The sequence below is a fragment of the Molothrus aeneus genome, chromosome 28, assembly GCF_037042795.1.
Source record: "Molothrus aeneus isolate 106 chromosome 28, BPBGC_Maene_1.0, whole genome shotgun sequence".
Taxonomy (NCBI): Eukaryota; Metazoa; Chordata; class Aves; order Passeriformes; family Icteridae; genus Molothrus; species Molothrus aeneus.
Genome location: NC_089673.1, coordinates 3,761,089 through 4,000,976, shown reverse-complemented (window position 1 = coordinate 4,000,976; position 239,888 = coordinate 3,761,089). Strand labels below are relative to the sequence as shown.

Here is a 239,888-nt window from a genome sequence, read left to right as displayed (position 1 = left end):
AATCTCTTCTTCCTTCCTTCCTCCTGTCTCTTTCCTTCCCTTTCACTATAAACTGGCCAGTATTTAACTCTAATGCTTCCAGCCTGCCCAACATGCTTTTAGAATTGGGTGGTTGTTGGTTTGTTGTTTTGTTGGGGTTTTTTTCTAACCAGAAATAAAGCTTAATTTAAGGTAATTGCTTCCCCATTTGGAGAGTTTTGCTATTTGCAGGGCCTTATTTTTTTTTCCCCTAGTCAAATTAGCAGGAGAAGTTAGTTTTAAAAGTGATAGTTTTCTCCTAAAATTGTTCTTCAGATTAAGGGTAGCGCTCAGAACCAGAAACTTCTCACTCATGTTGAATTTCTGCATGTCTAGAAACAGAAGTGGTGCTATCAGGAAATCATTCAGGGGAGGAAGAGGACAAACAATGACATAGACTTGAGGGAAAATATGTATTTAAGCCTGATCACCAATTAGTATAGGCTTCCAAATAAATTAATCTTTGAATCAGAGGTGTCCAGAATCCTCCCAGGAATCAAAAATGGGCCCATTGGGAAATGTATTTTTCTCTAGAAGTGTTTTGGGTTTTTTTCCAGTAACATCTCTAATATGGCATTGAGAACTCACAATCAGCCTTAAGGATTGAACCTGCACTTGCAGTGGATGAACAGCACTTTGTGGTGTGAAAAGTGTTAATAAATGCAAATATTCAGTTGGAAAGTGTTAATAAATGCAAATATTCAATGGAAAATGTTAATAAATGCAAATATTCAAATATTCTCCTGCCCACTGACAGGAGAAAGTGAACAGGACATCCTGAGTGGGAAAATGGCATCATTTCAGAATCCAAGCATCACACCCTCAGACAGATTCCTTTCTTCTCTTTGGAGTTCTGCCTAAGCTGTGAGGATTCTTTATTATTTTGGGGGTTTGCAACCCCAAAGGGGCCAAAGTCTCCTAGTTTTAGGGGAAAACTCTCACTTTTAAAACCAACTTCTGCTAATTTGACTGGATGTGTGCCACTGGTTTGGAGCACTGCTGAGCTGGCAGTTTGCATGTGAGCAATAAAGTCAGCCCACATCCAATTTACTTTTAAGCTACACAGCCCTCAAATCTGTAATTCTGGTGCCATCAGCCTGTATTTACTGAAAAACACCACTATTATTTTGAAGTATGTGTTATGTATAGACATGCAGAAAGATCTTGAATTTATTTGTGTGCTTCTCTGCAAAAAAGTGGAAATATAAATTTTAATAGATACGTAGCGTGCAGGTAGAATGACACAGGGTATTCATGCAAATGGTTTTTTTATGGGTGGTCTTTAGGGAAATGACAGTTATGGTAAAATTTATTTAGACCTGGCTCTTCAGGGAGACCTCACAAGTCTGGTGAAAGGCTGGTCCAGAAAACTTTAAAAAACCAAAAACAAACAAACAAAAAATGTAAAAAAATTAATATTAAAACAAACAAAAAAACCCAAACAAACCCAAAAAACCCTCCCATAAGTAAAGAAACTCATGTCCAAGAGATAACTGCAATTGATATGGGTTTCTGTGGAGCTGTACTGATTTTTAATATCTAGCTCTTAGAACAGTATTTAAGGGACAATTCACCCAGACTGAGTTTCTGCAGTTTAAAAAAGATCTTTTATGTATGAAAGGGCCAAAAAATACATACTAATCAACCAGAATAAACATATTTAGCAGTAATAGCAGAAGGATTCTTCACATCTGCAGCTGGTGGCAGTTTAAAAATAGTTAATTTTCAAAAATTTCACTCTGAGTTACTGGGCAGTATGCAGACATCCTTAGCTCCAAGAAGCACATACATATAAAGGATATATATAAAAAGGATATCTATATATATAAAGGATATCTATATCTATATATATATATATCTATATATCTCACATATATAAAGGATATAGAGGATATATAGATATATAGAGGACATAGATAGATAGATATAGATATAGAGGATATATATCCAGGATATAGATGTGAAAGAAATAAATGGAAGTGGAACAGGATAAATACATTGGAATTTTGTGGTAATATATTAAGGAAGAAAAGCAGTTGGAATATTGGTGAGGCAAATCAGAAAAGTTTAAATGGATCTGACTTACTGAGTCCATTTTGTTGGACTGACCAAAGCTTGGTGTTCTGTGTCCTAAATTACAATATCTGGCAAGAAAAAAAAAAATGGGGTTTGTCTTTGATCCTCAGTTCAAGCAGACTGAGAAAATCCCTTCATAATTGGTTAATAGCTCACGGGGCTGAAATTGTTCTTGTAGCACAATCTGTGGGAACAACACAGGAGAAACATTTCCTGCAGAAAGAATGCTGAAGTTTAATTACCACACATCACACGAGGGAGAATTTCAATTTTTAGGGCCCTGGGTTCAGGCAGTTACTAGGAGCTTGTAGTGGAATATTGCTGCTTTATTCCAGCCTCTGCTGGGCCAGAGAACAGCGGAGGGGCCTCATTCTCATGATGGGGAAGGAGGAATGCTGCACATTTCTTAGCTCTTATCATCGTGTACATTGCCATGCCAGGCACTTTAATTAATAACTGTCACATCTTGTCATTTATCATCACCCAAACAGGAGGGAAGGACCCTTCCATGTGCATGCTGGACAAAGAAATGAAAGTTTTCTCCCCCAGTCTCACGGGTTTGCTGCTGTCACTCACTTGTGTTGTCCTTCCTGCAGCTCAAAGGATTGCATCTTACCTTGCTCCCAGGACTGGGCAAGTTGAGTTCACCAGAAAACATTCGGCACTAGATTTTAAATGTAAAACCATTAGATTATTGAGTTCACCAAAAACCATTTAGCATCTAGATTGAGTTCACCAGAAAAAATTTAGCACTAGATTTTAAATGTAAAGTCATTATATTATTAGATTATTGAGTTCACCAAAAACCATTTAGCATCTAGATTGAGTTCACCAGAAAAAATTTAGCACTAGATTTTAAATGTAAAGTCATTATATTATTAGATTATTGAGTTCACCAGAAAAAAATTAGCATTAGATTTTAAATGTAAAACCATTAGATTATTGAGTTCACCAGAAAACATTCAGCACTAGATTTTAAATTTAAAACCATTAGATTATTGAGTTCACCAGAAAAAAATCGGCATCTAGATTGAGTTCACCAGAAAACATTTAGCACTAGATTTAAATGTAAAGTCATTATATTATTAGATTATTGGGTTCACCAGAAAACATTTAGCATCTAGATTGAGTTCACCAGAAAAAATTTAGCACTAGATTTTAAATGTAAAATCATTATGTTATTAGATTATTAAGTTCACCAGAAAACATTTACCACTAGATTTTAAATGTAAAATCATGATATTATTAGGTTATCGAGTCACCAGAACACATATAGCACTAGATTTTAAGAGTAAAATCATCACTATATATCTATACATATAGCACTAGATTTTAAGTGTAAAATCATCACTATATATATATACATATAGCACTAGATTTTAAGTGTAAAATCATTAGATTATTGAGTTCACCAGAAAATATTTACCACTAGATTTTAGATGTACTACAAGGAAGACTGTGTCATGAGCAAGGAAATGCAGAAACACCACAGTCAGATAATGGTGTCAAAAGAAGCTTTTTCACTGACTTTAAATGTTATCAGGGCAATATCTTATTTTCATGTCACAAAGCTAAATACTAATTAGTTCATGGAAGTAAATTGCTCATCTTTCTTTGGAATCACACGCAGCACAGGGGAACACTCTGGGTACAGAGGGAGATTTTGCTCCCAACAGTCAGGCCTAAAAAACTTTTTCTCTGTGAATGCTTTGATCCTTAATAATAATTTGCAGGGAAAACAAATTCCAGCTGAAATGAGAGAGGCAGAGTGATAGACTCCCAAACACAATGCATTTTTGGTAAATAAAAATAATGAAATTTATTAGATGTACTCATCACAGGGTGGAAAACTTAGAGTTTAAGGGTTTAGAATATAGCAATAAATATAGAGCAAGATGGAGGCTTTAGGGTGGAGGATGATCCTTCTTCTTCTTCTTCTTCTTCTTCTTCTTCTTCTTCTTCTTCTTCTTCTTCTTCTCCTCCTCCTCCTCCTCCTTCTTCTTCTTCTTCTTCTTCTTCTCCTTCTTCTTCTCCTTCTCCTTCTCCTTCACCTTCTTCTCCATGGGTTTGGGTGGTTTTGTGTAATTTGACAGAAAAATCCACATTGTGGGCCATGGGTGGTTGGTTATTGGGTTAAAAGTAAAAATAATTTAGGTGTCATTTCTTAATTGGACAGTTTATCCTTAAAAGGCCTTGTAGAGAGAGAGAGCTGGGGCTCCATTTTTAATTTGTTGAAGTGCTGCAGAACTCAGGGTTTGTGACATAGATAAGAACTAACAAACATCTGAGTCCCAACAGGAAATACCATCTCACACATTTAAGAGAAAAGAAGCAAAAGAAGCAAAAGAAAAGGAGCAAAAGAAATGAAGCAAAAGAAAAGAAGCAAAAGAAAAGAAGCAAAAGAATCCACAAGGCAGCGTGACCCCCTCAGGTCTGTCCCTTAGGCTGTCCCTTTATTCCTGCAGCTCTGGGGAATAAATTTCTTTCAAACTCCACACCAAAATGCCCTGAAGAGCAGACATACTCAAACACCAGCACACAGGGAAATGCAAACAAGAAAATCCTGCACGTGAGTTTGTGAGATCCTCTGGTCTAAAGTGTCCCAAGGACAAAGAGCAGCAGGCATGAGATGGAGCAAAGGACAGACAGACAGACAGACAGACCCCAGGCTCAGGTGTCAGAGAGCTGAGCTGTGAGTGCATTTTAATCAGGACATGTGGTAATTCTGGCCCCTTCTGGCTGCACTAAATTGCCCTGTTTGGCTGGAGCCAAGCTGAAATAGCACCTTGGGCATGCATCAGGAAATGAGCTCAGAGTATAGGAAGCCTCAGGCTCTGGGTGATAAGTGAGGGCCCAACAAATTAATCTCATCATCTGCATTCATCTGTGGGTGCTGCTCTGTGCCAGGCCACAGTGTGTGGGCTGCAGCCTATTTTTTTTCATTTGTCTAAGTTAAATTGGTGGTTTGAGTTACTATGGTACAAATGTTCTATTCTGTGCTGTCTGCATGGCAGATTGTTCCTACTGAAATAGGAGGAATGGCCATGTCATATTTTACAGACCCGTGGACAAATGATTACCAGCCCTCTTTTGGCAATATATCTTGAATTATGCATTATATAAGTCTGCTGAGGGGAATTCATGGACATCCTCTCTTTCCCTTACATGCCAAGTATTTTTATTAATAATTGTAACTTAATTGTTTATTATGCCATTCAGAATCCACTCACTTCTACAGGCTAGCTCTGAATTGCATTCCTCACTATATTATTAAAGCCTTCCAAGATCAAAAATCACATCTAAGTGAAATGGAAAAAAAGAGTTGCCTTAGACTCATGATTGGAACTTAGGTATGCTATTAAAAAAAGAAAAAAAAAAAACCCATTACTTCATATTACTTTATAGAGAACAATCCACCCTCCATTTCAAAAAAAATAAATGTATTTTTCCAAAATATGTCAGTAAAGTTTGCTGTCCTCAGAATATTTCAGCAGCAGAAAGAACAGAATCATACAACTCTCCTTTTTTTTCCCTGACACAAATCAGAAAAGTGATTCTGTTGCAGATATAAGGAGGACAGGCAGACCTTTCTTTTGCCTGTATCCCATCTTTCTTCTGTTCATTTTAGAGACAGCAAATGGAGGATTTGGGTGTTTTCTCCAAACCTATTATTTATTCTGAAAACTAAATGCTGTAAGGCACAGGAAGACCAATTTGTGTGCAGAGTTTAAAGACTCCTCAATAAATTTCTGAATATGTGCTCAAGACACAAAGACTCCCCAGATTACTGGGAGGAATAATCCTGCTACTGCAATATCAGTCCTTAATGATTAATTTCTAAACTTTGGTAAATTATAAAAATTATGACATTAACCAGAGGAGAATATTTGTAATATAATTCATTTTTCAGCTCCTTTTCTTCATTCTGCAAACAGCAGCTAACAATATATTTTATAACTCACCCCTGAATGGTGGTTACATGTGACAGATGTACCAAAAGTTAATTTTCTGTTTGTCTCTAGTTTCTAGAAAAGGGGAAATTATTCCTCTTGGATGAAATCTAAGGCGTACACAGATGGGAGTACAAGTGGTTTTTACAGGTACAAATGCATGAATATTTCTATTGTAAGCCTCTATTAGTTTAGTTTCTTCTACCCTTTCTGTTTGGTAATAGATTTTTCCCCCACAAACCATTGAAGCAAATGCCTCTCAGATAAGAACACCCTGCTGGGATAACCCATGGCAGGAGGCTTCCATTCAAAACTCTGTGGTAGATGACACAGAAAGGAAAAAAAAAGGATTTTTTTTTTTTTTTTTTGGGCCAGTGGGTATTGCAGGAGAGGTGGTTTGTGGAAGGATTTTTCTGAAATATTCCTCAATATTCTGAAATATTCCTCAATATTTTACTCCACCAGTGAGAGCCACAGTGTCTGTCTAGCTCTGCTTTGGACAAACACAGAGTTACCTCCCTTCCAAACTGAGCTGGACTCCTCAGATGTGCCAACTGCCTAAGAAGAAACTTTATCAGAGAGCAAATTCCAGAAGAGAAAGACTCTGTGAAGAATTAACTCTGTTGGAAACCTAGGAGATTGGAAAATCTGCATTTACCTACCAAAATTAATGCAAAACCCCAAGCTCCCAGTTAGCTGAAGGCCTGGGACTGACTCCTGTGGGGAGAGGTAATTCTTGCTCCTGCAAACTCAGATCTAAAGTTGGACAAGGCATGAGAACTTAGAAATCAATTTTTTTTCTTTGCTTCTATGGTTAAAAGAAGTTTAATACTTTAAACTAGGAAAATTCTTCATGTTCTAAAGGAGATTCAATATGTTCCTGCATATTTGGATGGCTTAAACAAATTGAAGCACAAAATGTTCACTATTTCTGCACAAAGATACTCACTTAAATGTTAAAAAAACAAAGTGGCCCTGAAAATTTATACAAAGTAGGATTTAATCCACGATCCCCTACTGATGATACACAAACCCAACTGATTTATAGATGGCCTTCCAATGTTAATGTGATAATGAAGGGGGGTGGTTATTGCATCTGTGAAAGTCCAAAGCTCTGTGGCACACAGAATTCTCCTCTTTGGCTACAAGGCCAGAGACAAATGCATTTTTGCAAGGAAAGGGGAGGGAAAAGGAGTTAGAAGCTGATTTATTCATTATCCTGTACAAAAACATTGAAATTGTCACTGCAATAACAACTGCAGCTGTAGGGACTAGAATGCAGATAGTAGGAAATTTGCTTTCTAATCCTCTGGCCAAGGGAAGAATTCATGTTTAGCTTGTGCTTTCTATCCTTTTGTTGGCACTTTTTGCTGAAATCCCCAGCACCAGCCTGGGATTGGTCTGGCTTGGTCACCTGGGGGTCACTGTGACATCTCCGAGAGCACCAGCCTGTCCTAAAGGGAATTCAATATGCTCATGCATATTTGGATGGCTTAAACAAATTGAAGCACAAAATGTTCACTATTTCTGCACAAAGATACTCACTTTAAAAGTAAAAAAAAAAAAACAATTAAAGTGGCCCAGAAAATTTATACAAAGTAGGGTTTAATCCATGATTTAATCAAGTTCCCCAAGCTGGCTCCTTGCTCCAGGACCATGCTGGTAGAACACCCAATTCTCTGCTTTTTTCCTCCTGCTGGGTCTCTCCTGGGAGGGGACCAGGAGAGGTCCCCAGGGGCTGGGGTCCCACCCTCAGGGCTGCTCTCTGGAGTGCCAGCCCAGCCAGTTTGGCTTCAGCAAAAAATTCCTCCCTTCAAACCCTAATTGCTGTGCTGGCACAGCACTCTGAGTGGTTTTTCGAATTGTTTGTATTTATTTGCAAAGTCTCTACTGCACAGTGATAAATATAATTCCACTCATGGCTAATTCGATGCTTTTTTGGGGCTAGAAGGGAGAGTAATTTCATGGTAAACCATAATTACTAGCACAAGAAGTACCTTAATTGCCAATCCAATCTGAGGGAGTAGCTGAGGCTCCAATCAGCCTAATTAGAATTCTGCTTGTTCATAATAAATAAGTGGTAATTCCTAATTGGACCTAGCCTACAGCGTTCTAAAAGTGTGGATTTAATGTCAGTTTGTGTTTAATTTTGGCCATTTCCTACTTGCACTGGGCTGACAGTCCAGCACAGACCTGGGCAGAGCATCTGAGGCCTTTAAGTCTTCTTGTGCTCTTGGCTTCTAGTGGCAGAGCAGACAATTTAATAATGCAATTTATCACTAATATTGAGTGCTGAGCTCCTGAGTGTCCAATTCCAGCTGTGGAATCAGCAGCTCCTCCTTACCCCTTTTATTCTTATTTACACTTTTATTTTTAGCATTTTTCCCCCTTTTTTTTCCCTTTTTTTGTTCTTTTTTTATTCTTCTTTTTTTTTTCCCCCCAGTTTTGAGTCCTTCAGAAATAAATAGAATTCCTTGGGGTTTTTTAGATCAGCTTCTGTTCTCACAGCTTCTGGGCAAATACTTCCTTATTTGCTGGAGGGCTTAAGGCCCTGGGAACCCAGCAAGGGGCAAGTGGAGGAGCTGCTCCCACTCTTTCTTACCAAGCTAAAAATCACTTTTTCTATCAATCAAACCCTACATGAGGCCTCCTTCAACTTACAGGCTCCTCACCTTTGTGTTATGATCCTGCCAGTCCCTGTCATGGCAACCACAGAGGCCATTCCAGCTGAGGAAACTGCTGCTTTTTAAAATAAAATATCCAATAGAAACAAATTTATTCACCTTTTTTTTGTTTGTTTGTTTTTTGTTTTATCATGCATGGAACTAAAAAGAATAAGACACGAGGATGTCTTATTATTATCCTCACATGAGGATGTGAAAATCAATATTTTTTCTCCATAAACTGTAACTGCTGGGCCCTGAGGCAAGTTTGCCTCACTGTATATGAGCAACAAAGAACAGGAGTGAGGAATATATATATATACAGGAGTAATTTTTTATATATTTTTATATATATATATATATATATATATATATATGTATAAAAGATAGTTATATACATATAAACAGGAGTAATATTATATATCTTAACAGGAGTATTATATATATATATATAAATATAGGAGTATAAAATATATATATATATACAGAGTTAATAATATATATACATATATTAACAGAAGTATAAAATATATATCTTTATATTAACAGGAGTAATATTATATATCTAAAAAAGAGTAATAATATATATATTTATATATTTATATATCTATTTTATTTATCTATATATATATAGTATAAGTATATAAACATATATATATATATATCTATGTAGAGAGTAAAATTTATAAACATAAAATAAAACCAGATAAGGGAAGAGCCACAATACAAGGACTACAGCCATGGAGAGGGGAACATGAATTCAGCAAATCTGGGGGCAGCCTTGTCCTGGCACCCAAAGGCCCCAAAAGGCTCAGGGAATCTGAATGTGCCCCCACTCCTGAGCTTGCCCTTGTTCTATTGCAAAAAAAAGTCTCCAAAATTCTCTTTTTATAAATGCTGGGTTTGAATAAAACACATTATTTGTTAAAATCCTGATTAATAAATGTATAAATAGATATTTTTAATTTTATATTTTTTCTGTGTATAAATGTATATATTTTAAATTTATATATTTATGGAATTTAAATTTTATATTTTATAAATTTTATAAATTTATAAATATCTTTTTTATAACTCCTGTCTGAAGCCATGATTTCCCTTCTCCTTTGCCGTTAGCTGCAGGATTGGGTGTCTGACCTGCTGTGTTTTTGTTGGCTCTACACTTCAGCTCTGGCCTTTCCTACAAGAATTGCTCCAGCTGGGAATTTATTAATGAATATATTTATTATTTATTCATTAATTTATTTATCCCTGTGCCCAGGTGTGGGCTTGTCTCACACCAAGGGGTTCCTGGCTGGTTTTTCTTTCTGGAAACATCCTCCAGCTCTCAGCTGCCCATGAGAGTTGGGAAGCAAATCCTGCAGAACAGAAGATGGAAAATCCATGGAAATTCACACATTCACCAAGAAGTGAACAGGTGATGCAGTTCTGGGGTTTTTTTAAATTATTTTTTATGTACACCAAAGGAATAATGGAGGTCCTTGATAAAGTATCTTTATACTTTTAGCCTATTTTTATTTATCTATTTATTTATTTGTTTATTTTATTTCTTTCTTTCTTTCTAAGTGGAAGGGGGGAGGTGGAAGGCAGCATTTTATTTAAACCTCAGCCACAACTTCCCAGTTTTTTTTCTTCACCCAGAATTGCAGGTAGACATCTCCACCTCATGGCGTGAAAACAAAGCGTCCTTCCAAAAATTCTGAGTCGCTATTTCATGCAAAGGCAGGAGGCTAAAACGACTTCTCTAAATTATTCTCCAAAGCAAACTGTGCTTGTAAGCAACACACAGAAATTCAGGGAGGGAAAAGGTTTTATTGGCTGCAAATAAAGCAAGGAGTTTATATGTGAATATTATACATATATATATATATAATATATATATATTATATATATATTATATATATATGTGTGTGTGTGTTTGTGTATATTTGTATATATATATTAAATATAATCGATGTAATCTATAGTATATATTATAATCACAATAAATAATAATATATTATTATTTATATTTTAAATATTATCATTATTTATATGTTACATAAATATATTATACTGTATATTATATAATATATAATCTATATACTATATAATCTATAATCTATGATATACGATATGTAATATGTAATATGTAATATGTAATATGTAATATGTAATATGTAATATATAATATGTAATGTGTAATATGTAATGTGTAATATATAATATAATATGCATATGTTATATATTACATATTATATATTATATAGATTATAGATTATATATTGACAGATTATGGACTTTGGACCTGCTTAGCACAAGAGATTTGATTACATGAGGCCTTGGCAAGAGCAAACAGAGCTTTGAGAATTAAATCAAGATTGCAAGTAGATAAAATCTACTTGCCAGATTTACCAGAAAAAGAAAATTACATCACACTCCTGCAAGCAAGAGATGTTTAAAATGTGTAAGTTCTTGATGTGATGATCAAGCCAATAATTGTAGTACATTAGTAGCATCCCTAAAATAATATATAAGAATTGTACTCCACAATAGATTTGGATTAATTTATCCAAATTAATCCCACCACAGCGAGTCCCTTTCTCTCTCTCTCTCTGTCTCTCCATTGCTGACAGGAGCCAGCACAGAACCCTTGATGTCACCAGCAGACACCACCTGCATCCCTCAGGCCTTTATTTCAGGCCAAGCTGACAGGCTGCTCAGTGTAAATTCACTTTTCACACTGTAAATTCACTGCTCAGTGTAAATTCATTTTTTTTTAAATGGAAAAACAGTGTTCCAAACCCAGTGGAATTGGTGCAATGAAACGGGAACCACAGTTACAGCACATTTTAAAGTGTACCAATAGAGGGAGATACTCCACCACAACAATTCATTCCTTCACAATTCCTTCTCTTTTCCTTCGTGGAAAAGAGAATTTCAACTGAACAGAAACAAGTCATTGATGTCCTGGTTCTAAGGTGTAATACAACACAATGTGTTCTGTGGTTTCAGCAGAATTCCCTAAAAAATAAGCAACTGGCTGAACTTTAATTACTAGACAGGATCACATAGGACACCTTGAATATTGGAATTGACTCAGATCTCTTCAAAACATTCTGTGACTACATTCCACATAATAATAAATTAACTAATTATTTTATAATCTAGGAAAAAAAAAATCCATTACAGTAATTCAGCAGAGGAATGAGTCCTGGCTCCTCTAGAAATCCTTTACAAAATTTTCATTTAATTTAACCTTTAATTTAAATTTAATTTCATTTAATTTTGGCTTTAATTTAACTAGCTCTACTGCAGTATTAAAGGCAAAGGGTGGTCTCAAGAGAAGTAGTGCAGACCTCCTGGCACTGAAGAAATTTAGAAGTTTATCACTTGTCAGACAATCCTACAAATGTATTTATTAGGATCTCCAGGAACAGATGGGATTCTTAATACAACAAAAACTCAAAATGAAAATGTTGCATTCTGCTCTGCCTCACAATATAGATTTGTTAATCCATGTCCCCAAAAAATGGTTTTAAAAGGCTGAGTGTTCTGCTCCTCTCTGTTCCTTGCCATGATTCCTGTTTCTTCCATGATCTGATGAAAAGAACAGAATTTTGCAATGTGCCAAAAGCTGAACTCATTTTCTATTTTTCAAACTATTTGCCAGTCAAACTCTTTCACTGTTCTTTTGCTGATCTTACAAAATATTCTTGATTTATTAGAAAATTTCTGCTGCCTTGGACCTCGCTCAGGACATTCAGCTCTCCATGAAACAGCTACAATAGCAAGCACAAAATAAAGACAGGAGTCATTAAAAAAAGATGATTTATCCAAGTTTTTGGCAATTGCTCTTTCCTGTCTGAAGGATTAATGTTGTAGCTGAGACACTATTTGCTTTTATGGCTTTTCAAGGGAGGGATATTCCTCATTTTTACATTATATTTGGCCTAAAATCCACAAAAAGAACTTCAAGAGGAGAGACAAGCAAGGGATACAGAAGTTGTGTCCAGACTTGCAAGCCAAGATCTTTGCTCCCTTAGCACACAACTGCTGAAAAAATGGAGCATTTGCTTCCTGTAATTGCTAAATTTCAATCAATATTATAAATATTTACCTATTTGCATTCACACTCTCTCTTCATAGTAGAGAGGAACCAAAAGATAATGTTTTAAACATATTGTGTAAAATAATCCCAATTAAGTGGGAACAGATCTAAGGTAGAAGAAAAGCATGCATGCATCTGCCCATTCTAGAATTTATTTGGTCTAATTTTCCCATTTCAATGACAGCAGCACCCTTTTTTTTTTCTTTTTAATGGTTTCATGTAAATTTTTTAGGAACAAAACATGGTGTAACATTACAGCAGCTTCTAGCTGGTGATTTTTCCTTTTAGTATTTCTGCAAACTTAAAGCTGGCCCCCTCTCTCTTCTGCTTTTTTGCTTCTGCTGCTCTCTGTCCTAAGATAAATTATCATGTAAAGTGTATCTTACACTTCTTGATGTTTCCTCTACCTGAAGCAGGATTTCTTTTTTCTTTTTTTTTCCCTGCACTACTGTGAAGCCATCAAATTTAATGAATCCCGGAAATATTGACTTAGTGCTAAGGGAAAGATTATCATTAAATTAGAAATGCTTGTGGTGGTGATGCCAGCTGCAGAGTAAGGCAGACACTCCTCTCAGTAAGTGCAGCATGTTTTAGGTAAAAGTCTTTGCAGCCATAAACTTTATTTACTCATTTAATTTCATATATTCATTTCACTACTGCAGATACAGGATCTGGTTGTTTGGCATCTTCTCTTCAACACTATTTCCCTGACATCACATATCACTTTTGCTTCAAAATTCCCTACAAATTGACTGAAAACTTGTTCTTAGAAGTTTAGGGAGAAGAGAGATACAGACATCATCAACTGTGATGCCACTGTTACAAAATAGCTGCTTTTAAATCTATTTTTTTAACAAGGAATGCAGACTTCCTCTCTAAATCTCCTCCTTCAAATTATCAAAAATCTAATACTGATTTTCTGCAAATACAGGCCTTTTAAACATGACTAATATATCATATGGCATTACATCAAAATGCAAGTTAACACTTCATGAGATTTTGTCCAATATCTGATGTCTTTTAATAGCACTCCTTAACCACATGGCTCTTTAACTTTCCTTAGTAGGAGATAATTTTTCCTTTCTAGGCACTCTGCCTCTATTAAAGTCTGAGCTTTACACTGTTGAGTTTTAACTTCTTTTTGCAAGGGTTTTATTAAATGTGTGAGAGGGTATTTTTTGTTTGACTCAGGTGTTTATTACTTCTTATCTATGTTACAGCCTAACATAGTACATACTACAGCCTGAGTTCTACAGCACTTCAACAAATTAAAAATGGAGCCCCAGCTCTCTCTCTACAAGGCCTTTTAAGGATAAAATGTCCAATTAAGAAATGACACCTAAATTACTTTTACTTTTAACCCAATAACCAACCACCCATGGCCCACAATGTGAATTTTTGTGTCCAATTACACAAAACCACCCAAACCCATGGAGAAGAAGGAGAAGAAGATGGTGAAGAAGGACCAGCCTCCACCCTAAAGCCTCCATCTTGCTCTATATTTATTAGTATATTCTAAAACCTTCAACTCTAAGTTTTCCACCCTTTGATGTTACACACTTCTATTCAAACTCCACGCCCACAATCCCAGTTCTAGCATTCCATTTTGGAAGCTCCTCCACAGCCTCAGGTCAAATGCAGTGTTCTCCTGGGGGTCAGTGCCTGTCAGCACACTTTATTCAAATAAAGTTAAAGGACTCCTCTGCCTTCATTTTGGACATAAACCTCTGAGGTTTGTGGATTAATTTTCCTGAGAAAAAAATCAAGGCTAAATCTCTGCCTCCTTACAGGAGCGCTCCTCACAAGAGCCCACCTCCACCATGCCACTTTCCCCATCGGTTTCCCAGTGCTTGACCACAGAAATGTTGACTTTAAGAAGGTTAAAGGTGGCAGCCTCAGGCACCAAACGGGGCTGGGCAGGAGGGGCTGGTTGTTGTTTTTTCAGCAGAAAAGTGTCAGGAAGATGCAGCGGCCCCAGCACCCGCTGAGGCGCCGAGTGACAGCGGCAGCTGCTGGGGTGAGGGAGCCCCGCGGGGCCCGGGGTTCCCGGGCCAGGAAAGGCCATGACAGCTCCTGTTCCCACATCTGGTGTTAAAAACGGGAGCAGAGTCCTGGTATTGGAGGGATTTCAGTAGTTCAGGGAACAACTTCTCCTCCAGTCACCAGGGACACAGTCACTGGTGTTAAAAACGGGCCCAGACTCCTGGTACTGAGGGGATTTCAGTAATTCAGGGAACAGCCTCTCCTCCCAGGCACCAGGAGAACAGGACACAGACATTGGTGTTAAAAACAGGCCCAGACTCCTGGTACTGAAGGGATTTCAGTAATTCAGGGAACAGCCTCTCCTCCAGGCACCAGGGACAGGAGAGCAGGACACAGACATTGGTGTTAAAAACGGGCCCAGACTCCTGGTACTGAAGGGATTTCAGTAATTCAGGGAACAACTTCTCCTCCAGGCACCAGGGACACAGTCACTGGTGTTAAAAATGGGCCCAGACTCCTGGTACTGAAGGGATTTCAGTAGTTCAGGGAACAGCCTCTCCTCCCAGGCACCAGGAGAGCAGGACACAGCCTTAAGCTGCACCCAAGGAGGTCTAGGCTGGGCAGGAGGGAGGATTTCTTCCCAGAAAGAAGACATCTCCTGTTCCCACATCTGGTGTTAAAACTGGGACCAGACTCCTGGTACTAAAAGTGATTTCAGCATTTATTAGAATAAAAAGAAAGGCCTAAAGAAAGGGGGCCCACGGGCCGAGCAGGAGCGATCCCATTGAGGATGCTGCAGGTCTTCTTCAGCAGTGATGTCCCCGATGTTCCAGGTGGAGCAGCTCAGTTTCCCTGGGTCAGATGCCCCTTTTTATCCTGTTTTTTGTCTCTTTGGATTGGTTTCTTTTTGGATCCTTTATGCAAGTCCAGTTTTAGGTCCTTGACTGGCCCATTACAGTTCTGTCCAGGCTGGCTCATTTCACTCAGGGAGTGGTGCACTTTACTGAGGTGTAATTTCTTATAACAACCCTTTTAATCCCTTTTACAATATAACAACCAAACTAACAGTACATGTTTAACAATTATCAATTGTTTTACAACAGTTTCTAACCTATTTTTAACATCTGGGGCTACAGGAATAACAGCAAGAGCTCCGTGAGGAGATCAGGGCCTGAGGAGTTTAACGGGAAGGGAGATGATGTGGGGATCCTGTCAGACCTAAAGCTGATCCTGACCCCAGTGGGCTTGAGACTAAGGGATAATTCTCCTTTCTTCTATCCCTGCAAGGATGAATGTTTGCTAATTAGAGAGATCTTTTTGTAGACTGAAGGCAGGACTGAAAAACTGACTTAGTCTGAATTCATACAAACCACAAGTAACCCATGTAAGTGAAGTGTAAGTAACCAATGTAAGTGAGGTGTAAGTAACCCACGTAAGTGCTAATTAGAAAGATATTTTTGTACACTGAAGGCAGGACGGAAAAACAGTCTGAATTCATGCATGACCCATGTAAGTGAAGTGTAATTACTCTATCTAAGTGCTAATTAGATCTCTTTGTAGACTGGAGGCAGAACTGAAAAACTGACTTAGTCTGAATTCATACAAACCACGAGTAACCCATGTAAGTGAACACATACACACACACAGAGAATATTTAAATATTCTGCATTGGCACAACCTTCTGGACTCTGACTCAGATTCTGCCAATGTCTGAAACATTTGCAGCATTCACAAATTCATTCTAACCTGACCTTTCAAAAAAGACCAGTCTGAGGGTCTTCCTCCTGCCTGTGAGTATGAAATGCTTTTAAATGTTTACTATTTAATGCAACAGAGCAACAGATTTAAGTATTTAGGTGAGTTCTTCCTAAAGAATTATTTAGCTATCACATATTTAGTATTTTGCATGAAAATTTAGATTCCTGTGATAGAAAGGAATTTGATGTTCTTCTTCAGAAAGATTTAAACTAAAATAATTTTATTTCCTGGAAAAGACCAACAGATATAACATGATAAACACATTGCCCACCTCACCCAGATTCCATGAAATTTCACAATTCTGAACTATACAAAAACCAAAATAACTTCAGTATCACTTCAGCTCTTGTGGAAAATGAAGACCTCATGTCTGTTAAATCTCTGTGCTCCTGAGACAACACAAAACCCAGCAGCAGTGGTGGGAGAAGGGAAAGGGTCTAAAAAAAATCTGCTTTCTGTTAGGAAAAACTATAAAATATAAAAACTTTTCAACAAAAGATGAAAAACATGCCTTTCATTGGCATAAAATCAGGAGATTTCCTTGCAGGAGGGTGTATTGAAAATTCCCTAGAAAGTAGAATACAGAAAGAATAACTGCCACTGGCAGCAAACTCCAACCCTCAGCAAATACATGTGTTACAAATCTAACAAAACAAACAAACACCACTCAAAGCCTTGCAAGCCAGGTTTAATAATTTTTTTAACCTTAGGATTGGGCCTTAAATTATATATAATTAGTGAAGTCCTTTCTTACTTCTATTTTCCACTTTAGTTCTTGAAATTTGGTGTCTATTGAATCCTGGTTTAGGGCTTTTTCTAAACCCAAGACAGAGAATTTTGTTAACAGTGCAATAAAAATAACTTCATAGTGTTACAAGGAAACATTAAAGACTTTTTTCTTGTGTGTGTGTGCTGCTCTTTCCCTTAAAAAAAAAAATACAGACATTGTTTCTTTAAAAGGCTCCATCTGCAAATCCCATTAGATGTGCATATAAGGTTTCAGATGATTAATAGCTGCCTGCTTTGCTTTGGTTGGAGGGGCTGAGGGTATGTGTGTTAACCCCTCCCTCCCCTCACTCACATTTCACTTCACAAACTTGTCCCTGTCTCCCCAGCACAGTATTTAAAAAGTGTTTCACTCATGCCCAGCACTTCACAAGGAAGCAGCTCATGGCCATCCCTGCCTAAATCTGGTTGGCAATGAAGACCTTCAGAACCAGAGTTCCTAAAGCAGCAAACCCGCAGCAGCAGCAGCATCACGAGCAAACTGCTGTTTAGGGAGGAGATCTGCTCTGTAACACCTGGAAGAGTTTCCCCTCTGCTTCTCTCGCGCTTTTGGAGGCTGAGCTGCCAGCAGGCAGGAGCCCTGAGGTGTGGGCAGGACTGGGAGCAGATGGATCCCAGCAGCAGCAGCTGCATGCGCAGCCCACAGCCTCCCCCCCTGCTCTGGGGCTGTGTGAGGAGCTCCCACCCCGAGCTGAGCTCAGCTCCAGGGCTCAGCCACTACCCAGCAGCGCCGTTCTCCTTCCAGCAAAAAGCAGATTTTGCTGCTTACTCTGATTTCTCGCCCTCCTGCCTGGTGCCAGCTCCCCACAGCTTCCCTCAGGAGCAGCACCCCTCGTTCCAGCACCCTGAGTGGCACCTGGCAGCACCTGAGGCCACCAGAGGAGCCAACCCAGGGCTGGCCTTGGCTTCTGCAGAGTCAGAGGGCAGCAGCACCAGCCTAGTGAGTGTGGCTGTGGATGAAGATGATGAGGCACCAGCAAATCCTACAAGTGACTCTGAGAAAAAACCATCCAGGAGGAAAAAGGAAAGCTCAGGTAGGTGATGTGAAATCAGGGTTGTGGGAGAGTGCAGGAGATGGAGCGAGAGCACCTGGTGAGACTGGGACTTAAGAAGGAAAGCTGCTGAGCAAAATATTTCATAATATTGACTGGGGAAACTTTAGACAGTAACAGGACTGTCTAAACCAGTCTAACAGGACTAACTCACTGTCTTATTCTTTTTCTGGTCCTTGTATTTCACTCCTGCACATCTTGGGTACTGAGTTAGGCATTTTGCTCACCAGCACAATTTGCTGGAGCTGAGCAGGAGTCACGTGGCATGCACACACAGAACTCCACCAGGACGTGGAGTTACAGGGTTTTGCATTCACACCTGCCATTTGTCTGAGCAAAGGAGAATGGCAGAGAGCAAAGACCCCTCACCTGAGCCGCCTGTGGTCATAGGGAATGTCATACGAGGGATCTGGCATCTCAGTTGTGGTAAGGAGTACAAGAGGCAAAGTCTTCCTTTAAATATATATTCTATTTGGGCTCACTCAGTGTTAAATATTTTTGCCCATCAGAACAGGAGGTTCTAAAAGTTTGCCCATCGGGACAATGTCCAACAGGGCAGAAAATGTTCATGGTTTTCATGGTGTCATCCTAGCTAGCAAAGCACATTCTTTCTACACTGTAAAAATCAATAATTTCATAGCATAATTTCATTTTTGAAATCAATAATTTCAAACTCTAAGTTGCTGATATCTCAGATCCAAATCAGTGAAATATGCATTAAATTGTTTTTTTCTTGGGAAGTTGTTAAAATTTAAGATGCTTCTATGCATTAAAGTACCATAATATTCACTTACAAGCTGCAGTGTGCTTTTTCCCACAGCTCTGCTACCTAGTGGAGAATATTTTCCAGTAACCTCATTTCACAGGCAGAGAATGCAGGGATAAAAATATTAATTGATTGATTTCTAGGTTTTGCAGACATTTGTAGAATTTAAGTTCATTCATACTGAAAAAGCACGTTTAGGCAAAATTTTCCCAAATACAAAGAAGTTTAAATAAAATAATAATTTAAAAGATGAACAACACTTTCATTTAAACGTCAGCTAGTCATAGGTAAACAGCAGATTTCAGCTTCCTCACATTACAGGGATATCCTTATCCTTAAAGAGACTGATTCCAAAGCACATCTCTCTGTTTTAAACAGAAGAAAAAAGTTCCTTTATTCTCTCTTACTAGCACTCTTCACACTTTCTTTTCCTACTTGCTGCTGTCCCCTGCTCCCTTCCCTTCAGGGAGCTGTAAGCAATGACATCCCTGAGAGGTCTGGACTTCCACCTTCTGCTGACCACTGCAGCAAGGGGAAAGGCAGCTGCTAAATTCAACCCAGAATTGAAGCTGCTTGGGATCCTGGAAGGAGACACACTCCTTGCCAGAGGCACATATTTCCCTTTCCCCTTTCCTTTCCTGAATTTCCTTTCCCCTTTCCTGAATTTCCTTTCTTTTCCTTTCCTGAACTTCCTGAATGTCCTGAATTTCCTTTCCTTTCCTGAATGTCCTGAATTTCCTTTCCTGAATTTCCTTGAACTTCCCTTCCTCTCCTTTCTTCTTTTTCAGCTGGCAGTACAGTAGGAAAAACCTGCCCAAGATGATTTGTCCTTTCACACATTTGTCATTTCACACATTCTGTTGTCAAAACTGAAGCAGCTGGGCCGCATTTCCACCTCTGGAATCCCACAGAACCTCAAACCATGGATAAGGATTTTGTCTCTTGACAATACCCTGTGGCACACAGCACGGATGAGAGATTCCGAGCTACACACCCTGCTGTCCAAATATCCATTTTAAATTATTCCCACCGTCAAAACTGCAAAGGGAGTCCTTCCCACAGGGCTGTGAGGAGCTCCCAGGTACTTTGCATTTGCTGTAGTTTATTGTCTCTCTCTGCTCAGAGGAGATGTGATCACCATAAGCTGTCCCACCTCTGTCCTCTCAAAATCAGCCAGCACCACTCAGTCATGCTGAGCTCGAGGGGGGCATAAAGAAACTTCCTAAATCTTCCACTGAGCACTTCAAGGAGTTGTTCAGGTCTCTGCAACTGCACCCAGATCAGCATAACCCCAAATCACAGCAGTGTGCTTGCCTCTTAGAGACCCAGAACTCCAGCAATAAGGCAGAAAGCAGCAGCAGCAGCAGCAGATCAAGGAAGGAAAGGACAGCTTTCACCAAGGAGCAGCTGAGGGAGCTGGAAGCTGAATTTGCCCACCACAACTACTTGACAAGGCTCAGGAGATACGAGATAGCTGTGAACCTGGATCTCACCGAAAGACAAGTACTTCCCAAACCCTCCCCAGCTCCTCCTTCCTCCCCCACATCTTCTCCTTAATGCTAAAAATCAGATTATGTTACTCAGGGGTCTGCTTTTGCAAAGGCACAGGGGTATTTTAAAACCAAGCCTCCACATTCTTTCCAACACCTTCTTGTGGTGGTGTTTGCAGGGGTCCCAGGACGAGGGAGGAGATGAGACTCTTGACTCCATGTTTCAGAAGGCTGATTTATTATCTTGTGATATATATTATACTAAAAGAAAATGGTATATTAGAAGTATACTAAAGAATACAAGAAAGGATTTCATCAGAAGGCTTGAAAGGGATGGAATGATGATAAAATCTTGTGACTGCTCACAGCCTCGACACAGGTGGCTGTCATTGGTCACCAAGTAAAAACAATTTCACATGCTGGGTAAATAATTCTCCAAATCACATTCCAAATCAGCAAAACATGGAGAAGCTGAAGCTTCTCAGCTTCTCAGGAGAAAAGATCCTAATGAAAGGATTTTTCATAAAATACGTCCGTGACACCTTCATTACATATTTCTGTAAGTAGTTAATAATTTAATTATTTTTCTCTCAACTCAAGATAGACCTGGTAATAACTGGTCTCTGTTGAGCTCTTGTTTACCACCATTCATTGGTGCATATTGAGATATCAAGGTTTACATATGGAATATGGATATCACCTTAGACTTTGACTAACAGGAAATTATTGGAATGAATGTTTGATATGTGCATTCTTCCTGGGTCAGGTGGTAATTTTGAGGTGGAAATTTTTTTTCCTTTTTATAAGGAAAGACAATTTTACAGAGCTTTGTGGAGAGGAGTATTTCTGTTCTCTCATTGTCATCTCAGTCAAGGTTTTCTTATCAAGGCTAAGTGGACAGCAGAAGAATTGTGTAATTATGTGAGGCAAATTAAAATTCCTGAAGCATTAGATTGGATGGCCGAGGTGTTAAAAATACCTGAGAGGCACTGTGCCTTATTTGTGCCAGATTTTAGGCAAAGCACTTGTCCTCCCTTTGAGGGTTTCAGAGGAACATCTGTGTGGAGCATTTTAGAAATAATTGCTCCAGCCTGTGTTAGAGAGATGGGTGAGTCAAACTCTGTTCACCTTTTCTTCTGGAATTCCACAAATCATCTCTCTACACACATGTGCTTCATACAGCTCAGGCTGAGGCAACAAGTAATTATTTTCTCTTTATCATCCAGGTCAAAGTATGGTTTCAAAACAGAAGAATGAAGTGGAAACGTGTTAAAGGTGGGCAAGCAGTGCCCCCACACGATCATGACACAGAGGATGTGGACTCTGCTGCCTCCCCCAGCTCTGAGTAGTCCCTGCAGCAATGGGAGGGGAGTTTGGAGAAAGTCATTGGTTGGAATGTGGGTGCAACTGCTTAAAATCAGCTACACAATGAGCTTACAGAGGCAATTAAAGAGCACAGGGGGGAAAAAAAAGCCAAAGGACAGCGTGGTTTTGATTTTTGTCTCTCAAATTGTCTTACTGCCACTGGTGTGTCTACAGAGAAAAAACCAACAGCAAACACTGAATATAAAACAGGAGTAATGTTGCAGAGACTCTCAAACATCCAGAAAATCCAGATTTTCAGTCAGCATATGCAGCTCTGTCCTCATCCAGGCTTCCCCTGGTGACACCAATTCAGTCTGCATTTGGACTTGACAATGCACATTTTCCTTGTGACCTACTTGGAGAGAAATAAATACTTTGACAGTCACTGATTTTTCTTGCAAAATGAGTTGGACACCTGTATGAATAGACAATAAGATTACAAAATAAAATGTGAGACTAAAAATAGATTTACACAGAAATCTGCTCACCAGTTGCAGAAGAGAGTCCAGGAAGGTCAGAGCCTTGTTGATGGCAGCAATCTGCAGAGGGACATTTCTTCCAAGCTTGCTGTAAATCCTGAAATTAAATTGTTCAATCTCAGTTTCAAATATTCTTTCAAAGCAGTCATTACCAAATGTCCCAGCAAGCACAGCAGAGACTGAACTCTCTACACAACAGCTTAAATATCACTATTGTGGTTTCAAGTTTTCCAATAAACTGCCACAGCACCACCAGAAGTTTTAAGAACACTTAAGAACATTCCCACTTTAAATTATCCCCACTTTCAACCAAAACTTGCAGTGTTTCAAATTGTGATGATTTAGAAAAGCGTAGTGGCTGCTCCCATTTCTTATATCTTTTTGTTTCATCTACTAATGCCATCTTTTAAGCAGAATTTCACACTAGTGTGCCACACTATGACCACTGAGAATACTGCAACCTTGGTTTCAATATTTCAGAGGTAACCATTATTTGCAGCTCCAGCCTTTCACCTTACTCTGATGCTGTTGTGGTTGCATGTGAACTGTAGATATGCTGGGTACAAATTTGTATATCTGGATTATATGTTTATAAAGCTGGTAGTGGTAATTCCACTCAGACCTCAGAATTGATAAATATAATTTTTTTTTAAAAAAACAGGAATGCTGTATTCTTTTCAAAGAGCTGCTTACTGTATCTGCTAAGAAAAAACAAACATTACATTCCTTCTCAACATTTCCAAACTCTGACTGATGGATGAAAAAAATCAACAGTTTAGAGTTAATATTTGTGCAAAACCGATTTAAAATAATAATTATTTTTAAAAATAAATTATTTAAAGTGAAAGAAACTTGAGCAGTTTGAGCAGCACTGAGGAAGTGAATTAAGTTGGTGTCTGGTTTCCCATCCTGCAGTTACTCTTGTTATTCCCCATACTTGCTCTTATTCACTTTATCCAAAAACAACAGTTACATAAAACAAAATGCCAACACTCCTCTGCCCCTGAAAAAAACCCAACAAACTAAGAAAAGAGCATCAGGGATGTCTCACATAGGGCCTCATGTAAATTCTGTGAATATAACACCTACTATATAATCAGTCATAATATTTAGGGGTATGCATGTTCTCTCTCTGGGCTAGACCTGCCCCTGTCTCTTCAGATCTTTTTGATAAGGAAAATTACCCTCAAATTCCCACTTTGTGGTAGATATTTAAATGGAAGGTGGTTCAGACAGGGAGTTATGGTCAGATCCCAGTTTCTGCAGCGCTGAGAAGGGTGGACAATGGCAGAACAGCATTCTTTTGGGAACCAGACCCAATGTTAGAAACAGGTCAATAACCTCACTATTCAGCTGACATAAAACTAGTTAGCTAAAAAAATTGCCCATGCACAGATGGGAAGAAGCTACAGCTCACTGTACCTTTAAGAACAGAAAATGTCCTTGGCTTTCCTCCTTGAACCTTGCTGCCTTCTGATCACATTTCTGACTAAACTCTTGGCAGAGACTAAAGCAAGCTGTACTTTGTGAAGAGCTCTGGTGCTCAGGTCTCCTACCCTCTCCTCCTGGGACACAAACCACCACAGAGCAGGAGTTCTTCTTTACTTCCATCCTTGTAACCTCTTCAGCCATTTATCACTGTACATCACCTCCTCCCCACTGGGGTTGGAAAGTTTGCAACCTGCAGGAGCAGCAGCTTCTTTTGAGATGAAAACTTTTGGGCTCTTGGCTACTGACATAAACCAAAACCAGCTCCTCACCCAGAGGAGAGGCTAATAAATCTCCTCTTTCAAAGAAGCTGTCAATGGTAGCATAATGAATCCTAATTTACTTAAAAACTAATCAATGGGATTTCAGTTTGTACCCATAACCACAGCTCCTAAATTGTTCTTGCTCTGAATTTTGAGAAATAAGCTATGAGTCACCTGTGAGATCTTCTTGTGCTTAGACAGTTTCTTCATGAAACCATCTGCTCACTCAAAGATTTTAGTGTTTTGAGAAGGAACATTTCACTGTTGACATCAAAGCATTTGACCTCTGAACCTCTGGTGCCAAGAATCTCCCAGGGAAGTCCTGTTGTCTGGGAGCAAAGTCTTTGACCTGCAATTATTTTTGTCAGAAGTGCACATCAGGCTGTACTCTCCCCACAGAAGAGAGGGAAGCTACCTGGGGATGTTTGGCAATGTTTTCTGTGCCTTATTGTCAATAAATAATTTGAGCATACAGTCACCCCATGGCATCAGAGGAGTCTGGCAGGAATTCCCCAGCAAGCACAGGCAAGCAGGGCACTGAGACTTTGCCAGTGCAAACAGCCCACAGGGAACAGGGATATCTGTAAAACCACAAAAATATGTGCTGGGTCCTTTATATCACTGTGCCTCTTCTAAATGGAGCAAGAGAAGTGCTTTCCTTAGAGTCAGAGACTTTATGGACTCTTTATCTGTCTAGCCAGATGCCAATGCAGCAGAGGCCCTGATTTGCTTTACAGGTTCTGTATCCTCTGTTGTTAGTCCTCAGTTCCTCCAGGCCATTCCACAGCTTTAATCCAGAGATTTTTCCAGTCAATGGAGCTCCTTAAGCTCCAAAGATAACCCAAAGCCAGGCCAGTGTTGCCTTGAATGTCTCCAGGAATGGGGCATCCACAGCTTCTTCTCTGGGAACCTGCGCCAGGGCCTCAGCAGTAAAAAGCCTCAGCACCCTCCCAGTAAAAAAACAAGGAACCAAACCCTCCAGTTCACAGTGTCTGGGAAACAGGAGAGCCCTTCAGCAAACGTTTCACAGCCAGAGACTGTGACTGGGACATATTCTACATTATTACAAATCCTGCTTCCTGCAGGGTTTCCTATGCATGGCAACAAGCGCACACAACAAATCAGGGCATTTTCCAGAGCACACCATTTTTCAATTACCCCATTTTCTCCCCCCACCTCTAGCAGTGCTCATATGAGGTTTCATCAGCCACTATCTCATATTTTGGATAATTCCCTTCCCTTGAGGAAAATGCAGAGCCCCTCCAAGAAGTTTCTGTTGTGGTGTTGTGAGGGTCCCCAGGATGAGGTGAGAGATGAGAATTGACTCCAAGTTCTCAGAAGGCTGATTTATTCTATTCTATTCTATTCTATTCTATTCTATTATGATATTATATTAATTATAAGAAAATTATATACTAAAACTATACTAAAGAAGGAGAAAGGAGACATCAGAAAGCTAGAAAAAAAAATATAATAGAAAGTGACAGACTCAGAGAGTCCAACACAGCTGGCTGTGATTGGCCATTAATTAAAAACAATTCACATGCTGGGTAAACAAACAATTCTCCAAATCACATTCCAGAGGAGCAAAGCATGGGGAAGCTGAGGCTTCTCATCTTGCCAGGACAAGAAATCCTGGCAAAGGGATTTTTTCAGAAAATATCACAGTGACACATGTCTGCATTAGTTACTGGGCTCGGCCTGCTGGATCCACACAGCTCCTCCGGGCAGATGGACAGGAAATCCTCTTTCTTTCAGTGCTTAGAGCAGAAAGGCTTTGTCTGGATAAAATAACCTCAGGCTCTTGCCTTTCAGGCTGTATTTGTGAGTTATGATGGGGCAGCTCCCCTCAGCTCTGGCTCCAGGTGTCGGCTCCCCATCCCCACACACAATGGCACATTGTTCTGGCTCCTGCATGCACGGAGCGTTTCCATCCAGCACCAGACCCTTACACCACTGTTCCCTCCCTCTGGACCCTAATTGTTATTTTATTCTCTTCAATAACTCTTAGACAGGGATCAGCTCCCAGCGTTGTCTGGGAGCTCCTCTGGGAGCAGATTGCAGCAGAGATAATGGCAGTGAGGAACAGAGAGCAGGGTGACTTCATCCCACGGAGCTTCCACTTCTGTTTCTCTTTCCTTATTAAAGAAGAAAACATTTTTTCAAGCCTCCCTCAGTCACACTTTGGAGCAGGCAATAGAACTGTGAATTAACATGCTTTCTTGCACCCTTACATTTTCAGTTCAGTGAAAGTTTATTACGGCCCACACTCATCCCCAAGGTTAATTTGTCACCCAAATGCCACGTGGGCAGTAATCCCCACAGCCAGGAATTTATCACCAGGTGAGTGTTAGCCCAGCAATGCTACAGTTAAGTTGATAATTGTAAAGACGCACAAAAAAAGGATTGTCTCTTCCTTTCAGTACTCACCACAAACATCCTAACAGTTTTATACTTCCATCTACTTTTATATTCTTTATTTCTATATTTCATATAAATAGATTTTCTATATTTATATATAAAATATATTTTAATATATATTTATTATTATTATTTTAATATATCCTTTAATATATATTTCTATTGATATACAAATCTATTATACATTATATGTATTATTTATATTATTTCTATATTTTAATATTTTATATATAAATATAAATATTATTTTGAATATTATATACCATATAGAGGAAAATATTTCATCTAATATATATATAATACTTCATATTTTCTCATCTATATTTCTATGATTTCTGTATACCTACATTTCAACACTTTCCATTCTCTATTTCTTTCATGAGAGATGATCAAGGAAACTGATATAACTGTAGAGAACCTGTGCAGTTTCCAATTCAGCCAAAAAAAAAATCAATCAGATCTAATTTAATTGTTCCATCCACTTTTGTTAGCTGAGGAGGACAGACCCCTAGTCCTAGTGTAAGAGTATCTTACAAATCTGGACTGGAAGTTATTTTCCAGTGAATAGAAATATAACTCTCCATAATAATTATCCACAATTTCTATCTGAAGTTAATTGAAAAGGACATTCTAGGGAAAAGTGTTGCTCAAGAAGCCAATCTTCATTCAGGTATACAAAAATCCAATATTCTCTGATTATACCTAGAAATAGAAAGCATAAAAGTCCTGGCAGCATGGACTTGTGTCAGGCTACTTGCTGTCTTCAAGTCACCTGTATTTAGCTGGATTGAGTTATAAACGTCTTTAAAATACCCCAATAGAAATAAATCCATTAAAAAGAGGATAAAATAATGAGGTGAGAAACTGTCTGTGTCAGGAAAACCTTTCAGGCACACCCCTCGCTGGTTTATTTGCAGGAGAAAACACAGACACAACCAGAATATGTTTCACATTACAAGAATTAAGGGTTCTTGTCTGCACTGAGGACTTGTTTACACTGCTGGGTTCCAGTGAGAATCTGGTTTATATCCTCTGCATGCTCAGGGTCCTTCACACAGCCCAGCCAGGAAGTCTTCAATGCACACACTCAGAAGATATTTTCAACTATTGGAACATTAAATAAATAAGGATGGAAAAAAAATTCTCCTGCAATAATGAAATTCTTCCTGTGTCTTTACAAGATCTCTGAAAAAAACCAAGCCTCCCAATCCTGACAGAGCTGTTTAAAAAGTCCAAGAAAGTCATAAGGGAAACAAACTCAGTGGAAACCCATCCATTTACCCCTTGAATTCTGTAGCACCATAAGAAATTATTTAAGGCCAGACTCTCACAGTGCTTGGCTCAGAGACATTTTGTCATTTAAAATAGCCAGGTATCAAGGAAATAATCAAAATGGTCAATGTGGGTTTACCCTCCTTCCCAAACTGGAAAATGAGGGAAGAGGGAACTGAGGCACCTGGAGTCTGCTCAATATTGATCTTCTTCAAGAGATTAAATACCACATTATCTCACTAATTAACACACCACAGCTCCTTTTCTTTGTGCACTGGGAGAATTTCTCAGGCAGTACCAAGCTGAGAGGGGAAGCTGTGCCTGGAACTTTCTAGAGCTTCCAGTGCACTTGATAATATTCTCAGTAATGTGCTCCAATTCTTGCTCAGCCCTGAAGTCAGGTGCTGGGACTCAGTGATTGTTCCAGGTGGCTTCCAAATGAAAAAAAATCTCTTCCAGTTGCAGTTACTTTGACAACTTTTACACACATGGATATGTAGGAAAAATATATCTCACCATATGGAAAACAATGCAAGGGTGACAATGTTGGATTTGTCATCTGTGTATAACTTCAAATACAAAACTGGGCTCGAATTTTCACTTTCCTTCAGAGTTGCCAGGGCCAGCTTGACTATTTTTAAGAGAAAAATGATCTCTCTTTTTTTTTTACAGTCTTCTCTCTGCTGTAATTTCTTTGTGTGTCTGCCAGAATCAGGATGAGGTGATGCCAAGAAAAAGGATGAGCTCATTGCATTTAATAGTATGAGGTTTCACAAATAAAAACTACATTACTCAATGGAGAAGTAGTCAGTGGTATAAAGCAGGGTTAAAGGCAGGTAGTTTTAATTGGAAACAAAAAGAGTTCATTAATTACTCATGCTGGTTGTCATTAGTGAACTGATCTGATAAACCTTCCTTAGGGGTGGAATTTTAGATTGTTCACCATTATTGTATTGTTACTGCCCTTTTATGATAACATTAAAGAACAGGACAAACATTATTGGTAAAACAACACAGCGAAAGCAGTGAATTATAGAAAAGAGTCATTTGGATTTTCCTGTTCCTATCCAAGGCATAAATGTCAGCTCAGCAACAGCAGGTTCAGCACTCTTTCCACAACTTTTTGATTTCTAGCATCACACTGAGCTCAAAAAGGGCTTATTCCAAAGGACACTGAATCCTCCTTAGTGGTGCTGAACCAGTTCAGAAGAATCCTCAAACCTGAGGAATCTGTTGACCATCAGCCCTAGAACAGAGCATTTTCCAAACAAAAAAACAGAGGCACGGTCTCTTTTGCAGGTGCCAGGCAGTCTTTGCATGAAAATGGAAGAGCTTTCAAGAGGGAAGGGCAGTTCAGGTGCCTGAAATGCACATCTGAGCTCAAGATGTGCTTGGCTGGGTGCTGGATTTTTGCACAAGGTCCAACTGAATCATTTTGTGCAAGGCAGGCAGCCACAGGTGTCAGAGATCATCTCTTAGGGGAGCAAAATTTCAATAAAACTCCCAGATCTGCGGTTTTCCTGTATCCTCATGAAAATCCTTTACCTATGCTGCCAGGAATGCCATGACTGCTATCTGGAAAGGAACAAAAAGATATGATCCTTTCTGTCTCCTGCAGCACAACTGGACCAGAATCCCTGTGGTGTTCCCAGAGGTGTCTGCTCCAGTGTCTCACTGACACAAAATGACCTCATTTGTTATGGCTGGTGGGAACTGAGAGGAATCAAATCCAGGCTCTGTAGTTAATTGGGGTCAGGTTGAGATGATTTATGACCTGAGGAATGCACTCACTCTTTATACTATCATCCAAACAGTATCAATTGGACTCAGCAAGCTTTGGAATCAAATTGGAATCGGGATTTTCCAGAAAATGAGCAGTAGCAGAGGCAGCAGGAGGGAAGCTGGCGGGCAGATGAGGCTGCATCTGAAAACAAAGCCAGGTTCTCTTCCCACACTCTCGATCAGTTACCCTCCAAGTTGTGATTTATTGTGATTCAGAGGAGAGATGGAACAGGTCCATCTATGCCGAGGAAATTTCATCTGTCTGGAATCTGACAGGAAGAAGAAAAAAAAAAAACCTTTGAACCTTTCAGAGGAAGCTGGGATTTGTCCCCGTTACGGGGTCCCTGTGCTCACTCAGCCAGCTCGTGTTAGCAAGGTAGGCTCACTGAAAAATACTGGCTTTTAGATGTTTTTCCATCAATCAAGAGCCTGAGTTTGGTCTCCAGATGTAGCATTCACATTTTCTGAAAAAAATCCTTTCACCCAGGATTTTTCTCCTGGGAAGCTGAGAAGCCTCAGAGAAAAAGGAAAACAATTCTTATCTCATTTGCTTCTCCTGTGTTTTGCTCCTTTGGAATGTGTTTGGAGAGATTGTTTTCCCACAGGTGGTTGTTTCATTGGATTCTGCTGGGACTCATTTGTTATTTTGTTATTTATTATTTGTCACTCTCTTTTGGCTCTTTGGCCAATTGGGGCCAAGCTGTGTCGAGACTCTGGAAAGAGTCACGAGTTTTCATTATTATCTTTTTTAGCATTCAGTAAGTTTCCTTTCTGTATTCTTTAGTGTAGTATAGTATTTTTTTCTTTAATATAATATAGTATAATATAGCATAATAATAATAATAATAATAATAATAATAATAATAATAATAATAATAATAATAATAATAATAATAATAATAATATGATAATAATAGTAGTAATAATAATAATATAGTATCATAAAATAATAAATTAGCCTTCTGAGAACATGGAGTCAGATTCATCCTTCCTTCCTTCATCTGGGGGGAACACAAATACAAAACCCAGGCAGTGGCTGTGCAGTGCAGCCTGTGACCCCACACAGCAGGAGCCTTCAGCAGCTTCCCCGTGCCTTTGGCAGGATATCTTAAACAAATATCTTTCTTTTCTTTGTGGGCTTTAGCAAAGGATTACAGCAGAGTTACCCTGTTTTCAAGTTCAAAGTGTTTTATCACACTTCAGCAGTTAAGTTAAAGGTGAAAATAGAATTATTCAATGCTGGTTTTCTTTGGGAAAAAAAAAGAAATCACAGTTTCTTGTTCTTCCCTAATTAGGATTCTGCTTCTTCACTTTTCCTAACTTCATGTGCTGTTTTTGATTACACAAGATGCAGCCATTCTTGTGCCCAGTAAAACCAGTGACTGACTGGGGTTTTGTTTTGGTTTGTGTTTTTTTGTTTTGTTTGTTTGGGAGGTTTTTTGGGGTTCTTTTTTGTTTGTTTTGTTTTAGGTTTTTTTATTTATTTTTGGGGTTTTGGGGTTTTTGGGGGTTTTTTGTTTGGGTTTTTTGTTTGGGTTTGCTATTTTAAGTAGAAAGATCATCTCAATTCTGCTAATGTCTATCAAAACAGGCAGAGAAAGTGAAGGAGAGACAGAAAAATTGCTGCAATGCCAGGAGTGGAGGTTATAAAAACCCTTCCCATGGATTTCTGTGCATTTATTGAAGCTCACACACACCTTAACCTGCCAGCTCAGTGAAAGTGCATCCACCCTTTACCTTCCTGTTCCTTGACTGTCTTTGCATTCCACAGAAATATAATCTCAACACATGAGGAAATTTCCTTTTTCTTAGGAAAAAGAGTGGCCATTACAGAAGTGCTAGAGATATATATTATAATATTGGCTTTTCACAAATATTAAAAGGAATACTGTATGTATCATGTTAAAGTAACTTTGCTATAAAGATATAATTTTTATTTCTGTTGTTAACTAAACTTAAACATAGTAATAAAATAGCTAATATAAGTATGCTTGTGTTAAAATACCTACCTAGTTAAGATAATGGATGTATTGTATTATATTATACATTTTACATACATATTATTGTTATTATAATATTATATGTTATATGTATAATTATAACATATTATATTTATATTATAATATTGGATTATAATCCAATTGTATTATAGTTATAATTATAATATTGGATATTATACTATTATAATATTTTGTTTGATATTATAATATTGGTTATTATATATTATATTGATTTTATAATATGATCATATAATTTTAATTATTATGATAATGTTGGATTTTTATATCCTATATATATATTGGATTATCCTATACCTACATATATATATATAGATATATATATAGATATAGATATAGATATAATAATATTGGATTTTTGCAAATATTAAAATGGATTTTATGTGTGTGGTGTTAAAGTAATTTTCTTATAAAGATATAGTTTTTATTCCTGCTGTTAATTAAGCTTAGACATAGTATTGAAAATGCTGATATAAGTTAAAATGTGTTAAAATGCCTGCTGGGATGGGATAACACCCAATGCACACAGGATGAGGACACCTGCACACATCTGCCAACCATCAGCACCCACTGGCTGAAAACAGAGTGCACCAAGGCCCAAAAACTGAAGGTGAATGTAAAAAAATACTAAAACCACAACCCAGAAATCCACATGCTCCAAAAAGGTGGAACCAAGGAGCAGCCATGCCAAACAATTCTTGGAATATGTAAACTACTGTGGGGAAAAGTTGAATATAGATAAATAATTATGAATATGGCACAGGCTGATGCCATGGAAATGGGACATAAAGGGTGTTCCCAAAATAACAAGTGAGCTCCTGGCTGAGTGCAAAGCCACACCCAGCTGCAATCTTTGCTTTATTGTCTTTGTCCCTCTTGTCCTTTAATAAACTTTTTACATTTTCACAGGAGAGTGAAGGAGTTTTTCACACAGGAATGTGCCTTTGCCCTCATCAATCTTTCTGTGGGATTGGCAGTGGCTGCAGAGTGTGGCAATCTCTACATTTGGCAGAGATTTTGCTACCTGCAGTTCGGCTCCCAGGCGAGCAGACTGCAAAAACACAGAGTATTTATTCAGCTGTGCCTCTCTGCTGCATCCTGGGGAGAAAAGGGATGTTCTGCCTCTTCAATCACTTCATTCTTTGCTGGAGTAAACAAGAGGAGCCACGGGGGGTTCTCTTTGCTTGTGAGATTCTGCAAGAGGCTCCTTCACCGCTAGAGCATAAAGTTCTTGCTCTGGAAGGAGGGAAAGATGAGCTGGGGTCACCACATTTGTTAAAGGGAATGCAAAAAAGGACTGAAAAATGGTCCAAACAACTGCTTTCCATCCCCACCCACAGCCCAAGCACCATCTGAGCACAGATGTGCTCAGAGACCCCTGGTCTGGGAAAAGATCCATGAGAGAGCAAAGAATGAGAACCAAAGTAACATTGAAGGTGAAGGGATCAGTAAAAAACCAAATACTACAAACTGTGGAACTTGGGAGCAATGAGCATCAAGCCAATGAATTTCCCTGGGTTGGGACTGTAGAAATACAAGAAAACTCCAGTGAAAACCTCGTGGGATGGAAGGATTCTCTCTGCACACCCAGAGGTTCACTCTCCTGTAGAAATGTAAAAAGTTTAATAAAGGACAATAGGACACAAGGCAATTTTGGAAACACCCTTTATATCCCATTTCTATGGCATCAGCCTGTTACATATTCATAAGGAAGCAATGCAAGAAAGATCTGAATAAATGATCCAAACAGCTCCTTTCCATCCCTACCCACAGCCCACCACAGTGGATGTGAAAAGTCTGAGGGAGGGTTAAGCCCTTGCTGTCACCCCAACAGTGGGAAAGCCAAAAAAACTCTTCAACAACATTTTTAGTGTTAGAGAATCAAGGCATGACTTCATTCTGGCCAGGATGTGCCACAGAAATCATTTCATCCACACATAGCCTGGGCTGTGCAAAGCAAATCCTTCCATGGCACATGAATTTTATTTGATTTTTCAGATACTTACACAATGGAAACCGGGAGAAATTTATTGGTTCAAAATTCATTGGTCCTAAGTCAGGTAATTCCCAGTATCTGGGAATTGTTTTTGTTTTTATTTTTGCTGGATAGCTTTTGGTGACATTGTGACATTGTGTGTCCCTGCAGCAGCCTCCTGTTAATCCCGCTCAAGCCATGGAATTTGGAGTCTGTGAGCTGGCGGGGATGAAGTTGGTGTGACCTTCCATCCAGTCTGGCTTGGGCCAGAATCCTGATGAGGATTTTCCAAACCAACATTCAGGCTGCTAAGAGTGAGTGAAGTTCTGGTGGTATTAACACCAGGCTGCAGAGGGGTGCTGGGCAGGAGCAGAAAATGTGAATTTTAACTGGGGAATGTGCAGGCTGCTCTGCAACCCCTTCCTCCCTGTCCATCCCTGAGCATTTGGAGCTGGAGCCGTTCTCCACAGCACTGGAACACAGCCAGAAACTCCCCCCTAAGCCTTTTCTTCCCCCCTCAAAACTTAAAACATCCTCAGCCTTTCCTCATGTGGCAGCTTTCCAGGCTTTGGATCATCTTTGTGGCCTTTCTCTGGACCCTTTCCAACCTGTCTACGTCTCTTTTTTTGTGTAGCAGGAATCAAGGCTGAATTCCAGGCATGGCCTGTCAAGTGTTGAGAGGGACAGTGCCTGCTCTGGCAGTGCTGGTGGTGCCCTGGCTGGTGCTGCTGCTCTGGGCACTCGTTCTGCTGCTCATCCCCCAGGAACCTTTGCACAGTTTGGAGGTTTCCCCATCCTAATTCATTTTCATTTAATTAATTGAATTGAATTAAGAAATGACACTTAAATTATTTTTAGTTTTAACTTAACTAACTGCTTGTGTTCTGTAATGTGGATTTTTTAAATATAATTACACAATACTACTTAAACTTGTGAAGAAGAAGGTGAGAAAGAAGGATTAGTTTCTGTTTTAAATCTTCTATTTTGTTTTATATATATTACTATATTTAAAAATATATTACTATATTTTTAGTAATTATATTATAAAATTATAAAATAAAATTATAAAATATATAAATTATTATAATTATAAAATATATTTTATTATATATTACTATATTTTAAAACTTCAAACACCAAGTTTTTTACTGTGTGATATTACACACTTCTATTCAAACTACACACTCTTAATTTTATCACTCAATTTTGGAAACCTTCTCCACAGCCTCAGGTCAAATGCAGCATTCTCTTGGGGGTCAGAGCCTGGCAGCACAGAAAATCTAAAATTCTCAGTATCCAGGGTTCCAACACCTCTCTTGAGCAAAAAGCTCTCTATTTGCTCTCAGAGCTCTCCTGGTACATTATGGCCATGTGACAATCAATTAACTGCACACTCTATCAGAATAAAGAAGCCACCCAACCTTATATAACTCTTTTTAATTGTTTTCTTACATTATAGCATTTTGCTAAACTTATTCTGCCATAATTCACGTAATTTAATTTCTCAAAGTGCTAATAAAATAATTGCTTCCTTCCTGTAGACAGAGTGCCTGAAATGTCTTCTCTCATTCAGAACATTATCAAAAGTGACTGCCATGAATGCTTAAAAGGTCTGGTTTATTCACAAAATTGTTCTCCCTGGTGTCTGTGCTGTGTCTCAGACAGCCACAAAGGTGCAAGGAACCTACCCAGACATTTCCTGGGGCTCCCTGCCCTGGAGAAAATCACCTGGAGTAGAAGAACATAACAAGTCTCCTGAGTAAAGTTCTGTGGCTGGTGGAAATCTCCTGTCCTCATGGAACAGCTTGGAAATAAACCACAAAATTCAAATCACAAGTAAATAACTCACACTACCATAGGAACCATAGTATGGAAACTCATATTTTCACTTCCCTGCACCATCCTGAAACTCAGAAACAAATCCAAAATCTCAGCTGGTCACAGGGAGCAGAGGAGACCAGGAGTGCAGCTCTCTGGAGCTGCCACAGGAGATGGGGCATTGTCACTGCCATATTTTCTGAAAAATCCTCTTTGCCCAGGAGTTTCTCCTGGGAAGCTGAGAAGCCTCAGAGAAAAAGGAAAACAATAATTATCTCATTTGCTTCTCCTGCGTTTGCTGCTCTAGAACGTGCTGTGGAGACTGTTTATCCAACATGTGAATTGTTTTTAATTAATGGCCAATTCTGGCCAGCTGTGTCAAAGCTCTGAGGAGTCACAAGTTTTTTATTATTCATTCTTTTCCAGCCTTCTGTCTGTATCCTCGCTCTTTCTTTAGTATAGTTAATATAGCATTCTTTAATATAATATAACAAAAAAATCAGCCTTCTGAGAACATGGAGACACCTCATCCTGAGGGCCTCACAAACACCACAGGGGCAGGCACAGAGCAGCAGCAATCCTGGATCTGGGTGAGCTGGCAACTTCTGTGCCTCAGTTTCCCCCCTGCAGAGGGGCAAGGGAGTTTGGAGACTTCACTGGAGACACATGATGAATTAGAGCCTGCAGGGTGCACCACCGAGGGGAAAGTATTGGGTTAAATTCGGTTGCAATGGAGGTTGTAGTAATTATAATCACAGTAATTGCTTTCTTAGGGTTGTTTGGCACTCTCAGTGCTCTAATGGCGGAAATCACAGCAATTTCTTCTTAAATTCGATGTTACCCCTTAAAACAAAGGCAGTGGAAGGTGTTCAGGCCATCACTCTGTGGAGTGTTTTGGATCAGGGAAGGCCTGGAAGGCTGGAAGAGGATCACAGCTAGAGCGGCATGAGGAAAACCATGCTGAGAAAACAGCTTGGAGCAGGGAGTGTGCATTGCTGAGGAGCCAGGCCCTGGAAGGTGTGTAAACAAGGCTGGATGGGCACTGGGTGCCAGGGTTGAGTTGAGGTGTTTGGGCTGGGTTGGACTCGATGATCTTGGAGGTCTCTTCCAACCTTGTGGTATTTTCGGGGTCCCCAGGATGAAGGAGGAAATGATGACTCTGACTCCATGTTCTTAGAAGGTTAATTTTTTATTTTATGATACTGTATTATATTAAAGAATGCTATAAAGAAGGCTACAAAGAATGGCAATGAAAACTCATGACTGACTCCTCAGAGTCCGACACAGCCCGACCGTGATTCATCATTAATTAAAAACAATTCACATACTGGATCAACAATCTCCAAACCACATTCCAAAGCAGCAAAACACAGGAGAAGCAATCAGATAATTAATGCTTTCCTTTTTCTCTGAGGCTTCTCAGCTTCCCAGGAGAAGAAATCCTGGTGAAGGGATGTTTCAGAGAATGTGACAGTGCCACAACCTGGTCATTCTGTTCTGTTCTTTGTGCTCACACCATTCCCACGAGGTCATTTCCTCTGGAGGGCTCAGCAGTGACACCAGGACAAGAGGACACAGCCTCCAGCTGTGCCAGGGGGAGTTTAGGCTGGGCATGAGGAAAAAATCCTTCACAGAAAGAGAGAGTGGGCACTGGAATGTGCTGCCAGGGAGGTGGGCACTGCCCTGAGGTGTTTAAACAAGGCTGGGTTGGCTCTGGGTGCCAGGGTTTGATTGAGGTGTTGGGGCTGGGTTGGACTCGATGATCTTGAAGGTCTCTTCCAACCTTGTGATTCTGTGATTTCCCCCAGCTCTGCTGGAGAAACACATCTGGGGAAATGCTCTGCTGGGTGCCAGCCCTGGGTGTGTTTAACAAAGCCTGGATGTGGCTCTGGGTGCCAGGGTTTAGTGGAGAAGATGTTTGGGCTGGGTTGGACTCAATGATCTTTAAGGTCTCTCCCAATCCTGTGAATTCTGGAGCTGTGTGAGGAGCGTTCAGAGCCAGGGTACCAAAGCAAGACCCACAGCTGTCAGCAGGTACCAGCAACTTGGGCCATTATGGTTGAAGTAACCACCAATAAAATCCAATCAATGAAATCCCTTTTAAGTTGGTTGGATCAGTGACCCAGCAAATAGCTCCCCTGCAGAAAAGGAAATGATAGTCTATAAAGTGAGAACTCAATGGGAAAAATCTATTAAAGTGAGCCAGCTAGAAGGAGACCTTTGGTGTTAACTGAAACCTTTTGGAAAGAAGCCACAAAAAAACTCAGAGCAGGCTTTTAACCCTTCAGCTGCCACTGTGCCACAAGGTGCTGAGGCTGGGCAGGGGCAGCCAGGCAGGGAGGATGAGATGGTGGTGCCCAAAAAGCCTCCAACAACACATTAATGTTAGAGAATGAAGGCATTGCTTTATTCTGGCCAGGATGTGCAACAGAAATCATTTCACCCACACAATGCCTGTGTTAGAGATACATAGTGTAATATTGGCTTTTTGCAAATATTGAAATGGATTTTCTGTGTGTGGTGTTCAAGGAACTTTGTTATAAAGATATAGCTCTTATTTCTGTTGTTAAATAAATTTAGAAATAGCTGATATCAGCGTGCTTGTGTTAAAATGCCTGCTGGGATGGGATCACACCCAATGCACACAGGATGAGGACACCTGCACACATCTGCCAACCATCAGCACTCACTGGCTGAAAACAGAGTGCACCAGGGCCCAAAAACTGAAGGTGAATGTAAAAAAATACTAAAACCACAACCCAGAAATCCACATGCTCCAAAAAGGTGGAACCAAGGAGCAGCCATGCCAAACAATTCTTGGGATATGTAAACTAGTGTGAAGAAAAGTTGAATATAGATAAATAATTATGAATATGGCACAGGCTGATGCCATGGAAATGGGACATAAAGGGTGTTCCCAAAATAACAAGTGAGCTCCTGGCTGAGTGCAAAGCCACACCCAGCTGCAATCTTTGCTTTATTATCTTGTCTTCTATTGTCCTTTAATAAACTTTTTACATTTTTACAGGGGAGTGAACCTCTTTTTGCCGGGCTATTATGTTTTGGTGCAGACAAAATCCTTCCATCCCACGAGGTTTTCACTGGAGTTTTCTTGTATTTCTACAGTCCCAACCCAGGGAAATTCATTGGCTTGATGCTCATTGCTCCCAAGTTCCACAGTTTGTAGTATTTGGTTTTTTACTGATCCCTTCACCTTCAATGTTATTTTGGTTCTCAGTCTTGGTTCTCTCCTTTTTTCCCAGACCAGGTGTCTCTGACCATGCCAGGGTTGATGTTTGGAGCTGATGTTCATTAATGCTCATTTATCTTTTGTGCATCTTCTGTGCTGCTCCCAGTCTGCTGGAAGCTCATCACACCTTGAGTGATCCAATCCTTTGAAAAGAAGCTTAAAATTCCTTTCCCCTGAGGCAAAGGTGAACAAAACTGACTAAATTTACCCCAAAAAATCCAGTTTTGTATCATTTTCCAGCAATGGGGCAGGTGTTCAGGAGCTCTCAGAGTGGATTTTGGAGCACCCAGCTCCAGGAACAGGCTCACCCTGCAGGGCTTTGAGCTGATTTCTTGCCAAGCAGAGGATTCACAGCGTGCCCAGAATTTAAACCTCAGCTTTTTTGTACCATTTAAACCTCAGCTAGCAGTGCAGCCCGAGCCCGGGACAGTGCAGAGAGAAACCTGATGGACCCAGGAGTGCATTATGAAGGAAAGGGTTTTCTGGCACTCAGAAAATTCAAAATATCCCACCCAACTAAATGTGAGAGAAAAGGAAGAAGAAGAAGGAAAAGAAGGAGAAGGAGAAGGAGAAGGAGAAGAAGAAGAAGGAGAAGGAGAAGGAGAAGGAGAAGGAGAAGGAGAAGGAGAAGGAGAAGGAGAAGGAGAAGGAGAAGGAGAAGGAGAAGACGAAGAAGAAGAAGAAGAAGAAGAAGAAGAAGAAGAAGAAGAAGAAGAAGAAGAAGAAGAAGAAGAAGAAGAAGGAGAAGGAGAAGGAGAAGGAGAAGGAGAAGGAGAAGAAGGAGAAGAAGGAGAAGAAGGAGAAGGAGAAGAAGGAGAAGAAGGACCAGTCTCCACCCTAAACCTCCGTCTTGCTCTATATTTATCAGTATATTCTAAAACCCCAAACTCTGAGTTTCCCACCCTGTGATATCACACCCTTCTATCCAAACCCCACAGTCCCAGTTCTCTCATTCCTTTTGGAAGCTCTCCACAGCCTCCTCAGGTCAATGCAGTGTTCTCTGGGGGTCAGTGCCTGGCAGCACAGAAAGCCTGAGACTCTCAGCACCCACAGCTCCAGGAGGGATCTGCACACACAATTCCCAGCCCTTCCTTGCACTCTGCCGGGAGCTGGGGCTGCTCTCAGTGCTTGGCAGGAGCGCCCAGTGTTGGGATTTCTGTGTTTCCTCAGGAATTGCATCACTCCCAGCAAGGCTGGCTGGGAACAATGGGCAGTTCTGGCCTCAGCTCCTCACTCAGATATTCCTGTCCGAGGAGCAGCAGGGTATTGAGGAGCAGCTGGGCTGATTTCATGCCTGATGTTAAGAAACCTGAGCTCTTCATCCAGCTGTTTATTATTATTTTTATAGAACTGCAGGTCTCTTCCTGCTCCATTCTACAGCACAGAGAGGGTTTTTTTCCAGCTTTCAGTGTGTCACTTTCTAAGACATTTGTAATCGGATCCTGTCTGTGTCAGCATCTCTGTCTGAGAGCTTTGCATTTCCCCAAGCACAGCTGCAGGGGATGCATCTGAAATCCAGGGTTGGCTTTTCTGAAACCAGTACAGTTAAATCTTAGGAGGGAGAGGGGGATTAGGCACAAAATTCAGCTGGTGACTAAGAAAAATAAACTGTAAGTGCAGGGAAGAAACACCTTAGGCAGTGTGGGTTACAATATGGAATAAATCTGTTGCTAATACTTTATAAGAATCAGCTCTCTGGTTTATGTGTCACATCTGAACCCTTCAAACACTCCACACCTCAAGAAAAAAAAAATAATAGAAGGCAATTAATCACTCTGAACATTAATTGCTCACATTTGATTAGCCAGCCTTTGAAAATAAATGTGAAACAGAAATAGAAAAAGCCATTGATAACATTGACAGAACATCTCTGTCAGAGGAAAAAAACAAACAAAAAAAAACCCCAATAAATTTTAAAAATGGCATTACTGCCTGGTCAGTACCAATGGCAGTGAATTTGGGGCTGTGAATTTCCCGTTCACGCTGGTGGTTCTTAAAAATACTTAAAAATATTTAACAGCAATGATGTAAAAATAGGCCTGGCATACGCTCCCCCAGGTGTGTCAGAGCCGTGTGTCAGCCAGGCTCCCAACACAGTGGAGATTTATGGCCTATTTGAAATATCAAAATACACATTGATTCGATAATTAAACTTCACAGACACCCCTTTCACAGCCAGCAGAGCTGTACAGCAAACTGGGAGGGGTGAGATGTAGAGAAAACATGAAAAATGTAAAGTTCCATTTAGCCTAATGGATAACTTCCCCCTTTTTCTTCTTCTCTTGAGTACCTATTTCTCTTCCAGGGCATAACATTCCATGAATTATTATCTCATTATCACCAGGCCCTGCATGTCACTAATATTTTTGGGGAGATAAAGAGGATTAATAAATGTTAAGTAGCATCTTGAAATTTTAAAGGAGAAATTGGGGAAAAAAATAACTGGATGCATGCACATGGCCCAGGAGAGACAGCCCCTGGAAAAACAAATCCACTTCTTTTAGTGTGCAAGTCCCAAAACTAGATTTTTTTTTAAATATTCTAGTCCGTTAACATTTGTATGAGCCAAACTGATTTGGACAGGCAGTTAGTTTAGTTATTTTCACTCCTGTTGGATGGGTGAGATTTCTTCCAAGTCTTGTTGAAACTTGCTCAGAATGGAACTGAACAAGAAGAGTGTTTGAAAAGGACCTCGGAAGGTTTGAAAATGATATCGAAGAGGTTTTGAAAATGACCTCTAAGAAGGTTTGAAAATGACCTCGAAGAGTTTGAAAATGACCTCGAAGAGGGTTTGAAAATGACCTCGGAGAGGGTTTGAAAATGACCTCGGAGAAGGTTTGGAAATGACCTCAGAGGGTTTGGAAGTGACCTCAGAGAGGTTTTAAAAACGAGCGCGGTTCGCTGAGGAGGGGCAGGGCTGTGCCGCGCTGGGTGGGACACACGGACACGGCGGGGCCCGCCCGGAGCCGCTCATGAATGAACTCCGGCAGAATTCTATTTTTTTATGAATGGGCGCTCCGCCGTGAATGAACAGCGCGGCCCTGCCATGCGATTGGCCCGCCAGGGTGGGAGCCACGCCCACTCCTCAATGGCTGACGGCCGAGGCGAGCGGTGATTGGCGGGCGTGCCCCGACTCGGAGCTTCATTCACAAATTCGATCAAACAAAGGAGTGGGCGAGCCGGGGCCGTGAGCGCGGCCAATGGGGGGGAACCGGCCCCGGGCCCACGGCGGCCTCGGAGCGGCCACGGGGCGGCTCCGCCGGGCGCTCCGCGTGGGCCGGGCCCGCCGGTGCTGAGCGACGGCTCCGGACCGGACCCGACCCGACCCGACCCGAGCGGGGCTCCTGTCCCGGGGCTCGTCCCGGCCGGGCTCGGTCCCGCCTCGCATCCGAAGTTTCGGTGACGCGGTCGCCGCCTCTCCCGGGTCGCGGTCCCGCCGCTGCTGCGGATCCCGGCCCGGTTCCCCGCCCCCGGTACCCCCCAGATGCCCCAGGAGGATGAAGGGGTACCTGGACCAGCAGGTGCCGTTCACCTTCCCGCAGGTGAGTGGCGGCTCCGCCGGGGGGGGCTCCGGGCCGGCCCCGCTCCGCCCGGGGCTCCGCTCTGAGCCGCTCCTCCCTCAGCAGCAGCCCCGGGGGGGGCTCCGGGCCGGCCCCGCTCCGCCCGGGGCTCCGCTCTGAGCCGCTCCTCCCTCAGCAGCAGCCCCCGGGCCCGGCGCTGCCCGCGGGCCGAGCCGTGCTGGGCGCTGCCAGGACTCCCGGGGAAGCGGCGCTGCCGCCGGAGCAGGACTCGGAAGGTGAGGGGGACCCGGGGGTGGCCGGGCAGGAACCGGGAGCGGGGTCAGATCCTGCTCCGCTCCGCGGCCGGAGCGTCCCGCAATCAGCAGCGGCTCCTCTCCCCGCAGAGCTCTTCCAGGACCTGCGGCAGCTCCAGGAGACCTGGCTGACTGAAGGTAGGCTCCTTCCCTTCTTCTTAAACTTCTGGAATGCTCTGCTCGGGGAGGTGGTGGAGTCACCATCCCTGGATGCGTTTAAAGCAAGCCTGGATGTGCCAGGGTTTGATTGAGGTGTCAGGGAATGGGTTGGACTCGATGGCCTTGAAGGTTTCTTCCAACTTTGTGATTCTGTGATTTCCCCCAGCTCTGCTGGGGAAACACATCTGGGGAAACGCTCTGCTGGGTGCCAGCCCTGGGTGTGTTTAACAAAGCCTGGATGTGGCTCTGGGTGCCAGGGTTTAGTGGAGAAGATGTTGGGGCTGGGTTGGAGACTCGATGATCTTGGAGGTCTCTTCCAACCTGGTCATTCTGTTCTGTTCTTTGTGCTCACACCATTCCCACGAGGTCATTTCCTCTGGAGGGCTCAGCAGTGACACCAGGACAAGAGGACACAGCCTCCAGCTGTGCCAGGGGGAGTTTAGGCTGGGCATGAGGAAAAAATCCTTCACAGAAAGAGAGAGTGGGCACTGGAATGTGCTGCCAGGGAGGTGGGCACTGCCCTGAGGTGTTTAAACAAGGCTGGGTTGGCTCTGGATGCCAGGGTTGAGTTGAGGTGTCAGGGAACAGGGAACTCGATGATCTTGAAGGTCTCTTCCAACCTTGTGATTCGTGATTCTCCCGGCTCTGCTCGGTTTTGAGTTGGTTTTGGGGTTTGTCCCGCTCCTGACTCCAAACAAAAGTGTTTTTTTCCAGACTTGCCAGCCCCTGGCTTGTGGAAATGAGGATTCTGAATGGCACCATTGTGCCGGGCATTTGCTCATGAATGGAGCTTGGCTGCTGGCCCGCTTCCCTGGGTACAATTTTCGCTCCAGGCTGTTTGTAACTGCTTCGATTTTATGCTAATTTGTCACTTAGATTTGTAGGTTGCCAGAACGTTGATATTTTCTTAAACTACAAAGTAGTCTTTTAATTTGGGAAACAAAATGCTTCTATTCTTTATTTTTTCCTTCTTTTTCTATTTTTTTTTATGTAATACTTTGTGGGGACCTTCCTGGAATTTACATACTTTTCAGTTTAGTGTCTTAATTGTTTTGAACTTCAAGGAAAACTTCGAATGCCAGGAAGTCACATTAATCCCAAGTGAAACTAGTTCTAAACGTGGTGATTTTGCTCTAATTCCAATACTAGAGACGATCCATTTTCTAGAAAATTCAAAACACATCCTCGAGTACAGTCTTTTGATAAAGACAGGAGTACTTATTGTATCTAGGTACTTAAAAATATTTAACAATAATGATGTAAAAATATGCATGGCATTTTGAGCAGGGTTACTGCCTGAGGTTTATTTTTGGCTGACTGAGATTTGGCTGACTGGGCTTCCATCCTTTATGTCCCTTAATTTTGACTGCATCACCTGTGTTTTAGAGCAGAGGGAGTGCAATCTGTTCTCCACTCTGCAATAACAAAAACTGTAACTTTTGTTAGCAGCAGCAGCAGCAGTGACAGACTTTATGAAATAACAACAAGCTGCTGCCAGCTCTCCCTTCCCTGCAGTAAAAGGGATGTAAAAGTAATTGTTAGAAGTTAGATAATATGGGTAAGGTTTCTCCCAGGACTCACATGTATTCATTAATCCCAAAGGGAGACTCTCCTTAGTCACTAAAATCATCCCAGCAGAAAGCTCAGATCTTTCCTGCAGAGATTTATTTCTGCCTTAGTGTTAATTATGCTGAATAAAGTGCCAAAACTGACTCCTCCCTGCCTCTTTTTCTCCCTCCCTCCCTCCCTCTCTCTCCTGACAGCTCAGGTTCCAGACAATGATGAGCAATTTGTGCCCGACTTCCATTCAGAAAACTGTAAGTACCATGGGAATGCCCTCACCTCTTGGGGGAAAGGCAAATCCAAATTCTGGTGCCTTTCCCCCCTGCTCCAGGCAGTTTCCCCCACATAAACTGAAATTAAACACTTTTACTTGCTGCTCTTGTGTCCCTCCTTTCTCAGAGCTTGGTCTCTGAGCCATAAATTTAGTTTCTTTCTCTTTTTGACCTAGAGCTGAGGAGAGGGATGGTCCCAGTTTCACTCTGAGTGGATCAGGGAGTCAGGTGTAATGTGAGATCCTGTTCCAGCTATTGGGGGCTGGAAAGAATTGGCTGCTCCCAACACATCCAACTTCTTGACAGTCCCATGGAGTTCAGGGCACTGAACTGTTGGCACAGCAAAGATCAGCAAAGGAATTGCAGGATTTCCTGCATTTGGAAATGCCTGACAATCGTGGCTCCCCACAAAGAAGAAAAGTGTCAGTTTGATCTTTCCTTTCTCTCCTGCAGTAGCTTTTCACAGTCCTCCTGCCAAGGTCAAGAAGGAGCCCCAGAGCCCCTCGGAGCTGCCCTGCAGCCACGAGCAGCCGCTCCAGCACAACAGCAAGCAGTGCCTTTATGCCAGGTATGGCTCCCACAGGGAGGGGCAGCAGCTGCTCTGAAATCCAGTGCTCTGAAACTTGTGTCTGGGTTTGGAAAGCCAGGTGTGTGCTAAGGAAGGCAGGAGCCTCCCCTGAAATGGAAAATGTAACCCCCCTCCCTCTGAATTGTTATAGTTTTGAAATTAAAAGGCTCTCAGGCAAAGATATGGGAGCAGGAATTACATTTCTTTATTAGGGAAGGAAATAAAAACGATATAAACAGTTCAGTAAAGCAAACCAACACTGCCAGAGTCAGAACCCAGCCTGACGCCCTGTGGGTCAGGGTGTGGGCAGCAGAACCATTGGAATTGTGGCTCAGCCCTCCTGCAGTGCCAGGGCTGGTTCTGCTGGAGCAGGGATCCTGGAGAAAGGTGCAGTCTCTGCCTCTGAAGATCCAGGGCAAGAGGCAGCTGCTGTTCCTCTGGGAAATCCAGTGCAAAGGCTGTTCTGCTGTCCCAGAATCCCAGATTGTACCCAGGTAGGAATGCTTGGCTCCTCCCCATGGGCGGAGCATCTCCCAATGGGATGATGGAATTGGATCAGCCATGCAGGGACCCTCACTGGCCATGAACAGGAGATAATTAATAATTAATGGCCCATTAACAGCAGAGATCTCCCTGGAGGGTGGATTGGTTTGTGGGAGAGATAAAGAAAACTGCCCAATGAACAGCAGAGGAGTGCCCCAGCTCTGAGAGATGGTGATAGAGCCCAGCCCCAGCCCCACCTTGCAGCCTGAGACAGAGATGTTCCAGGTGCTGCCACAAGTCCTTCCTGAGATCTGAGATGCTGCAATTTCTGTTTGGCTCTTCCAGTGCCTATGACCAGCCCAGACAGTGCCCCAGCCCTGGGGTCCTGATCCAGCCAGCACTGCAGCAGCTCCCCAGGCACGACAGGAGCTTCCCCTGCCCTGCAGGGCCCCCCAGCTCCACCTCCAGCTGTGGCTTCCTCAGGGAGAACAGGTGAGTCGCCTCAGAGCTGGGCAGGGGACACCACTGGCAAGGATTGTCCTCCTTGGTGGTGGCAGGAGGAAGGTGGAAGTGCTCTGTTTGCAGCCTCCCGTGGCACCCAGCTCTGCTGCCTGGGGCGTGAAATCCACACCCTTGACCCTGCCAGGTCCTGCAGTGATGGGCTGGGGGGCAGCTGCCCTTGGAAACGTCCTCCCCTGGGATGTCACCCTTCCTTGTGCCAGCCACCGTGAGCCCCTGCAGCTCCAGCAATGGGCTGAGGAGGCTTCTGCCCCTCATCAGCCCCGTGCCAGGGCTGAAACCAGGGGGGGCAGAAAACAAAAACCAGGGCTGAAACCAAGGGGCTCAAAAAAGCAAAAGCCAGAGCTGAAACCAGGGGGGCCCAGAAAACAAAACCCAGGGCTGAGACCAGAGTGTTCTTGTCACCATTAGGTTGGACGTGACAAACACACACATGATCAGAGCCCAAGAAGAAAAAAGTTTTTATTCTGCATGTTCTGCAGCTTATATACTTTTAATAGAGTGTGATTTTAAGTCATACATTACATTTTAAGACATTAATTACTAATTACATTAATTAATTACATATAATAACTTTTTATATTCATTGGTGTAAAGCAATTAGTGTCAATAGAATTGGCAAAAGTTTTACAGAAATTTAATAAGGTACATATACACATTTACTTATGCACATAGTGTAGCTTACAAAAATTTTCTATATAGATACAATAGGTGTATATATATAATATATAGGTATCTATATATTATATATATAATATATATAATATATATTATATATATTATATATATTATATATAAAATATATATAATATATATATTTTATATATATAACATATATAAAAATAGTTATTATATATATCTTTATAGATATATATCTAAAAAGGCATATTATTAATAATATAGATATATTATATTGTTATATTATTATAGTATAGATATATTATTATAGTATATATATTAGTAATATCAATATATATTTATGTCCTTTTATGTATCTTTTTTAATCTGTTTCCATGCTGACAGCCTTGTTTTCTTCCTTGCCATGGATCCACTCGAAAATCCTCAGTTGTTATTTTTTCTATTAACTCAGCTTTGCTTGCAGGCCAGCTCCCAAGCCCCTGCACAGATTCTCCACAGGGGAATCCCCCATTGCTTCTGGGGCTGCAGATTCTCAAGGAAGCAGCAGCCTCACACCTTCTCCCTTCTCAGCTCTGCCTTTCAGCCACCTCTGGAGCTGTGCCATCCCTTCCCGCCCTCCCAGGAGGACCCCAGTGCCTACCAGTGCCTCCAGTTCCCTCAGCAGGGCTTCAAGCAGGAGCAGCAGGACCCGCAGTGCGAGGCAGCAGAGCAGGCAGGCAGCAGGCAGCAGCTCCCAGCAGCTGTGCTGGTCAAGCAGGAGCAGGTGGATTACCTGTACGAGCCAGGTGAGGCAGAACTGACCCTTCCTGAGGGCATGGACTGGGAGCACTGCGGGGTGGGAGGGTGGGGATGGGTGCAGATGAGAGATCACTGGAGCCAGGTGGTGGAATTTGGGGTTCATTGCAAAGGGTCCACAGCTCAGAGCAGGCCTGAGAAAGGAGAGGGGGAAAGAGGATGAGAGGGTCAGAGGGTGGGAGTGAGGTTCCTGTTCCAATACAATAAATCTTCTTCTGTGTTGAATATTCTATTTTTCACTAACCAATCTAGTACAAGATACAAATCCTATAGCATTTACACACAGCCTATAAGAATCATTACATCACCATCCTGGGTTACATTTTAAACCCTAAAAACTCCTCTTTGAGCCCCTTCTGCCAAGCTGGCAGGGTCTGCTCTGACCCCTGGACCTGTCTGCAAGCAGAGGGTGTTGTTCCATCAAAAGGGGATCACCTTCAATCTGGCCACACCATTGTTTTCCAGCTGTTCAGTAACTGAGGGATCTCAAAGCTTGCTTTCATTTCAATCTCACCTATAGTTTCCATATTCTCAAAATCTTTTGCCAGGCAATCCTATTGATAAGGCTTTCCTGTTCCATCTTCCCCAACAATGGAGCAGCTCCTTGGGGAGCACCCAGCTGGGTGAGCTGCTGCTCCCCGAGCCCTGGAGCAGCACTGCCTCACTGGCAGCACTGTGTGCTCCCTGGGCAGCTGGCAGCTAAAACAGTTCTGATGTTCACTGCATCCAAAACAAGGCTGGGACACTCACCTTGCTCTGAGAAAGAATTTCTGGTACAGAGCTGAAAGCCTGAGCAAGGTAGGAGGTGATGCTAAATCCACTCAAAGCAGATAAAAGCATCCCCATCCCAAGGGAGTAAGGAGCCAATAAGGAGACACTCAAAGTTCATTGTTATCCCACTCACACTATCAGGAATGAAGAAAAGGCCGTTTCCAGTTTCACAGGAAAGTTTTGTTTTCAGGGGTATTTGTGAGCTTAGAAAGTAAGTGAGGTCAGTTTTGAAGAAATGATGCTGAAAACAGGAAACAGCAGCAGAGAGGAAGGAATCAAATATGTTGGGGCTTGTAAAGAAAATCTGTCCTGGGTCCTTGCAGCAGAAGCCCCTCTGAGCACAGAGGAAAGGGCTCTGGGTGGGCTCAGCTCAGTGCCAGGATGCTGCTGGGTGCTTCCCATGGAAACAAGGCTCAGAGAACAGAGATTTCAGGGGATGACGAGAGAAAAGGTTCAGTGATGCCCAAAACAGCTCTCTAGAGGCCAGCTCTCTCCTCCAGGTGATCCTCTTGTTTTTCCACAAGGGATAAATCTTATTTTTCTGGCAGATCTGTCCAAAGACTCACAACCCTGAGATCACAATACCCCCTCTCCAGAGGGAAGGATACTTCTGGTTTCCTGGTGTTTTAATGGACAGCTTGAATGGTTTCCTTTAGCAGAAATAAACAGAAAAATCAAAAGCTCCTATGAGGGAATCACTGTGGTGATATTGGTACTACAATTTCACTGGGTCTGTTCAGAAAATGTGCAAGCCCAGAGGATGGGAATGTGCTTTTTGTGAGAGTTTATGGCTGTAATAACACCCAGGCTGTCAGCTCAGAGTTCTCTTCCCTCAGCATCAGCAAAACATCTGCTGGCAGCCATGGCCAGACACAGGTGTGAGAGGGAAATGGAACAGAAACCTTTGCAGAGCTCCCAGTCACAGCTTCTGTTTCAGCTGTGCACTGTAAATAAATTTGATTCAGAAAACACAATTGCACAGTGCACAGCCAGCACTTTACACTACACACAGAACCAGGAAAAATCTTCCTGCTTGTTTTTAACAAAGGCTGATTTTTCTCTTACATTTTCTAAACTGATTGTGAGAATGCCCCCTCATCATGTGAAGAAGCCAGGGAGGCTTGAGACATCTGAAATGTCATTTGTGAGACTCTGTAAGAACATTCAGATGCTGCTGCTCTCCATTGACATCACCACAGTACCCCTGGGAAAGTGTAATGCCTTCTTAAAGCAGCAGCAAAGTGTGTAATCATCTTAAACTGAGAGGAGAGAGAGGTTCAAATTTATTTTGAACGTTGATTTATGCATGATTTTGTGTAAAAGCGATGTGGAGGTGATGGGCTGGATATTCTGGCTCCTCTGAAGGGTGGTGCCACCAAATCTTTCTGCTCTAATTCGTGATGGGAAGGACAATGCACATGAGGCTGCAGTTACCAGTCTGACACTCACCCTTCAGGAGGGCTCCAAGAGGACCTTGCTCAGACAGCTGCACTCCCCTGTCCACCTGTGCTTTTTGAACAAATTGTTAATTTGTCAATTGTTTTGTAGACGCTCCTGACTGCCCTTCCATGTACCTGAACGCTGAGAGTTACCCAAGCCACTCGTGTACAGAAGATCCATCAGGTGAGAGATGCAGGCTCTGGCTTTTCTCCCTGCAGCTCCTCCCCTGCCTGGCTGTGACTGCTGCTGTTGCTTTCTCTTCCAGGCTGCAGCTATGACAAGCAGATGAGGTCCTTTGCTGATGATGTCTGCGTTGTCCCAGAGAAATTTGAAGGTTGGAGAAGGAAAGGCTTGGGGTTTTGGTGTAAGATAGGGTTACCCATCACCTCAGCCAGCCCCTTGGCCAGTACCTACACAGTTCATTACCCTGCTTCTTGCAGGCGTGTTTGTACCCAGCTTTTTTGGTATTTTGCTCATTTTTTTGAGCGTTCTTAGCAGCAGCCAGGCCTTCTAGCATAAGCAGCTTCATTGTGACTTATATCAGAGCTGCTCTTAGAAGAGTTGCTTGTGAATTTGCCACTGTTGCATGTGAACTGAAATATTCCAGGTAAACATTTTGAAACTGCGAAATGTGCTGCTTTTTTTTTTGCTTTTTTTCTTCTTTTTTTTCCCAGTTGTTTTAGCACTGCACTCCTTAGAGATGTCATGTTTGTCCTTGTCAGCAGGAGACATCAAGCAGGAAGGTGGAGGGTACAGGGAAGGCCCCCCCTACCAGAGACGGGGCTCGCTGCAGCTCTGGCAGTTCCTCGTGGCTCTCTTGGACAACCCCACCAATTCCCACTTCATTGCCTGGACTGGCAGAGGAATGGAGTTCAAGCTCATTGAGCCAGAGGAGGTGAAACCATTGGGGCTCTCTACAGGCTCAGGGGAATCACTCTTTGTTTCTGGGGCTGTAAATTCTCAAGTGGCTTTCCCTCTGCCCTGGCAGTGGCACTTGCCAGACCTTGCAGCAAGTCAAGGTTTTTAGAAGAGGTCAAAACACTTGAGTGGCACAAATATCAGGTTTAAGAAAGGCTGCTTTTGTGTGAGTTCAAAACCCCAGCTATGCAGCGTGTCAAATTACCCACAGCCTTCATTTCCCTGGATATTCACTCTCGAGCTTGCAGTGACCTGTGCTGCCTTGTCATGCTCCATACTTGAGGCTGACATTGAGGTTTGGACTTTTGAGCCCTACTGATTGCAGAAGTTTTCATAATATATGTCCTAGTCTATCTTTATTTCAAAATTACTTCCACTGAAGTGCAATTTCAAATGCTGCCATGTTCCAAAAAAATCCAGTGCTGCTTGACAGTGTCTGGGAGAAGTGTCCATAATACCTGTCCATCTCTTTTTCCAGTTAGAGCTGCATTTAGCATTGGATTAATGCAGTGCTAAATTTGCTACAAATCAAAATTTGTGGGCACTTTCAGTGCAGATGAGTTGACATTGGCTTACAACAGACTTCTGAGTCTCATGGATAAAGCTGAAAATTGTGTAGGAGTAGAAAGGCACAGGTCCCTTCCAGTGTGCTCCCTCATGCTTGGTCTCCTGATAAACATGGAACCTTGAAAATTAAGTGTAACATAGGAAAAAGCAGCCCTAGAAGAGGGCTCCTGGAGGAAAAGATCTCCTGGAGGGAGGATTGGTTGTGGAAGAGATAAAGAAAACTGCCCACTGAACAGCAGAGACCTGCCCCACCTCTAACAGCTGGTGATAGAATAAATCTATTTATTTCGATTTGATAAATCTTTCAGCTAAACCCTGCAAGCTGAGGCAGCTGTGCTCACAGGCATTGCCTCCTTGGTGCTGTTTGCAGGTGGCCAGGCTCTGGGGGATCCAGAAGAACCGTCCAGCCATGAACTACGACAAGCTGAGCCGGTCCCTGCGCTACTACTACGAGAAAGGCATCATGCAGAAGGTCAGTTGGAAAAGCAGGAAAAAACTCTTTGTACTTTGTGTGATGCTTCTCTTGCTTGAGACAAGAAGCCCTAGACAGAATGTCCTTGAACCAGCTGTGGGAAATAGGAAAGGTAGGATTTTTAGAGAGCTGGGCAAGGAGGCCTTGGAAAGAACAGAAAACTCAGAGCTAGCTGCAGCTGCAAAGTCAGAAAATAGAAAAAGTTGCTATGGTATAAGCAAGCAAGGACATGAAACAATAGCCTGAGTTTTAGGCTTGGCTGAGGTTGACCTTAAGACTGCAGGAAAATATGATTAGCAAGATAGTAGAAGGTTTTATGATTAATAATGGTATATTGTGGATTGTTAATAGAGAGCAGGCCAGGCACTGTGTGAAGCAGGTGTACATGTGCTTTTAGTGATTGGCTAGGATTGTCTGTGAGCTTTAGCAATATGCTCTTGGCTAGAAATGTTTTCAAATGCTCTCTAACAAAGAAATCCTTGGCTGCTGCAGGCAGGATGTGAGCTTTGCCATCCTCCTGCAGTCTCAGCCATGTACTAAGGCTGATGGTGCAATAAAGCTCCAGGAATGTTCTCCAGCAGTCCCTCCTGATTGTGAAAACAAGCTCCAAACACACATCCAGGCATCCCAGCCTTGCTCTCCTTTCTTTGCTGTAGCTCAGTGGAGAAGCTGTGAAGGAGCTTGAATGTAGGCAAAGCATGAGAAATAAAACAAAGGGGGAATTAGGGTTTCTTTCTTTTTTTTTTGGTATATATCTGCAGTCAGGAGAGTTGGAATTTATGCAGCTTCAAGGGGGTACAATCGGTCCTTCCTCTGGTGAGGAAAAGGCTGCCTGGAACTTGGTCCTGTGTGGTAGGGATGGTGTGTGGCACACCCAGGGCCCTGGGGAGATAATTGGGAGTGTGATGGTCTGGGAGCAGGGACTGCTGTTCAGGGGCTGCTGCTGCTGCTGCCTGGACAGAGAGTGGCAGCTGGCAGGTCCCAGGAGTGCCATATTCTCTCCAGGTCTTACGAGCTCTCAGAGAAATACATCACACCTGAGATAGCCCAGCTACCTCAGATGACATAAAATCAGCATGATGGCTTCTGAGGTAGTGTTAGAAACAGAAAAGTTTTAATAACAGGCAAAATAACAAAACTCTTTACAGAGAAAACCCAAGCTAAGGGCAAGAGGCTCTTGCTCCTGGTAAAAAATACCCACAAAAGCAATTAGATCCTTTGTTCTCTTCTTTCTCTAGTGAATTGCTTAGGCAGGACCTTTTGGCCTCTGTCCAATCCTTAGGTCTGAGGTGAAGTCCCCAAGGTCCTATTTGGGGACAAAGACACCTATGAGGTGTCTTCTTACCAAATTGAGGAGAGAAACTTGTGGATTTTCCTTTTTAAGGGGACAAAGGATAATTTGGTCACTCCATCAACAGGGGACACAATTCCTACACAGGAGCTGCTCCAGGGGAGGTCAGAGCAGCACGAGGACAGCAGGGAAACCTCCCCCAAACTCCTATGGCTGCTTGAATGCCATGAGCCTGAGCTTGCTGGCTTTCTCAGGTGCATTGTGCAGGGACAGGAGAAAAGGGAGTGGGACAGGGACAAAGCAGGTGAAAGATAAATTCAGGTAAAAGATAATTGCTGCCTTCTGACTTCCCTTGCTCCAAGGAGAAACGTACAGCTCTGACACACCTCAGGGCAGGCAGGTGTTTCTGCAAACCTTCCCTGGTGCTGCCCCTGGGCCTGCAGCCCTCACCTGGCCTCCTCTCCTCCCTGCAGGTGGCTGGGGAGCGTTATGTGTACAAGTTTGTGTGCGAGCCTGAGGCTCTGTTCTCCATGGCCTTCCCCGAGCAGCCGCGGCTGAAGGCGGAGCTGGAGCTCAGCGAGGAGGACACGGTGCCCCTGTCCCACCTGGGGGACAGCAGCTCCTACCTGCCAGAGCTGGGCAGCTTCCCTGCACAGCTCTACAGCAAAGGCTACACCTACTAGCACTGCTGGGAGCACTGTGTGCAGGGAGGGATGGCTGGGGGTCAGCCAGCCCTGAACTCTGCAGCCCTGCTGTGCTCAGCAGGAGCGCTCAGAAATCACCTGGCAGCACACAGGGCTCTCGTGTGCTTCTGATAAAAACTCTTGCTGGGTGAGGGTGGGGCAGGTTCTCAGCTGTGCAGAGATCTCGGGTGATTGGTGCCTCCAGAGGTACCAAACCTGTCACAATCCCCTCGTTGCAGAGGGAGGGGATGCTGTCCCACCAGGGCTTTTTTCGTTCAGAAAAATGAGAGAAATTATGAGAATGTTCCCATGCTGCTGCTGACTCTGTTCCTCCTGTACGTGTCCAGACCCTCTGCTTCCAGCTCTGACCAGCGGAACTCACTCTGAAAGGCCACTTAAGCCTTCCCAGGATGGCTGCAGGACAATGGTCCCAGACCTTGTGCCTTCCTTGAGGAATACTCATTAATTATCTCGTACCTGCATGCTCCTGCCCTATCAGCTCCCTGCCCATGCCAGCAGTTTCTGGTATTCAGGCCCTCTGAGCAGGGCAGGTGGAGGCCTTGGCCAGGGTCCTGCAGTCCATGGCCCAAAGGCATTTAGGGGAACCAGAGAGGAGCTGGATTGCCCTGCTCTGGGGCACAGCTCAAAGCCAGTTCAGGATTGTGGGAAGCAGCAAAGCCACTGAGGCACAGCTCAGTGCAGGGGTGTGGCTTTTCCAAACTGAAAAAGTTCCCCAACAAACATTCTCAGGATATTTGAAGAGCTGCCAGGCTCTGGAGTGTGCCCAGCCTGAGCTTGGCTAGAGAATTGTCTGAGGCAAGAAAAGAACCTGGTGGAGGTATGATTAAAAAATGCTATACAAGGTAACCTGAACCATACATAGATCTTAATATAGGAATTCAGAGTTAAACTCCACAGATATTTGCATGTTTGAGGGGAATTGAGATGTGTTGAAAAGGCAGCTCTCTCTGCAGTCCAGTGCAGCACATGCAACTTAACTAAACTGGCAGGTTTTCCACAACAGTAAATGTTCATAATAGGTACCACATCCTGATTAAGAGGTGCTTAATTTTTTAATTAGCAGCTCCACCACGTTCCCAGTAAGACAAGGAGCAGTACAGTGTACCCATACAGAAAAAGTCTCTTTCCACTGCTTCAGACTGATGTTTCATTTCAGCTGCTGAACACAGAGCATTGCCAATCCTGCCAGCATGGTAGCCTGTAGAAAAAATTCTGTATATTGACTGAAAGCCTGATTTCCCCTGAAGGCTGTCCCCTGCATGGCTAATGCCAACCCTCCCAGCCTCACCCCTGAGTGCAAGAGCCATGGAAGGCAGCACTCCCTGCCTGAGGAGAGGCCAGGCACCCAGAGCTGTCTGCTCTGCTGCTGCTGCCTTTGGTGCTCTGACAGTTCCTGACCCTCCTGCCTGGCCCTGGCCCTCCCTGGGCAGCTCCTGTGCTGTCCCAGAAGTGAGGCTGAAGGGGAAGCTTTCCTTTGGTATAAGCTGCCTTTACTATTTATGAGTGTAAAAATATTATCATGAATAAATTGCTCTGTCTCTGGCCAGTGCAACCTCACTGAGTGCTCCTCCTTTGCCTTCTGAGCTTGCTTTGCTCCTCCCCTTGGGTCCAGCTCACAGCTTTGATCCCTCCACCTGCAGCATTCCCCAGGATTTGACATTGATCCTGCACCCTCTGGGCCACCCCTCTGCCCTTCATGCTTTGACTCTCTGAGTCCAAAGTTACAAACTTTGTAATTGCCTTTAATTTTATGATGATATAACATGAGGGGAAAGCTCAGGACGTTGAACAACATCCCTGCTCACCTTTGTACAGAGAGGTATTTCCAACATAGTTACTTTTCAATGTGAAACATTCTTCCAATTCACTGTGTAAAACAACCAGTCAAGCTACTTCTCTTCATTTCAACAATAATTTTAGCAAATGTCCCAGTTTTGGAAAAAAAAAAAAATAAGGTTTCTACAGCTATGGAGTCAAATAAATTTCATCTGTTAGCAACAAAAAAAATATTTTACAGATAGTTTGGGCCTGACACAGCACACACTGGGCAGTCAACTTCTTTTTAAAACAAGGAACTGTTACACAATTTTTACAGACATTTTAGCTGTAAGAGCTCATTCTATTACAAAAACCCAACAGCTGTGATGCCACCAAACATTGTAAGTGAAAATAAAGCACATGGCACATTGTATAAAAGGCCCAAACATTTGTAACCACTTACATTCCCAGATGGAACTGTGCTGCAGAGGGGATTTCTGGGTGATAAACCCTGATGGGGATGAAGGGTAAGTCTTGCAGCCTGACCTGTGCCATTGTCCAAATACATTCTAGCTGGGTTTCAAGAATTTTTCCTGCCTTATCCCAAAGCCAGAGATACTAAATATCTCACCACAGATGGCTTAAATAAAATACAAGTAGTTACATTGCATGGGAAAATGCATAAACTTGGTAAAATAAAGAACAAGCTGCTCCCAAAAAGCAGCCACTGACCAAGAACCTTAGGCAGAAATAAATCCCTTTTAGCAGGGTAAAAACACAAACTATTCCACCTCCTATTTGTCTGGTCACTCAGAACCCAGTCAGGCTGGTGAACAACCAGTTTTAAATCACCATTTTTTTGTGTTGTTCAGCTCAGTTCACCCAGACTCCTGAGTCTTAGATTTTGCCTCTTGAAAGGTGAACAACCAGTTTTAAATCACCATTTTTTTTGTGTTGCTCAGCTCAGTTCACCCAAACTCCTGAATCTTAGATTTTGTCTCCTGAAAGGTGAACAACCAGTTTTAAACCACCATTTTTTTGTGTTGTTCAGCTCAGTACCCAGACTCCTGAGTCTTAGATTTTGTCTCTCAAAAGGGGAATCACTGAAGTGCTCCAAGAGCCACTCGTGAGGGGCTGCAGCAGCCCCTGGGGCTGCCCCTGAGCTCCTGCTCTGCCAAAGCTGAGCTGCATGGGGCTGTCTGTCTCCCAGGCCAGTGGCAGCAGTGCAGAAGAGCCCCAGTGCCACAGGATGAAAGCAGCAGGTCCAGGAGGGCCCAGAGCTCAGCGCCGGCGGAAGGCGCGCGAGATCCTCCAGGCATTGGGCTCCTCGTAGCGGTTGTAGAGAGGCTCCAGCCTCTGCTGCTTCTTCTGCTTGCTCAGCTTGGTTGGGTCAGAGACCTTGAAGAAAGCTGGGGCAAACTCCACCAGCCAGCGAGGATCGATGGTGGTCACCTCCCTCATGTACTCCTTGGTGGTCAGCACCAGCTCGTGATACACCACCCTGGGAAGAGGGACAGAATGCTGCAAATCGGTTTTTGCAAACAAGAGGCAACAAGGCAAGGGCTGGAGGAGCTAAGCTTGCTCCTTTTAAGCTCCAGAAGAACCACCCAGAAGAGTTATCCCTCTGGATAAGGGACTGAGCAAGCCCAGTGCTTGAGAATTGCTTTTGTTGAAGTCTCCCTTCCAAACCACCTCTGTTCACTAGGAGGATCTGAAATTATTTATTTCCCCCTCCTACTTCACAGCTACTCTTCAGCACAGAACTCCTCCATCCCATTTAAAACAATGCTCTCTTCCCTCTTCAACACCCAGTGTTTTAAACCCCCTTCCACAATAAAGATACATCCAATTACAACTTCAGGCCTGGCCTTGGCTCCAAAAGTCAGTCTCATCTCTGCACAGGCACTAAGCTCAGCAGCAGAAAGAGACAAAAGTAAACTTGAAACTTTGCTCTGGTCAGATCTCTACTCCCCAAACAGCACACACCACAACTTTCTGTGTTGTAAAGTCTGAGGAGAAACAGGAAATGCCATGCTCTTGCCTTCCTTACCATTCAGGCTGCCTGTTGAAGAGAGCACTGGACGGGTGGATGTAGACAACCTGCTGGTCAATGAGTGTCCTGTACCCTTCCTGGGGATCCTTCTTGGCTGCATTCCTGAAGAAGCCACTGCAAATTGCCTTCTGGACCCGAACTGTGGCCTTCCCACAGGACACCACATCCAGCTTATGCCTGCCAGACAAGAGATAGAGAGAAAAAGATCAGAGCTCTCCAGATTTGAATGCAGCTACCAAGATGAGTTCAGCAAATTTTCTTTAGCTATTACAATGTAAGAACAGCAAGACACAGTGTAAGATGTGGGACTCCAGGTGGCTCTTCCAAATGCAGTTTATTACATCTAAGAAGTTACAGAAGTCCAGAGGTGTGGGTGACAGAGCCTGTGCCCACAGCTGTCAGCTCCAGCTGCAGGCAGCCCTGGACACCCTTTGGTTTTGCTTACATTGCATTACAAACTTTTCTTTGCTGAGCATCTTCATACAGCAGAACCAATCTATACCTTAACTTTTATCTATAGCCTATCATAACTCCTGTAATTACCATATTCATGTTACTGTTCTCCAATCACTCAAAGTCAGTACATTACAGTTTAAGCCAGAAGTTGTTTTTCAGTTTTCTTGCAGTGGAAAATTCTGAGACCTTTTTCCTACTTGCAACTTTGCTGACTTGTTTGCCTGTGCTCTCTTTCTGCTTGGTAAAAACATCTTCTTGTTTGAGGTGGGTTTATCCTTTGTTTTAAGTCATAAAAACCCCTTCTAACTAACACACCCTTTGCCTCCTTGGTTATCCAGTGAGACTGGCTCAGCAATTCTTTTCTCTTATATCAAAACTTGCTTCCATCTCCATTCTTCCATCAAACTCTACATTCAAAAATCTTTCTGCCAAGCACACATATCTGTGAGACTTTCCTGTCAAACTTTCATCCTTCCCAACACCACAGAGTCAGAACTTGTCCCTCCTTGATGTGCTCACCTGTCCATGATGCCCAGCATCTGCTTGCGAATGTCCTGAGCCCGGCGTAAGGAACGGGCCTGGATGAAATTTTCATAGCACCAAGGATTTGAAAACTTATTGTTCTTCCAGGAATTGTACACAGCCAGCAGAGTGAGGTGGTCACCTTCTGTTTGATGGAACTTGGCTTTCTTTTGATCAGCAAGTGCTTGTTTATCCTAATATAAAATACACATCAGTCAGGTATCTTCATCCTAGAGAAAATCCCTGCACAACAAGGATGGCACAGGCTCCTTGTCATTCATTCATATCAGGACATTTTAAACCTATCAAGGTAATGATACAGGATTCATGTGGTTAATTAATTAATTGATTAATTAATGATACAGGATTCATGTGGGATTTTTGGGGTCCCCCGTGACAGGAAGGAAAGATGAATTTGACTTCATGTTTTTAGAAGGCTAATTTATTATTATATCATATTATATCATAGACTATGATATTATATAGTATTATATCATATTATATCATAGCATATTCTATTCTAGAATGCTATACTATAACTATACTAAAGAACAGAGGAAGGATACAGACAGAAAGTTTAACAAGATACTAATCAAAAACTCAAGACTCTGCAGAGTCCTGACATAGCCAGACTGTGATTGGTCATTAAGTAAAAACAATTCACATGTTGGATAAACAATTTCTAAACTACATTTCTAAGAAGAAACAAATATTTTTTTCTTTTTCTCCGAAGCTTCTCAGTTTCTCAGGAAAAAATATCCTGGCCAAAGGATTTTTCAGAAAATATAACAGTAACAGATTAGGACAACACAGAATGATTTTTCAATTTCAGTCCCTATTTTTGAAAGACACATCAAAGTAAATGGCTCATTTCTACTGCAGGGAGCATATGCACACACTGCACTAGCTGGTTTTCTTACTGCTCTACAAATTACTTCAGTAATTCATCAGGAAATGGGCTGAAGCAATAGATTTGAGCCTGGTGATCCACACACCTCTCCCATCTGCACATGAAACATTAATCAAATACTGCAGTTACATCAAAACTGAAGTTAACTACCCTGAAAAAGTAGTGGACCCAAGACAAACCTGGTGCCACCACAGCAGAGCCTGTTTTACCTACTGACTTTAAAGAAAGCAGCACAGGATGGAGGTGCCATGAAGAAATACTTTCTGTGCATCTAAAAAGGCAAAGGCAATCTGAACTGCAGAGCTGGGACTGACTTGCTTTAGGGTACATGTGTTTGCTGGGAAATGCAAGAGCAATTTTAAGACTTTTCACTTCCCATCTGCAAAGAAACCACCACCAGCACAGCTACAGGCCCTCACATGAAAGGGAAATTCTGACCAAATTACGAGTTTCTTTTGGGAAATATGCTCACTCCTAAGCCCTGAAGCTTTCACCCCAAACCCACCCAGACTGTAACCCTGCTGCCTCTGGCTCAGCTGCTCACCTTTGGCCTGTAGAACACATTCTGCACAGACAGCATGGACACAATTGTCAGCATCTCCTCACTGCATCCCAGGTGCACTGACATGATCAACATCTTACACAGCATAGGCTCCAGGGGGAATTCTGCCATCTGCAAGAAACATGTTCCAAGGCATTCAGTGACAAATCTTCAGTCTTCTCAGTGCAGAACAAAGCAATGCCTTTTCTCACATGTTTACTTTGCAAAGAGGTGGGCTTGATCCACAATAACTTCACTCAACATGAAGCAAATTATTTGTCTGTATTCACTATCACAAGAATATCTCAATACTTACAGGAAGTTTTTAGACATGAATAAATGTAAATTTATGAATAAGAAGAAACACTAGCTGCTCTTTAAAAAGTAGAAGGTACTTTGAAAAAGCAGAAGGCACTTTGAAAAAGCAGAAGGCAATTTTAAAAAGCAAAGCAATTTTAAAGGTACCTTTTTAAGGTCCCTTAAAATCCAGAAGGTACAGCAGAACTGTGGTAAATGAAAAGCTACCAAAAACTACAAGAGAGTGACAGCAAAAGCAAACCAACAATGCTAGGAGGGATTTTATTCTGCCTACCCTACGCCCAAGTCGAGTGAGCAGCCCCTCATCATCCAGAGCCCCCAGGGTGTAGAGCTGCTCCATGGCTGTAATCAGAGTTTCCATGGGGGGAGCATCCATGAAGTCAAAGGACAGCAAATCATTGATGCCCATAGCCTGGGAGGGAAGGGAGAAAATCCAGGTTAAAACACTCAGAAGGAAGGCAACAAAGTCCAGCCAGAGCCAGAACACCAAACACTGAGGCACTGCAGAGCTTGAGGCAAGGCAAGGCTCATGTGCTTATCCTGACTGCAGCTATGAATGCACAGCTGCCTTCCTGCACCTGACATAAGGAGCACTGGCCATGGCATTCCTGCACTACTCAGCTTTCTGCTCTGCTCTTTAGGTACTGCTCCACACATCCCTCAAGCATGTGTGGAGTTTCTCCTCAATGATTCAGTTGAGGAGAAACAGAAGCTGAATGCTGCTTTTGGGATTCGTGTCTGGTAAAGCAGAGGAGTCTGAGAGCTCCACAGGACTCCAAGTGTGCTCCCACAAAGGGGAATGGCAGCAGCTTCCCCAGCTGTGACTGGGTTAATGCAGCTCACAGACTTCCAGAGGGATGGTGCACACTTAGACATGCCCAGGTTTGCAGCTCTAAACCCACTCTAAAACAATTTATCTCATCTGTATCAATGTCCCCTACATAGGAAATGCTACTGCTGGAGATTTCTTTTTCTCCTACCTCTTGCAACTGTTCTGTGCAGCTGAAACTCATCATTTAGCTGGCTATCCAACAGAATAACCCTCAATAAAACACACAGGAGCAAGCCCAGTGCTTGAGAATTGCCTTTGTTGAAATCTCCCTTCCAAACTCCCTCTGTTCATTAAATCTGAAATTACACTATTGCTTCCTGAGACTCAAAGGCAGAGACTCATTTACTGACACACTCAGCAGGCTGGCTTGCTGCAAGCTGGTGAAATACCCACCTTCAGGGAGAGCACTGTACTGGCCAAATTTGTTCTCTGGATTTCAGGCACGTTGGTGGTCAGCATCTCATCCCTGTATGCACGTTCTGTGTACAGCCTGTAGCACTTTCCTGGGCCTGTCCTGCCAGCCCTGCCTGCACGCTGCTTGGCTTGAGCCTGAAGAGAACAAGTGGACAGGTACAAAAAACCAGGTGGAAACAGGTAAAATAAAATGCTTATTCACAATTTTATTTGCATGGATAGAAAGGCTTTCAATACAACATGAAGAATGTGTTCTGTAGGCACAGACTCAAGGAGCTGTCAGAAATGTGGGTTTATCATTGCCTCATTTTGCTCACTTGTGCTTGAAAACAAGTAAAATAAAATACTTATTCACAGTTTTACTTGACTTTCAATAGAAAACAGGGAAGTATGGATTGTGTAGGCACAGACTCAAGGAGCTATCAGAAATGTGGGTTTATCATTGCCTCATTTTGCTCACTTGCACACTGCTTGGCTTGAGCCTAAAGAGAACAAGTGGACAGGTACAAAAAACCAGGTGGAAACGAGTAAAATAAAATGGTTATTCACAATTTTACTTGACTTTCAAGAGAACACAGGTCAGTATGGATTCTGTAGGCACAGACTCAAGGAGCTGTCAGAAATGTGGGTTTATCATTGCCTCATTTTGCTCACTTGTGCTTGAAAACAAGTAAAATAAAATACTTATTCACAGTTTTACTTGACTTTCAAGAGAACACAGGTCAGTATGGATTGTGTAGGCACAGACTCAAGGAGCTGTCAGAAATGTGGGTTTATCATTGCCTCATTTTGCTCACCTGTGCTTGGATGCCACACTGGCAAGACACACAACACCCACGGGGAAAGCCAAACACAGAATATCTACCTGGGAAATTGGTGTCACCACCAGCTGGTCAATCCCAGTCTTGGAGTTATAAACCTTCTGCTTCACAAAGCCAGGATCAACCACATAATATATTCCATCAATAGTCAAAGATGTCTCTGCAATGTTGGTGGCAATGACAACCTGCAAATCACAGTTTGAGTCAGCACCAGTTCTGGTTCAGGCTGCCAAGCCCACCCCACCACCCAACCTCACCCACTGGTGTGACATGAGCAGTTTGTTACAAATGCAACCACTGTCACTCAATGCTGAAAGGAGAAATGTGTTCACAGGGAACAGAAGGAGATGTTATCCACAAAGATGGACAGGTTTTAAGTATCTACCTTTGTTTAAAGTTTGGGCAAAAAGGGAAAAGAGCATGATAAAATCCACAATTCAAAGCAAGAGAAGGCTTGTAAGCAGACTGCACTGACTTCAGGGAGACTTTTTAGCTATCACTCAGACACAGTCTGTATTCAGAGAAAAATCTTCCTGAGAATGTATCTCTAGATAGTCACTATCTGCTTGGTAGGAAATTTACCTCCATCCAACAGGAACTGCATTTAGATTTGAGATTTTCAGATTAACTGAAATTAGTATCCTTTAAACACAGCATTAAATAACACAGAGGTTTGCTACACCAGATGTTTTTACAAGTGTTCAAAGGCTTAGATAACTTGAGATGTATACAATCAAAAATATGCTCTAAGCTGTAAATCATCTTTTCCCCAAGAAGTTTGTCCTTTAAGCACTGTAACACACCCCACCATTAAAATGTATCAGCAGAAGATGACAGGGCACAAAGATGGAATTACCTTTCTGCTCCCTGGTGGGGCTGGGTCAAAGATCCTGGTCTGCATTTCACTGGGCAAAGCTGAATACACTGGTAGGATAATCAACTCTGGAACATCAGGGCCCAGAGATTTCATCCTCTCATAGAGGATTTCACAGGCAGTGTCAATCTCTTCCTGGCCAGTTAGAAAGACCAAAATGTCACCTGCACAGGAAGTAAATGAAAACATCCACAGAATCAATTCTGTTCATTACAACTCCTGCATTACCATATTTTCATTCCTCGTGTTTTCCATTGATGAGGATCCTCAACTTTTGCTAGCAACTCTTAGCCAAAGGCAACAAACTTCAGTCTTTCACCCAAATTTTTCAGCACTTTAGTTACTGTATTTACAAACAAGAGAGAGCATTTTGCTCACATTACTAACATGATCCATGAATTACACAAAATCCTTGCTCAGAGATCTTTAAATCACCAAGAACTCAAGACCATTTTCCACTCACCTGGTGGCTCTGTTAAATGGATCTGCATTACTGTAATCAGGCTGGCATCCAAATAATCTGTCTCTGGCTCTTTTGTGTAGAGAATTTCTACTGGGTATGTTCTGCCAGGAATTGTGAAGATTGGTGCTTCATAGAAATACTGAGAGAATTTCACAGCATCCAGAGTTGCTGATGTCACTATCAGCTTCATGTCCTGCCGTTTCTGCACTGTCTGCAGGAGCACAAAGTTCTCAAGTCATTTATTGCCTTTGGAACTAGCAAAATATGGCACTTGACTGAAATCAGATAAATCCAACCAGTAATAAAAGGTTTTTTAATATCTGAGTAGAGGGGCAGCTCAACCCAGTACCAGAAATTCAGAAAATTGACCCCTGAAATGCCATTTAAAGCCTCCCTCAGCAACATTATCACAAGAAAGCTTTTGGCAGAGCAGGATGAGCAAATCAAGAACACTCCCCTGTTCATCCACCATTATGAACAGCCAGGATGGCCAATTCTCACTGTTCCTGCTGCATTTTGCTTGCTCTGCCTTCACACAGAGGCTCATTTCACCAAGATTCAGACCATAAACCCTTAAGAGCATCTGCTCTTGGAGCACATGTATGAAGCTAACTTGTGTGACTTCCCCTTTGCCTGTGCTCTCCTGTCTCTGTCATGTTTTCTGGAAAAATCCCCTTCCCCACGATTTTCTCCTGGGAAGCTGAGAAGCCTCAGCTTCTCCTGTGTTTTGCTGTTTTGGAATATGGCTGGAGATTGTTTATCCAACGTGGGAATTGTTGTAACTTAATGGCCAACCAGGGTCAGGCTGTGTCGAGCCTCTGAGGAGTCAGGAGTTTTCATTATCATTTTTTGTAGCCTTCTGTGGGTATCCTTTCTCTATTCTTTAGTATAGTTTAATATAGCATTGATATGATATATGATAATAAATTAGCATTCTAAGAACATGGGAGTCAGATTCTCAATTCCTCCTTCATCCTGGGGACCCTGAAAACACCACACTGAAAGGAGTAAAAATCCAGTGCTCCAGTACCTTCTTCAGGAGCCCAAAGAGCACATCAGTATGGATGGTCCTCTCGTGGGCCTCATCCAGCATGATGATGGCATACTGGGTGAGATCTGGGTCTATCAGGCACTCCCTCAGTAACATCCCATCTGTCATGTATTTGATGACAGTCTCAGGGCTGGTGCAGTCTTCAAATCTAATGGTGTAGCCAACCTGGAGGGAAGAGTTGCACAGAACCAGAAGTTACACAATTATCAGCCTCATTAATCCCCAGGTTGATTATTCCACAAACTCACTTTGCAGCCTACAAGGGAACAGACAAATGGACACACAAGACAACTAGCTCCAACACTGATTTCTCCTACTTTTCATTATTATTTGGGCATGTTCTTCAACATGGAAATTCACCTCTTGTCCCAAGCAGCAACCAAATTCCTCTGACACCCTCTTTGCAACAGACATGGCAGCCACTCTGCGAGGCTGAGTGCATCCAATCTTCCCTCTTGAGGTATATCCTGCCTCAGCCAGGTACTGGGTAATCTGGGTTGTTTTCCCAGATCCTGTCTCTCCAATAACAATCAGAATCTGGTTGTCATGCACAGCCTGGAAAAGATCAAAAAAACCAGACATTTGTTAAATTTTTTTAAAAATTAAAACAAACCATACAGAATCAGCGTGGGCTATCTGGGACTAGATTGAGCAGCTCTTGCTTTTGCTTCAATTGACTCAGAATAAAAATCATGTCAGTATTCCTACTGAGCAAGTCAGCAACCTGTTTAAGTGCTCAGCTGGCTTACTCACATGACCTTAGTATCAATTTTGACTTACATTAATAAATGTCTGGAACCTCATTAAATATGGATATATATATATATAATACTTTAAAATACATATTGTGAGTTAAAATTCTGCACCTAAAGTTATCAGCTGGCTATTCACCTATCAAAAAGCTAAACCAAGAGTATTTATTTTAAATTACTGCTTGCTCCAACCAGAATGCCTTTTCATGAGTCTTACTTGTATCAGCTGCTCCTTCAGTCTGAAGATTGGGAGGCTCTCTCTCTGTTCAATGATGGAAAGCTGGGTCTTCTTACCATAAGAAGCTTTGTTGCCACCAAATGCATGTTTCTTCCACTCTGGGATATCATTTGGCATCATCCCAATACCTCTCATGTTGGCAGCTATTTGTCTTCCATCCACTAGAAAAGAAACAAATTTCATCCTTTACACATCCAGATTCACACAGCACAGACCTGATCCTGCTCCAAGAGCTCCATCACCCAGGCCTTCTATTCTGTGTGTTTAAATGTTTTCAAGTTTCCAAGTGGATACCCCCACTATTACAGGAGATACCTGTACACTTCCCCTGACATTCCTATTTCCATTTCAGTGGAAAAGCATTTCACTTTTGAAGTGTGGCAGACAAACACAGCACCAAGACATCTGTCCTGGGCTGCTGGAGTAGCACAAAAAGGCACAGTTCACCTGTGCTCAGACCTACCATCAGGGAGAGGGTCCACCCAGTGTGTGTTGAGGCCCATGGGGATGGAATCCATCTCTGCTTCTCTCTGGGCTTGTTTCAGTTCTCGCCTCTCTTTAGCTAAAGCACTTTGCATCATGGCAGCCTGGGACAGGGAACCATCTGGGTTCTGGAGAGCAAGAAGAGAAGATTTCAAGCACCACCATTCCTTCACCTTCAATGTATCTTTTCTTCAGAAACATCTTCTAAAAATGCTTTAAAAATGTTAAGTTTTGTTTATTAGATTTCCAGGGTATTTCCATCAGGCTAGCCTCATAAACTTTTATAGTCATAACTAATATGGAGCATCCTTACACTGCCCAGTCAGAAGGATTACAGGCACAACCAATGGAAAGTATTTCTTTACTACCTTCTACTTTCAGAAGGTAAGAAAAAGCAGATCAGAGAAACTTTGTTTTAACACATCTATGTAAAATGGCATTTCAGTTCCATTCTTCCACTTCACAGTCACCAGTGAAGTTAGAACCCAGGTTTATTTGGAAGGAGTTCAGTGGTTATGTTTTTCAGGGCTCTCAGTAATGAGCACATGGGAAACAGGTTATAAAATTCCCAAATATTCCTATCATTTAATCAAGTACATTGATTTTAGCCCTGGAAATCTCTTACCTTTACTATTTTAATGGGACTCATATCCATACTCTGTTTAGTGTGCCCTCGAAGAAATGGTGGCTCTTCTTCAACCAGCTCAATCTCAAGATCCTCATCTAAAATTCACAAGTGAAAGTTGTTACAGAAAAATTAAACATCTTTTGGGGACATAAAAGTGCCTCTTCAAATAATGCTTCCCATGCATTCTTAAATATGAGGTACTTAGAAGTTTTAAAACATTGCAAATAAAAATGCACAGACCGGGCACATCCAAATGTGAAGAGGAACCCTATTGACAGCAAATTGTGAGATGCTTTATAGTTCCTTCTATATCAATATATTTTGAATCAAAATACATCCAGAAAGACAAGGAATTTACAACAATAAGACTGCTGGGGAATATTACCTTCTTCATCATCCACTTTAGGAAGAATCCCAGTCTCCTCATCAAAGTCAGGAAACTCTTCCTTGGAAAGCACATTAGCTGCAATCATCTGGGAACAGAATGAATACAATGTGAGTCTGTCCCCATGAATGAACATAACTCATGCCTGAGTCAGTTCTAAAACAGGAACAAAGGAATGGTCCTGCATCCTGTATCCTCACCCAGGCTCTGACCAAACAGTCCTCCTGTTACTCAAAACACCAACTAAACAATCCCAGACCAGAAACCAGCAACTCCAAGTTAATGAGCAAGTTACACAATCCAGGAGCTGTATTCTAGTTCATCAAACTCCCTGGCAACTTCAGCACCTTTACCCCATTCCCCTGAGTGCAGCACAGACCTGTTTTATCTCCCACTTCTCTGGGTCCGAGATGCGGGTGAGGCGTTTGCGCTCCAGGCTGTCGTCCTCCACCTCGGGGGCGTTCACCAGGGACAGGTGACTGGGCCTGTCTGGGTTCCTCATGGAGCTCTCCTCGTTGCTTTCTCCAACCAGGTTCCTCCTACGGTTTGGGTTCAGGTCTTCTCCAGTGTCTTGATCAACGTCCTGCATCAGATGGATTGGGTAATCAATCAGCTCTACACTGTCAGTCAGCTCTACACTGTCAATCAGCTCTACACTGTCAATCAGCTCTACACTGTCAATCAGCTCTACACTGTCAATCAGCTCTATCAATCAGCTCTACATTGTCAATCAGCTCTACACTGTCAATCAGCTCTACACTATCAATCAGCTCTACACTGTCAATCAGCTCTACACTGTCAATCAGCTCTACACTGTCAATCAGCTCTACACTGTCAGTCAGCTCTACACTGTCAGTCAGCTCTACACTGTCAATCAGCTCTACACTGTCAGTCAGATCTACACTGTCAGTCAGCTCTACACTGTCAATCAGCTCTACACTGTCAGTCAGATCTACACTGTCAATCAGCTCTACACTATCAATCAGCTCTACACTGTCAATCAGCTCTACACTGTCAATCAGCTCTACACTGTCAGTCAGCTCTACACTGTCAGTCAGATCTACACTATCAATCAGCTCTACACTGTCAGTCAGATCTACACTATCAGCTCTACACTGTCAATCAGCTCTACACTATCAATCAGCTCTACACTATCAATCAGCTCTACACTATCAATCAGCTCTACACTATCAATCAGCTCTACACTATCAATCAGCTCTACACTGTCAATCAGCTCTACACTTCTTCTCATCTCTTAACTCTGCCATTAACAGCCCATTCACAAAAAATGCTGGTTTGTAGGCTTTTTGGTTTTTTTTCAGCTGGTACTGCCAAGTAAGAACATCCTCAGGCATGGAACACTCAATAGTAGTGATTAAGTTTAAAATTAAAAGCTTCTCTCCTACTGGAAGAGGAAGACAAACAGCAACAGCTTGAGGTTTGCCTTGCCTCTTTAATATCATGTCAAGCCAAGGAATTGTTAGGAACACGACATCAGAACTAGAGAAAACGTGTAAAAAGTAATAGGTCACTTAAATACAGAATGGTAACTTTGCTTTTAACTCTCAACTGAACAGTTATTATTAGTTTCCACCAAAAAGAGTGAAGAATAGCTAGAAGAGGCAACATTTTAAGAATTTTGGCACCTCTGTACCTTCATGCTCAGGCTGGTTTTGGATCCAGTAAAAGATAACACTTTGACTTTCACTCTTTGTCCTTTGCTCACAACATCAGCAACATTGGCAACCCGTCCTTCTCTTCGAAGCTCTGAGATGTGGACCAGACCTTCCCAACGTTTCCTGGGAGTCAAAGAGAGGGGCATGAGAGGGGCACATTGTTACTCTGACTGCAACATATTTAAATATAGATTCTGAGTGATCTGAAGGGCTGGCAACAGACTGTGTATGTCCACAGTCTGGTTTTTGTAATGAGAATTTTGTAATTCTCCGCTGTCAAATTTATCTTTCTGAAACATCCCTTCAAAGCCCAGAATTCCTGCTGGTAGCTTCATCACATCTTTAGGGTACCAGCAGAAAAGAACTGAGCTGAAACAGTATCAGATCAATGAACTGAGCTGAAACAGCACCAGATCAATGTCACTGCCATATTTTCTGAAAAATCCCTTTGCCAGGATTTCTTCTCCTGGGAAGCTGAGAAGCCTCAGAGAAAAATGAAAACAGTAATTATCTGATTTGCTTCTCCTGTGTTTTGGACATTGTTTACCAACTGGTCACTGTTTTATTGGTTTCATGTGAATTGTTTTGACTTAATAGCCAATCACAGCCCATTGTCCAGGCTCTGGAAGTAGTCACAAGTTTTTCATTAGTATCTTGTTAAGCCTTCTGTCTGTATCCTCTCTCTATTCTTTAGTATAGTTTATTATAGCATTCTTTAATATAATATAGATCATAAAATAATAAATTAGCCTTCTAAGAACACAGAGTCAGATTCTCAATTCCTCCTCCATCTGGGCAACCCAGAAAATACCACAGATCTATAGGAAACATCAAAGGGTACCTCAGTCCTTCCAGCTGCACAAAGCACCCAAACTGCATGATGCTGGTGACTTTGCCATTGTAGATGTCCCCAATGGAAGGTTCCTCAGCTGGGGGTCGGTCTATGTGTTTGTCTCTCCACCTCTCATGGCTCTTCTCAAGGTATTTCTCTCGATCCCTGCGCTCCTTGCTGGGACTCCAACTCCTGCTCCTTGATCTGTATCTGGATTTTCCCCTGTTCCTGTCCCAAGTCCTAGAACGGGACCTGGAGCGAGATCGGTGCCTCCGCTTCCTGTCCCTGCTACGGCTTCGGCTCCTCTTCCTTTTCTTCACCCTAACAAACCAAAATTCCATCTCTACAGTGCATTTCCCACCTCAGGGCAATGAGAGCAGCCAAAATTCCATCTCTGCAGTGCATTTCCCACCTCAGGCAATGAGAGCAGCCAAAATTCCATCTCTGCAGTGCATTCCCACCTCAGGGCAATGAGAGCAGCCAAGACATCCTCCCCCCAAACACACCAGGCACCTACCGATGGTCGCTGCCCCTCTGCTTGCCCTGCTTGTCTGCACTGGGCATCAGAGCTTCCAGCTCCTTCAGGGCATCAGCTGCCACCTTCACATCGTCTTCATCCAGCATGGTCTGCAAGGACAGAAAACTGATGCCTCTTTCTGCAAAAGGGCTGATAAAAAGCTTGTCACAAAGAATTAATCTACAGAGTTGTCATCGTACGTGTATCTATTTAGAAAGAATACAAGATTTTAAAAATCAGGCTCAATATGAGAGAAAGAAAAAAAGGACTCTCCCTATTTGGCCACAATATTGAGACAATTCTGCTTTTTTGCAATAGGAAATTCCATCTCAGTGCTCCAAATTGTTACAGAAATACAAAATTAGAGTCCCTCAGAGTATCTGAAGGTACAACACTTTTCATTAGTTTGTAACACATCGTTACTTTGAACATTATGTAAGGAAGGCCAGGCTACAAATTTCATGTCCCAAGAGTCTCATCTTCCACATATTCTGCAAAACAGTATCAACATGGCAACTGCTAACAGCTATTCTTTACAACAAAGTGCAGTAACACCAATCTTCTACCTCTTCCACATTTCATTTCTCAAAGTTCACATTTATGCATGCATCAGACAGAGAAAAAAGGTTGAAACTAACTGGGAAAAAAAAAAAAAGTTTTCACACAGTAACAAAGGAAATCTGAAATGACCACCTTACCCTGATGTTGGGATTGTCTGGCCTGCAAAGGGCTGGATACAATTCCCTCAACTTTTCTTTCTCTGATTTGGGTTTGACAACTGCCTCTGATTTTGAGATTAAAAAAAGAAAGAAAGAAAAAAAAAGCAAAATGAAACACAAAACTTAGAACTACTACAACAATTCACTCTCGATTTTTCTATAATTAAATATAAAATTTAACTTCCATCTGAATGCAAAGGCTGCTACAGCTTTAACAGAGATTCAATTCAAGGAACAACGTGTTGCCTCCCTTCAAAGAAAACTCTGATTATTAGTGAGTATTTGAAAGACAGAACACCCTGAGCAGCACACACAGAATAACAGCAGCAGGATGCAGGGTGCAATAGGATTTGCTGTAGAAAACTAAAACAGAAAACAGAAGCTCAGCCAAGACTGAGCCCTGGCCCCAGGTACCTTTGCTCGTGGATGGTTTTGGTGGAGGCCGCATTGTCTGGATGAGACGGAGCAAGTTACTGATGAGGGAATCCTGAAAAATAAAAAATCAATAAAATACTTCAGGAAATGCCAGAAACACTTTCATTGTTAGAAGGCACAAGTGAGGGTTTGTTAGCAGGACAAAAAAATGCTCAATTCTGAAGATGCAGGTTGATTTTTAGCAACTGTCACTGGGCTTTGTGTATGCCCTAAAAAGAACCCAAAAATAATTACGATAATTTCATCTAAGTGACTTTTCTGTTCATCATTTTAATCACCTATTTAATCTAATTATTGCTGAGGAATCAATAAACACAGCATAAAAGCATCAAAAGAAGACTTATGACAACATCTGCCTTCATGAAAAGTTATTTCTTCCATATTTTATATGCTCAATACAACAATAAGCAGTTTGAGTCCTCAGGAAGATGCTTTTTCAAAGACTACAAAAGTTTTAAAAAATATGAGGGAGGGGAAGGCAGGGGAGACAGGAATGTCAAAAACTAATTAGTATGTAGTTTCCCAATTGAAAAAACCCAATAATAACTCCTCACAACTTTTCTATTTTTAAAATAGAAAGCTCTATAAAATATAGCACGACAAGAATAATACATAAACAACGTTCAGGAGTCACTTACAGTGAACTCAGCACCATTCTTCAGAAGAATTGCTTTAAACGTGTCAAACGTGGTATTCTTCTCGGCAAGACTTATCACAAACTCGGCTGTGAGGGAAAAGCATAAAGTAAATTGAAATAATGAAGTAAAAAGCGGGGCAAGGAGTGCACGAGGGGACAGAAGCAGCTGAGCCGGGCCCCTGCGGGGGGAAAAGCCCGGGGAGGTTCCCCTCGGTTCTCCCCGGGCCGAAGCGTTGCCTCAGGCTCACAAACTGCACTTTTTAAAGAAAAATAATGGGTTTTAATGTCTATATTCGAAAAGCACCTTCACAAAACGCATCCGGCCCCACGGAAAGGGCTATTACGGCCCTCGGCCAGCTGGCCTCTGTCCGGGAACGCGCTGCTCACCGGAGCGCCCCGGAGATGCCCGAAGGCCGCGCCCGCCCCGCTTACCCAGGTCCTTGTCGTTGATGCCCAGGTGGTTGTCGAGCTCGGTGCACACCTTGGACACCAGCGAGAGGTACTCGAGCTTGGCGAGTTCCTCCGCCGCCGCCAGCTCCGCCATGGCCGCCACGGCCGCGTCCGGGGCGCGCCGGAAACGGCTCCGTGATGGGAGAGGGGCGGGGCCGGGGCGCGGCGGGGCGGGGCCGGGGCGCGGCGGGGCGGGGCCAGGGCACGGCGGGGCGGGGCCAGGGCACGGCGGGGCGGGGCCCGAGCGCAGCGGGGCGGGGCCCGAGCGCAGCGGGGCGGGGCCCGAGGACGAGACCGGGATGGGGAGTGCTGGGCACCGAGCCTTTACCAAGGCTATCACCACAACAATGCGAAGAAAGAGGAAAAAAGTGTAAGCAAAAAGATCTGGGCTTCGGTTGGCTTACACAGGGGCGTGGCTCCTTTCACTTCTTGAAAGGTTTGTTTCTTCTTTATGACAAATGGGCAGTGTGTGTGTGTAGGAAAGAGATTTTTGTGCTGTTCCTGTGAGCCAGCGAAGGCTTCCTGCAGATAAGGAAAGCCCCGTATCTCTCTCAAGGAAGGTACCAGGGCTGTCACCACGACAATGTGAAGAAAGAGAGAGAGGAAGCTACAAGATATGGACTTTAGTTGGCTCACAGAATGACGTGGCTCCTTTTCACCTATTGAGAGTTTTGTTTCTTTTTTATGATCAATGGGCAGTGTATGTGTTTGTTTAGCAAATGTAAAGATCCTGTAAAACTATAAAGGCACCATGGTGCTTTAATAAAAGCCCCCTTGTACAGCCTTCTGATCTGAGTCTTGGTGCTTGCACCGTTAAGTAAATGTAAACATCTTGTAAAACCATAAAAGCAACATGTTGCTTCAATAAATTAGTGTAAACAGCCCTCTGAGTGAGTCCTGGTGCTTTGTGCTGTGTGGGGGTCTATAGTGACACCATCCCAACCCCCCAGTTCACCCAAAATAAGATACAGAGATCACATCTGCTCTATAGAATATATTATAAATTATATCATGCATCCAGTAACAAAATATACAAAGCCAACAGAAATATATCTACCTTAAGCCTGAGCATACAGCATCTAAACTCTAGTGAAAAGGAAACCTAAAGAGAAACAGCATCTCACACTTGCCACTTCAATCCTCAATTAGGTGTTCCTCCTCAAATGCTTCAGTTTTGTAGTTTACAGAACACATGAACGTTCCAAGTACAAAGGTACACATGGTGAACGTGGGTCCTGCTGGGCCTGACAGACCCCAGCAAATAAAACCACACTATGCTTCAAAGTGTCAGCAGCTTCTGCATTTCACCCCTGTCCTTCCTCCTCCTTGTCCCAGAGCTGGCATTAGTCAGAAGATACTCAAAAAAACCACATCCAAGTGAAGGTGGAAAGTCACAGAAGGATCTTTACCTGGTCCACAGCACACAGTTGTACTGGTGTACAGAGAGATGGGAAACATTGCAAAATACTTCTACTGTATTTCAAAATAAACATTTAAAGAGTACATCTTCCACAATCTATAAAAATAGGTTTAAAAGGAAAGTGGTATGATACATTTGTTTTCTTGGACTATTTTAATGGTATTTTATCTCTATGGGTACTAAAGTCTTTTAAAAAATTACTGATAACCTGGCCAGCACAATACTGACACTGCTCCAGCTATGCTGTGACAAAACAAGAGTACTACTTTGAAGCAGGAGCAATATAAAATATTTTAGAATCAATGGTCTCTTACTGCAGCAAGGAAAAAATGTTTATTTGAAAGTAAGAATGTGGGCAACACTGTCAGCTGCTGAGGGACTGAGCTCTGAGGAGTTCTCTGCATAACCCACTGCACAGCAGTGTCTGGTGCTCATTTATTTGTCATTCTTCAGCATCCAATCTCTCAGCATATTTAGAAAGGAATTCTTAGATTTCCAAATTAAAGATGGGCATCTAAAAATCTTACCAGAAAAATGAATTCTACAAATGTGGCTATGGAAACACAGGACCAGCTAAAGCCATCAGAGGAGACTGTACATTTGAAAGTGCTTAAGTTAATGCATTTTTCAAACTCTCATGTAAAGTTATGTGATCCCTGCTTCAAGCATTCTTTCCATTCCTAAACATTACAAAAATTTATACTCCAGTTCAGGTCTGGGTCCCTACACATTCTTGCATTTTTTAATGTGGTATTAACAGAGTAAAATGTTTGCACTGTAGTGAAAAAAGGTAATGGTCAAATTTTTTATATTTTTACAAAGAGCCTGTAAAGATTCCTAGAAAAGCCTTTCCTAGCCTTACACTCCATTTTTAACAAAATATTTTATGTAGGTTATACTTCTACAGTTAGAGATCTGGTGTGCACTATCAGTACTGATTCAATTGCTGGTGGTAATTTTCCTGCTTCATTCTGCTACAACAAACAACAACTTTACTGGTATTCATCAGTCGAACAGTTCCACTTTTAGACTTCTCAAAAGTCTGAATTCAAGATGAGTCTGAATTCAAGATGACTTCTCAAAAGTGTGAATTCAAGATGGCTTTCTTTTATGAGCAACTTCTTTTTCTTAGAATAATTTGTAAGATTGAAATTTGTCACTTTACTATCACACATTGGAAAACCAATTACTAAGTCCTCAGAAGAAACAAAGAAACTCCTAGTTTCAGGCATCTCTTGTAAATTAAGCAGGACTACATTTTATAGCAGCATTTTACACTGGTTTCTATTCCAAAGCTAATTAAGCCAACAAAGAAATTCCAGCTGCCTAAAAAAACAAGTATATACACAATAAAATGGGAAGTTCTCACCTGGGTACAAAGTTGAGTTCTACATGATTCCCTGGTAAAAGGATTTGAGCTGAAATTAGAGATTTAAAGACCACTCATTTAACTATGAGGTCTAAATAATAACTGAAATCCTGGTATCCATTTCAAGAGATGCCACAAGAGTTGTTTGACATTTCCACGAGGGTAGAAAGAAAAAGAAGTCAAATGCTCAAAGAAAAGCTGAAGTTTTAAGCCAAACCTCCAAACAGAGAGCAGCTGAGGAGCAGCCTGCTCATCTTGCAATCTTGAATTGGAGTTTACTCAATGAGGATTATTCCTCTCCCCAGCAGGCAGGTTTAGCACCTACTGCACCAGTCTCTGTTACTGATCTGAAGCAATTCAGTCACCACTTCAATCATGTTATTGTTGTGTTTCTTCAGCAGCCTCAAGTTTAACTGCCTGTCACAGAAGCCCATCTCACACAGACTGGACAGCAGAGTGGCAGTCTGCTCTTCTGGAGCTGCAGGCTGCTGAAAACAAAAGACAGTAAGATAAATTTTAAAAGCTCATTTATTTTTTGCCATTTGAACTGGGGGCCCTGCATTATGCTAGAATCAAACTGAGGCACAGAGGCTCTTCTGGCCCCATTTAAGCCATTTCTAATCCCCTTCACTGCTCACTTACAAAGGTGAGCTCCTACTCTTACACAAGGCTACAAGAGAAATGTTTTTATCCATATGGCATGGATTTCCCATTCTGCTGAGAGCAGCAAACCTTAAAGGGACACCATCAAACTTAACATTTTACTCTTACATTAACTCCAACACAGAATATTGGTACACTTTTAAAACCACACACCTGGAAATTTGTCATTCTATGAAACTCACCCAGCACAGAGAGACACTCACCTGTTCAATAATGGGTGGTCCAGCAAATAATGCTTTGTAGGCAGAAGCAGCAACTGACAAAGCTCCTTTCATGAGCTCTCCTGCAATGCTGCTGCCCTGAGGGTACCTGTGAAGAGACCAGTGCTGCTTTAGGGTCAGTAAAGCCAAGGGTTTGCTTCAGTAAAATGCAGGGGTTTTTTTTCAGTAAAATGTAAGGACAGCTGGACACAACAGCCTGTGATCCAAAGGAATCAGCAGTGTTTGGAAGTGAGCTGTTCAAGAAGCTCATTCCTTCTTCTTGACACCTTCTAATTCAATTGTGGATGTCTGCTTTCCGTGAAGTGACCTTTGGTAAAGAGTTTAGTGCTCTCATCCAGAAGAGAACAGAGCTACATGAAAGCTGTGCACTGACACATCCATTCAGGGTGGGTAACTTCTATTTGTTTCCTATGAATACTTAAGTTACTTAATAGTCTATTACATATATATATATGTGTATATATATATATATTCTATACTCTAATATATAATATATTCTAATATATACTAGATATATTGTTTTCTATGAATACTTAAGTTACTTGATAGTCTATTACATATATATTCTATAATAGATATAATATATTCTAATACATACAAGATATATCTAATATATAATATATTAGATATATATATTAGATATATATACACTCTAATATATTCTATATTAGATATAGAATCTATAGATTCTATATAATATAGAACATATTATATAGAATCTATATATATATTATATATATAGATTAGATATATATATCTAATATCTAAATATATTAGATATATATATATACACACTCTAATATATTCTATATTCTAATATATATATATATATATATATATATATATATATATATATATATACACACATATATATATATATATATATATTCTTACTCAACATTTTGACTGCTCCAGTCTCAGTATTTCAGGACTACTTTATAGCTAGCTTGTAAAATCCCCATGCTAAGAATCCTGAGATTTTCCAGAAAAAAAACCCCACAGAATTTTAGAAGCATTCAACTTGAGCTCTTCATTAACTTTGGTTTGCCAGTTCTGCATCCTTTTGATTTGGGCCCAAGTAGAAACCAAGATCTTATGAAAACACAGCATGTTTGCTTTAAGAGGGGAGGCCTCCCTCCAAATTACTGACAACATGAAATCTATAGGCCAGAGCTTTCTCCTGGGTGTCTAATTAAGGTGTTCTCAGTCTAAAATAGTGCTTGTGAAGTCACAGCTTCAGCTTCATTACCTTGGGTATTCTGAGAACTTAGTGAGAAATGCAGAAGATCCTGGCTCTTGATTATCTTCACCACTGGGTTCTGGAAGGGGAAGACAAAATGTCAACATTTCCAGTTAATGACAATTAAGCTGGAGAAATGCAACACATACATAAACAGAAAAAAGTGTCTCTCAATACAACAGTAACACTCTAATTTTAGTCATGCAGCGAATCCAGGATTCTGACTGCAGTGAAAGCATCAGAAGATTTTCAGAACCATGTGACTGATTCATCAGTGGTGTTTAACAAAGAGGAACTGCTGTCTCAGTGACTGGAACAGCAGCTTGAATACACAGCTCAGCAATTCCAGAGCAAGGTAATTTCCCAGATGCCTGTAAGTACTTTTGAGTATCCTCTGACCATTTCCCATAACAGATGCTCTTAACTGATCCACAAAACCAATTATTTCTTTATTTGCAACACCCATATAGCAAAAGTTCAACACCCAGAGAAAAATTAAAATCTTTACTTGGTAGATTTCTGCTCTCCTCAAGAGAAAGGAGACATCAAATTCAATACTAGGCATAAGGAACAGGTGATAGCAATAGTCTGCACCCTACATTAAATATGTCAATACCTTCTCTTTGTATCTGATCATGAGGAGCAGAAGAGACATGCTCTGAAGCTGCTGTGTTTGGTTCTTGGAAGGTAGAATTCTGAAGAGATGAAAGGCTCCTGAGAACAGAAGTCAAAAACATCACTATCACTACTTTTATTCTACACATACACACATAAACAAGTCATGATCAACAGAAAAATGAAAAAAACTTCACATGCTCCCTTTCTCTCCCTCTCTTGCACTCATTTAAATCAGTGAGTTAAAAAAATACACAGGGCCCCCAAGACACAGGGCCCCCAAACCACAGGGCCCCCCAAGACACAGGGTCCCCCAAGACACAGGGCCCCCAAACAGGCTCTATAAAGTTGCAGGATCTAAGAACATCTACCTCAGCATTTGATAAAAATGTTGTTACATTTCCTGCTTGGAAAGTACTAGACCTTGCAGAGCCTAGAGCAATACCAGCATCACCACTTTGTTGCTGTCCCCAGATCATACCTTTGTGCCTGGGGTAGGCTGTCCACAGTTGCTGGGGTTAGGGGTACTGCAGCCAGTGTTTGGGAAGTTGTCGGTGTCTCACTGACCTCCTGCATCTGTGGCTGCCTTCCCCCTTCTGGCTTCTCTGCTACTGTTTCAGGCTCTCCTGTCTTTTCTAAACCAGGCTGAGAAAGAGCTGAACTATACATGGAGTCACCCAAGGGCCGGCTGGTGTCGAAGCACTCGGGGAGGATAATGATGTAGTCCTCTGAGGAAGCAGAGGAGCACTGACTCCGAACATCATCTTTATCATCTTCCTCTTCATCACCATTGCCAGCAGCACTATGGGGGCTTGTGCTCTCATCAGACGGTGGAAGGTCCCCTAGGAGGAAAAAAGTGAGGTATTAACCATTGTCCATTTGTATGGACAACAGCAGAGACAGAACTGTGCCAGCTGTAAGAAAAAAGTATTTAGAAATAACTGTAAACCTCAGCTGCTGCCATCCATGGTGCAATTTTCCCTGTTGTGGGGAGGGTGCAGTGTGAAAGAGTAACAGATCTTAATGTTAAGCCTTTGCAAATGTACTGCTGGTATTAATGCTTACAGTAAAAACTGGAGTAAAGAGCTAAATAGAGAACTTCAACTGTGGTTTTCAGCTCCTAAGTTACACACATTAGAAACAGGTCAGAAACATTGCAAGCTATGTGTACAAAATATGGAGGCACCAGTCATGCATAATGTATGAGCACTTATTTGAATACCCAACTGGAACCTTTTGGTCTCAATTTCACCTCTTTAAAAAGCAGCTGTTGAACTAGCTGCTTATTAAAGCTAGTTTATTAAACTAGCTGCTTATTAAAGCACTGACACCAATTTTCTGACGTAATGATTCTCACAACTGGGACAATCTACCAATTCTCCTCATCTAATGAAGATCCATTTCCTAGAACAGTGTCAGGTCTTCTTACACATGACTTTTTTACAGCCTTATCTTATTCAAGCCCATTTTACTCACCACATGAATTTTCTGTCACTGGCTCTGACTGATGAATCTTGGCTTCCTCTTTGGAAGTGGAATTACTATTTATCACAGGAGATTCTTCAGTTATTGTATTGCAGCTGAAGGTGTCTTGCAGTGTGTGTAAAGAGTCTAACAAAAGCAATCAGGAAAAACAATTAAATGGTATCAACCAGCTGAGATGAGCAATCTGTGTCTCATGTCTGACTGCAAACAAGTCAAACCAGAGAAGGCAGCTAATGACAGAACTTACTCTGGAGGATTTTGGGGTTTTTTTGTGGGGGCTTGTGGTCAGGTGCAGCATCCAGGGTCAGAGATCTAATTACAGTTTCACAGACAAACTGAGTCCCACTCATATCTTCTTCCCCTTCCTCCTGGTTCAATGCATGCTCAGCTTTCACCTTCAGCACAGAAGAGTCCACAGAAAGGCAGGCTTCTGCCATTCCTTGGAAAGGGAAACAGAACAGATTTTACCACCACAGCAAAGAAATGTAACTGTAAGAAGAATTTTTTAGACTAGCCACAGCTAATATTGATTCTGTGTGTTATTTCTAAAAATTGAAGGACTTTTGAATTCAGCTCAAGTTGAACACAAAAGTGACTGAGAAGTATGGGGAGCACACCTGGAGGGTTTGGAGTATAACCTAGCCTATCAAGGGTAGATTGTTAATTCTCCCAACAATTCTAGTGGTCAGACAAACCAAAAGAAGCACTTGAAAGGATTTTATACACAAGGGCATGCAGTAATAGGACAGCAGGGAATGACTTTAACATGGAGGAGGGCACATTTACATTAGATATTAGGCAGAAATTCTTCCTTTTGAGGGTGGTGAGGCCCTGGCACAGGTTACCCAGAGAAGCTGGGGCTGCCCCTGGATCCCTGAAAGTGTCCAAGGCCAGGCTGGACAGGGCTTGGACCAGCCTGGGAGAGGGGAAGCTGTCCCAGCTCATGGCAGGGGGGTGGAACTGAACAATCTTTAAGGTCCCTTCCAACCCAACCCATTTGTGATTCTATGAGTTCTATGATTTCTATTTCCAATCTATGTATACATTATGCTCCAACCTCTATAATCACTAATGCAGTGTCAGACTCCAAACAACTTGTAATTTTATTTTTTTCCAAAGAAGAGGAAGACAGTAATTAGAATTCCTTTCAGACATCAGCTTTGCTGACTCCAGAGAAGTGACAATATCCTCCCTTCACCCCCAAGCTCCTCAGGACTGCTGCTTACCAGGCACTAGTTTAAATCCACTCCCCTCGTTCTCCTCCTCTATCTGACCTAAGCCAGGTTTCTCCAGCAAAGGGCTGTCACGTGGCAATGGGGACATGCATGGAGTCATGTCTGGAAAACACAGGGAGCAAAGAAAATTGGCACTAAAGGAGAAGGAGCCTCCATGAGGTAACATTTTTAAAAGTGATTCTTTTTAAGGGACTTTTAAAGACTGAAGAAATTTAGTTATTTTGAAAGATAATCTGGTGGAATAAACAACTAGCTTTGCTTAACTCTGCCACTGGCTGTGCAAAGAAAATGGCAGCATTCCTCAACATCTGGAATGTTATGTTCTTGGGGATATGAAGGTGAGAAGAAGCCAAGCTACACACAAAGGATAGCCAGAGCACAGGAGCCTTACCAACAGGAGTATTGTGTGGCACTCGCTCCAATTCCTGCACAATATTAATGTCCAACAGCTCAAAGGACAGCAAATCCTACAGGAAAAACACACAGAGTTTCCATGAGCAAAGTCTGAAAGTGAATCATATCTGTACCTGGCAGCACAGATGCCACTGAGGTACAAATAGCACTTTGTTCCTCAAGACAGTCTCGGGGGCAGTTTTCCCACAACATATATTTACATCATTATGTAAAATGCTCAGAACTCCCTTATTAGGGCCAGAGAAAGACTCAATGCTGATTCTCTTTTGAGGGTCTTGATCTGTCCTACACATACCTTCCACATAATGACAGTGCCTAATACCAGTTTGAGAAAACAGCTCTGCTATATAAAATGCAATATACTCGTTCTGGAAATAGAGAGGCCATTTTTAGAGCTCAGAAGTTTTATTCTTGCAGATGTCTACCTCCCTAGACATCAAACCCAAGGTGGTTTGCTTTATATCCACCTGAATGTCAGCACTTTACCTGTGCAGTGAGGAGATCAACAGATGGGATATAAAATTCTCTCTCACTTGGCAGATTTTTGATCTTTAAAGGAACAGTTGGCAGAGATATTTCAGCCTGCTCTGCAATTTCACCTATCAGTTGAGCACCTGTCTCTGTCTCTAAGGAAGCATCCTGCAAAAACAAAACAAAAAAACAAAACAGGAGCCCCTTAGCCACAGTAAATAAAACATCACATGAAATCTAAAGTCTGAGTTTTGTGTAAACACACAAGTAATTTGAAAGAAATTTAAATCAACTCATTACAGAGCCAAAAGGCCAAGACCTAACAAAGAGAAATGCTGCAGTGTTTCAGTTCAATCAAAGAAGCAGACACATAGCTGCCACAGACTGATAGCTGATGTCTTGCCTGTCAAAAAGAACAACTACTTTACAACTTAGAAATGCAATATATGTTGTATTTCTTTCCTATTAAAAAAGCAAAAAACCTAAAAGAATCCCCTTGAATAGTCAGTTAGGAATACTATGCCAAATAATACACAGTGCTCCTTCTCCTAGGCAATTCTGAGCTGCCCCAAATACCAGGTGAGTGACTTGCCTGTTTGCTTCTGGAAGCTTTACTCTTGTGACAGGAGTCAGAACCCTTCCAATCACCTTCTACACAGTCAGCAGCTGGAGAGGGATCCACAACAATACTGCACCAGATCCTTGGGCCAAACTGCTCCCCTCTGTGTGACAGTCTCCAGTGAGAAGTGTAAGTTCCTTCTATGTTGGGAGCTACAAACTCAACTGAAACAGTTCCCACTTGTCCAGATGGGAGGGATGGCACTATCACATCTTTTTTCTCAGCAGATGCCAAGGTCAGGTTACCCCACATAAGTTTCAACTGAAATAATACAACAGAAAAAGCCAGAAGTTAACTTCTCAAGCCTCTCTGCAAAGTGTGGGCAGTTCCTCTGCATAGCTCCTCTGCTGAAAGGCCTTGTGGGTGCCAGGCATGGAGCAGGCAGGCTGCTAGTACACATCCCCACATTAATCACTATCAACGCAAAGATATCAACGCGCAAAGATATCAACGCGCAAAGATATCAACGCGCAAAGATATCAACGCAAAGATACCCCCATCTTTCAACACAAATGCAGCCAGTCACAGAACAAAGGGGTTTGGAGGTCAGAAAAGACACCAGACAGCTGTAAATGGGTCAAACTGCACCACCGTAACATGGGGGATACACTATTGATGGGAAACATTAATATTCAGTGATGGAGCTCAATCCCTTCCTTCCCAAAGCCTACACTTTTGTAAAGAGTACCTACACAGCTTATTGCCCCAAAATTCCCAGCTGAATTCAACAGGCCAAAGGAAATCTTCAACAGGTCCTAACAGAGAATGCACCTGCAAATGTTATCTCCCAGAATGATTTTAGTGTGTAGAAGGAAGAGCAAAGGCAAGATACCTTGGTGTCTGAGCTCCACTCCACATTGCCAGTATTTTTCATTCGCCAGTGTTTGATAAACTTTGTTCCTGGTTTCAAGTGAGTCCCATCAGGCAAATTCTCATCCACAAATACTGCACTAAGTGTTGGGACAATTGCTTGGAAGGGTTGATTAGGATTCCTGGGATTGGAGAGAGGAAACAGAAAAAAAAATCCACCAAAACTGAAGTTCAGCTGCTGATTGATGTTAATTTGCCTTTTAAATGCCCTAAATGGAAGGGATGAATGAAAGAAACAAACTGTACAAGCTTTACACTGCACAGTCATAAACTCAAAGGGAGTGGGAAATGCAGAGCAGCTGCCTGCAAAGGCTGCTGTCTAATGAACCTCAGCTTAAGAGCACATTAAAAAAAAAGAAATAGCAGTGAACATAAATATACAGAATGTACTTGACTTTTTGCAGACAAACTTAATAGAGCAGGAAGATACAGACTGTTTCTAAACTGGCAGTAAATATTAATTTAATGTATGAGCATGCATGTGTATGTATAACCCCAGGCACTCCCCTTCCTCCTAAATCTACATAAATCACTACATTTCTGGTAATAACCATCAGCCACTTTTTTTTTCCTTTCTCCTACTCTCCTCTCAATTAAAAACACTCTACCTTACAAATGGCATTTGGACTAAATTCTCACCCAGTCAAATGACAAATCACCCTTCAAATGAGCAACTCCATAACCTTCCTCCAGTTACTTTAACTCAGTCTCATAACAAAAGCTCAGACAGCACAACTGCCAGATGCTCAGTTAACAACAAGCCTTACAGGAAGGTATTAGGCTGGACACTCTCAGATTTCAGAGCAGGTGAGCCATTTGTTTCCAACACATGGATAGAGTTCCACAGATGAATTTTCCTGTGCAATTTTAGCTGCTTTTTGAGCTCTCGGACCTCTGCTTTTCGCTGTTTCTTCTCTGCTCGCAATCTTTGCTTCTCTGCCTTCAGAAATCTTTTGTCCATCTGTTTCTGGAGCCTGCAAAGCAATTAACACACCTTATTACACTAAACTGATCACAATTTATCTTTATCCACCACTGTCTTAGTCTCAAGGGAACCCTTCAGGAAATATCCCATGCTTGTAGACTGGATACCAAGTGATTTTAGAAGAACATCCTCAGAATGCTTGAGGAACTCTTTTGAATGATCTCTGAAAGAACAAAAAAAGGCAGGCACAGAATGCTCAAAGAAAAAGCAAGCTCCCAAAGTTTACAACCCCAAAAGTCTGTCTTTTCTACTTTGTTGTTAAAAACACTGTAAGATTTATGACTTATGCCCTTTAAGAAAATCTGAGTACCATTTCCATTTTTTGTTATCTCTACAATAAAAGCTGAACCCCAACTCCACCACAGGTGTTTCCTTGCAATCCAAACAACCTTGCCAGGCACTGCCAGGGGCCAGCATTTACCTGACTTGCTCCAGAGTGGCAGGCAGGCGTGGGGACAGCTCTGCCAGGCTGTAACTGTCAGCCCCACAGGGGATGGGTCTGCGCAGCTTTAACAAGACGTGGTTTGGATCGTGTGCATACGTTCCTGCCTCACACTCCTCACAGATATTGTAGGCTGGACAAAGGCTGCAAAGCAGAAAACACAAAGTTATCAAGAGGCAAGGAATTTCTGCAGAGAGACTTTCACTGTAAGCAGTTTCCAAGCGACAGCAGCTGGATGTCTCACTTTTAGATCAATATTTGGAGCCATGACACCTGCACGATTACCTCTCTTCTTGGCAAAACTGCACCACAGTTCCCACTTCTCTGAACACACACTGAAAAAATGTGATGCTTCCTTTAGCACAAGTGATTAAAATTTTTGCTATGATGGGCAGAACATTTTATCAAAACCCAGTGCCAGAAACAGCACCATACTTATGAAAATACAGTGGGTAAGTCAGCAAGCATTCAGGGATGCAAAGCAGATTGCTCCTCCAGGAACAGGGCTGATAAAAACCAGACTGTCACCTCCTGCCAGCAAGGGAAAAAAAATCCAAAGAAAAACTCCTGTTGGCATTTCATCCACTGCTTCTGCCTAGTCCCAAAATGCTGATCTTCACAGCAGTTGCCTCATTCAAATAAAACTCTCACTTTTAACACCTTCCTTCAGACATTTACCAAAATCTATTTCATATTATTAGACAGACAAGAGTGCACTCATTAAGAAAAAGTATGACCTGCCTTAGTCTCACTGACTCAGAACCAAACAAAAAACTGTTACAGACTAGTGGTTCTAAGTTTTGCTTTTTTGTTTAGTTAAACAAACAAAACCTTTTCTGTTACAATTATTGCATCTTATTACTGCAGATAAGGCAAAGAGCCATTGAGAAGACAGCTCTGAAGTTCTCTGAACTGTGTTCATTGAGAACACAGCGTTATAAAGTTCTCTCACTTTAACAATCACCTTTTCTCAAAATACCATTAATCTTGCTTTTATGTAGATAAAATCTAGTGAGCACAGGAGGGAACATCAGCAGTCCACATAGTGGATATTCTGAAATGTCCAGCAGGCTGCAGATTGGGAACCTAGAAGTATCTAACCCCAAGACAGTTTCTCTCTCACTCACAGGCTGTGCCTGGCAGGTTCCCCATACCTCCAGCTCACTGAAATGTCCAGCAGGCTGTGGATTGGGAACCCAGCAGTATCCAACTCCAGAGAGTTTCTCTCTCACTCACAGGCTGTGCCTGGCACGTTCCCATCCTGAAGCACTGAAATGTCCAGCAGGCTGCAGGCTGGGAATCTAGAAGTATTTAACCCCAAGACAGTTTCACTCACAGGCTGTGCCTGGCAGGTTCCCCACACTCCCAGCTCACTGAAATGTCCAGCAGGCTGTGGATTGGGAACCTGGAAGTATCTACCCCAAGACAGTTTCTCTCTCACTCACAGGCTGTGCCTGGCACATTCCCCACACTCCCAGCTCACTGAAATGTCCAGCAGGCTGTGGATTGGGAACCTGGAAGTATCTACCCCAAGACAGTTTCTCTCTCACTCACAGGCTGTGCCTGGCACGTTCCCATCCTCCCAGCACTGAAATGTCCAGCAGGCTGCAGGCTGGGAATCTAGAAGTATTTAACCCCAAGACAGTTTCACTCACAGGCTGTGCCTGGCAGGTTCCCCACACTCCCAGCACTGAAATGTCCAGCAGGCTGCAGGCTGGGAAGCCAGCAGTATCCACCCCCAGAGAGTTTCTCTCTCTCTCTCTCAGCCCCAGCCCCTGTACCTGCACTGGTAGCGGACCCCGACGATGCGAGCCTGGCAGCTGCAGCAGGACATGAGCCAGTCCCAGGGGCTGCTGCTGCTGCTGCTCCCCACGGGGCTCTCTGAAGGTGCAGGTGCTGCTGGAAATGAGCTCTCACAAAAATCTGCAGGCTGGCTGCAAGGAACAAGCTTCTCATACAGCTTCTGCTCCAGCCTCTCAACAGTCTCCTTAACTACTTGTTCCCTGAACTGGAAAGAAATGAAAGCAGTGGTGAATGAGAGCCACCTCTGAAGTTTGAAATGCTGAGTTACATTGTCCCAAGTCTCCCAATCTGTCAGTAGCCACAGACTACTTCAAAATCATTTCCCCTACCCCCAGCACACTCTTCATAAAATTATGATAATATATAATACATACAACATATATGATAACATTATTATAATTTTATATTATTATAATGTTACCATATTATATATATCACACAATATTATATTATCATATATATTATATATAACATCTATAATATGATAATATATAAAATATATAAACAAATACCACATTCCTGAGAGAGGACTTTTATTTTAGTAAATACCAAGGCAAATTAAAAATCACATATTTGTGCTTACAATATTGTTTTTCTTCCATAAGCTTGCATGAAGGGAAGGAAACTCATCTCCAAAACTGGGCAATCAAGAGCCTACAACAGCAACACTCCCCATGCTCTCCCCACAATGAGTCTGGAATTCCCATGTGCCACAAGGATTCTGTTTGTTATGGGAGCTACTTAAAACTACTCTCAAATGAAATCAAATGCCCAAACTAAACATTCCACTTTGCACAAGTGGCATGGATCAAGTTTATGGGTTTGGGGTTTTTTAAGGTATCCCTTGTAGACATAGTTAAACATCCAGTTCTCATTAAGATCCTGGTCACAAGTGCTGATGGCAAGAGTGTTCAGATGTCAGGCATCAAAAAGATCTCTTCCAACAACAATAAAACTGAAGTAAATAAAAACTTGCAAGACAATACACTTACTGTTTCCAAGTAGCTAGTAAACCATTCTGGAGGATTTTCATTTGTGCTTTCTGCTCTGGTCTGATTTAGCTTTTGCTGGGGAACAAAATAAACCAAAACAAAACCAAAAAAAAGTATGCAAAGTTAAAACCAAAACAAACTCAACACAGCAAGGTAACTGCTGAAATAGCTTTTAAGTGTCTTTATAGAAAAATATTTAAGTAGCCACTGACATTTTCCTGAAACATTTCTGCCTCATTAGCATTTGAGTGTAATTACACAGCAAAGAAATCAAGTCAGGCAGAAGTTCCCAGATGGCAATGAGGGCTTCAGGAGATGAACTGCTCTGTTTATCAGAATACTTGAGAATGGTCAACATGAAAGCACTGGCATTTCTAAAGATAGCATCAAATTATCCTCTTGAAAACATTCAAACTATTTGGTGAGCTTCAGTAGGTGCAGGGAACTGAAACAGAGAAACCAACTTCTGGACTCAGTTTTTATATGTGGCTAAAGAGGACAATCAGTCTACAAAGTGATTTACATTTATTAATTCTTTGGTTTAATGCAGCTCAGCTTCTTACCTGCATGGTCAGCTCCTTGTCATTTTTCAATTCTTCCTCTAACCCCTGAGCTAGCATGGAATGATGCAAAAGTGGTTTCTTCTCATCTTTAAGAAGCACCAGCTTTTCTGTCACATTTTTTTCATGTAGTTGCAAAGCATGAGAAGAGTTCTTTTCATAGACATTCATCTGAAGCTGATTTCCCTGTTTTACTGCAATCTAAATAAACACAACACACATACACCATGTTTTCCACTTACAATCAGCATACAGAATCTGTAAAAACACAATATTACACTACATTGTAGTGTAATCTACAGTATTACACTACATTGGAGAGTTTGGCAAAAGGGTGGGGAAAGACTAACAGACAAAAAGAAAAACTGAGAGAGATGCCAAGGTAGAGTCAGCTGATATTCTACTTCTGAAAGGTTATTAATATACTTATTAAAAAGTTTATAAAAAGCCAAAGGATAATCATGCAAATATTCTGCTGGAATTCCTCAGCCTACAATAAAGTGTTCCTAGGAGGCAGTAATCAAGAGATTCTGTCCAGAAATTTATTTTGAAATTATCAGATTTGAAATTCAAACCATGAGTAAAAAGTTGTGAAAGACTTAATAATGTAAAACAGGAATGCAAACAAATGCAATTCTTATTTTGTCCAAGTGCTTATAAAGTAACTAAGCATTGACTCTGACGAGTTTTAATGATCTACTCTGCAGCAGAGTCTCTGTGGCAAGATTTCTGAAGGGTTTCACTAAAGCCCAGTATTTCCAAATATGGGGTTACTGTTGAAGGCTTTGCCAAAGCCAATCCCTTCACCAACCACTGCTGCTCAGGGTCCTGAATCCAACTCCTATTCAACTAACTTAGAAAAACAAAGACCAACCAGGATAGAAAAAAAAAAGGATTAAGACATTCAAGCTACTGTCCAAAGCTAGAAAACAGCTTTGAAGAACTATTCTGATTTCCTGGGCCAGGTAATGCCACTTTTTTTTCTCAGCTACACCAGTTTTAATTACAGAAGGATGAATACATTGAAAAAAGTCAAAGAGCACATTTACCTTCAGAGCTTCTTCATACTCCTCTAAAGAAAAATAGAAAGAAGAGTGAATGGCCCCTATCTCACACAACAGATGTAAGTTTATCACACAGTATTTAGAAACCTTTACATGACATTGGGGGCCTCCCCTACCTTCTGTAAATTCTCTTAAATTAAAAGCCTAATTAAATTAGTGCAAGGATTTGTATATACAGCAACAAGCACACATTTTCACAGCTAAGAGCCAGTAATTTAGTCACTTCCAGTTTGTTCCTGTGGATCAAGAATTCTTTCCTTTGGGAAGAATCCGATGCCAAATCATATATAAACCACAAAAATCCTAAAGCAATCATTCTTGATGGTGCATCTTCAAAAAACACAAGCAACAGTTGGGGTCTCTAATCTTGATTTCACCTCAGTAAAGCAGCAGCTCACCTTTGCTGTTCACAGAGACCTGCAAAGAGAAGCAACAGTGAGCAAGGGGCACAGACACATCTTTGCAGTTCTCTTAAAATGAACACCCTTCAGAATAACCATGCTTTCACTGCCAGCTGCTAGAGCAGCAGCCCTTTAGCTGCTTGTTATGGCCATGTTTAATCATTCCCAAAGCTGTGGTGCTCTGGAGCAGCCCATGTTTGTTACTGGCTTGGCACAGGGGGCAGCTCTGGCACTGCTGATGGCCAGAACAAGCTGCTCTCCTCAAAAGGCACTGCCTGTGCCCCTGGGCTCACTGCACAGCTCCAGAGCTCGGCCCCACTTGCTCTAAATGCCCAGTTAAGGGCTTCAAAAGATCAATTAAGTGTTTCATAAGCCCATTCTTCTACAGAAAATTAATTATCAATGGTGCACATAGAAGTCACTGACAGGAAGCTATTTAACCCCCACAGCATCACAGGATTCTGAACAATGTTTGCTCAGTATTTCAGAAAAAAGCTTTCATAGATTTATCTGTGAAATAATATTTATAAATATTATTGTGTAAATATAAATATAAATATAAATATTATCTGTGTAAATAAATATTTATATTTACATATTATACAGGCTGGAAAATAAGGGGAGAATCATTCTCTGAAAGGTTGTTGGAAGCTTCTTGACATTTCCCATTAGGGAAAAATAGTAAGAACAAGAACCTATATCTCATTTAGGAGAGCCATAATCCAAGCAGTGGAACTCTGTGTTTGCAAAAGGTCATTCTGTGTGAGAGTTACATTCCCCTCTGAATCTCTAGATAAACAAAAACAATATGAGAGGGTGAGACTGTGCCAAGCAGGAAGTTACTCAACAAGGACAACTAGAAGTAACCAATTTGTTTTCTGAGTCAGTAATCTGCTTGGAGATTACAGCAATTGCATAAAGCAAGCAGAGGATTTGAGTACACCAGATCACTGCAGCCAACCTGTGCTAATGACAGGGGACCTGCATTTTCCAGAGGAAGGAGTGTGGAGACAGGGCTTTACCACAGCTGCAAACAAAAATAGTTACAACTACCTGGCACAGACATCTTTTCTGAAAAAATCCTTTCATTAGGGTCTTTTCTTCTGGGAAGCTTCAGCTTCTCCATGTTTGTGATTTGGAGAATTGTTTACCCAGCATGTGAAATTGTTTTTACTTGGTGACCAATGACAGCCACATGTGTCAAGGCTGTGAGCAGTCACAAGATTTTATTATCATTCCTTTCCTTTCAAGCCTTCTGATGAAATCCTTTCTTCTATTCTTTAGTATACTTCTAATATATAATTTTCTTTTAATATAATATATATCATAAGATAATTAATCAGCCTTCTGAAACATGGAGTCAAGATTCTCATCTCTTCCCTTGTCCTGGGACCCCTGTGAACACCACCACAACTACCTCATAAAAAATAGAAAAATAAAAAAGTTTAAAAATAAATAAGTTCCTCAATGGAAACATTCCTCCCTCAGAGCACACAGAACCACTGGGTGTTTCAACAGGGTGGGAAAAAGAAAGGCAGGAGCTTCTAAAAAAAAGCAGTTTAAAATATGAATGCTGCATTAAGAGTAAAACCACAGGACTATCAGCTATTTTCTTATGAAAGGGGCAAACATTCCCCCAGCCTGATCTGCATAAAAGACTCTGCTGAAGGACCCAGTGCCAACCATCAGGAGGCACAAAGTCATTCCTGCAGCAGCCATTCTTCAGCTGATTTATTGGGAGTGTGGGGTGGCAGGGATTTTACCTCATCATTGTCCTCATCAATGTACTTGATCTGAATGTTGTCCAGGTCAAATGAAACTTTAACCTGTAAGAAAAAGAACGAACACAAAACCATAGTGAGGCAGGACCTCAGTTAATCATGATTATTAATTAGGAATAACATTAAAACCCTTCTGTCCCTCCCTTCAGTTTCTCAGTGGAAGCAAACACTGTTTTACCAAATCCATTCCTCTGGAGCTGAACTCTTCCCAGTGCCTTCCCTCCAAGCTTTATTCTTTTCAGTAGGGAAAGTTAGTAAACACATCTTTTTCCTCTTGCACCTTGCCAGGTTAATGTTTACTCCAAAATAAATAATCAAAACCTCCCCATTCTAAGAGGACAAGCTCAGGGTTAACAAACTCAGTCATGGTAAACACTGCAAAACATGAAGATAAAAGACAAACAATCCCTAAAACTCTTTTTAGAAAGCACCTGGGAGACAGCTCACCAAGGTGATCAGCCTTTTCTCAGCCTATGAAAACTCACAGAATAAAGCTGAGCAGATATTTTGCATTTTACATTAGGAAGGCAGGATGAGCAGCACCAAATGAACCATAAAATGAAAGCAGCTGTTTCCATATGCTGAGTCTTTGAGGCTCCTGTATGTTTTTGTACCTGGTTCCTACAAAAATCACATTTTTCTGTCTTGGTTTGGACAGACAGGTGTCTGCTAAGGAAAGCAGGAGCCTCCCTTGAAATGGAAAATGTAAACTCCCTTCTTCTGAATTATCACAATTTTTAAATTAAGGGGCTCTCAGGCAAAGATATGGGAATAGGAACAACAGTTCATGTTTGGACCAGGTTCCTACAAAAACCGGAGTTTTCCCAACAGAAACTCTCAGAAACAACTGACACACGTCCTGCCTGGCCAGAGCTAAGAGAACAACAACAGCCTCAGGCAAGAGGGGCTGCCTGGGGAGTGACGGGGACACACGGACACGGGGACACTGCCCCACTGGAGCACAGGGACACACGGACACGGGGACACACGGACACAGCCCCCCTGGAGCACAGGGACACACGGACACGGGGACACTGCCCCACTGGAGCACGGGGACACACAGACACAGCCCCACTGGAGCACAGGGACACACGGACACGGGGACACACGGACACAGCCCCACTGGAGCACGGGGACACACGGACACGGGGACACTGGAGCACGGGGACACTGCCCCACTGGAGCACGGGGACACGGGGACACACGGACACGGGGACACACGGACACGGGGACACACGGACACGGGGACACACGGACACGGGGACACTGCCCCACTGGAGCACGGGGACACACAGACACAGCCTCACTGGAGCACAGGGACACACGGACACGGGGACACTGCCCCACTGGAGCACGGGGACACACAGACACAGCCCCACCGGAGCACAGGGACACACGGACACACAGACACTGAAGGACAGGGACACACGGACACATTCTGAACATGCTCCAGGCAGGCTGTTCCAGCAGCACATCCCAAATTCTGGGAGTGCAGTGACAGACCCAACTTGCTTTGTCAGGAAGAAGCTGTGCTCTGTACTTCCATGGTCTGGAACCACAGATTGTTCTCTGAACTCAGGGCAGAACAAGAGCTCACAAGTTTGTAAATTCATAAGTTTATCCCTTATAAACACCAACCACATTGAATAAAAGACCAAAATATAACAAGGACACAAGTTTAACTCCCTTGGAACAATAATTCCCACAACAGAGACAACCCCTGGCTGGACCTCAGGGAAACACTGTAATAGAACACCACACCTTGAACAAACACACCCTGGCTCTCAGAATACCTGAGATTAAGGGCAGCACAGTGCTTACACTGTAATCTGCTTCCAGCTTTGATGCAAGCAGGGCTCTGACCAGCTCAGACATTCCTGCAGCTCTACTTGCTCTAAGTATTTTAAGATTAGAGCCAGTGCCTCTTTCAGAGGACTGAAATACAGCAAAGGAAGGGGATGCAGCTCAAACTTTGAACTTGAGCAATTCATAAAATAAAACCAGTCCTGCGTGTGTACTGGAATATATTGGTCAGAAAAGGAGATGAAAAAGAGAAAATAACACAGCAACAAGATCTCTTCAGATGGATCTTTGAAAGCAAGCTAAAAAAAAAACAGAAGAGTTGTGTGGAAGAGGTTTTACAGCAACTTCTGTGAGCCAGTGAGGAGTTTGAGAAGAGGATCCATGTTTACCCCTGAAAGAATTTCCTACCAAGGTCATTGACACAGAAACCAAGAAAGAAAGAAGGATAAATAAGAGAAACCTGAACTGTCTATTCCAATGAGCACTTTGTTTGTCTCTGGTAACCAATGAGTAAAGTGTAAACTTATGAGCTTTATAAGAATGTATAAAAAGCATGCAGGCTATAATAAAAACCGTTTGAAGCCTTGTGAAAATGGAGTGCGTTGTCTCAGTCTTAACTACGCCACAGCTGCTACAGAATTCATTAATAACGATAATAATAATAATGTTAGTTTCATCATAGCCAAGGGAGTCCTCACAACAATTTCACACTAAGCCAATACAGGAATTGTCACTGAATTGCCTTGAAAACAAGCACCCAAACAAACTCGGAGCTGTACCAAGAGCAGGATACACAGACCTGCCCACGCAGGTACGGCCCAGTCAGAGCCTGTTCTACCCGAACCACCTCACACAAAGCTCCGGGAACCAAGGGACCAAACTTAAATCTATTCGTGACTCAGGATCCCAGAGAGCACAGACAAATCTTTAGAAAAGCACAGACGGGTGTTGCTTCACTATAAATACTTCAATAAGGATAGGAAATAATAGAATGCGCTTTACAGAAGGATAGAGCCAAACCTATCCTGTGGAAAAGGGCAAAGAGCACAGCTAATACCAGCTGCTCACACAGAAAAAAAAAGAGCCCTTGAGAATCTTTTTCCAAACCAGGCCGTGCATGCCAATCTAAGCACACAGCAGGAGCGAACTACGCTATTTAGGCAAAAATAAAAATCGAGACTGCAGTCCTATGAACCAGCACTTCTAACAGCCTGTGAAATGGAGGACACTGCTTCGGAAAGCGCGGTCAGAGTCGCTGGGCCCTCAAAGCCTCGCCGGCCCGGTCAGCGCCTCGCCGGGCCGGCTCCCGGCGGCTGCGGCGCCCCCGCCCCGCCTCCCGCGGCCAGCCCGAGCTCACCATGGCCTCCACATCGGCCCACGTCGTGTGCGCCGGGTCGGACACGAGGAAGGAGCGGGTGTCGCCGCGGCAGGTGACGCGCAGGGTGACCCGCGGCTCCATGGCGCGCTCCCGCGGGGCCGGGGCTGGAGGCGCCAGCCCTCCCGATAGGCACAACATGGCGGCCCGAGGGCGGCCCGCCCCGCACCCGCTGCGCACGGATATTGGCGGAGCCGCCTGTCACTCATTCATTCCTCCGCCGTGATTGGTTGTGAGGCGGAGTCAGAGGGGTCGCGGAACAACAACAATAAACACAACCGGGCGCGCGCGCGCGCACCGCGGCCACGCACGTCCGGCAACTGCGCCGCGGCGGCGCCTGCGCAAGCCGGAATCACGTGGAGGCGGCAGCCAATCAGCTACTAACCAGAGCCAATTACAGCCAATCAGAGCTAAGCAGGCCGGCCCGGCCCCGCCCCGCGGAAGGGAAGGAGCTCGTCAGGGGGCCCCGCGGCTTCGGATTGGCTGCGCGTGGCGGGGCGGGAAGGGCGCGAAACGCGGTGCGGGGAGCGCGGGGAGCGCTGAGGGGAGACGGCACCGGCACCGGCACCGGCACCGGCACCGGCACCGGCACCGGCACCGGCACTGGCGAGCACCGAGGGGCGACGGGCACGGCACCGCCATGGCCTGGCCCTGACCTCACTGTGCTAGCCCTGCCCTGCCCTGTCCTGGCGCTGACCGCATCGACAGCGGTGCGGCCCCATACTGACCACGCCAGCCCTGCCCTGACGGCCCTGGCACCGGCACCGGCCTGGCTCGGACCGCACCGGCTCGGACCCCACCGACACCGGTGCTGCCCTGGCCCTGACCGCCCTGGCACCGGTACCCGCCTGGCACTGACCGCACCGGCCCGGCCCGCACCGGCCTGGCTCTGACCTCCCTGGCACCGGTACCGGTACCCGCCTGGCACTGACCGCACCGGCCCGGCCCGCCCCGGCGCTGCCCCGGCCCTTCCCGCGCTCCCTCGGCCCGTGCCCGGTACGCTTCTCCTCATCCTGCGGTCAGGCCTCGCTGCAGGGCCGGTCCCGAGCGGTTTCTCTTTGTTTTCAGCGTTCGCTGTGGGCTCTCACGCTCGGGTGGGGCCGCCCTGGCTCCTCGGCATGACCGGTCTGCCCTCGGCTCTGCTGCTTTCCCAGCCAGCAAACCCCTCGCCCTCGCTGCTCTGTGTGGTTTTTTATGAATTTCACCTGAATAAACTCTTTCTGGGCGCTCCTTTGTGTCCAAGACTCGAGGGGTTTTAATCGCAAACGTTCAGAGTAAGAACCCCTCTGTACCTCTGTGCCCCTGTGTAAAGTATTAGGTAAAAACACTTTTTTTAATTTGATACCATTCTGCAGTTCGAGCAGAGCCGTGGGGGAGAGAGCATAGTCGTGGGAAACAACAGAATTTTTTGCAGAAACAAAGCTGATAATGTTTGGTTTTTTTTTCCTGTAGACTGTTTTTGGATGTGAAGGATGGACTTCTCAGTGATTACTATTGGACAAGTACAAAATGTGCTTTCTGCTATGCAGAAGAACTTGGAGTGCCCAATATGGTATGTCAGAGAATAATATCAGAATGGTTAATTTTTTGGAGATGTGTTTTTTATTCTCATTTCTTTGAAAATGCTTTGTCAATTCTATGGCTTACCAGAAAGCAAAGAGATTTGTACTTAGAACTAAAACTATTGATGTTTTGTAAGGCTCAAATGAGAAAGTGCAAGAAGAAACTTACATTTTGCTCTTATATCCTATATTTTGCTTTTCTGTTAAAACCTGAATGTGTCAGTCCTATACTCAATGAGGGGAAAAATTTATCTGATTGGATTAGAGGATTGTTTGTAAAGCTGTGTGGCTTTTGTCCCTTGTCTCTGAAAGGTGAATGAGGTCTGTAGTTCTTTAATGTTGCATTTAATATCTTGCACTTCTTTAATGCGAGCAGATGCTGAAATAGCAAAGGTTCTGGTTGAAGTCTATAACCTCTGTGCTCCTGGTTTTGTTTCCCTCTCTGTAGCCTGGACGTGGTGCAAGAGCCTGTTTCAACAAAATGTGATCACATTTTCTGCAGGTAGGTTTGAAAACTTGCAAGTGCAATGCAGTTTTTAATTTCCCCATATAATGGTTTGGGGTCTATCATTTTTTATTCCATATATACCAGTTTTAATTCTGTTTCTTCAGTGCTAATCATGTATGTAGGCTATGTTTTGATAAGTTCATGTGTAGCTACTTGAGGGGGAAAAGTCAATTCTGCAGAAGAGAGAACTGCAACTTGAAAATGCATCAAAGGGGATCAGTTAACTCACTGTAACCCCAGAACAAGAATGCATCCTTGATTCACTAAGTGGTGAATGTGTGCAGTCGCTTTTAGGGACAATAATATCCTTCCCTTGCAACCATCACAAGTGTTCTTTCTTTCTTTCCAGATTCTGCATGTTCAAACTTATCAACAAAAAGAAAAAAGGTGTGGTGGAGTGTCCTCTGTGTAAGACTGAAGTTACCAAGAGGTGAGGAAATCATCTTTGTGAGGGGCTGGAGGATGAGGTGTTTGAGCTCTGAAGAAAGAATAACAATAGGCTTAAAATATATTAGCATAATATATTAGTTTATTTAATTATTACCGTAATAGATTTTTATTTTATATTTATTAATTTATATTTATTTTTCTTCTGAACTACAGAAGGGGTTCTTTAGGAAGCTGCCTATTCCTAAAGGAATAAATGTAGTATCTTACCTCAGTGTGTGCTTTTTCCAGGTGAACACACCTCTCTCAACAAGTGTCTGTGCTGGATTGGTGTTTAATCCTGCAACTGATTTCTCTCTGCTAAACCTGTATGAGAAAATGATATTTTGTGATCATTTCAATTCCCAGAGTAATGGTTCTTTGGGGGAATTTGTTATTCCATGGCAACAATTTCTTCTTGTCTCATCTTCCACTTGGAAGTTTTACTCCTTTTCTGGTTCAGCCAAAATTCTAGAAATATTTATAGTTACCCTGTTCATTTGTCTTAAAATAACTGAAGTGCTGATGTTATTTCAGAAGTCTGAAAGAAAATTCCAGATTTAAGCAGCTCATTGAAGGACTGTTGGAAACTATCCGTGCTTTTGAGCTTGACACTGGAGTGAAGTGTAAGTGTTGTGAATTTATGTCCCCAGTTTGGTTTCTTTTAATGAGGTTTTGACATATCATGATTATTAAAAGGTATCCCATTCTAAAATAACTAGAATTAGATCCTGCTCTTGCTTGATTATCTATATAACCAAAATTGGTTGAGAAAATTAGTTGGAAGGACCAAGATCTTAATTGTTACTTGAAGAGTGCTCAGAATAATCAGACCAGAATAATTCAACAAATTTCCTTTCTTGGATAAATATTTTTCAGCTGTATATGCACTAAGTGCACAGAGTCTACAAAAATCCATTTCATTAACATATCATGAGTCATACTCAGTGTAAAAATGTGTAATTTTTCTAACCTAATAACATGATTTAGTTTTAAAGAGTCATCACTTTCCCAAAACATCCACGGAAGCCACTGCTGCTGAGTCCCTGTGTAAAGAAAGTTCTGTCATCCAAAGTAAGGGCTTCAGAAACAGGAGGAAAAGTGCTAAAGGAAATGGACAAGAAAACTTCACCTTGGTAACTGCTTTTTCCTGTTTTATTTCTGTGGATTGTTTAAAAATGTCTTTGGAATGTGTATAAGTGCATAAAAGTGGATAAAAGAATGAAGTGGGAGATTTTGGGCTGATCTCAGATTGTTGTTTGATCTGGGTAATCTGGACAAGGACATCTGTATATTTTTGTTTTCCTCACCTACTTGAGAAAGATGTTTGCATAAAAATGACCTGAACTTACACATAATATTGCCATAATGCAGTCTGGTACCAAAGCCAGGATTGAAAACTTCCCCCTGCTTGTTTCATGAGGCTTTTTACCTTTTTGGGAAAAGAGTTTTTACCTTTTTAGGGGCAAGGGGTTTGTAGGGTTTTTACCATTTTAGGGGCAAGATCACAACAATGTCTCAGGATTCACAAGGCATTACCCAGCTTGGGGTATTTGCTGACTGTCCATGTTTCTGTTTCCATCTGCTTCATGCTGAATAGAATATTGGACAATACAGAATGTAAGGTCAAGCTGTTATGATTTGATCTGTTAAATGCATGGTGCATTGTTTCTATTGTTTCTATTTCGTTTCTATTTCATTGCTGCTGTCAATATTATAAATTCCTTCTCTTGTGCATAGAAGCTACCAATGCATATGAACCAAGTATTTCTATCAGCCCCCTGTTCAAGTTGAAATAGCTGTGAATTTTTTTTTAATACCCCACTGTTGTAAATAACTATTCCTTTCTGTTTTCCTGGCAGCAGGAAGCTAGTGTGAATATTCAGCTGGCAGATGCCAAAATGTGTCAGCCAAGAAACCAACCCCAGAAATCTGGTTCTCAAAAGGGCACTTATGTGGAGTTTGGTAAGATCTGTTCTAAATCCACACCAATTGATCCTGTGTACAATGCTTGCAAAGTAATGAAAGGGGATTAGGTTCAAAGTCTTTATCAACACTAATTTCTACTTAACACCCAAAATTACAGCAAAGGGACAAATTATGGAAAGTTCCAAGTTGGCAAATCCAAAGAGTTTTTTTACAGAATTATATCATGGCAAATAATGCTGCTGTAGAGAGCCCTTAAGCCTTGGTGCCCACAGTCCAGAGAAGGAATTTACAGATGTGCAAAAAATTACAGCTAAAGGTGGTTACACTGTTTTCTGAAGGATACTAAGCCTTGTCACAGTGCTTGAGATGAGGATGAAATCTATTTGAGATATTGATATTTTTTGCTATCTATCCTAGCTTTTCAGAATTTTACTTTATCTGGTGTTGACTGCTATGTAAAAAAAGACAAATGCCTTGCATAGCTTATTTTTTATGCTGTTCCTTCAAGGAAGGAATTGAGTTTGTTTCTTCACTTTTCCCCTTATTGTCTCTGCCTGGAGGCATTTATTTGAATATATTTCTCTAACTTCCAGCTCAAAATTTGAAATACTTGTAGCTGCTTTGTGTATAAATTTAGAAATGAGAAAGTAACTTTTAGGTGATTAACTCTTAGTTACCAGTCACTGTATTTAAACACAGCTTGATGCTGGAGCCATGTACATAGTTTTACATGGAAATCATTAAAATTAGGTAAAATACTTCACAATTGAAGTTGGTTTCATCTGCTAAAAGCTGAAAGCACCTAGAAGGGAGTAGGCATGTATGAGATATTCAGAAAACCACTGAATCTGGTTATCTTCTCCTGAATCATTCCAACCAGAGTAACAGATTATTTGTTTTCAGGCTCTGAATCATCTGAAGAGTTTTTTAAACAGGCAACCAAAACTGGGTGAGTAAAGGTGATAAAGGAATTCATATTTTCTACAGACAGTAGTTCAATATTCTCATTTCCTGTGTTCTAGTTTCTTGGCATAGGACTGATATAATTCTTAAGCAGACAAATGATTTTCAACTTTGAGGGCATCAGGGTAGCATGGGGAGCTGAATTCCAGCAGTTTGCCATATTACATGCTTTAAAAATTATTTCTAAATGTTTTGTTGTGGACATAGATCTTCCATAGAAAAGCAGGTACTGTGCTTTTTTAGAAAGTAAATAATAAATTCAGGATTGCATAAGAAAATCTTTTAAAGAAGTGGCCTGCAGCTCTGGAGAGATCTGCTTGTGGTGTCAGTTGTGCAGCTTGACTTCTCCAGAAATTATTTCAGAGAGCAAAAAGGGAAAAACAATATCATCTTCTATTCTGTCTGGTATGGTTTAATCTGTAATGAAAGTAGATTCCCTTGCCCAGCAGGTTTGAAGACAAAGGAGCTGTTCAGATTTCTTCTCAAGTCAGACTGGAAGAACTTGAGAAGAAAGGGAATGAAAATTCTTGTCATGCACAGCCTGACAAGCTGGGTGCCAAGGAAATAACACTGCCAGGTATCTTGGGTGTGTTGTTATTTTGGTGACAGAGGTGATTAAGCCTGAAAGAGATCACAAGTTAACATCTTTATTTCACATGATTTTTTTGTACAAAATTGCTCCCAGTCTTGTATAATGCAGTTCTGTTGATGCCTACAGCTAATACAAGACTGTTCCTGATACAAAATGTGGATGTTGTATCCACAGGAACAGAAAGGAAGGAAAAATATAAGACTTAATCTATTCTATGTGAGTTGTATTACACGTGAAAAAGCACTGGCTGGTAATTCATGTAAAAATTTAGTAATATGATCTTTCTGCCTTTCTCTAGTGGGAGATTTGTGCAGTGTAATATTCTGGTTAGTGGAGAAATGAGAGTAGGTTTTTTTTCAAACAAAGTAGCCATTAAGCTTGTTCTTGTGCTTGTGTGTGTAAAATAGAGGTTAATAATTTATTATACCAATAAATCTAACAGGTGAAGGTGATTTCTCAGAGGAATGTTTGAGCAAGAAAAGCTCTCAGAGCATCACTGAATGTGCCAAACCTGACCAGGTGAATGTGGCTGGGTGCCAGAGTTCTCCTTTGGATGCTCTTGCTGTGGAGCTGCTCCCAGAGCAGTGTGACAGAGCAGGGGGTGCCAGTCCCACCCTGAATGGGGACACATCACTCTCTAAGAGCACAGAAGAAATGGAGCAACAGCAAAGGCAGCACATCAGTGAAAACCAAGAGTCTGATTTAGAAGATGGCTCAGAGAACAGGCTGGATAAAAGCAGGGAAATGGATACTGATGTACAAAGTGTGGAAGCTGTAGAGGGATATGAGCCTGAGAATGACTCCTCCCAGGACAAAGAACTTCTGCCTCAGGCAGAGCCACTTCACTCTGCCCCCCTGAATAAAGTCTCCACAAAGAGACTGAAGCAGAGCATTCAGAAAGTCAACGAATGGTTTTCCAAAAGCAACGAGATCCTGTCTTCCAGTTCTTCAGGGGATGAGTCTGCTGCATCAGCTGATGTTTCAGGTGAAGGAGATCTGGGTTTGTCAGATAAAGAGTCCTGTGTTTCAGGAAGGACTGACCCTATGGCAGATTCCATGGGAATTGCAGCAGTGGAAGGAAAAAAGAGGTGGTCAAAACAAACAGCAGAAAACATCAAAGACAAAATATTTGGCAGAACATACAAGAGAGGGAGGAAATCAAATCCCCCTTCTACCTTGAGAGACATTTTGCCTGCTAGACAAAAGGAAGATGTGGCTGCTGCTCAGTGCCTGGAGGATTTCAGCAAAGACAAACTCAAACGAAAGAGGAAAACTGCCCGTGTCCTGCAACCTGAGGATTTCATCAAGAAAAAAGATACAGGAAAGGCAGATGGGGGCCCTCAAAGTGGCAATGGGGGCCTTGGAGATGCTGAAAAGAAAAGCTGTGATGAAAGTGTGGCTGCTAATGAGAGTCACCTCTCCCAGAACAGAGCAAATAATCCATTGACAGAACCTGAGCAAGGAGGAGAGCCCACATGGAAAAAAGCTGCTGAGAAGGTCCCTACCCAGCACTGTGATGGGGAACCAGAAATGTATAACTGTGATCAGAAAAGCACCAAAAAGAGAAGTTCTGCAGCAAAAAGATGCAGGCATTCTAGCAGAACCATGTGTGCCCTGCAGTTGGTGGTGGACAGAGGCTCTGGTTTTCCTGATGCAGCTGAGCCACAGATTGACAGCTACCCAAGCAGTGGAGAGCCCAGGAAAGCTGGTCCTGAGCAAAAGCCAGGCAGGTGCAGCAGAAGGCTTCAGTTATTCTCTGAGGAAATGGCAAAAGAAACAAGGCAAGGAGTAAAGGGAGCCAGAAATAACAGTGATCATGGAAGGTCTGTCTCTGGAGACCAGAGGAACGTGGCAGCTCGCTCTGCTGAGTGCACAGACCCCTGGGAGCCTCAGGAGGAGTTGAGTTACAGGCCAGTCACTAATTTGGAGGGAGGGGATCTGCAGGCAAATGAAGTGCAGGTTAATCTAAAGAATTTATCTGACACTGCAGGAACTGGAAAGAGTCTGTTCAGTCCTTCATGTCTGCCTTCAAACTGTGCTTCCACTGTGCCTGATACAGGTTCTCAAGACAGTAAAATACTTGGTAGCCCCCTCCTCCTGCAGCTTCCTTCAGTGTCTGCTGGGCAAACTGCTTCTCCCCAGACTGAGGAGGTGACTGAATCAGCCACTGCTTCTCCCCCACAATGTGGGCATGATTCACAACGTGTTCCAGGGGATTTCAAAGCTGACAAGTTGCCAGTGGCTAAAACTGTTTTGGAATTGACTAAGGAAGCTGAAGACAGTGACTTGGACACACAATATCTGAGGAACATATTCAGGCATTCCAAGCGCTCCTCCTTCAGCCTTTTTCAGACTCGTGCCATGGCAGATCCTCCTTCTGAAAGCTTCAATCTGTCATGTGCTGCTCAGGTAGAAAACAAAGCTAGCAAACAAATACAACCAGAAAGCTTGCAAGAGGAGAAAACAGCTGCTCAAAACCTGAGCAGGGGTTCTGAGAAAGATGAAGAGGAAGAGAAGCTTAAGACCTGTGAGTCTGCACGTGTTGATCCTGTGCCTTGCTTTGCTGTCAGCACAGGGGAGCACAGGGGTGACATTTCACAGGCTGCAGAGGAAGGGACTCTGACACCAGCAAGAGCAGGGACTGCTCAGGCTGAGCACAAAAAGGGATTGCTGCAAGAAGAGCAGGGCAATGAAAAGCCAGTGTCAAATGAGACAGGGATAGAAAGTGAGCTGAGACAGAATCCCACTGAAAGTGATGGAAGCCAGAGTGATCAGAGTAACACAGAGGAGCATGAATCCAGACAAAATGATTTAAACACAGGCCAGGAAAACAGCTTCAGTTCAGATAGCAATCAGGCAGGAAAGACTGGAGTTGTTGATTGCACAGAACCAATTCTACATTTTCAATCCCCATCAATGTTTTGTTCTGCAACTTGTCAGCAAAGCCCTGCTGAACTCACTAGGACAAAAAGTAGCAAAAGAGAAAGAAAATGTGTAAAGGGGGATGAAGAAGAAGCAGCCCAAACTGTTAGCACAGCTGCAGAGGCTCTGGAAGAACCTCTTGGAGAAAATGGTGGCCCTACAGGTTTGTCTGAAAGCCCCAATGCCTTGCTGTGCTCTGATACTGACATTGAGGAGAGCTCCAGCTTCTGTGACATTGATAGGAAGGAGCAATCTGCAGTGTTTGTAAAAAGTGCCAGTGCAGAGCTGCAGAGTAGAAATGCACATTCTAAACCAAGACCTCAAGGGCCTCGAAGGCGGGTGCAGAAGCTGCCATCTTCAGATGAAGAGTCCTGTGAGGATGAGGAGTTACCCTGCTTTGGGACGTTCATCTTCAGCAAATCAGCCAGCACACCTGTGCAGAGTGAGAAACAAGGGGCACCTGTGGGGGCAGAGTGCCCAGGGAGCCCCAGTGTGCAGCCTCTCGGGGTCAGTCATGGTGGCAGTGTTGTGCAGAAGGTGCCAGAAGCTGCCCTGAGCCATGCGTGTGCTTCACCAAGCCAGGAGTCTGAATGCTCTGTCAACTTATTTTCTTCCCAGTCCAACATGTCAGAAGAGTCACTTAATGGAGCACAAGAACTGAACAAACATTTACCACAAGCTCAGGTGTCCAAACCAATGAGCAATGCAAGTGACAGGAAAGAAACTTCTCAGAATCCTAGTGGAGGGCTGAAGGAAACCAAAGATGAAAGCCAAGAAGACCCAGACATGGGAGCAAACCTAGGTACAAACAGGATTTTTCTCTCTGCAGCTGTGTTTGTAATGTCCTTACAACAAGGGTTGTGGTGTGGGCATGGAAGTTTTGTTCTGTATTTAAGAACAGAACTCTTCTAGAAGAATCTATCAGTCTTAATCAAACAAAAAACCCCCTCAGTGGTTTATTTCCTGAAAATTATGTTCTCCCAGTGCTCTTTGTTCAGAGCACAAATAAACAGACTGACTATCTGATGGGAGTTCATTTTTGAGGGCAGTGCTGGTTCTCTTACTGCAATGGGATGCTTCCATTGTCAGCAAAATTTCCCAGCCTATCCAAGCTTTTTCCCCAGATGAAATGTTTGTTGAAATTTGCTGTAGAATTTTGTAGTGAATATTTTGCCTTTTTTATGGCCTTTGTAAATATTTAGGGCTCTTTCCTCCCTGTTGAAAGCGAATTCTGTTGAAACACTGAATTCTGTTTACTGTGTCATGTGTGTGACGTGGTGCTCTTTGAAATATTCACTTAAAGGAAATCTGTCCTTCTAATTTCAACATTTTAAAAACTTGTCACTTCAGTGTTATAATGTTTTAGTTCTCTAAAATTTCCACATGCTAAGTCATTCTGGATAATGTTGGTTGTTTTGTTGTTTGGTGGAGTTTTTTTCTTTACCAAGGAGGTTTTGGGTTTTTTTTCTACCTTCTTCAAGGTGAAGCATCTGGATCTGACAGTGAAATCAGTATTGTAGAAGATTCCTGTGGGGCATTCTCTCAGGGTGAGATCCTCACTACACAGGTGAGTGAGTTATGCACTGAGGGCAGGAGCAGCCTGCATTCCAGGAGATAAGCAAGCTGTGAAGTCACCACAGTGGAAAATTCCTTTCATCATAATTCTTTATCACTAAATGACTTCCAAAAGCATAATTAATGAAGAGCTGCAGAGCTGCTTCTATGCCATTATTTGTCCAACTTTTCCTCCCCTGGTGACCTGACACTGCAATGGCCACAGCTTATTATGTGCTATTGGTTACAGGGCTTAATTATGGGAGATGCTAATTAATGCATCTCCACCCTGGGCCAGTGCTGGAAATGTCAGCTCCCTATATTTAAAAACTTTAATGATAAGAATATATAAGAATTTGGTGATAAGAAGTGGATTTATTACAATATGATATTTAGAAGCAGACACTTGTCTTCCTTGTGTAAAGATTAAATCAAATAATTCCATATTAGAGTATTATAGGTACCAGTCCCAGCAGGCAGTGTCTGATGAAAGGTGTGTCTAGCAGTGCATTTTTTGTCTGCTCTTAAAATCCTGAATGCTCTCAGTGGCCTGACTTTATGTATTGGGTGATGTAGGATTTGGGCTGGGGGTTCTGATAAAGAGAAGTAGAGAAATCAAATTGAGGCTTGGGTTTCTTTTGTTTTGCTTTGGGGTTTTTCTTTGTCCTGTGTGACTTTAAGGTAAATCTTATGGCAACTCTCTCTTCAGCATTTTCAGCCCTATGGGCTTTATGGATGTCCAAAAAGAGTGAATTGAATTTTTGTGCTTTAGGGCTGTATTGGGTGATTTGTGCTCTGGGAGTTCAGCTGAGGGTTAGGGGCTTGGGAGTTTTGTTTTTCTGTTGGGTTTCTCTTTGTCCTGTGTGACTTTAAGATAAATCTTAGGCCAACTCTCTCTTCAGCATTTTCAGCCCTATGGGCTTTATGTACATCCAAAAAAAAAGTGAATTGAATTTTTGTGCTTTGTGGGTGCTTCTCCTGTTTACAGCACCGGTGGAATGTGCTCAGCTGGCAGGACACCCCAGCTCCTCCTGTAGCTTCATGGATGGATTAATGGCTCTGGGGCTGTGGGATTTGGGTTTGGGGTGTGGGGATGGTTTTTCCTGTTGGCTTGGGAGTTTTTATGGCTTCAGTAACAAAGAGGCTCCACACGGTGCCAGTGCTGGAGCTACAAATGGAATATTCAGTTCTCTGGAAATTGCTTCATCATGTAAAGGGTTTGGGCTTTTAAAAAGGTCTTTTGAAACCCTTTGAGCTATTCTTATGCTGCCTATGGCATGGTTTTGATCATGTAATTTTTGAGGAGGAACATAAGGAAGAATATTATGAAATGTTTTAGTCCATTAAATGATCTTTGGAGCTTTTAGTAGCTGTGGAAAATGAAGACTCAATTTAAAATTTAATAATGAACATCATGGATTGAGCTACTAATGGAGTTTGGACAAAATTACTTTCAAATAAATTAGTGCAGGAATTGTGTTGTTTTCTGATGGATTAAACTCTTGAGGCATCTAACCTGAAATAACATGACTGGCAAAATGAGTGTGTGGTTGTTTGGGTGCTTTTGCTTCTTACATGGGATGTGTGAATTATTTATTCCAGCAAAAGCACCACAATCACCTTTTCAACATGTGGCAAAAGTTTAATTCAAAACCGTTTTGCTATTTCTAATTTTCAAGTGTTTGTTAAAGAGATGAATGCTGAGTTTGCTTATGTTGGCATCCTTGTGCTCCTTTGCAGCAAAAGAATGCTATGCAAAATAGCCTGAAAAAGCTTCAGCAAGAAATGGCTGCACTTGAAGCAGTGCTGAAGCAGAATGGGAGCCAGAACTGTGGAGTTTTACCTGTCCAGAGGGAGCTGCCACATTCCAGTACTGAAGAAGGATCTGAAATGGATCAAACAAGAGAAGAAAAAGCCAAGTCAGTGGTTTTGTTTGGAGTTTTGGGGTTTTTTACGTTTATTTCTAAATTTTTTATTAAAAAAAACATCTTAAGTATCCCTGAGCTTCTGGGAAATTACAATAATTTCACTCTTGCTACATTTTTCTGATGCTTAAAAGAGTGAAAAGGAATTAAATCAATTTCTCTCTCTCAAGGTCCCCAGAATTGATGCTTTCAGCTTCTAAATCCTCTTTAAGGAAGAGATCAGATCTGGAGAAAGGCCCTGAGCGTGCCTGGGCTCCACAGAACAAAACTCCCTGTGAAAAGACAAAACCTGAGCAGGAGCACAGGCAGTGTCAGCTTGGAGCAGGTAACATTGGAGAGAAACCCAGTGCATTCTGATTTCTGGTGGTTTGCTCCTGTCCTTTTCATGTTTTTATATCTTGGCAAGATACAACTTTTTCCTGTATTTTAATTTATATATTCCTGGTCATTTTATGGTCATTTTAGAAAGGTGTTGCTACTTTGGTAGCCCAGCTGTGTGGCTGCTCATCAAATGGGGTGTGAGAGCTTTTTGACAGTAATAAGAGTTTTTCTGTCTCACTTCTAAATTCAGACACAAAGTTCACCAGGTATTTTAGTGTCTTGGCTATAGGTCAGGAAAAAGTAATGTTGGAGGCAAAGATGGGGTAAGAAACACAAAAGGAGAGGAAGTAACTGCAGAATTTAAACCTTCTGCCATGGCTACAAGAAAAATGCAGTTTTCTCAAGGAATAATTTCTTGTTTCCTTCAGAAAATGCAGAGGAGCAGAACTCTGGGACCACGCAAAGCAGTGCATCTGTCTCATCAGATCTTTTTGGAAATGTGACCCAGAGTCCAGAGAATTCTTCCTCCTCTGTAAGGCCTTTAACCCCTCACACTGCAGAAGCCACAGCTGGGCCTGCAGTGGCTCAGAGCACTGGGAAAAGCTCTGGCCCAGGACACAAATTGAAAAAAAGTGAATGTTCTCCTGTACCTGTTCTGCACAATGCAACTGGCAAAGAAAATGCTGCAAATCCAGTGGGGACCAAGAGGAAAGAAATGTCAATTGTGGTCTCAGGTCTAAATCACAGTGAGCATGTAAGTAGATTTCAGAATTTGGAGATTATTTAGTTAATAATTCCTGATTACCACTGTAATCCTCAATAGAGAGATCTCTAAGTGTAATAAAAGTGATCTTGCAGGAATTGCAGAAAACTGTTACTTTAAAGTAACTATCCTATTAAATTATGCTCCAAAAAACTGGGGCTGTTAAGGGGGGGGGGTTAAAACTGTTCCTAACTATTATTTTCTGAACTCCTTTTCAGTTGGTGGTCCAGAAGTTTGTGAAAAAAACTCAGAGCACTTTATCTAATCACATTACTGAAGGAACAACCCATGTCATCATGAAAACAGGTTTGTGGGGAGCTGGGGACCAAACCCTCTACTGACAGACCTGATAGAATTTTACCTTCAGTGTAAACACCAAGCAGACAGGTCAGCAATAAATTGAATAAGTTTAAGGAAAAGGAATTGATTGTTTTCTCTACTGCAAGTTTTTTGTTCAAGCTTGTGAGTTTTCTCATTCTATTGCAGAGAATCAGTGTGAGGGCCCGTTTTCCCCTGTGTAATTCAAAGTTAATGTTGTTTGCTATTTGTTTCTTCAGCTGTTTGCTCCTGATGTTCAGGTGTTGACAGCACACTAGTGTGAAGTAGTTCAGAACCAAGCAAAAAGAAACAAAGATAGTTCCCAAAGAAGTCATGCATTTTTATTGAATCATTTTTCAAAGGGCTCACAATTGGTCCATGTGATGAATTTCTGCTCATTTCCTTCAGTTTAATAACATCATCATAGTGGATTTTTGAACCTTTGTATAGTTGTGAGATTTTACTGCTGCACTTCTCTGCATGTAAAAGCAAACATTCTTTGCTACCCTGAGCTGTGGTTTTTTGCTAATGGCAAAACTAGAAGAGGTTTTGCTGTTGTTTGGCAAAACTAAAAGGGGTTTTGCTGTTGTTTGGCAAAACTAAAAGGGGTTTTGCTGTTGTTTGGCAAAACTAAAAGGGGTTTTGCTGTTGTTTGGCAAAACTAAAAGGGGTTTTGCTGTTGTTTGGCAAAACTAAAAGGGGTTTTGCTGTTGTTTGGCAAAACTAAAAGGGGTTTTGCTGTTGTTTGGCAAAACTAAAAGAGGTTTTGCTGTTGTTTGGCAAAACTAGAAGGGGTTTTATTGTTGTTTGGCAAAACTAGAAGGGGTTTTACTGTTTTGTGGCAAAACTAGAAGGGGTTTTACTGTTGTTTGGCAAAACTAGAAGGGGTTTTACTGTTTTGTGGCAAAACTAGAAGGGGTTTTACTGTTGTTTGGCAAAACTAGAAGGGGTTTTACTGTTGTTGGGCAAAACTAGAAGGGGTTTTGCTGTTGTTTGGCAAAACTAGAAGGGGTTTTACTGTTGTTTGGCAAAACTAAAAGGGGTTTTACTGTTGTTTGGCCTGCAGATGAGGAGCTGGTGTGTGAACGGACCCTGAAGTATTTCCTGGGCATTGCAGGAGGGAAATGGGTGCTTGGTTATCAGTGTAGGTATCACTGCTTCTGGAGGTCAGTGGTCTTTGCCTCCCTTCTGCCAGGAATGCAGTCCTCACTTGTTGCAGTAATGAAAAAGGATCTCTTCATGCCTTGCCATCTGATGTTTTGCAGTGTTTCTTCTAAATACTTCAAAAGAAATTGAAATTAAGAAACACAAGCAGCAATATCAAGCTTCTTACTCTTGTCAATGACTTACTGTTTCTGCTCCCCACTGTGGCAAAAGCCTTTTGTCCCTCCTAATTTAAATCTTTGTGATTCATGGCATCAATTAGTGTAAAATTAGTATTATTTCTAAATGGTAAAAAAATTCTTTAAATATTTTGTGTTATACTGTATTCCTTTAGTACAAATACCTTCAGTTTAATGTAGCAATGAAGTCAGAATACTGGAAGAACCATTTTCCTGGATAGAATGACTTTTCTTCTGATCTTTTTATTTAGGGATAATTCAGTCTTTTAAAGCAGGAAGAATACTGGATGAGGTAGGTCTTTTATCTTGAGTGAAATGTCAAATGGTTAAGAAATGCTGTTACATGATGGACTTAGGAATTTATTTGTGTTGTATGGACAGATACTGTCTAAACATTTAATATGAAATTTTAGCTCTGAAACCTGGGGTTCTGGACTTATGAGTTTATTTGTATTGCACAGACAGATACTGTCCTAACATTTAATATGGAATTTAGCTCTGAAACCTGGGGTTCTGGTTTTACCAAATCCATCTTTAGGCCCTGTGCATGCACTTAATGAGTCCCTATTATTTTTTAACAGGTTATAGACATTATTTTTTATAAGTGTTCCTACTGATATTAATAGGTTATAGCATAGAGCAAAAGATCTAATCTTTGCTTAAGGAAATAATGCTATATACAGATAATTTCTAGCAAATGAGACTTTACTGATAGACCCAGTCTTGGAGTGTGCTGCTTCTTTTATTTAGTTTGCTAGATTACCATACAGTTTGAGTAAAATCTGTTTATTTAAAAATTGCCTGATGCTGCAGGGGTTTCATACTCCAGAATTTCTCTTGCAAAGCCTTTTAATTCATCTTCTGAATACATTCATAGATTTTCAGTTCTGAAATCTGACACTTTCCTGCTTTGAAGCAGAACTCTGACAGGAAAGTGTTCTCAGTCTCTTCACTTGTGATTCCCTGCTTTGCTTGTGTTCCAGGAGCACTTTGAAGTCAGAGGAGATGTAATCAATGGGAGAAACCATCAGGGGCCCAGGAGGGCCAGACAGGCCCTGACTGAAAAGGTACAAAGCACATCAGGGATGCAAATTCTGTCCTGCTCTGTGCTGGCTGAGCTTCTGGAGCTTCTCCCAGTCTCTCTGTACACAGAGTTGTACAAATGAATCATTTTTATCCATGAAGGGTGAGCTCTGTCAGCAGCAGAGCAGATATTCTGTAAGCTTGGAGTGAATGCTGTCTTGTTGTAACAGAAGGTTAGTGGTCTTTAATATTCTTTTAGTTTTATTCTTAAATTCTTTTGGTTTGTAGGTTACAAAAAGCTTTGGATATGCTTTGTGAAATAGTCATAGCTTCATAGTGCAATGATATTTGCAATGAAAACAGCAAATAAAAAAACCCCAGCATATAAAGCATTGTTCTTTAAAAAGCCCCTATAACTCTGACATGTTCTTTGCTTTTCAGATCTTTAAAGGCTTTGAGATCTGTTGCTGTGGGCCCTTCACTGACATGACTACAGGTGTGTCATTGGATGGATGCTTAACATAAAAAATATTTGGAGGGACACTGTGCATGCATTCCCTAGAATTGTACATTTGACCTCTTCTTGGATAATTTTTTACCTCTTTTCCTGTGTGGGGTAAGGTGTAGGTAAATCATTTCATCCAGTTCTAGCTCCAAATGGAGTGGAAATGTTCTCTTCTATTTGGATGTCCTCAGACAACCCCCTGGCAATTCTGCTACATTTCAAACTAGGCCTTTTATCTCGTTCATCTCTGGATAAATTATCTAGGAAAGGCATTAATGTCATGCTGTCTGCTAATTGCTACTGATGCTCTTGATCTCTCATATTGGAGCATTTTTTCTTCTGCCTTAGTAAACAGTTCCTAAGTATCCTTTTCCTAGCAGTTGACACATCCTTATTGCAGCCTCCTGTCTATAGGAGCAAGTGGTAGAAATTAAATTTAACAAAGCTAGAAGTTAATATATAAAGAAAAAGCTGTTCAGCATAGCTTCATTTTTTTATTTTTAAAATTTAATCAACTATGTTACAAGTTTTTGAAAAATTAATTATTTTTCTACTTCAAATATTTGTACATGGCTTCCCATTTTTTATGGCTTACTCAGCAGATACTTTCTGATTTATCCAATATAACTTTATTTTTGACTGGGTGCAATATACTCACATTTCTTGACATTTACAGTAATTGCTGCAAAGGATGCAGTGCTTTCACCTGCTGCAGTGATCCTCAATTTTGGCTCTTATACTTGAGAGACTTCATCTTCTTCACTACCAATTCAACAAATTGGTGCAAATTAAGTACTTTGGCTACTTTTGTTAATGAGAGATAATCACAGTTCAGACTTGTCATTTTTAATTTCCATTTCACCTCTTGCATCCTTATGAGAAGAGGAAATAAATTGTGACTTTTTCAGGGTTTGGTTTTGTGCAGAGCTGTCTGGGGGGTGAGGGAGGGGGGAGTTGATGTTCCCTAGCAGGTTTGGAAGTGAAAAGGTTTTGGTTTTTTTCTACTCACATCTTCTTCAAATGATGGTGGTTTGTGAATTGGAACAAACACTTAGGGAATAGTGTCAGCTTCAATGTGATAGAAAACACTGAAGTGACTTGGCACTGTCACATTTTCTGAAAAATCCCTTCACCAGGCTTTCTTCTCCTGTGTTTTGCTGTGTGGAATGTGGTTTGGAGATTGTTTGATTGGTTTCATGGGAATTGTTTTTATTTAATGACCAATCACTGTCAGGCTGTGTTGGGACTCTGGAAGGAGTCAGGAGTTTTCATTATCATTCTTTGTAGCCTTCTGTCTGTATCCTTTCTCTATTCTTTAGTATAGTATAGTATAATATAATATAATATAGTATAGTATAGTATAATATAATATAGTATAGTATAATATAGTATAGTATAGTATAATATAATATAGTATAATATAGTATAGTATAATATAATATAGTATAGTATAGTATAGTGTAATATAATATAGTATAGTGTAATATAATATAGTATAGTATAATATAATATAATATAATATAGTGTAATATAATATAGTATAGTATAATATAATATAATATAATATAGTATAGTATAGTATAGTATAATATAGTATAGTATAGTATAGTATAGTATAATATAGTATAGTATAATATAGTATAGTGTAGTATAGTATAATATAGTATAGTGTAGTATAATATGGTATATAATATATGATTTAATATAGAATATAATAGAATAATCAGCCTTCTAAGAACATGGAGTCAGATTCTCATCTCTCCCCTCGTCGGGGTTGTCTGCAAATTCCACAGTGACTGAACTGATTTCATCTGATTTCTTCAGAGCATCTGGAGTGGATGGTGGAGCTCTGTGGTGCCTCTGTGGTGAAGCAGCCTGACCTGTTCACAGCCACAGCTGTAAGTGCTGAGGAGTTTTTACCCTCCCACAGTTGCCAGAGCTGCCAGCACAGCCTGGCAGTGCCCCCTGGCTCCAGGCCTGGCCAGCCCTCACTGGGAGACTCCCTTGGAGTGGAGACATGGTTGCTGTTGGCCACATCACTAATTTGTCTTGAAATTAGCACTGAGCCTTCCCTTCTCAGCTCCAAAAGCCTTTTAGTGACTGAGTGTAGTCACAGAATTCCTGGAGAGAAATCACAGAAGGATCTTAGGAACTAATGTCTTTCTCCCTCTACTTAAATTCCTCTCTGAAATTAGCCCAGTTATTGCTCTCTGTAAATAGATATGAGAATTATATAAGAACAGACAACAACAGCATTTTTATTCTTGATCTTTAAATCCTAGAATTCTACTGCAGTTGTGGTTGTGCAGCCAGATGCTTGGAAGGAAAACACGGATTATGGAGGTAAAGCAACATTTTTCTGAGCTGCTTTCTGGTACACATCAAGTGTCTTTATCACACCTGTCCTTTTAGTAGCTAAATATCAGAGGGTTGTAGAAAAATCAAAATTCTGCTGCATGGAGATGGAAGTATGTCCTTCTAGATTTTCTTAGAAGACAAAGTCTATTGTTTCAAGAACCAGCAATAGTTTGAAGAGCTGCTCTGGCAGATGAAATCTATTGCCTCAGTTGTCCTCTGTATCATCAGCTTTACAGAAACTTTTCTAATTTAATAGATTTGAAGAGGTGGGAAAGGGTGTCCTTAGAGGACCAGTAAGATCTAGGAGACAGCCTCAGATGGAACAAGATTCCCTTGGTCTGAAAAGGTCATGTTAAAAAGCCTTAACAGATGTAGTTTTGCATTTTTTTTCTTTTAAGCAAAATGCTCAGGAGAAGCCATGAGGCTTTGAAAGTGCATGGGGGGTTCTGGAAGGAGTGGGAGCTAGTTGGGCTACACTGAAGTCCAACAAAACAGTGGAGCAGGATGATGGTGTAAAAAACCCAGCTGTTTCCATGGCACTGGAAAAAAAGAGAAAATAAAAATGAGGAATGAGGAAGAACAGTCTGAAAACACTTCAGTAATTTTCTGTTGCTTCTCTTAATGAGACTCATTGCTTGTCACACACTCAGTGTGTCTGGGCAGACAGGAGCCAAAGCTCTGTCACTGAGATCCCAAATGAAAAGATAACAAGTGCATTCTTTAATTTTAGTGTTTATGCTGTGCTGTTCACTGCTTCCTGCTTGGCCAGCTCTGCTCTTGGAGCCCAGCATTACCTGCCTTGAAAGGCACTGCCACATCTCTGCTTTTTTAGCAAGCCTTTTAAAAAGCAAACAGCTTGTTCTGAAAGACATCAGTGGCCTCACCTTCAGCTTGTTTGGAGCTCTGGATAACAGCTGCATCATTTATTTCTCTGTCTTTGTCTTGCAGCAATCCAGCAGCAGAGCAACGTTGCCCTGGTAACTCGGGAGTGGGTCCTGGACAGCGTGGCTTGCTACCAGTGCCAGGAGCTCAGTGCTTACCTCGTGTCCTGAGGGTGAACAGCAGCTCTTAAAAATCATAAAACTACTGAAATGTTGCCCTCCAGAAGGTGGAATTACCCACTGTTCTTTAAAGCTTTAGATTAGCTGAAAGGACTGTGAGATTATAAATGTTAAACAAATTTTAGAAGTTAGAGAATGTAGTGTATGGCCTCCTCAGAGAAATGGTGATGTGTTGTTTGCCACTGCAGCCAGTTCCTGTTTAAATACTTGGGGACAGTCATTTCCCTGGGGACATTCCTCAAAAGAGGAATATTGGGCTTGGGGTTTGAATTGAAACATAGCTGCACTCTGGAATAACCTCTGTATTTTCATTCTGCTTAATTACAAACCCTGGATGCTATTTTGTGATTAATAATGCACCAGCCTTGGCCACTGATTGATTATGGTTGTGTTGAAAACTCTACAAACAGCTTTCCTGTGTGCATCACAGTGCCAGAAACCTAACCAGAAACACAGGTATGGTCCCCAGAAATGCAAGGATTGAATCCAAACAGAAAGGAAGGCTTAAAACCAGGTTTAAAAGGCTTAAAATTTATACCAGTGCTGTCAGGCTGATTTCTAAGTGTATGTGGCACTGTGAAAGGATAATGAATAGATGCATCTTAGTATCCTGGTGACCCATGATAAGCCCAAAAATATCTGCTTCTAATAGTCCCTGCTTGCAAAATGAGGCTGCAAAGAAATTGGCTTTTTATGAAAGAAAATATCTTGCTTGTTTCTGTTGCCAAGCAATTCAATTTCATATCTAATTTTGTACTTTGGGAGCAGAACTGCTTGTTTAAAAAGCAAAAAAAAAATGTAGCTAAGTTCATAAAATTGTTTTGTGATAAGATGCTGCTGTCTTGGAAAGTTACAGAAAGTATGTTTATAAATATTTGAATGCACAGAATAAAATTATTTTGGCAAATATTTACCTACTTGTTTAGCTTTTATGTGAACCAGTCCCTCAGTCTGCATTGAGGCATGTGTGGAAAAACCACCTTAGTCCAACCTCCTGAAATGGGGAAGGAAATGGAGAAGGTAAAAATGTAAATGAGAATTTCAGAGATGCAGTCAGAACTGCAGTTGCTGTCAACCTGAGGAGTGGAAGTGTTATCAAGTCTCCTGCAGCTGCCAGGTGCAGGTAGGCTGATCAAGCATTGCTGCTGGCAGTGTGAGAGCTGAAAGCATTTGCTGAGCTGCTGTTGCCTCCTGTGTGACAATTGCAGAGCCCCCAGGCTGCTCAGCACAGCCTCACCTCCAGCCTGCTGCTCTTATCTCTGCAGCCCATGCTGGCAGTGGCTATTTGATAATCTACATTTCAAAGGACAGCTGGAGGCAAGGACCGAACACTCACTGCCTGGTGGATTCGAGGAAAAGGCCAAGCACAACTGTTTTGCTTTGTGAAATTGTGAAATTGTCCCCAGATATTGATGCAAAGATTCTCTCTATCAGGTCAGGATGATTGTCTACAGGAATGACACCCACGGTGCTGCTGTTCCTCCTTGGAGGTGATTAAATCTGTGGAAACTCTTTCTGTAAAGCATTATCTGTGAACTTTCCTAGTGATCTCCACCTGGTCTAAGATTTGAATGAAGTGGAATGATTTCCAAGCAGCTGAAGCCAAGGAATGCTTCCAGAGGAGGCCAGGGAAGCTGCTGAGGCCTGTCCTGGAGCCCAGGTGCACCTCTCCAGTCACAAAGTTCTGAGTTCTCTGTGGGTCTGAGAAGCCTCAGAGGAGACACTGGGGCACCTGGCAATGGCCCTGCTTTGGTTTTCAGTGGCCTCTGTCACATCAGTGCCCTGTTCCAAGCAGGTGCTCAAACCCCCAATGTAAGAAGTGACAAAGAACCCCTGATGTAAGGTGAAAACAAACTGAGAGTGAACCACCTGTCTTTTCCATGTGTTTACTCTGACCCTGGCTGATTTCTGCAGCTGTCAAGGAATCACCTCATTGCATTGAATCAATCAACCCATTGTAATCAATTAAAATGAATGTATGTATGCAAAATGGCAAATGCTTCCCTCAGCAATGGCCTCAGGGGAACAGGGTGTCAGCAGCCATGCTCTGCAAAGCTTCTTTCATTTCTCTGAGCCAATAAATACAAATGGTGAGCACTTCAGGACCTGAATATTAATGCAGGTAATTAAAGATGGGGTTTTTTCCTAGCAGATGACTTTGTGCCAGGCCCTGGCCTGGAGAGGCTCCATGAGCAGAGCCTCCTCCCTGCTCTTGCCTGTGTTGCAAGAACAGAGCCTTGGCCCTTGATTTATCCCCACAGAAAGGTGGGAAGGGGGGCACAGAGGACATCCTTAGGAAAGACAGCCATGTGCAAGACCCCGATAAAATTTCCTCCTCCTTTTTGACTGTGCTGGTTGATATCAAGGTCGTGAACGAGCGCAGGGTGCTGGAGTGAAATTGTGACTGAGCCTGACCCGTGGTTCCTGCTGCCTGTGCTTGTGCTCCTGGGCAGGGGCTGCTGAGAGCAGCAGAGCAGCCCCAGCCCTCTGCAGCTCAGCCTGGGCTCCTTCCCAAGGAAATCTCACCCAGGGCACTCAGCAGGGCTGGGCCTGGAGCTCCTTGGCCACCTGAGTCCTGCTGGGCTCTGGGGTGACACCAGTGCAGCTCTGGGGTGACCCCTCCCCTGCAGCAGTGATCCCTGGCTGAGAGGAGAAACACAGCAATCATTATTATAACAAATAATTATTTGTTGTAATCCTCTAAAATTGAGGAGAGGTAAAGGAATGCCCTGTCTGTACCCAGGTCTGTCTTTACCCAGGTCTGTCTTTACCCAGGTGTGCTTTCCCCACGCCCAGCTCCTCCTTTCCATCATTTCAGCTGCTGTGGGAGCAGGGAAAGGACGATTCTGCACTCTGGGTGCTGCAGTCAAAGCAGGACGCAGAAAGGGTCAGGGCTTTGCAGAGAGCTGCAGGGTGATCAGCAAATTAATGAGCTGCTCCCCCAGCCCTGTGCAGCTCTGCCAGCAGGGCTGGCATTGGTATGGGCAGCACACACTGGCACAGATGCACTGCTGGTGGCTTGGCAGGAAATTCACTCTCCTTTCCCCCTTCTCTGCAACTCTCAAGAGAAATGTTAGCTGCAAGGCTCACTACTCAGATCTCTCTTAAATTCACTGACCACAGAAAAACTTTAATTTATAATTTAAAAGTTTAAAAAACCCCCAATAAATTAATAAATATTAATTATAAAAATAAAACTTTAAAATTAATTATAAAATATAAATAAATAAAATTAATATTTCTGTGCTTGGCTCCTCTCAAATTCACTGACCACATAGAAATTTTAATTTAGAATTTAAAAGTAAAACACAAAATAAATAAAAATAATAAATTAATAAATAGTAATTATAAAAACAAAATTTTAAAATTAATTGTAAAATAAAAATAAATTAATTTATAAATAAAATTAATATTTCTCTGCTTGGCTGTTCTGAAATTCATTGACCACATAGAAATGTTAATTTATAATTTAAAAGTTAAAAAAATAACATAAAAAAGTAATAAATTAATAAATAAAATATTAATTATAAAAATAAAATTTTGAAAGTACTTCTATAATAAAAATATAAATTGATAAATGAAATTAATAGTTCTGTGCTTGGCTGTTCTCAAGGAATGGGTACAGGATGCACAGAACAGCCTGCACCCCTTATGGGGAATGGCACTGAGTTTTCTCCCTGGGACAAGGGAAAATAGGTTTTCTTCATTTGCTAATCTAGAGAGAAAGTCTGGCAAGGAAAAAGGGCATCCTAATGGCCAATGGGATCAGCATGAGCTATAAAAACTCAGCTCCCCAAGGAATGAATGCAGCTTTTCCACCATCAGCCTCTGAAATTCTGTCACAGTCCCCAGCCCAAGGAAAGGCTCTGCCTTGACAAATAACCACAATCACAGGTGAGACACAGATTACAGAGAATTATTTGATGTTTTCCTCACCCACACCTGGTTCCAGCCATGATCACAGCCTGTCAGCACTTGGCTCCTGGGGAGTATTCCTCCTCTTCCTCTAAAGTATAAATTTTGATCTGTGTTTGTCTGATCCTGAGCTGGTTTGAGGTGTTTCTCTCACCAGCACCGATGATTTTGCTGCAAGGGATTTCTTAAGCCGAAATAGAACCTCAGTAAATCAAAGCCTTTCAAGCCAGGAATGAGAAAGATGTGAGAGTGCAAGCAGGGAGGGAAACCCTCCACACACCTCCCAGGAAAGTTCCTGATGAATAGGGCAGGATGAAGAAAGGAATGGAGAGCTCATGGGAAAGGGCTGACCCAGCAGCCCTGCAGGGGTATAAATATCTGCCCTGAATCACTGCATTCCCCTTGGAGCAGCTGCCCTTGGTCAAACCCTGCCTGGGAAGGGCTTGAAAAGGATCTTGGCAGCAGCTCTGCCCTCAGGATCTCTGCTGCTCACTGTGACCCCCAGATGTGGTAGAAATTCTCTTTTCCCAGCCCGGCAGTCAAAGAAGGAGTCAGAATCTTCTGTTCTCATTCTCAAGGTTGTTTATTGTTTCTTATCTTTCTCTGGCCTGCCGAGGTCCGTTCAGCAGGTCAGACAGAGGCACACTGGTGTTATTTTTTATGCTAAAAACTACATGTACATTATTTACCATAACTTCCAATACCTATCACCTATGTTAGACAGTGAGCTTCTACCTTAAACCAATCCAAAAGTGCCAACATCACAGCAGAAGATGGAGGCCAAGAAGGAGAAAGACTGGCCATGCCCAGATTCCTCCATCTTGCCTCCTGAATCCCCATTCTAAAAACCCAAAAAATCTATTTTTCACCCTGTGACAAACTAATTATTATTCTACTTAGACTTTCGTGGCTTGCAGATCCTCATATAAGGTTGGTAATTTTTTCCACGGGTCATCATCAAAGTCACAGGCATCACTCTGAGAGGGGGGAGACCCTGGGGTCCTGGTGATGGATTTGGGCGCTGCTGGAAAGACTTTTCACCACTAAGAACTCACCACAGTGGCTGCAGTGGAGTCCAGACCAGCAACATTTGGTTTTCCAAGGCTCACAGGCTCAGTGATGTCACCCAACCCTGAGATTCTGTGATTTAATGCATGAATTCTGAGGTACAGGGCACCTGCCATTATTAAAAAATAATTATATAGTAATTAAATAATAGAGTTTGAAAACTGCAAGGTCAAATCAGAGCAAAAATTGTGAGGCTGATGGTTTTGCAGCAAGTGATCTCATTTCATTCCTGGAAGGGTAGAAGTCTAAACAGTCTGGGAGTGGATATAAACATTACAAAATACACTGAGTAAAGATGCATTCTAATACTGGAGGGGTAGCATGCCTGAAATTTTCAGATCTGCAGTAAAGAACTACATGGGTGAAGTCAGGGGGATGACTTAGATCTGGTTATGTAACTATCAGTGTGTGTGCGAATTTATATTTATATTTATTTTTATTTTTATTTTTATTTTTATTTTTATTTTTATTTTTATTTATGTTTATATTTATGTTTATATTTATATTTATATTTCTCAAACATTCAGTTCTAACTCCTGTTGCTGCAGTTGCAGAAGAAATTAACTCTTAGCTGCTTTTAATTTCTTTCCATTTGATCACCCATTCTCCTTCCTTTTCCCTTGGGTCCCCTGCTTGTTAATCTTACAGGTCATGGAGCTTTATTAAAATAACACACCAGGAAGACATTGTTAATTATTAATAAAGGCTTTATAGATTTCTTTTCAATAATTTAAACTCATTATGGTCAAAGCTATTACATTAAACACCAGATCAGTTAGTACAGATGGGATTGCTGACAGGGAATTGTCACTGTAATGTTATCCTGGCTTGGAAGGTGTCCATTAATTAACACTTAAAGCCCAAGTTGGAGTCATAAGGGTGTTTTGTCCTTACCATCTCACATATAGTGATTTGTGGGAATCAGAAAAACAGAAACCTCCACAGACACTGAGGGATTTGATCTGCAGCCTTGGAAGAAGCTCAGATCGATTGATTGTAAAGATACAATACACAGATATTAAGCAGAAAAATCCTAAACTTATTTTTCTATAGTTGTAGGTGAGGATACGCCTTAAGTAAGTGAGAAACTGGACTGAGAGGATGGTGAAGGGTTATATAAAATAAAAAGGGTGTGGTTGTATAAAATAAGCTGAGTTTAGAAGTTCTAATAGAAGCCAATGTGTGCAGGTGAGTTAGAGGTTGATTGGATAAAAGGATCTGCAGTGCAGCAGAAGTGAGTGAAGGTGATAGGTTAGAAAAGCAAAATAAATCCTGCTGTAACTGTCTATTGGGTTAGAAAGTTCTGTATTGCCTTGGCACAGAGAACTCGTGACTACTTTGGGCTGAGGCTGAATTCTTGCTCCTCCGAAATCTCACAGCCCCTGAGACCGACGTTTGTCTGAGCAATAAATCATTCTGAAAATGGTGCCAGCCCTTCATTTCCAGCCGTGGCAATGACAGTGATCATCTCTCATTAGCAACCTGCTGAAAGGGCCACTGAGGGGTTGGTGAGCCAGTGCTGCGGCCTTGGAGCCCTTCCCCGAGCCCTGCTGGGGGCTGGCATCACCCAGCCCTGCCTTTCCCAGGGCATTCCCTCCCTCCCTGCTGCTGCTGCTGCTCAGGCTGCTGCCCTCACCCTCAGCCCCTGCTGCCCTGCCAGGTGGGAAAAATGCGTATTTTATGATTGGCTTTTCGCAAATATTCAAGTGAATATTATATGTGCTATGTCAGAAAGTGATGCTGTATTAATTTTCTTAAGTAGTGTGTTAAGTATAGTTTTAGGTTGTAACAGAATGTTAAAATAGAAACTATGCTATGGAAGATACTTTTTAAAGAAAGGACTTGCACTGAGATAGCAGCCACAGGACACCTGAATCTTTCAGACAAAGAGAATTCATTGCTCCATTATCAGAAGAAACTCACTTCTTCCTGCCTTGCTCAGCCCTGAAGAGCTGTCAGGATTCAGAGGAAGAAGCTGACACTGCCCAGACAGAATCCTGTGTTTGAATGGAATTTATGCACCATGTATGAGGTGTATGAATATGCAACAGGCTGTTGCTTTTTAAGGGTCAATCCTCTGTTAACGTGGGTCCTTTTTTGGGCTTATTTTGCCCAGAAAAGGTACCCGGACTGTCAATAACTCTTTGTTTTTATTGTTTCATATTGTCCTAATCAAAATTGTCCAAAATTTTTATTACTCTAATTATATTGCTATTTTTATAACCATTTTATAAATTTTAAAAACGAGTGATTGGCGTTTTTCACACAGGGCTGCACAGAGTCCTGCAAGAGGACTCACAGGTCACCACCCTTGGGAGCAGAACAATTTCTGCTGTGACCCAGACCAAAGGGGCTGCCTGAAACAGGGATCTCTTCAAGCCACGTCTCATAAGCTCTTGGAGATCTATTTCACACCCAAGATAGCTCAGCTACTTTAGAAGGCAGAAAATCAGCAGGATGGCTTCTGTGGTAGTGTTGGAAATAAAAAAGTTTTAATAAAAGGCAAAATAACAAACTCTTTACAGATAAAAACCGAAGCAAGTGCAAGAGGTTCTCGCTCCTGGTAAAACACCTCACAAAAGCCATTGGTTCCTTTGTTCTCTTCTTTTTCTAGTGAATTGCTCAGGTGGGACTTTTTGCCTTCTGTCTAATTAGCTATCCTTAAATTTGAGGTGAAGTCCCCCAGGTCCTGCGAGGTGAAGCCCCCAAGGTCCCATGAGGTGTCTTTTTACCCAATTAAGGAGAGAAACTTCTGGGCTTTTTTCCTTTTGAAGGAGACAAAGGATAATTTTGTCACTCCATCAACAGGGGACACATTCCTACAGCTGCCTGTCCCTGGCTGTCCCTGCTCTGCTCCCCACGGCTGGGGAATGCTTTTTTGGCAGGACACCTGCACTGGCAGTGCTGCTCATTAATTTTCCTGCAGGCACTAATTAGGGGCCTCAAGTCCTCCTCAGTTGTTGTGTGTTTCATGTGTCAGTTCCATTTCTTCCATCTGCTTGTTTTTGTTTCTCTCTTTCCTGTGCTGACTCATCTGCCCGAGCCAGGCAGCTCCTTGGCTGTGCCTCTGGCGAGCTCTGCAGCAGCACAGAATTTACAGAATTCACAAAATCCACAGAATTACAGAATCACCAGGTTGGAAAAGACCTTTAAGATCATCGAGTCCAACCCAGCCCCAACAGCTCAACTCAACCCTGGCACCCAGTGCCACATCCAGGCTTTGTTAAACACCTCCAGGGATGGGGACTCCACCACCTCCCCGGGCAGAACATTCCAGAACTTTATCACCTTTCTGTAAAAAACTTCTTCCTGATATCCAACTTAAATTTCCCTTGCTGCAGCTTGAGCCTGTGTGGCTCCTGCATCCCCTGTTTGTGGGTCCAAGGCTTGCCCCATTTTTGGGTTACCTGGTGCTTTTGGACAGAACTGCGATGCTTGGGAGTGAGGGCCATGGCCGCATTCCCCACACATCTACTGCTGCTTTTTTTATCCTGAATTATCTGCCAGTAACTTCAGCAGGTGCTTTGGAGCTGTTCCCATGCTGACAATCCCAAAACTTCCATTTACTACTTTTCTATCTACTCCTATTTATATATTTTTCATATATATAGACATATACAGTGCATATATATATCCTATATATGTGTATATACATGTATATATATATAATATATATACAGACATTATATATGATGTATATATATAATCTTTATATATATCTATATCTATCTATACATCTATATCTTTATATATATATATATAATATATGTATACACACACATAAAAGACTCCCAAACTTCTCCCAGCAGGCTTTGTTTTGGTTTGGGGGAGAGGGGACCCAACAATGCGTTCACCTGGTCTGTCCTGTGGCTCTCCTTTTCTCCTTCAGACTTTATTCTTTTGGTTTTTTGCCTTTTCTATTCTTCTTTTGATTTTGCTTCCTGTTTTGTCTTGTTTATTCCTCTGTAGAGAAGGAGAGTGAGGGAGAGGAGCTCCTTTGAAAAGTCTGGTTAAATGAGCTACTGTGAAAGCCCAAACACTCTTTATCAGACAAGAAAGCTGGTGGAGAAGCAAGTGCCTGAATATTAAGCTGCTTGCTGAATTGTGGCTGCAGAGAGCAGCCTTGGAGTCCTCTGGGGAGGGGCAGAGAAGGGGACAGGGACACTCATTTGCCCAGAATTCAATCCCACTCTGAAGCCACAAGCCCAAGCCTCCAAGAAAGGCTCCCAGCAGTTCATGTCTGGGTTGTATTCAAGGCTGACAGATGAATGCTTTGGGTTCAGCTCAGCTGTGGCAGCATTTGCATTTTGGCTTTCATTAGCACCTCATGATCTGCACATTTCTGTGTCCAAACCTCCTCTGGACATGTCTGCATCTCAGTCTGCTCCTGCTCACTCTGGCAGAATGCACATTGTTTTGGCTGATATAAATTTATTTTTGTAATTTTTTTTGGCTGTTCTAGAAGCAGCTGGGCACAAATTCCTTTCACTCCAATATCATTATTTTCATACCACAGGCCAGTTAAAGCTGTTTCTGTCATCAGAAATGACCCTTCCCTTCAGCACAGAAAATAAATTAATGAAACCAGAACAAGAAGTTTTCAAGGAAGATCCCATCCTTTTTGTGCACTGGAACTGGGGCTCCCACAGCTCCCTGAGCTGGGCCTTGGGAAGCTGAGCCTTGGGAAGCTGAGCCTGATGTGCTGTGCCAGTTCTGCAGTGGTGGTGACAGCCCTCAGGGAGGGGGTGCTGCCCTGCACAGCCCCTCAGGATGGATCCTGGAATTAAAATTTGCTTACAGGATGAGCTAGCAAGTTAAGATAGAGCCAGCACAAGTTTAAACTGATCAGTGACCCAGGAACTGCTTTTGTAGGGACTGGCACATTAAATTCAAACTGCTTCTGTAGGGACTGGCACATTAAATTCAAACTGCTTCTGTAGGGACTGGCACATTAAATTCAAACTGCTTCTGTAGGGACTGGCACATTGAATTCGGAAGCCTGAAAGCTGCTAGAGCACAGTGAAAGGGACTGCACTTGCTGTGGGATGGGGAAAGAAGGAAGCCCCAGTGGCTGTGGGACATGGGGATGGTGAGAACACCTGCAAACAGGTTCTGAGGAGTGGGCAGTGACTCCTGTGTGCCTCTACAATCCAAGATTTGGGATCTGGTTCTGTCCAACAAGGTTTGCAAAGGCTCTGAGGAGCCCAGAGAGTGCAAGAAAAGCATCAAGATGCTGAGGGCTGCTCTCCACACACTGCATTGCTCAGTTCTTTCTCCTCCCAGACTGCAGATGGGGTTTTCATGCTCTCTTTCATCCTGCTCACAGCACAAGTGTCCAGTCACTGCTGGAGCTTTTCTGGTGCTGGTAAATCAGCAGCTCCAAAATTCCCCAAAATGCCTTCACTGTGCAGCTGGGTGTGAGAGCAGACACAAAATATTGAGTCAAGAGCTAAAAGGACAGAGACAGCTCCTGGCAGCTCAGGCTGCTGAATCAGGCACAGACAACCTGCAAATGCTGCACAACATTGCAGGAGTCAGGACACAGGGAGAGGCTGTTCAAGGCAGGTGTTTCAGCTCCAAAATGAATGCATGCAGATAAATCCTCTGGGTTTTTCACTGAAGAGGGTGCACGAGTGTATTTCAAGAGCTGGAGAGAGACATCAGGATACAAAGGTAAGTTGAGCAGTAAGAGATTTTGAGAGGATGTGTGGTTTGAGTTAAAAATGAACACAGCCAAGCGCCAACAGATTTTCCAATCATGTTTATTTTTCCTGTAGCCCATAGACACAGTTGGATCTGGCAACAGAGCAGATTCTATTTCTCCATAAAGTGTCCATGTGACATGAAGCCCAGGCTAATACTGTCATCAAAGGCATTCAGAGGGGGCAGCAGCAGAAGCAATGGGAGATGCTGGGAGGAGGCCAGACAGCAAGGCACAAGGGCAGGGAGCACCTCCTCTCCCACTGCCACAGCAGAGACAGGGTGCAGATATGCATAAAGGCATTTTCCTCATCAATACCAGACAAACACAGCACCATGCAACACAACCTGCAGCTGGAAGTGGGTGGGGAGCAGGATATGGATTGTTATTGCAGCTCTTGGTGGGAGCCGTGTGTGCAGGGCAGGGGCAGAGCCCAGGGAGTGCCCAGGTGTCAGCAAAGCTCCCCAGGGGCATTTGCTTGCTGGAGGGAACCACGATTCTCAGGATGCATCCAGTGGGACACACCTCTCCCTTGGAGCCAGATCCACTTGGCTGCATTGCAGATGCAGTTTGAGTATCTGAAATGCTGTGGCAAGAGACATCTTCTGTTCTCTTTACAGGAGGTGGGCTGCTGTGGTGTCTCATCAGGTTGAGGTTCCTTCCCAGCCCTCCCTCTCAGCTCTGGCCCAGACCTGCACCTTCCATGGCACTTGCTGCCCAACAGCATCACCTCAAACATCATTTCCCTTCTGAAGGAAGATTGGAGGGAATGCCTTCTCCTGGTCACACTCTGCTGCTCCCAATCCCCCTCCTGCTCCGGCCCAGGTCCCACAGAGCCCCCAGCCCACGCTGTGTGTGCTGTACAGCTGCACAGGGGCAGGGCCTGGGCTGTGGGTACGGGAGGGTGGCACACACACATGGCATTGCTCCCTTGGAGTTTGTTTCACCCAGCCACGAACCTTCCAGCACCCGAATCCTCCTCTGCCAAGTGGTTCCTTCATCCCAAGCAATCTGCACAGCAGCAGAAAGTCTCCAAAGTGCAGGGCAACTCGTGCAGCCCTGCTTGCAGCTGGCACCTTTGCTCAGCCCTAGAGACTGAGAAAAAGGCTTTGGAAAGGCAGGCCAGCTCCTGCAGCCAGCACCACGCCCTTGCCTCAGCCACTTACTGTACAAATGGACAACACACACGCGTTATTTACAGCCCGTTCCTCACATGATGGAGCAGCTCTTGGCTCGGTCTTTCCTGATCTCTGTGTCACTCAGGAAGTCTGTCCTGCCAGGCATCTGTGACGCCCGCTTCAGTCCCCGTTTGGAGTTGCTGCGTTTCAGGTTCTTGTGCACCCTGTTGACCGAGGCCAGCGTGGTCAGGTGGAACACGTCCCTCACGCTGTTCTCTGACACCTTGGAGGAGCACTCTGCATAGGCCACTGCCCCAATCTGCCGAGCCAGCGCGCTGCCCTGCAGCCGGAGAGAGCAGCAGGGAGGGCAACGGGGTTAGGGCACCAAGGAGCACGTGTAAAACATGGGTGTTTTAGTGGCTTTTCACATTAAAATGTCCGTGAAAATGAATGTCGTAAGGAAAATCAATCCACAAAATGCGGGTTTTATGATTAGCTTTTCACATTAAAATGGTCATTCAAATGAATATCGTTAGGAAAATTAACCCACAAACATCAGAGGTTTGTGTCCAAAAAGGAGGCAGAGGAGTACTTTTACTTTATTTGAATAAAGGGAGAGGCCATGGGGCATTGCCTTGGGATCTCTCCAATTTTTGGAGGACTCAGCCTCCTTTTTATCCCAATTTCCCACATTTTCCTCTCTCTTTCCCCAATGGCGGAGGTACTTGAGAGGTACAGACTTCCCAATACACCTGATACCAAAGATTTCCCTCTAATGTCTAACCCTCCCTTTTAATTTTTAATTCTTATGGAATTTAGTGGTTTTCTTCCCCATTGTTTCTTTCATCTTTCAATGTCTAATTTCATTTATCAGCAAACCTGAAGTCACTGGGAGTCACTGGGAGCAGAAAGAGCTGCACTGAATGGGAGATGCAGAAGAACAACACTCCCCTGTAGCCAGTCCAGCTTGTCAAATCAGGCACTCCCACCTGCTTTGAGGAATGACTTTCTTGGCTACTAACTGGGTGGTTGCCCAGCAGAGCATCAGGAATAAGTCAGGGTCTTCCAGAGCTGGGGACAAAAGTGGTGGAAACAGGAGCAGCTCTGAGCCACGACCAAAGCAGCTGCAGACCAAGGCCTGGGTGCAGTGGGTGACAGGGCACAGATGTCCCTGCCCTGGGCACTGCCCAAACCCACTGCTCACTCTGGAGGCCACTGGCAGCAGCCTCTCAGCCCCCAGCTGTGGTTTCTTCCCCCCCTGCAGTTTTGCCCCAAGCAGGAGTCACTGAGAGCAGAAAGAGCTGCACTGAACTGGAGATGCAGAGGACAACGTTCCCCTTTAGCCAGCCCAACTTGTCAAAGCCACCTGCTTTAAGGAATGACTTTTTTGGCTACTAACTGGGTGGCTGCCCAGCAGAGCATCAGGAACTGGGTCTTCCAGAGCTGGGCACAAGAGTGGTGGAAACACGAGCAGCTCTGAGCCACGACCAAAGCAGCTGCCTGGGTGCAGTGGGTGACAGGGCACAGCTGTCCCCGCCCTGGGCACTGCCCAAACCCACCTGCTCGTGTGTCACAGGGATGAGGCGCTGCTTGGAGAGCTCCCTCAGGGTGTTGAGGTCTGTCCTCATGTCCAGCTTGCAGCCCACCAGCACGATCTTGGCGTTGGGGCAGAACTCCTGTGTCTCCCCTTGCCACTGTGGAGGAAAGAACAGGTTCTGGTGGGTGTGGTTTTTCCACACAACTGGTCAAACGCTGATTAGCACATCAGGGCTCTTTAATGACTGCCAAGGGCAAGGATGGGAATGGCCAGAGTACCTTTCATGCCTGCCTGTTCCAGATTATTGCTCAAATCTGGGACCCCGAGGGTCAACAGGGCCAGTGGAGAGCTCTTTGCACACTCACACACTATTCATTAATGGGAGCCACCTGTTAAAGACATTATGATGTTCAGAGCATAGCTATAGCCAGGGAAATTAAGAATTGAAGCAATGGAAAGAGAAGGCTAGGGCAAACATCCATGTCCTTCATATAAATGATTCTTTTCAGAGCTCCCAGAGTGAATGGCTGATGTCAGCTGTGTCTGCAGCAGTAAATAAATCCATCACCTGTGACCTCCCCCTGGGGGAGACCTGCACAGCTCCATCAGCATGTCAATGCCCCAGTTACTTATCTAGTGGTGCTGAAGTAGAAAGCAGATAATAAATAGAGATTACCCCCAGCTAAAGTGTCACTTGGAATTAGCAATTTCCTCCTACAATAACTCAGGGTTAAGGTACACCCTGGGCAATTAGAAGCAGAAAGAGAAAACCAAGCCACCAAGCCCAGTGTCCAACCCTCATGGAGAAGGGAGGGCTAAAAACCACCCAAATGTCATTCAACCAGTATCAGACCAAAGCAACTGCAAAATATGAAAAATCTCATTTCCTATCAGGAGATTGTCTTAGTTACCTCCAGGTATCTGCTTGCCCCAGGACTCAGGCACCCCCAGCCCCTGGGCAGGGTGCTGGAGGTCATGGTGCTGCAGCCACAGACCTACACAACCTCACAATGAACAGACAGACCCACTTCTTTTAGAGCTTTCACTCTAATTTATGTGAAGGATTTGAGCTACAAGGTCTGTTCACACCTGGCAGAGGTCTCTGCAGTGACACAGGGCTCCCTGTTCCATGGAGAGAACTGTGACCTCTTCCTGCATGACTGACACCTCTGGGAGCCCAAACCCTGCTGTGCTGTCAAGACTTGTCAGAACCAAAGCACCACTCCATGAAATCTTGTTCTGCATGAAAGGCAGAGCTGCTTGCTTGCACTCCCTCAGATGCCTCTGCCCCTTCAACTGTACACGCTGTACAGCAGCCCAGGCATCAGAGGGGAAGCATTAATAAAGATTTCCTCTGCTGGATTTTTGCCTGAGGCTTGAACAGGAAATGTTATTTTCCTTATTTGCCTGATATCACAAGCTAAAACCCATTTCAGCTTCATGGTGTCTTAGGAATTTTCCTCACTGCCATAAGGCTGTGAGCCTGCACCAAAGGAAACAAGGCATCTACTCGGAGGCACTTATGAAATCCCCTGGGATTTAGGGTTTATTTTAAGTTACCATATCAAAAAAACATTGCCTAGCAGCACTCAAAACATCTGTGAGGCTGTACAGGGAAAGCCATGCACTGAGCAGGGTGGACTCACATGAAGAGTGTGCAGAGAGACAAATAACTCCCAGCCCCACCTAATTATTGAGGGGTTTGTATTTCATTAAGGTACAAGTGATTCACTTGCATTATTATTCTGCTGACTCCCCAGCTGAGCAGTGAAATTCTTTGAGTCCACATGAAACACCCTCCCTCCACCCAGCCTGCTTGGTACCCAGGACCTGCTCTGGAAGCCAACACTGAGCCATTGACCAATTTATCTGAAGGGTCTTTGTCCCCTCAGCAGGACACTCCTGAGACAAAGATCCACTTCTCAGCCCTCCCAGCAGCTGAGTAAGAGGCACTTGCTTCAGCACAACGTTTGGCAAAATGTGGAGAGGCCAAGAGGCCAGGCAGCACAATGGGACATGGCCAGGCCGTGGCCATCCCAGCCCTGGGGCTCTCTGAGCAGAACAGCCATGGGAGCTGCTGCTCTGTGGTGCTTTTCATGCCTTGGTGTCTCAGAGAGTGTCACAAACGAGACGCCAGCCCCTCAGGACAGGATGCAGCTGCCAGATGCTGTCCTGCACAGCAGAACCACGGCTCCCTGAATGCATGGGAGGAAGCAGGGCACAGCCAGCACCAAGGGATGCAGTCAGGAAACCACTTACCCTCCTTCCTCTGAGCAGCATTTGGGGCTGCTGCACTCCACTCCACTTCAGAGGAAAGCCTTGTGTGGGACCCTCTCCCAGAAGTGACCCACGGGTGACCAGCCAGGGGTGCTCCACAGCAGATCCCCAGCCCTGTGAGGCTCTCTGGGACCTGCCAGCTGGAATATCAGCTCTGCTGAAAGGAGCAGGTAGGAAACTCTCAGCTGCTCCCAGTGCCAGAGCAGGCTTAGGGCCCTGCCTGCTCTCCAGGCCAGTGGCATTGTGCCATCTCATCTCAATAATTCACTTCAAATTCAGCACCACAGCTCATCATTTCTGTTGACGAGCTCTAGAGAACTGATTGCTGTCTCTTTCACCATGCAGATGCTGAACTGAGGGGAGAGCCAAAAAGCTGAGCACTCTGCTTGCTTGGAAACAGGCACCAGAGGCTCCTTCCCAGCTGCTGCAGGCCATCCACAGCCACTGCTGGTTCTGCTGACAGAGATCTTCCAAGGTCTTGATGGAAAACAGAACAAATACCAGCGTTTCCCTCTGCCCCCACATTTGTAGCTGTGAACACAGACCCCACACACATGCTGCAAGCTGCCACCACCCCCTAGGTTCCTCCCAAATGGAAATATCTTGCATTCTGCACGGACCAAGCAGAGCACCTGATCTTCCTCCTCTGAGCACAGGAACTCCAGGCAAGGCCATGGGGCCAGACATTTTCATAAATCTATTTAAAGAAGAAATCTCTGGCAAGGTTCTACCATTTGAGGCCAAACCCTTGCGAAATAGATAGCACAATTTTAATTTTACAGCCTAGGCTTACAGTTTAGAAGTCCACTTGCATAACAGAAATTGGGTTTTTTTGCAGGATCAGATCCCAGCTGTGAAACACAAATCCTAAAAAGATGTTGTCAAGTGTTTAATTTTAAAGTCTACAATTTCTTTCACAGTATTATTTATACATTTTTCTATTTCTTATGGCCAAAACCTACTAAGAAATTATATTATTATTGTCACGGACATATTTTATGAAAAATCCTTTTGTTAGGATTCTTTCTCCTGAGAAGCTGAGAGGCCTCAGAAACAAAATGTAATTATCTGCTGCTGTGGAATGCAACAGGTGGATCTGTGATTAGTCTCATGTGGTTGTTTTTAATTAATGGCCAATCACAGTCCAGCTGTCTCAGACTCTGGTCAGTCACAAGATTTTATTATCATTCCATTCCTTTCCTTTCAAGCCTTCTGATGAAATCCTTTCTTCTATTATTTTAGTATAGTTTTAGTATATCATTTTCTTTTAATATAATATATATCAAAATAATAAATCAGCCTTCTGAAACATGGAGTCAAGATTCTCATCTCTTCCCTCGTCCTGGGACCCCTGCGAACACCACCACATATTATTGTTATTATTGTTGTCTGAAAACGCAGTTTTTAGAAGAACAACATTACTGTTAACTTTTAAAAACCCAGTATTTCAAAGGACAGGATTAGACCTTTTCACATCTTTATGACTACAGGGGTGTCAGAACTCGGTGCATCCCTCTGGGTGTCCAGAGTTGCCAGGACCCTGCCGGGGGGCTCAGAGACCCTGGCACACAGCCCAGAGCACCTGATTTTGACCCCTGGAGCGGGTTACCAACTTTGTACGAGGACCTGAAAGTCACAGAGGTTTGCATAGTATAATAATAAAATTATCACATGGTGAAAATGTAGATTTTAGGATTTTTGGTATGGAGGTTAGGGGGACAAGATGGAGAAACTTGGGCGTGTCCAGCCTTTCTTCTTCTTCTTCTTGTTCTCCATTTTCTGCAGTGATGTTGGCACTTTGGGACTGGTTTAGAGTAGAAGTGCACTGTCTGGCATGGGTGATAGGTATTGGGAATTAAGTGTAGATATGTTGTACATGGTTTGTGGTGCAGAGGGACAACACCACCTCGGGGGTGGTCAGAGTGCCTGTGGCTGCCCTGCTGAGCAGATCTCAGCTGGGCAGAAAGAAAATTTTATAGATAAGAATTGATAAACAAGCTCAAGACTGAAAACTGAAGAATCCAGACTCGTTCTTCAGCCGAAGCAGAGACACCCTGCACATCCTGGGGCAGCAATTAACAACAGCAACCGAGACAGGGACCAGAGCTCTGACCCTGAGGAGAGCCTCAGGGCCCAGGGACACCATGGTGGGGCAGAGCACCCCTCTGGCTGCTGGCACTCACCTTTTTGAGCACACTGTCCAGGGTCTCAGGGCGGCTGATGTCAAAGCAGATGAGCACGGCGTCCGAGTCGGGGTAGGCCAAGGGCCGCACGTTGTCGTAGTAGGCCGAGCCTGCGGAGAGGAGCGCCGTCAGTGTTAAAATAAAGTTCTGGTTTGAAAGAGACCACATGCCATAAGGTTCACCAGAGTTGGATTGGCAGAGGATGTTAGTTCCTTTGTTTAGGCATGGAAGTCAGATGTTTTGTCCTTGCTTCCTTATATTTACCCATTGACAGAGTGAAAGGGCAAGTTTGGCATCCCTCTCCCTGCCCAGTGAGTTTGGCAAGTGCTGCTGATGCAGGAGGGCTCAGCCTGGCTCACCACTCACACCTGGATTCCATCACTTGGCCTGCCAGGGCTGCACCCCTCACAGCAGAAAGGTGGGGCTGAGAGAAGACAGCGAATGCTGCTGCTGGTTTGTATCCTCCCTTGCTATCTTTATACAGGAGAGCTTGCTCACAAAGGTTGTGAGAATTTGTGGCAGGTAAAAATGAATTGCCTTCTTTCTGGATTTGTGCTGGAAAAAGTCACACAGATTCTTTTTGGTGTACAAAAGAAGTGACAGGATTTGGTGAATGAGCTATAAATGGAAGGGGATGATTCTGCATTCCACAGGAACTCTGTGAGCAGGCAAAGAGCCCAGCCTGAATCATGCACAGCTTCTACCACACACATGTGCACACACACACACACACCCCTTCAATGCAAATTTCAGGCAGTAAGGTCACTGTGCCACAGCATTTTTATTTGCCCTGCACTCTGCTGGTGAGCGCAGACACCTCAGCAAACACTCATGGAGCAATCAGCCCCACTGCTACTTAAAAACACTGCTTTGGTTTTATATTGCAAAAACAAATAACTTAAACTTCCTGGAGGGATGAGAAGCAGATTTTATTTGTGGGAAGAGGAAACAGAGACAGCAGAGTCCTTGTTGAATCTGCCTCCTCCAAAAGCAGCATTGCCATCCTAGGCTGAGGAAGCCAGACCTGCTTCCTGCTGCAGCTCCTTGGGATGTCAGGACCTGGCACTTTCCCACCCCGGGAGAAAGGTGCAGCCCTGGTGTCAGGTGGCTCCTCAGTGAAATTCAGCACCTGATGAATTATGGATGCTGGTGGCTTATGTTTCTGGAAGGATGGAAATCTGCCTGGGCTGGGCACCAGAGGAGAATGGGCCGATTCTCTGCAGGTCCTGTGTGCGCAGGGGCTCAGTCCCCCAGCACAGCTGGAGCTCTGCAAACACCTGGGGAGCAGAGCCTGATGCTCCTCTCTCTGCCCAGAGCCCACCTGGGGCAGGCTGAGGGCTTTGTGGGGCCTTCCCAAACCCTGCCCAGTGCCAGGGACTGCCCATCCTGCTCAGACCATGGCACCAACAACAGCAGAGCTCCAGGGCTGTGACCAGCCAGCCCCTGCCACTCCACACAGCCAGGGCAAGGTGCTCTGGATTTGATGTGCAATTGGATTTCCAAAAAATTGGCTCCAGATGTCTCCAGCTCTGACAGCCAGCCCAGAGGAGCAAAGGCACCTGCAGCCCCTGCTCCTCCTGAGGAGAGATGGGGTTCTGTCCCTGCAAAGTCGTTGGGAAGGGAAGGGGTTGGGAAAAGCACAGAAGAGACACACCCTGATCTCTGCAGAGCCCAGCCCTCTTCCTGGAGGGAAAATCAAGCTCCCTAATGGAAAGGAGCCAGTCCCTGTGGCATCTTGGGCAGCTCTGGGGACAGGGATGCCAGGCAGGCAGGCAGGGTGAGCCAGGGTGCAGAGGTTTCTGAGCTCACCTCAGGCTCACACTGCTGCAGCTCACACCTGGCAGGGTCACACCTGGCAGGGTCACAGCACCCCCCATGGCACAGCCACATGACCCAGCCCAGGGCTGCTTTCACAGGCAGCACCAAGCACAGCAGTGCTGAGCTCCCCTTTGAACAGGCTCTTCTGTTTGCCATGAGCTGAGAGCAGAAGACAGGAGAGCCAGGGCTGATCTGCATGCCTGAATGAGCCCAGCCCTTTATCTGAGCCCTGCCCTCTCCCCCATGCACACAGAGCTCTCTGCCTCCAGACAGGGGCCCTGGTGCTGGAGGAAACGTTCCCACGCACATCCTCTCCCTGCAGCTTCTCAGTTTTACATAAACACTTGAGATAAATCTACCCCCTCCCAGCCAAGGAATGCTCCTTTTGTAGGGGCAGCTTTGGCTCATTCAGCACAGACATTGCCACAGCAAACTGTATCATAGCAACCTGCTGCTCCTCAGCAGCCAGCCAGCTCCTCAGGGCTGCTGCAGCCCCCCACCACCCCCCAGGACCCCCATGGGCTCACCCCAGTGCCAGGAGTCCTGCCAGGAATCCTGCTCTCATCACCTGGGACCACAGGAGAGACTCCCGTGCTCAGGGAAGAGAAGCAGCAGGTAAAGAACCTGATTTTTTTTTTCAGGAGATCAGAATTTGCTTCACATTCATTACCTCCAAAGAGCAGGAGTCACCCCTGGCACCTCAGCTGGCATTTAGCTCCCAGGCAGCAGCAGCAGCAGCTCCTGCCCACCTCAGTGCTGCCCTGTGGGGCAGAGGAGCTGCATTGCTCCCAGCCAAGGTAATCCCCAGTTTGCTCTGGACACATCTCTACTGAACCAGGAAATTCTGCTTTGCATCTATTACTTTTTCATTGCATTTGACAATTAAAAAAAATAAAACCAAACTAATAAACCCCCCCTCCCCAAAAAAAAAAACCCACCTAAACAACCCAAAAAAAACCCAGAGCCTTCAACTCTAGCTCTCCAGTTTTATGGATTATGAGCACTTGACACCTTACAGATCCTCCAGCAAGACACTCCAGAGATCAGAGTCTGGCAATTCCACACACACAAGAGCCCAAGGCTGGTGTGTCTGCAGATTCAGCCTTCCTTCACTGCATGAGTCATTCTCCCACTTGGCATCCAGGTCTGCAAGAAACAGGACCTAAGTGCATCTGTTCATGATTAAAGAGAAAACTGGAGCAAGCCTACAACTAGCTTAAAAATAAAATTCACATTGTTGTCTACACAACAAGCATGAGTGGCTCCTCTTTGCCCTTGCCTGGTAGATCCTGGAGTGCCTGGCACTGCAGCTCAGAGATGCCACTCTTGGGCAGGGGACTCAAATGTGCTGTTTCACCTCTACCATCGTGGTGCTAATCTCCATTTGTTCCTCATTAGCTGCTCTAGAGACGATGAGCCTCTCACACAGGCACCCTCCATCCAACAATAGGGAAAGCCAGAGTGCTTGCAGAGCCATGATCTGCTCTGCAAGGGGCTCCCACAGCCCAGCTCTGGCTAAAACAGAGATGAGCACTGCCAAGACCTCAATTTCTCAGCAGCACACTTGGGGGGCTCACTGGAAGCTCTCCCCAAAGAGGCAGCAGTGCTGCATGAGGCACACGCTGCTTTCTGCAGGCACTGCCAAGAGCAGCCTTCATGGAATGAAACACAAATCCATCCCAGCTTTCTACAGGGCTACTACACTGACAAAACAAAGAGTTTTGGGTCATCTCCCCACACAGAGGTGCCAGATGAGCAGCAGCCTTTAGAGATGACAGAGGATGTGCACTCTGCCAGACAGATCCCACCCAAGCTCTGGGTAAGAGCCCAAAGCTGCCAAAGCAGGAGCAAGTCAAGAGCCCCAGGACTTACAGAACCTTCTGTCCTGGCTGAACTTTGACATTTGTCCTGCTTGTGCAACATCACTGCAAACCCCTGAAGTGTAGGAAAGGAGGAAACTGCTCTGTGACATAGAATAAACACTCTTCTGGGAAGCGCACAACTGAAAAAAAACCCCAGCTCATCAGCTTGGACAATTCACTTCTGCTCCTAATTCTTACAATGCAGGTACCTAAATGAGTGAATTACTAAAGAGCCCAGCTGGCACACCTTCAGGATGAAGGCAATGGTATTTGCATAGGCTGAGGTGGCATTTCTGGGCCCTTCTCCAGATCTTAGTACTGGAAGCCTGCCCCTCAGGAGGAGGCTGTTCTGCTGGATTTACCAGTGGAGGAATCCCCAGCTCAGGCAGGCACTGAGCTCCTCTGCCTCATCCCAGTCCTGTGTCCTGCCTCACCTGTGCTCAGAGAAGCTTGCTCAGCTGCAAAGCTCCCTCCAGCAACTGTGAGGAGCGCCTGAAAGCTCCTGGGGGAGCATCACTGTGGTGGTGTTGGAGGGAAGAGATGAGAATCCTGACTCCATGTTTCAGAAGGCTGATTTATTATTTGATTTTATTATTATTATTATATTATATATTTTTATTATTTATTATTTTATTTTTAAGGCTGATATATATTATTTTAAAAGAAAATTATATAGTAAAACTACACTGAAGGAAGAGAAAGGAGACATCAGAAGGCTAGAAAAGAGTGATAATAAAATCTTGTGACTGCTCACAGCCTCAACACAGCTGGACCTGTGATTGGTCATCAAGTAAAAACAATTCATGAGACCAAGCAGAGTTTACCTGTTTCTAAACTATCTACAGACCACATTCTAAGCCATCAGATAGCTATTGTTTATATTTTCTCCTGAGGCTTCTCAGGAGAAAAATCCTAGTGAAAGGATTTTCATAAAATGTGTCAGTGACACATCAGAGGGTGTCTGGCACGGCAGGAGTGGCAGGACTGTCCTCCCAGCCTTTCCATGCCTGCAGCAGCTGAGCAGGGAGACAAATGGGGGTCACAGGTCCCTTCCTGGCGCTCCTGCCATGTCACAAGGGCAGCTGGCATTGCCACAACCTGCCTGGCATCCTTTCTGCAGGGTACAACAGGGACCCCGAGGGGCAACAGCTTCCTGCAGCACAGGCAGCACACACAGGGACCAGGGCTGAGGGCTGGGTGGACACAATTCTCATGCTGCACATTTCAGGGTTACTCAGGTATTAGATCCCTCCCCAAGCATGTGGCTGCCAGATAAGGTTTTTTCCCACAGGGAAGGCTGGGCCTGCACACTTGCAAAGTTTAATGGAGTGGAGATTTTTATCTTCAGAATCTGGGGCAAGAGGAGCAGGGAGAGCAGAGCACGGCAGAGAGCAGAGCAGAGCATGGCAGAGAGCAGAGCATGGCATGGCAGAGAGCAGAGCAGGGCACGGCAGAGAGCAGAGCAGGGCATGGCAGAGAGCAGAGCAGGGCACGGCAGAGAGCAGAGCAGGGCACGGCAGAGAGCAGAGCAGGGCATGGCAGAGAGCAGAGCAGGGCATGGCAGAGAGCATGGCATGGCAGAGAGCAGAGCAGGGCACGGCAGAGAGCAGAGCAGGGCATGGCAGAGAGCAGAGCAGGGCACGGCAGAGAGCAGAGCAGGGCACGGCAGAGAGCAGAGCAGAGAGCAGAGCAGGGCATGGCAGAGAGCAGGGCATGGCATGGCAGAGAGCAGAGCAGGGCATGGCAGAGAGCAGGGCAGGGCATGGCAGAGAGCAGAGCAGGGCACGGCAGAGAGCAGAGCACCTCTGGGCTGTGGGAAAGGGCTCTGCACCTGAGCTGGGAACAAACCCACCCCACAGAACATCCCTCCCTGTCCACCAGGTCACAGCAGCCAGCAGGGCCAGCCAGTTGTCACTAAATAAAGGCAATGTTCCTCAGCACCCCCAGAACTCCCAGGACATCTCATGGCCCCACAGAGGTTTGAGCCTCTCAGATGTGGAGGGGACAAAGGATGGGTGATGCCACAGGCACCATGAGAGCAGAACCAGTCTCCATCCCTGAGCCACAGAGCATTGCAGCATGGCCCACACTGTGCCCAGCCCAGAGAGCTGATCCTCCTGGCACTGCCCTGCCCTGTCATGCCCTGTCATGTCTTCTCAAGGTCCATCCTCCACCCACTTCAGTATCAGCATTTCTGCTGCAACCCTTTAAAGTTCTGTCTGACTGGTTGCTGACCTGCATGGGAATGTGACCCAGCTGTATTTTTAGGATTAACTACATATTTGTGCTGAGGCACAACACAAGCATGCTGCTTTTAGGTTCTCAGTCTGAACAGGAAGCATGGGAGGAGCTCTTTTGGTATGGAAAGGGCAGCTCCACATTTTCTGTCTGCCTCAGAGTGAAGTCTTTCTGAGACTGAACTTGTTCTTACACTTGGGAAGAGGCAGCCATGGCAATCCTGGAGCTGCACACTGGGAATCCAGGCACGGACAGCCCCAGCATCCATGGAGATGCCATTGCTAAACTCAGCCCCTTTCAGCTCTCTAATCTCATCAACATTCCTCAGTAGTTCCCTTAGAAGAAGGATCTGTTATCACAGCCTGTGGGTTCCCACACAGGCCATTCCAAGGCAGACTGTTTGCTGAGCACAGGCAAAGAGGAAGGCGGAGGGGGATTTGCAATTCACAGTGTTATTCTTGTCTTGAAAGCACATCTGCTGAAGAGACAGTGGCTGTGGAGCGCTGGCAGGCACACAGCTCTGCTCTGAGCTGAGCAGGGCACTGCTGAACCTGCGAGCACTGACCTTTGCAACGCTGCAGGCTGCAGCAGGCACTGCCACCCTCATGGTCCACAAAGGACAGTCCCCTCCAGCAGCTTCCCAAGGCAGCAGTGACCTTGTGCAAGGCACAACGCCAGGCTGGCTCTCCCACTGAGCACTGGCAAAGATGTCCCTACCAGAAGCAGGCAGCTCTGCTCTGCAGCTGAGTCTGCATCAGCTAAAGATGCACCAAGATGCGCTCAATGGCCTCAGATCACTCCCTGCTCTGCCTGCCTGCACTGTGAGGCCACAGGCACAGGAGGCAGAGCCTCCCAGCATGGGGGGGGTGAGCCAAAAGCAAAGATCTCAGCACAGTGTAGGTTCCTCACCATTATTATTGAAAACAGAACAAAAAAATCCACCTAGATACAGGGTAAAAGCTCAGAGCTGCCAGCAGCAGTGCTGCCAACCCGGGCAGCAGCACGGCTTGAGCTCCTCTCTGCCTTTGCTTGCACCCAGTGCCAGGGAAGCTCTGCAGAACAGGGCACTGGGCCAGGCTGTTGGGCACTGGTCATTCCCACCATGACCTGGCATTGCCACTGGTGCACTGGCAAGGCCAGGTCATGGTGGGAAACACTCCAAGCACAGGTCCCTGGGCAGCAGGGCAGCCCTGGTCACTGAAGGCTCTCCCTGCTCTCCCTACCTGCTGAGTACCTCAATGGTTCCACTTCCAGACCCAGGGACACTCCCTGATCCCACGGGGAAAGTGTTCCCTTGCTGAGGAGAAGCTCCCTGCCCCTGCACGCCCTGGGGGTAACAATGCTTCCTCCCAGACCTGACGCACTCAAACGAAACTCGAAACTCGCCCACTCCTTGCGGAGCATCGCTAATGATCACCAGCCCAGCACCCTCCTCCACCTGCCCCAGGAACAAAGCTCTTCCTGACAGGTCCGGGGCACCCAGCCCTTTGGGAACAGCACTCCCAAGCCAGCAGACATCCCACTGAACAGGAGTTTCCCCCACCACCAGATCCCAGCCCTGTGCAGAGGAGTTGTTTCTGTGCTGAGCGTGTTCAGCCAACAAAAGAATTTGCCAGAACGGGAACAAGAAGAGCAGCAAAGCACCGTGCCCTCCATAAGGCTCAGGAGCAGAGGTGCCAGGGCATGGCCACTCCCTGGAGCTGCAGCCATTCCTGCCCCATGCAGGCTCTGCCATTCCTGCCCCATGCAGGCTCTGCCATTCCCTGGAGCCGCAGCCATTCCTGCCCCATCCAGGCTCTGCCATTCCCTGGAGCTGCAGCCATTCCTGCCCCATCCAGGCTCTGCCATTCCTTCCCTCACAGCCAAGGATGCCAAACTGTTTTTCAGTGGAGGCTTTAGCAAACAGCACGTAGCACTTGGGGACAGCAGGCATGGGACATTCCTGACCTGCTGTGACACGGCACCTGAAGCAGTTTTGCTCCCATGGTGTGTCCTGAGCTGGGACACAAACTGAAACAAACGTGAAACTCAACCAGCAGCAGCAGATGTTGGGCAAGGGGATTTTCTCCCTGGTGCATTCCCAGATCTAAGTCCCATTTGAGTCCCAGCAGAGCACCACAGGTTTCACTCTTCTGAAGGATTCTCAGTGCTGGAACCTCTCCAGAGTCACCCTCCAGCCCCAGAAAACAACAGACAAAGAGTTAAAAGCCATCTAAAGAAAATCAGAGCTTCCAATACAATTTGGGAGCCATTCAGCTCTCCATCACTCCCATCCATGCTGTGTCAATACTCCTCTAATGGGAGCTCCTGCCTGCCAGCTGCCAATGTCACAGCCTGTGTTTGCCACTTAGGAGGGGTCAGTTCAGCTCAAAGGGCTGCATTTTCCAACAGGAGGACAGGACACAGGGAGCAGGCAGCAGCCTGGGCTCTACAGGGCTTACCAGGGGATGGCTGAGTGGCCAGGCAGACTGCAGCCACCCTCAGCCATCACAAAGGGAGTTTTCCAGGCCAGACTGCACTTTCCCCATCACCCACTGCTGAGAGATGCTCAGCTCACCTTGTGCAGCTTCCAGAGTCTCCAGCTGCTTCCTCAACTAAATATGGGGCGAGGGAAATTAAGTAAAAAGTAAAAAAACCAATATCCACCTCCTCTCTCCAGGTGTCAGCTGATTTCTCAGGGAGTTTCAGTTCCAATCACTTATCTAAGAGAAGGAGAGCATTTAAAATAGAAAGTGTTCCCCTCCTCATGTCAGGATCACCCTTTTTCACTCTTGCTGGAATGGAATTTATCATGAATAATATGAAAAGCAGCTTAAAAGAAAGAATAGGCAGCCCAGAGAGAAGGGAAAGTGCCCACCAATGCCTGTAATTCTCCATGGGGTGGGCAATGAGCTGCTCCTGATCCCTCAGCTCAGCTCCACTCTTGTGCAAAACTTCTTTTGCCAAAGCTCCCATTTATAAGGGCCTCTGAAGGCTAGTGGAAACTCAACAGCAGTTTGCAGTCTACAGCTAAAAATTTCAGTTTGATTACCAGGGAAAACTGCTGTCTAGTGCTTTGCAGGATTGTTTATTAAGAACTAGCTCCTGTGTATTTCAAATCAAAGGGAATCTATCTGGGAAACTACCTGATGAACTCTATCTACAGCAAAGCTGTTAAAAAGGTCTGACATTTTTCAGAGGAGAAAAGAGAAAGAATCAAAGTCCATTTGTTTTTGGCTGCAGAGACAAATATTGGAAAAACATCTTTTGTCACAAGGGGAAAAATGAACGTGTGACAGCATCAGATGCAGGTGCCAGATACATCCTTTAAGGACTTTTTATCATGTCCTTTTCTTTAAACATTTGTAAGACCAAAGCACATCATTCTGGAGGATTCCTAAAAAGCAAACAACACTTCAAACGTGCTTCTACACCCTGCAAAGATGAAGTTTTTTTATATCAAACACAGATACTCAAGAGCAAAGCCATTCAGTGCCTAGTAAAGATAACCCACCACATCCCCCTCCAAGGCTGCAGAAGTCCAAGTTTTGAACTCCCCCAGCCACGGGGGTGAACGAGCTGGGGGTGAACACTCATGTGCACCCCAGTGACCCCCCCGAGTCCTGGAGCACCTGAGCAGCTCCAAGGAGCCCTCTGCAGCCCAGGACCAGCCAGGATGGTTCCACTGTGGCCACACCTGAGAGTCTCCAAACCAGCTCAGCAGCAGCCACCCTGCAAGGGCTTCCACGTAACCACCACTCTGTGCTTCAAGCACAGCTCCTGGTCAAACACCAGGAGCCAGCACTTCATCCCCAGGAGCCAGCGTCCTCGTGGCTCACATCACAGCACACAGCTTGCCAGCAAAGCTGAATCGAATTCCCTTTTTGTCTCAGGGAATAAAAATCAGCAAAGCAAGGTGTCCTGGGTCAGGACAGGAAGCTCCAGAAGAAGATTCAAATATATTTGACATGTTTGGGCTAGTCCAAGACTCAGTAAAGCCACTACTCTAGGTAGAGCTATGCTAATCCTATAGCTGTCATTTAATGAGTGCAAAATTACAGCAAGGAATCTGAATGAGCAACAGGAAAAGAAAGTCCTGGGTCATGTTTTCATTTACTACTGCTCTTGGACACTGAGAGCACTTCATTTATCACCAGGATTCCAAAAATTAAGAGACCATGGGGAAAGAGCACCAGCAAGCACACGATGTATATTCATCAGCAGAGCACAGCATTCAGCTGCACTGCTCGTACAAAAGGATCCAAAGATAAATTAGAAAGCGCATGAGAACTTTGCGGGATGCCACTATTTCTACCAGCTCTGCATCACGCACTCCTCCTGCAACTCGTGCCTCCCCTGGGGCACGAGCAGGCGCAAAGTTTGGGACGGGTCTCGGTGGGCTGGGACAGCCGTGCCCGGCGCTTTGAGCAGAACCACAGCCGAGAACACAAAGAGGCAAAACCAAACCAAGCCAAAAAGACGCCAGAGAGCCCCCGAGGCTCTGTGGCAGCACCAGGGCATCCCTCCCGAGCTGCGGGCTCGCTCCTCCAGCAGCGCTCTCCATCCTCCCCGCTCTCTCCGGCCCCAGGGCTGCAGCCGCAGCCGCTTCTCCCGCTGCAGGGACAAGGGAGCGCCCGCCCGCCCGGCGCTACCGGCGCTGCCCGGTGCCCCCGGGAGGCTCGCAGGGCTCGGAGCCGCTGCCCCAGCCCCGGCCCGGCCCGGCGGCTCCGGGAACGGGGAGCCCATCGGTGACAAGGACCAGCACCACCAGCCCCGCGCATCCCCCGGCCCACCTGAGGTGTCCCACATGTTGAGCTCGGTGCGCTGCTTGTCGATCTCGAAGCTGGCCGTGTAGTTCTCGAAGACGGTGGGCACGTAGCTCTGGGGGGGATGAGGAGAGAGCACAGGTGAGCCCAGGGGAGCTGAGGGGAGCCCGGCCCGCCCTCCCGCAGCCCTCCCGCACCTCGGGGTAGCAATCCTTGGCGAAGACGTGCAGCAGCGCGGTCTTGCCGCACTGCGTGTCCCCCACCACCACGATCTTGCAGCGCGCCAGGTGCCCCTCCATGGTGCGGGGCCACCGCGCCCGCTCCGCCGCCGCTTTACCGGGCCGGGCCCGGCCTGGCCGCGCCCCCGGCCCCGACGGCACCAACCAGGCGCGGAGCGGAGCCGGCGCTGGGCAGGGCCGAGCCGCCACGGCCGCGGCCCCGGGAGCCGCCCCCCGCCGGCCCCGCCGCCCCTCGGGGCGTCCCCTCGGTGCTGCTGCCGCTTGTGGCCAGCCCCGGGACACGGCGGGTGCAGGATCCGGGGTGCCCGGGATGGGCTCGCACCCCTGGGATGGACCCACAGCCCCAGGATGGGCTCGCACCCCCGGGATGGACCCGCACCCCCGGGATGGGCTCGCACCCCTGGGATGGACCCACAGCCCCGGGATGGGCTCGCACCCCCGGGATGGACCCACACCCCTGGGATGGACCCACACCCCTGGGATGGACCCACAGCCCCGGGATGGACCCACAGCCCCGGGATGGACCCACAGCCCCAGGATGGGCTCGCACCCCCGGGATGGACCCATACTCCCGGCTCCGCACTGCTCGGGATGGGCTCACACCCCCGGGATGGGTTCACAATGCCCGGGATGGGCCCACAACCCCCAGCCCCACAGCCCCGGGATGGGCCCTCACCCCCGGGATGGACCCACAGCCCCAGGATGGACGCACACCCCCGGCTCCATATCCCCAAGATGGACCGACAGCCCCCGGGATGGACCGACAGCCCCCGGGATGGGCTCACAGCCCCCGGGATGGGCTCCCAGCCCCAGCCCCTCGTTGCTTTCCCTGCCCGGGAGATGCCCCTTTCACCGGGGCTGCCCAGGGAACAGGAGCTGCTCCCTGAGGAATTCGGCAGAAGCGGGTGTAGCCCCACATTTCTCTTCACAGAGAAAAGCAAGGCACAAAATCCTTCCCAAGAATATTTCTGGGATTCGCATTCTCTGAACCTCAGAGAAAGGAAAGAAAATTCTTATAATTTCCTGTGCCTGTGTTTGTGCAAAAGTAGAATGCAACATGGAAATTGTTTACCCACAATGATGGTGTTTTGTTTCCTTGGCCTGTCAGGGCCAGGTGTGTGTGTGTGTGTTGGGACTGTCACAAGATTTGGTGCAGTGTGTGCAGAGTTGAGTGCTTGGCAGGTTCAGTTTTAGACGTATAGAATAATATAGTATAATAAAGTTATTAATTAGCCTTTTGATATCAATGGAGTCCTCCTCACCATTCTCTCCCCTCGTCGGGAGCAAAAATATCCACTATAAATGGGGACAGCTGGAATTCTGTGCTCAAAGAACCCCTGTCCCCGATGTCCCGTGGCCAAGTGACATCAGCAGGGACAGGGAACTGCAGCAGCTGCATGACCCCAGGCTGGCCTCACAGCCCTCTGCAGAGGGGGCAGAGATTTCTGCTCTCCATCCCTCCCCGAGCACAGACAGCACATCTATAAATTACAGGCAGTGATTTTAATTAGCAGCCTTCTCTGCTGCTCGTATTTTGCTGGCCACGCTGCAGAAAGATTCACCTAAATGGCAAACTGACAGGCTGCCTGTCAGAAAATGCAGTGAAAATAGACACAAGGAAGACAAAGAAGGCCTGGAGAAAAGGAAATGAAAATGTTTTGGCAGCGAAACAAGATTATTAATGGACTGAGGAGGCAGATTGTTTTTTGCTGAAATCACAGTCATGTTTTGTATATAAATATTGGTGCTGTGCATGATGCTGGGACAAGTGAAGAGCAAAGACAGGGAGCAAGGCACAGGGGGTTGCCATGTAGGTACCCAGTGGTTTCAGGTGCTTCTTGGCCTTCTGACAGCCCTGCCAGCCTTGCCCCCGGGGACACACCAGCCTCAGTCAGCACTTTGGAGCTGATGCCTTCATGTGGTCACAAACCACGCAGGGTCCCACTCTCAGGGTGCAGCCCTAGGACAGCAGCCAGGTGCAAGCAGGGCTAAAGGTGTGTCTGAGGCACATTCAGCTGGCCAGGTGGGAATTCAGATCCCACCTCATCATCACAAACCAGAGAAGACCCAAAAGCTGGAGGGATGAGGTGGTCCAAGGAGACAAGGTAGTCCTGGAATCCCTGCATGCAGCTCCTGTCCTCAGCTGCTCTTATTCCTGCTTTTTGTGGGCCAGGAGCTGGCGCAGTCTGTTCTTTGTGCTGTGGGTTTTGCTGCAGCATCCCTGGGCCTCCCAGCCTTGTCTTCAGCAGAATGCTGAGTGTCTGTCTCATGCTTATTTCCTCCAGCTCTCCCTGGGGAAAGGAGCCTGTGCAGCACTGACAGGTTTTATAAGGCCTGTAGTGATTTTTTTCCTTATATGTGCGCATGTCGCTCCATTTTTATGCAGAGGAATGGAAAGAAAAGTTCATTGTCTTGTGACTGCAGGTAAAGGAGTGCAGGGTGTTCATCAGTGTCACCTGGAGCAGGGTTTTCCCCTTTCTGACAGCACTTCCCCATGTTTCTCAGTAGAAATTTGGTTTTTGCTCCCCACCATCAGGTTGTGGAAAGCCTGCTCCAGTGGAGGCAGGACGCTCTCTGCAGGGAGCACCCAGAGCTCTGCAAACCCCACTGCCACATTTTCCTTCAGGAGAGGGAGAGGCAGCCAGCTGCCCCTCCTGCTCAGAGCTTCAGGGCACCACCATGGCTGAGCCTCACCTCCCCTTCAGTGCAGAGCAGAATTCACCCACCCCTGGTGAATATATTCTGTTGCAGAATGCATTCAACGAGCCTTCATCATGGTGTGAATTTTCTGAGTAGGCTGCAGAGCCTTGCTGTGGCTGTCACTGTGTGTGGAGAGGCGACAGATGGCTCTCACACGTTTGCTCCTGGAAGTGCTTCCCCAGTGGCTGGATCCTCCCTTGCTGATCCACCCTCTCGGGGTCTTAATTGCTATTATGAATTCAATTTATTGGGTTATATTGATGCCATTCTCTGTACAAAGAAACAAGTGAAGATATTCTGCACTGGGAAAAAATATATATATTATTATATATTATATGTATATATATAATATATATATATTATATGTAGATTATATCTATTATATATATGTATATATATATATATATATATATATATATATATATATATATATATATATATATATATATATATATAATATACTGTGAGAAGCCAATTTTCACTGAAGGACCCCACAGCCTGAAACTTGGAGCCTGTGACATCTTATTCTGGTCCACAGATCCCCAAAGTTTGGTCCTGTACAGGAAGTCCAGAGTCTCTGGACTGAACTTCAAAAGTGGTGAGCAAGTGAATTACTGAGTGAGCAGTGTCCTGGCGTCTGTCACACAGCCAAGGTCCCTGCAAGAAGCACAGACACACCTGGTGAGAGGTGCCCTGGTGTCACCCTGGGATCAGAGACAGAGCTCCTGCTCATGACACCGTGCAGTGACAGTTTCCTGCATTTTTATGATGATTGTTCAGTTTTTACCCCTCTTCTCTTTGGCATTTGTCTCAGTGTGCAATGTCTTATTTCCCAGCCTGGGACAGAAATAAGGGACACACTTCAATGTCCCACCAGATCTAGTCTTAAATATCTTTTTGGATTTGTCAAATGTGGGAAAGAGCTAGAAACCACCCAGGCCAAGCTGTAGAGTATTGCTAACTATGAACACGTGGAGTTGAATCATTCAGCCCAGAGAGGTGTTATTTGATGCTTTCCCCTGGAAGATAAAGAGGTAGAAAAGCAGCAGAGTGTCATAGCCAGGTAGAAGAATTATAAAATAAAGGTGTTATGAAATCAGGCTTTGCTCTGCCAAAATTGCCAAAGCTGGCCTGGCATTTCTTCAAAGTGCTGCTAAAAAGAAATTTGCAAGTTCTCGTGGACATATATTCCCAGGTTGTTGAATACATCCTGCAAATGAGAAATTAATTTAACACAACAATCTATTCTGAGGGTGAAAAACAAATGCACCTGTGTAAACAATGAAATTTGTCCCATGAGAACCCACAAAGGAGAAGTGTAAACATATCTAGAGAGGGAAAATTTGATAGACACATCCACTGGCCCTTAGCATCCAATGAACTGAGTTTCACTGTATTGCTGACCAATTAGGTTCAACACAGTGCCTGCTGATATTTCCTACAAGTATGAGCTTGCTGAATGAAGAATTGGCTTTCTGCATGAAGAAAATGGAGTCTGGGCTGATTTATTCCAACAGAAGGTGTCCCCGAAGACGTGATCGACGCGAGACGAGCAGCCTGTCACAAAAGGAGGAGGTGAAACCGCGGGACGGGACTCAGAGACGGAAAATACAAAGATGTGAAAGGAAGATTGCAGCGAGAGCGGGCGGAGCGCACAAACGCAGCACCGGCCGCAGGATCGGCACGGATAGAAATTCCAGCAGCGAATACGCAAAGCAGCAAAAAAGGAATACGCAAAGCAGCAAAAAAAAAGGAATACGCAAAGCAGCAAAAGGAATACGCAAAGCAGCAAAAAAGGAATACGCAAAGCAGCAAAAGGAATATGCAAAGCAGCAAAAAAAGGTTACGGCTACGGTCAGCAGCAGGATCGGCGTGCAAACAGCAAAGACAAGAGCCGGTGAAGCGGAGAGGAGCAGGAGGTGCACAGGAGGGGCTGCAGACGGTGCGGAACGCACAGAAATGAGCACAACACCCGGGAGAAAGCGAGGTGAGAGCAGAACTGCGAGCTGCAAACGCCGTCCCGAACCGCGGGAGATGCGCAGCCAAAAGAGCCGCGCAAGGTGAGGCAGCCCCGGGGCTGCTGGGGAGAGAAACGCGCAGCGATCCTGGGGACAGCGGGGACAAGAACAGCGGTGAGTGAACGCTCGGCTGCTGCTGGGAAAAACGCCAATCGCTTGTTTTTAAATTTTTTCAAAGTCTAATAGTAATGAAATGGTTATAAAAATAGTAATATAATTAGAGTAATAACAATTTGGATAATTGAGATTAAGATAATACGAGACAAGAAAAAACAAAGAGTTATGGACAGACCGGGTACCTCTTTCTGGGCAAAATAAGCCCGAAAAAGGACCCAGGTTGACAGAGGATTAACCCTTAAAAGCAATAACCTGTTGCATATTCATACAGCTCGTACACGATGCATAAATTCCATTCAAACACAGGATTCTGTCTGGGCACTGTCAGCTTCTTCCTCTGAATCCTGATGGTGTCTTCAGGACTGAGCAAGGCAGGAAGAAGTTTGTTTCTTCTGATAATGGAGCAATAAATTCTCTTTGTCTGAAAGATTCAGGTGTCCTGTGGCTGCTATCTGGTACGAGTTCCTCATTCCTCTCTTGTAAAAAATATCCCACATACACAGTTTCTATTTTAACTACAAAAGTTACATTCTAACCACAAAACTACGTTTACAGCACTATTAAAATGTTAATACAGCACTACTAATCAATACAACATAAAACATGTCGTAAATATCTGCACAGAGCCATATAATATGCACTTTTCACAGCTAGTTTTAACAGCTGGCCCATTTGCAGAGGATATCCCCCAGAGTTATGAGGGATGGGTCATGGCAGAGATAAAGAACATTCCCTCACCTGGTTTTAACAGCTGGTGATAGAACACATGCTCCTGGTTACGTCTTGCATTGCAATCTAAGACAGTTAAATGTCACTTTTCTGCATTGTAAGATGTACAGTTGTTTTCTTTTCGGAGATGACTCTGACTAAAACAGCTGTGAAGAAACACTGGTGAACACCTGTTTGTGGATAAAGAAGGTACAGAGTGTTCACCCTTGATTTTATCAAAGATTTTATTGCTTGTTAACAATCTCTGCTGTTTTATCTTCCATAGATAACACAGAAGAATTAGTGATGATTCTACATTATGGCTGTTATTGATTGTGAGGTGATTCCGTGTTTTCCTCTGTTTCATTTCGCTGTCTTGGGGACATGACTGTTTAGAAAGTTGTTATCTCAACTTCCTAAGATAGTTATTGCTGATGCATTGATTACATGATGTGAATTTACTGATTTTATAATAGGCATCATTCATAAGATGCTATTACTCTATTTATAGCTGGCTTCTTATATTCTTTAACATCTTTTTGTGTAATTATCTAAAAGACACATGTCGTTTCAGGATCCCTTTTTTCTTCTCTAGCCACTTATGCATCTCTTAGACCAGCTGAGCTCTCTGGCTGGTCCCTGCACCGGCTCTATGGTTTGACCCAATGCTGTCTCATAATTTTAAGTATTTTTCAGAGTTCCAAGGAAAGATACCCGAGCTTCATTGAAACCCCCCTCCAAACTGCAAGTCTGGTGGTTTTCCCCAGTTATCATTACAGAAGCACTCCAGCAGTTTGCTGTGTTTGAAGCATGTCAGTCCTGAAGGAAACTTCAGAGGGACCCAGCTACTGGATGGTTTGATTAGTCTTTAACCCAAGGCCTTTACTCATAACTGCTGCTATTCTTAAGAGCCTTGTTTTAAAAGGGAATTTTAAAATGTGTTTAGGGAATTCCCTCCCAGTTGGAGCTTGAGTGGTGGCCAGGCCTTGGCTCTACCTGGATGGAGAATTTGCCAACAAACCCAAATGTTTTCTGCACCAAAACCAGATTCAGGTCACTTTGACTTCACAATTTGACCCTTTATATATGATAGCTGAACCTATTTTTAGAGTAAGCTTGGGTATTATTATCTGGAAATAATTATCCAAGCCCTCACTAAATTGAGGTTTGTCAGCTGTTTGCAGACTCTGGGATGATGGTACAGTATTTCAGAGATTCCTAATTACCTAATTTCACATGTATTATTAATGATGTGTACTATCTGAAATATTCTTAATTGTTGTACCTGACTTATTCTTGATTACTGCCAGTTTCTTGTTCACTACATGTATTGTTTTGCCTTGATGTTTCTTCATGCAAATGAGAAGTAGATTTAACACAACAATCTATTCTGAGGGTGAAAAACAAATGCACCTGTGCAAACAATGAAATTTGTCCCATGAGAGCCCACACAGGAAAAATGTAAACATATCTAGAGAGAGAAAATTTGATAGAAATATAAAATATGAATGAACTGAGTTTCACTGTATTGCTGACCAATTAGGTTTAACACAGTGCTTTCTGATATTTCCTACAAATATGAGCTTTGTGAATAAAGAATTGGCTTTCTGCATGAAGAAAATGGAGTCTGGGCTGATTTATTCCAACAGTAGAGATGCAGCAAATACAAGTCAGCAGCAATTAGGAAGGTTAAAAAAAGAAAGAGAAAAAAAAAAAATCCCAGCCAAATCCCCTTTCATGTGTCCAGCCTGTTTACATTCTGGGCTAGAATAATGCTGATCTGACTCACTGCTGGCATTAATGAAGTTTGCACCTCTGGGTGAGCAATTTAATTTATCTCAGCAAGTCAAAGCTCATTATAACAGTCCACAAATGCTATCAGATGAAAGCAGCATCCTTCAGCAACCTCAGGGATTAAAGCAAGGAGGCATCCAAGCGCCAAGGCTTCTGCTGGAAAGACTGCAGAAAGTCAGAGCATGTGTGCTGGAGGCTGAGGAAGAGCAACGCCTCAATTACTGCTGCAGATTTCTCTGTGTGCAGACAGCGAGCTGAGCCTCTGAAACACCCTTCTGGAGGTGTGAAAAATGCTTTATTTATGTTGTTATTTTATGGTTGAAAATCATAAAAAAAGGGCCCCCGGACAGCAGCAGAGGTGGTGGTGCTGCAGAGAAACCCAGGTGTGAAAAACGCCGATCGCTTGTTTTTAAATTTTTCAAAGTTTAATAGTAATAAAATGGTTATAAAAATAGCAATATAATTAGAGTAATAATAATTTGGACAATTGGGATTAGGACAATACGAAACAATAAGAACAAAGAGTTACAGACAGTCTGGGTACCTTTTCTGGGCAAAATAAGCCCGAAAAAGGACCCACGTTAACGGAGGATTAACCCTTAAAAGCAACAGCCTGTTGCATATTCATACACCTCATACATGATGCATAAATTCCATTCAAACACAGGATTCTGTCTGGTCAGTGTCAGCTTCTTCCTCTTCAGGGCTGAGCGAGGCAGGAAGAAGTTCGTTTCTTCTGATAATGGAGCAATAAATTCTCTTTGTCTGAAAGATTCAGGTGTCCTGTGGCTGCTATCTCAGTGTGAGTACCTCATTCCTCTCTTTAAAAAAAGAGTATCCTATATAGCATAGTTTCTGTTTTAACATTATGTTATAACCTAAAACTATATTTAACAGACTACTTAAGAAAATGAATACAGCATCACTTTCTAACACAACACATATAATATTCATTTGAATATTTGTGAAAAGCCAATCATAAAATACACATTTTTCACACCAGGTCTTGATCCAAGGCACAGCTACACTGTCCAATCCTGCCTCCTGTACCCCAGAAAGTCTGAGCACACAGAGGCAAGTCTGTGCATTTTCAGTGTGGTAAAACCCACTGATCATCAGATAATGGGGTTCTCACGGGTGCACAGCATGTGGATGTGCTAAGCCTGTGATTTTGGGACTATAATTGTCAGTAAATTATTGATGCTGTGGCATAAGGTTGAAGTTAAGGAGACTGATTCTCATTTCACACGATTTCTCCAAGGACTGCAGTGGAGAAAGTGCCTCCTTCCAGAGGAGGATCTGCTCAGTGCACACCTGGGATCTGGCCCCATGCCATTCACTGCCTCTGCACATCCCAGCCTCTGCTGCTGGGCAAAAATGGAGAATTCCCACAGCCCTTGTGGGAATGATGCTCTGTGCTGGGAGGATTTCTTCAGCAAGCTGCCATCCAGTGAGCTTCAGTGACAAGTGCCTCAATTTGTCTGTGATCAAAACAGCAGCGCAGGGAGCTGCAGCTGTGAGTGGCAGCTGTGTCTGAGGGGTTCTGTCAGATCTCTTCCACCTGCTGCTCTAGCTGTCAAATCTAAATGTCATTTACCGTGATACAGGCACAGAAAGTGTCACCAGGAGGCACAGCACTCCTGGTGTGTGTGCTGCAGGTGGGATCTTGTCTGTGTGTCCCTCTCTGTGCATCCTAACACGCTGCGTGCCAGGGTGAAGAAAAGGCAGAGCAGAGGCAGGAGGAATCTTTCTCTGGAGTTCCCAACAAATCCAGGCAGATGGATGGAGGTCAACACTTGCTGTAGAGCCAGGATACCAAACTGCAGAGCCCTGAAAGGGTCTGAGCACCCCATGGGGGCTGACTGCAGCCCCAGAGCTGCTTCCCAAGCCCAGCCCTTGCCCTGGCCTGCAGCTTGGGCAGGATGAAAGGAGCGTGGGCAGCACCAGCAGAGCAGGAGAGGAGGATGCTGGCACCAGGTCAGGGCCAGAGCTGGAATGGGGAACCCCAAATTTGAGCACCTCACCTGTGGGGTGGAGCCACCCCATGTCCAGCAGCTGGCCCCTGGCCCCCAGAGGGGTCTCAGGGAGCCCTGCCCTGCAAGGTGAGGATTTTGTGGGCCTGAGTCTCTGGGGTTGTGTCCTGAGACAGCCCTGGGAGCTGGCACTGGCAGCTGCTTGCTGACCAGGAAACTGCTGCCAGTTGGGCTTTTTTATCTTTTGCCTGGTCATTGTTCAAATGTCCTTGAGAGCAGAGCAGAGGGAGTGCTAGAGCCCTTGGTAGGAATAAAAGGACAAGGAACAAAGGGCCAGGCAGGGGAGCTGGCACTGCTCCTACTGTGGCACATCCTCCTCAACCCCTTTCAGGGGATCAGGGGGGGATGCAGGAGGCTGGAAAAAGCAGGACAGCAGGAAAAAGCAGGACAGCAGGAAAAATCAGGACAGCAGCTTCCAGGGAGGTGCAGAGCTGCTGGAAAGCTGAGTGTCTGGCAGAGGGAGAAGGAGAACAGCTACCTCAGGGGCCTGTGCCCACCTCTGGCTGTAAATCACAAGTCAGCACCATTCAGAATGGCAGCAAGAGCTCACATTTGGAGACCTTGCTGGAAAATGGGCTAGAGCAGCAATTCCACTGGGAAAAATAATTTTGTCTAGCTAATGCTCCCAGTGTCCTGCGGGCAGCGCTCTGATGTGCTGGGGTGCCAGCAGCTGATGTCCCAGAGATGCAGCTTCATGCTGACCCCATTTCCCAGCAGCTGATGTCCCAGAGATGCAGCTTCATGCTGACCCCATTTCCCAGCAGCTGATGTCCCAGAGATGCAGCTTCATGCTGACCCCATTTCCCAGCAGCTGATGTCCCAGAGATGCAGCTTCATGCTGACCCCATTTCCCAGCAGCTGATGTCCCAGAGATGCAGCTTCATGCTGACCCCATTTCCCAGCAGCTGATGTCCCCCCTGATGTGCTGGGGGTCCCAGCTCAGGGTGTGCCAGCTGCACATGCCCAGCCCATGCCCTGCACACCAGCAGCTCCCTGCCTGCTCCCCAAAACAGCCTCACTCACACAGCTCCAGAGCCAGGACTGACCTTAACCCTGCGGCTCCAACACAGGGAGAAAACAACCGTTGGTGAGGATTTACAGAGACAATGTTCCTGACTGAGCTGATAAGGAAAAATTGACTCAGAAACACCAAAGAGACCAAGGCAGAAAGAGAGTCCGGACCTGCCATGTGCAGAAATGTCCCTGTCCTGTCCAATCTGCTCCAGAGCTTCACACAGATGGAGCAGTCTCACAGAAGAGGAATCTGACTTCCCAAATCCACTGCCTTCAGTAACCACTCAGTCTCTGGGGATCTTCCCTGAGCTCTGAGGTGGATAGAGGCTCCCTTTGGGCCAGCATCCACCTTTGGTTTAACCCACCACAAGAGCCCTGACAGCTGTGAATACAAATCACTGAAAGAAGGAGGGCTGGGAAAGCTCCTAGGAAGAGCAGCAGAAGACAGAGGGTTGTTTTGACTGCTTCTTTCTAATCTGGGCTGTGGGACTCGCCCACACATCAGGAAGGCACATCTGTATTTCCCAGAGCTGACCAACAGCAAACAAAGGGTGAAGCTGTACTGGACATGATTTCCTCCTTGTCCCCACGGCAGCCACCCCAACGCCCATAAATCTGCCACACACCACGAGGAGCCTGTCCTCCCCAGGCTCTGTCCCACTGCCTCCTTTCCTGTCTTTGTGCTCCTCTTCCTGAGCAGTCCCAGGCACTGCCAGGGTCAGGGCAGCCCAGCCTGGAGCATCCTGCAGGGCACAGCCATGCAGAGCTCCTGCAGCCCAGTTCAGCAGCTCACACTGGGCCTCCTGCAGCCAGCAAAGGCCCTGGAGATGCCAGTGTGAAAAATGCCAATCACTTGGTTTTAGAATTTTAAAATTTCGTTTATTACTATTATTATTAATTATAAATATAATATAATATAATATAATATAATATAATATAATATAATATAATATAATATAATATAATATAATATTTTTCTATTTAAATATAACAAATTATTAAATATAATAATTTATTCTTTAAAATCTAATTTATTAGTAGTAGTAATAAAATGGTTGTAAAAATAGTAATATAATTAGAGTAATAAAAATTTGGACAATTGGGATTAGGTCAATACAAGACAATAGAAACAAAGAGTTACAGACAGTCTGGGTACCTTTTCTGGGCAAAATAAGCCCGAAAAAGGACCCACGTTACCAGAGGATTAACCCTTAAAAGCAACAGCCTGTTGCATATTCATACACCTCATCCATGATGCATAAATTCCATTCAAACACAGGATTCTGTCTGGGCAGTGTCAGCTTCTTCCTCTTCAGGGCTGAACGAGGCAGGAAGAAGTTAATTTCTTTTGATAATGGAGCAATAAATTCTCTTTGTCTGAAAGATTCAGGTGTCCCTGTGGCTGCTATCTCGCTGCGAGTCCTCTCTTTAAAAAAAAGTATCTTCCATAGCATAGTTCCTATTTTAACATTATGTTATAACCTAAAACTATATTTACCACACTACCTAGGAGAATTAATACAGCATAACTTTCTAACACAACACATATAATATTCATTTTGATATTTGCGAAAAGCCAATCATAAAATACACATTTTTCACACCAGGGTTTGCTGATCCATGGGCCAGCCAGAGCTGTCACAGTGCTGGCAGTGCCCCGTGCAGGGTTTTGCTTGGCTTGGGAATGACACAGGAATTTCCCAGCACACCGATTATCCTCTGGGTGGTTTGTGTTTTCTTTTTTGGGCATGGATGTTTTTCTGTTTCGGGGGCTCTCTGATTCGCTCGCTTGAGCAGTCACCCTGCGGTGGCCGCGGGTGGTTTGGGATGGGCTCATCAAGATCAGATAAGCGGGGTGTGGATTCTGTTGTGCTCCGCACGCACAAAATGGCACCGGACCGGCATTCCCGATGGAAATGGGAGTGTTCACACATTCCCAGAGTGATATCTGGGAATGTGATATCTTTGATATCTGTGATATCTGTGATATCTGAGAGCCGGACAGGGACCCGAGCAGAGAGCTCATGGAGGAGGCTGATGTCTGCTGGCAGAAAGAGAGGCTGGATCCAGCGATCTGTCTGCACACGCTGCCTGATTTATTTGTCTTTAGCTGCAGGATTAGAATTCAGTTCCTCCCTCCGACCTCTGCGTAGCCCGAGCCTCCTCCCTGCCGCAGAGCCGCTGAGCTGCCCGCAAGCGTCGGGATTTCCGCACTATGAATTGTAAAAGTAACTCAGGGAAATGATGAAATGATGCTCCAGCAGCAAAACTGCTGCCATTTCAACCATGTCCCCAGGAAGGGGGGGCGTGTTTGCTCGAAAGGAATCATTTAGTAAATAAATAAATAAATAAATAAATAAAGATAAATAAAAAGGAATATAAAGACAAAAAAGGCGGTGTGGAGGAGAACAGGAGAAGACGCTGGTAGGGCAGGGGGAGCTGGCCCGGGGGCTGCCCGGGCTCACCGCCCCGCCCGCCGCCGCCGCCGCTGCCCCGCCCGAGCCGCTCCGCCCCCGGCCGCGCCCCGGCCCTTCCCCGCCCGCCGCCGCCGCCGCCGCCGCCGCGCCCGCAGCCGCTCTCGCCGCTCCGCACCGCCATGTCCGCCGAGCCGGCCCCGGCCCCCGCCGCCCCCGAGCCGGCCCCCGCTCCCGAGCCGCCGGCGGAGCACCGGGCGCTGGTGCTGACCGGGTTCGGCGGCTACGACAAGGTGAAGGTGCAGGCGCGGCGCGGCGCGGAGCCGCGGCCCGGGGAGGTCTCGGTCACCGTCCGCGCCTGCGGGCTCAACTTCGCCGACCTGATGGCGCGGCAGGGCCTGTACGACCGCCTGCCGCCGCCGCCCGTCTGCCCCGGCATGGAGTGCGCCGGCACCGTCCGCGCCCTCGGCGACGGCGTCCGCGACCGACAGGTGAGGGCGGCCCGGCCCCCTGGCCCCGAGGTGCCGAGCCCGGCCCGCTGGCCCCGAACCGCCCCGGGAGTCCCGGTGGGCCCCGGCAGCGCTGAGCCCCCGGCAGGGACCGCAGCGATCCCACCCGCCGGAGATTCGGCGGCGGACAAAGGCCAGGGACAAAGGGGCAGGGCGGGCCGGCATCCCCGGGCCGGTCCTGTCGCTCCGGGAGAACGGGCGGGGAGGAGCTGGGGAGGCTGTGTGGCTTAGATTCGGGAGGTTTTCCTAAGTTTAGAGGTGCATTTTTCATGATTGATGCTACTAAACGTTTCCCAAAGGGTCCTGCCTCTTGGCAGGATGATGGCAAGGAGCAGCAATAATATTTTTTGGTGTTAAGCTTGGGCAAGGAGGGCAGGACATGATCCTCCTCCCTCTTGTGTTGTGGGGGATCTACCGTGGATCCAGTGGTTGGTTTGGGCAACCATAATTTGGGTTTGGGTGCCAATACAAAGCCATAGCCTGGGTTGCCTGTGGTCTCCAGGGAGAACGGGCGGGGAGGAGCTGGGGAGGCCGTGTGGCTTAGATTCGGGAGGTTTTCCACGTTTGGAGGTGCATTTTCCATGATTGATGCTATTAAACGTTTCCCAAAGGGTTCTGCCTCTTGGCAGGGTGATGGCAAGGAGCAGCAATAATATTTTTTGGTGTTTAGACTTCTGTTCCCAGCTTGGGCAAGGAGGGCGGTACATGGTCCTCATCCCTCTTGTGTTGTTGGGGCTCTGCCATGAATCCAGTGGTTGGTTTGGGCAACCACAATTTGGGTTTGGGTAGCACTACAAAGCCAGAGCCTGGGGTGCCTGTGGTCTCTGGGGTTCCTGGTGTGTGCCCAGGTCTGTGGTGAGAGGTTCTGTGCTGCAGCCTCCCAGTGAGGAGGGAGTTAAACCAGCTGAGCTCTCCTGCCTGAGTCCAGCGGTGCTGCAGTCCCTGCAGACCTCTGCACAGAGAACTGTGTGGATGCAGAAGCTCTGACATACCAAGGGCAAGGATCTGATGGCTTCTGCTAACCTTGGGGGCTTGTTTCAGACCACGTTGTCCTCTGATTTTAGGTTGGTGACAAGGTAATGGTCCTGGCCAGGTCAGGGCTCTGGCAAGAAGTGGTGAATGTGCCGGCCAGTCACACCTTCCCGATGCCTGAGGGGATGAGCTTCGAGGAAGCTGCTGCTCTTCTTGTTAACTACATCACTGCCTACATGATTCTGTTTGACTTTGGCAACCTGAGACCCAACCAGAGTGTCCTCATCCACATGGCTGCAGGTAAATAGTTCTTGCCAGACCGTGCTGAGGCTCTTGGTTTCACCGTGCAGCTTCTGAATAAATGACATGGGTGAGGAAATGATCGGAATGGGGCTGGACTGACAAAATGTCACCTGGCAGAGATGCAGGCTTTGTGCTGACCCCATTTCCCAGCAGCTGGGGTCAGTCTCTCAGTGTCCCAGGCTCCAACCTCACCAGGCAGAACCTCTATTCCCCAGGCTGCTGTGCTGTGTGATTGATACAGGCAGGGATAATTTACTGAGTAAGTTTTTGCATGAGGGTTTTTCTGACTGCTGGGGCCGTTTGCTTCTAAATCTTTCTTACTGCTGATTTTCAGGTGGTGTGGGAATTGCTGCCATCCAGCTGTGCAAGACTGTAGAAAATGTCACCATTTTTGGCACAGCATCTGCCTCCAAGCACGAGTACCTCAAGGAGAGTGGAGTTGCTCACCCCATTGACTACAGAACCATGGATTACGCAGAGGAGGTCCGGAAAATCTCTCCCAAAGGTGAGATGTGGTGGAGGACTTGTGCAGCTCTCTTGCATTTCTTTTAAATTGCAAAGAAGCTTTTATTTACTTCCAATTCTCTCTCTAGGTGTTGACATTGTCCTGGACCCTCTGGGAGGATCTGATACGTCCAAAGCTTTTAACCTCTTGAAGCCGATGGGCAAAGTCATCACTTATGGTGAGTGTGGGGTGGGCAAAGTGCCCAGGGACTGTGTGAGGGTGGATTGGATCCACACAGCAATGGTGCATGGCTGTCAGGGACACTGTTCCTCACTGTGTTGCAGTTCTTGTGTTTCATTAAGGTCTTCGGGATGCTTTGGCTTGGTGGCATCGAGGGGGAGTGAGATTTGTGCCTTGTCCCCAGAGCTGTGTTCACAGCCTGCAAGGCTCTTCCCTCCCTCCCATGGTGAAATCTCCCTTGGAGTAAAAGCTGGTGCCTGCAGGGGAAGCTGGAATGTCCTCAGGGAGGGATACTGGCATAGCTGCTTTGTCTAGGCTGAGTTAATGCACAGCCTTGCTTTTCTTTTAGAGGATGTGTGGGAGATGAGGTTTGAGGCTACTGAATACTTATCTCTCCATTCCCCAGCCCTGGAACACTGTGATTTTGTCCCACAGACAAAGCCCTCACACAACCCCCAGTGGGATTCCAGACACTTGCAGCAGTGTGCTGCTTTGGTTGTCCCAGCCACTGCAGCTTGTGATTCCCCTGGAGAAGCAGGGCTGGAGGAGAAGGGGAAAACTGTCCTGCCAGCCTGGCTGGGTGGCACTTGTAACCCTTTCTTACCTCTGCCAGCCCTCCTAGCTGCACTGCTGCTGCCTTAGGAGGGCCAAAGAGAGTAGCTGTTCTGCATTTCTGCATTTCTCATGTGTGTTTTTGCCACATGAGTGCTGATAATCCAAATTCTGCTGATCTTGAGGCTGAGGCAGGTGCCTGTTTATATTGAAGATCAACCAGGCAGGTTCTGCTGTGGTCATTTCTCAGCTCTGTCCCTCACTGTGCCTGGTCTGAGCTGTTCCATGGGGTGCCCATTGCCTCCTGTGCTGTGTTCCAGCTCACCTGTGGCTTGCCTTCTTTTCAGGTGTAGCAAACCTGCTCACTGGGCAGAAGAAGAACCTCATGGCTATGGCTAAAACCTGGTGGAACCAGTTCAGCATCACTGCCTTGCAGCTCCTGCACCAGAACAAGGCTGTGTGTGGCTACCATCTTGGATATTTGGATGAAGAAGTTGAGCTTCTCAGAAGTGTTGTAGCCAAGCTGGTTAACCTGTACAGCCAAGGCAAAATCAAGCCCAAAATAGACTCTGTGTGGCCCTTTGATCAGGTGAGTCTGAGCTGATATCCAGTGGTACAGAGTGAGCACCTTGTCCATGGGGCCTGAACTGTTGAAAATGTCTAATAGCCATCTGTTCTCAGACATTCTGAGTCTGAGTTTTATTCCTTTTAAAATATTAAGGCTGAGTAAAGTGGCTGGGCTGTTCTGCTGCCGTGCACAGGGCTGGGCAATGCCAGACAGGGTCCCTGGGGAGCAGGGCAGGTGCTCAGCTGAGCTCCATGGGCAGCAGGAGGGGGCTGGGTTGTACCTCAGACTGCAGCATGCCCTGAGTGCTCTGTAGCCTGTAATTAAGCAGACAGATGGGGAGGTTGTTGCTGCCCTTCCAAGAGTGCAGAAGAGCCCAGGCAGTGAAGCAGAATGAGGGTATTAGAAGGCAGCAGCAGGTTTTCCAGCAGCTCTGCCCTGCTCAGGGTTAGTGCATTGATGGGTCCAGGCAGAGTCAGGCTCTTCCCTTGGGAATGCTGGGGCAGGACCTGCTACAGGGGAGCCAAGAAATTAGTGATGATAGTCAGTGTTCACACCTGAAAACTGGTCTGATGCAAAAGCTTAAGGAAAGGTTTGATTCCAGGCCTGGCCCAGGTGCTTAAAAATAATTATAAAAATGATACAATTCTGTGCATATATTGTTTTGTGCAGCTGGTGGAGGCTTTGTCCTCCTAGCAGTTGCTGGATTCCTCCCTTTGGAGAGTGACACACACACTGCACTTCCACATTTGTGTGAGCAGAGCCTCCTTGTGTGTGTGTGTTTAGGTTGGGCTCTGTGAATTCTTGATAGTTTCCTATAGACCTGCTGGGGTAGTTGCCCAGGTCTGTCCAAAACACACCTGTGCAGAGGCACCTGAATGCTTGGGAGATGCTTGAACTCCAGGAAAGCTGTGCCTCAGACTGCTCTGGGGGTGCTGAGGGGCCCAGGAGGGGCATGGATGCTCTCCGCAGTGGGTGGGGTCTTACCAGGCTCCTTTTGCCTCCAGGTGGCAGAGGCTATGAAGCAAATGCAAGAAAAGAAGAATGTTGGAAAAGTCATCCTGGTTCCTGAAGCACCCAAGGAAGAACCTAAAAAAGCAGAGAACTAAGCAGAAGAGATGAATGAAGATTATGAATTCATGGTTTAACTCAACTCCCTGATCTCTTTGGGACCTGGAAATGGACAGATCAGTATCTCCCATCTTTCACCAGTACAAGAACATCATGGTTATCATTCAGATGAGGTTTGCATGCTCTTGTTGTGACTGACCCTTTGCCAGATATGCCTCCTGCTCTCTCTTTTGAAGCCTCTTTATTTCATACTGCTTTCCAACCACTTGTTTCTCCACTGAATTTCCAGACTAACCTCCTTTTTCTCTGGCAGTGAGGCTGAAGCTTCCAAGCAGTTGGTGACTAACAACTGCACAGCCTGTCACTGTAAAGTCAAGGCACAATGTACTGTAACAACTGCCAAGTGTCTCTGCAGAAACTGAGCCCTGCTGCAGCATTTGCACTGACAGCTTTGGGAAGTCTGTTCAGCAGAGGACTGGCCAAATGTAGGATGTTTCCTCCACAGCCAAAGGAAAACCACAGCTGGCCTAGTTAAATTCAAGCAGGGGTTTCTCTTCTGTTCACACTAACCTGGCTTTATTCCCTCTGCTTTTTGTAGGCCACTAACACAGCCAGATATTAACAGCTCATGCTGTTTTTGCCTTGACCATCCTGGCAATTTGGAGCCTATTGCAGATCACACTCCCTTTGCAGTCACTTCTCTGTGCAGTCTGTAAATACCCTGACAGGCTGGGCTGGGCTATGTCTGACTACAGAAGAAAAGTTTCAATTAGATAACCTGATCCTGTCCATTTTCTATTTCCAAATTGTATAGAGAGATCTGAGCAGTGTCTGATTCTTAGAGACCATAAGGATTCAACTGTGTCTCAAACAACTGGAACAATTGATGTTGGCTCTGTGCTTTATTATGTTGGCCTCCAAGTTGGTGTTGTTAGGGCTTCACCCTTGTCTTTGTATTTCCAAGGGCTGCAGTATTGAATTGGACTTGAGTGAGATGGAAACAAAATAATCCCCTATTAATGCTTTGTGCAGTGCCCTGTGCACTGAGGAGGTGTTGCAGTTGGGAAGGACCTTTCAGGAGCCCCTCCTGTGGGCTGGCTGCCCAGCAGCCTGGGCTGGCTCTCCCTGTGGCACACTGGTTGCTAAAGCTGTTGCCAGGGTAGCAGTAGATGACAACCAGCCCAGCTGTGTGTCAATGTGGTGCCTCTTTACCTTCACATTCTGAGCAGTTTTCCATTGTCTCCCAGCTCATTTGCTGCAGCAGGGCTTGGCTCTTCTCCCCCTGAATCTGTCCTGGGGCTCTGGCACTGAGGGTTTAGGAGCTGCCTGGGATGCTCCTCCCTATACCAGAACTGTTTCCTCTTCTACTTTTCTTCCCTTGTGTGTATTTGGAAACAGAGCTGTGTAGAGACCCAAGCCCAGCTCTGTGAGCACCTTGAGCCCTGGGTGATGCTGTCCTGGACCCTGCTTGCAGCTCTGGGCCACTCTGGTGCTGTCAGTGCTTACTTGGCATGGGTTGTAGGTGTTGTGGGCTTTTGGGCTTCATTTTGGATTTGAAATGGTAAACCTAAGGGCACTAAGAGCTGCCCATCATGGAAGAACTTGTGCTTCAGAAGCAAAACCTTGAGATTAGAATCCTGCTTAATTAGCCCACAGGGGAGGGCCCAGGGCCCAAGGAGGGCAGGTACCCACTGGGCACAGGGCTGGGCACGGAGCCCCAGCACCACCCAGGAGAGCCCATGTCACACAGGGCTGGAGCTGCTCTCTGAATTCTCCCTCAGCCTGCTCAGTGGGACTCTGCCAGTGCAGCTTGGGGTTCAGGTGCTTGGGCTCAGTCCAGAGTTCTTTAGAAATGCACTGGCACAGCTTCCAGGGGATTTCCCCTGGCTAACTTTAAATATTGCAACAATCCTGTTCCCTACAACCTCAGAGGAGTGCTGGAGTCCTCTCACAGATCCTTGTCAGTTCATCTCTTGAACTTCATAAACACAGGCTGATGGAACTCTCAAGCACAACTTTTAACCTTTCTGAATCCAAAATCTTGCTGCTTCTTTCAACCTGCCCCATTGTGCTGATTTAGATTGAATCCAACAGTGTCTAATGCTGCTTTACCAGGTGTGAAAACAGAAGGACTGGCTAAATTGCTGAAAAGGAAAGTCTGGACCTGTTCCTCTGAGAAACTGGACTTCACCTTGATGCCAGGGCAGCATGCTCAAAAGGCACACAACCCTGCACATCTTCAGATTGTAAAAGGGAAAGCTGTTGTGGTGTGTTCATAGCAACATCCTCTCTCTCCCTGCTTTATCCTGAGCCAGTCCCGTGCTCAGTGCCTTACATGGATGGCCTTGGGTCAGGCAGTGCGGCAGGGCTCTCACAGCTGCCACCAGACCCCTCTGCCCTGCTGCCTCCTGTGTGCCACAGCAAACAGCATCTCAGTGCCTTCTGCTACATGACTAAGAAGTCACTGGGGCCTTTTCCATTCTGGCCTTTCAAAGTATTGCCAAAACACTGTTTTGACTTTTATTAGCTCTGTTTTGTGAACTCTGGTGATGTTGTTGGACTTTCCATGAGTTAGCTGTTCTCTCCCCAGGTGTTCCAGCCTTTCTGGGGCTGACCTGGTGCTTCTGTACCCCCCAGTCCCTAAGACCTGTTGTAAAGCCCTTGTCTTTCCCAGGGCAGAGCTGTTTGGCTCCAGGGTGAGGCTTTATCAGCTGCTCCAGCCTTGGCTCTTTAGAAACAATCCTAGCTCCTGGCTCTTTTTGGGCTCACATGTCTTTCTAAGCAGAGATTCCAGAAGCTCTTATCGAGGCAGGAATGCCAAGAGCAGTTACTGCCTGCTCGAGGTCAGCACTGACTATTTTGTGTCTCTTGGTAGCAACAGTGTTTTCCTACAGGAAGACCAAGATTAAATGTAACCTTGCAATCCTCTGCCCCTGCTCAAAGTTCTGCTCCAGGTGGGTGTGGTTGGTTGTGTTTTGGTTTTTTACTTTTCTTTTTTATGGGCCAGTAAGTATAGAACCTGTGTAAAACAACTTCAAGTGTCTTAATCCAGTCAACCAGCCAGTTTGTGTACTAAGGACCAAAGCAAAAAAACCAAAATGAAACCCTAGGATAAAAATCATTCCATTCAATGTTGCTTGTTTAGGGCAAAGTTGTGCTACTGAGGAACTGGGAGATTCCTGTACTTAATCATGTGTGCCATTCCAGAAGTGCAATTTAATGTTTATTTTACTGATTGTCTTGACTCAAAGGTTGTGCCATGAGAAGTCTGGGTGGAAGTGCAAAGAGTTGGTGAGTGGAGGAGGCACCCCCAGCCCTGCCTGCTGCAGGTGCCAGTGCCTCTCCTGTCCTTGCTGTAGTGACCTCCCAGCCTGGTGCTGCTGGTCTTGGACAAAAAGCAACTCCTTTGCTATCACCAGGCAGCACTTGCCACATTTCTGACTCTCTGAAGCTCACTTGTGTTGCAAGCTGACTGCGGGAGGGGAAGGGAGCAGAGGTGGCCCCTGCCCAGTGCTCTGGGAAGGAGTTCAGCTCTAGGTTTTGTTTCAGACACCTGTATTAAACTAGAATGGATTAACCAGGGAGAAGTAAGAAGCACTGTGTGTGTGAGGCTTCAGCTGCTGCAGGCTCCTGGCCTGCTGACAGCTGCTATCATAGGTGTGAAACCACTCAAGTTGCCTGAAGCCTCTGCTGTGCTGAGCCCTCGTGATGGCAAAGTGTTTTTGGCAAGTAGTACATGAGCATGATGTGAAATGTGTTAGACTCTGAGTGAGCCTCTTGCAGCATATGGTCTGGTCTGTACTGTCTGAATTGTGTTGATTTGCAGATTTGTGATACGAGTGCTGCTCATCCTACAGACACATAGCAAATCTTTTGTTTAAAAAATATATTTCGCTTTTTTGTGTAACCAAGTTGGACAGAAGACAACTGTGCCACTGCTGTTTACATGACTACAATGTGTACTGCTCCTCTGTCAAACGTTACCATATGCCTTATGTGTTTCAAATGTTAATTAAAAGCATAACAAAACCTTCCACAGTGCTGCTCAGGTTTCCATTGTCGTGAACCCTCTGCCCACAGCAGATTCAGGTGACAAAGTGTAATCCTCCCAGCAGGAGGAGATGCCTCTGCTCTCAGGGCCCACTGTTAATTGCTGGCTTGAATATTGTTCCTGACACTCATCCTGAGGGCAGCCATGGTGATTTTTGTTTGTGAAGCTTTTAGCTGGGCTCTGCACTTCGTGTCTGGGTGTGTCAGTAGCCAGGTGGGACTGAAGTGGGCGCCTGGGCTGAGGGTAAGACAAGGCATGAACAGCCACCACCAAACATGAGAATAAATCCTGTTTATTTGTCAGCATGGAGACTGTCCCTGGGAGGAGGCAGCTGCTGTGGGTGCTGAAAGCTGTTAATGTTCTCCCCAAGAGAGCCCCAGGTCACCTGCTGGCCTCAGAGCAGGGGCTGGGGGCTGAGAGCTGCCACTAAGGACAGCTCATCTCCAACCCCAGCTCTGGCAGCAGCTGAGCTGGAGCCTCTGTAGTGGCAGGAGCTGGAAGAGACTTCCAGAAGCTGGGGCTGGACAAGGTGCAGACTCCTGCCCAGGTTTGTGTCAGCTGCTGGAAGCCAAACAGGGCTCAGGCTGCAATCAGCTCTGTGATTTCAGGACATGCATCCAAGAGGAGCTGGATTTTCTGGGAAGCACCGATCCATGCTGAGGCTGCGTGGGGCAGGGACAGAGGGGCTGCTCTTTGCTAAAGGGCAGAGTTCTGGCTACATGTGGGGAAAGCAGGAACTCTTCCAACAAACACCTGCTTCTTCCTGAGCTGTCTCTGTTAAGCTGCAGTGTTCTCAGCAGGAAAAGAAGGTGAAAGGAAGCCACAGGCTGTGGCTGTGGGAGAATCACACAAGGCCCAGTATATTGAGGACTGTGCCAACCTCGTGGAGGTACTGGGCATCTGGGTAGCCATTCCTGTGGGGCAGAGAGGAAGCACTGTAAATCCTGCTGTGCCAAAACCACAGTGGGAAGCAGCCCTTTATTTTTGTCCCACCCTTTCAGAGGGGCTGAGAGGGGAAGTCCTGGCCCTGGGATGTCCTGCAGGCACAGCTTGTACCCAGCACAGGCATGGGAAAGGCTCTAAGTGAACAGAGCCCACAGTTCTTGTCCATGGGGAATTACAGGTTTCCACACCACTTATGGATGTGGGATGGGCAAGGGCTTTTGCTCCAGCTGGAGAGGGCCAGGGCTGGTCTGCCATGCCACAGCTGCCCTGCAAGCTGAAGCAAAGGGAAGCACCAACTCTGCCACTGTGGAAGGGTGGAAGAGCCATCCCTACCAGGATTTGTTGAGCTGGAGCCCCTGGTTCTCCTCCTCCCATTGCTAAAAAACCCACAACCATACCCAGAAGCTTGGGATGAGCTCCATACCTGGCTTTGCCTCCATCCCAGGAGGTTTTGTGGGGGATAGGGCCCCATGTGACTCTTTCCTCTCCATTGCAGGACTTGATCTGGAATGTCAGCTCACATTCAAATGCTCTCTTCAGCAGCTTTGCTATCTTCACCCCTTCTGTGTTTTCAGGCAGGAAGGCACAAAAATTCCCCCCTTTGTAAGGGTGTCCTGGGCGAGGGTCCCCAGCCTTAGAACAGGAATAAGACATTTTAAACAATGGCTGCAGTGCTTGGCCTCTAAGGGGATTTCTAAGGTTTGTCTAGCTTGAAAACTACACTCATGACCATAACCCTCATGGGCTGATTGACAGTCACTGTCAACTAAAACCAGAGGTCACACGTGCTTTTGAAAAGCAGCAAGTTGCTCCAAAACCTGCTGTGGAGCTTTTTTGCTTTTCATAGGTTAACACCTCTGCTGCTTTGCCTGTGGGGCAAGGAGCTGTGGCTGCTCTTTTCCCCTCCCAACCGCCCTGACAGCCCCCTCTCTGTGGGCTGCAGTGGGATGGGGAAGCTCTGTGGTGGTACCTACCCCCTGCACTCCATCAGGGATGTTGTAAGTAAGCTGCAATGTTGGGTGCGGATAGAATCCAGGCAGGCTCTGAGACAGGGAGGAGATCTTCAGTGTCCCCAGGATATTGCAGCTTGGGATATCTGAGGAGGAGTCACAGCAAGCTGGCTGCATACTGTCTGCTGCAAAACATGTACTGCACAAGGCGTGACCACAGCAGCCCTGGCAAGCATCACCCTGCTCCAGAGGGATGCTGCTGCTTTCCTGTCCAAGGCTGGGGTCTCTTTGCTGCTGTGATGGGAGCTCAGGCTCCTCCTGCTCATTGCTCCTGCCCCCTGGGAGCTGGGCCCTTCCCTGATCTGTGGGCTCTGCTGCAGGTGCCTGTTGGGCCACAGCTGGTGGTGGCTCAGCAGCCACAGCCCTGGGTAGCCAGGTGGGCAGAGAGTGAGGAGTTTCATCAGCTGCAGGGACTGGACAGTGCTGCTGTCCCATTGCTTCATTGTGGCCTCCTCTGCTCTTGTCTCTTGCAAACTGGAATCTGTCTGGCAAGACTTGTTTTAGCCGGGGGCTGTCAGGCTCCCCCAGGGTCAGTTTTGTCTTCCGCTGTTCCTGGAACTCCCTCAGGCCAGGAGGGCTTGGCTTATTCACTGTCCCAAGGTTCAGAAGGCTGCTTCCTCGTCTCCCAGCCCAAGAGTCAACATAGCCCCTGGCCTCCTCCTTCCCCCAAGCCTGCTGGTACCTCCAAGGACTGGGGGACCCCTTTTCCTCAGCCTCTGGCACCCAGGAAGCCCTGAGCACACTTGGAGAGTCCATTTTATCGATGGTGTTCAGGTGATGTGGGGAATTCAGGCTGCCAGGAAAGGCTACATCCAGCACTGGGTCCTGGCTTCTGCTTGGCTGGATGAGACTCAAATTCCCTGTACTCTCTGGTCTAGGAGACAGGGATGAAGACTTCGTGGCACAGAGCCTCCTGGAGGAAAACATGTGGAAGGCCTCATTCATTCCTGGCAGCATCTCCTTGGGGCAGGCAAGGTAGAGCTTGTACTTATCTTTGCTGAGTCCAACCTGGAAGGATTTTCCTCGCAAGAGGCTGCACAGTTCATTCAGGTCACTGTCATCTGGACCACTGACAGCAAGCTCTGAGTAGCTCACACTCTGACACACCAAGTCAGGGCACTTCTGCACAAGATCTTCCAACGTCCATTTAGCCTGGAGCAGCTTTCTCCTGTCTTCTGCCTGCAGCATCAGCACCGTGCAGTCCCCAGCGTGGCGCTCTGAGATGTGCACCCCTTCAGCCCTGCACAGCTCATCAATAGCAGCACGGCAGACATCTTTCAGGTAAAACCACTGCAGAGTGTCCAGGCTCATCTCCTCACTCACCCTGCTGATGTCTCCAGAGTTGCTGCTTTCCTTTGACCTCGACAGGGAGAAGCTGTTGGACCGTCTCAGCACAGGGCTGGATGGAGAGGGTTTGCAGCCTGAAGCAAAAGAGGTCCATGTCACATCACAGTTGCTGTAGATGCCAGCAAGGGAGTGGTACCCAAAGGGACCTGAGCCTTTGGAGTCCTCAGGATGCTGACAAGTGCTGCTTTCTTTGCCTGCAACAGGCACCAGCACCTTTTCTCCTGTGAGTCTGGCACCTCCTTCCACATGGCCCCCTTCTGTGGGGTCATTCTGCTGAGGCTCTGCTGCTGACCCCACAACTTTATCTGTCATAGGGGTGGAAGGCCGTGCTGACCCCACAACTTTATCTGTCATAGGGGTGGAAGGCCGTGCTGACCCCACAACTTTATCTGTCATAGGGGTGGAAGGCCGTGCTGACCCCACAACTTTATCTGTCATAGGGGTGGAAGGCCGTGCTGACCCCACAACTTCATCTGTCATAGGGGTGGAAGGCTGATACTGCTGGCTCAGTGCCCTTGGGTCACTCTGACCAGGAGCATGTGTCTCTGATGAATGTTTCCCAGAAAGCTGCACATGTCCTACTGGTGGAGAGTCCTGATTCACCAAGAGGTCCTGGCCAGCCTGAGACCTGTCAGCTTTCGGGGTGCTGAAGTTGGCAGCTAGCTTGAACTCACCTTTCTGCTCCTGCTTGCTTGGGCTAAGTCTTGTGGCTGAAGGATGCACAGGAGGTTTGCCCAGGAGTGGTGCAGCCTCTGTGGTGCCAGAGGGCTGGGAGCTGCTCAGCGTGTCAACCATGTGTGCAGCACCTCTCCTGGTGACAGAATCATCGAGGAACTGCTTGGCCTTGCACACATCAACAAGGTTTCCAACAAGATAAAGCTGCTTCACATCCTCATGGCAGAGCAGCTGGGGATACAGCTCCTGCAGCTCACGTGTCAGAGCCCTGAGTGCCTGGCTGTCCATTCCCAGCCCTTTCTTAGCAATCTTCTCCTTGCGCAGGCTCGCCTCCAGCTGCTGGTAGAGCTGCTGCAGGGCCAGCTGGGCCTGTCTCAAGGCATCTCTGTCCCCAGACACTCCTCCAGATGGCTGGAGGTACAACACAGCAATGCCATCGCCACTGGCATCCACCACATCCACGTGATGTTGGTGCAGCACACCCTGGTACTCAGCAGCACAGAACCTCTGCATGTACAAGTAAATGTCCGAGTCCATGACGAGGGAAAAGTCCTCCAGCTTCCCCAAAAGTTCCACAGCTTCCTCACCCACTGGGCTCTGAGGTGAAGGGACTTTAGCTGCCATTTCCTGCACCTGGTCACAATCTGGCAGCTTTGCTGCCTCTTGTGCTGACTCAGTGGAGTCAGGCACTTGCTGCTGATCAGGCATTCCCATCTCTTTGGCCCCACACCTGGAAGCTGGCAGGAGGATCTGGCCGGTGGCTTGGTTCTTGAGGTTCAGGTTGCCCAGGAGGTCTCTGCTGAAGGTCTGCAGCTCAGTGAACGGGCCCTGGACTATGCACTGCATATGCTTGGAGTCAAAGCTGAAGTGTATATTGCTGTACTCTTTGTGCAAGTCCTTCAGGAGGGTTTTGCCCGTGGGCAGCCTGCTATAGTCAATTGTCATGCTCACGTGTATGAAGATCTGCAAGTAGATAGCAAGGGAGTGAGAGAGCAAGGACCAAAACCAACCCCTTTCAAAGGCACAGAAGGCAAGTGGCCCCTGCATTACTGTGACACACTCTTCCACCTCTCTCCCTCAGCATCCTGCTTTCAAGAGAGATGGACCCTGACACAGACAGGATCAAAAGACCCAGACTAAGCAACCCCTTGACCTTGTGCACTTGTCACAAGCTTTCTGCAAACAAGGGATCAGAGGGGGAAATTGCACAGAGATAGGGCCACATTTCTACACACTGGGAGCTCTTCAAAAAGCCCAAACCCAAGATATCCACTATTGTTTCTGCATCTGAAATGCAGTTGCTCTCTTGCCTTTACAGAGCTTCATCTCCAGATTTTCAGGCAGTTTTGGCACCTTGCAAAAAAGGCTTGCAAAAAGGTCTGCAAGGCCAGGCTAATTCCCTTGCCCCTGTTTTTGGGGCTCAGACATGAAAACAGGAGACATGGCTACTGCCACGGTCTCTTGAGACTGCAGGAAGAGGCAAGAACACTCCAGTGCTCCCTAGACACCAGCAGGTCTGTATGCTAAGCTTTCCTGAGAAGGAAAGAGGAACAATACACTGTGAATCCAGCTGATGACACGGCAGAAGCATTAACAGGATCCCCTGTGTGGCACCAGATGGACTGGGGAAAAGTGCCTGTTCTCTTCCTGCCTGACTACCCTCCATTTGACAGGCACAAATGCCAGATGACTGAGAGCACAGCCTGCCTGCCTGTCCCTCTGCTATTAGCACAGGGAAAAAAAAATCTTCATTTGAATATGAATGAGGATGGATTTAAGTGTAATTAAGACAAAAGGAGAGAGTGAGGTCTCCCTTCTCAAGCTGTCTGCCAGGCACAGAGTCTGTGTGGGAGCAGCTGGGGCTACTACAAACCCTCAGTACCTCATTGGGGCTCAGCTCTGAAGCGTGGGGCGTCACCTCCAGCGGGTATTGTGTCTTCCCAATTGCCAGCACGTGGTTCTTCACCTGCAGGATCCTCTGGGCCACTGGTGGGAAAAACCACCCAGACCTCTGTCAGCCCAGCCAAGGGACAGCAGTGGGGTGGGGGACACTGGGACAGGGGATGGTGGGGCTGGGGACAGCAGGACTGGGCAGTAAGACAGAGAATGATGGGACAGGGGAAGGTGGGCAAGGCAATGTCAGGATTGGGGATGGTGGGACAGGGGGCAGCAGGACAGGGACAAGTGAGGCTGAGGATGGTGGGACAGGGAACAGAGAGGCTGGGGATAATGGGACAGGGAAGAGGGGAGCTGGGGATGGTGGGGCAGGGCACAGAGGGGCTGGGGATGGTGGGGCAGGGAAGAGGGGAGCTGGGGATGGTGGGGCAGGCCAGGTCCCCGAGGGTCCCGCGGGCGTTACCTTCCGGCGCCTCGAAGGTGATGAGGGCGCAGGGCAGGGAGCCGGGCAGCACCCGGACGTTGGCAATGTCGCCGCCGCCGTTGCGGGAGCGCAGGAAGTGAATGGTCAGCTTGTCGGCCGCCCTGTCGGGAGGCAGCTCGGCGGGGAAGCCCTGCACCCGCACCGTGCGGCCCGCCATGCCCGCGGCGGCGGTTGCCAGGGCCTCGCCTCACCGGGGCCTCGCCGCCCGCTCCCACCGCTCCGGCCACCGCCGCAACCCCGCCGCCGCGAGGAAACGAAAGCGAAAGCGGGGCCGCTCCGGCCTGGGCCCGCGGGAGGGCGCGGCCCGACCCCTCAGAGCACGGCCGGGAGTGGGTTCAGCCTCGCCCCGGCCCCTCAGAGCACGGCCGGGAAGCGGCTCAGCCTCCCCCCGGCCCCTCAGAGCACGGACGGGAGTGGGTTCAGCTTCGCCCCGACCCCTCAGAGCACGGCCGGGAAGGGCTCAGCCTCGCCCCGGCCCCTCAGAGCACGGCCGGGAGTGGGTTCAGCCTCGCCCCGGCCTTGCAGGCAACGCCCGGCCCCAATATAACAGACACGGTGGTTGCTTCCAACAGACACTTTTTAATTTCTCCCGTGCGCGCGGGTCAACGGACGCACGGAGCTCCTCAGCTTCAGGCTGAGCCGGGACTGGCCCGTATCTGGCCAGGACTAGCCCGTAGTGTCCTCCACGAACACGGCCACCCCTGTCCGCCCCGCGGGGACGTAGGCGAGCGCATCCACCTCGCCGCCGCCGCGGCTGGCCTTCTGGAAGTGGATCTCCAGGGCGTCTCTCATGGACTCCACGCTCAGCACATCGGGGATGCCCAGGAGCAGGACGGTCCTGGGGCAGCGGGAGGGCTGGAGCTGGGCAGAGCAGGGCGTGAGTGCAGAGCAGCGCGGGGAGAGGGGCTTCAGGAGCCTCCCCAGCTGTGCTGCCTCCACACAGGCTGGGAGGTGCTGCTTTCAGCCCTTACCTGCAGGTTAGAGATGTCTCCACTCATGCATGGTGATACTTTGATTTTGTATTTCCCTTTCCCAATGGGCACCTGGATATGTCCTCTTTCAATTAGCGGCTCTGCCACTGCATAGGGAGAGAAAAGCCATGAGCTGCCCAGGTCAGCTCCAGGGGAAGTTCTGTCCCTGGCATAGGCACCAAGGCTGACACTGCCCACCCAGCTCATTGCTCAGCTCACCCACACCAGCACAGTTTTGGGGGAGGCAGGACAGCCTGGGGCTCACTGTATCTTCCCTGTTCCTCAAAGACAGCTTCCTCTGCTCTCAGATTTCCCCCCAGAGCAGGTTGGGCTGCTCCACCCTTGCCAGCCACCCAGGCTCAGCACACCCCACGCACCTCCATCCCGTGTGAAGGTCAGCACCACCTCCTGAGAGTCCTCCAGGAACTTTCTGCTCTCCACCTCGCTGCCCCCATTCTTTGTCTTGCTGAAGAAGAGCTCCAGCTTGTCCAGCAGTGCCTCCTTGGGGATGTTCAGGCTGGGCAAGTCAGACACAAGGATGCTCCTGCTGCTCTGAGTCAGCCTGATCTGTGGGTGGCACCAGCCAGTCAGTGCCAGGGCAGGACTGGCCCCAGAGCTCAGGGGAGCAGTGCCCTGGTTGAGGCAGGCTCAGACAGGGGAAGCAGCGTGCCCAGGGCACCCCCATGGCATGGGGACCCACAGGCCCTACCTCCAGGGCAGATGGCAGCAGGATGTCCACGGGCACTGCCTGCACTTTCACTCTGCACTGGTCGAGCTCCTCCAGCTGCCCACAGCTCAGCTCCACTATGTGCTCCTTCTTCTCTATGATCCTCTGGGCCACTGTGGGCAGAGAGAGCCCCCAGCACTGTGGAGTGACTGCCCAGCACTTTCCAGGACAGGACACGGCACAGCAAAATGCTGGGGAGGGAGCACAGCCCCACACAAGGCAGGGAGAGGGGGAGCACCAAACTCTGGCACAGGGAGGGGACACAGGGCAGGCCCCAAAATGATTGAGGAGACCTGGCCAGAGCAGTGCTCTTCTCACACTTACCCTCTGCCTCCTCAAAGGTGATGAGAGCTGAGCCCCCTGGCAGAGGAGAGTGGACCACTGGGATGAGCATCAGCTTGTTCATGTCCTCCTTGTTTGCTGGGAGTCCCTTAAAGATCATTTTCTTTTCTGGCAGGGCAGACAGTATCTAGGTACAAGTAGAGACAGCACGTGGAGGAGACTGGACCCTGCACAGGGCATGTCCCTGCCAATCCATGGACTAGAAATAAGCTCATGGCTCAAATAAACTGCTGGAGAACCTCAGCAGAGTCTCTCCTAGTGTCTGGCTGTGCCTGGAATCCCAAAGCCATGACCAGAGCTCCTGGCCCTGGCAGAGGAGCTGTTGCAGTCATCACACAGTGCCCAGCTGCATTCACCTGCAGCTTCTCCAGCCAGGCTTGTGCCCTTGCCAGTAGACCCAAGTGCCCACACACACTCTGTTACCGTTGCGGGATCATTCCAGAGGACCCTCTTCTTCAATTCTTCCAGTTTATTTTTCAGAACTTGCTTCTCCATCTTCAGTCTAGTGTTCTCCTCCCTTATTGCAAAAACCTAGAAGGAAGGAAGGAAGTTAGGACAGAGTGGGAAGTAGGCAACACCATTTCTGTTCTGAGCACAGCACTGTTCCTGGGCACACAGCTCCAGCCCATTCTCTGGCTCTTCACTGCCTGCAGCTCTGGTTCCTCTCCTTTGAGGACAGCCCTCCCCTTGCTGCAGCACTGCCTCACTTCTCAGCACAGGCCTTGTGTTCCCCGTGAAACCTCCACCAGATCCCAGGCAAGTGATCTCAGAGCAGTGACCTGCATCAGGCAGCCCCTGCCACCTTTCCAAACCTAAGCCATCCACTGAACACTGACCTGGTGTGCTCTTTCTTCATCTCCATTTAAAGACAGCTGTTGCTCTAAAATTTTATGAAGTTCTCCTTTCTTCAGCTCTTGTGTCCTTCGCTCTGCAGCTTCCTTGGCCGAGTATAGCTTTGCAGAGTCGTTCTCCAGAGCACTGTAAAGCTCCTGCGAGAAGCACCATCAGACAGCAAGACCCTGACCCAGCAGCCACCCAGCCCCGGCACAAGCTGTGCCCTAGAACAGGCTCTCCCCTCCATGGGATTACTCCTCTCTGCCGCCTCTGAGTCCTAGAGAAGACTCGAGCTCCTCCTGGCCAGGGCGGAGCGGGCGGACCCCGCACAGTCGGGGCGCGGCCGCCCAACCCCTCTGGGAGCATCCGGACTCACCTTGCAGAGCTCGATCTCGTGCAGGAGCTGCTCGGGGCTCTGCAGGCTCTCGTCCTGCAGCCGGACGAAGGAGTCCTAAAGACAGGAGGGGTCTCAGCCGCGCTGCGCCAATCCCCGCCCGCCTCTCCCCGTGGCTCGGCTCTTCCTCACCTGGTCCGAATCCATGCCCGGTTCCTCAGAGAGCCCTGCCCTGTTCACCGAGACCGCTCTCCCTGCTCGGCCCGTGCTACCGGGAACCCCGGGTCCGTTCTCGCCTTTCGCTTTCGTTTTCGCGAACTCGCCCCGCCCCGGCCCCTCCGAGCGCAGCCCCGGCCGCGGCCCGAGGGCGGCGGAACGCCGGGCCCGCCCAGCCCCGCCCGGTCCCTCATCATCTCCTCCTCTTCCTCCATCCCCGCCCCGCCTGACTCGCCTTCCGAGCACCCACCTGGCCTGCCTGGAACGGACCAGCTGCTAAATATAGGAATAAACTGTTCTGAAGGGACCAGCTACTAAATATGGAAATTAGCTCTTCCGAAAGGACCAGCTAGTAAATATAGGAATTAACTCTTCCGAAAGGACCAACTAGTAAATATAGGAATAAACTCTTCTGAACGCACCAGCTACTAAATATAAACTCTTTCAAATGGACCAGCTACTAAATATAGAAATAAACTACTCTGAATGGACCAGCTACTAAATATTAACTGGTCCATTCCTGCCCCACTCTTGGATTTAGAAGTCGACCCAGGCCCTGCTCCCCTGGGCTGCAATGGCTCCCTCCCCAGCTCTAAAGAGACACAGAGCAAGCAGCATGATCCCACCACAAAGGCCACTGCTTGTTTGTTAAATAACAAAAAAGTCATGGTTTTTAATAAACATTTATTGATGCAACCTCGTTACACCCTTAGAATCGCAGCTTCTGGAAGAACCACTTATTCTTGCCAGTTTTGTACCTGAAAGAGAACACACAGGTTAAATAAAGGGTGTGTACCAGCAGGTAACAGCACCAAACCTGCACCCGAGCTGTCCCAGACAGACAGAATGTAGCACCTAATTCACCCAGAGGTAATTCACCTCATCTCTATGGTCTGGGCTACAACTAAACCCACTTTAAATATTGAAATACCAAGGGAAGGAAGTGCCAGGTTCCAAATTTAAAGACACCTGTACTGTGGCAGTTTCCACCCCAACAGGTACAAGCACAGGACACGGCCATCCCACTGGACACCTCGTGTGGCAGGGGGAGATGCCCTTGGAGAACAGCTCAGGGGCTGCCTGAGACACTGTGTCCCACTGAGGCCACACAGCTCCTTCCTCTGAAGGAGCTTCTGAACAGAAACCCATCAAGAAAGAGCAGGAACACAAGCACTCCCACACAAAGCATCAGCACTGCCCTGGCCCGCCCAGCCCAGTGATAAGAGAGAGAATGAACTGGCAGCACCTTGTCAGATCATCCTGTGGCACCTGAAAGGCCCCACAGGTGCTGGCACGATGGTGCACACACACACACAGGTGAGAAGAAAACGCTCAACAAACACTCCTGCAAAGAAGCCAGGGTGGAAGTGCCAACTTGGAAATGCACAGACTGCAGCACAGTGACACTGACCCCTCACACCTGTAATAGCACAAACAACACTGAAGAGACAAACTCCCAACTCACCTCTCCTCAAATTTCACCTTGGCTTCACGCCTTGCTTTGCGTTTCAGAGCGGGATCCCTGAACACGTCCTTGTTGACCACTGTTTTGTCCAGGGGAATATCCACAGAATACCTGGCAGAGAGCAGAACAGTTCAAAAGGAGCAGAGTACCTGGCACAGGGCTGAAAACCAAGCACATTCTAATGTCCAGAATTATAGGAGAATTACTTTAGGAGTTACAGCTCCTAAAGTCTCCTCAGCTCAGGAATAACCAAACCATCAAAGCAGTCTCAGTTCAGCCTATAAAGGAGCCATACCCTTTCTGAGGGATATGCAGCTCTGTTCCATGTGGTGCCTGGGAGTCGCTCTGACAGCCCTGAGGCACAGTAAGAAACTGCTCTGCCAGCTCCAGACCCCCACAGCTGTCTCAAACTGCTCACCTGACACCTTCTGAGCAAAGGGAAGATCAGTGTGGCTGAAATAAGAGCCAGCTGTGTCATCCCAAAAGCTCATTAATATTTCCACTCAGCCTCAGACCCCAGCTACATTTTTGCAGAGCCTGAGCCTCACATTCATTCAACCACGGCATTAACAGCCCTGGTAACTCTCGGTGTTCAGAAGAAAACACAAGAACCACGAAAGCAGCCGGTAGCAGCACTCACCGGGTGGGCATCAGGTGGTTGTAGTTGTAAACCTTCACGAAGGACTTGATCTTGGACCTTTTAGCAATCTTTTTCTTGCCCATGGCAGCAGTCACCTTACGCGGGTAGCGGTCGATGCCGGCCACCAAGGCATGGCTGTACGGCCGGTCCGAGGTGCCATCGTCAATGTTCTGAAACAAATGGGCCGCGGCGGCGGCGATCGCACCGAGGGGCCGCGGTCCCGGAGGTGGCACCGAGGAGCCACGGCCCCGTGGGCCCCGCAGGACCCATGCCCGTGCCGCCCGCCGGTCTCCCGCTCGTCCCGGCCCCACGCTCACCTTCACGATCACGGCCTTACGCCCCGAGTAGCGGCCGGCCAGCACCAGCACCACCTTGCCCGGCTTCATGAACTTCCCCATCTCTGCGGAGACAGCAGCCGGCAGTCAGACCGAGCCCGCCACCCTCGCCCCGGCCGCCACCCCCGCGGATGGCGGCGGATGCCGCGCCCGCCCGCTCTCACCGAGGCTCCGCTGCGATGGCGCTGGGCCGGAAGGGAAATGGACGGCAGCGCCCGGGTTTTACCCGGACACCCCGCGTCACTTCCGCCGCGCCGCCGGGAGCTGCTGCCGGCACCGAGCGGCGGTGCCGGGTTCGCCTCAGCCACCCCCGCCCCGGCGGTGCCGGTGTCCGCTTCCCCCGTCCCCCTAGGCACGGCGGTGCCGGTGTCCGCCTCAGCCATCCCCACTCCGGCGGTGCCGGGTTCGCCTCAGCCACCCCCGCCCCGGCGGTGCCGGTGTCCGCTTCCCCCGTCCCCCTAGGCACGGCGGTGCCGGTGTCCGCCTCAGCCATCCCCACTCCGGCGGTGCCGGGTTCGCCTCAGCCACCCCCGCCCCGGCGGTGCCGGTGTCCGCTTCCCCCGTCCCCCTAGGCACGGCGGTGCCGGTGTCCGCCTCAGCCATCCCCACTCCGGCGGTGCCGGTGTCCGCTTCCCCCATTCCCCCGGTGCCCGCCTCAGCCACCTCCGCCCCGGCGGTGCCGGTGTCCGCTTCCCCCGTCCCCCCTGCCCCGGCGGTGCCGGTGCCCACCTCGCCCGCCCCCTCCCATGCCCGGTAACGGACAGAGCACACGGGACAGCAGCGAGCTCAGCTCACAGGTAGTACAGCGGTATTTATTATACCCCGAGGGACAGCAGACGGCGCTGATGCCCTACAAAAGCCTGGAACAAGGAGCTGGGTCCGTTGGACAAAGCGCCCCCGCAGCCCAAGGGACACAGACTGCAGAGCCGCTGGAGGAGCCCCCGGGCACCTCTGGCCCGGCCCTCATCTTCTCCTACCGGGGGAGGTCAGACAGCCCCCAAGGTGCCTCAAACCCTGCCAGCTCCCTCCTCCCTGAGGGATCCTGTGTGTGCAAGGTGTAGAGCAGACTGCGAGAAACAACCACAAAGGGGTCACTGCACATCCCACGGGCAGTCCCTGTGGCCAGGCCTCTGTCCCCAACCCCTGAACTGTCAGTGGCCACTGGGCAGGGCAGTTTGGCCTGAGAGCAGCAGGGAGTGGGCAGGGTGAGGTGCTGCTGCCCAACCTGCGGCCTCCAGCAGACAACACACTGCCAACAACACGAGACCCTAAGATTTCCCTAAAAGCAAATACCAAAGAGACAAACTTGGTCTTACAAAAGCCAGGCTTCTTGAGCCCAACAGCTGCCTACCAGTGGAAAAATGGATGAACGGCAATAAAAACACATCAAAACGCATCTTTGATGTTTTTCAGCTGCCGAACAGCCAGGTCAACCGGGAGGTTGAACTTCAGGTTGCTCAGGCGGCTGAGGAGGGTGAGGGCGCTTTCGAAGCCGGTGTTGGCCATGTAGCTCCAGGGCTGGTAGTGAGACTGAACCAGAGCTCCAGACTTGCAGATGAGGTTGAGCCACGAGACCAGGCGCTGCTCGTTGAGCGCCATGCACACCAGCGCCTTCAGCTCCGAGTCCGCGCTGCGCTTGAAGGGGCCGTGCTCCGTGAGCACCGTGTGGATGGCTGCCAGCAGGCTCTGCTTGGGGGTGGCCACCACTGCTCCCGTCACGGGCAAGGCGAAGGACTGGGACAGCTTGCGAGCCGGGGATTCCACGAAGGCTCGTCCGTTCTTGGCCTTGTAGTACTTGACAAAGAGTTCCCAGGGGTGCATGGTCTGCGGTGAGGGAGTGAAGGCGGGGATCAAGCAGGCGATGGGGGCCAGCACCAGGCTCATGCCCGGGGAGGAGGCATAGAGCCCGTGGGCCAGCAGGTCCCGCAGGGCCAGGGTCAGCTCCCTGCGCACAGCCAGGGTCAGCTCGTCTCTGCCGCCCAGGGGAACGTCCTGCAGCTCAGAGGAGCAGATAACGTGCTCTGCCTGCTGGTGTTTCAGGGCTAGCTGCCTCACCCGCTCCACTGACAACTCCAGTTTCTCTATTAAGGGGGAGAAGTCCTGGTTGTCTTGGTCCTTCTGCCAGAGGGTGCGAGGGATCTGACCCGTGGCACAGCCAAACTGGCTGACAGCAAAGATCTGCAGCACGGCCAGCACGCGGCGCATGAGCTGCAGGCCCGTTTCTTGCATCCTTCTGGCATCTTCTGGGTTCACTGACCGGGTTAGAAAAGAGAAAAACATATTCTCGTTAGGGAGTCAACAACTCTGCTTGTTCATACACACAAAGGGAGTGCAAATATCTGAAAATCCCTTCAGGTTAGCATTCTGAGTAGCAGCAGATGCCTCATGCTGTATTACTGTACTTCCAGCTGGTTCAAGGGATAAGTAGGGAGGTCTCAAACTCTAAAAAATGCTGGATCCCTCCCAGCTCACTGTACCTGCTCACAGAGCTCAGAGCCTGAAGAGCACAAACTAGAGTGTGTTTTGCACTAAGTATCTGCAGTCTCTTCCTGATCCCCACTGAGGACTGAGCCCACCCTCCATGCCACTTACTCAGTCTCTGTGACTACTCTGGGGATCCCATGGAAGGAGGGTAAAGGAACAGGACACAGGCTTTCAGCAGAGGGAGTGCCAAAGCATAGAAACCAGCTGCCAGGAAAAAGCAGACAGCGACTGCTTCGTGCTCATCAAAGCTCCAGGGAGGAGCTGGAGCTTTGCTGACAGTGCTGAGCCCAGCAGTGCCCACCTCTGTTCCCAGGAGGCCGGGTGCTGGGTTTGTAGGAGCCTCCACAGTCACAGTGGCCATCTTCTACCTTGCCAGAGCTTCCAACTTCATCTACAAAAAGGATTTCATATCATTATTTCACATTTGTGAATTTCAGCTGCAAATCCCAAGTATTAAGGTCAACATTCCTCAGACCCCTCTAAATCTCTTTTGTCACTCTATCAATACTTTTACTCGCTGTCAGTTTAGAGATATTTGTACTTTCCTCTGACCCAGAAGCTGTTCCTGCATCTCCTGACATCTGTGACTTTCCTCCTCATGACTACGTCAGGGAATTCCAAAGGAGTTCAGTCTGCTCATTAAAAAACTCACTGACCCTGAATGAAGTTGATGAACATTTCGAGGTCCCTTATCTGGGTCTTCAGCTGTTCCACCAGCTGCTCCTTCACCCTGGCTGGATTCACAATCTGTGCTATGGCAGCATCCACCCTCTGCCGCAGCTCCTCTGGAGAGAGCGTTGCAAAATCTTCACTCAAGTCCATGTCCAGCTTCTTTATCAACTCATTTATAATCATCTGCAAAAGACAAGGGAGCGATGCAATTTCACCATGTGGCACTGCTGCCTGGGAGCTTTCTCAAATAATTTTTTACATCAAATGAATTTTTACATCAATAAGAGGGGAGAAGCTGATCCAGCTCTGAAGGGTAATGATTCATGTTTAACATAGAGGCACAGAGTGCTGGGCTGGAGCAAACTTGCACTTTGGAGGGATTGCACAGAACAAGGAGGGGCAGCACTGGGTTTAAAACAACTTCAATTCTTCAGGAAAAAAATAACTCCTTTCCCAGAGGTTCCCTCAGAAACAGGACACCTTTACTGCACAGAAATAACTGCAAAAGACACATGACAGGTTCACACGTGTAGACAAACTCCTGACACTATATAGCTGGTGAGAAATACAGACTGATGATTGCCTGCAGTATGGAAGACACTCAGAAAGGCTGGGAAATACAGCAGGAGGATCTCTGAGCCTTACCCGTTGTCTTTCCATAACCACAGACTGTGGCAGGGAATCATAGCTGCCCTCTTGGTAAGCAAAGGTCTCAAGGTCATCCAGCTGTGTCTTGAGCTGCAGGATCAGCTCTCTCTGCTTCTCTTTCTGGACCTCAATTTGCTCCTGCTTCTCTCGCTCACCCTGGAAAAAAGTTATCAGTAAATAATATTGAAGGGTTATTGTCATACCCAAGGCACAGAGAACAGGATTATGATGTGAGGAGTATCTCCTGCAGCTCACGTACTTCACTAGTCAGCACTGCAAACCAGTCTGAGGGAGAAATGTGAGCACCAAGCAGAGGCACCGGCTACATCACCTCATCTATAAGGGAGGAGAAGCACCTCTCCAGACCACTTGCACCCACGTCGCGTCCCACAAGGCCAGGATCCAGGAAGAAAGAGGCCAAATAACACGTACACATCACACACAGATCCTGTGAGTCAGCCGTGCTGTAGCAGGGCGTGGAGCGGTGACACACCGCTCAGGGCTCTAAGGCACATCCCTGCGAGCTGGCTCCGAGTCCCCAAGCGCCTGCGAGCTCCGTGCAAACCCGAGCACCGCGGGCAGCGCAGCCGCCGAGCCGCTCCCGGCAGCGGGACCGCAGCCGCCGCTAATGCGCTTCAGGCGGGGTTAAACCCACACACCGACCCCGGGGCTCTGCCCAGCAAAGGCTGCACTCACCGGAGCGGCGCCGAGACCGTGCGGCAGCGGCGCGGGGCAGCCGCGGAAGGCGAAGTCCTCGAGGTCGCGGAGCAGGCGCTGCTGCTCGGCCGGGCCGGCCCGGGCCACCTGCCGCAGCCGGAACTGCACCTGAGCGAAGTGCGAGGCGAGCGCCAGCAGCGCCCCGTGCAGACGGCGCCGCTCGGCCCGCAGCCGCGGCACCGACTCCGCCGAATCTCCCCCGGTACCCGCCGCCTCTTCGTCCTCCTCATCCTCGTCCTCCTCCGCCGACACGGCGCCCACCGGCGCCCAGCGCTCGCCGGGGCCCAGCGAGCCGCTCTCTCCCTCCATAGCCGCCGCTACCGGCGCCGTGACGCCGCCGCCATCTTGGCGCTGAGGGGCGGGAGCGGGCGGGGCGAGCGCGCCCCCTCGCGGCGGCGGCGGCGGCGGCCCCGGGGGCGCGCACCGGGGGGAGCGGGGGCGGTGACGGGGCCGCGGGTTGGCTGCCCCGGGCCCGGCCTGGCCTGCCCGGTCCGGCAGCCGCGCCCCCGGCCCGAAATAGCGCGGGGCGGGGTCGGCACCGCCATGGCGAGGTGAGCACCGCCGGACGGGACAGGCAGCGCACGGAACCCGCGCAAAGCGCCCGGTGCCCGGTAGAGGCAGCGCCTGGCAGGAGCCTCCGACCTGGAGCAGCGGGGAGCGGCGCCGGGCCAGGCGGAGGGGAGCGGACACAGGCGGGCCGGGCCCCGCGGACCCACCAGCCAGGGGCGTGTGGGACGGCAGCGGGGAGAGTCACGGGGCCGGTGTCCCCTCCCACCGCCCGGTCGGCACCCGCCCGGCTCCCTCTGCCCGTCCCGGGGCTCGGCATAGGCAGAGCCGGTGTCCGGGGCCCTTTCATCGCCCGCGGGTCCTGCCGAGCTCTGCTGGGCACCGGGAAATGCCCGCTGGTGATGGTGATACCTGCTGCTCTGCTCTTCCCCAAGGCAACCGGCAAAGACGCTGTGGTACGACCGGCCCCGGTACGTGTACCTGGAGTTCTGTGTGGAGGACAGCACGGACGTGAAGGTGGTCATCGAGGACCACCGGCTGGTGTTCAGGTGAGCTGCCGCTGCCCTGCCCACCGACACGGATCTGCTCTGCTCTGGGGGTGGTTCAGGGGAGCAGGAGGACTCCGTGAGAGGAGAGCACGCGTGGCCTCAGCTCTCTCCTAAGCCCGGTTGTTAAAATGTTTTGGCAGTTGCAAAAATGCAGACGGTGTGGAGTTCTACAACGAGATCGACCTGTATGCCAGAGTCAACTCCAAGGTGAGGTTTCCCACCAACGAACTGTTCTCTGACAGTCTCTGTCAGGCTCAGAGTCAGAGCCAATCTGTGCAGTCTTGAGCAACACTGCTTAACACTGAATACTGCCCATCCTGAGAGCCCCAGCCCTGGGGCTGAGCAGAGAGGAGCCTGGCAGACCCTGAGGCACCCCAATCTCTTGGCAGGACTCACGGGAGAAGCGCTCTGACCGCTCCATCACGTGCTTTATGAGGAAGTGGAAGGAGAAAGTGGCCTGGCCGCGCATCACCAAGGAGAACATCAAGGTGTGTGTGGTGCCTGGTGCCTCAGTGCATGTGCTATCCCCGCGCAGCACCTCGTGGCTCCTAGGAACCAACCTGCCCCCAGGACACACACAGAGGCTTCCACAGGGGATCCCAAGACACAGCTCCAAAAAAGCCCTACCTGATAATCACCACTAGCCCACAGACATCTGCCCTCCAGGAAGGACGTGGCATCCCTTTTCCTTGACTCACTCAGGACCAGGACCAATGCCTTCAGGCAAAGGGACACTCCTGCTTCCTGCCCTTGCCCTTCACCTGTGCAGGAGCTGCCCCTGGGCTGCAGGTCCCTGCAGTGCTGCTCCCCCGCTCAGGGGATGCTCTCTGTGCCCACAGCCAGCCTGGCTCTCCGTGGACTTTGACAACTGGCGAGATTGGGAAGGGGACGAGGAGGTGGAGAGGGCCATGGTGGAACAGTACGCAGAGGTGAGCTGGGCTACCGGCCTCAGGATCCTGGGGCACATCGTATGGGTGTGTGGGATGGGGGAACGCCGGGAATTTGGGGATCCAGATGTTTGTTTCCCATCCAGATGCTGGAGAAGGTGACAGAAAAAGGCCCCCCACCAGCCATGGATGACCTGGATGTAAGTACCACCTGCCAGCTGCTTCCTGATGCCCAGCCGAGCACAACCCAGCCTCAGCCTTCCGCCGGCTCCGGGGCACCGGCAGCACCTCCCACTGCACCCCTCGGGCAGCCTGTCCTGTGGAAACGCTCCCCGGCACAACCGGCTGGTGCCACCCGCTGCCACCGGGGCCGGCCCGGTGTCGGCCCCGTCCCTGGCACCTCGCTCCTCCCTCCCGCAGGATGACTGACGCCCAGGTCCCTGGGGACGCCGCGGGAGGCCAGCCGGTGCACCGGTAGCCCGCACCGGGGAGCAGCGCGGGCAGGGTTCTCCGAGGAAGCGGAGCCGCCTCAGCTCGAGCGCCGCCGCGGGCATCGCTCCCGACCCGCGGTCCGGTCTCCCGTAGCTGGCTAACCTGGCGGGGCGCGGGGCAATAAACGTGAACTGCCGCAGCCTTGTGCCGTGTGCCGCGCCGGGCACCGGGAGCCGCTCACCCGCACCGGCCCCGGCAGCGCGCGCCGCCGGCGGGAGCGCGCCCGCGCGTCCCCGTGCAAGCCCCGCCCGCTCGCCGCACGGCGGTCGCCACCGCCGCTCCCTGTCCCTGTCCCTCCGCCGGTCCCGGCTCGCTTGTGCCGGAAGGTCGCGATGGTGTTCCGGTGCCAGCGGGACAGCTGGGCCCGGCAGGTAGCGTCGGGCCGGGGCCGGGGCGCGGGGCAGGCTCGGGCGGGCCCTCACGGCGCCGCCGTCTCTGTCTCAGTTCACCACCAGGGTGGTGTCGTGCCGGGCGGCCGAGCTGCGGCCCGAGGGCGGCGGGGAGCCGGTGCACGGGTTCCAGGTGGTGCTGGAGGACACCATCCTCTTCCCCGAGGGCGGCGGGCAGGTACGGGCCGAGCCGGGCGGGGCGGGCGGGGGCCGGGCCGGGACCGGCGGCGCTGATGTCCCGTGTCCGCAGCCGGACGATCGCGGCCTCATCGGGGACGTGCCGGTGCTGCGCGTGACACGGCGGGGCCCCGAGGCCGTGCATTTCGTGCCGGCCGCGCTGGAACCGGGCGCTGAAGTGCTGCTGTCGCTGGACTGGGAGCGCCGCTTCGACCACATGCAGCAGCATTCAGGTCCGTGCCGGTACCGGGGAGCGCACGGGAGCACCCCGCGGGCCGTGCCGGTGGGGCGGGGGGGCGGTCAGCGCACACCGTGTCCCCATCCTGGTCAGGGTAGGGAGAAATCCGCCAGCTCTGTGTGCACAGTTTGTTCCCGGGATTACTGAGGGCAGCAGATGTCCCTCTGCGAGCTCTCCTTGGCTTTTAAACGCACCAAAAACAGGTTTGGAAGAGAAAGTTCAGCCTGCTTTGCACAGCGTGTGCTGCAGTACTGGGAGCTGAGGCTCACAAGGCCAGAGCTTCTCCTTGCTGCTGCTGAGCTCTGGCAGGAGCCTCTCAGCACCCAGCACTCGCCTGTTGTGGAGAATGTCAACAGGAAAGACACGGCCTGACTGAAAATGCCAGTGGCACTCAGAGCTAGTGCTTGCACATCTCTTCCAGGACAGCATCTCATCAGTGCCGTTGCAGAACAGATGTTTGGATTCAAGACAACTTCATGGTGAGCAGGATAAAGGTTCCTTTTGACCCATTTGGCACGTGCCACCATGCTACCCTGCACAGAGCCTGAGCACTGAAACACCAAAAGCAATTTGGATGGTTTATTTGAGCTCAGACATTGCAGGAGAAGTGACTGACCTGGAGAGAAGCTGTACAAAGTATTTGCTCTGTCTTGTCCTCCTTAAGTGCTTGGTTTCCACCTGGTGCTTTGAACATAATAGGGAGAGGAGGGAAGTCTGTTTTGTTTCAGTCCACATTGCCAGCAGTGGGATGCTGGTGCTGCACAAAGGCACCTCCCAGCTGGTCTCAGCAGATGTTGTTCTTCCTTGGTGCAGGGAGCTGGGCCGTCAGCGCAGTGTCATTGAGCTGGACACCCCCGTGGTGACAGCAGAGCAGGTCCAGGCCCTGGAGGAGAGCGTGAACGAGAAAATCCGGGACAGGGTCCCTGTGACAGTGAGGGAACTGGCTGCCGATGACCCTGAAGTTGAAACAGTGAGTGGTGGGGGAGAACTGATGCTATTCATGGAATAACTGAGCACAGATGTCCCCTGCTTTGTCACCCTTCTCCTCTGCCAGGTGAGGAGCCGGGGGCTGCCCGATGACCACGCGGGGCCCGTGCGGGTGGTGGACATCGAAGGCATCGACTCCAACCTGTGCTGTGGGACTCATGTCTCCAACCTGAGTGACCTCCAGGTGGGCTGCTGCAGCTGGGCTGCCTCTGGGGGCCACGCTCCACATGAAGTACAGCCAGAGTCCCTGGGATCCACAGGCTGCTCCAGACTCTGCTGATGGGGAAGGGGGTGGCAGAGCCCCAGGCTGAGGGAGCCCCAGGAGGGTCACACACGGGCTGGGTGCCACAGGTGCTTTTGTTTCCTTGTTGCAGAACTCAGCCCTGTGTACAGCAGTGGTGTTTTTGCACTGCCAGGGCTGTTGGCCATGTTCCCTCTGCTTAAAGCTCTGATATTTTTGAGCGTTCACCGTGGATGAGAAGTCTGTGCAGGGAAATGGTGATAAAATTCTAGACCTGCCTTTAAGTATTTGTACTTTCTCAGTCATTGGTTAGAGTTTCCCAGCAGATACATCCAGATTCCTTGTAGAGTACATCCCATGGCTAGAAGATTGCATAAATTCCATTGTACCACCATGCCTTTTTTTTTTTTATGTTGATCTTATGGCTGATTTTAATCAATTTATTTTTGCTAGCAGAGAGTCAAAATTCACCACAGGGCATAATCTGACAGGAACTGACCACCTATGTGAATTACCAAAATGCTGTTCTGACCAGGTTGATTTTCTTTTGAAGGTTATTAAACTCCTTGGTGTGGAAAAAGGGAAAAAGAACAAAACCAACTTGGTTTTCTTGGTGGGAAACAGAGTGCTGAAGTCAGTCGAACAAAGTCACAGTACTGAGAAGGCTCTAACCTCCCTGCTCAAGTAATCCCCTTTCCACTTTTGTTATTTCATCTTCACCCCTCCTCCTGAGAGATACCACATAAGCCTCAGGGTACAGGTTGTGGGGCTGTGTGTGATGTTGTCTATTTTGCTCCTTTAGGAAATCCTTCCTCTGTCCTTCAGAGTAGTGATCCAAAGTCTCCCATTTCTTTCAGAAATGGACCAGGTGAGCACGTAGAGGCTGTGAAGAGACTGCAGAGCTCTGTGAAACTGCTCCAGAAGGTACAAGAATGGCTGGGAAACGTGGGTTGTCTCTATTTCCTGTAGACCATTAGTTGTGGTAACTGGGAGTCAAATCATTGGCTTCAGTTTTTGTGGATTTTCTGAAAAGTGCTCAAACCTCTGGGAACACCACTGTGTTCACACTGGCTTCTCCAGCTGCAGTACAGTTAATTTTCTTCTCTTTCAGAATAACCTGAACCTGCTTAGAGACATTGCTGTTTTGATAGCCCGGGACTTCAAGAGCAAACCTGCTCCAAAGCAGCTCTTTGTATTGCACAGGTATGGGGGAGCTCAGGGAAGAGGGGCCAACAGTATCCCACAGGTTTTATGGCACTTTAAACAAAGGAAATAGAATATTAAAGTGCCTTGGCCTGCTGCAAAGTTGTGTAATTAAAGGAATCTGTAATTCAGTCACTAAATTCTTCTGGTGCTGTAGCTGAGAAATTGCTGTGTCCATCTAATTCCCTTTGCACTTGATATTTTCAAGTATTTAAAACCAGGGAGCTCTATTTCTTAAAGATAACACTTGCATAATTCCTAAAGTGTCCACAGCAGTGCCCAGCGAGGATATACATCTATAGACAAATAAGAGCAAATCCCTGATCAGGCACTTGGTTTCTGATTGAGATTTTGTACTCTAGAGGGGGTTTTGCTTCTTTCTGAAGTGTTTTTTTTTATCCATCCGTACAGGAAAGAGGGTGATTCTGAATTTATGAACATCATCGCTAATGAGATTGGGACAGAGGTGAGTCACTGATGAAGCCTAAACTGACACCCCTGGTTTCCCCCCCCAGTTTTACAGAGACAGGGGCTGGCCAGGCTGCTGTTCCTGACACAGTCATGATCTGCAGATCTGGTTCCTTTGACAGGTACCTGAGGTTACCTGTGCCCAGCAGCCTCAGTCTGCAGGGCAGTGAGAATTGAGAGCACTGGAGAAGAGCCCCCAAGAGCTGTACAGAGGCTCACTGGCTGAAATAGGTTAGGATAGGATTAGGTAGGAGTAGAATAGAAAGAGCAGCAAGTTTCAGTCACAATCACCTAGTTCAGCTGCATCCTTTTAATTTGGGATACCCTAAGCAGTGTCAGTCTCAGTAATGCACACAGACTTCTGAATTGTCAGTTGGGTGTTTGTGTCCTGTGGCCAGTGTGGAAAGCACTGATTTATCTGGAGTAAGGCCCATCTCTGTCCACAGGAAACCCTGCTATTCCTGACTGTGGGAGATGAAAAAGAAGCAGGACTCTTCCTTTTAGCTGGACCTGTTGAAGCAGTCGAAAATTTAGGTCCCAGGTAACGTTTTGTGATTTGTTTAATTCTGAGTAAGAATTCTGACATTGTAGACATGATGAGCAGCTGCACAGTGTGATCCAGGCAGGGATCTGTGTGTGCTGTCTGCAGCAGCCTGGGCTCCAGCCTGTGCTGTTGCTGCTGCAGGGTGGCAGAGCTGCTGGGAGGGAAAGGAGCTGGGAAGCGCGGCCGCTTCCAGGGCAAGGCAGCCAAGATGAGCCGGCGAGGAGAAGTGCAAGCTCTGCTCCAGGAATTCATTAGCAATCAAAACCCTGGAGCATAAGAGACAATTCTCAAAGTAGGTTTGTCTTATATGTGTTTGCTTAGGCTCCACAAGCTTCTCTACCAGAGAATAAAGACCTGAAACCAACAGCTGGTGTGCACATGTTCTGCGTGGGCTGCTCATGGAAATGGGGAGGGGATCTGCCATCAAGGCTTTGCTGCAAGGGCTCATTTCTCAGGACAAATTGTGCAGGGATTAAAGTAGTCCTTAGTTAACCACTTTGTAGGGTTCCCAAACTCAGAGGGGGCCTCCTGCTGGCTCTACTTTAGGCCATTTTGCTTTGTGCCACTTGCTGAGGAGGAGTTGCTTGGCATGAAAGCTCAAGCAAGAGGCAGCTGGTCCCCTGAGACACCTTGGGCTGGGCAAGGGCAGAGAGCAGCCTGAAGGGAGAGCAGGTACCCCAGAGACAGGAGATCATTCCTCACCACGTACCAAGTCCTTTCCCTTGGTGGGGTGCAGTTGTTAGCGGTCGTTTTTTGACCATCAATAGTTTCTTGAGCTGCTGTAGCTGTAAACTCCCTTGGGATCAGGCAGAGCTGTCCCGGTGTTCCCTCAGTTCACCTTCCTGCCCAGGCAGGCTCCGGAGCTGCTGCAGTCTCCTCTGGAGGAACTAAAGGGCGCTGTGGAGCCACAACGGGGCTCAACAGGTAATTTGAGAATTTACCCTTCCCCTTCTGGCTAGAAATGGCGTGACAGGTTTACCCCAGGTGTTGGTAATAAACAGAGAAACAGAATAAAAGAAAACTCCATCCTAAGGAAGTTTATCTGTCATGAACAAGGGGAGGGGAGTAGCCCCAGCAGACTGGATTCCCACCCATGGCTGCTGTGACTGGTGCATGGCCACAGCCTTGGCTGAGCTGTTGGGATGGCACCAGAACAGAGGGAGCACCACTGAGACCTGGAACTGGGTATGGGGTCAGAGCTGCAGGGGCTGGTGCTTTGGGAGTGATCCTACACATGCACACAGAGTCTGGCAGGAAGAAAGTATCTGCACCTCCCTGTGGATTTTGGACTATCTCAGAGTGAGAGAGGATGTTTCCTGAGGAGGTTTAGCTGGGCTGTGCAGCTGCACAGCTTGGAGGGCAGCAGGCTCAGCCCACAGGACTTCCTGAGAGAGCACTGGGCTGGGGTACTGAGGTGGGAAGGGCATGACCCCAACCCCACACCATGGCAAAGTGCCAGTTCTGTCCCCAGCACCCTGGGGACTCAGCACAGCCCCACTTGAGCTCATTTCTGTAAGCAGTGAGGTGACACAAGTTTGTCCCTGTTCCTGGCACAAAGTGCACCCAGAAACCTTGGATAAACAGCACAAAAAGCAGCTCATTGCCCCCACTGTGCTGTCAGGGTTCAGCTGCAGCTCAGGACAAAAGGTGAAGACCCAGGGCACTGGGCAGGGCCCTTTCCAGTGCCTTGAACGTGTCTTCAACCTCCAGGAGAAATGTCCTTCCTCTACCATCTGCAGGCCATGGCACAACCCTGCATCCAGGAGCTGATCCCCCATCCCATGGTGCTGGCCAGTAGGACACTCAAACTCTCCAGCTAAACAACCTTCATCTTTAATAAAACATCTCCTGTGCCCAGCCCCAGCCACCCCATATGTGCACAGCTCCATGCCATGCATGTATGCCCCCCACACTGATCACAGGGGTGAGCACCAAACGTCCCAGGGCTGGGGGTCCCTCACCCACACTGGCACTTGAACTCCATGTCAGTCTGTCCATTCCTGTGACAGAGCTGCCCCTTCAGCAGACCCCAGACTCGCTGAGGTGACAGCCCTGCTGCCAGTGGCGCTGTCCCCAGCCCTGCAGCACAAGGTGGTCTGTCCCCACGAGCTGCAAGGGAGTGCAGGACTTCTCGCTGCTGCTGCTGGGTCCTGGGCAGATGCCCCCCAGCTGTGGGTGCAGGAGGGACAGCAGGGGAGTCGTGGCTATGCAGGGCTCTCTCTCTGTGCCACCAGCCAGCCCAGCCCAGCGGCACTGGCACTGTGGGTCCGTGTTGTGGGAGCCACCCAGCAGCACCACCGGCCCAGCCTCCACGGCCTGCTCCCAGTGCAGAACCAGTGGCTGAGGTGCACCCAGGGCCTGGCAGCTGCCCCTGAGCCACCCCTGGGGTGCCTTAGGCAGCCTTTTTGTGCTGTGTGGCCAGGAGCTGGGACAGGCAGTAGGGGATGAGGCCGACGGTCGCCAGGGGCACAGCCGCGCTCTTGCAGAAGGAGAGGGCGTAGAAGAGCAGCTGCACGTGGGAGGGAGGCTTGAAGGCATCAAAGACGTGGAGGATGAGGAGGGAGGCAGCGATGCAGCCCAGGCGGAAGAAGGGCAGCTGCTGGCCCTGCTTTAGCCGGGAGCTCTCCTGGTACAGGTGGGAATTGAGGGCCAGCCCCAGCCCGAAGAGGATGCCCAGGTTTCGGAGGAGGCTGGCAAAGGGAGTGGTGTCAATGTGGACCCACTCAGGGTTGCTGCACCACTTCTGTGCCTTCTCCAGCGTCCAGAGCAGGTCCACGCCGAATGTCCACAGCAGCAGGTAGAAACCCAGGGTGAAGCTGAAGAGGAAGATGGTGATGCCCAGGTACCGGTGGAAGCTGGCGTGGTAGATGCAGCGGACGTGCTGGAAGGTCTTGGCCACAGCCATCCCTGCCCAGTAACAAAGTGGGAGCACTGGTCAGTGCTGCAGTGCTGCGGTCCAGCACAGTGGTGCTGCAGGGACAGGGAGGGGGGGTCAGGTACACTCACCTGAGAACACCCCTGCAATCACCTGGTGGGGAAAGTGAGCGGCGATGAAGACTCGGGACATGCAGACACAGACCTGAACTGCCCAGAACCCAATCCAGAGCACTGTCCACAGCACCCTGTGAGGGACAGGTGGCCATGTGGGTGCCAGGGCCATGGGCATTGCCATCAGGTACTCCAGACAATGCCTGGCTGTCCCTGAGCCTGTCCCCATGCTGCAAGCCCACAGCCTTGCACCTTGGTGGGCTTGGCTGTGCCTGTCAGTGCTGGAGCCACCTCTGCCTGGCACAGGTGGTTTTGGCACACAGCTTACCAGTATCCCAGTGTCTTTGACTGCTTCTCTCCCCCAGCAGCAGAGAGCAGGGCTGTCACCATCACGTAGTACACGCCTGCTGCACCCATGGCATGGCCAGATGGGCTCCCTGGGCAAGAAGAGAGACCCGGGTCAGGCTCTGCATGGGCCAGAGCTCAGCACCCACAGGGGTTTGTGCTGAGCCACCACAGGGGTCAAGGTCTGCTCTGTGCAGGGGCTGCCCTGCCTCCTTCCCCTGCAGGCACAGCCAGTGTCCCCAGCACACAGCAGCCTCTCTGCAGAGCTGTGCAGGGGTGTGTGCTCCCTGCAGGCTGCCAGCACCCCCCTCTTCGCCTGTTCATGGGCAAGCACCCCCTGCCCCTGGCTGCAAGCCCCTCCCATGGCTCAGGGAACCCTACCAGGTCCTGTCTCGCAGGTGAGAGGGAACTGCTGGATCTCTGGTGCAGAGCTGTTGCCATAATAGTCCGTGTCAAGGACCCACCAGTATGGTCTCTCCCCAAAGAGGATCCTGAAAAGAAAAGAGAAGGGGTCTGGGGAGGTCCAGGGCACAGCTGCAGCTTTAGATCTGTCCTGGGAGATGGAAGAAGCAAAGGACCCACAAGTGGTGCAGGGCATCCTGACAGACTCAGGACCCAGCTGATTGCCTGGTTCTGACAGGTGACACTGCCTGCCCATGTCCCCATCCCCAGCCCTGAGGGGGAACAGCAAGAACGTTCTGGAAGCAAAGTCAATATTGCCCCCTGCGCTGAGGGGCTCTGTGAAGATCCCCCCACTCAGCACCACAGCCCTGGCTGATGGGAGGCTCTGTTTGCAGGAGGCTCCATCTCTGCTTGGAGCAGAGGGGGAGAGCTGTTCCTGCATGGCTTGGGAAGGAGTGACCATTGTCACTGCCCAGCTGGGGCTGAGAGCACCCATCTGGCCCACATCAGTCCAGGTGTGCCAGCACAGGGGGGAGTGTTGGCTCAGGGGCCACTCACCACTTGAAGACGAGGTTGAGCCAGTCCCCGATGACAGCCACCCAGATGAGCCTGATGCCCACTGCTTCACTGAAGTGGAACCAGATGGGGAAGAGGACAAAAAAAGCATTCCTGAGATCAGCAGCATAGGAGATGAAGAGGAACCAGTCCTGGGAGCCCTGGAAGCGCTGCTGCAGCCAGTGTGTGGTCTGGATGCCCACATCATGCAGGAGGTTCATGCTGGCCTCCATCCTCCTCTGCTGCCCTCGGCGTGCCTCCGGCTGTCCCCTGCTCCACTGGGCCACTGGGGTTTTATACTCTGCAGGGTCTTGTTTGCAGCAGGCAGGTCACTGTCCCAGCACTGATCTTTGGACCCAAAACCACTCTTTCCAAAGGTACATCACCAGGGGGTTGTAACAAACATGTTTGGAACAGCTTACGTAAAAGGGGAAAACAGGTTGTGAGGGCACGTGGAGAGCAGTGCTCCAAGCCCAGCACCATCCCCTCACTCAGGGGGATCCTGCAGCCCTGGCTCTTCCAGCGAGCCAGCACAACAGCTCTGAGTGACCCACAGCCCTTGCTCCTTGATCCCACACGCTGTGTGTGACAGTCCTGCAGAGCTGCCATGGCCAGGGCTGACAATTGCTCTGGTCTCTCTGCCATCCCCCTGTGAACCAGAGCGTGGTGAGGATGCCCAGAGCATGCAGTGGGTGCATGGAGCAGAGGGCAGACTGCCCACCCCCTCCTCATGTGCCAGGCTCATTTAACTTTGCATGATGGGAAACTTCCAAAGCCATTCCAGGAGGTCCCTGCAGTCCCAGAGAGCCAGGCTGGGATGCTCCTGGCTGCCAGTTGTGTTCTGATCTCTAGTGGGGGGCTGAAGGACCTTTGCAAATAGGGACTGCACTGCTCCACTGGGTTAATCCCTCCTGCCCCATCAGACCCCAGCTGTGGGTACAGAGCCCAGCACAGAACTCATCCTGCAGCGCCCATGGCCATCCCCTCCACCCCAGCTGCGCTCTGCTGTCCCTGCCAGCACTGCTGGCACTGCATCTTTGTCACCCACAGCTGCCGGTGCCTGGGCACAGCCCTGGGTGCCCGGGCAGCACCCAGCACAGCTGAGCAGGCAGCAAGGCATTAATGATCAACAGCCAGTGAAATGCATCACTTCTCTCCCTCCTGAGAAAATTCATGTCAGGATCCTTGAACCCCTGCCCTGGGTTGTTTGTCTCTGGGAGAGCTGTGTCCAGCACTGAGTCCTGCTGACAAACAGCAGCACTTACAGGCCCCATCCTGCCCCTCTGCCCATGCAGAGCCCAGGGAGCCATGGGGTCTGACAGGCAAAGCACCAGCAAACCCCTCCTGGGGATATGGCCTGGGAGGAAAGCAGGCAAAGGCCACAGACACAGGCATGTCCCATCCAGCCTGGCTGTGCTGCACCCAAGGAAGGTGGTCCCAGACCCTGGACTGAGCTCCTGACCTGCAAAACGTCCCAACAAAACAGGAGTTTGCACAGAAACTGAATGGCTCTTGCAAAACAAATTCCCCAACAGCTCACTCCAGGGTCTTCAACTGAGAGTGGCTTTGGCCAGCGTGAAGGAATGCAACAGACTTGGCTTCTGTTCCAAAAATATTTTGAAACCATCAGCAATAAATCCTTCCCAGGAGATTTCACAGCAGAAAATGGGGCAAAAGGTGTTGGGGGATGGGGGCTAGCACTGCAGTCCCCTGGGGAAGAGTCACTGCAGGAAAACTGGGGCCGTAGTGGGGAGAGAGCAGGAAGCAGGATGGGAGCAGCCAAAGGACAGAGTGGCCCAGTCACTCTCAGCCAGTGTTTGTGCACTTGCCACTGGTCAGGACAGTGCCAGAGGTGCCAGGGTCCACATGGTCCCAGCCCTGCTCCATGCCCTGCCCTGTGGATAAATCCCCAGCCGCCCCAAAGTCCCTGTGAGGACCTGGGGAGCAGGAGCTGTGTGGGCACTGCAGTTTCTGCATTCTGGCTGGTCTGACCATTGCTCAGGGTCCTGCTCATGCCCTGCACCCTTCTCCTGCCCATCCCTGCTCATCCCTGCAGGGATGTGCACTAAAAGTGGGCTGGCTTTCCCTGGAAGGACTGGGGCCAGGCTGGGGGAACCCAATTTGTGCCTCAGCAGGCCCAGCTCTGTGACTGCAGTGGCCCAGCTGGCTCTGGCACACGCTGTGCCCGTGATTCCCAAGGCTCTGGGTGCAGCTCTGGCCAGCACAGCCCCAGTGGGGGCCGAATGTGCCACGTGGAGTGCCTGTGCTTGCTCCAGAACGTTCCCTGACAGCTGCAAGGTCCAGGCTGGGCTGAGGCAGCGTGGTCACTGCGTCAGCACCGCCCACGTGGGCACAGGGAGATGGCTGGGCACGACCTTCCTGCTCTCACACAGCCCCTGCTGTCACCCCAGGGCACCCAGGGGCCACTGCAGCCTCACCCTGAGCCACGGCCTGAGCTGCCCTCTGCTCCCCTCCCCTGTCCCGTGTGCTGCAGCAGGCTGAGCTGGCTCCCAGGGGCACATCCACAGCCACGAGGGCTGCCCAAGCCCCTCTCAGCAAGTTCTGCTCAGATCCACCCACTACAGTGAGGGCAAGGATACCCACGGTGCCTCCAGGGACTCTTTGGTGAGTGTTGAGTGTCTGCAGCCGTGTGCCAGGGCTGGCACCGACCTCACCAAGCTTCTCGGTGTCCCCATGCCAGCCTGGCACGGTGGGGAGGGGCTCTGTGGGCTGCACATGCAGCTGGGGTGAGGAATCAAGGGTCCCCACACAGGGGGGCTGAGCAGGCTGGGCAGCAGCCAAGCCCAGAACTGATTAACACAGCTCAGAACAACTGTTAAACATTAACTGCCTTGTTTGCTCTATATTCCCTGGCAGGAACCTCCTGCCAGCACCAGGGTCCAGGAGCATCGCCAGGACAACCCACACAGCCATGCCAGGCACCGTGCCAGGCTCTGGGGCTGCCCCACAGCCCTGGGAGCCCCTCAGAGCTGAGCCAGGATCTTCCCTAACAGGGCTTCAGCCCTTCTGGGGTCTGGCCCCAGCCACAGGAGACAGAGCAGCAGCCAGGAGTTTGTTCAGGAAAAGCACCGAGTGCCCGTTTATTGGGAAGGGCACACACAGGGCAGTGCCCAGCCCGGGCTGTGCCCATCCAGAGGCTCAGCCTGGGCTCCTCCAGCAGCCTCCCAGCGGGCCCAGGGCAGCACCTCCCTCGGCAGAGCCAGCCCTGATGCTGCAGTGGCTGGGGAGGAGGTTTGGGGCATTCCACAGCAGCACCACACCACTCACTGCTGCCACTGTGGGCAAAACCTCAGCTGGAGCACAGCCCCAGGGGCAGCTGCAGCTTTGTGCTGTGGCCAGCACTGTCCCCTGTGTGCACCGGTGATGGGAAGGAGGTGGAATCCCCATCCCAGAGGAGAGGAGTGGCTGTGGGAACCCCACAGTACACAAGGTGACATCCAGGGTGAAATAAAATCATTCCCAGGGGCTGCTTTTCAGAGGCTTTGGGTCCTCCTTTGCTGCACTGCTGAAATGAGAGCTGAGCTTCTCCCAACACCTGACCCCGAGCACAGGACAGCCTGGGCAGGACGGGGCAGGTCCTGGTGTGGGACAGAGACCCCCTGAGTGCCCACCCAGCAGCCCCTGGCCCATCAGAGCCCACCCAGAGGTGGTGCCAGGCTGAGGTTGAGGAAGCCCCCGAAGTGGAAGGGGGGCAGGCGGGGGGCACAGGTGGCAGCAGAGGACAGGCAGGCGAGGGGATTGTCCCCACATGCCCCAGCCTCCTGCTCACTGCTGAAGTACACACTGTCAGCTGAATCCACTGAGGGGTCCTCGCTGAAGTAGTTGTAGGGCCTCAGGAAAAAGCCAACACTGTTCCCCACTGTCACTGTGTTGGGGATGTCTTCAGCATGAGGGACGTGCAGGAAGCCCACAGTGATCCAGGCCACCAAGTCCTGGGAGAAGAGGAACGAGGCATCTGTCAGGCTGAGCAGGACTCTGCCAGCCCAGCAGCTGCTCAGCCTGGCTTGGGACAGGAGCAGCTTCTGTCCAGGATGGCCCCACAAGGTTCAGCTTCTCCCCACCCCAGGAAGCCCAGCTTACCTGGTTGGTGATGGTCTCATTGTTGATGAAGTCAGCAAAGGCCACAGTGGGTGTCCAGGGGTCGTTCTGGTTGTAGATGCTGGTGCTGGTGGGCTCCTCCTCCTTCCTCCGGGTGACAGCCAGCTGGTACCTGCCAGCACAGGGCTCACAGGGGCTTGTCCACACCAGCCTTGGCATTGCCAGCTGGGAGGCACTGCCAAACTGGGGCTGGGCATCCCCAGTCTGCCCTGGGGTGGGGAGGGAAAGGGCCAAGAGGGCAGAAATGGGCAGCAGCCCCAGCATCTCCAAGCTTTGTGGGGGATCCCTTGCTGCCTGTGGCTTTTCCAGCATGGCTGGAACACGGATGGATCCAGGTGCCAATGCTGTCTCTCAATGCCCAGTGCACTCCCTTAAGCCACATCTGCTTCTCCCCCACACAGACATCCCCAGCATGAGCTCCATCAGCTCACCCTGGCACTGAGACTGCTCTGTGCTGATCCCAAGCATTTTCCAAAGACATTCTGTCCTCGTGGGAAGATACCACAACCTGGCAATGCCAGTGCTTCCCTTAGGAATTCCTTCTGCAGCCTACTTCCCCTCAAAGGCAAAAACACATGGGGTTGCTCTAAATTAGTCTGACGTGGGGTGAGACTCCTGCCTGTGACCTACCATGAGCAGATGTTATTGAGCAACATCTCAAGGAAATTTCAGAGCCAAAAGCTATGCTTGTGTTTGCTTTAACCCTTTGTTTAACCCGTCCCTGCAGCCTGCTGCAGGCCTGCCCAGGGGTGAGAACCTCCCTCCACCAGGAGCAGAAGCTGCTGAGGCCTCAGCACCCACCTGCCCCAGCTGACAGAGCGCTCCATGGAGCTGTTGGTGGGCAGGTGCTTCCCAGCAAAGCTGATGACCTGGATCCTGTAGCTGCGTGGGTGCCCCCACTTGTTGGGATTGGGGCTGACAAAGGAGAGGTAGCGGGGCAGGGGGACATTGAGTGGGAATGCTGCCTCATCCTCCCTCTCCAGCCTTTCCCTGCGGAGGTGCGGCCGCTCAATGGTGCTCTGTGCGCTCCAGGGATCTTTGACAAACTCATACTCCATATCCTGGCTCTCCAGGGAGTTCAGCTGCCCTGTGAAGCAGAAGAGAAAACCCTCTCACAAGCTCTGCACCCCACAGAAGGCCACAGTAAACCACAGCCATGCACAAAGGTGGCCAGACCTACCATCAACGTCCAGGTCCACCTTGTAGTGGATATGGTGGATGTGCATCGTCCCCAGCGTGTGCGGCCCAACCCTGTTGCCATAGTCAGTGCCTCGGCCATGGAGGAAGGAGGAGCTGATGTAGCCCGTGGCGTGCACCCGGACCTCCACGGCCCCGGTGGCGTGGAACAGGAAATCCCAGATGTAATCGTAGTTGATGAGCGTGGAGATGGCGCGGATCACCAGCACGTTCTTCCGCAGCCCGCCGTAGTAGAAGGACTGTGAGTCGGAGAAGTGGCGCCTCAGAGGGAGGGCAGAGTCGTGCTCAAAAATGCAGAGGGAGTTTTGGTTGGTTTTGGGAGTGTCTGTCTCTGCCAGGTAGTGCCGGTCCACGTAGGTGGCTGTGTAGGGGCAGTCCAGGCCCCGCACCAGCTCGTAGGCGAACCGGCCGATGCCAAAGCTGCCGTCCAGGTAGCGGGTGGACATTCCCCCGGGAGAGTTGGAGCCGTACAGGGCCAAGGCTTCCTGCAGGCTCAGCTCATAGACAATCCTCTCCCCACGGTACCTGATGTCGAAGAGGCGCGGGCCAGTGTTGGGGTTCATGCCAAAGGCAAAGCTCCAGCCCTGGAAGGTGACGTGGTTGTTCCTGACACTGTAGCGGGGACCCTGCGGCTCAAACTGCAGCGGGCCCGGGGGCCCAGGAGGGCGCCGGGGCTTCATTGAGCCCAGCACTGCATCAGCCTGGGGCTGCTTCAGTCTGACCACCTCCAGTGCACCAGCCACAAACTCCTGCTCCAGATCCCCCGTGCTGGCAAAGTAGCGGCCGTTATAGAAGATTTTGCGCAGCTGCCACCGGGACACGTGCAGGTCCCCGTGGTCCACCAGCACCTCCAGCCCCACTGGGGACAGGTAGTAGCCAGTGCCAGCCACATTGTGGAAAAGAACAAACCAGGTCAGGCGGTCACCAGACTTGAATCCCCGTGGGGCTGTGGTGAGGGTGACCAGGTCGGTGCCGTCGGACTCACAGCAGGCGGTGAGGAAGAGCGGTGCCTTCCTCAGCTCTCTGTGGATGAGGGCGTTGATCTCCGCGTACTCCCTGCCCGTGACGGCCCTGCGGTGGTAGGGCACCTTCCCCCCGTACTTGCGCACCGTCACGTCCCGGTGGTACGCCGGCCTGGGCAGCGGCCCCACCACCAGCTCAGTGATGTTGGGCTCTGGCTGCTTCCCAAAGTACAGCACAGCCAGAGCCTCCCGGGGGGGACGAGCCCCCCCTGAGTCCAGGAACCGCAGCACCTCTGCCTTGGCGGGCACCTGCACGTCCAGCCAGGCGATGCAGTTCTCCGAGGGCTCGGCGCGCGACGCCTCCACCAGCGGCACCCCGAGGTGGCCCTGCAGGTACCGCACCACCTGCGACATCTCCTCGGCCGTCAGGTCAGCAAACACCAGGCTCTGGCCATCCTCCGTCTCCTCCTGCTCCGGGGGCAGGTGCTGGCACGTCCTGGGGCTCCTTTCCCTGGTCAGCAGCACGCAGACCAAAGCGAAGATCGTGGCTAAGGCCAGACCAAGGAGGATGAGCACGGTTTTGAGGCTCATGCCTGCTGAGGCACTGAGTGCTCTCTCACAGTCTGGCAGGACACGTTTCCAGCTGTGGAATCCTCCCAGCCACTCACTAGAGCAAGGGGCTGGGTTTATTTTCCTCCCCTGTTTCCTCAGCAGGGAACAGCCCCTGGAACTCGCAGGGGGGTGCAAGGGGACGTTCTCACACATTGCCAGGATTTGCTGGGAACCATAAAAGGCAGCTATGCTCTGCTTCCCTAGAGGGCCATAATTTTAAGTAAACTCAATGTTTGTACATCTGTCCTTCCCCTCTGGTCCCAGACCCTACACTGCAGAGCTTGGGGAGGATGGATGCAGTCGTTTAGGGGAAATAAGCACATTCTCACTTCTGCTCTCTCTCTTAACCCCGCAGATACTGGGCAGGCTGTAGAGATAAATCATCCCTGTGCAGAGCAGTGCTAAACACAGCACCCTGCCCCATCCTGACACAGCCCTGCCATCACTGCTGCTGTCAACATCCCCATGGTCCTACAGCCAGGAGGGAGGGGACAGCTCTTTGTCACCTTGCAAAGGTGCCCACTGGTCCTGAGTTACAGCCTAGCACAGATGGGGCAGCAAGGAGGGGAACAGAGGCACCAGAGCCCACCCTGGCAAACAGGCAGTGGCACTGGCCCTGCTGCATCACCAGCAGCCATCAAAGGTGAAATCATGAAAGCCATGAAACCCCTTCCTGCAAGGTCCTGTCCAGATCCCTCCCTTGTGCCCAGCACTGAGGGCCTGAGAGCCACAACCCACAGAGTCTTGGCCATGACCCAACCTCGCCCCAGCAGCAGCCACAGGGCTTGGTGCCAGTGCCCACCTCCACCCCAGCTTGTCCCTCCTGCCTCCAGCTGGACACCCCTGTGCCCTGACAACACCCAGAGCCACGCTGGGGTGGTTTGTGGGCACAGGAAAGATGGCAGAGAGCAGCACCACTCCCCAGGAGATGCTGCTGTTTTAAGTTGTAAGAATGAGACACTCGAGAGCATTGGACCAGCACCATTTTCATTATTTTAACCTGAGATATGCACTACACAGCACTTGCTTCTACAGCAGAGGAACAGGATTCTCTCCTGACTCTCCTCTGGCAATAGACTCAAATTCAGGAATTAACAGATAACATAGACTTCCATCTCACATCATACTAGGAAAATCATGTTTCCCTTTTCAAGAGCACTATTTCAAAAGCAATGATAAAACATGAAGTCACTGGACAACTGAAAATTGAGAGAACTTCACTAAAAAGCTGAAATTTGGAGACAGAACAGTCAGCCTGATGTCTCTGACCACATCTCCTCACCATCCTGCAGCATTAAAGCCTGCTCATATTTCGAAAACCATCAAAAGTGAACGGGGGGAAGTTTGGCAAACAAGAGGCAGTTTTGGGCAGGCAGGCAAGAGGGTTGATTTCACACGCTGTAAAGTCCTGCTCGCTGGTGAAAAACACACCATCCTGGGAGTATATAGAGGGGTCCAGGTCATAGTAGTTGTAGGGCCTCAGGAGAAAACCAACCGAGTTTCCCACGGTCACAGTGTTGGGAATATCCTCAGAGTGTGGAATGTGGAGGAAGCCAGCAGTTATCCAGGCAACCAGGTCCTAGGCAGGGAAGAGCCACAAGCCCAGGGTCACTTCAGGAGCTGCAGCAGCAGTGGCCAAAATACACGTGGGGCAGTGGGGAGTGACAGAAGAGAAGGAGGGGGACCCTGATGGGCACCAGCCAGCTCCCACACGCCCAGCTCCCCTCTCCTGGGAAAGAGCTCCCCCCTTCCCCAAAACCCGCCACAGCCATGGCTGCAGACATCCACCCAGTGGAAGGACCCTTGCTTTGACCTCCATGGCCTCACAGAGATTTTCGTGATGTTTCGCCAGCATTTCTCCACAGAGAGAAAGAAGCTTCTGCTCTGCACACACTCTCTGTGTTCTCTGACCCAAGTACCAAACAGACACACAGAGAAGGAGATGCTCAAACCCCCTTTCCTCTGGGCTGCTGCTCTCAAAGCTGGACCCAGTGTCCCAGGGGTGCTGCTGGAGCCTCTCTGCTCCTTGGGGCTCCCACTGAGCCTTGGCTGGGGGTCACATTCAGCCCAGGAAGCCCAGCTCACCTCGTTGGTGATGGTCTCGTTGTTGATGAAGTCAGCAAAGGCCACAGTGGGTGTCCAGGGGTCGTTCTGGTTGTAGATGCTGGTGCTGGTGGGCTCCTCCTCCTTCCTCCGGGTGACAGCCAGCTGGTACCTGAGGACAAGAAAAAAGAGGGGAGCAGCCCCCTGAGGCAGGGCAGAGCTAAATCAACTCCTGAAAGCCTGCAGAGCCCAGAAGAGTTCTTCCCTGTGCCTCCCATCCAGGGCCATCCAGCAATGCCTTCCCAGCTGGCAGGGCTGAGGGGGTCTCTGGGAACCTGCCCTGCCAGCCAGAGCAGCCTGACCTTGCCCAGCTGATGGCTCTCTCCATGGAGCTGGCCTCAGGGATGTGGTCCCCTGCAGAACTGGTGATCTGGATCCTGTAGCCACGCTGGTGGCCCCACTTGTTTTTGCTGTTGGCAGCAAAGTAGATGTATCTGGGCATCTTGGAGTGGAGCAGGAAGGCAGCCTGGTCTTCTGTGTCCAGGACTCTCTTGGTGAGTCGTGGCCTCTCTATCTGCTGCTCTGGGCTCCAGGGAGCCTGTGCCATCTCAAACACCATGTCATGGGCCATGAGGGAGTTTTTTACCCCTGTGAAGTCAAAACAAAGTCGCTGAGGAGAGTCCCCACGGTGCCCTGCTCCCCAAGGACATCACAGAGCCAGCTCTCCCTGCACCCTGGGCTCTGAGCAGCCCAGGAGCAGCTGCTGCTCTGCAGCTCCCCATGCCAGGACAACACCCCATGTGTGGATCTATGGCTGGACACTTGTCCAGGCTGGGCAGCACCACTGGGCAGCAGAGACAAGAGGGGACAAGGGATGAGCCTCACCCCAGGGCAGAAAAACAGGTTTGCCTCCCATTTTCTTCCCTGTTTGCCTCCACAGTCTAATTAACAAGAGCATGGCCTTTGTTAGTGCTCATCCTGCACAGTGGAGGCCCCTGCAGCAGCCTGGGTGCTGCACACATTTGCACATCACAGACAAGAGCAGTGTTGGGCTGCTCTCAGGCCCTGCCACAAAGAAGAGAAGTGGGCCCAAGGTTTGGAGCAACAGGAGCAAATCAGCCTGGGGATGAGGTGGCAAAAGGCTGCTGAGAGCATTTGATGGCCAGTGACTGTGCAGGTCTGACAGAGGGGTTATTGCCCAGAACCTCCTGCCTGTCCCACCATGAAGTCCCTCTGTGTTCTGCTCCTTTGACACGAGTTCTCAGCTTCCATAAAAACCATTTCAGAGCTGAACTTGTGGTCTGTGAAGGTCTGAGCCCCACAGAAGAAGATCCATGCACAGCTGAGCTCTTTTCCTTTCTTTTTCTCACATGAACAAATCTTCTAAGCCCACACCTCCCCTGGCAGTATTAACAGTGACAGTCTGATTTCATCTGCCTTCTCCCTGTTCCTGCAGTTCTGCCACTCCCCCACTGCAAGCACACCACCCTGCCCCACAAGTGGGAAGGAAAACCTGAATGACCACCAAAAAAGTAAAGTTCTTTGAGAAGTATTTAGAGAGACTACTTTTTCAAAAGGAGAGACAAGATCCAGACCTACCTGCCACATCCAAGTCCACCTTGTAGTTGACAAAATGAGTGTTTATCATACCCAGGGTGTGCTCCCAAAGTCTATTGCCATATCTCAGGCCATCCCCACGGAAAAAGGATGAGCTTGGGTACCCCGTGGCCTGCACCTTGCCCTCCAGGGCCCCGTTCTGGTAGAGGATGAAGTCCCACACGTAGTCGTAGTTGCCCACGGTGGCGATGGAGCAAAGCACCAGAGCAGAGTTGACCACCTGAGGCTGAGCATCCCTGCACTTCCAGCACTCACTGGGAGCAGGGGGCTGCTCCTGGGCTCAAAAACCCTGTGCAGACATCCACTGCCAGACTGTGACTGCACAGGGGAGCAGGGGACCTCACTGGGTGGCTGCAGTGGCTGCACAACTCAGGATTGAGTGTTCCCCCAAGAGAAGAAGGGAGGGATCTGCAGGAGCTCAGCCCCACGGAGCACCAGGACAAGCTGCCCTGCTTTACATGGGGCAGCGAGACACCAGGAGGGTTTTCCTAAGGGAGGAGGAGTGCCAGGAGCAGCAGCAGGCTCTGTGAAAGCAGGCTCACTGCGTCTGTGCTCAGACAGGGCCAACTCCCTGTCTGCCCGCCCGTGCCTATGGCAACACACACCATGCCAGACATGAGGCCTCAAGGAAACACAAACATTTTTCAGCTGCTACCTTTCATACTTTCCCTGAGCTGAACACAGAGCTCCCAGAAATTCCCACTGCTTTCCACCCAGTGACCTTGACAGACAGACTTTATATATTGAAAAATAATTTTGCAATGAAAGAAGAGGTTAGGAGAATAAAGAAGCAGAGTTCTGATGTCAGTTATTAGGAACTGTATGGAACCTCAAAGCTCTGGGGCTTATCAGAACAATGGCAGACATTAAAAGAAGATCCAGACCTACCTGCCACATCCAAGTCCACCTTGTAGTTGACAAAATGGGTGTGTATTGTACCCAGGGTGTGCTCCCAAAGCCTATTGCCATATCTCAGGCCATCCCCATGGAGAAAGGATGAGCTTGGGTACCCCGTGGCCTGCACCTTGCCCTCCAGGGCCCCGTTCTGGTAGAAGATGAAGTCCCACACGTAGTCGTAGTTGCCCACGGTGGCGATGGAGCGCAGCACCAGAGCCGAGTTCACCAGCCCCCCGTAGTAGAGCGACTGCAAGTTGGAGTAGTGGCGCCTCAGAGGCGAGCCCAGGTTCTGCTCAAAGATGCAGAGCGAAGCCTTCCTCTTCTTGGGCCTCAGGCTGTCAGACAGAGAGAGCGTGTCCACAAAGGTGGCCAGGTAGGGGCAGTCCACCCCTGGCACCAGGGGCGAGGTGTAGCGCCCCAGGCCGAAGCTGCCGTCCATGTAGCGGGTGGACATCCCCGCCGGGCAGTTGGAGCCGTACACGGACAGCGCCTCCTGCACGCTGATCTCGTAGGCAACCCTCTCCCCCTTGTGTCGGATGTCAAACAGCCGCAGGCCCCTGCTCACGCTCATGCCAAAGGCAAAGCTCCAGCCCTGGAAGAGCACCTGGTTGTTCCTGACCCTGTAGCGGGGACCCTGCGGCTCGAACTGCAGCGGGAACGGCGCGGCCGCGGGCGCTCGAGGCTTCATGGAGGAGAAATCCCCGTCCTGTGGCGCCCTCCTCACCTTCTCCACGCTGATCCGACCCTGCACGTAGGCGCTCTCCAGCTGCACCATGTCCCTGTAGTACTGCCCGTTGTAGAACACCCTGCTCACCGCCCACTCCGACACGTCCAGGCTGCTATGGTCCACCAGCACCTCCAGCCCCACGGGGTGCAGAAAGAATCCGCTCACGTTCTGAAACAGGACAAACCAGGTGACCCTGTCCCCAGACTGGAACCCACGGGGAGCAGCTGTCACGGCGGCAAGGTTGGCTCCATCGTACTCCATGACTTGCTGCATGAAAGCTGGAGCTGAGGGGAACACTTGGCTCTTCAGAAAGCCTCCAATCTGCTTGTACTCAACAGCCAGCGTGGGCCTGCGGTGGTAGGGCACCTTCCCCCCGTACTTGCGCACCGTCACGTCCCGGTGGTACGCCGGCCTGGGCAGCGGCCCCACCACCAGCTCGGTGATGTTGGGCTCTGGCTGCTTCCCAAAGTACAGCACAGCCAGAGCCTCCCGGGGGGGACGAGCCCCCCCTGAGTCCAGGAACCGCAGCACCTCTGCCTTGGCGGGCACCTGCACGTCCAGCCAGGCGATGCAGTTCTCCGAGGGCTCGGCGCGCGACGCCTCCACCAGCGGCACCCCGAGGTGGCCCTGCAGGTACCGCACCACCTGCGACATCTCCTCGGCCGTCAGGTCAGCAAACACCAGGCTCTGGCCATCCTCCGTCTCCTCCTGCTCCGGGGGCAGGTGCTGGCACGTCCTGGGGCTCCTTTCCCTGGTCAGCAGCACGCAGACCAAAGCGAAGATCGTGGCTAAGGCCAGACCAAGGAGGATGAGCACGGGTTTCAAGTTCATGCCTGCAGCTGGTCCAGCAGCATTCAGAGACTTTCAGAGCAGGCTTTCCAGCTCCTGCCTCTGTCAGTGTATGCTGCACTGGATGGATTAGCACAGAAAGTACAAAAGACTGGGAGAGGCTAGGGGAGGAGATCTGAAACCCTTGGTGACCAGAAAGGGCAGATCTCCTCTCAGCTGCAGCCTCTTTGGTCCTCCTTCACGGCAGTGCCCTGAAAGAACTTGTGGAGATGTAGGGTCAGTGACTCAGACAAGTTCCACATAATTCCGTTACTTTTTCAGTCCAGCCTGCTTTCCTGAGGCTGCCTGTAAAAACGGAGACTCTGCAGTCAGCCTGAGGTGGCTGTGACCACTGTGAGGCTCTGACAAGCTGGGAATTGTTGCCACACTGTACAATTTCACCTCTTTACAAGTCACCGATTTTCCTTGTTTATCAGGCTGCTTCCCTGTAAACATTCCCTCTGGCAACACCATTCCAAGCTTGGAGTTACTTTTTATTTAATTTTTTTCAGTCTTCCACATGGAAGCCTTTGCTGAAAACACATCCTCCTGTGTAGCAGGAGAAAAACTTTGGCAGGCATGGAGGTGTAGTTCAGGATGAGAATCAGGCACCAACATGCTGTGAACAACCAGCTCTTAGAACACCTCAGAACAGCTCTGAGCCAATTAATCCCCAGCACTGCACTGCCACAGGATCATCCAGCCTCTGCCTCCAATTCAGATAAATTGAGGTGCAGCTTCCTAGAGGTTCCCTCAAGGAGAGAAGGACCCTGAACCTGCCCCTGGCAGCAGCTGAGGGCAGTGCCTGCTATCAGTGCCCAGGCTGGGCAGCCACATCCGCCCTGTGCCACCCCAAGAACATTCCCCAGCTGTGCTGCTCACAGCCCTGGCAGAGCAGGGCCGCCAGAAGGACCTGGTGCTCCCTCCTGCCACGCAGCAGATGCTCGGGGTAGACAAGACTCACCACCTTGGCTCCAGTCCCAGAGCTGGTGCTGAGCAGGACAAGGCATCCAAGAGAACCAAGGCTGGAGATTCAACCCAATATTTCCACTCCTGCTGCCAGCCTCACCTCACCTCACCTCACCCTCGTCCTCTCTTCCTTGCATCAGTTTCCTGATGGGAGACAGCACCCACCAGCCCCTGGTTGTTCCTCTGCAGCAGATCCTGCCTGGCTCAGCCCCTCTGTGTCCCCTGTGCTCAGACACCAGGCTGGGAGGCAGAAGGGCCACGTTGCTGTGGGACACACTCCATTATCCTCACCACCACTGGCAGCCTGAGCCTTCCTCGGGGCAGGCTGCAGCTGTGGAGGCCAGGGACACACTCAGCCTGTCTGTGCCAGCACAAAGGGCTCTGCCTCACCAGCCAGGAGAGCCTCAGAGCCTCAGCCCTGCTTCATGAGGCCACAGAGCCAGCAAAGGGGCTCACTGCAGCACAGACACAGCAATGGGCAGGGACAGCACAGGGAAAAACAGAGCTGTGGCTGGATGGGACACAGCAGAAATGCCTGCTCTCATCACTCCCAGCAGCAGAATCAAATGCCTCTGAGTAACCCCAAACAAGGCAAAGCAGCACTGATTTCCTAGGCAGTCAGGTTTCAAGGATTACCTGAGGATAGGCTTGGAAGAAAAATTCCCTTTTGGTTTTGGCCTGGAACACGGTGCCCATTTCATTTGGGGCACAGAGCAGCAGCTCTGCTGTCCTGGGTGAGATTTGGAGCACAGAGCAGCAGCTCTGCTGTCCTGGGTAAGGTCTGGAGCACAGAGCAGCAGCTCTGCTGTCCTGGGTCAGGTTTAGAGCACAGAGCAGCAGCTCTGCTGTCCTGGGTCAGGTCTGGAGCACAGCCAGGACATCCTGCTGCCTCCCAGGAACAGGACAAGTGTTCTGCTGCCACACACACCAGCAGAGCCAAGGTGAGACTGCAGCACAACCCCCATGGCTTCAGGACAAAGCTCAGTGGACTTTTCCTTTGAGAAGCACACAGAGAGATTGTTCAGGTTTGACTTCACCCCTTGGGTTTGCATCTGCAGCTCCTCAAAGCCACGGCTCAGGCTGCAATTACAGAAGGGCCCTTTCCAAGCAGCACAGCAGTAGTTTAGGAAAACTCCACAGGCCTTCCTGCCCCACAAATCACAACTCAACCCTGCAGCTGGGCTGAGAGAAATCCAGAAATAGACTGTGGGAACACTCCTGGTTCTCTCTGCATGTTGGGGGCTTGGAAAGAAAGAGAAACCCTAATCTGTACTGACATCCCCATGACAAAGCAACCACAGCACACACCCCAGGGCTGCTGGATAAGGATGGCAGCTTTCTGCTTTCTCCTGTGCCATGGAGGCCTTGTCTGATAACAGGGTTTTTAGTACTGTCTGTTTCTGCTGGACTTTTCCAGCTCTGTTTCAGAATAAATCAAACAACCCTAAATCCACCTCCATTTTGCAGTAGGAATTTGAGGAAGCAGAGTAATTAACTAAGCCTGCAGAGCCAGAACCTGTGTCACAATAGCTGCCTGATGGGAAGCAATGAGGGATCTTTGGGGGCCACACACACCATGGAATTGCTCTCCAAAAGGAGCCTGCAGCAGCTTAAAGCTAACCTAGAATTAAAGAAATTGCACGTCTCTGTAACTTGTAACTTGTTTATGACCTGCTCAGTGCACGTACTGCTGCCCACATGCCAGCCCCCAGTGTGACCAGCCCATCACTGACCCACATCCCATGGAGAACTCACTTCCTACCCGTGTTTTATTTGGGCTATTTTGGCTAAAACCCGTGTTCTATTTTGGCTACATGGCCGCTTTTAGGCACTGCCCATCTGATATTTGCTAAATTGCCCATATTCCCCAAACATAGCAAGGGAGATGGGAGTGCTGTTTTTCACGCACACAGAAAGGTAGAGGTGGCAAAAAATAGCATCTGAAATTTACTGAAACCCAAACCAGATGCAGACAGGTTTTGTCTTGGGGAAAGGGCACAGGAGGAAAACCCCAACACTCCTAAACACCAGCAAGGCTTGAGGCTTGAGCAAGCCCCAAAGCAGAGCTCAGACTTTAGAAAGCTCCCACTCCCAATGCCTCACCTCAGGGGTCAGCTTATGCAAAGCACAACAGTGGGACCTGCCTGACCCTTCCTCCATTCCAGCTGTGCTGCTGGCAGTGCCTGTGGCTGCCCACAGCTGCTGAGCCATTATTCTCCTCCCCTGCATTAAGCTGGGATGTCTCAAGGGCTGGTGAAGCAGAGAGCCCTGACTGCACTCTGCAGCTGTTCCCACACAACAAACCCTCCCCTGCTCCCACAGATGAACCCCAATTCCTGCCAGCACCTGCCGAGACAATTGTCCTGGGTGCTCCATCCTCCCGTGGCACTGCTGGCTCCCTGGGAGCTCAGATTTTTTGACTGTGGTGAGGAGGAGCCCCTCAAGCTGCACCACACCAAGTCCTGCCAGCAAGTCCTTCTTCCTTTGGGCTCTGCTCCAGCTGCCTTGGCCCTGGGATGTGTGTGTGGCTCAGTGCCCCCTCCCTGCAAGGGCCAGGCACCTGCAGGGCTTTCCCACACTGCAGGAACCTCCCTGCACAAGGGGCTGCTCCTGTTCCTGGGCAGCTGGAGCTGCCACAGCCAGAGCCCCAGTCTGGAGCTGCTCCCAGGGCCTGTCACAGCCTCTGCTGGGCAGCAACCCCAAACAGGCACCAAACTCTGCACCCTCTGCTGGCTCAGAGGGGCTGAAGCCCTGCAGGACATCAGGAAAGTTTTGAGTGCCCCTTGAGAGGCCTCTGTGCCCCAGCAGGCAGGCAGGAACAGGATGATGCCCAGAAGAACAGAGGGCACTGTGGCTGGGGACAGCAGGGCAGCTGCCTCTGCTGGGTACCACACACAGGGAGCAGCCAGGAGCAAGAGATGTGTGCCCCACAGAGACATCCAGGACAGCCAAGAGACACCTGCCCAAAGGACAGAGAAAGCCTGGAGCAACTGCAGGCTCAGAGAAACACCACACCTGTTTGAACTGGGACAGCCCAAGTCCCGCACTGGGCTGAGATGGGACAGATTCCATCAAACCCAAGCCCATGGGTAAAATCATGCCCAGTGTGAGGTATTGCTGATGGAACAGAAACAACCTGCACAGCAGATTAGTTTATAACAAAGAGGAATGAAAAGAACGAAGGGAAGGAGCAACTGAATGTGAGAAAGGCAGAACCAGAACTGGACACTAAAAGTGCATGGCCTAAGAGCCCAGCATCACACACAGGGGGCTGCCTTGAAAGAATTCCAAGTACCTCATTTTAATTTCTTGACATGGTAAAAGTTTACATAGGTTCATCTGGCAAAGAAAGCTGAACAAATTAAAAGGAATCAATACAAAGAAACACAAGGGGAAGTGCTGCTCCCAGACAGCAGCTCAACGCAGTTGGTTTGTTACTGAATATTTATTAGCGGGAAGACTAAGAGTTGACTTAACTACAAACAACAACAGAAGAGTCTATAGCAAGGGCCAGCAGCCCCCCACACTCTGGGCAAATCCCTGGGAAACCAGCAAGAGACAACATGGCTCTTAGATGTGGAAGCAGAGAAAAAAAAAAAAAAAAACAAAAAAACAAACCTAAAAACAAAGTAAAAAAAATAAGGGAAGAAAGTTCATTCCATTTGTCACTGTTGTTACAATGAGATTAACACAACTCTTAAGGCTACTGCACAATAAGAATATACAGGTGTAACAGCGAGACCTGGGAAACAGCAAGGTTCCTGAAACAAATGATTTAACGTTCCCTGATTAAGGGACTTAAGTAGAAATACTATAAATAAGAAAATTTTGAAGCCTGCAGCGTTATGGGCCCACTTGCCACACACAAAAACCGACGCAGTACAACCAGTCATTCCCAAGGGGGTTTGTAATGGACCACGAAATGTTCTGGCAGCTTGGAGGAGTCACGAGGCACGGGAGTGTGCCCTTTGCAGGGGAAAGACTGCAAGGTCTGCAAGGTGCCAGGTGGGTATCAGCCACCCTCACCGTCAAGCACCAGCTGTGGCAGCCAGCCTGCTCTGCCCAGGCACCAGGAAGCACTGCCAGGGACAGGGGGACTCAGTCTGATCACATGCAGAGAGATATTTTAGGACTTTAGCATCAGATCTCCAGCCCCTCCCTTCCCTCAGCCCAGGCAAAAGCAGCCCATGCTGAAGGGGCAACTGGGATGTATGTGAAGGAACATTGGTTTTAGCCAAGAAAGTGGCTCTAGTCAAATGGCAGAAGCCACCTGAGCTCATGACAGCCAGGACAGCACCAGCTCTAGTTCCAAGCATTTGCCTCATGCTCTGCACTGATCCAGACAGGAGTGGTGAGGCAGAGCCCTGTGGGGCAGGCTGAAAGGGAGTGCAGATGGCTCAGTGGCACCAGAGCACAGCTGCCAAGGGGCAGGGTCCCTGATCAGTGCAGAGCTGGTGGCAGAGGGGCCTGGCCACAGCCAGCAGTGGGGACAGAGCTTCCCTGCTGTGGCACTGCCAGGCTGCCCTTGTGCTGGGCTGTCTGCCCTGCTCCAGAGACCCCAGTGCAGCCACCAGACAAGAGATGGGACAGGACAAGGGCTTGGTCTATAGTGTTGTTCCCACTCAGGTAGGAAGCAAGGCATGAAGGAATGTCCCTGCCTGGCTGCAGCAGCCTCTGGGGCGGCCAATGCAGCATGGCCTCTACTACCAGTGACTAGAGGAAGAGGGAGAGCTCCTGAGACCTGAACAAAACCAATCACAAAACTAGGCAAGAATTTCTTTAGAGTTTAACTAAGAATGCAATACTATTTCCAGCCAGTTTCCCATCTCGATAGTCACGTAACAAACCAAGGCAATGACGGTCTTTAGTTGACTGAACAGTTCTCAAGTTCAAACGTTGACACTTAATAGAGGGTCTCAGCATTGCTGCTCCGAGGCCTCTTGATCTTCTCGATGTTTTTAAGGATCATGTCATGCAAAGTGACCTGCAAAAAGGAAGAACAGGACTCAGACAGGAAGCCAGCCATCCAGCTTCCACCATAAGCACTGGTTACCACAGCAGCACCACCCTCAACCCTTGTGTGCAACCACACACCTGGTTAAGGTAAGGCCTTCCTTCAGCCAGACCTTACAGAAACCAGTATATAGAATACCAAAAACATTCATTCAGAAACCCTAGGATTGCCTTGTACTGTATGAAGAGCTGAGGATCAGATTCTCACAAATATTTAGCACTATGGCCCTGTGAGCACTGCTGGAAACATCTGCATTTCTGAGAGATGGTGGAGAAACACTTCACTGGAGGCAAAGTGGGAAGCAGGCAGGCTCAGGGGGAAAGGGCAGAGGAGCAGCAGCAGGAGCACAGTGTGACTGTGTGCTTTCACTCACATATTGATTTCTCAGCTCTGAAATGATGAGGCGCAGACTAATGTACTCCTTCTCGTCGATCTCCGTCACGGTGCGGCGATAATCCTCCTGTGGGGCACACACAGCTCAGCCCAGGCTCCCACAAAGCACCCCAGCCTCAGCTCAATCCTCACAGGATCCCCTCCTCTTCCCCCAGCACCCTCAGCTCAGACAGGACAGTCACAAAGCAGCTCAGAGTCCCAGCATCAACATGGAAATCTGCACGTCCCCGCTGACTTACCACATGAGGGTACTTGGCTATTTTGGAAACCAACTTTGCTCTTGTGATATAGTATCTGGCAGGTAAAGAGAGAGATTAAAGCTCAGATAAATAACCAGGATTATATTCAGGTCCAAGCTGCCCTCTAACAACAGCTGGAGAACCCTTCCCAAAAACATTATTCTTCTAAGGAGATCCCAAAAAAGATCCCAATAAAGCTATTTTGGAAACCAACTTTGCTCTTGTGATAGAGTATCTGGCAGGGAAAGAGAGAGATTAAAGCTCAGATAAACAGCACCAGGATTATTTTCAGGTCCAAGCTGCCTTGCACAACAGCTGGAGGACCTTTCCCAAAAACATTCCTCTTCCAAGGAGATGCCAAAACAGAAGTCTGCTCTTGCATGCCCACCTAGAAATCTGGTCCAGGTAAGATGCTGCCTCACTCTCCACAGTCCGAAGCTCAGCAACTGTTTCTTCCTGCAGGGGAGACAAGGAAAGTTACCTCCAGTAGGCTGCTGCTGGCCTTCAGGGCTCAGGAAGCACTGTCTCAGCAGCACCACATCAAGTGCAGGTTTGGGTTTTGAAATCCAAGCCAACCCCATGACTGCAGCTGCTGGATATCATGAACTGAAGGATTCAGAGGAAGCCCAGAGATCCAAGCCCCTGGACTAGACAGCAGTGCCTTACCTGAATAGAAACACCAAAGTTGTTCCCATCCTCTATCCTGGGAATGAGAAGCTGCACCCACATTTTGACCTGCAGTGGAGAGATCACAGCACTGACCAATGCCAACATCTGCACAAAGATTTCTCTCAGGAACGTCAGCAAAAGCTCCCAGGACCCTGCCTTTGCAACAGAGCTCATGATCAACTGCTGCAGGTCCCTTATGCCCCTCTAACACTTCCAAGATCATTTCCCACATGGCTGGGATGCCATGCAAGCCAGCACAGGCCCAGCTTCCCATGGAAAGCTCTCCTCACCATGCCACAGGAGCTCCTGGCAGGAGTCTGTGCCTGGGCAAAAGAAGGGCAAGGCAAAGCCTCATGAGGCCTGATAACAGACATCCTTCTCCTTCAGGTGAACCACAGAGCTCCCCAAGGGTTTCAGCTGCCAGACAGGACAAAGCCCTGCCTCTCCTCATCTGCAGCACAGAGGGACGTGCTCCTCCCACAGCTCCACCTCTGCAGGAGTAAAACCACCCCTCTGCCTCCCCCTGCTCCAGGCTCACCGTATTGCACTTCTCAATGAGCAGCCTGATCTCTGGTTTCACTTTCTCAATGATGTCCACCAGCTGCTGGTTGCTCTTCAGCATCCCATTGGGCATCACAAACACTTTGGTACCTGTGGCAGAGACAAACCCTCAGGGTCAGGGATTCACAGCAGCAGCTGCACCAGGGCTGGACCAAGGGGCCACCTGAGCCTCACTCAGCTCCCACCACGGCCAGAAAGGGGCTGAGCCAGGCTGTGGATACCTGCAGGGAAAGGGAAATGGGACAAGCAGTGACCACAAGGGGAGGAAAGGAGAGAACACAGAGCAGGATGAGACTGAAGAGCTCAAGGATGCTGAGCACAAAGGGTTTTCCTGGTGCACAAGAAGTTTCTGTCTCAGCTTAATGCAAAGCCTGGAATGTTCTTCCAGACAAAGAGAGGAACTGCACAGAGCCACCAGGAGTTCAGCAGCCTCTGTCAGCAGGCCAGGATCCAGCCAAGCACTACTTATGTCTATCAGAGAAGTACTAATTATGCTTCTAAGAGCTGGAACCTGACTCCTCCACATCAAAACATCTGTAGGTCAGGCTCTGGCCTGCATGATCAGCAGCTGCTGTCAGGGCAGGGCAAGTGGGGCTTGCACAATTTGCATCTCCAAGGCTCAGTGCAGCAGTTCAGGGGGCAGGCAGCAATACAAGGGACTTGGGGAGTCTTACCCTGAAAGGTCTCTTCGTGGTCTTCCAGCTTCCTCTTTTTCATATTTGGCTAAAATATACAAAATGTTTTACTCACAAACTAATTGTAAGCTGTAGAAATGTTGTAAAGGAAACAAAAAATAAAAAGGAAAACTTAGAGCCCTGGTTTCTGAGCACTCTTCCTTAAATCCTAGGAAGAGCTGTAGAGCAGTGTTAGCTCCAGGCTTGAGAGATCAATCTCTAACAGCCCCTGAGCCAAGGCCTGGTATTAAATAAGAATATCCAACCCCAGCAGAGAGCAAACCATGCAGTTTGAACAGGAGCTGGATCACAGCCAGGAGAGTAACCTTACCCCATCCAGTCCATCATGGCTGTTGGTGAGAAGAATTGGGTCAGGCACTGGGAGGTTCATGTCCGAATGGATCTGAGTCAGATCATGAATATTCAGGATGGGTTCCTGCAAAATAAAGCAGATTTGTTACTTGATCACGAGCTAACAAATTCTGCCACACCAAACACAAGAAGAGAAAAGATTCAGGCCTCCTTTTTGTCCAAAATTAGCATGAATGAAGATAAAAAGCCTGGAAATAGACTGTGGAATCCCTACCCATGAGTCCAGGCCATGATGTCCCTGTGAGAGCCCAACACTGCCAGGGACAGCCCAGTGGGGAGAAAAATAAATGTGAGAGATCACAGAAAGCAAACTGCACAAGACAGCACCCCTCCAGAGCCAAGAGCACTGCAGCTGCTGGCTTGTGTCCCTGCAGCAAGGGGAGATGCTCAGAAAACAGCCCTGGAGAGACCTGCCACAACACTTTCAAAACGTAGCTGCAAGTGGAAAAGGATACAAGGCACACCCTACCTTAAGGAATCCATCGAGTTCTAACAGCTTCTTTGGAAAAAAGTTTGCTACGAGGTCTTCAGCCTAAGAGAGAAAGAAAGAACAGTAATGTGCAAGAAGGCCACGTGGCTCCCACCAGCAGGCAAGAACAGCAGGGAAATCATCTGTGCACAAGCAGGAAACAAAGAGAACCCCAGTGCTTCCTGCTGCCAACACCAAACAAAGCGCAGGTGAGAAGAAAGCCACGGGGTTCAGGAGGCTCACAGCAGGGAGAGGGCATCAGTTGGGTGCTGCTGAGCTTCCAGGGCAGGCCCAACCCACGGCTGAGTGTGTCAGAAAGATAAGGCCAAAAAAACCCATTCCTGCTCGGCCCATGGCACTCACCTCACTCGTGATCCGCTCCCTGAAGGAGTCAACCTACAGAACGAAACAGGGACACGTCAGGGTGGCTCTGAACAGCCGGGGAGGCCGCGCTGAGCCCCGCATGACCCTCCCGGCTCAGCTCCCGCTCTCCCGGGGGACCGGGAGGAGCCAGCCAACACCGAGCGGGGGCTGCCCGGAGCGGCTCCGTCCGCCCGCCCCGACCCCGGGCGCTGCAGGGAGCTGGAAACCGGGAGAGAAGATCCTCAGATCCTCCGGGCCGTCCCCCGGGGCACACGGGCCCGGCTCGGGGGCGGCCGCAGCCCAGCCCCGGCCGCATCCCCGCCCCCCGGCGCTGCAGGGCCGGGCGGGGGTGGAGACACCGGGGTCCCGTCGGGGCGGGCAGGCCGCGCTCGGCGGCCGGGTTGGAACGGCCGGGAGGCACCGTGGGGCGGCCCCAAGCCCGCCCCGCCCCGGGCCGGCGCCAGCAGAGCTCGGTGCGGGCCGGCGGGGCGGAGGCGGCCGCCGAGCGGGGCCGGAGCGGGGCCGGGCGAGGCCAGGCAGGGCGGGGCGAGCGGCGGGGCCGGGCGCACCTTGAGCTTCACCTCCGGGTCCACCTTGAGCAGCGAGGCCATGGCGGGTCCGGTCTCGGGGCCGCTCCGCTTCCCCGGGGCCCACACCGGAAATGACCTCACGCCGCGCGCCCGCCAATGCCGCGCGCGCCCGCCGCCCGCGTGACCGGCCCCCACCGCGCGCGCGCGCGCACGCGCCGCCAGCTCCCGGCAGCTCCAGCGCCGCCCGGGGCGGGGACACCGAAAATGGCGGCGCCGGGACCGCGCCCCCGCCTGCGTCACGTCCGGCGCGCGGCGATGGCGGGGCGCGCGCGGGCGGCGCGATGGAGGCAGCGCGGGCGGGTGGCACCGGCGGCACGGCGCACGTCAGCTTCGTGTGCCAGCGCTGCTGCCAGCCGCTCAAGCTCGACACCTCCTTCAAGGTGCTCGACCGCCTCACCATCCAGGAGCTCACCGGTACCGGGCGCCGTGGGGTTGGGTGGGCGGCCGGGGCTCGGGCCTAGGCCCGGGCCTGGCTGACGCCGTCTCTCCCACAGCCCCGCTGGTGAGCGCCGCCCCGGCCAGGCCCGGGGACCTGCACGAAGAGGAGAGCGCCCTCACGGAGGTACGGCGGGTCCGGCGGCGGGGCTCGGCGGCAGCAGCTCCCCCGGGCCTGCCGGTAACGGTGTTTCCTTGTCTCCAGGAAGCTTTCGTGGAGAACCGGCAGGATGGCGTGTCCAGGAGGTTCATCCCGCCTGCCAGGTACAGCCACAGTCCCGCCAGGCCCGGCCCAGCTGGGAGCCTGTCCTCTCCTCCGAGCTTGAGCCTGTGCTGCGGCAGCGCCTCAGAAATGTCCCCCCATGCGGCTGGATCACACTGAATAGCTCGTGTGAGCCCCCAGAGCTTCCCCTGCGGGATCCCCGTGGCCCTCGGGCTCCTTTTCACACAGAACTGCACAGTCCTTGGGGCACTGTGGGTCAGCAAACCTGACAGAGCCCCCAAAACACGGGTTTCCCCAGCCTCCTGCTCTCCCTTTTTCCCTGAGTCATCCCCAGATTGTGGTCTGGCGCTGGAGCTGCCTCCCCTCAGCACTTAGCACTCATGTCAGTAATGTTCTTTCCAAGAATGATGTCAACAGAAAGTGCCAACAGTTTCACGCTGATTGGAGAGGCCTCGGATGGTGGCACCATGGAAAACCTCAGCAGGAGACTGAAGGCAAGTGGGTCATGAGCTGGCAAACTCAGATCCTTTGGAACAGAGCTTCAGTTTTTCCTGATGCTCTGCAAAACTAAACTGCCAAGTTTCCCATAGCATTTACCAGCCTTAGAGAGACTAGGTTGGTGAGTAGTTGAGCAGAGATAGATTCTTTTAAGCAATATTTGGCCTGCAGAGAAGATTCCTGCTAACTGAAGCTGCTGAGAAGCAGCAGGCGGCTGCCTGTGGTTTCACTTGCACTGATGTGAGCCCTTCCTCCAGGTCACTGGCGACCTCTTTGACATCATGTCTGGGCAGACAGATGTGGATCACCCACTGTGTGAGGAATGCACAGACACTCTGCTGGACCAGCTGGACACACAGCTCAACATCACGGAGAACGAGTGCCAGAACTACAAGTGAGTGATGCAGAGATGACAGAACTGCTGTGGCTTGAGGCACAATCAGTGTGGATGATTTATTAAAAAATATGGATATTGATCTAGTACTGATACCCAATTGTGATGGACAAAAACTCTCTTAACAGTTTAGAGTTAGAAAGTGTATGTTTATTGTGGGATAGCTCCCAAATACACACCACAATTTACAGGTGATTACAGAGTCCTTTTATCTATACAAATATTGAATACCCAAAATACAAATGCATATTCATAACTTTGGTACATCCCACTCCCCACTTCATATGGTAATTAGTTCAAAAGCTATTAAGCATACAGAGTTTGTTCCTTGAAATGGGTCGTGGGTCCCAAAATGAGGAAGTAAATGAAGTCTTCCTCGTTCTGACCTTTCTGCCTTTTCAATGCAAATATGACAATTGAACCCTTGGTAGAACTCCCATACCCCGTCCTCAATTGGTTTCAGAACAGAGGAGGCCACAATTGTCTTATGTTCCTAAAAGCCATTTATCAGTTTCTATATTCTTCATTATAAACCCAGCTAACCAAACATTGTGTTGACAAGCAATGAATTATTAGTTAACTACTAACACTTAACTTCATCATGGCCTACCCATTTATTTTAATTAACTCAAATAAAGCTTATCTTTAACTAAAATCTTAACTCCTCTAAAATCTCTAAATTCCTTAAAGTTTATGTCTCATGGAGAGCTCAGGATTGACAAGAGCTGCAGGGGCTGCCAGTGCAGGACTTGCCAGGATACCTGTTCTGGCAATCCTGTTGTTCTCCTCTAGGAGATGCCTGGAGATACTGGAGCAGATGAATGAGGATGATAAAGAGAAGCTGCAGACAGAGCTGAAGGAGCTGGCATTGGAGGAAGAGCGGCTGATCCAGGAGCTGGAGGATGTGGAGAAGAACCGCAAGATTGTGGCTGAGGACTTTGAGAAAGTCAGGGCAGAGGCTGAGCGGCTGGAGCAGGAGGAGGCTCAGTGAGTGGCAAGGCTTGGAGGCAAAAAATAAATGAGAAACATGGAAATGGTGACATGAGAAACCTGTAAATGTGCCCAAATGCCAGGGGCTCGCTCTGTGCAGAAGGAAAGTGAGACCAAACTGGCCTGCAGAGCTGTCACTCTGAGGTAGAAGCCAGCACTCAGCACTTCTTGTCTTGTTTGTGCTCAAAGGTACCAGAAGGAATACTGTGAGTTCAAGAGGCAGCAGCTGGAGCTGGATGATGAGCTGAAAAGTGTGGACAACCAAATGCGCTATGCCCAGATGCAGCTGGATAAACTAAAGAAAACCAACGTGTTCAATGCTACCTTTCACATCTGGTAATGTGGACATTGGCACATTATATCCATTTCCTTGGAATCTGCAGTGTGAAGGTTTTTAAGTCACTGCATTTGATAGGAAAGGTACAAGCCAGCTCACAGTTACCTCCCAGCAAAGCAATGAGTGCCACCTGTCAGGAGTGGCAGCTGAGTGAATTGTGCCAGGCTGTGGGACTGGGAAATGGCTCCTTCACCAGTCCCAGAAACACTTTGGGAACCCTGTGCCATCCAGCAGTGACACTGGCATCAGGGTTCACAGAGCAGGCAGCTTGGAGGGGCTGGCTGGGGGGTTTTGTTGTGTTTTTATGAAAAAAAAGAAAGGGTTTGGTGTTTACATACACTTGTTAAGAATAGCCCCAAACCTTGTGCTTGGCTGGCACTGTGTGTGCTGTGCTCTTGGGACACAGCCCCTATTTGGTTATCAGGCCATGAGCTTTTCCCAGCCTAGCACATTTATTTATAATTCTTCTTATCACAGGCACAGTGGGCAGTTTGGCACAATAAATAACTTCAGGCTTGGCCGCCTCCCCAGCGTTCCTGTGGAGTGGAACGAGATCAACGCTGCCTGGGGGCAGACTGTGCTGCTGCTGCATGCCCTGGCCAACAAAATGGGCCTGAAGTTCCAGAGGTACCTGCAAATACCACACACAGGTCATTTATGACCCAGAGGGAGGCAGACAGACTCAGGTGCCTGTGAATTCCGTCTCCTTTTTTTCAGATACCGCCTTGTCCCCTACGGTAACCACTCCTATTTGGAGTCCCTCACAGACAAATCCAAGGTAAGGGATCCCATACAAACCATGGGACATTGATCTTGAGTGCCAGAGCCCTGGTCACACTAGGGATGCAGGAAACAAAGCTTGGTCTCTGTGGATTTGGAGTCCAGGAAAGCTGTGGCTGCCCCAGCTCCTCCAGCATGGTGACATCTCACATCCTTCATGAAGCCACCGGTGCTGCCAGCCAGCAGTGTTAAAACTGACAGAACTGTTGAATAGGCAGAGGCATGCTTTGGGGTGATTGGCAGGCAAATGGCATGATTTGGGGTTGGTAGAAGTCAGGAAAATACACCTGCATGTGGTAGGCACTTGCACAAAACCAAGGCACGCCTGCCCTGTGCCACAAGCCATTTCTCAGCACCCCATGACAAATGTAAGCCTCGCATGAGGTTAAAAAGCTGCAGTGACCCTATCAAAAACAAGTGCTTGCTGTTCCTGATAGAAATCTCTTTTCCAGGAGCTTCCCCTGTACTGCTCTGGAGGCTTGAGGTTCTTCTGGGACAATAAGTTTGATCACGCCATGGTGGCATTCCTGGACTGTGTGCAGCAGTTCAAGGAGGAAGTGGAGAAAGGTGAAACTCGGTTTTGTTTGCCTTACAGGTGAGTGTTGCCACAAAACTGTCAAATTCAGCCCTGTGTGCTCTTCCTAGCATTGTTTCAGCCCTGATTTTTCAGAAATCATCTGCAATTCTTTATGATGTGTTTGATAGTTTCATTGAAACTTCAAGCCAGCCCCTTGGGTGGCATCCTGAGGCTTGCTCAAATCCCTTTAAAAACAGGATAGTATTACTGTCAGATTTAATATGTAGCACTTGGTGTCATTCTGAGGCTCAATGCTTGCAGTGGGAATACACTAATTAAAGCTTGTGTGTGATACAGGATGGACGTGGAGAAAGGAAAGATCGAAGACACAGGTGGCAGTGGTGGCTCTTACTCAATTAAAACACAATTTAACTCTGAAGAGCAGTGGACAAAAGCACTAAAATTCATGTTAACTAACCTGAAATGGGGCCTGGCCTGGGTCTCATCCCAATTCTATAACAAGTAACTGTGATCTGAACTTGGCCTGGCAGCCATGGAGTGTCTGCATTGTGTTGGAGAAAGGCAAATGAAGATGTCTCTTAATATTAACCAGTACAAAATGTTTACAATACCAAAAATCCACAAGACACTTTATTTACAATGCCATTATTACAAGTAGTTTGTAGAAAAGCAATATGCAAAATTGTATCCTTGAGTTGAACAGAATAAAAGCCAGCTATTAAAAGGATTCTAAACTGTTATCTTTGGGGTTTATGGCCATGCACATAAATCATTGTCAAATGAGCATCAGTTTGATGCTGCTCTGTTACAGCTAATGCAAGGTTGAAAAAGCAGGACATTACAAACACAGGGAATAATGTGGGAAAACTGCCAGAACTCTTCCTGGTCATTAAAGAGTTTAAAATAAAGTATTTTCTAAGTCATATCAGCACTTCTTTGTGCTACTGCACTTAAAAAGGTTTGATACCATTACAGTACTGTAATCCCTCCTGCAGGCTGTTCCTGCACAGGGCAGTGCTGAGGAAACAATGAAATTATTCCAGGTGTTTCCAGCCAGCAGTGCCTGGCACAGCACAGACCCCTGGCATTGGCAGGGACAGCCAGGCTGGGCACTGCTGTGGTGACAGTCACAGTGCTGGCACAGAGGGGACAATGCCAGGCAGCTGGGACAGGGGTTTTATAAAAGCAGCAGGAGGAGACAGCAGCCCCATTTGTGAGAGCTGGTCCCACCAGCCATGGCAGCACCTTTCAAACACAACCACTCTGAGGGATCTCTGATTAAAGGGAGCTTAGATTCAAAACTTAAATATGCAGCTTTTACAATAAAGCTTTTAGGGCATTTCTAAACACTGTGGTGCTGTTGAGCCTCCTTCCAGAGCATGACTGTGATGCCCAGCAGGACGAGCTTTGCTAATTAACACAGGACAGAATTCAGGTAACCCTGAGCTGTGCTGGGCAGTGACACAGAGCAGGGACAGTTGTCAGCAGTGTGACAGCTCCTGCTGCTGGGCCAGTGACTGGATGGACAGGATGGTTCTATTTCTGAAGAGGAATTCTGTCCTGAGGAGATTTGGTGCCACGGTGCTGCTTGGGGGTGGTGCTGCCAACGATGCACCTCACCACGGCGTAGGAGAACTCCAGGATGCTCTGGGGAGTAATGCCAGTGATGCAGTTTAAATGCTCCACAGCCTGGAAAAAAAAAGAAAAGATCACCTAAATCTATGAGTTTACAGACTGACAAGAGTAAATGCTCTACCTGCCAGTGAAGCATTGCCTGTGGGGTTTTGTTCTGCCTGTGAAGCACTAAAGGTGAGGACACTTGTAGGAATGTGCCCCCTGTTGAAGGAGTGACAAAATTATTCCTTGTCTGCTTAAAAAGGCAAAAAGCCCAGAAGTTTCTCTCCCAATTTGGTACAAAAGATACCTCATAAAACCTTTGGGACTTCACCTCAGACCTGGGGCTGTCCAACTGGACAGAGGCCAACAGGGCCAGCCTAGGTAATTCACTAGGAAAGGAAGAGAACAAAGGAAATAATTGCTTTTGTGGGGTGTTTTAGCAGGAGCAAGAACCTCTTCCCCCTAACTCAGTTTTTCTCTGTAAGAGTTTTGTTATTTTGCCTTTTATTAAACTTTTTTCTATTTCCAACACTACCTCAAAAGCCACCCTGCTAATTTGATACCATTCAAACTAGCTAAACTATCTTAAGTGTAACAAGTTTCTCTAAGAGCTCATAAAACCTAACTCAAAAAGCAACACATCAAACACCAGTGCCAGCACACAGCCCTGACAGAAACCCACAAAATACTTTGTGCTAAAAGACAGAGGTGTCCCCTCCCAGTGCAGCCCCAGTTGCTGTGCTGGAACCACCACAGATAAACCACCTTGGCACTGTGTTCCTGTGGAGCCAATGCCTTCAGCAGTGACTGTACCTGCTCCCAGCGCCCGGGGCTCAGGATGAACACACCTGTACTGATGACTCCAACAGCCAGGAGCATGAAATCTTCCTTCACTGTTAAAAACTTGGCTCTGAAGGAAGAAAAGTGTGTTCAGGTGTAAAACGTTGCTTCACAGTTCAAAAGCACCTGCTGTTGCAGCTGCCAGTGCCCAGGACATGTTGGTTTATTTAGGCCAGCCTGAATAAACCACTGGAACTGACAGTGACTGGATTTTAACCAAATGAAACATTTTCCTTGCCCTTGAAGCAGGTGTGGAAAAGCATGCTGCTTTGAACTGGTGTATTTAGAAACAATGATGAATGTCCCCACAAATTATTTTTTTAAATGGCATAATGAGAAATGCCCCAAAATGGCATAAATAGCAGCATATGCTATGCCCCAAAATAGCATACCTAGCAGCATATCCTGCTATTTATTAGCTTTTTCAAGGGTTTTCATTTCAAAGGGTTATTTTAAGTCATTGTCAGGTCTTACATCTGCAGTTTGCTTGGTGTGGAGTTCTCAATGGCAATCTTCAGCAGGGTGTCATAGATGGTCTCTCTGGTCAGGTAGCAGAGGTCCAGCAGCTGCACACACAGCTGGTGTAAGGGTTTGGCAGGAAGCAAGCAGCCATTGTATCCTGGCAGAGATCACACCATCAGTGCCACGTTTTGGGTCGCTACATTGAGTCTTAGGCACCATAAGGGAGAGGGAATTCTGAGGACAACTGCCCCTGTCTCTGAGTGCCACAGGGTCCCTCAGCCTCAATGTAATTTCACTCTGAAATTCAGGCTGGCAGAACTGGGCTGTGGTGGTACCAGGTCTTGGTTTCTCTGGGTCTGGATTGAAGGCACTTGAGACAGTAATTCATGTTCAGACTCAAGTGTTTATTATTTCTTATCAGTAAAACAGTCTCACTGCTGTGAGTTCTGCAGTCTTTCATCAGAAGGCACAAAATGGCCAACAATCTCTGGTTCCAAGGTCTTTTAAAACTAAACTATCCAATTAAGAACTGACACCTAGATTATTTTCCCTTTTAACCCAATAACTGTTCCCAATGTGGATTTTCTGCCCAATTACAAAATGCCACCCAAACCCATGGAGAAGGAGGAAGAAGAAGCATGAAGAAGAAACCCAGGATGACACCCTGTGCCCTCCATCTTGCTTCCATCCACAGCACACTAAAAATCCCAAAACCTCAATTTCTCACCAAGTGATACACCTACACTGCTCTCTATAATCTGTTTCACACTTTTGTGGATTCCAGTCTATCTTGAAGTGTGGGAAACTTTCTCCATGAGTGAGGGTCAAAGTCAGGGCTCCCCTGAGGGTCAGGGCACCCCAGAGCAGACAGAGAAATATTCCCTGGTGGCCTGGGTTTCCACACTGGGCCAAGAAAATGGTGAGTGATTGTAGAAAATGTGGCCTGGCACCACATTTGAGGGCTTTAAACTCTTAATATTTTACTGAATGAGTCATGGCTGGCTGTCCAACAACATTCTACAAAGGACAAAGTTCTCATCTAAAAAGTGAAGCTCTGGACAATCTGAACAGTTCCACGTGCAAAAAATCTGTAATATGAGACATTTCAGAGCAGCAACAGCTCTATGACCCTACTAAAAAACTTCCTTCCCATTCTCCCTGACTGATACTCTCACCTAGAACCTCCAGGAGCAATTCCACATAGGCCAAGGGGGTTGACACATTGATGTGGAAGTGCAGAGTGTTTAAAACAGCAAGCTCTGACTCCAGCAATTCCTGTTTAGTGTAGGAGTATTTTATGGATTGCAGAAATGTTAAAGCTGTGTCACTGGTCACTCTCTGAAGAAGAAAAAGAGACAAAATGTCTTCCAGGCAGTAAGGTAGGAACAAAGTGCTGTCACCTCTCTGCTCCTGCTGAGCACCAGTCTGAGCTGGCATGGGAAATCCAGCTCTGACCTTCCCCACAGGTTTCAACTCAACAAACCATCCCCAGGCAGGTGTGGGCACACAATTTTTGACAACCACAGGGCTGAGATTTTCCTGTTTTTTCCCCCCTCCCACCCCAGAACTGGGAACACTTCCCAGCAAATTGTTACTGGGTGAGCAGCAATTCACCTACCCTAAAGGGAATGTGGTGTCCTTGGCATCTCATTATCACTACTGACTTCCAAAAAGGAAATCTATTTTTAAGAGAGATTGATACACTGCAGATTTAACCATGGTCCTAAAGCAAGGACAGGCTGAGCTGGCTTACACTGTAGTGCAGAGAGAGTTTGCTGGCGAGCTGAACACAGGACACGAGTCTCAGGACAAAGGTGTTGGTGATCTGATCCCTGACAGAGCTCCAGCTGCTCCTCTGGCCTTGTGTGCTCCCTCTGTCATCACACATCTGCTCTACCTGCTTGATCATGAACCTACAAAAGCCACAATTGCTCAGAGAATGGTTCTGGCTGCTGAGGAAAAGGAACAAAGGCAATTCCACATGCATGTATATATCACATATATATAATATATACATATATATGTGTATATAGATATATATTTTATATATAATATATATACATGTATGTATATATATATGTGTATATAATATATATTGTATATATATAATATATACAACATATAATATTATATATATTATACATTATTATATAAATAATATATATAATATATATTTATAGATATATATCTATTATATACATTATAATATATATTATATACTATACTATATACATTATATTGTATATAATGTATATTGTATACAATATATAATATATATTGTATACAATATACAGTATATAATATATAGTACATATTATATATATTGTCTGTGTATATATACATACATAATATATATTATATATACATATATGTGTATATATCTAATATATATATTATGTATATATTTTTTATATACATCTATATATTATGTATGTGTATATATATGTATGTATGTATGTATATATAGGAGTATATGTAGAAGTAATAATTCAGATTAAATGAAAGAGGAGACAAAGCTCATTAATCCTCTGTGGTTTTGGGACAGAGTGAAACAGGGCTGGGCAGTAAAACCCCATCAGGGGATGGTAAATGTGCTGAGTGTTTAGGACTCTCATTACCGTTCAAGTAACTCCACCGCCTGGTACCGTGTGGACTGGTCCAAGTGCCATTTTTCAGACAAAAGGAATATAAATTCTGCAAAAAGCACAGCAAGCACTCATTGCAGGCTCCCGAAGCTCGGTGTACAGCTGCCCCGGGAGCTGCTGCGCTGAGCCTCACCCACGATCCGCGTCTCTTTGAAACACCCAGCCTGCTCGTGCAGCTCGCTCAGGTACTGCTCGTTCTCCTTGGCCAAGTGGATCAGGGTGTCCTCGATAATTTCAGGAGCAACCCCACTGAACACGGGCCCTGAGTCACGGCCCCGGCCTCCCAGGGGCACCTGAGTCCCCATGGAGCGGGGCAGGGCCGAGGCCGTTATGGCAGCGATTGCACCGGCCCTACGGGGAGAGACCAGCACGGGGCTCCGCCGCCTCCTCCCGGCCGCTCGGGGGCGGCACCGGGCCGGGTCGGACCGGGCTTTGGACAGGGCCCGGTTCAGGCCCCGGCCCGGTTCAGGCCCCGGGCGTTTCCCATCACGGGGACCCCGCTCCGCCAATCAGCACCCGCCGATGCCGCGACCGGCACCGCCCACTCGACGCCGCGCGCCGCTTGGGCTCTCCGATTGGCTAGCGAGACCCGCCGGATGTGACGTCACATATCCGCGCGGGGACATCGGGGCAAGATGGCGGCGCCGAGGGAGTCGGGTGAGGCGGCGATCGCGCGGCGCATCGACCCGGCCCGGGAGCCGGGGCTCAGCCCCGAGCAGCGCCGCCTCATGGCGCAGGTGGAGTACGCCCAGCGCCAGCGCGCCCTGCAGCGCCGGCTACGCAGCCGCAACGTGCTGCTGGCGCTCGGCATCGGCGCGGTGACGTTTGGCATCTGTATCCTCCGGGGCCGCGGAACGGTGGGGCCGGGGGGCTCCGGGGCCGCGCCCGCTGCTTTTCCTTAACTCCCTCCTCAGACGGTTACACCTTCTACTCGGTGTCGCAGGAGCGGTTCCTGGATGAGCTGGAGCAGGAGGCGGAGGCGGCGCGGGCGCGGGCCCGGGCGCGGGCCGAGGGCACCGCAAGCTGAGCGGGGATCGCCCGGCCCGGCCCGGCCTGGCCCGTGACTGAGCTGCCGCCTGCGCCAGGCAAGACGGGCCTCGAGGCAGATGCGCCTGAGCGGTTCGGGCCTGTCCCGTGCTCTGCTTTGGCCAGGAGAAGGCCCCGGGGGCTCCCCGCAGGCCGGGCAGAGCCCGCCCCGGGGCGGTGCCCGCGGGAGGGACGGGGCACCCGGGAGCCACCACTCCCCACAATAAATTCTCTCACTTGAGACTGCCCAGCGCCCGTTGTCACAGATCTCTTGGGCTGAGCCCGCCTGAGGGGGGTTTTTCTGCTTTTTGCTGTTTATCCTCACACAGTGAGGCAAGCAGCCACGCGTCCTGCCCGACAGACACACGCAGAGCCAGTTTGTATTCAATCCACTTTTATGAAAACGCTTTTCCAACGCCAGTTCATATCAAACTCCTCCCGGATCTGGCAGGGCCACCAGGAGCTGAATGTGGCCGCGGGGCTGGGGGTCCTCAGGTGGGCTCAGCTCCTTCCAGCCACCAAGGACGGACACACCTCGCTCGTGTCCTCCCGCAGAGGGGCTGAGGACAGCGGGCAGAGCCCTGGGGACAGGCCTGCACCACAGCCGAGGGCAGCGCAGGCTCTGCAGGGCTGGCTCTGCCTCCCCGGGGCAGCAGGCACTTGGATGAGGTAGTTCATGGAGTCATTCCTGGCCAGCCGGCTACTGGGGACAGAAGCAGCCGTGAACCGAGTGCCACAGGAACGCCATGGCGTCCCCGTGGGACCCGCCCTTGTCCCTTACCACGCGCCCGAGGTCATCGGCGAAGGTCACGCCCTTGTTGAGCCGCTGCTCCTGCGAGCCGGTGCTGCTGCCGCTCAGCGAGTTCCGGCGCATGATGCCTGCGGGGATGGCATGGGTGAGGGCACGGGACTGTGCTGCTCACCCAGGGCCCTGCCCGGTGGGGCACGGGGCTGTGCCGCTCACCCAGAGCCCTGCCCTTCCCTGCCCAGTGGGGAGCGGGCCCGGTACCTGCGGGCGGTGCCAGCTCCAGGCGCTGCAGGCTGTTGCGGCGGGAGGGGTTGAAGCTGCCCTTGGAGAGGCGGCGCTGGCGGCCTGACAGCATGGCAGCGGGCGAGACGATGCCCAGTGGTGGCTGCTTCCCCATGCGCAAGTACAGCTCCTCAATCTCTTTCTTCTGCGCGCTCTGCAGCAGCTGCACCTCCGCCAGGTGCCTGGGGACAGGAGAGGACAGGGGCTGGCAGCGGGGCCTGGGGAAGGGACAGCGAGGTCCCCCCGGGCTGGCTGGGAGCGCGTGTGGCCGCCCAGGTGCAGCCCAGCCCCGGCTCACTTCTGGCGCAGGTTCTGCAGCTCCTCCCAGATCTCCTCGTCCTCGCTCTCGGTGTCGTCGCTGCTCACGTAGGACAAGCTGCGGGAGTAGCTCAGCCACACCTGGCTCAGCATGGCCTGTGGCACATTTTCTGTGCTCTCTTCCCCAGGGCCCTCCCCGGGGTCGCTCCCCGCTGGCGCAGCGGGCGCAGAGCCCCCCTCAGCCGGCACCTCCTCAGCCTTGGGTGCCTCTGGTGCCACGTCCGAGTCGCTGCTGGAGCTGTGGCTCGTGTCGGGCAGCGCGGGAGGCGGGGAGGCGCTCGCTGCCGGCTCCGTGCCGGGCTGCTCCCCGTCACTGCTGCCCAGCCCCGCGGAGCTCACAGCCAGGTCCTTGGCTGGCACCACCTGGAACCGGCCCAGCACCTGGGGCTTGGCTTCTGCTGGGGACAGGGACAGCTGGTGGCCACAGGCACTGGCAGGGGCATTGCTGTGCCTGGCACATCCTCAGCCCTGCCCCTCCTTACCTTCATTGATGGGCGAGAGCTGTGCCTTGGGCACGCTGGGGGCTGGTGCCTCCGAGATGATCAGAGACTGGCTGGGCTTGGGGGCACCAGGCAGCACCTGTGGGCACCTGAGCACCATCAGCAGCCCCATCCCACGTCCCACCACATCTCCTGTCCTCCCCTGTGGGCACCTGAACACCATCAGCAGCCCCATCCCACGTCCCACCACATCTCCTGTCCTCCCCTGTGGGCACCTGAGCACCATCAGCAGCCCCACCCCAGGTCCCACCACATCTCCTGTCCTCCCCTCTGTGCCCTGGGATCTGCCACCCTCTCAGCCCTCCCTGCATCCTGGTGGCTCCACAAGCCAAGAGGCTCCATCCCACTCCAGTGCAGCATCTGCAGCAAGCACCCAGCCCTGCTGGCACTGAGCTGCACCTGGAGCTGCCCTTGTGCGCCCACACTCACCGTGCTGCCCTCTGCAGTCCCAGGTGTGGATGTGCTCAGCAGCTGCACAGGGCTCCCCACGGCCTCGCTGCCCGTGGGGCACGCTGGGGCTGGTGCCAAGGGAAGGGAGGATGTGGGCACCCCAGCAGTGGGGACAGCAGCTCCCACTGACTCTGGGGTCCAACTGCTGGGTGGGACTGGCTTGTCTGTGCTGGTGGGGTCAGGGTAGACAAAGCGTGGGGCACCCAGGGCAAGACTTTGCGGCCGTGGCAGCAGGGGTGGGTACAGGTGCCCACCTGAGCTGGCAATGGAGGAGACAGTGTGGGCCACAGTCATCACTGCCAGGGAGAAGACATTGGCCAGGGACAAGAGGGGAGCAGTGGGGGACAAGGGTGAGCTGGTCACAGTGGGGCTCAGGGGACTGCCGGGCTCACAGGGAACAGGGGGTGTGGGGACAGGCTGGGGGGACAGGAGGGCTTGGGGCAGGGCTGGGGGGACAGGCCCCGCTGGGGTCCCCTGGGGAGTCAGCGTTCGTGTCAGTGCTGGTGACGACGTGAGCCAGGAGGGAGCCATGGAGACGAGGGGCCAGGTCTGTGCTGGGCCTGCAGGGAGAGGAGCATCAGAAGCAGCCCCAAGGGCCCCCTCCTAGCCCTGCCCAGGGGAGCAGCTGGCAGCCTCCACACCCACCCTGCCTGCACTGGTACCTGAGGGGGACCCCAGTGGCACTGGGGCTGCCGGAGGCTCCACAGGACTGGCCAGGTTGGTCTCTGACGGGGAGCGGCTCAGCAGCGGCAGCACAGGGGGCTGGACAGAGAGGCTGGGGCTGGTGCAGCTCAGGTCTGTGGCACAGGGTGACAGCCAGCCTCAGCCAGGGCAGGATGTGTCCTTTGAGACCCTCAGGGCTTGGCTGAGGCCATCACTTGGCCTGCATGGGGCTGGGGGAGACAGGAAGGGCCTGCAGAGGGGCACAGACGTACCACTGAGCGAGGATGAGGAGGAGATGGAGCGAGAGAGCCCCTGCAGCTGCAGGTCCACCTGTGAGAAGGGTGAGCTGAGCCCAGCACTGGGGTAGAGGCCCCAGCCAGGCTGTGCCAAGCCCCCACTGGGCCCCACCCTGGCCCCACCACCTGTGGGGACAGGAGCTGGAGTCTCTTCTGTGCTGGGGAACACTTTGTCTTGTCACAGGAGCGGGCAAGCGACCACAGGAGGACCCTGCACCCCAGCCCCCCACCCCGGACTCCCTGGGGCCAGGCAGCATCCCAAGCCATGCTCAGCAGCAGCAGCAGCAGCAGCTTCCCCAGCGCTGGCAGGGCCAGGCTGGCACTCACAGGGCTGCCCAGAGCACTGTCAGCCTCGGGGCCCTTGGGCAGCTCGGTGCCACCGCGGCCGTCCTTGCGCAGCAGGGTCTCCACGCGGTGGATGATGTCCCGGATGCGGCTGATGAAACTCTCCCTCTCTGACTTGAGGATGAACTCATTGTGCACCTGAGGGTGGAGGGGTCGGTCAGCACCCAGCCCAGCCAGGCACACCCCACCTTCACCCTCCCCCTGCTCTCACCATGGCGGCTGCAATTTCCTCCGGGTTGTCCCCATCCAGGTCGAACTTGAAGGTCACCATCTTGTTGTTGTAGGTCTGCAGCTGGCACTCCACCACTCGGTCGTTCTTGTCGGAGATCTGTGGGTGGCAGGGCTGGCTCAGGATAATCAGGATGACCCACCTGGCCCCTGCCTGTCCCCAGCCTGGCTCTGGTGGTGGCACTCACGTTGGTGATGCGCAGCCTGGAGCGGGCTCGGCGCCGCAGCAGCTTCCCCGAGGCTCTCTTGGGTGGCAGCTTGGTGCTCTGCTCGCTGGCTGACAGCCCCTCGTAGCCATCACTCATGCCCGATGCCACATCTGAGGTGTAGCTGCAGGAATCCCCAGCTCCAGAGCATCAGCATGGCCATTCCCAAGCACCACCCTGCCTGTCCAGTCCCCCCCAGCCTCACCTGTCCACCGAGGAGGAGAAGCCACTGGCAGGGGGCAAATGCTCCGTGGGCAGCTGCACGGCGATGCTCTGCAGGGAGAGGAGGGGCTGAGCCGGTGCCACAGCTGGGGTGAGCTGGTGCCACAGCTGGGGTGAGCCAGTGCCACAGCTGGGGTGAGCCAGTGCCACAGCTGCCCTGAGCCCCCCTGCCCCCGTGGGGCCGTGCTCACCGTGGGGAAGCAGCGCACAGGCCGGCTGGGGGTAGGGCTGGTGGGGTCCACAGCCACAAAGCTACGATGGGCCAGGTCTGGCGAGTCCAGGAAGCCAGAGGAGCTTAGGTACCCATCAGTCTCACAGTCGGCTGTGGAGGAGAGCTGGCATGAAGCAAAGGCAGTGCCTTTCCTGGCTGGGTAGCTGGGGAAGGGCTGTGGGGTGGGAGAAGCTGATGGACCCCCCACCCACCTCCCAGCCCTGCTGCCCACCCGGCTGTTGCCCTCTCGGTGCCTACGCACAGGTGGCTGAGGAGTAGCTGGTGTGCCGGTAGGTGAAGTGCTGGTGCTGGTCAGCTTCGGGCTCCTCAGGCTCCAGGGGGAAGGTGCTGCTGAAGGCAGAGTCCCCAGAGCCAGGGGTGGCCGGGGCGGGCGTGGGGCCACCAGGCGGCAGCGGGGATTTGAGCTCCTCCAGGAGGCGCAGGACGCCTGGCGGCTGCTCTGGCTCTGCAGGTGATGGAGCGCCCTGGGCGCGCTTCAGCTTCTCCCTCTTGCGCTTGATGGCCACCACACGGTCCCGCACCGCCTTGGCCACCAGCTTGTAGTCAGCCTCACAGACAAAGCCCAGGACCACCTGCACAGGAGGGAGATTGTCACTTGTGTAGGGACCCCACAGCGCCCAGGGCTCCCCCTTCCTGTACCCACCATCTCCTGAGCCACCTCTTCTGCCACGTCCTTGTAGAGCTCAAAGAGGAACTCGATGGCATTGTTGTCCTTGTATTTGCCATGCAGCTTCTTCGTGTCGTCCATGCGCAGCCAGAGCTTGAGGCCAGACTTGACTCCATCGTCCTCCTCAGCCAGCTCCACGTGCACCCCTGTGTCCTCCTGGAAGAAGGAATGCTCCAGCAGGTCCTGGATGGTGTACCTGCAGAGGGCACAGCTCAGCGTGGGCTCGGGGCCAGGGGGACCCTGCCCTGCCACCCAGGCCCTGCTCTGCTCCCACCTCTCGTTCTTGTCCATGCGGATGCAGCCCTCGATGATCTCCTTCAGCTCGGGCACCTTCACCTTGTAGAAGCTGCTGGGCTTCAGGCCCTGGGGGTAATGACAGTGAGCACCTCCTGTGCCAGCCCAGAGCCCAGGGAACAACCAGCCCAGGGCCACACGAGCTCTGCAGTGGCCCCTGTGGCCAGGCCACGTGTGCCTGCATGTGGCCAGGATGCCCCAGGGCTCAGAGTTTCCACCTCAAAAGGCAGGAGCTGGCAGGAGCTGGCTGTGACCGGTCAGGGCAGCTGCAGTGCCCAAAGCAGACTGCTCCTGTTCCACCCCATTAACACACTGGTGCAGAGCCAGGGATGTGGGGTCTGGCCAAGCCATGCCCCACCACCACCACCACCAGCAGCCACAGCTCCATGGCCTGGCAGAGCAACCCCTCACTATCTTTGGCCACTCATACAACCCACACAGTGACACATTTTGTGAGCAGCAGGGCCTGGCAGCTCCAGTGGGGAGCTGGGAGCCAGTGAGGGTGTGAGGAGGGCACACAGAGGGTCCTGCCGAGCACAGGGGGGTGCCTTGGCCACAAAAAACCCAAGGCAGAGGAGGCTTCTGTGTCCCCAGCACAGTGGCACACACACACATGGCTGGGGCCACCCTGGGCTGTGGTCCCCCCAGAATGGGCTGCTGACCATGGCAGCACCCCCCAGCTGGGGCTGGGCCTCACCGAGGTGACCTTGCGGTAGATCTGGGCAGCATTCTGGCACTCAGAGTAGGGGTACTCTGAGGTGGCCATCTCCAGCATGCACATCCCAAAGGCGTAGACATCCACAGCCTCGTCGTACTTCTCCTCGTACATCTCGGGAGCCATGAACTCGGGGGTGCCTGGGGGCAGCAGGGGAGCTCAGCACCCCTGCCATGGCCACCCCTGCAGCCCCCACAGCCCCCAGGAGCCCCCACCTATCACACTCTTGGCAAAGGAGGCTCTCTTGAGCGTGGCCAGGCCCAGGTCCCCAATCTTGACGGAGCCCGTGGGGCCGGTGATGAAGATGTTGTCACACTTGAGGTCACGGTGGATGATGGGGGGCGAGCGAGTGTGCAGGAAATGCAAACCCTTGAGGATCTGCCGGCTCCAGCGCTGCAGCACTTTCAGCTTCATCTCCTTAAAGCGCTTCAAATACCTGCCAGGGACCAACAGGGCCTCAAATACCTGCCAGAGACCAACAGGGCCTCAAATACCTGCCAGGGACCAACAGGGCCTCAAATAACTGCCAGGGACCAACAGGGCTCAGACCTATGGGGCTCGGCCTTGTGGCCCAGCCTTGGCTCCAGCCCACCCTCCTCCCATCGCCACCCAGACTCAGATGACCCCACAACAAAGAGTAGAGACCCTGCTCCCTCCCCTGCACGCCCCAATCACGTTTTCAGGGTGCCAGACGTCATGAGCTCTGTGACCAGCACGATGCAGATCTGCCCTTTGATGGTTGACTTCCAGGAGTCGTAGAAGCGGACGATGTTGGGGTGCTGCAGCCCCTTCAGCATCTCCACCTCCTCGCTGAACCGCTGCCGCTCCGTCTTGGACAGCTTCCGTGTCTGTGGGAGCCAGCGGGGGCGTGAGGGGGGTCCTGCTGAGCACAGGGGGTCGCCCTGGCCACAAAAGACCCTCATGTCCCCATACAAGGCAGAGGAGACTTCTGTGGCCCCAGCACAGAGCTGCTGTCCCCCAGCACAGTGACACACACGTGGCTGGGACCACCCTGGACTGGCCTCCCCCCCAGCCCACCCCTCTGGGCGGGTGCACAATGAGGAACTCAAGCAGTTCCCCACTGGCCTGTGCTGAGCCCACCCAGCCCACTCCGCTCACTCAGCCCCCAGCTGGAGCCCACCACGCTGCCTGGGGACAGGGAACCCCGTCCTGCAGCTGGAGGGGACATTTGGGGACTCTGCAGAGGCTGCTGCCATCCTGCCCTGTGCAGACACGATGGCCACGGCTCTTCTGCCCCCACCGGGGCACCGGCAGCCCTGGGCTCTGTGCAGCCGGGTGCTGGGCCAGCCTCAATGAGGCCTTTGTTGGGGAAAGCAGGCGGGGGAGGCTCCAGCCCAGGTTTTTCCATGTTCCTCCTGCTCGAGTTAATTAAAGTGGAAACACAAGCCGAGGGTGCTGACTGCAGCTGGGGCAGAGGCCAGCGGAGGGGACAGCCCCCTCATGCTGGAGGGACGCAGCCCCGGGGTGCAGGGAGAGGGGAGCTGGCTGGGCAGAGCTGCAGGAGGCAGCTCCAGCCCCGAGGGAGTGCTCAGCCCTGGGCAGGAGGAGCAGCGACAGCTCCACCACAGCCTGGGGTCCTGCAGAGCTCAGCTGCTGCACAGCCTGGGCGCCTCCAAGCTGGGACCCCTGCCCAGCCCACGTTCAGAGGCCAAGGAAACTGGAGCTGCCCCACCAGCAGAGCTGCCAGAGCTGCCTCAGCCCCTTGGCCAGTGGCCACCATCCATCAATCCCCTCGGCTTTCGTAACATTTTCATTGCATCACAGGCGGCCCCAAGGCTTGGCTGGAGCCGCTCCATAATCCCCCCACATTTAATACATGCTCAGGGACAGGCTCAGCCCAGAGGAGAACCTGAGCCTGCTGCAGCAGCATGAATGGGACCTTTCATAGGGAAGGAGGAAAACAGCACCCGAACCCCTGCAGGGCCACACCAGCTTCCCTGCCCAGTGCCACGGCCACCACCACCCCTCCTGCTCTCTGCTACCCACTGGGAGGTGTCCAGAGGCTTCACTGCACCCCACAAACCTGCAAGGGCATGAGGAAGCTGGCACAGGCTGTGAAATGGGGTGTCATGGGTGGGCTGGGCTGTCCAGCTCAGCCAGAGCAGACCCCAGCTGGAGCAGCTGTGCCAGCACAGCCCTCACTGTGCCGTGCCCAGTTCCAGCACAAGGCCACCTCTCCCAGAGCGCCTGGAGTAAGGTCTGGGGGAGGCAAGGCTGTGCCCCAGGCTGTGCCAGGGCTGCTGGGCTCGCTTGGCATCGTTCCTTCCACATGACCCAAGTGGCAGCAGCTCCCAGCCCTGTGCTGATACTCTCCCCGTTGAGTGTGGGCACCAGAGCCCATCCTGGGCTGGAGGAGCACCAGCAGGGGCAGGGCAGGCAGGGCTGCCAGCACAGACATGGCACACAGCACGGGCACACCGTGTCCTCTCCTTACAGCACCCACACGGGGCGGAGGAGGACGCTGGGGGTGGTGGCATGGGGACCACGAGGAGCTGGGTGGCAATGGTGGCAATGGTCCAGCCCCTCCTGTGAGCCAGGAGCTGGCTGCTGAGGAGCCCAGCACAGCCAGCACCAGGAGCTGAGGCCAGTGGCAGGAGAAGGGAGGGTGGGGATGGCTGCTGTCCCTGCAGCAGGAGGCTGTCCCCAGCCTGGCAGTGCTCAGTGCTCTCTGCAGCACTCACAGGGCTCCCCCATCCCTGGCTCTGCACCGGCACTCAGGGCAATGGTGGGGCACAGAGCCAGCGCTCAGCACTGTCCCTCCAGCCATGTCCACAGCCACAGGGGCTCCCAAGCCCCCCCAGAGGAGCCAGCTCTGTCAGCACCGGGTGCCAGCACTCACTGCCCTCCCCGTGGGTCTGCCCTGCCAAGCAGGAGCTGCTGTGTGCTCACAGCCATGTGAGCACACACACACCCACACAAGGTGCCCTGCAGCCCCGGGGCTGCTGGCTGAGGTTACCTGGGTGCCAGAGCCAGGGGAGGCTCTGCAGTGCCTGCTGCCCAGAACGCTCCTGCCCGCTTGGGGAACCCCAAGGGGTTCCACAGGAAAATCTCACAGTCAGGTATTTACAGCCAGACCCCACTCTGGGCCTCTGGTTTCCTCCCTGCTTCCTCCTTCCCCAGCACCCGCAGCACCTCGGACAGAAATAGTGCCAGGCTAAAGCTGGAAAGCACAAACAGTGGGGCTGTGGACAGACAGACGCTGCCTTCAGGACAGGGGACAGGGATGGGCAGGTCCCCTGAGGGTCTCAGGGAGACAGAAGACAGGCAAAACCAACCTCTGCTTCAGCAGGCTCTGAGGAGGGAAGGTCAGGGCAAGGACAGTAGGGAGAGCTGGGGTTTGGGACTGGGATCCATCACAGCAGCTGAACCAGGTTCTCTGGTGCAGAACAGGTCAGGCCTGAGGTTAAGTACTCATTTGGAATTGAAAGGCAATAGAAGGAGAACTGTGAAGTGCACAGGACAAAGCTATTTTTAAAATGGCAGAACCACAACCATTTTTATTTGTGGTTCCAAATCCCGTATTTGTGCCACAGTGTCCAATTCTTTGCATGATTGCTGAAAAAAAAAAAAAACAACAAACTCCTAAATGTCTGTGTCTGTGCTCTCAGCCCCCTGTGGGACAAGGATTTGGGTACAAGAGACACTGGATAAAAGCAGTCAGTGGAATGGAGCCAAGCCCTGGCTGGGGAAGGGACAGGGCAGGGGCAGGGACCTGGCCCTGGCAGTGACCCCCAGAGGGATCAGGTGTCCCCAGCCACATGGGGGGCTCACAGGAGGGTCCCTGGCAGGGGACCCTCTCCACAACCACCCCCAGGGGACAAGTGAGTGCTTCTGCCACTCCTGCCTGGCTCTCAGGGCCAGCACATTCCTGCTGGGCTGGCACACGGGAGCATTTTGCTGCCCAGCTCCCTGCTCCCCTCCACCTGAGTGGTGCAGGCTCATCCCCTCCCAGCCCCTCCACGACACCAGCAGTGCCTGCAGGCAGGGAGGAGCAGGAACAAGCCCTGCTGCCAGCCCTGCAGGCCCCAGGGCAGGCAGAGGGGCACAGCTGTGACATGAGGCTGAGACCCACCGGGAGGGGCACGAAGGCTGGGGACAGCTGACTCATCCAGGGAGGGAAGGTCCTGGGCTCGCCAAGGAGAGCCTGTTCCAGTCAGTGGTTGCCACCTGAAGGGACTCAGGAGAGCTCAGGGGCATTTGGATGGAGCTGTGGAGCTTTGTGAGGGCAGGAGAACTGAGCTGGCTCTGAACTGAGCTCTCAACAGCTGAAACAATTGTGCAACCCATGGGGATGGGGGGCAAATCTTCACCTTCCTCACCAAGAGGCCACAGGCAGCCCCTCTAGAAACAACCCACCAGTCTCTCAGGATCTCTTCTTGCTCTGCTGGGCTGCAGCCACCCCAAGGACCCAGCCCAGGCAGCTACCTGCAAGTGCACTGAGCTTTTGGGAACAAGACAACAAAACTCGAAAGACACGTTTTTCTGTGTCAACAAGGACTTGGACCTTTCCCACCACAGCAGCCATCCCAGAGTCAGGAAACTGAGGGAGACTTTGGACTTCACCAAAAGGTGCTCCAAGGAGAAAAGGCAGCCCCACAGATCTCTGTGGGCACCTCCATGGACAAGATCAGGCCCATCAAAAGCACTTGAGGGGGCAAAGGCATTGTGGAGGCAACGCTATCACCACTGCTCTCAGCATCCTGCTGTCAGGCTGCAGGACAGCCAAGGAGATGGAGGAGTGTGGCAGCAGAGAGGAGCTGGGGATGCTCCTCAGAGACCTGGAAGCACAGATCCAGCTGCTTCCTCCAGCACAGGGCCCCTGGCAGCACCACAGGAGCCACTCACAGGTGACCCTGTACACGACTCCAGCCAAGGTCGAGCAGGCAGAGAGCACCAAGGTCGTGTTGTACCCTGCTCCCAGCTGACAGCCAGCCCCAGCTCGCTGCAGGCACCTGCCCCAGGGCACACCAAAGGTTATGGGTGCAAACTTTGGGGGGCAGATCCAACACAAGCACAGGCAGGCACGCAGAGAGGGCACTGCTGCCCTCGCTGTGCTCCTGGAGGGAAAGCTGCGAGCTGCTGAGCATCAGAAACACAGTGGGATGCTCAGCCCCAGATCCACCTGTAAAGTGCCAGAGCAGGGGCTGGCATCAAGAACGTGGGCACCCTGGCATGCTCCACGGTGCAGGCAGCAAGAAAGCAAATGGAAAACAGCACGTGATGAGCAGGAGGGCCAGGAGCGGCGGCACTAAGCAGGACTCTGGGTCCGGGCCAGCGGACCCATGAGGCACCGAGGCACTGGCAGTGATGGGCACAGCGCAGGGCAGCGAGGGGAGCCCGCACCGAGCCCTGCCCCGCTGCTGTGGCACCACAGTGACGGCAGAAGCGGAGATTGAGGGAGCCCCGCGAGTCCCACACAGCAGCCAGGCAGGTCAGGGCCGGGGAGAGCTGCACACAGCAGAGAAGCTGCACGGCAGAGGGTCCCAGCGCCTGTCTGGAGCCCCTTGGCCGGGGCTGGGGTCTGTGGGCGCGGGCAGGGGCCGTACCTGCAGCTCGCACCACGCCACCTCCACGGTGGTCTCCGTGTCCAGCCCCTTGTAGACGGTCTTGAAGGAGCCGCGGCCGATCTCGATGTCGAACTTGAGGAAGCGGCCGTCGGGGGAGGTGGCGACCGCCCGCGTCTCGACCTCCTCGCTCTCCGTCTCCTCCGGTTCCCGGAGCCCCGCAGCGGCCGGTGGCGGCGGCGGCGATGCCCCGCGCTCTCCGTCCGGTGCCGGGTACCCCAGCAGCTCCAGCTCGGCCGAGCTCCGCCGGTTGAAGCGGGAGGAAGCCCGTCGGGAATCGCGCCCCGAGGGCCGCCGGCTGCGGTTACGGTGCGGGGCCCGCCCGGTGAGCCCCGGACCCGGCTCCGGCTCCGGCTGCGGCGCGGAGCCGCCGTCCGCCCGCTCCGCCTCGGGATGGGACATGGCTCCGGTAGCGGCGGGCTCGGCCGCCAGCATCGGCTCCAGCCCGGCGGGAGCGGCCGCTCCCGAGCTTCGCACCCGTGGCCTCCGCCAGCCCGCAACCGGGAGCGACCGCCGAGACCCGGTCCGGACACCGGCCCCGGCACCGGCACCGCCCCGCCCGGCCCGGCGGCACCGCCCCCGCCCCGCCCGGGTCCGCCCCCGAGCGACCGCCGCCCCCCGGCCGCGCTGCGCCACCGGGCAGGGGCACGCACCGGGCAGGGGCACCGCACCGACACCGCACCGGGCAGGGGCACGCACCGGGCAGGGGCACCGGGCAGGGGAACCGGGCTGCGAGCAGCGGGCGAGCGCCCCGGCACCGCTCCCGGTCACCCCGGTGTGCCGGGATGTCCCGTCCCAGCCGGGGGACACCGCCCGGCTCCCACCCGCGTCCCGAGGATCCTCGCTGTCCCCTCCCCGCAGGACAGCCCCTTCCCTGCCGCCGCCCCCGTGAGGCTCCGGGGCTGCTGTGACGAACGCAGCCGGAGCAGGAACGTCCCTGCTTGAAACATTTCCTCGGAGTTTCTGCCTCTGGTCCCGCTGCCGGGACGCGAGTTCCCCCTCACGCTGCCCCAGAGAATCCCGCTCGGGGTCACTACGGTCCGAAATCCTGAAATTAGGGTCAGGCAAATAGGAAGAGTCGAAGGTGTGTGTCAGCCCCGCGGGAGCCAGCAGCCGGACAAGAGCGTGTTGTCTGTCCGGGCTGAAGGAGAAGGTTGTTCTGCCGGTGAGGCTGTTTACACAAAACACAAAGCAATTGAGGCCGCCGCTGATTTCTTTTCCCTGAGGTCAGATTGTTTCTACTCAACGATACCGGAAACATTAAGGAGTGGATCGACAAGGGAAGGCAGTCGTGGGCTCCTAAACGCCAGGCTGGCACCCGCAGGGTGACTGCAGCTGCTGACCTGCACCGCGTCCCGCACGGCTGCTCCCCACAAATCCCCGCTGGCAAGAGGGAGGGACAAGCATTTAATGAAATGTTCCTGGCCGATCTCTGCTCTGCTACCCCCACCCGAGCCACCTCCTCCTGCCCGAGGAGCCGGGTACCTCCTTCCCAGCCCGGAGTTGGAGCGATGCCTCCCTGCAAAGAGCTGCTCTGGCTGGTGAGCAGGGAGCAGCAACCACATCCCCACTCAGCCCTGCGCTCCTTGGAGCATGTGAGGGGCTTGGTCCCAGCTGAACAAGCAGCACTGGCTGAACACCATGTCCAGCACCTCTGCCAGGTGCCCCAGGCACAGTGCTTGCACTGGCCCTGCCGTGGGTTTTGGGCTGTAG

At 48.3% G+C, this 239,888-nt stretch overlaps 21 protein-coding genes and 1 long non-coding RNA gene across 33 annotated transcripts; 9 read left to right on the top strand and 13 right to left on the bottom strand.

Moving 5' to 3' along the window:
* The first annotated feature begins 17,931 nt into the window (after positions 1–17,931).
* Positions 17,932–21,981, top strand: MEOX1 (mesenchyme homeobox 1). The gene is made up of 3 exons (XM_066567085.1): positions 17,932–18,358; positions 20,464–20,645; positions 21,859–21,981. Exons 1-3 carry the CDS (start codon positions 17,932–17,934, stop codon positions 21,979–21,981), a joined length of 732 nt encoding a protein of 243 aa, XP_066423182.1.
* A 20,004-nt stretch (positions 21,982–41,985) lies between these two features.
* Positions 41,986–58,152, top strand: ETV4 (ETS variant transcription factor 4). Of its 5 annotated transcripts, none has more exons than XM_066567091.1 (12): positions 41,986–42,305; positions 42,463–42,559; positions 42,668–42,715; positions 44,500–44,553; positions 45,025–45,139; positions 45,968–46,114; positions 47,351–47,565; positions 49,895–49,969; positions 50,052–50,120; positions 50,509–50,681; positions 51,642–51,743; positions 57,554–58,152. In XM_066567091.1, the coding sequence occupies exons 1-12, from the start codon at positions 42,261–42,263 to the stop codon at positions 57,563–57,565; spliced, it is 1,152 nt and encodes a 383-aa protein (XP_066423188.1). In that variant the 5' UTR covers positions 41,986–42,260; the 3' UTR covers positions 57,566–58,152. The 5 variants fall into 5 exon arrangements, with proteins under 5 accessions (XP_066423188.1, XP_066423189.1, XP_066423187.1 ...); XM_066567092.1 differs by lacking the exon at positions 57,554–58,152 and adding an exon at positions 53,508–55,295 and having other exon boundaries at positions 45,028–45,139; positions 50,512–50,681; XM_066567090.1 differs by lacking the exon at positions 57,554–58,152 and adding an exon at positions 53,508–55,295 and having other exon boundaries at positions 45,028–45,139.
* DHX8 (DEAH-box helicase 8) lies at positions 54,772–72,597 on the bottom strand. The gene is made up of 23 exons (XM_066567086.1): positions 72,486–72,597; positions 72,055–72,140; positions 71,396–71,468; positions 70,961–71,046; positions 70,263–70,372; positions 69,755–70,066; positions 68,892–69,036; positions 67,617–67,820; positions 67,238–67,325; positions 66,850–66,947; positions 66,205–66,352; positions 65,721–65,902; positions 65,112–65,306; positions 64,731–64,916; positions 63,701–63,911; positions 63,220–63,401; positions 62,408–62,548; positions 61,522–61,677; positions 60,571–60,708; positions 59,982–60,110; positions 58,525–58,721; positions 57,547–57,726; positions 54,772–56,997 (listed from the first exon to the last, which is right to left on the bottom strand). The coding sequence occupies exons 1-23, from the start codon at positions 72,595–72,597 to the stop codon at positions 56,778–56,780; spliced, it is 3,579 nt and encodes a 1,192-aa protein (XP_066423183.1). The 3' UTR covers positions 54,772–56,777.
* Positions 72,598–73,482: 885 nt separating this feature from the next.
* NBR1 (NBR1 autophagy cargo receptor) lies at positions 73,483–94,466 on the bottom strand. 3 transcript variants are annotated; one of them, XM_066566873.1, is made up of 21 exons: positions 94,314–94,465; positions 91,136–91,198; positions 89,370–89,388; positions 88,957–88,979; positions 87,911–88,108; positions 87,348–87,422; positions 86,334–86,560; positions 84,532–84,696; positions 83,893–84,099; positions 83,088–83,247; positions 82,229–82,516; positions 81,652–81,804; positions 81,143–81,218; positions 80,743–80,853; positions 79,764–79,955; positions 79,508–79,642; positions 78,513–78,873; positions 78,033–78,130; positions 77,426–77,495; positions 76,159–76,264; positions 73,483–75,780 (listed from the first exon to the last, which is right to left on the bottom strand). In XM_066566873.1, the coding sequence occupies exons 1-21, from the start codon at positions 94,413–94,415 to the stop codon at positions 75,607–75,609; spliced, it is 3,003 nt and encodes a 1,000-aa protein (XP_066422970.1). In that variant the 5' UTR covers positions 94,416–94,465; the 3' UTR covers positions 73,483–75,606. The 3 variants fall into 3 exon arrangements, with proteins under 3 accessions (XP_066422970.1, XP_066422971.1, XP_066422973.1); XM_066566874.1 differs by having other exon boundaries at positions 73,483–75,777; XM_066566876.1 differs by lacking the exon at positions 80,743–80,853 and having other exon boundaries at positions 94,314–94,466.
* A 1,337-nt stretch (positions 94,467–95,803) lies between these two features.
* On the top strand, positions 95,804–115,313 carry BRCA1 (BRCA1 DNA repair associated). Its single transcript, XM_066566878.1, has 21 exons — positions 95,804–95,883; positions 96,342–96,395; positions 96,751–96,831; positions 97,365–97,453; positions 97,818–97,963; positions 98,690–98,792; positions 99,660–99,705; positions 100,169–100,305; positions 100,754–104,035; positions 104,715–104,800; positions 106,528–106,706; positions 106,883–107,037; positions 107,462–107,787; positions 108,015–108,102; positions 109,181–109,258; positions 109,709–109,749; positions 110,441–110,524; positions 110,922–110,976; positions 112,810–112,883; positions 113,268–113,328; positions 114,292–115,313. Exons 1-21 carry the CDS (start codon positions 95,804–95,806, stop codon positions 114,393–114,395), a joined length of 5,349 nt encoding a protein of 1,782 aa, XP_066422975.1. The 3' UTR covers positions 114,396–115,313.
* Positions 115,314–125,131: 9,818 nt separating this feature from the next.
* On the bottom strand, positions 125,132–143,241 carry RND2 (Rho family GTPase 2). The gene is made up of 5 exons (XM_066567049.1): positions 143,064–143,241; positions 142,894–142,981; positions 132,204–132,313; positions 127,766–127,900; positions 125,132–126,546 (listed from the first exon to the last, which is right to left on the bottom strand). The coding sequence occupies exons 1-5, from the start codon at positions 143,163–143,165 to the stop codon at positions 126,298–126,300; spliced, it is 684 nt and encodes a 227-aa protein (XP_066423146.1). The 5' UTR covers positions 143,166–143,241; the 3' UTR covers positions 125,132–126,297.
* Positions 143,242–147,239: 3,998 nt separating this feature from the next.
* LOC136567303 (uncharacterized) lies at positions 147,240–150,269 on the top strand. The gene is made up of 2 exons (XR_010785116.1): positions 147,240–147,937; positions 149,335–150,269. It is a non-coding gene; the product is annotated as an uncharacterized lncRNA (long non-coding RNA).
* A 5,816-nt stretch (positions 150,270–156,085) lies between these two features.
* VAT1 (vesicle amine transport 1) lies at positions 156,086–164,594 on the top strand. The gene is made up of 6 exons (XM_066566819.1): positions 156,086–156,394; positions 157,477–157,684; positions 158,022–158,192; positions 158,281–158,370; positions 159,272–159,513; positions 160,497–164,594. The coding sequence occupies exons 1-6, from the start codon at positions 156,086–156,088 to the stop codon at positions 160,596–160,598; spliced, it is 1,122 nt and encodes a 373-aa protein (XP_066422916.1). The 3' UTR covers positions 160,599–164,594.
* Positions 164,595–164,887: 293 nt separating this feature from the next.
* Positions 164,888–168,365, bottom strand: LOC136567398 (uncharacterized). Its single transcript, XM_066566997.1, has 3 exons — positions 166,531–168,365; positions 165,981–166,189; positions 164,888–165,525 (listed from the first exon to the last, which is right to left on the bottom strand). The coding sequence occupies exons 1-3, from the start codon at positions 168,349–168,351 to the stop codon at positions 165,456–165,458; spliced, it is 2,100 nt and encodes a 699-aa protein (XP_066423094.1). The 5' UTR covers positions 168,352–168,365; the 3' UTR covers positions 164,888–165,455.
* A 3,162-nt stretch (positions 168,366–171,527) lies between these two features.
* On the bottom strand, positions 171,528–174,478 carry IFI35 (interferon induced protein 35). The gene is made up of 9 exons (XM_066566992.1): positions 174,369–174,478; positions 174,219–174,293; positions 173,845–173,997; positions 173,432–173,539; positions 172,991–173,135; positions 172,649–172,779; positions 172,317–172,506; positions 171,940–172,046; positions 171,528–171,829 (listed from the first exon to the last, which is right to left on the bottom strand). The coding sequence occupies exons 1-9, from the start codon at positions 174,381–174,383 to the stop codon at positions 171,635–171,637; spliced, it is 1,119 nt and encodes a 372-aa protein (XP_066423089.1). The 5' UTR covers positions 174,384–174,478; the 3' UTR covers positions 171,528–171,634.
* Positions 174,479–175,059: 581 nt separating this feature from the next.
* Positions 175,060–177,082, bottom strand: RPL27 (ribosomal protein L27). Its single transcript, XM_066566933.1, has 5 exons — positions 176,997–177,082; positions 176,815–176,897; positions 176,498–176,667; positions 175,858–175,968; positions 175,060–175,150 (listed from the first exon to the last, which is right to left on the bottom strand). The coding sequence occupies exons 2-5, from the start codon at positions 176,893–176,895 to the stop codon at positions 175,102–175,104; spliced, it is 411 nt and encodes a 136-aa protein (XP_066423030.1). The 5' UTR covers positions 176,896–176,897; positions 176,997–177,082; the 3' UTR covers positions 175,060–175,101.
* Positions 177,083–177,618: 536 nt separating this feature from the next.
* Positions 177,619–181,703, bottom strand: RUNDC1 (RUN domain containing 1). The gene is made up of 5 exons (XM_066566848.1): positions 181,333–181,703; positions 180,634–180,792; positions 179,973–180,171; positions 179,618–179,707; positions 177,619–179,084 (listed from the first exon to the last, which is right to left on the bottom strand). The coding sequence occupies exons 1-5, from the start codon at positions 181,660–181,662 to the stop codon at positions 178,219–178,221; spliced, it is 1,644 nt and encodes a 547-aa protein (XP_066422945.1). The 5' UTR covers positions 181,663–181,703; the 3' UTR covers positions 177,619–178,218.
* An 89-nt stretch (positions 181,704–181,792) lies between these two features.
* On the top strand, positions 181,793–183,926 carry PTGES3L (prostaglandin E synthase 3 like). Its single transcript, XM_066566800.1, has 7 exons — positions 181,793–181,904; positions 182,295–182,408; positions 182,549–182,615; positions 182,798–182,896; positions 183,248–183,337; positions 183,442–183,495; positions 183,716–183,926. Exons 1-7 carry the CDS (start codon positions 181,897–181,899, stop codon positions 183,722–183,724), a joined length of 441 nt encoding a protein of 146 aa, XP_066422897.1. The 5' UTR covers positions 181,793–181,896; the 3' UTR covers positions 183,725–183,926.
* A 107-nt stretch (positions 183,927–184,033) lies between these two features.
* On the top strand, positions 184,034–188,398 carry AARSD1 (alanyl-tRNA synthetase domain containing 1). Its single transcript, XM_066566799.1, has 12 exons — positions 184,034–184,158; positions 184,232–184,354; positions 184,427–184,586; positions 185,013–185,070; positions 185,405–185,561; positions 185,646–185,762; positions 186,373–186,503; positions 186,677–186,743; positions 186,931–187,022; positions 187,434–187,488; positions 187,937–188,031; positions 188,176–188,398. The coding sequence occupies exons 1-12, from the start codon at positions 184,120–184,122 to the stop codon at positions 188,309–188,311; spliced, it is 1,230 nt and encodes a 409-aa protein (XP_066422896.1). The 5' UTR covers positions 184,034–184,119; the 3' UTR covers positions 188,312–188,398.
* Positions 188,399–190,426: 2,028 nt separating this feature from the next.
* Positions 190,427–192,557, bottom strand: G6PC1 (glucose-6-phosphatase catalytic subunit 1). The gene is made up of 5 exons (XM_066566995.1): positions 192,328–192,557; positions 191,749–191,858; positions 191,351–191,459; positions 191,041–191,156; positions 190,427–190,941 (listed from the first exon to the last, which is right to left on the bottom strand). The coding sequence occupies exons 1-5, from the start codon at positions 192,555–192,557 to the stop codon at positions 190,427–190,429; spliced, it is 1,080 nt and encodes a 359-aa protein (XP_066423092.1).
* Positions 192,558–195,974: 3,417 nt separating this feature from the next.
* On the bottom strand, positions 195,975–199,208 carry LOC136567417 (amine oxidase [copper-containing] 3-like). Its single transcript, XM_066567023.1, has 4 exons — positions 197,624–199,208; positions 197,245–197,530; positions 196,426–196,555; positions 195,975–196,277 (listed from the first exon to the last, which is right to left on the bottom strand). The coding sequence occupies exons 1-4, from the start codon at positions 199,191–199,193 to the stop codon at positions 195,975–195,977; spliced, it is 2,289 nt and encodes a 762-aa protein (XP_066423120.1). The 5' UTR covers positions 199,194–199,208.
* Positions 199,209–200,184: 976 nt separating this feature from the next.
* AOC3 (amine oxidase copper containing 3) lies at positions 200,185–205,430 on the bottom strand. Of its 3 annotated transcripts, none has more exons than XM_066567025.1 (4): positions 203,763–205,430; positions 201,620–201,905; positions 201,300–201,429; positions 200,185–200,793 (listed from the first exon to the last, which is right to left on the bottom strand). In XM_066567025.1, exons 1-4 carry the CDS (start codon positions 205,327–205,329, stop codon positions 200,509–200,511), a joined length of 2,268 nt encoding a protein of 755 aa, XP_066423122.1. In that variant the 5' UTR covers positions 205,330–205,430; the 3' UTR covers positions 200,185–200,508. The 3 variants fall into 3 exon arrangements, with proteins under 3 accessions (XP_066423122.1, XP_066423123.1, XP_066423124.1); XM_066567026.1 differs by having other exon boundaries at positions 201,300–201,430; positions 201,702–201,905; XM_066567027.1 differs by lacking the exon at positions 203,763–205,430 and adding an exon at positions 202,857–203,440.
* A 4,141-nt stretch (positions 205,431–209,571) lies between these two features.
* PSME3 (proteasome activator subunit 3) lies at positions 209,572–215,735 on the bottom strand. The gene is made up of 11 exons (XM_066567031.1): positions 215,619–215,735; positions 215,050–215,082; positions 214,687–214,749; positions 214,177–214,281; positions 213,846–213,894; positions 213,149–213,261; positions 212,608–212,676; positions 212,330–212,397; positions 211,942–211,996; positions 211,683–211,769; positions 209,572–211,279 (listed from the first exon to the last, which is right to left on the bottom strand). Exons 1-11 carry the CDS (start codon positions 215,658–215,660, stop codon positions 211,199–211,201), a joined length of 765 nt encoding a protein of 254 aa, XP_066423128.1. The 5' UTR covers positions 215,661–215,735; the 3' UTR covers positions 209,572–211,198.
* Positions 215,736–215,891: 156 nt separating this feature from the next.
* Positions 215,892–220,561, top strand: BECN1 (beclin 1). Of its 2 annotated transcripts, XM_066567029.1 has the most exons (11): positions 215,892–216,053; positions 216,134–216,201; positions 216,280–216,338; positions 216,701–216,791; positions 217,053–217,189; positions 217,982–218,176; positions 218,369–218,515; positions 218,994–219,143; positions 219,234–219,294; positions 219,749–219,891; positions 220,171–220,561. In XM_066567029.1, the coding sequence occupies exons 1-11, from the start codon at positions 215,921–215,923 to the stop codon at positions 220,337–220,339; spliced, it is 1,353 nt and encodes a 450-aa protein (XP_066423126.1). In that variant the 5' UTR covers positions 215,892–215,920; the 3' UTR covers positions 220,340–220,561. The 2 variants fall into 2 exon arrangements, with proteins under 2 accessions (XP_066423126.1, XP_066423125.1); XM_066567028.1 differs by having other exon boundaries at positions 216,134–216,338.
* Positions 220,562–221,280: 719 nt separating this feature from the next.
* On the bottom strand, positions 221,281–225,703 carry CNTD1 (cyclin N-terminal domain containing 1). The gene is made up of 7 exons (XM_066567030.1): positions 225,532–225,703; positions 225,372–225,447; positions 224,507–224,666; positions 223,929–224,091; positions 222,766–222,910; positions 222,265–222,361; positions 221,281–221,523 (listed from the first exon to the last, which is right to left on the bottom strand). Exons 1-7 carry the CDS (start codon positions 225,701–225,703, stop codon positions 221,371–221,373), a joined length of 966 nt encoding a protein of 321 aa, XP_066423127.1. The 3' UTR covers positions 221,281–221,370.
* A 291-nt stretch (positions 225,704–225,994) lies between these two features.
* Positions 225,995–226,665, top strand: COA3 (cytochrome c oxidase assembly factor 3). The gene is given in 2 exon segments (XM_066567032.1): positions 225,995–226,232; positions 226,313–226,665. Coding segments are annotated over 2 exon segments (351 nt in total). The 3' UTR covers positions 226,426–226,665.
* Positions 226,666–226,801: 136 nt separating this feature from the next.
* On the bottom strand, positions 226,802–238,610 carry WNK4 (WNK lysine deficient protein kinase 4). 3 transcript variants are annotated; one of them, XM_066567022.1, is made up of 20 exons: positions 238,158–238,610; positions 233,266–233,438; positions 232,806–233,026; positions 232,573–232,730; positions 231,856–231,944; positions 231,558–231,777; positions 231,156–231,486; positions 230,874–231,004; positions 230,666–230,733; positions 230,443–230,584; positions 230,238–230,354; positions 230,009–230,164; positions 229,658–229,715; positions 229,385–229,519; positions 228,702–229,282; positions 228,255–228,351; positions 227,753–228,170; positions 227,434–227,636; positions 227,206–227,303; positions 226,802–227,127 (listed from the first exon to the last, which is right to left on the bottom strand). In XM_066567022.1, the coding sequence occupies exons 1-20, from the start codon at positions 238,608–238,610 to the stop codon at positions 227,125–227,127; spliced, it is 3,852 nt and encodes a 1,283-aa protein (XP_066423119.1). In that variant the 3' UTR covers positions 226,802–227,124. The 3 variants fall into 3 exon arrangements, with proteins under 3 accessions (XP_066423119.1, XP_066423117.1, XP_066423118.1); XM_066567020.1 differs by having other exon boundaries at positions 226,802–227,124; XM_066567021.1 differs by having other exon boundaries at positions 226,802–227,124; positions 227,753–228,167.
* Positions 238,611–239,888: the final 1,278 nt, after the last annotated feature.

Bases quoted from the DNA above. Each gene is read 5' to 3' on its own strand.
- MEOX1 (XM_066567085.1), top strand. From the start codon at position 17,932: ATGGATCCCAGCAGCAGCAGCTGCATGCGCAGCCCACAGCCTCCCCCC. The intron at 18,359-20,463 runs GTAGGTGATGTG...CTTGCCTCTTAG, and splicing joins GAGGAAAAAGGAAAGCTCAG to AGACCCAGAACTCCAGCAAT. The intron at 20,646-21,858 runs GTACTTCCCAAA...TTTATCATCCAG, and splicing joins TGGATCTCACCGAAAGACAA to GTCAAAGTATGGTTTCAAAA.
- ETV4 (XM_066567088.1), top strand. From the start codon at position 42,261: ATGAAGGGGTACCTGGACCAGCAGGTGCCGTTCACCTTCCCGCAG. The intron at 42,560-42,667 runs GTGAGGGGGACC...CTCTCCCCGCAG, and splicing joins GCCGGAGCAGGACTCGGAAG to AGCTCTTCCAGGACCTGCGG. The intron at 49,970-50,051 runs GTGAGAGATGCA...TTTCTCTTCCAG, and splicing joins GTGTACAGAAGATCCATCAG to GCTGCAGCTATGACAAGCAG.
- DHX8 (XM_066567086.1), bottom strand. From the start codon at position 72,597: ATGGCGGAGCTGGCGGCGGCGGAGGAACTCGCCAAGCTCGAGTACCTC. The intron at 66,948-67,237 runs GTAATATTCCCC...TGTGAATTTTAG, and splicing joins TAAAGTGGATGATGAAGAAG to ATGAGGATCTTGAGATTGAG. The intron at 56,998-57,546 runs GTAAGGAAGGCA...CCCTCTTCCCAG, and splicing joins TTCAACAGGCAGCCTGAATG to GGTGGTGTATCACGAGCTGG.
- NBR1 (XM_066566873.1), bottom strand. From the start codon at position 94,415: ATGGAGCCGCGGGTCACCCTGCGCGTCACCTGCCGCGGCGACACCCGC. The intron at 79,956-80,742 runs GTAAGCAGCAGT...TCCCTTTCCAAG, and splicing joins TGGATTTAAACTAGTGCCTG to GAATGGCAGAAGCCTGCCTT. The intron at 79,643-79,763 runs GTAAGTTCTGTC...TGCTTTTGTTAG, and splicing joins AAACCCCAAAATCCTCCAGA to ACTCTTTACACACACTGCAA.
- BRCA1 (XM_066566878.1), top strand. From the start codon at position 95,804: ATGGACTTCTCAGTGATTACTATTGGACAAGTACAAAATGTGCTTTCT. The intron at 110,525-110,921 runs GTACAAAGCACA...TTTGCTTTTCAG, and splicing joins GACAGGCCCTGACTGAAAAG to ATCTTTAAAGGCTTTGAGAT. The intron at 113,329-114,291 runs GTAAAGCAACAT...TTTGTCTTGCAG, and splicing joins GGAAAACACGGATTATGGAG to CAATCCAGCAGCAGAGCAAC.
- RND2 (XM_066567049.1), bottom strand. From the start codon at position 143,165: ATGGAGGGGCACCTGGCGCGCTGCAAGATCGTGGTGGTGGGGGACACG. The intron at 132,314-142,893 runs GTGGGCCGGGGG...TCCTCTCCGCAG, and splicing joins CAACATGTGGGACACCTCAG to GCTCGGCCTACTACGACAAC. The intron at 127,901-132,203 runs GTGAGTGCCAGC...TTTCCTCCACAG, and splicing joins TGGACAGTGTGCTCAAAAAG to TGGCAAGGGGAGACACAGGA.
- VAT1 (XM_066566819.1), top strand. From the start codon at position 156,086: ATGTCCGCCGAGCCGGCCCCGGCCCCCGCCGCCCCCGAGCCGGCCCCC. The intron at 157,685-158,021 runs GTAAATAGTTCT...GCTGATTTTCAG, and splicing joins CCTCATCCACATGGCTGCAG to GTGGTGTGGGAATTGCTGCC. The intron at 158,193-158,280 runs GTGAGATGTGGT...TTCTCTCTCTAG, and splicing joins CCGGAAAATCTCTCCCAAAG to GTGTTGACATTGTCCTGGAC.
- LOC136567398 (XM_066566997.1), bottom strand. From the start codon at position 168,351: ATGACAGATAAAGTTGTGGGGTCAGCACGGCCTTCCACCCCTATGACA. The intron at 166,190-166,530 runs GTAGGTACCACC...TCCTGTTCTAAG, and splicing joins TCCCTGATGGAGTGCAGGGG to GCTGGGGACCCTCGCCCAGG. The intron at 165,526-165,980 runs GTATGGAGCTCA...TCTGCCCCACAG, and splicing joins TGGGATGGAGGCAAAGCCAG to GAATGGCTACCCAGATGCCC.
- IFI35 (XM_066566992.1), bottom strand. The intron at 173,998-174,218 runs GTGAGTCCGGAT...TGCTTCTCGCAG, and splicing joins ACGAGATCGAGCTCTGCAAG to GAGCTTTACAGTGCTCTGGA. The intron at 171,830-171,939 runs GTAAGGGCTGAA...TGCTCTGCCCAG, and splicing joins GAGACATCTCTAACCTGCAG to CTCCAGCCCTCCCGCTGCCC.
- RPL27 (XM_066566933.1), bottom strand. From the start codon at position 176,895: ATGGGGAAGTTCATGAAGCCGGGCAAGGTGGTGCTGGTGCTGGCCGGC. The intron at 175,969-176,497 runs GTGAGTGCTGCT...GCTCTCTGCCAG, and splicing joins AACCACCTGATGCCCACCCG to GTATTCTGTGGATATTCCCC. The intron at 175,151-175,857 runs GTGAGTTGGGAG...GTTCTCTTTCAG, and splicing joins AAGGTGAAATTTGAGGAGAG to GTACAAAACTGGCAAGAATA.
- RUNDC1 (XM_066566848.1), bottom strand. From the start codon at position 181,662: ATGGAGGGAGAGAGCGGCTCGCTGGGCCCCGGCGAGCGCTGGGCGCCG. The intron at 180,172-180,633 runs GTAAGGCTCAGA...TGTCTTTTGCAG, and splicing joins TGGTTATGGAAAGACAACGG to ATGATTATAAATGAGTTGAT. The intron at 179,085-179,617 runs GTGGGCACTGCT...TAACCCGGTCAG, and splicing joins CCGGCCTCCTGGGAACAGAG to TGAACCCAGAAGATGCCAGA.
- PTGES3L (XM_066566800.1), top strand. The intron at 182,616-182,797 runs GTGAGGTTTCCC...ATCTCTTGGCAG, and splicing joins ATGCCAGAGTCAACTCCAAG to GACTCACGGGAGAAGCGCTC. The intron at 183,338-183,441 runs GTGAGCTGGGCT...TTTCCCATCCAG, and splicing joins TGGTGGAACAGTACGCAGAG to ATGCTGGAGAAGGTGACAGA.
- AARSD1 (XM_066566799.1), top strand. From the start codon at position 184,120: ATGGTGTTCCGGTGCCAGCGGGACAGCTGGGCCCGGCAG. The intron at 185,763-186,372 runs GTGGGCTGCTGC...TTTCTTTTGAAG, and splicing joins CCAACCTGAGTGACCTCCAG to GTTATTAAACTCCTTGGTGT. The intron at 187,023-187,433 runs GTATGGGGGAGC...CCATCCGTACAG, and splicing joins CAGCTCTTTGTATTGCACAG to GAAAGAGGGTGATTCTGAAT.
- G6PC1 (XM_066566995.1), bottom strand. From the start codon at position 192,557: ATGGAGGCCAGCATGAACCTCCTGCATGATGTGGGCATCCAGACCACA. The intron at 191,859-192,327 runs GTGAGTGGCCCC...TTTTCTTTTCAG, and splicing joins CTCAACCTCGTCTTCAAGTG to GATCCTCTTTGGGGAGAGAC. The intron at 191,460-191,748 runs GTAGGGTTCCCT...CTTCTTGCCCAG, and splicing joins CACCTGCGAGACAGGACCTG to GGAGCCCATCTGGCCATGCC.
- LOC136567417 (XM_066567023.1), bottom strand. From the start codon at position 199,193: ATGAGCCTCAAAACCGTGCTCATCCTCCTTGGTCTGGCCTTAGCCACG. The intron at 197,531-197,623 runs GTAGGTCTGGCC...TCTGCTTCACAG, and splicing joins GGTGGACCTGGACGTTGATG to GGCAGCTGAACTCCCTGGAG. The intron at 196,556-197,244 runs GTGGGTGCTGAG...CTGTGCTGGCAG, and splicing joins CGCTCTGTCAGCTGGGGCAG to GTACCAGCTGGCTGTCACCC.
- AOC3 (XM_066567025.1), bottom strand. From the start codon at position 205,329: ATGAACTTGAAACCCGTGCTCATCCTCCTTGGTCTGGCCTTAGCCACG. The intron at 201,906-203,762 runs GTAGGTCTGGAT...TTGACTTCACAG, and splicing joins GGTGGACTTGGATGTGGCAG to GGGTAAAAAACTCCCTCATG. The intron at 200,794-201,299 runs GTGAGCTGGGCT...TTCCCTGCCTAG, and splicing joins ACGAGACCATCACCAACGAG to GACCTGGTTGCCTGGATAAC.
- PSME3 (XM_066567031.1), bottom strand. From the start codon at position 215,660: ATGGCCTCGCTGCTCAAGGTGGACCCGGAGGTGAAGCTCAAG. The intron at 212,677-213,148 runs GTGAGCCTGGAG...TCTCCACTGCAG, and splicing joins TCATTGAGAAGTGCAATACG to GTCAAAATGTGGGTGCAGCT. The intron at 211,770-211,941 runs GTAAGTCAGCGG...TGTGCCCCACAG, and splicing joins TAGCCAAGTACCCTCATGTG to GAGGATTATCGCCGCACCGT.
- BECN1 (XM_066567028.1), top strand. From the start codon at position 215,921: ATGGAGGCAGCGCGGGCGGGTGGCACCGGCGGCACGGCGCACGTCAGC. The intron at 219,144-219,233 runs GTACCTGCAAAT...CCTTTTTTTCAG, and splicing joins ATGGGCCTGAAGTTCCAGAG to ATACCGCCTTGTCCCCTACG. The intron at 219,892-220,170 runs GTGAGTGTTGCC...TGTGTGATACAG, and splicing joins CGGTTTTGTTTGCCTTACAG to GATGGACGTGGAGAAAGGAA.
- CNTD1 (XM_066567030.1), bottom strand. From the start codon at position 225,703: ATGGGGACTCAGGTGCCCCTGGGAGGCCGGGGCCGTGACTCAGGGCCC. The intron at 225,448-225,531 runs GTGAGGCTCAGC...TGCTTTTTGCAG, and splicing joins CAAAGAGACGCGGATCGTGG to AATTTATATTCCTTTTGTCT. The intron at 224,092-224,506 runs GTAAGCCAGCTC...TTTCTTCTTCAG, and splicing joins AACTCTCTCTGCACTACAGT to AGAGTGACCAGTGACACAGC.
- WNK4 (XM_066567020.1), bottom strand. From the start codon at position 238,610: ATGCTGGCGGCCGAGCCCGCCGCTACCGGAGCCATGTCCCATCCCGAG. The intron at 230,165-230,237 runs GTGAGAGCAGGG...CTCCACCCTCAG, and splicing joins AGGAAATTGCAGCCGCCATG to GTGCACAATGAGTTCATCCT. The intron at 227,637-227,752 runs GTGAGCCGGGGC...TCCTGTCCCCAG, and splicing joins CTGCAGAACCTGCGCCAGAA to GCACCTGGCGGAGGTGCAGC.